The 288,358-nt window shown below is 36.6% G+C and overlaps 4 protein-coding genes and 1 non-coding gene across 16 annotated transcripts in view; 1 reads left to right on the top strand and 4 right to left on the bottom strand.

Moving 5' to 3' along the window:
- The window catches only part of Tmem19 (transmembrane protein 19), a 30,993-nt gene extending 11,930 nt beyond the window's left edge, over positions 1-19,063 (bottom strand). The window contains exons 1-8 of one of the 6 annotated variants that reach the window (XM_074083925.1): positions 18,909-19,056; positions 18,665-18,779; positions 18,359-18,509; positions 15,371-15,484; positions 5,907-6,044; positions 5,273-5,527; positions 3,545-3,754; positions 1,622-1,815 (exon numbers count right to left, since the gene is read on the bottom strand). In XM_074083925.1, coding sequence (XP_073940026.1) covers positions 1,652-1,815; positions 3,545-3,754; positions 5,273-5,527; positions 5,907-6,044; positions 15,371-15,484; positions 18,359-18,488 — 1,011 coding nt within the window. In that variant the 5' untranslated portion in view covers positions 18,489-18,509; positions 18,665-18,779; positions 18,909-19,056 and the 3' untranslated portion in view covers positions 1,622-1,651. Of the gene's footprint in view, positions 1,178-1,621; positions 1,816-3,544; positions 3,755-5,272; positions 5,528-5,906; positions 6,045-15,370; positions 15,485-18,358; positions 18,510-18,664; positions 18,854-18,908 lie in introns of those variants that run through there. The other 5 variants (XM_074083927.1, XM_074083928.1, XM_020178986.2 and 2 more) reach the window with 5 other exon arrangements.
- Positions 19,064-24,028: 4,965 nt separating this feature from the next.
- Thap2 (THAP domain containing 2) lies at positions 24,029-38,015 on the bottom strand. 2 transcript variants are annotated; one of them, XM_074083931.1, is made up of 3 exons: positions 37,895-38,015; positions 30,645-30,840; positions 24,029-28,090 (listed from the first exon to the last, which is right to left on the bottom strand). In XM_074083931.1, the coding sequence occupies exons 1-3, from the start codon at positions 38,002-38,004 to the stop codon at positions 27,701-27,703; spliced, it is 696 nt and encodes a 231-aa protein (XP_073940032.1). In that variant the 5' UTR covers positions 38,005-38,015; the 3' UTR covers positions 24,029-27,700. The 2 variants fall into 2 exon arrangements, with proteins under 2 accessions (XP_073940032.1, XP_073940033.1); XM_074083932.1 differs by having other exon boundaries at positions 37,389-38,004.
- A 344-nt stretch (positions 38,016-38,359) lies between these two features.
- On the top strand, positions 38,360-90,973 carry Zfc3h1 (zinc finger C3H1-type containing). Of its 2 annotated transcripts, none has more exons than XM_074083924.1 (35): positions 38,360-38,960; positions 43,792-44,208; positions 53,295-53,359; positions 55,820-56,018; positions 56,272-56,495; positions 58,042-58,165; positions 60,714-60,811; positions 62,115-62,324; positions 62,529-62,693; positions 63,697-63,834; positions 64,538-64,659; positions 65,056-65,205; positions 67,169-67,343; positions 67,724-67,855; positions 68,419-68,961; positions 69,065-69,174; positions 70,137-70,268; positions 70,377-70,498; positions 71,419-71,520; positions 71,860-71,979; positions 73,919-74,102; positions 75,450-75,636; positions 77,444-77,632; positions 78,359-78,596; positions 81,388-81,493; positions 81,579-81,777; positions 82,303-82,397; positions 85,585-85,698; positions 85,965-86,069; positions 86,225-86,366; positions 87,327-87,427; positions 88,858-88,959; positions 89,602-89,641; positions 89,906-89,968; positions 90,099-90,973. In XM_074083924.1, the coding sequence occupies exons 1-35, from the start codon at positions 38,360-38,362 to the stop codon at positions 90,234-90,236; spliced, it is 5,952 nt and encodes a 1,983-aa protein (XP_073940025.1). In that variant the 3' UTR covers positions 90,237-90,973. The 2 variants fall into 2 exon arrangements, with proteins under 2 accessions (XP_073940025.1, XP_020034576.2); XM_020178987.2 differs by having other exon boundaries at positions 86,201-86,366.
- A 22,611-nt stretch (positions 90,974-113,584) lies between these two features.
- Positions 113,585-243,868, bottom strand: Lgr5 (leucine rich repeat containing G protein-coupled receptor 5). Of its 5 annotated transcripts, XM_020178981.2 has the most exons (18): positions 243,406-243,868; positions 177,876-177,947; positions 162,509-162,580; positions 156,032-156,103; positions 140,673-140,888; positions 138,327-138,398; positions 135,089-135,157; positions 133,554-133,625; positions 130,266-130,337; positions 130,038-130,106; positions 129,825-129,896; positions 126,401-126,466; positions 125,324-125,395; positions 121,154-121,225; positions 120,269-120,394; positions 119,038-119,183; positions 117,261-117,344; positions 113,585-116,258 (listed from the first exon to the last, which is right to left on the bottom strand). In XM_020178981.2, the coding sequence occupies exons 1-18, from the start codon at positions 243,621-243,623 to the stop codon at positions 115,171-115,173; spliced, it is 2,730 nt and encodes a 909-aa protein (XP_020034570.1). In that variant the 5' UTR covers positions 243,624-243,868; the 3' UTR covers positions 113,585-115,170. The 5 variants fall into 5 exon arrangements, with proteins under 5 accessions (XP_020034570.1, XP_073940022.1, XP_020034571.1 ...); XM_074083921.1 differs by lacking the exon at positions 130,266-130,337; XM_020178982.2 differs by lacking the exon at positions 133,554-133,625.
- LOC141425976 (U2 spliceosomal RNA) lies at positions 180,517-180,705 on the bottom strand. The gene has a single exon (XR_012451101.1). It is a non-coding gene; the product is annotated as a U2 spliceosomal RNA (small nuclear RNA).
- Positions 243,869-288,358: the final 44,490 nt, after the last annotated feature.

Below are 288,358 nucleotides of genomic sequence, written 5' to 3'. Positions count from 1 at the left end.
TAAGGACAGTATACGGTACTGCTGCTAATAGCTGTCCCCCTAAAAATGAACAGTTCTGCCAGGCGTGGTAGCCAAAGTCTCTAATACCAACACTCAGGAGGAGGCAGGAGGATAGAGAATTAGAAGCCAGCCTGTGCCACATAGTGAGTTCCAGGTTCCTGAGATACATAGCAAGATAAAAATGAAAGAATAAAAGAAAACAGAAAGAAAAGTTCTATTCTTTTGAAGTTCCTTTTAGATATAGTGCTTTAGTACATTCTGTTCAGTGAATATTGCCTGGTGAAATATTAAAAATACCCAAATGTGGAATGGGGAACATAAAAATGAGAGTATGGGCCTTACCTTAAAACATCCCTGATTTACTCTGTCTGAAAAAGGGCCTGGGCACCAGTGTTTCTGAAATCTTTCCACGATTCTCATGTGCCACCAGAGCTTTAAAAAGTCTCAATTCCCAGGTTCTACCCCATATCTACTAAATCACAATTTGGAGGCATGGAACCCAGACAAAAGCATTTTTTAAAAAACATGCACAGTTTACTTGCTGAAGCACTGAAGGTATGAATTATTTTGTCTTCCTTCCTGAACCAAGTGAGTTCTAAATTGTCACTACAGTAGGGTCAACAATAAAGAATTCTAAGCTGTATGTACTGTGGTAGCAGCTTATTTATGGAATCCTTTCTCAATTTCTTTAAGAATGCAAAAGGGGCAGGGGAAGAAAGGTATGGAAATCAAATGAGAAACATTTTAAGATATAATTACAATAAATTTTCAGTGACTAACTGTTCAGAATGCCAATGTGAACCCAGATTCCTATACATATTTCAAAGAAAGCTAGAAAATGCCATTAAAAATATTGAATTCAAGATAATTTCTGTTCACATAACAACTGAAATATATCATAAGGTGCATTTTTTTTTCTGGTGCTGGGGAACAAAACCAGAGTCTCATGCATATAAGGGAAGTATTCTATCATTGATTTACATACGAGCCCAAAGTTGCGAGTTTTTTAGATGATTTCTTTTTGTTTTAAAAATATTTTTTCATGTTTTTAAATGGTCATATATATGAAAAAAAATTTACCTTTTTTTGTTGTTATTATCCCAAAGGAAAGAAGAAGAAGGAGGTGTAGGCCATACAATTTCCTAGGGACCAATATCTGCACTTTTTACAACTGTGACTGGCGAGGAAATGGGAGAAGTACAGACAGTGTACTTATTTAGGTCTCCGTACAGACGGGTTTAAGTCATTTAAAACAGACGTAAATTTGGGATAACTGGCACAGTGGTACTTCTCTACTACAAACGGGAGCCATTTTTAAAAGGTCATCACTTTCAGTTCTTAGACTGGTTTAAACAAAGCACAAAAAAATAAAACTTACACTGATTACGTAGACCTTTTAGTTCAATATACAGCATTATAGAGGGAAAATACAGCTCAATGTTCAAAAAGCTACATTCAGGAGAAGAAAAATATGAACAAGTTCTATACATTCTCTTCTTTCACCAGAAAGATGTTAGCTCTTAAAGGGAGTTTATGAAAGGAAAATGTGGAATTCCCACTTTGCTATTATAATTATTATTCTTAGTATAAAACTTGGAATTACAAATTTAGCTGGACTCACCAGTGTCAACATGTGGAAATCAAATAAAGTTCACTCTCTGGGCCAAAATCCCCAAGCAACTGTTGGGAGCAAGAGGGCAATAAGAATGGAAGAAAACAGATTCACCCCATTGTTATCGAGAATGGGTTTCCCTGCTATGTGCTTTGCCTTATGTGTGGGGTTGTTGATCACCATGCCAGTGTTTTCATCCAAACCTGCAGTGGAAAAGAAGCAGATGACATGGAAGATTCAAATGACTTGTTTTTTAAAAAAAGTAAGAAATAAGTTTTTTTCCTCCAAAGAAGATAATCTTTCAGATTTGCAGTGACTTACAAAATGACTTTAGTTAATAATTTAGAAGGTGATATAAATGCAACCCTTGATTACAAAAGGCTTCAATGCTACTTGTTCAATACCTCTGGAGTTGCCTCAAAAGTGGAAGGGAGAATATGAAAAATACAGATGGCGTGAAACTGGCAGGCCAAGTCTGCCTTCCCAGTGGTTCCCCTGCAAGACCAACCTGCAAGCCCCACCCCCATACAGGATCACATCTGTGACCTCAGCACTGGATACCAGGGCCCAGAATGGTGTTGGCACAAAGGAGGCTGCTATGGTTTGAATGTTTGTGTTCCTCTAAAATTGTATTACAATTGTATTACAAACTTAGGCCTTAAAGTCATGAGGGTTGCACCCTCACTGATGGGATAAATACCCTTATAAAAAAGGCTTCAGAGAACTGTCTGGCTCTTTTGGCCTTCTGCCATGTAAGGATGCAATAACAGGCTACCACCATCTTGGAAATGGAGAGTGAGCCCTCATCAGATACAATATACTGGGATCTTGATGTTGGACTCCAGAATTAGGAAAGGTAAATTTCTACTCCTTATAAATTACCCAGTCTAGGCATTTTTTAAAATAACAGTATAAACAGACTAAAACAGAAGCACCCAAAGATTTATTGCATGAATTAATCTCTTCCACTGCTCATATTTTTTAACCTATTCAATATTATAAGATGCTTCCTCTATTAGAGCCTGATTGTAATTAAATCTAAGCTCTTAAAAACAAACAAACAAACATGTATGCTGTTTGTGTGTGGGTAGTCATTGACCTCTTAGTGTGAATTAAAATGAGATTGTGTCTTCCTTAGCATCTAGATGAACCTACTGAACTGAATGAATGAATACTTAGACAGGTAGGGAGGGAAAGTGGGAGAGTAAGGAACTATCTTGAGATTTGAAGAGCACTGGGAAGACTGTCCTCAGAAACCCTCCTCTAGCTTCCCAGCTCTTCATGCTGTCAGTCAAAGCAGAACAAACATGGTTTGTTCAAAGTGTGGAATAAATACACACCTAAAAGTGTGTCAGTACAATGACAGAACAGGAAAGCCACAGAAGGCAGACTTCTGAGAAAAACTCTGAGGAAACTGACTTTCCCTTATATATCACAGGGAGCTAAAAGCTCAAACATGAAAGCTAGGCGTGGTGGCATGCCCCTGTAGTCCTGGATACTTGGGAGGCTGAGGCAGGAGAATCACTTGAGCCCAGGAGTAAGGATAGCTTTGTCATCATAGAAAGACCCTGTCTAAAAAAAAAACAACAAACAAAAAAAATTCAGTGGTGAAGACAGCAAATCATGGTGAGGGTGTCAATTAGGAAAGTTGCCATGTGTGTTCCGTCAGACTAGTATAATAAATTGTCTCTCAAGTGGACTTGGAGTAAACAAATGAAAGGATGTACATTAAAATGATCCAATCCCAAATGGCCTGCTTTCCTGGGATTACTATGGCGTCTCACAGACTACTTGTTTGGGCTTACCTCGAACCTGATCCTCCAGATCTCAATCACTCAAATAGCTAAGATTATAGGTGTGAGTCACTGGCACCTGGCTTTCACATTTCTTTAAAAAACCTGTTAAGTTGCAATAATAAGGTAATGTTCTTACCAGTAAATTGCATTGTTGCCCCTAAATATGAGTCCACAACTGATCCCAGTAATCCAGCTAGACCCCCAAATGCAATAATGGGCCACTGGGGAGCGGAAATGTCTAAATCATTCACAAAAACCAACTGTGTGAGGTAGTATGTGATGCCCACAAAGGTACCACCCAGGAGACTGCAAGCAAATCCCACCATTGTAACGCCTCCATTGGTACCTGAAAAAGAAACGTGATTAATGACCAGCAAACTAATAAAGTCAAAGAAAACAAAAATATTTGGTACCTATCTAATTAAGACTAATTTAAAGAAAAGTGCTCTCTAAACCTATCTATCTCCACAAAAAAAATTAATGGGGAAAACATTCAAAATCCTTTCTTCTAGCTTTTAAAAGCTATACAGTACACTATTGTTATTTCTACTACACAATGTAACACCAGAATTTCTTGCTCTTGTCTAAGTATAGTCCCCATTAGTCAAGCTTTCCCCATATTTCTCTCTTCCCTACTCTCCCCAGCCTCTCGTAACTACCATTCTACCCTCTACTTCTATAACATTGACTATTTTATGAGATCACATATAAATGAGGTCACATGATACCTGTAAGAAAAAAGATCTCTGGGGCTACGGATATAGCTCAGGGGTATAGCATTTGCTTAGCACAAGGCCCTGGTTTTTAATCACCAGCTCTAAAAAAAAAAAGGTCTCTATAATGCAGTCTCAATAGTCTACTTACAAAATAGTCTTTTCTCTTCAATAATTTCTGATATGCTAAGCAGTAAGCCAAACTGCTTCTTCTCTGTGCCTTAATTTCTTTATTTGTAAGATGAAAACAATAATAGAACACATAATAACAGAACAAATAAATTCACTGGGAGTGGTGGTTCATGCCTATAATCCCAGCTTTTGAGAGGCTAAGGGAAGACCATCACAAGTTCGAGGTCAGCCTGGACTACAAGGTGAGTTGAGGCTAGCCTGGGCTACCTATCATACTAGTGATCGTCCTCCCTCCACCTCCTGAGTGCTAGGATTACAGGAGTAAACCACCACACCTGGTTTCTTTAGACATTTTATTGGAGTTTGGACCAAGGGCCTCATGCTTGCTAGGCAGGTACTCTACCACTTGACCCACTATACCAGTCCTTTTTTGTATTGGGTATTTTAAAGATAGGATCTTATGAACTGTTTACCCAAGCTGGACTCGAACTATGATTCTCCTGATCTCTGTCTCCAAGTAGCTGGGATTATAGGCATGAGTCACCAGCATCAGGCTCTTTAAACATTTTAAATCTACAGCTGAATCAACAGTTTAATCCCCTGGTTGAATCTACAGATTTGGAGAACTGGAGTGTATGTTAAAAGCACTAAATGCTCTGTTGTTCCCTATGTCTTCCTTCCCCATTGGTAAACTTATGGGTCAATCTCTGTATTCTTGTATTGTTTATCTGTATCTTGTTCACAGTTTCTGCAAATATTTATCACCAACTTAATAGCCTATGGTAATTTTCCAATTAAGGAGATCAAATTCAACTCTTAAAAGGTTCTTAAATAAGAAATGCATTTATTTAAGAGGTATTTTTTATTTGTTTTAATTTTACTATCATATGTGGAGTACATTATGACATTTACAAAATTACTTACAGTATATCTTAGTTAAATTCACTCCCTCTGTCATTCTCCTTTATCTTCCCTTCCCCTTGTTTTTGTTTTTTTAGGAAACTCAAAGCAAGACTCACCAACTGGAACCTTCTCCCAAGTTGTTATCAGCCTTGGCGGGCTTTTACTCAGAATTGTGCCAACTTCTGAAGCCCAGGTATCTCCAGCAGAGCAGGCCAGGGAGGCCAAGAGAGACAAACACATCCAGGAAGCGGTGTGTTGCCTGGAAAAATCAATTGGTATTTCTCCAGGGCCGTTTTCTATCATGTACAACAGGGCTAGCTCTGTGGGCACAGCTCCATTACAGAACACCTGGACCCAATTCCTTTGCCCTCCTAGAAACAAAGAAGCAGATGAAAAGGACAAAAAATGTTTTCTTCTCAGAAGGAAAGTCATGCAGTAATAGAAACTTATATTTTAAAATCTAAGTAAAGAAAGTTGACTAAGTTTTTTAAAAAGACTAAAAGTGGTATAGCATCTCTGCCCACACACTACACTATTATTAATAGATCTAGAATAATTGATAGGCTCTTGTACTTCTAACATTCTGCTGTTATTTCCTATCGTAAAATAAATGATAAGTTAAATTAGGCTATTAAAGCAATTCTCAAATAAAATTTATCTGCTTTACTATCTAAACAATATGTTCTGACAAAACCTATGTTAGGATGAAACAAAGTTTGCTCCTTTGAGCAATGTCAAATGTAATTTTACCTTCTTTATATTCTGAATCTTGACGCTTCTTTATTTCTCCCTTCCATTTAGTAAGTATCGAAGAAGAAATGAAAAACATCAGCAAAGAGGTAAAAAAGCTGAAATTTGCAATGGTTATGATAAATCCAACCACTAGCCCTGAAAGAAACATACATAAACATAGAATTATACTTAATCCATACATTAATGCTATGAAAAAATTGGATTTTCCCTGTTATTTTCACATTGTAACTTGAACGCACATTTCCAATACATTTGCATTTCACCAAGTTATTACCAAGCAGTAAACTAAATGTCACTTTAACAAAATTGATCAAAACTTTAAAATTTTTATCCCCTTTTAAACAATGCTATGTATGATTTAAAACTTTTTATAATCAAGTTACCAAACAAAATGAATAGTAATGATTTCATTATTATTAAACAATATATATTGTATACATTATGCTCACAGTTTGAATAGAAGGCTAATCTGAAGAATTTTCTAGGTAACTGTTGCTTTCTCTGAGGAGGTGAGATTGTAGTTTCACAAGTTCACATAACTGTTGCCCTATAGTGCAGATTTTTTTTTTTTTACTTTACAAAAGAAATTCAAAAGAAGACAAGCTTTTTATGTTTTTCAAAGAATTACATATGCGCTCTTGCTCAGCTTCATAAACTATAGTGGAAGGGTAAAGACAGTTATTCTTCGATAAATTTTCCTGTGTAAATCCATGAAAGTAATCTTAATTCAATGAAAAACTAAAAATTAAATGTGTTCTGGACTGATTTTGGATATTTAGACTTTTCTCTTTTTACATTTTGTTTAGGCAAGCAAAAGGAGGCAGCCCTTCATTTTTTGAAGGGTGACCAATTTCCAGGAAGGCTTATTTCCTGTAGCTCAATCAGGAAAATAAAGATGGAATCTTATAATTCACGATATACAAGAGGAAAAAGAAAAACAAAGAAAAGATGTACTTTTTTTTTTTTTTTTTTTTTGGCAGTACTGGGGATTGAACTCAGGGCCTTAAGCTTAATAGGCAGACACTCTAACACCTGAGCCAGGCCTTCAGCCCTTTTTTGCTCTGGTTATTTTGGAGATAGGGTCTTGCTTTCTGCCATGGTGGTGATCCTCCTATTAATGCCTCCTGTGTAGCTGGAACAGCACCTACCACTGTGCTCAGCTATTGGTTGGGGTCTTACAATGGTAATCCTTCCAATCTCAGTCAAATAGCTAGGATTACAGATTTGAGCCATGTCACCCAGTTTAAGATACACTCTTGATATCACAACAATAAGAAAAGATGCCATTGAACTCAATAGCTAAATTAGTTGAACATGCTTTGGATTTAAAGAACTTGCTGTGGGTGTATAACAAAGAGGGTTTAGGAGTGGGGATGTAGCTCAGTGGTATAGCTTTTATCTATTTAATTATCCTCTTTTCCTTTAGAATAAAATGCTATCTGTGGGAAACATTTTAAAACTTTGCCAATACTGCTTTTTATCAATTATGTATTTTATTACCTATTTATGATTTTGCCTGACCCAGTCTTTAAAATGATGGTTGCAGTGGTGATCTTCCAATTTCAGTACTCCCTCTACATTTTCCAATCAGCTCTCAGCATTCTAATGCAAGCAAGATCCCTCCTTCTTCCCTAATAAAAAAATCTATTTTCAGTGTGGACTCATGAATTTCCATTCTGTCTAATAGCTTATGATATATTACTGTAAATTCTTGGGGCTCAAATTATCCCAGATTTGGCCAGCAGAAAGTTGGCTGTTTTTTAAAGGCAGGACTTTAAAAGAAAGTATTTACTTTCTTTCTGGCATAAAAAGTGTTTTAGGCTCATCCCAAACCTATCCTACCCCAGCTGTGAAAGCAACCACTTCTCTGAGAAGCTTTGTAATTTTCCCTTTATTCAACCCATGTGTGAAGATACAGTTAAATTCTAAAGTTAATTTTTTTTTTTTTGGAAGTACTGGGGTTTGAACTCAGAGCCTTATGCTTGCTAGGCAGGTGCTCTACCACTTGAGCCACTCCACCAATGAACTGAGTTCATTTTAGACTACTTCCACTTTTAGATTTCTCCCACTTCCCATCTCACTGATACAGTTTTACTTTGTAAATATGTATAATATTAACATGCTTCCAAAAGTCAAACTTAACCAAAAAGGTATACTTAAAGAAATGTTACTTCCTCCAATATCACTTTTGCCCCTCCAACTTGTGCTCTTCCTCCAGTCTTTGTAACCAAGTGCCACTATTTCCCTTCTTGTGCTTCCTTATTTGTATGGTATTAATTATCATTCTGTGTTTCTTTTTATAAAGACAAGCATGTCTTTATACATGTCTTTAAATTTTCTTCCTTACCCAAAACACATAGCATTTTCTGTATGTTCTTCTGACCTTCTAGGCCAACTTTTGATAATTTTATAGTCCTTCTTTCAGGGAGAGAATGTGTTAATGTGCCAATGAACACCAAGAAATTGACATTCTGCTTTGTAAATCTGTCTCCTACAAGTTTGGCTGATTTGAGTCTCAACTTGAGAAAGCTTATGTTCAGAGGTCTGACAAAAATCTAACTTCTAGTCTGTCAAGTTGGGGACCATTGTCCCAGAATGTGACAACCACATGGAGTACTATTACTCCAGGCTGTGTGTTGTCTATCTGTCAATATTTTTTATTTTTTATTTTTTGGGATTGGAGATTGAACCTAGGGCCTCAAGCATGCTGCACATGCTTTTCTATTTTATTTCTTACCACAAACTACTCCATCTCTGCCTACAGTTGACAATTTCTGTTCTCTGTAACTCTTAAGTTAAATATATTCAGTTTTATTAAATGTTAAATCTATTTCATTATATAACAGAACAGGTATTAAATAATAGAGTTAAAATAGAAATTTAATAATAAATATATTTAATAAAGAAGTATTAAATAAATAATATTCTATTAAACAATAAAACAGCAAACCAGGTTCTGATTTTATAACCACCCTTTCTATTGCTTAGTTCAGTTATTCATTGATTGGTGCAGAGACACTCAATTACTGGCATTTTACTTGTGCTTTAATGCATTTTAATTGAGAGTATAAGAAATAGGGTACCTTGGTATAAAACAATAATAAAGCACATTAGCCTTGGAGTTGAACTTTGGCTCTTCCACTTGCCTCTGTGTGACTAGGAGAAGGAACCTAAACTCCTTACACCTCAATTTCATACTGGTGAAATGAAGAGTTAATAATTCTGACCTCACTAGCTTGGTGTGAAAAGTTGGAGATAATTTTTACAAAATGCTTATCATATTACCCAGGATATAGGAGGCCCTTAATAAATGATAGCTAACATCAGTGGCAACAATGTCACCAACAGTTTCTTTGGCAAAAGGTCAACAAAAACAATGATAAATACTGTGTTACTGTTATCCAACCATTAAGGTTTTCAACTGATTTTTGTTCACTCATTTGTTTTCATGGTGCTGAGCATCAATCCCGGGGCCTTACACGTAAGCAAGCACTCTACCACTGAGCCACATCTTTCAGTCATCAGTTGCTTTTTCAAACATTACAAAAGTATGCATGGCCATTTGAAAGGAAAGCAAAACATCTGATAGTATAAAAAGTAAGTCACCCCATCCTCCTTCACAAGGAGTCACTGTCAACAATTAATTCCACTCTCTTTAAACAAATCCAAAGTTGAATGTCCCTAAAACAACCTACACAGATGCTACAATATGCATTTATCTCTTTTCTTTATTTCAGCCATCTTAAAATATTACATGAGGTGATCAATGTTCTTGGTGATGATAGGTTCAGATTGAGGAAAAAATTTAACACAACATGCATAAAGGAATGGTTTCTTTCATGCAGTTTAAAAATCTCTTGGAATTTTTGGAAAGACCACCTATGTCTGAATTTTTAGATTAGTAACTTCTATCGCCTATTTGTTTTTAGGTTCCACCTCCCCACCCCACATCATTAATCTGTAATTAACACTGATAAGGCATTCATTTATATGATGACAGAATGCTCAAAAGAACTTGAAGACAGAGGATTATGATTGCCTTCTTTCTGAGCTCCAAACAGGTAAATTCTGAACCAAAAAGATGTCATCTGAAGGAGTAAAACAACACTGTTTTTACCAGTATCTGACAGTGGGAAGCACACTAGCACCTCAAATTCCAACCAAGGTGACCAGAGTAATCTCTGGGAGGTAAAAAAAGGAAAGGCAGGACTAGAATTTCATAGTAATTTAATAAACTGAAATCTAATCTGTTTCATACACAATCTGCCTATAGAAAAACTGTGAGAATCAAAAGAAGGCTGGTTAACTTCAAATGTGGAAAGTGAAGAAGAAACAGAGGTTAGCACATTTGTTCAATTTCGCCCAAGGCCTATAGATTTACATTATTGTTTCTCAGACTTTGTACTTACCCAAGCAACTTTTTAATTATAATATGACTTCTCACATGGCCTGAGTACAAGAAAAAGGGCATGTCTGAACATATTCCAGTCAGCCTGGTAGTTCTACATCTATAAGATTAATAAAGTAGCATTCTGGACCATATATTAATCCCTGATGACAATGAGCAACACTCACTTAATTTTGTTGGCTCTGATCCATTCTAGGTACCTAACAGAGTGAGGCCTTCTACTTTAGAAAAACTGAACACCAGACCAGAAGCACAGTGATTACAAATAGGTAAGGCCACGCTTGTGAGACCATATAAAGATCGTCACTGGCTTCTCCAGATGCCTCACCTTGCTGTGCATATCACTTACCCTTATAGCATCTCTTTCTAGAAGGGGATCAGATGGAATGAAACCTATCTTATTTATTATCTGTCTCCCCTGATGAGAAATGTAAGCTCTATGACAGTAGGATTTTAAGACATTTTATTCATGTTAGAATCCGAAATACCCAGAACAATGCCTAGCACCGATGGACCCTCACTAAATATTTATTGAAAATTAATGAAAAAAATAGTTAAGTCATTAAGCATAATTGTTTGGGCAAATGAAATTAAATTTAAACTTGCCAAGTCAAGGTCTAATAACAAAATGTCCATGTTTGCAAAAAAAAAAAAAAATATATATATATATAATTTTTTTGACAGTACTGAGGTTTGAACTCAGGGTCTCATACTTGCTAGGCAGGTACTCTATCACTTGAGTCACTCTGCCAGTACTTTTTTTGTGATTAGTTTTTTTTGAGATAGGATCTCAAGAACTATTTACCCGGGATTGGCTTTGAACTGCAATTCTGATTTCTGTCTTCTGGGTAGCTAGGATTATAGGAGTGAAGACTACCAGCACCTGGCCAAAACTATGTTATATTAATAATGAGTAGATAATTTACTGGCACCAACTATGTTGTACTAATAATAAGTAGATAATACCCCCTTTGAGTAAATTATCTGCACAGTACTTTGCAGTTGGCAAACACTTTCCCACGCATCCCCTAGTGTGACTCTCCTTATTCTGGGAATATTCTCTCTCCAGGAAACAGGTCTTCTACTTCAGTGCTGTACCTCAAGCACTGCCTTATCTCCTCCCCCATGCTGTCAACACAGACGTATATGTTCCTGTGTCATGAAGTGCTCTGAGTAATTGGATGGTCAAGAAAGTTATGTAACTCTTATTTTTCAATCAATCCCAAATACATTAAAAACATAATATAGCAAACCTTAGTGAAATTCCTCATGACTGTGAGTAGTAGTGGTGAAAGGAAAGTAATAACAATAACTCACATTTATAAAACACACACTTTACTTACACTAGGTTACATTAATAACTCCTCATAATTCAATGCTATAGATACATTATTTCTTCTCATTGTACAGATGGGAAAAATACAACACTGAAAGTTTAAATGACTTATAGTCACACTCTAGGAAAGTAGTCACAACTATTATGATATATTTTGGATCAGTGCATTACATTTTTTTTTAGCCTTCAAGAAAGAAAAGTCCTAAACAATAACATTTCATGGAATGAAATGATTAGGAAAAGAGCCAAGGCTTTTAAATGAAGGTATATATATTTCCTACATCATCTGTTTTGTGTTTATCATTATTCAAAAAAATGGAACACAGAAGCATAAGATATACTCTTAGTCCTCAAAGAGTTAATCTAATAGGTATTCTTTATTCTCAAGCAGATCAAGTAGCACATTACAGTACCAGGATACTTTTTAGAAACATATTATATTTTTGCTACTTGACTTTAGAAATATTAGTTACTACTGAGAGGAAAGTTAACCACATGTTTCCATCTACTGCATTTGATAACTTCCATCTAGTAGGGATGGCAGCAAAGTAATGACTTTATCAAGTTTGAATCCTATTCAATGTGAGTAACTCATTAGGTCCTAAGAACCATGCAAACTTCCTAAGTGGGAATGCTTCATTTAATCTTTAGGAGAGTCAATTTCAGTTTTCTTCAGCTTTTATTGGTTTTCCCCTAGAAGTCTCTCACTGTCCTTCAATTCTCTATATACTTTGCCGTTAATGTAGGTGGTAGTAAGTATATATAATGAAGAAGGATCAGGGAAACAATGAGTAGAAATAGGAAGAAAATATATTTGTGGCAATGCCAAATTAATAGTGATTCATATAAAAATATGGTTGAAAGTAGGTAATTAATCCTATACAGTAAATGTCTATAAAGCAAGGAAACCTGAGAAAAGTACATTTTATAGATCATGAAGATGTATAAGTCTCACAATATCTTGTTTGAGTCTCACCAAAAGTACTCCCAAATATTCCTCTTGGGACAATTTCATAAGATATGAAGAGAGATTCCCATGAATTACGAGACTTGCCAAAGTTTACACCAATTACAGGTGGCAGTACAACGCTTTGAATATATATTTTATTATGTTAATTTTAATTTAATTTTATTTATTTTAGGCAGGCTAGGGTTTGAACTCAGGACTTCACACTTGCTAGGCAGGTGTTCTACCACTTGAGCCACTCTGCCAGTCCTTTTTCATGTTGGGTATTTTTGAGATAGGGTCTCACAAACTATTTGTCCAGGCTGGCTTTGAACCGCAATCCTAGTGATCTCTGCCTCCTGAGTAGCTAGGATTACAGGCATGAGCCACCTGCATTCAGTATTACGTATCTTTTAAGTAGAAATCAAGATAGGTAGAAGAGAAGTAGAGAGCTTGCAGAGTGGTTCAAGTGGTAGAGGACCTGCCTAGCAAGTGTGAGACCCTGAGTTCAAACCCCAGCACCACAAAACAAACAAACAATAAAAAAAAGTAGATGCCCAAGGGTTAGAAGTCAGGAAGATATAGTAGCAGGAGAAAATAAAAGTAGAGAAGAGAAAAAATGAGAAACCTTGACAATTCATAGCATGAAAGCCAAAGGAAGAGAAAAACTTCAAGAACGACGTCACCTTTTTTTTGTTATAGGGCAATAAACAGGAAAGCAAGGAAACCTGAGACAGGACATTTTGTTAAGTAGATCATAACTCTTACGCTATTATATTCAAAGAGAGCTATTCAAATTATTCATTATGTGAGTTAATACTTCCAAAGTGCCAAGAAGGGTGCATGGTAAATAGTAAGTCTGCATAAGCATTTGTTAACCAATACATAGTATTTCTAATACTTATTGATTATATAGTAAGAAAACTTATATAAACATGTCAATACATCTAGTTAATTTTAATTCTCAACAATCCCTACAGAAAGAAAGCATTCAACAGAATTTGAGCAATGTTTTTTAATTATAAAGGGAATTAGCATGATTTTGAAGAATTTTGCCTAGTAATAGTAACTAGCATTCAATAAATGCTGGCTAATGTGTCTAGTGAGCTAAAAACTTACTGGTGCCAAAAACCAAACCAAACCAACCAAACAAAAAATATCTTTTGACTTTCAAAAGTTACAAAATATAGGACCATGGGAGCACATTGGTAAGGCTCTTCCCAAGGTCTTGGAAGGTACCTTTGCAAGTGTGGTGTCTTAAAAGTTTAAGTCTCATTAACATTCATTTCATGTTACATCATTTTCTAAGTCAAATATTGAAAACCCCATTTTTCTGACATGAAAACTGAGGCACAGAGAGGTGATGTGACTTTCCCAAAGCTATAATTACTATTCAAATTAATCCTGCCTGATTCTAACACTTGTTCTTTTATCAGTAACACTATTTTTCCTCTATGAAGGTCTATTTCACTTTATAAAACTTTATGAGAAATATCTTCTGTACATCAATATAGACAAGACAGAATATAATTACAGTACAATAGGGGCTAAAGGTCAGTTGCATTATGAATGCTGGGTAGATGATTTCAACGACTGCTAGTTCTGTAATAATCTCATCCTACAGGAAGTATTTAGAAGGACGCCTCATGCCTTGGTACTTTTAGCACTGATAGGATATGAAGGTTCCCATGTCAAATCTGATGATGTCACTCCTCTAATTTGAGGCAAAGAGATCACAGCCACTTTGGAATAAAATATTTTCTGTGGTCTACCAGTCCCCATATAACCTGGCTCTTATTTATTTCTTCAAATTTATCTCTCACTACTTTCCCTTCTTTGACTATTTTTCAATCAAAAGAGCCTTCTCCTCACTCTTGAACAAGCTAGACCTAAATATGCCAGGGCTTACGCACTTGTTCTTCTGTCAGCCTGGAACACACTTATCTCAGACCTTCTCATTGCTGGCTTCTTCAGGTCTCAGCTCCAAATTATCTCCTTAGAGAAAAAGCTTCTGACTCTTATCTAGAGAAGAAAGTCCCACATCTTCCAACACACCCATTTTATATTTTGATTTTTCTCATAAACTTTATCATTAACTGAAGAGTTTTATAGATTTTATTTACCTATTATTCAAAGTTCCTAGGAGGCTGAAGCAGGAGGATGGTGAGTTAAAGGCCAACCTGGGCCACATAGTGAGACCTTGTCCTAAAAAAAATCATTTGAGAACTAAAATCTTGTCTTTGTTCACAGCTATAACCCTGGTTTCTACAACAGTGGTGCACATTAGTAAGTGTTCAAAAAATATTTGCTAAAAGAATGAAAAAAAAAAAGGTCTGTCCTTGACTCAGTTCTGAAATAATAATGTATAACACTGGGTTTGAACTGCTCTGCTTAATGTTACTAATTGAAATTTCTAAGAGTTATTTTTTCTAATTGCTCTTCCATTTTTACAACTAGAAGGAAAGTTCCAGTAATTTGGCTAGCAAGAGACTATAGTTAATCCACCTAATGTTGCAGAATAGTTGAGGTTCTCAAAGTTTATCCTAGTAATCTACTTTATACCAATTACAAAGTTAAATTTGTATGTTACACTAAAAGTATATGTTTGTTCCTGACAGAGTAGGAATACTGAGCAATATACAGCTTTAGCATTGCCTAAGATGTAACATTAAGATCTATAGTCTCACATATTCAAAATTCAGAAAACATGAGTTTCAATTACATATGCAAATACTTGCAATATACTTTAAACATTCACAACAAAAACGTACCTCCCAAGGCCCCACTGTGATCTAGACTTTTCTTTTTAAAGCCATTAGAGGAGATCAAAACAGGAACAACAACAGAAAACAACCAACGCCAAGGAGAAATAGGCCGTAAGTTACCTGAAAAATTAAAAGGTAGAGCACAAGTTTTGTGAAGTCTATACAGGTTACTCTTGCCTTAAGCTTTGATTAAGTGCCTTTTGGATTAAAACACTGTCATAGGTACAGATGGGTGCTCGTGGATCGGTAGCCATTTGGGAGGATCAACAAGTTCGAGGCCAGTGTGTCCAGGCAAATACTTTGTGAGACCCCATTGCCAAAATAACCAGATCAAAATGGACTGAAGGTGTGGCTCAAGCAGTAGATAATCTGCTTTGAGATTATGAAGCCTTGAGTTCAAACACTAATCCCACCAAACAAAAAAACAAAAAAGTTGAGTAACTGAATATTTACGTTGACATTTGAATTGTCAGAGAGACAGTCTTACTGGGGGACCACTAACTGTGTTATACTCAGGTTTTTGAGAATCATTTACAGCTATTTATGATAATGAATATCTCAAACATGAATATGCTGTTTTTAAAAGGAGGCATGTATTAAATCTCAGACAAACTCTTAAAGGATTTAATTATTCCTCTCTTCCTTGCAGAGATTATTTTAAACAAGTAACATTCTGACAGGCTACAAATCTGATTCAATGGTTAGAAACTGATTCTTTTCCAAAGGTTGCATCCATCCAGTTCACAGATGTTTTGTTTGGTTAGCATAGTGTGTTTAAACAATTTGAGTCACTATTTAAAGATTAGGAGGTCTCATAAATATTCTGATTACTGACTTCTGTTTAAAAGCTGGAAGTTGGGCTGGCGGAGTGGTTTAAGCAGTAAAATTGCCTGCCAAGCAATTGCCTGCCTAGCAAGCTTGAGGCCCTGAGTTCAAACCCCAGTGCCAACAACAGCAACAAAAACATAAAGCTAGACATTTAGGGCTGCGAACATGGCCCAAGTGGTAGAGTGCCTGCCTACCAAGTATGAGTTCCTGAGTTCAAATCCCACTACCACAAGAAAAAAAAAAACTGCAAAAGTTGGAAGCTTTGGCCCATATGGCAGAATTGGCCGCCTCCTTTGGCTCTCCCACTGAAAGTTTCCACTGCTCCTGATAGACTCCTAATCACTTAGGCTGAATCACTTAGGCTTTCTTTCTTTTTTTTTTTTTTTTTCTTGGCAGTACACTTGTTTGAACTCAGACCTTGCTAGACAGGCATTCAACTGATTGAGCCTTGTCTCTAGTCCTTTTTGGTCTGGTTATTTTGAATATAGGGTCTCACTTTTTGCTCTGGTTGACCAGGACAGTGATCAGTGATCCCCCTATTTTACACTTCCTGCAGCAGCTAGGATGATAGGTGTGCACCACCATGTCCAGCTTTTTCTCGTGAGATGGGGTCTTGTGAAATTTTTTTGCCTTGGCTGGTCTTGAATCTTGATCCAAATCTCAGCCTCCCAAATAGCTAGGATTACAGGCTTCAGCTACTGTACCCAGCTTAATTGACTTCTTTATGGTAGAGGAAAACATGAACTGTGTTTCTACCAAAAATATGAAAATAAAAGACAAAGAAGACCAAGGGATCAACAAAAAAATCCTGTTTTTAGAAGTGAAAACTTTTGCCTATGTCTAATAAGCAAAAACCTGAATAGGTACATTCATTTCCATTACGTGCCTGGCCCTAGGGGTATTTCAATTTAGAAATTCTCCTTTATTCTATTTTGTTAGATAAGAGTTTTCTCATTTTCCTCCCTTCCAATCCTGATCCCTTGTTGTATGCATTATTATGAATGAACTGCCCTGAGAGCTTCCGTACCTTGGAGAACACCTAGCTGACTATTCATATGCCTTTTTGCAAAAAGACTAAATTCTGAAATGGCCATTACCTACCATATAGCCATTTGTAACAGTTCACTTTCTCACTTTCCTTTACAATTTTCCCTTCATTATGAACTGACCAGCATTCTGTTTTTCATACGAACATGAAGGAAGTTTGTGTATAGACATGCTCTGGGGCAGTTTCAAAACTTTAAAGATCTCACAGGGTGTGGTTGTCCACATCTGTAATCCCAGCACTTGGGAGGCTGAGGCAGGAAGATTATAAATTTAAGGCCAGCCTGGGTTACATACCAAGTTTAAGGCTAGCCTACATAGCAAAACCTTGTCTCAAAGAATAAGGGCTGGGGACTTAGCTAGGAGGTAGAGCACTTACCCAGCATACTTGGGCCCTGGATTCAATCCTCAGCACTGCCCTGTCCCAAAAACCTTAAAATTATCATATGATCAAGGTGTGCAATATACATCTAATAAAATGTCACAATGAAACCTATTATCTTGTACAATTAATAATGTGCAGAACAAAAGAAAAAACCTTAAAGTTCTGACTCCATAATATTTTATATTTATGCAAAGTGGCTTCAAGTTTTAAGATAAGTCATTTGCACTTTTTTTTTAAGGTTCTGGATATAAAATCAGAGCAAGTACTCTACCATTGAGCTATAGTCCCAACCCTGGAGTGTATTCTTTTGAAGTGATTAAACAGCAAACAAATCCCTCAAATCTCCAAATATAAACCTATGCAGTCTTTAATGTTCATTATTTTTATAAGAAACATGAAACTGATAGACCACATGACTAATATTCCTGTTCAAAATTAAAAGCATAACAGAAATTACTTCACAAAACTGTTTATATCATTTTTCACCAAGACAGATGAAATAATTATGTGAAACAAAGACATTTTGAGACAATGTCTCAAAGTAATATAACTGGTATCACAGCAAGCATTTACTAAATTCTTTAAGACGTTGAAGGCACTTTATATGATCACATTGGTACAGTCAGGCCCTGTAAGTTAAGGCAAACATTCACAGGATATAAATTAGGATTTTACATGGTAGTTTTAAATTCTGCCTATTAGATGACAGAAAAGCAGTTGAAAGCGTTGCGACTTACCATAGTAGGTGCCAGCAGTCATCGACACAATCCAGAGGACTAAGGATATGCATATGATGAGGCTCAATATTACTATGTTAGTAATCATACTTAAGTATCTTTTGCAAATATTATCGTCAAAATCTGTCATGGGCAGTAAGGCTATGAGCACCTGAGGGAGAACAAAAGATAGCTTTTCGGAGAGAAAAGTTGCCTGCAAAACGCTCGTTTAGCTGCAAACATGAATCCATAACATAAAAGCAAACATAAAAAACATCTTCCACCGACCAATCCAAAAAAACCAAAAAAAAAAAAAAAATTACAAACCCAAACTCCTTCCCGAAATGGCAGCTGGTGCTTCAACGGATGCGGGCTAAGTTATAACCTGCCCAGCGCACAGGTGGAGGCTGCAGGGCAGGCGGGAGGTCGGCTCGCACCTGGGCTGGGAGACCAGAAAAGGGAAGGGAAAGGCCGCGGCGGCCAATCAGCGGTCCCGGGCCGCCGAGCCCCGCCCCCACCGCCCTCCCACATGCCGAGTGGACAGGTCGGCAGCCCGGTGGGGCGGTCCAACCTGGGGCTGTCTGGGCAGCGAGCCTGGCGCCGCCGACCACGGTCAAGTTCCCACGGAGGCCTGCGTCGCCCTGGGGTCCAAATCCAGCTGGCCAGGGTTGAGTACCGTGGAGCTCAGTCCGGGCCGCTTCCGGTCGCGGCTAGTTCTCTGTGCGCATGCGCCGCCGTGCCGTCTCGGTCTCCCGAGCACTTAAAGGGAAAGCAGGGAGGCCGAGGCACTGCTCTTCCGAATACCGATGCGTGGAGACTTAGGTCCTTGAATTTGGGGCATCCTAGACCCTTGAACTGAAACCACCCCCACAGGGGTGGCGTGGGGGCACTCGAACCTGCTGGGTAGTAATGAAATAAGGAAATGCAACTGAAGTTAGAGCCAGTAAGTTTATTTCAGGCGTATTATTCAAATGTTTTTCAATCTATGAAGAGTTCATGTCAAATGTTAGATTTTGGGGGGGAAGGGAAACGGAATTTAGTGACTTGGGAAGTAATTTAAAACAACAGTTTAGTTCCTATAATGAGCCAGGCTCTGCTGGATGCTAGATATAGAAAGATAAAGCTTACACATAGTTCCTGCTGTTGACCCTCTCACATAATTAGTGTTACCCCACCACTTTACACTGGAAATATCTGTCCCCACACTTCATATTTAAGGTACGTGTGCATTCAGTTAAATCATTTACAAAGCAGAACTGTCAGGATTAACAATCCGAGTCTTGTGGCTGATTGCACTTTTTATTTGAAATTAACTTTTGTTTGCCTGGGTTAATAACTGGTAATTACAATATATTTCTGAATATTTCGTTAATTGCTGACAATGTAAAAGGGGAGAGAAAGCCGTTTTAGACACAGTATATAATTGTGACTTAACCCACTAAAACTAGTTACTTTTTAAAAATTCACGTTATTTTAAGTTTCAATATATATTATACCAGGAAAACTTAACTGCCTTTCCTTTTGGTAGAACATCTCATTAGTTAACTAAAATCCAAATCTGTAAGATAGGACTAAATAATAGTGGCCTTTTCTTATTAGGCAAAATACATTTACGGTTCTTCTATAGAAATTCATTATATACCTACTTTTGTTTCAGTTTGTACTTCGTAGGTAAATAATTGTAATTCACCATACTTCCTTGCCAAATTCAATGTTACCAGACTATTGGGCAAAGTTATTAATCATAAAAGCTAATGTTTTCTATGGTTTTTGTCTCTGTTTATAAAAAATTATGAACTGATCTTGTCTTTTACCGTCATCACAGTGATGTCCTTTTCTCATCAGCTGGTGTGTATAAGAAAACCGGGAAGAAGCTGTGACTGACAGGCCTTTTCCTAATACCACCAAGGCTATCTATCGCTCGTTAGTTCCTAGGGATAATGTTCTCTTTCTCATGGGTATGAGGTATGACTAAAATTGCATATTAAATCATAGTGCCAGTGAAATGACCCTTCAAATGAGTATTTCTCTTCGTTTTTTTTTTTTCCTATGTCAAATTAAAATATACTACCTGAATCAGAGCAGGGAGGGCCCTGATTTCCCCACCAAGGATTCCTACCTATCCCAGGCTAATTCAAAAATGTTTCTGCCAATGACTAGACTCAGGAGCCACTGCCTCCTCTCCCAAGCTTTCTCACAACCCTTGCAGGCCAACATGCTGGAACTTTACAGCTCAGGGCAGACAACCCAATCCTCATGAGTAGATTGCTGCCAACTTCTTTGCGCTGAGAGCAAAGACCTGATATATGCAGAAATCCTGGCATTGTGTGCAACAGCAACAGCTGACTGTGCAAGCCTGCCTTTTTGTGCATGTAAACTGTAGTCCTTGTGTCCTCCCAGAGCAGTCTAGGGACCCTATTCCATATACTGTCACCCTTTTGTGTTCAAACACAAGCCCCAGTAAACCCTCATTCAGATGGCATTACTTGCCTCTTTGTGACTTCTGTTTTGAATTGAGCAAATGAACCTTCAGATGAGCTGGTAACACTAAAATGAGTTGGTACATCAAATGAGGTGTACTTTGACATTTTGTGATTTTTATCCCATTGAGCAAAAAAAAGAAAAAAATACTCTGCTGCTTAGTAACTACACAATCTATTTTAGCTCAACACTGAGACAATTTGGGAAGAATTAATGTAGTTAAAATGTACTTTTTAAAGAAATTTATGACTTTTCAATTTTATAGACTTTGCCATTTTAAAAAGTCAACAGTATTTTTCTATTTACTTTAATAAGAAGCCGTTTTCTAGCAACAGAGATTTCTAGTTGAGCCTTTCCTAAATTGTATTCAAGATATTAGATCTGCAATCCTCCAGTACCCTCCCTCCTTTCCAAATACCTCAGATTGAATTTGAGGTTGAAAAATTTTGTATCCTCATAGGATAGTAAAAAAGCTCTGAGAAGTTAAGAAATTTGAACATTTAAAGTCTTTGCAAGTGTTAATTTTCTCTTTACCACAGATTCCTTGTCTGTGGAAAATATGAGTTTGACACTTAGTATTACAATCATAGAAGAGGCTGGAAATTCATTGTTGTACTAATCTTTAAATTTCACAATATAAACACCTATTTAAGTTTCCTTTGATATAAAGAAGTTTTGATTTCTTTAGGGTAGACATTTGGTACTTAACAGCCATTGTAAAAGATATCCCAAGTACTGTTTGCTAGGAAAATACCAGGGGATTTTATGTACAATTCTTTTAAATCTAAGCAAAAGAGTGGTTAGATTTTCTGAAATCTGCTAATATTTGAGTGCTAACATGTACATGTCAGACTCTTAAGGGCCAGAAAGAAAGGAAAACAGTAACAACAAAAGCAGCACCACCCCCAAAAAAGCACACACATGCTCACACACACACACACACACCCACACACACACCCACACAGTGTCTCTGCCTTGAAGAAAGGTAGAAGATGAAAACACATTTGTACACACACTGTAATAAGATGATGACTTTATCCAAATTATATATAAAACAGGACTGAAGGAAAAGAGCACTAAAGTCACTTTAGCACAGGTTTAGGGAAGGTGTCACACAATAGTGAGGAAACATCTAAGGTAGGACTTAAAAGATAACAAGAACTTTGCTAAGTGACCAAGCCATAGAAAGGGCTGTTGATAAAGGTTTGGGGAATCAAGAAGAAGATGAAAATAGGAAGCTCAAGAGAATGGAGACAAGTTAAGAGACAAGGTTTGGAATATTTGCTAAAGAGCTTCTTAAACTGAAAATTCCTGTGAGATAGGCACATACATCATTTTTTGATATGAAACTCAAAGACCATTTGTAACTTTTGGAGCACAAATTTTTCAAAGGTTAGGCAGCAATTGAAGACTGATTTGTTGTATTAGATTCAACTCATTCTTAAAGGACATTAAAGAGAGGATGTGCAACAGTAAGGGTGAGAATAAACAAATAGAATTTTTTTTCTTGAGGACAGAGATCGCATCTGTTAGGTTTTAGTTGCTCATGCCAATAGGTACAGCATATGTTAAGATAGTTTAAGCATTAAATAACAATATTTTAATAATCTTAACATATTTTGAGAAAATAATCACCTTGTTATTAAAATGCTTTTATAATCATATCATTAAGTAAATCTTTATGTGAGCCTCAAATTACCATCATGAAAGACATGTATAATTTTTATAGCCCTCCATATAACTGGCCTAGATTGTATAAACAGCATTTAAATAATTGATATGTGTACATTTTATGCAAATAAACATTTAGCTATAACTTAACCAACACCTGTGAAACTAATTCCTCTTCAAGGGTTCACATAATATCTTTTTTTGGCAGTACTGGGGTTTGAATTTAGGACCTCATATTTACAGGCAGGCGCTTTATCACTTAAGCCACTCTGCCAGCCCTTTTTTGTTGGGTAATTTGAGATCTATTTGCTGGGAGCTGACTCGAACCTATCCTCTATACTTATGCCTCCAAATAGCTAGGATTACAGGCATGAGGCCACCAGCACCCAGCAAGGGTTCAAATATCTTTGTTATACAATTTGCTTCAAGTTAAAAGGAATTCTACCAAACACATTTAAAGGGTCAAATCAGGGACCCTTTAAAAAGGACTTTTACAAAAATGTTTATGTATGTATTTTGGAAATAATAGACATAACAGTAATTTCCTTGGAAAAAGTTTTTAATATCAACATAGTTCAAATACATTTTGTGAATACAATATGTAATTATTTAATATACATTACAAAATGCTTAATTCTTAGAAAGTTCCAAATGTTTAAAAAGCAAAAGAATCCTATTTCTGGTATAAAGATGAACCAATTCTAAATCATACCTAAATTAAAATTTACCCGTATTCTAAAATTGAGAAATGAGATAAAACAACATTATAAAGTCTACCTGGGAAAGATCAACAATGGCCTCAAGCACTACCTTTACATATGTATAAATTTTGTCCTATTTTTTTGTTTATTTTGGTAGGACTGGGGTTTGAACTCAGGCTTCACACTTGCAAAACAGGCACTCCATCACTTGAGCCACACCTCCAGTCCATTTTGCTCTGGTTATTTTGGAGATGGCATCTCTCAAACTGTTTGCCCAAGCTGACCTCAAAAGGTGATCCTCCCAATCTCAGCCTCCTAACTAGCTAGGATTACAGATGTGAGCAACCAGCACCCAGCCCTATTTTTGTTTTTTTGAGACACATTTTATCCTAACATGATTTTTATGTTAAAGGATTAGAATGTGGAGGGCAGAGGGGATTGGAAGGAGACCTTTGTTCCATTTTAGGACGTTCTAGACCATAGGCATTTTTACCTCTTGTGCAAACTGGCACAGAGTAAATGTCTCAGTGAATAAATAAGTTAAATTAACAAAGATTTCTTCTTGTATAAATCAAGAGAAAATGCCACCTATCATACAGAAAGTTTGTACAAACGGGTGCCAACTGTTCTGTAATTTCAGAAATCTGTAGTAATAGAGTTTAATTTGTACAAAATAATCAAATTTCAAATAAGCTCCAGTACTTGGGTTTGATGTGTTTTATTTTAGCTATGTTTTCCTTTTAGCAAAAAGACTATTGTAAATTTTTATCATTTTCATTTTAAAGAGTAAAAATGTCTTACAACTCAAATTCAGGTTAAACACCTATTGGTTACCTCCTTTGGTAAATCATTATAATAAGTAATCTGTTTCATTTTAAAAGAAAAGCACTTGACTATAAAAGAGTATAAAGTTTATGTTCTTACTGAGTTCCAATTCACCAGTGTACTCCTCTGCATCTATTTATTTTACAGTTTATCAAACTGTATTATAAACAGTTTCTCTCAAGATACTGAGCAAATTAAGCATAGAAAATCATGTCACATTTAACCTTTTTTTGGGTGCAAGTTAGTGGCCAGTTAGTGGGTAAACAAAGAATCTAGGTTGTGTTCAGCTGGGGGAAAAGTTGTAATTTTGATTAGTTTCACAGTGTCTGTCAGAAAACTGAAAACATGAGATTTCTTTTAGGTTTTTCTCTATGAATGAAGCTAGGTTTTGTTTTGTTTTTACTAAAGATAGGGTTTCACTATGTAGCCCAGGCTGGCCTGGAACTTGTGATCTTCATACCTCTGCCTCCTGTTGGATCACAGCTATTATACTGCCCTGCTCTGCTATGAAGCTATGCTATGAAGCTAGTTGTTAGGTACATAGATATATGTTAATAAAAGAATTTTATGCAGGGAAGGTATGGAGCATATTATCAGGGCAGTAATATGAAAATAACATGGAAAACGAAACTCATGCAGAAAATTAAAATTTCTGAGTAGTAATGGTATCAAGTAATAGCTAATGAAGACTAAGTAACTTTGCCAAAATTTGCCAAAAGCTTGTATTTTATAATGTTTTATTTTTATGATTTAAAAACATTATATTAAGGTATTAAGATATTAGTGCTGGGAGTTGTGATTCATACCTGTAATTCTAGCACCTGGGAGAATGAGACAGGAGGGTTGCCAGGCTGTACTACATAGTGAACTTTGATTTTTTTTTTTTTTTGGTGGTTCTGGGGTTTGAACTCAGGGCCTTGCACTTGCCAGGCAGGCGCTCTACCACCTGAGCCATGCCCCAGCCCCTGGACTACATAGTGAGACACTGTCTCAAAAAACAAAACAAAACACATACTCAAAACAACATTGACACACACAAAAAACCCCAAAATATTAACATACCACTGTAGACAGAAACCGGGCTTTATTAATAGTGTTTTGTTTGGTACTTAGTGTGGAGGGGCGAACTATGTGACAGTCTATACTTGGAAAATATAGTTTATGTTAAAATGATTATCTGCCCAACTTATTTTGGTTATAGTAGATATTGTCAGTGTATGACAAGTTTTTGAGATTATATAAAGGTATCTGAAATCATATTACAAAAAAGATTCAGTGACAATTCCGAGGAACTACATCTAATACTAACGATAAATATACTATCTGCAAAAGAACTTGAAAGTACCTCATGAGAACTAAATGAGACTTCTCCTACCTTTGCATTTGCATGGAAGACATTACTTATTAAAAAGAAAGAATGCTAGAGGTATGGTTCAGGCAGTAGAGCACCTGCATTGCAAGCTTGAAGCCTTGATTTCAAACCCTAGTCCCACCAAAAAAAGTAAAAAGAAAAGAGTGCTAATATGTAATAAGATTGTTACCATCCAATCAAATGTTATTTAAAAAGACAGAGATAGCTGAGCACTGGTGGCTCACGCCTGTAATCCTAGTTACAAAGGAGGCTGAGACCAGGAGGACTGAGGCTCAAGGATAGCCTGGGCAGAAGAGTTCATGAGACCCCATCTGGAAAAACCCAGCACAAAAAAAAGGGTGAGTGGAGTGGCTCAAGTGGTAGAGTACCTGCATAACAAGTGTGAGAGCCTCAGTTCAAACTCCAGTAATACCACCCCAAAAAAAAAAAAAAAAAGAGAAAGAAAAAGAAAAAAGAGAGATAATACAAACAGTTGGCTAGAAAACAAAACCAAAAGCCCATTTGTTCATAGAAAAGATTTACAGTAATTTATAATTAGGTATACATGACTTTAATATAGTAGTATTACAAGCTTGAAGTAGAATAACTCAATTATTTATGCATTTTTTATTTTACTTTTTTGGTGGCATTGGTGTTTGAATTCAGGTCTTCATGTTTGCTAGGCAGGTACTCTACCACCTGAGCCACTTCACCAGCCCCAACTTAATTATTAATAACTTTTACATTATTTAAGCAAAGCTTTTTAAAGGAAAGGGTTTAAAGGAAAGGAACATCTGATGAAATAAGGCAGACCCTTTAATTGTTCAAGTGGCAACCATAAGACTAGTTCTGATACTTCTAGTTTATAAAGTAATTAACATTTGCATAGTTTCCCCCACAAGATATACATGTATTTTTCATAGAGAAGAGCTTTATTTCCCCTGTGTATTATGATTGTTCTATTTGACTCAGTAAAAAGAAAAAAAAAAAAAAGACAGTGGCTGGGTGTGGTAGTTCACAGTTGTAATCCCAGTTACTCCAGAGGAAACTAAGAAGATCATGATTTGAGACCAGTACAAGTCAAAAAAAAAAAAAAAAAAGTTAGTGAGACACCATCTCAATCAATAGGCTGGGTGTGGTGGTGTTCAGAAGGCATAAATAGGAGGATCGAGGTCCATGCTGGCCCAGGCAAAAACATGAGACCCTATCTGAACAATAACTAAAAACAAAAAGGGCTGGGGGTGTGGCTCAAGTGGTGGAGCTCTTACCTAACAAGCACAGGACAGCCAAAAAAAAAAAAAAAAGACCAATCAACCAAACAAACAAAAAAAACAAGCTGAAAGTTGTAAATTGTGAAAATATACTATGTAAGTACTTTTCTTGATTAACTTTTACTATGGGTTTATAAAGAGGGAAGAAAAAACTACTATACCTATATAGACTATATTTAGAAAGTAGTTTAAAAAAAAGCTGAAGAGTTTTGCTATCAACACACACAGGAGCAAAGGAGTATATGTCTAGTATATAAGCTTATTAATTTACCAAACTGGAAATTGGAAATATAATATTTTAATTATCAAAAAAAATCCTGCACCTTGCAATATTTCACAACATGTTTTCTTAGAAGGTGGGTATAATCAATTCCCAGTTTTTACTAGTCTGAGGTACTTGAAGGCTTACCTAGTTTAAATAACTCAAAAAAGGTCCTTCACGTTCAAAAATACTGTTTTCAAAACATTTCATAACTTATTTTAAAATCTAATATTCTTATAAAAGAGGCCATGATACGGTTACTTTTACTGGTTAAAAAAAAGTTTAAGTAAAGTAACTTGCCCTGCACCTCATATTTTGTTTTATAAATTTTCAAACCACAGTGCCAATAATAACTAAATACAACATCCAGCAGTTTTAAGGTCACAGTTAATATGATAAACTCATCCTTAGCATCTTACTTAGAATGTAGTATCCTAACTTTGGTACAGGAAAAAAAATTCTCTAATATAGATTATATTACTGGTCATAGGTTGTTCTTTAACAGTAGTTTAAAAAGACAAAAACAACAACACCTTGCAAACATATATTTCCTAGCAAAACTTCTAAGTACATTCCTCATGTAAGGCACTTCCATTCATTCTGAAATAAAAGTTTCTACTTTTTTTTATAATCAGGTATTAAATTATACAGTAATAATGCTACATCAAGTAAAACTTTATTAAATACTCAGTTTTGGCATAATTGCCATAAATATCTTTACCTCTGAAAATAATGCAGGATGGGCATCAAGTTCTGTGCAAAAAAAACCTTGAATGTGAATATTCTTGGTCTGTTTTAGATTTAGAGAAGTGGTAATGTTTTGTCTTGTTGATCTTCTTCAAGAATCTTGAAGTCTTCCAAAGGAAGACTGCTGAAGGCAGTTGGTAAAATGTGTTCTGATGTGCCCTTAGGTAACATGTTATTTGCTTCTAAATTCTTCACAAAGCATGTGGCTTTCATCCATCTTCGAGTTGCTCTGCGTTCTTTTTGTAGGCAAGTTTTCATTTTTCTTCGTAAGTTTGCTATTTCTTTCTCCAGCTTAATGATCCTCTTTTTTGCCTCCATAGGGTTCCTGAAGGCATAACTGTGTTCAAGTAGTACTTGATGACTATTCATGTTTGACTTTAAGTTAGATGGTCCAGAAGGAGCACAACTGTTGTTTTTCTTCAAAAGATTCCTTGACTTGAGTTTCTGAGCCGAATAAATTAGAGAGTTGAACATAAATTATGGAATATCACAAATAAATAAACAGTGTCCAGTTTTGAATAACTATTTAAAGTACTCTTTTAGAATTGATTTTAAAAGTTTGATGGGAAATGACAGCATGCTGTCTCATGTATGCATGGATTAAGTTTCTGAACAGGTTGAATGAACTTTAGTCACCTACTTCCTTTTGTCCTTTCCACAGGTTTTCAAACATTGATTTGGAAATAAACATTGGACTTCCAAGATATCTTCCAAATGTTCAATATGATTCTATGGAGACTTTAAAAATATTTGCAACTTTCTTACTAAGGTCAATTTAGAATGTATTTAGACATATTGTATATCTGTGGTATTGATTTGATCCTGTTTAAAAAGTTAATTATTCTCTCACATTGATGAATAGGTCATACCTAGAGTCTACTTACATAAAAACTGAAGTATCTATAGCAACATATTATCAAGTATCAAGCTTTCAAATGATATTTACCTATTAATTGTTCACAGTTACATTTTCAAAGATTTAAAATTTGGCTACTTTTTATCCAAATTAGAAACTTATGCACTCTTTTGTTCATTATATTCCAGGAATATTAAACCATTTATTTATAATACTTAGATTATATCTTATCTTCCTAACACTGTGCCTTTCATTCATTAAATAAACAATTAGCCAAGTGTAGTGGTACACAGTCCCAGCACTTGGGAGGCCAAGGTACAAGGTTAGTGGTTTAAGATAAGCCAGGGCCACATAGCGAGACCTTACCTCAAAACAATCCTCCCCAAACCCCCCAAAACAAAAAACACCACTATTGAAACACATACCATGAATTCTTGAGGAAGTAATGGTGAACAAGTAAGACAAATACAGTTATTGTACTCATAAAACTTATTGTGGGTCCCTCTGCATAAATGGCAGGGACTGACTCCCTTTTGCTCCAGCCTCTGAGATTCTGGCATACCATAAAGTTTAGTATTTATTGTGTGAACAAATAATCAAAATATCAGAAATAAGGTACATCTCAAACTCAACAAATATCTGAGTGCATACTATATCCCAAGCACTGGGTGAAGTGTTGAAGTGTTGAGGATTCAGAAATGAAAAGTATTCTTGCCCTTCGGGAGCATTTCTAGTATCTGTGATAGTAGAAAACTACCACCTCCTCTCCCATCCAGACAGGGATGGAGACATTTACAAATTTAAATGTCACTAATGACTCAAGTAGTTTTTTCTCTCTCAGAGGAAAATCTGTTTGTTCTCCTTTTACAGTCAAACCCTCTATTTGTGTTCATTCTACCCTCCCTTTCTTTTTGGTAACTCCCATCTTTCTCAGCTAGCTTTTCCTCTCTCATCAGTTCTTCCCTAAGCAAATAAAAGGTTAGTTTTTTTAATTTTATTTTTTTGTGGTACTAGGGATCAAACCCATGCCTCCTGCATGCTGGGTAAGCGTTCTACCACTGAGATATATCTCTAGGCTCTAAACCCAAAATCTAAGTTGTGATTCATTCATTTTGTACCCTAATTTTCTCCTTCCTTTAAAATATAACTTGTTAAGATTTGGTAATTTCCCCCCTCATCCTTCAAGCCACTGTTGTTCTCACCATTCAATTATAGTTGTTCTGTACAAGGTCAAAAAATAGGCAGGTGCCCTACCACTTGAGCCATTCCACCAGCCCTGAAATTACATCTTTTGGTAGAACTCTGGGTGTGTTGCTCTTCAAGTACTAAGCACATGTGATTTGTATGTCACCTTTTTTTTTTCCCTCAGTGGTAGTCTGGATTGAACTCTGGGCCTCTCGCTTGCTAGGCAGGCACTCTTACCAGTTAAGCCACTGTACCAGCCCTTTTTATGTTGGTTTTGAGACAGGGTCTCACTTTATGACTAGGCTGGCCTGGACCACAATTTTTCTTATGTGTGTTTCACTATGTAACCAGGATGACAGGTGTGTACCACTGCACCTGGCCATTTGTTGAGATGGGGTCTTGAAAACTTTTTGCCCAGGTCGGCCTCAAAATACAATCCTCTGGAGCTCTGCCTCCCAAGTAGCTAGGATTACAGGCTTGAGCCACCACACCCAGCCTTTGTATGTCATCTTAAAATCAGAGCACAGTGATACTGGAGGTTTCATGACTTATTCTTCTGTTTTACCAGTGGTACTTTTATTGACAATAATATATAGTTATGTAGAATTCTAGTACAGGTTGAGTATCTCTTATTCAAAATGCCTGGAATTGGAAGTATTTCAGATTTTGGAATATTTGCAGAGATTTAGCCAATTGAGCATGCTTAATTGAATTTCAGAGTAAGAATGTCCAATCTATAAGGTAAAATAATTTGGATTGAAGGAATATTGTAGTCAGGAGACCTGAGTTCTAATTTTTTCCTGCTCCATTATTACACAAGGAGAACATCTGCAACTTTTTTGAGGCATATCATATATAAATTGAACATATTTTGAATTGCTCCCATGTATAAACAAAAAGTAATGGGTTCTAAAACTGAATGGTTTTTTTTTTAAAAAGGAGAGTAACATCACCTACCATAGACTTTATATGAGTACAAAAATCAAAAATGGTTGGAACAGCATCCATTTTAAGTCGTCGAGTTTGTCCTGTTAGGTCAAAACAGGAGGCTTCAAAGTGTTTTGAACAAAGAAAAGTGTGTTTTCCTGGTACAAAATTTTTGCGCCTAACCAGGCGAACCCATTCTTTTCTTCTTTTAGGATCCAAGGGAAACCTTAAAAAAAGCAAACAAAAAAAAAGGTAACTCAAATCCAACTACCACACTTCTGGGTAGTTTTAACTAGATGGTTAAAAGAAAATTTAAAATTTCCTAAATGTAAATTTAAAAATTTACATTTTCTATGTAAATGGGAGATTGTGGTACTCCTTTCTTTGTGTTCCTTCATTATGACATTTAGAACATTGTTTTGCCCCCTAAGTTTCTCCCCGGCCCCCTTCCTCTCCCCCCCCACCCCCTCACTTCCAGGCAGAAACTGTTCTGCCCTTTTCTTTAATTTTGTTGAAGATATTTTTAAATCTATTTGTCTCTGACTCCTAGCATAGCAGACAGGAGTCAATAAAAATTTGCTACATTAAATACAAAATACTTAAATTAGTAATTCACTGTGTTAATTCTATGTAGTTAAACTGTATCTATATATTTTTTTAAATCGACTCTTAAGTTATGTAGCATTGCAGAAAGCATTATTACAAAAAGGTAAAATGTTTTAGGAAGGTATGTTTCCTCTCATATTTATTTCAAATACAAAATATACTGATATGCATCCAATGTATGCCTGTTAAGGAAAAGACAATATAAAGGACTGTTTCTAAAAATCGTGGCAGCCGTGTTGACTAATTTTGAAACTCAAGAACCACATTCACCTGTAATAAATTCAGGTTCAACTCTTCTTTAGTTTATCTTATTCTTCAAGAATATGAACTCTGTTGTGTATAAAAAGAACCATAAAATCCACTGTAGAGGACCATATGATTTCAGAATATGAACTGAAACCTTACTAGATAACAGCTTTTGGACTGTTACCACATGTACAGTATTAGGTTTGCACAGGTTACCAGTGATGAGGAGCACCAAGAGATGATATCCCAAATTTACAGTAAATACCTCCCATTCCCCCAACCCCAGACATACCCTGAAGATTTGTCATTCCATACTGCATAATATTTTCATAGAAAATTTTGGTTTCATTAGAAAATCAATTCCTTCTTTCTTTCCTCCCTTCCTTCTTTATGTTTTTTGGGAACTTGCAATCATCCTGGCTCAGCCTCCCAAGTCCTGGGATTACAGGTACATGCCACCACACGTGGCAGAAAATAGACATTTTCTGATGAAGAATTTAACATGCCTAGCTCTCATCTCTTAATGACAATTTATTCTCATTTCAAAGATGTCTATTTCATTATATAATGATTTGGAAAGTAAAATTTAGGCTAAAAAGCAAACCTTGTTAAACACATTTCTTATCAGAGCGTCAGTGAAGACTCACACAAATAAACATTATTATATTATTATTTGTATAAAACTCTTCAAATATAGGAAGACTATCTTTCAGTTATATTTTACCTTAATTCTTTTTGAAGATTTATTTCAAACTTGCTCCTTAAATATGAAATCATTGTTTTGAACGGAGCCTTAACTCAACCAAACCACCTGCTTCTTTTAAGACTGTATAGGAATCCCATCTTATTAAAAAAGTTTTTCACAATTAGAAGACTTAGTTAGATGCTTCTATATCATAAAGTACTACTATCACTATAGTCTAATTGTTTACTTTTCTTTCTCCCCCATTATACTGTAAGTTTCTCCAGGATAAGGGCTATGTTTTTCACTACTTTATCCCTAGATCTAGTAACTTGGGTTTTGTGTTTTTTTCTTTTTTTGGTGGTACTGGGGTTTGAACTCAGGGCCTCAAACTTGCTAAGCTCTATCACTTCAGACACTCCACCATTCCTATCCCAGGACTTAACATAGTAGTATCTACCACAATACCTACCTGTTAAGCACTCAATCAGCTTTTCTGGGTGAATCAATGACTAAATGAACTAACAGGGTTTGGCATTGCTAAATAGTTTTTAGATTATCTATGCTGAAATAGAATAAGTAGACCAATTAACAATTTCACTTTTGATTCTGGTATATTTTATATGGTATTAATCTTTTTTAAAATTTTCTTTTGCAATGCCAGAGATCAAACCCAGGGCCTTGTGCATGCTACCAACAGGCTACATCCCTAGCCCTTGGGTTTTTGAGACAGGGTCTTGCTATGTAGTTCAAACTGGCCTTGACCTCTCTATGTAGTCCAAGCTGGCCTTGAACTTGAGATTCTCCTGCCTCTCCCCCACCCCCAGTGCTAGAATTACAGGCATGTACCGCCATACCTAGTTTTTACAGCATCAATTTTAATCATGTTTTGCATGTGTTTAGATTTTTCACAGTAAATTTAAAGGGTAAAGTCTAACTCATCATAATATAATATTACTTATTATATTAAGTAATAATAATAATTCATCCCATAAATCTTAAAAATTCACATGGTGGTAAACAATGTATGATTATGATTTTTGGGAGTAGGGGGCAGTACTGGGATTTGAACTTAGGACCTCGTGCTTGCTAGGCAGGCACTCTTACCACATGAGCCATGGTTCCAGCCCTCTTTTTGTTTTAATTATTTTTTAAGTAAGGTCTTACGGTTTTTGCCTGGGCCAACCTCAGACTGACATCCTCCTGCCTGTGGCCTCCCAAAGCAGGTGGAATCACAGGTACACCTATTGACTGAGATGGGGGTTTCACTAGCTTTTTGCCCAGGTTGGCCTTGAACTTTGATCCTCCTCATTTTCATCTCCGGAGTAATTGATGTGAGTTATCACACCTTGCCCAGATGAATTTATCTTGTCTACACAATATAACCAGACTTTCACAGACATTAGATATTTTGAAAAATCACTCAGTACTTTGAAAATGGCCATTTTGTTTATATCTTTAATAAGCAATTGAATGCTTCTTATATTCCAAGCACTGTCATAGGTACTGAAGACATGATGGCAAATAAAACAGACATGATACCTATCATCTGAAGTAGCCTTAATGAAGTAGACAACAGTGGGTGAGAACACTGCCTCTCAACAAAACAGAATTCCAATTTTGACTCCTTTGTAGAATACAGAATTTAGGCAGGCTATTTCGAGTTTTCTCTCTCTCTCTCTCTCTCTCTGTCTCTCTCTCTCTGGTGGTTGCTGTGGTGGTAGTGCTGGGGATCAAACCAGAGTCTCATACATGCTAGGCAAGTACTCTACCTCTGAGCTAAGTCCTCAGCCCTAGCCCTCTTGCATCACTTTCTTTTTAAAACAGCAGTTACTAAGTGTCATGAGTCTTACAAAAGAGTAAGTACAGAGCTGTATGGAATCGTAGAAAAAGGCTGTTCTGGTCAAGAGGCCTTAAAAGAGCATTAAGTGGGAGTAGTGAAGACTGTATCTTGAGAGTTCGGTGCCAGTGGCTTATACCTGTAATCATAGCTACTTGGGAGGCTGAGACCAAGGTTCAAGATCAGCCTAGGCAAACAGTTTGTGAGACTCCCATCACCAAAATAACCAGAGCAAAATGGACTGGAAGTGTGGCTCATGTGGTAGAGTACCTGCTTTGTGAGTGCAAAGCCCTGAGTTCAAAAAACTACGCTGGACTGCAGGAGGGACTCAAGTAGTAGAACACTTGCCTAAAAAGTGTGGAGCCCTGAGTTCAAACCCCTGCACAGGATGAGGGGACAGAAAGAGTATCTTGGGGGGCAGAGAAGAGATATTAGGACATGAAATAATACCAGCGGGCCTTCAAAGATTTTGAAATATGTTCAAAATGGCATTGGTAAGCCACTGAAGGACTGAATTTGAAGAGTTATTAAGAGAAAAAATTTTAAGACAGTTGTAACACACACCATTAAAACTTATATAATCCTGCAATAAAATAAAAACCAAATATAGTGAAAACCAAACCCATTTTCCTAATTATTTTATTATTATTATTCTAATGTCACTTATGTCTGTTGTATCTATTTGGTGGAAATACTGTAGAATAGTGTGATATTATATACCTCTTAACTTCATGATCAGTAATGTCCTATTACTAACTTGAAACTAACCTTGGTAAGAGTATATGTCATGGAAACTAGACAAACACGACAAATCAGGACTTCCCATTTCCCTGGTTAAACACTTAGCTATAGAAAGAACATTGATTTTAGAAGAGTGATTAGCAGTGCTTGAGTGAAAGCAAGAGTCAGTAAAGAGGCTGCTGAAATAATCCAATCAAGAGGGAATGATGACAAGTCAAGGGAGGATGGCTTCTAAGTTTCTGGGTGGCTGCTGTTTCCATTTACTAGGACTGGGAATGCAGGAACTGGGGTATGTTCATGGGATGGACAGTTCACTCAGATGTTGAATCAGTTACACTGGCAGGAGACAAGGGAAATACTTAGTATATACTCCTGTAAGTCTGGTACTCAGTAGAGATATAGACTAGAGATACTAACATTGGGGAAACTTAAACAAGTAGATGTTAACTGAGTTCACAGGAACAGTTGAAATCTTTTTGATAAGAATGTAAGGAACTATGTTAGGGAATGGGAGAAAGGCTATTAGAAGAGATTGAAAGTAAGCCAAAAAAGAAAATCTCATAAAAAAAGTAGTGTTAAATAATTTAAAAGTAGAGAATATTTCACTGAGGAAATGATCACACATGAAAAATGCATACAGAGAGACACAGAGGTGATACTAGCAAGGGTAGTTTCATAAGATTATTAGGGACACAAGACTGGAGTAGGCTAAAAAAAAAGGGAGACAGTAAGTTTGGGCAACATAGTTTGTACATGGGGATAAGAGGAGAAGAGTCGTTAAATACTGTTTATTTATGAAACAGGAAAATATCTTTATTATTATCATTTTATTTATTGATTTGCAGCGCTGGAGTTTGACCTCAGGGTCTTGTGATTGCTAGGCAAGTGCTCTACTACTTGAGCCACACCCTTGGCCCTTTTTGCTTCAGTTACTTTTTGGTATTTATAGGGTCTTCAGTTTTTTGCCTAAGCAAGTCTGGACCATAATCCTCCTATTTATACCTCCTGCATAGATGGATTACAGAAGATAGCCACTATGTTCTGCTAGTTTGTTGAGATGGGGTTCTTGCTAACTTTTTCCCTGGACTGGCTTCAAGCTGCAATCCTCAAAGAGAGAGGTAGTGCCTGGACACCTACCTCTCTCTCATCTTCCACATCAAATTACTAAATGCAGTAATTTCTCCTCAAACAATTCTTAAATGTGTATGACTCTTTCCATCTCTACTGTCAATATTATCATCCTACTCTAGACCTTGTTTTACTACAGCATCCTAAATAGTTTTTCTCTATCAATTGTCACCTCCCTTAATGCAGTGCTCCTTTTATCAACAATTAAGTAGTATTTAGTTCAGTTGACATTATAGCAGGATTTCCCTGTGAAGGAAATAATAAATTAACATTCTATAATAAGCGCCTTGCTCATCAAATTCATCTCTGATGTTGCTTAACTAGCATTTTAAGTAACACTCTAATTCTCTGCATTGCACCCAGAGGGCTTTTTAATATGCAAATCGAATCATGCCAATCTTTTTTTAAAACTGTTCATGCTTCTCAAGTACTCTCAGAATAAAATAGAAAATACTTAAGTAGCAAAGAGAACCAAATCTATATCATCCTTGGTCTCATTTGAAATGTTACATCTTTGGAGAAGTATTCTTTGACTTTCCAAAGCTGTTAGGTCTCTGAATGTTTTTCTGTGGTACTTATAAGAAGCTTAAAAACAAATATCATAAAGATTTTTTTAACAGTAGCTTTTAGTAAGGGGGTGCATTTAGTGATAGTGAAATAGGGACATTTTCTATATTTTAAGATCATAAAAGTTGTGGGATATATAAAATCATTTTCACTTTTTAATATTTCTTTTCTTCAGGCAGGTATCAGGCACTTGAAGAGAAGGTGAACAAAATTACCCAGTACTTATTAACTTTCATGGAGTGTACAAAGTGTTTTTCAGAGTTTTAGGTCTGGTGGAGCAGCTCATATGGTATAGCGCATGTGGTAGGGCGCCTGCCTAGCAAGCGAGAGGCCCTAAGTTCAAACCCCAGTGCTACCAGAAAAAAAAAAGTGTTTTTGTAGAATTTTAACTTGACAGAACTAAAGAATTGTTTGCTCTTCCTGCAAATAAAACATAGATTTTTATTAAACTGCACAAGTAAGAAGACAGCTCATCTTTTGCAAGTAATACCATGGTTATCACTGATGGCTTAGTTCCTCCACGGTAACTGTGTGTGACTACTAGAAATTTAAAGGCTTTCCATGTCAATTAAGCTAGTGAACATTTCCTAATTTTAACGCTAACACCGCAGGCATTCAAGGTGACTGACTTGAAAAGGAAAAATATCTCTCCCTTGTGGCTTCATCCCTCTCAAGGCATGGTCTAATACTTAGGAAAGAAAGTAGAAAATTAAGGTATCCTCCCTTTACTTTTCTCCAAGGGGTCATCACCGTACAGCACTTAGGATTTCTTTTAGAAATTGAGTAAATATTCCCAGAAGGAGAAGAAGACAGCTTTGAGGTACACACACAAAGGACATAAAAAGAGGATGCTTCCCGGCGGCTGGTGGGAGTAGCAACAGTGAGGCGCATCCCCTGCGCTTTGCACGCGGTCCCCAGACAGGTAGAGCTCCCGCTGCCGTCACCCCCAGGCCCCGCCCGTTACCTGTGGAAGCTGATGTTAATGTGCTTGTTGTAGGTGGTGGCACAGCCCGCCGCGGCGCAATTGGTCGGCATTTCCCTCTCCCCCTCATTCGGGGGGTACCTTATGCCTGTTGTGGGCGTAGGCTGCTAAGCGTCCTTCCTTCAAAAGCTAGACCACCGGGCTTGGCGGGGACAGCACAGTGTACGGGGAGTGGGCGTGAAGGAAGGTCCACCTTCCCTTTCCCTTTATTAATATGGCTGTGTTAAGCCAGCAGAGCTCACCGTGCTGGAGCTCCAGACGCCTTCCTCTGCCTTCACCAACATGGCGGACACAACCCGTTTTTGTTTTATGCTTTTTTTTTTTTTTTTCTCCCTCCCTACACTCACCCTTCCCCCAACCAAAAAGAAAGAAAAGAAATAGGTTTACGGCGTCACTCTGGCAGCAGTCTTCGAGCAATTAAGACAGAGGTGTTTTCCCCACCAAACACTCTGAAACTCAGGTCTGCAATTATAAACAGATCCGCCTACCCCGGCACACACCCAAGCTGTCCCAGGCCAAAGTCTGGGATAGGTGTAAGTCGTAGATTGGAAGGACGAACCCGATGACAAGACCAAAGACTACAAATCTCAGAGACCATTGCGTGGTGCTTTCCTTGTTATCGCGAGAACTGGGAGCCTCGTTTCCTGCGTGCCTCAGGAAATGACGTCCGGCACAGAGCCGCTTCCAGAGCCTCTTTCTCGCGAGGCGGAAGAGCCCTGATCACGGAGGAGCAAGGGGGCGCTAGGAAAGGGAACTGGCTTGCTACAGTCCGGCGAGAAAGAATTGGGGTACGGGGAAGTTGGGGAGCAGAGCCCGCTAGGTTGTCCGGGTACGGTAAGGCCGCATCCACTCGGTCCGTTAGGAAGGGAGGGAGCCGAGGTGGAAGGAAGGCAGTTTGTCGGGCGGGTCCCTGGACAGAGGGCTAAGGTTGTGTGGAAGGCGCTGCTCCCCGGATGGCGACCTCAGATACTTCGGCCCCGGCCTCCAGTGGCCTGTCGCCGAAGGAAGAAGGGGAGCTTGAAGATGGGGAGATCAGCGACGACGACAATAACAGCCAGATACGGAGCCGGAGCAGCAGCAGCAGCAGCGCTGGCGGGCTGTTACCGTACCCGCGGCGCAGGCCTCCTCACCCGGCTCGGGGCGGTGGATCCGGCGGAGGCGGTGGCTCCTCCTCGTCATCGTCCTCTTCTCAGCAGCAGCTGAGGAATTTCTCGCGGTCGCGGCACGCATCGGAGCGGGGCCATCTCAGGGGACACAGTAGCTACCGACCCAAAGAGCCGTTCCGATCTCACCCGCCCTCGGTGCGGATGCCGTCGAGCTCCCTGTCGGAAAGCAGCCCGCGGCCGTCCTTCTGGGAGCGGAGCCACCTGGCGTTGGACCGTTTCCGCTTTCGCGGCAGGCCTTACCGGGGTGGGAGCCGCTGGAGTCGGGGGCGCGGAGGGGGCGAGCGCGGAGGCAAGCCGGGGGGCCGGCCTCCGCCGGGAGGAGGCACGGGATCCGGATTCGGCGGCGGTGGCCAGAGCTGGCGAGAGCCGTCTCCACCTCGGAAGAGCTGTATCCTTAACGTGGCCGCCCGCCTTGGGCGTGTCACCAAAGTTCCCTTTCGCCGCATGCTAGGGCCGCCCGTTTAACTTGGCAGAACCGCTCGTTGTCCCCGCGTCTGCCAGTCTCCCCGTGGGTACTTTTCCAAGTGTCACGCTCGAGACGGTTGGTTGGAAGAGGTTGCTTTTTTGTGGCCTTGGTGTTAGATGGGTTGCGGTGAGCCAGTGGAACCAAAGATGTTCCAATTAGGTCTGTAACTCACTCAGGAGTCCCCGGTTTTCATTCATGTTTGTCCTTTCTGCGAATACTGGAACTTTGTATTTTATGTGAAGTTGACTGAAGGTAGTAGAGGGAGGGAAAAAAGGGTTGTAAACAGTTTGAGGAATATTATTACTTACAATTGCACTTTGACATCGGCAGTCGTTAAGTTTCATCCTGCGTCAGTAATGCGACCATTCTTGTGATTCTGTTTCATTAAATCCTTCTTGACTCATTCTCCCCTGTTGCTCCAAAGTGGGGCAAGAAAAGACTCATTGTCTTTATCGACTTTGTTAATTCAGAGCTTTTAAATTCAGATATGGTTTTGGAGAGCTTTATGCTCTTTATTTCCCATTTTCTCTTTTGGGAGTTTTATAACTCTTAGTATTGCGTAAACGTAAGAGAAAAAAGCCTTACCAGCATTTTTATTTTAATATGTTGGAGTGGGGGAATATGTAGATTATGGATAAATTGAGAAGGAAAATAGCCAAATATCTGATTTTTCTTCTCCCTGTAACCCCATTCTCAGTTGTTGCCTTTAACATTACTGAGTTCATTCAGAATTTATACTAAGCAATTACTCATCCGAAGATTCTTTTTTTTTTTTTTAATGATGGGTATATAGAGCTGTTTTATGCTAAAATAACTGTAGTTTACTAAGGACATTACTAATTACAGTTCCCATGGTGTAATGATTTTTAATATATAAAATTTACATATAATAATATACTGGGAAGATACTCAAAACTATTTTTAATGGAGTATTTAGGACCCGAATGGTCTCTTCCAGATGCTGTAATGTAAAGAGTGCAAGGAATACTTAGGTAAGAAAAAAGCAGCTTCTGGTGCTAATGCCCTGAAAAAAGAGAGAGAGAAAGAAAGAAAGAGAGAAACGTGCTTCTGCAATCATACATTGAGTTAGCAGCATTTCAGAGGATTGTCATAATTATCTAACCTTTAAAAGGACAGTGAGTGGTCTTACAAGGTTAGAAAACCTTTAGCCAGGATAACCTTTTTTATCCATGGATTTTTTTTTTAAATGTCTATTCTGAATCCAAAAACAGAAAGGGTATTTAAGCATGTAAGTGTGTTTTTTTTTTTTTTTAAGGACACAGAGATGAAACTTGTGATTTGTGTTGGAGAAAGAAATGAAAGTAAATACAGTTAAGAAGTTCAACTTGAGATCAAAGTACTTTGAGAGCTCAAAGCTTTTTCTTAATGTATTCTGTATTAGAAAAGGGGAGGATAGGTGGACTTGTCACTATGTCTTTTTTGTTCATTCAGTACCAGTTTGGGTGTCTGTCATGTACTTATATTACTTTTAATGTTTGTATATCTATTAATAAACAGGTATATGATGTTTCAAGTACTATAGGGAAATGTCCAGTGTTTCAGTTGACTTCGATTTCTGTAACAACTTGTCAGAAACGGGCTATCTTGCTGTTTTTCTTTTCACAGATGCTGCACTTTAAGAATGCTTGTTTTGATTGTTGCTCATTGTCTTCCTCATGCAGTATTACTAATCCACCCTAGAAATGGTGTTCTTAATAAGAATTTGAGAAGGAAAATAGAGTTCATAGCCACTTTTGTGTAATGCGAGCAAATAAAATTTGTAATACAAAGCTTTATTCAGATTCATTTAATATCAGTATCATACTCAGTTTAATACATATTTCTACTATGTGACTATAAAAAAATGGATTTTTTTTTTTTTCAGGGTACTGGGGATTGATACTGGGCTTACATTTGGTAGGTAAGCACTGTACCACTGTAGCCACGCCCCCATTAATTTTCTTTCTTTCTTTTTTTTTTTTTTTGTCCCCGTTAATTTTCTTTCCAGGTAGGGGTGTCACACTAACATTACCTGTGCTTGCCTGGAAACACGAGCCTTCTATCCCCACTTCCAGAGGAGCTGGGACCACAGGCAGACACCACCCTGCCCAGCCTGTTTTTGATACAGAGTCTTGCTAACTTTGCCCAGGCGGCTCTCGGACAGCAATCCTCTAGTTTCAGCCTCCTGAATATTTGAAATTGTAGGTGTGTGCCACCAAAAATTGTCTTTTTTATTTTACCAGTATGTCTTAAAAAAAAAAAAGGATGAGAGTAATTCTGTGGCTCACTTAAATGATCTAGAAATAAGACAGCCTAAAAGCAGTTTTGTTGTTATAATTTCTTTTTCTATAATAATTATGATATGGTAGTTGTAACTTTGAAGAAACAGAGCAAGCGAAATGCTATTGCAACTTTTCATTCTTGTTCATTTTAATTTTTCTTAATGATAATAATTTGTCAGTTTATCTTAGCATAAATCTCCCTTGAATGACTACTGTCTTAAACTTTCAAATCAGATGAGTACTAGCATAGTTAGACCAGTGTCTCATCAGTAAAAAATCATTCCATTTTTCAGCTGCAGCTGAAAAGGTGGAATAAAACTGGTACTGGTACTGAGAATTAAACCCTGGGGTCCACCACTGAACTATACTAGCCCTTCTTAAAGTTTTGTTTGAGATAGCTTCTTGCTAAGTTGCTCAGACTGGACTTTGCAACTCTTGCCTTAGTCTCTCCAGTAGTTGGGATTACAGTATGCATCACTATACCTGGCCGAAAACAGTTCTTTTTAAAACAATTCAGTTACAAGTTGCATCTTAACAGGCTTAGAATTAGATCTCCCAAATATTAGTGTTGGTATGATCTTAACTATCCTGTAGAGACAGGGGTAGGAGATTTAATTTAGCTTGAGAGATTAGTGAGTTATATCAATTGCTTTTACTTATTTTTTATTCTTTAGTTATTTTTAGTATACTGAATGTATTCCCTTTGCAAATGTTTATAGTGGTTTTTTTTTTTTTCCTCTTTTTTTGACGGTACTGGGGGTTGGATTCACAGCCTTAATAGTTTGCTACTCAGGCACTCTACCACTTGAGCTATGCCCCATCCTTTTATTTACTTTTTATTATGGCTGTTGTGCTTTTAGATGGCTCCATTGAAAAGCCAGATATAAACTGTAGATAATTGCAGTATTCATGTATAAAGAGTGCATAAGAATGGGTAAGAGAATAATTCTGGCTTCAGGGAGGTAACTTCAGTTGGGGTCAAGCTGAACAGAAACCTAGATACAAAGCTGTACATAAATTGTGCTGAGTAGGGAAAAGGTAAGATGGAAAGGTAAACATAAGGGACTCTTAATGAGAATTAAGTGAGAGTGATCTGATCAGACTTACATTATAGAACCATTGCTCTGGTAGCAGTATGGGCAAGGTTTGTAGGAGATAAAAGAATCCAAATACCTTATCAAGCCATACTCTTCTCTTGTGATTAGTAAAACTGGGAGTATTTCAGAATGCTTTAAATAGAAAAAGAAGCTGAGTACCAATCACTGAAGAACATTATTTCAAGAGTTGAAGAGAAAGGAGTCATGAAGGTTTCTTAAAAAAGGTAGAGAAACAGGAGAACAGTGGAGTTATGGAAGCCAAGAAAACTGGTTTATATTGTCAGATGCTGCAGAGAGGTCATGTAAAATAAGGTTTGAAAATGTTGAATAAACTCAGCCAGGGTGGTTTCTGTTGACACAGAAGCCAGATTCCATTTGGTTGGAAGAGTAGATAAAAAAGGTATTGAAAAACTGGTATTTAAAAAACCCTGGCTGTCGAGAGATCAGAGAATCAAAGATTTATAGTTTTGTTGCAGAACTGTAGAAGATACTCAATTCCAAGCTTATTTAGTTTCTCAAATATTTGGTGGTGATTCTCATTCTTTAATTGGATATTAAGAGAGTATGCTGGCTGCTTGTCCTGTGAGTTATTAAACAGGAAAGATTATATTTAGAGAACTGTTTTATATACATTATGTAAAATAATCTATAAATGATTTTTGGTATAAAACCACACAAGATACTTGTTTTTTCTGTTGTTCCAGGATGGAAAAATGAGATATAATAGTTCTCATATATAATTGTTTGAAATTAGAAAGTACATTTTGAGTACTATTTAAAGGTTTCACTTTATTATATGACAATTATTTTAGTGTACATATGTTGAATGTTAGTATACTTGGTAAGCTCTGAGCTTGTTAGATTTTTTCAAATGTCTTATTCATAAATTAGTCCAATTGTCAGTGTTTATTTTTTACCTCTTATTTTTTTAAAAAAAATTTGAGACATGAGAAGAAACTAAACAGAAGAAACATTTCCTCCTAATTGAACTATAAAGTATCCACATCTGTCAACAAAACATTGAAGTTTTCCCCTCTTCCTTCAGAAAAGTGTCTTAACATCCAGTTTGCTTTGGGCTTTCCTGATATCTACAGAAGGAAAGATGCTATAATCTTACTAGGTGGACTACCTGTGGATTGTACTGGTAATTACTGACACTAATGATTTTGTAAGTGGGCTATTTATATGGATCTTGTTAAACTGAAATATGGGCACATAAAGTGGGCATTAGCAACACATAATTAAATGGAATTACTAGTTTAAAGTAACAGTTCGTCTTGAAAAAGGGAGAAAATACAGCTGTAACTTAAGTTTTCTTGTTAAGTTTAACAATGGAAAAATTTTGGAAACTGGTTTCCTTAATATGATGTTCAGCCAAAAGTTTTGGAAGATCTCCATCAAGAAAACAAAATTATTCATCAAAAAATGAAAACTGTGGGGAAGAAACTTTTGAAGATTTACTTTTAAAGTATAAGCAAATACAGTTGGAACTAGAATGTATCAATAAGGATGAAAAACTAGCTTTGAGTAGCAAAGAAGAAAATGTACAGGAAGATCCAAAAACATTGAACTTTGAGGACCAAACAAGCACTGATAATGTCAGTATTACAAAAGACTCAAGTAAAGAAGTAGCTCCCGAGGAGAAAACACAGGTCAAAACTTTTCAGGCATTTGAATTAAAAACATTCAGGCAAAAATTGACTTTACCAGGGGATAAGAACCGGTTGAAAAAAGTTAAAGATGGAACAAAACAGCTTTCCCTGAAATCTGACACTACTGAATCTAGTCAAGGTAATGAAGTTTAATATCTCAGTAATCACATTTCTTTGTCTGAAGGAGTAGCTAGTTGTTTTGAAAGCACATTCATCTAAATGGTTCTGATTGTAAATTCTTTGTACTTTTATAGGCTTTTATATTATTTAACAATGATAAATTTTATTTCCTGCTAATCATTTTTGTTTGAAACAGGATCCCACTATTAAGCCCAGGCTGGTCTTGAACTTGAAATGTAACCCAGGCTGGTCTCATGATCGTCCTGTTTCAGCCTCCTGAGTGCAAGTATTAGGATTACAAGCTTCTATCACCATGTCTGAATTCTGCTCATCTTTACTTAATTTTGGCCTGACATGCTAACCTGGACTTATGAGCAAGTGTTGAGCATAAGTGATGATAGTAGGCAGCTAATTTAAAAGGAAATTTACCATTAAATATGATATTTAAGGTTTTTGTAGATTTGTAAGTTTTTAAATTTTATTGGGTAAAGGAAGTTTTCTTCACATATTTCTAGTTTAATATTTTCAATGTGAATGAATGTTGAAGAATATCACATCTTTTTTTCCTTCGTACTTGAATTGTGTGTGGGGGGGGATTTGTTTTTGGTGGGACTGGGGTTTGAACTAAGGGCTTCGTGCTTGCAAAGTAGGCACTCTACCACTAAAGCCTCACCTCTGGTCCCTTTCTTTCATAATTGAGTTGCGAATTTAATTTCTCTAATTTATTAGTATAGTGAATTATTGATTTTGTATTGTTAAACCACTCTTGTGTGCCTGGGTTAAATAGTTTATATGTTATTTTAAAGTCATAGATTTCTTTTCCCCTTTATTACTAAGATATAGTTTATATATAGTAAAGTATACTTTTTTTAATATATAGTTCTTCAAATTTTGACAAATGTAGACAGTTGGGTAACGAGTAATCATCACCAGCTACTACAATTTTAAGATGCAGAATAGTTTTACTAACCCGTAACAGTTTCCCCTTACCCCTTTGTAGTTAATCTTTCTTCAACGTTTAGCCCACATGGTAACCACTGATCTGTCCCAGTGGTTTTTGCTTAATAGAATGTCACATAAATGGCAATAAAGTCTATTGCCTTTGACTGTAGATTTTTCACTTGGCATAATGTATTTGAAATTCATCCATGTAGTTGTATATATCAATAGGTAGTTCATTCTTTTTTATTGTTTAAACAGTGTTCCCTCATGACTTTACTATAGTTTTGTCATTTCCCAGTTGAGGGACATTTGGATTTTTGCAGTTTTAGCAATTACAACTAAAGGTTTGCTAATGTTTAGAATTTTTTTTATCTGTTCAATAACTTGTAATATTTTCCCTTGCCAGTTTTTAGTACAGTGTTACAATACTCATAAAATGAGTTGGGGACGATTTCTTTTTCTTCTCTGACATAGTTTCAAATTAGAATTATTCCTGATATCTGCCTCCTGAGTATTAAGATTGTATAGATTATTTCATCAAGCTTTTTGTGTTGTTTACTCTTTGTTTCTTTTTGTGTGTGTGAGGGGGAGAGTGCTGGGGATCAAATCCAGGGTCTTGAACGGGTTAGGGTAGTGTTGCACCACTGAGCTACACCCCCTTCTGCATCATCTTTTTTTTTTTTTGGTCTGCTTGACCTGTCAGTCAATAAGTTTTGTTAAAATTTGCTACTGCAATGATGGATATGTTTGTTTTTAAGAGATAGGATCTTACTGTGTTGCCTAGGCTAGCCATGTACTCCTGGGATTAAGTGGTCCTCTGCTTTAGCTTTCAGAGTAGCAGGGACTACAGACAGATGTATGCTGGAGTTCCTGGCAAAGACAGAATGTGTGTGTGTGTTACCCAGAGTCTCATTCATGCTAGGCAAATGCTCTACCACTGAGGTACATGCCCAACACTTGGTGGTGGATCTGGTTTTCCAGGTTTGCTTTAAATATTTCAAGGTTGGGAATTGATTGAATTATTACCATTGATTTTATCCCTAGTAATGTTTCTACCCAAGAGACTGTTCTGTGTTATGTCAATAACCACATCTTCTTTCTCTTGATAAGTATATATATCATTTATATCATTTTCCATCCTTTCAGTCTTTCTGTATCTTGATGTCTCACATATCACATGTACATAGTATAGAACTATTTAATTTGTAGTTTAGTCTGATAATCTTTGTCTTTTAGCGAGAATATATAGTCCCTTGAATTTTTTTTATGATTATGATACTTGGTTTCCTTTTTTCTTTCTAGCTTTTTATTATTTTTGTTCATGCATTTTTTTTTTCTTTTGCTAGTTTAAAAGTTACTAAGTTTCTGGTCTTATTGGCCCTTGAAAGAATGGTAACATGAATTTTTATCTGTTTTTAAAGGTAATCAAGGTATTCAAGATCTTTCCTCCTCCCTGAACTATAAGAATCAATGTTTGCTTAGCTTTGTTCCTAATATTTAGCGCTTTATAGGCTCACTCTTTCATTTATGTCTAGAATCATTTATGGCTAAATACTTATGTAAGGATATGTGTAACTACCAAGAGGAAAACTTTATTCTCTTTCTCTCCCATCCTTCCCCCCCATTTTTTTTTTTAGCCATACTGGAGGTTGAACTCAGGACCTCATGCTTGCGGCACTCTAACCACTTAAACCATTCTACCAGCCCTTTTTGTGTTGGTTATTTTGAGATAGGGTCTCACTTTATGCCGGGACTGGATCTGAGTCCTCCTATTTGTGCCTTCCTTCATGACTGGGATGACAGGTGCACATCACCATGCCTAGCCATGGGTTGAGACGAGGTCTCAACTTTTCCCTCTGGGCTGTCCTCGAACCAGGATCCTCCTGATCTCTGCCTCCCAAGTAGCTCAGATTACAGGCTTGAGCCACTGCATCTGGCTTGTTTACTTTCTTTTAAAGATAATTTCTCTGATTTGAGAATTTGAGGAATCATGGCTTAAGCAGTAGAGTGCTTTCCTAGCAAGCACAAAACCCTGAGTTCAAACCCTGATACTAGCAAAAAAAGAAGAAAAAAAAATTCTTTGCCATACCAAAGATATTTTCTGGTTTCTAATGTTGATTTTGATTTTAAAGTCAGTCATCAGTTTTAATGATTTTCAATTTGAAGGTAATGTACTTTCTTTAATTGCTTTAAAGATCCTATTTTGTGTTTGATACCCCATAGTGTAACTATAACATGTTGATTGTAGATTTTTCTTTTATTTATCCTGAGATTTCTTGCACCTCTTGATTCTGAATTATTTCATTGGTTCAGAAAAATTTGCCGTTTCATTTAATAAAATATTGCCTCCATGTCTCCATTATCTGGAACTCTGTTGCATTGTCCTCTTCCTTTATCTTTCATATGTCTTAAAATCTTCATTTTTCTACCACTTTGTAACTCTGCTAGATTGTGGAAATTTTTCTGTGTTGTATCTTTCATTTTGCTGATTCTCTCTTTATCTGTGTCTGATCTTTGCCTTAAGCCCACTTACTGACTTGAAACTTCAACTGCAGTTTTTATTTTAGTATTCCATTTTTGTTTCTCAGATTGCTTTGATAGGTTTTTTAGTTTTCTTTTTCAAATTTATCTTTGTTTCTTTAAGCTAATTAACTCTAGGTCTATTTTATTTTTTTTCTATTTGCGCATGGTAGTTAATATCCGAAGTCCTTGTGCATCTGATTTCTGATGTTTGCTGTTTATTTCTGCTGGTGGTTCTCATTTTCAGTTCTTTTGTTGAGTGTTTTCTTTTTGTTTCATTTGGAGGTGTTAATTTTTCTTTGAATTTTCTTTTTGTGAGACTTTTTCGAGACCTGGGGGGGGGGAAATTATTTCCCTGAAGGAATTTTTTTTTTTTGCCCTTACCATGTACACAAGTATACTTTTGCTGTGGATTACTTTATATCTGACCTTTTCAAGGCCATCTGTATGGTGTAAATTTAGTTGCAGATTTATACTGTTTTTGATTACATGTTAATCAAAAGTGGGAGTTGCTTTTCACCTCTTCAGAGAAGTTAGAACATCTAGTCAGGGAGTTATGAAAAATGTAGCCTAAGGGGGTAGGGACTACACATATAACTATCAGGGTATGATGAGAGTAATGTAGGAAAGCCTTCAGTAATTCAAAGGAAAGATCAAATATCCTCACCTGGATTTGGAAAGTTATCGTAGAGATTGTTGAGATTGGAATGTTTGATATGCATCTTAAAAAAATGAACCCTTTCCATTTGGGAAGTCAGAAGGAACCAAATGAACAGACACACAACTTTTTACGGGTATTCAGATTGATTTAATATGGATGAAATATGAAATATATAGCATGTTCTAAAGAGTGATTAGATACAAGTTTGTAAACAGATTAGAGGTGTCCTGAGGAGGGACTTGAATATCTTAGGGAATTTGAATTTTATTCTTTAGACATTGGACTGTCAAGTATTTTAAATAGGAAAATGATTTGATCAGGTGTGTGTTTTAGAAAATTAGCTCACTGTGGATGAAGGGTTGGAGAAAACCAAAAAACTAAAACTTTATAAATTTTGTGTGTTTCTACACGTGCACCCCATTGTACCTATCCTTAGCCAGACTCTTCTATCAAACTTCTAACTTGTTATTGATCACCTTTTTTCATTTCTCTCAACAGCTTTTACATTTTCATAATTTTTTCAGGTCTTTTACTCAACCCTTATCCCTTATTGTTTGTATATGAGCTTGCCTCCTATTTGAAGTGATCTTTCAATTCCAACTTTTTATTTTCCATAAACTTACTGTCCATATTGATAATCACTTTAATTCTTCCACTTTCAGAAAGTATGACCCTCTGCCTGTCTGTGACCACTTTGTTTTAACCTGGCTGTTCTCTCACTTTCTCTAGGACCTTGCTCTTTCTTTTGTTTATTCTGATTTATCTTTAATCACTTTATTTTAGGGGGTTCTTATTTTAAACATATTTGAGTTTCCCATCCAAAGATTTAAAAAACTTTGTCTTCATCTTACAGTCTCCTTTAACTTCTGTCATGCTTTTTTCCCCTTTTCAATGTGACTTCCAGGAAGGCAAGTCTATACTTACCCTTCATTTTTACTTACCATTCTCTCATTAACCCAATACTCTGCTTCTCTGACCCCATTGCAGTACTGAGACTATGCAGTACTGAACTTACACATGGTTAGGTTGTGTATGACCCAACTGCAAAATTCAGTGGTAGTTTTTCACTCTTCCATTCACAGATGAGTTGAGCTTTTTATCCTGGGCTCTTAGAAGTACTGGTGAACAAAATAGATAATCATTTATGCCTTTTGGGGCTTCACCCCCCCACCCCCACCCCCCTTTTGAGACCAGGTCTCAGTGTGTTGCTCAGGCTGCTCTTGACCACCTGGGTTCAAGAAATCCTCCCATCTCAACCTGTTGAATAGCTGGGACTATAGACATGTGCCAGTGTGTTTTAAATAGTCAATTGTGCTATCATGGGTTTGCATTTTTGAGAGAAAAACAGTAAACATGATAAATTCACTGTTAGGAAAAAGTATAACAGGGTAAATAGAATGGGAATGGGGATAACTGATTGCAGCACTAATATGTTGCTCAAAATACCTCTATTTGAAGGTGAGATTTAAACAAAGACTTTGAAGTCTTTTGAGAGAATCGCCAAATGGATATGTGGAAGAAATTTCTAGTCAAAGAGAAACCTGATTTTAAGAACAGGCCAGCATTACCTGTCAACTTGACAGAAACTCAGATTATTAGGCCTTACCCAACACTTAGTGAATTGTGAGCTCTGGGAATGGTACTTAGCAACTGTATTTAGCCAAACTTCTTATTCAGTTCTGATTCATGCTAAAGTTTGAGAATCAGTAAACTGGAATAATGACCCTAATGCAATAGGGTGCCTGGCATATTTGGGAGTAACAAGGGACATAGGCTACTAAAGAAGAATGAGGTGTATGAATACTGGGAGAGAAGAGATTGGAGATGGGGAGATATATAGAGCCTTGTAATAACTCTGATTTTTTATTCTGAGTAAAATGGGGAGCTTCTACAGGGTCTTGAGCAAAGGACTGATATAATCTGTTTTATAATATAAAATATATTTTAAAATATTAAAAATTATACAAATATATAATCACCCTGGCTGTAGTGTTAAGAACACATGTCTCTACCATATTTGGTCATGTTATCTTATTTTGAAACTTTGGGGTTTCTATAATATATATATTTGGGTTTTCTTAGAGTTTTTTGATTTCCCTTTTCATTTTTTAAAAATAATTTTTCTAACTGGGTATGGGACATGGTGACGCATGCCGTAATTCTACCACTCAGGAGACTGACTGAAGGCAGTTAGATTGAGAATTCGAAGTTGCTTGGGCTACATAGTTGGAGGAAACCCTGGGCCATGTATATAGTGAGATGTAACTCATAGAGAAAAAATTACTTTTCCTGTGTAATTTCTTAATTTTTTTTTTTTAGTTGATGTCACTGGGGTTTCAACTCAGGGCTTTCTGCTTGCTAGGCAGGTAGCAGGTACTCTACCATTTGAGCCATACCTCTAGCAAACTTACTAATATTTTATGTCCTGTGTTCTATTTTCCTAGGCTCTTCTCATTGTTTCTGTTTTAACTACCGTCTGCGTGCTTATGACTACCTCCAGCTCACTTAGAATCCCTGCTAATAATTTTTTAAATACTTGGAGCTGTATAAGACCAGTTTGCATTTTGAAGGTTCTTAGTAAAAGTTGAAATAATTTATTGTACATACCCGTGGTGGTTATAGGACAATGCCTAACTACCCTCATGGTCAATTTTGACAATAATCTGGATTTATAATTTTAGTGTAAAGTTTTATGGCTGAAATTCATTGTTTGTACTTGTTTTTTAAAGTACCATTGTGCTCATTAGGAACTTAATAGATACTTCGATACTTCTATGCTACATTAAAGGGAGGTGCTGCCACCTTTTATACATAGCACTAATCTTAATTAACTAATAAATTTCTTAGGACCTGATGAGACTCATAGGTTTTCTTTCTTTTTTAATACTGAGGTTTAAACTCAGGGCCTCACGTTTGCTAGGGAGGCACTCTACCATTTGAGCCACTCTGACAGCCCATTTTTGTATTGTGTATTTTCAAAATAGGGTCTTGCAGACTATTTGCTCTGAATGATCTCTGCCTCCTGAGTAGCTAGGATTACAGGTGTGAGCCACTGGTGCCCAACTTTTGTTGTTGTTGTTGTTAAAGATGTGTTTATTTGGCAGTGTTGGGGCTTGAACTCAGGTCCTCACATTTGCTAGGTAATCGCTCTACCACTTGAGCCTCTCTGACAACTCTCATAGGTTTCTTACGTAGAAGAAAAATAGAGTGTTTTGTGTATTTATTGCAAGGCTGGTTTTATTCCCTCCTCCCTGGTTGGTTTAAATAGTTAATACTATTTTGGTATTCTTGACATGTGGTCAGTTTTGTTATAACAGGACACATGCATTCCTAAAAATCACCATGCTGCAAAATTGTATGCTAGGGTGTGTAGGAATAGTACTCAAAAAACTTTGTGAGTGACACATGAAAAAAAGATAGTAATCGAAGAAAAATCATGGTGCAGCTTTCCATATTAAGTGGATAAAAATGCTTGAAATAAAATGTGGAAGTGGAAAACTTTCAGCCTATTTCTATGGGGTGGATCAAGGAGTGTTACTTAACGTCAGACACAGTAAGTTGTAACATCAGATGGCGATGGGTGTGGCTCCTAATACACAATGACCTGAGTTACCTGATCGATATTTGAAGTGTGCGGTTTTTGTATTGGAACATAACTCAGAACATTTGGGTACTGTTTTATGTATTCTCTTAGTGTTTTTTGCTTTTTTTTGTACTTTGTTTTGTTTTTTACCTCTGGTAGTACTGGAGATTGAACCTAGGGTCTCGCATTTGGCTAGGCATATGCTCTACAAGTTGAGCCACACTTTCAGTCCTTTGCTTTTCAGATAAGGTCTTTCACATTTGCCAGCCTTGAGCCTCAGTCCTCCTACCTCTGTTTCCAGAATAGCTGGGATACAGGGGCATACCACCATCTATGGTTTATTTTTGAGGTATGGTCTCAATAACGTTGTGAGCTTTTAACATCCTCTGTTTAAACTAAGAAAATATCTATTTCAATGCTACTGTAATTTTAGGTAATTTATAAAATTGTTGTAGGCCAGGCACCGTGTCTCACACCTGTAATCCTAGCTACTTGGGAAGCTGAGATCAGGGTGAATGCGATCTGAGGCCAGCCTGGGCGAATAGTTGAAGAGATCACATCTCTAAAATATCCAGAGCAAAATGGACTGGAGGTATGGCTCAAGCAGTAGAGTGCCTGCTTTACAAGCTTGAAGCCTTGGGTTCAAACTCCAGTCCCACCCCCCAAAAAAATGTATTAAATAATACATATATGCAGTGTTTAGTACCTTTTTTTTTTCCAGAAATCTAGGCCAAGACTAGAAATCTGTCAAAGTGTTGATGGACTTAATTTTGGTGGTACTTAGAGTGCTTCAGCTCTTGCTTTTCTAGATAAATGAAAGATCAGTTCTATAAAGCATAAATCTAATATAGTCTCTAAATGTTGAATTCATTTTAAGCTTTCTCATTGTAATCTGTCAGTGTTGATATTCTATTGGTAATAAAGCTTTGCTTTTTGTTTATATATTCCATACACTCTTTCTTTCTTTGTTTTTTGAAGCAAGGTCTCGCTGTGTAGCTAAGGCTGACCTGGAACTCAGTGTGTATCCCAGACTGGCCTGGAACTTATGATCCTCCTAATCCGCCTCCTGAGTGTTGGGATTACAGATGTGTTCTGCCACACCCAGCATAAATTTTGTTTTTATTTAAAATAATTATTTTTAGTTGTGAAGCTGTTTTCTCAATGTATTGTTTTAATTTATTTAATACTTGAATCAGTTTGCCTAATAACTTTCAGAATGAGGTTGATATGAGATCTGTCATCAGATTTCTCATTCTTTTTAAGGTCATTTTTCATTTTGGTTGAGAGTTTGAGAAAATAAGTCCCTGTAATGATACCCTTTACAATAATTACTACTGAGTATTAAATAGCATTATTTTATTTTATACATCAATTATGGTTATGCTATTTTATTTTAAAGGATTAGAAGATAAAGAACAAAATTTAACAAGAAGAATTAGTACCTCAGATATTCTATCCGAAAAGGTAAGATACTGCTTTGTGAGAATGGATATGTGTAATACTGACTCTTGCACTGCTACAGTCTTGGTTTTGTTTGTTTTGTTTTGTTTTTGAGGCAGGGTCTTGCTCTGGCTTGGGCTGGTTTCGAACTTCTTCCTGCTCAGCCTCCTGAGTGCTAAGATTACAGGCCTGTAACACCTCTCCCAGCTTTTGTCTCTTTTTATTGAAGTCATTTATGCAACATTACATACAAATAGTATATAAGACTTTAAAACTCTGGATATATGCCTTAGAATTTCTTTCCACTAAGTTCTGCAAATTTTATTAAACAAAAGAGTTATTCATATCCATAGGTGATCTTGCTACCATACTGGACGGAATATCTCTGTAATAGAAGTACTAACCAATAGAATTTAGTATGTTTAAGTGATGTAGAGTTAAAAGGAATCATGATAATTTAAAAATGCATTACTGGATTGGAGGTGTGGCTCAAAAAGAGTACCTGCTTTGTTAATGGGAAGCCCCGAGTTCAAATCCCAGACCCACAAAAAAAAAGAGAGAGTAAAAAAATGCATTAATTACACATGTATTTCCCAACAGTAGAAGGTTAAATATTGAGTTGAAACCATTAGATAGTATCCACTTTTTTCTTTATGCTTAAACATAAAAATAATGTAGGCCAGGTGCAGAAGCTCAAGCTTATTATCCTACCTACTTGAGAAGTGGATCAGGAGGTTCGTAGTTTGGGGCTAGCACAGGTAAAAATTTCTTGAGGCTCCCCTCCTCAGCACATGACTGGGTGTGGTGGTGCACAGGTAATCCCAGCTCTGCAGGGAAGCACAAATAGACAGATTGGGGCCCAGGCCAGCCCAGTATAAAGCGAGACCCTCTCTCAAAAAGGAAAAAACACTAAAAGGGCCAGAAGTGCCACTCAAGTGGTAGAATGCCTGCCTGATTAGCAAGCAGGAGGCTCTGAGTTCAACTCCCTAGTACCACCAAAAAAAATAATAATAATAATTCAATTGAAGTTTATACAAAATATAATTACCATTATTACAGTTCACCAATTAGAAAAAATTTTAAGTAAGCTTTAACCTTTGGAATATGGGACTCACTTTTGACTCCTCCTTACCCTTACATAACTTTTTCAGGAGCCTCCTAAACCCTGCAAATCCATGAACTCTAATTAAGAAACTCTTCTCAAGATAGTGTAGTACTTTCAGTTATTTTAGCTAAAATGCATAGAACAGATTAATTTTTAAAAATTATCTCAAAAAAGTGGGAGAGGGAGGGGTAAGGAAAGGTTGCTCAGTGAGTACTAATTTACAATTACATAAGGACAAGTTCTGGTGAGCCGTAATTTAGCAGGGTGACAATATGTTTTCATCATAAAGAAATGATGAATGTTTGAAGAGACATTTTTAATTTCATGATGATCTAAATGTTATACAATGTATACATATATCAAAGCATTGCATGCATGGACTCTATCAATATGTGCAGTTTTCGTGTATATGTTAAAATTTTTAACTACAAATAGAATTAAAAAATTAGGAATTTATTTCAGTTGGAAAAAACTTCTAAAAATATCTGCTTTTAACATATCTTCCTATTTTTGGTTTCTCTGAAGAAAAGTTTTGAGCATTTACAATATTTTAAATATTCAGATTAATGTCCATAGCTTTAGAACGTAAAATATTCAAATGTAAGCACATCTCTGTAGATTTTTCCCTTCAACATTATTTTAAAGAATTTATAAAGAAAGTTTGCAAATTTTAATCTTGATATTTGGTGTGTCCTCTATATTACTTCTGAGTCTTTCTAATAAATCACATAATTATGGAACCACTTCATTCTTCATTTCTTACCTCTTTTGGGTTCTTGGTTTCTTTGAATTTGCTGCCATCAGAGTTTGGGTAGCCTCATTAAATGCTTAAGTATGTATACATGCTTTCTACCCATTGATGTTCTGTTTTTGTATGTTACTTGTTTTTGGGTTTTGGCTGTATTGGGGTTTGAACTCAGGGTTTCTTGCTTGCTAGGCAGGTGCTCTACACTTGAAACACTCCCCCAGCCCTGTGTTACGAGAATTAAATTAGAGTCTTGGGCTAGGGGAAGTAAATTAGTTTCCTTATTTTATCCATGTTTGCCACTTAAATGTTTTTTTTTAAAACTAAATTCCAATCTCAAAAGATTCAGCTTGGTAGCTGGACACTGATGGGTCACACTTGTCATCCTAGCTGCTTGGGAAGCTGAGATCAGGAGGATTATGGTTTGAGGCTACCTGGGCAAATAATTCATGAGACCTAGTCTCTAAAATATCCAGAGCAAAAATGGACTAGAAATGCAGCCTACAGGCAGTAGAGTGCTTGCTTTGCCAGTGCAAAGCTGACTTCAAACCCCAGTCCCACCAAGAAAAAAATCTGTGAAATGTTTAATTAATAGAATTTTAAAATTGTAACAGTTTCTTTTTTTGTTTTAAAGAAACTAGGTGAAGAAGAGGAGGAGCTGTCTGAATTACAGCTTCGTCTTTTGGCTCTTCAGTCAGCAAGTAAAAAATGGCAACAAAAAGAACAGCAGGTGATGAAAGAAAGCAAAGAAAAGTTGACTAAGACAAAAACTGTACAGCAAAAAATTAAAACCAGTTCAAAAACACATTCAGCCAAAAAAGTTAGCACCACAGGTGATTATTTCTGTTACATTCTTTTAATTGAATTCATATATCACTTGCAGTGTCTAGAGTTTTAGGTCAGGAAGTTTTGAGTTTGAGAAATTGCAAGGCTCTAAAAATAGAAGATAATCCTATGTAAACAAATTAGAGAGGAGCAACCATATACATGAATCAGTGAAAATAATTTTTAAAACTCTTACTTTTACTGCCTTTAAAATTCTGACTTGGAGATAGCTGCTAGTGTTTCTGTATTTTTTATTTAAAGCTAAACAAGCATTGAGAAAGCAGCAAACAAAGGCATGGAAGAAACTACAACAACAAAAAGAACAGGAAAGACAGAAAGAAGAGGATCAGCGGAAACAAGCTGAGGAAGAAGAGAGAAGGAAAAGAGAAGAAGAAATCAGAAAAATTCGAGATCTTTCAAATCAGGAAGAGCAGTACAATCGATTCATGAAATTGGTTGGTGGAAAGAGGAGATCAAGAAGTAAAGTAAGGAATGCATAAATGTAAAATCAGATTATTCAAATTTAAGTGTCTTTGTAGTCTGTTATTTCATAGATTCAGTCAACTAAACTGTAAATATCTTCTGTTTGATAGACCTTTTATAACTAACTCTTGGGGAGAAAATACATAGTTGAGAATAAATCTTTGTAGTCACAGATATTAGAAGTAGAAGAAAGGAAGATAAACTTGGTTAACAGACTGCATTTAGCTTTTTGATCATCTATTTAGAGGAAAGTAGGATTACTAAATTGCGGGAAGGACTTATTCTGAAAAGAGCTATTTCTTAAGTATGGAGGCAGAATTGCATTAGTTTTTCATTGTCTTAGTAATTAGGATAAAAAGCATATCGGGGCAGGTTGTTAGGGACTATTTTAAAAATGCTAAATCATCATATGCTTAGTGCATCTGGCTGATTTTTATTTAGTCATTAAACACTTGTTGAGCATTACTGTGTATAAGTCAATGGTAATGTCTGAGTAAGCCATTATCTTTTATGGATGGTATTAAAAGAAGTAAACGAAATTTAACGTTGATTTAGTGTTACAGTGTTTTTGGAATTTTGAACTTTAAGAATACACTTGTGAATTTATTATTGAAGAATAGAGGGATACTAAAGAGTAAGTGGTGTTTAATTGGAGAGAATTGGAGTTAGGCTTTGCTTAATCAGGGAATACTATACATATTCATACTTTGAACTTTTAAAGGGCATTTTGATAGAATCTTTGGAGATAAGTATTGCATTGTTTGCACATTATCCTTTTATTTCCATCTGAAAGGGTTTTGCTAGCATTGTGTGTGTGTGTGTGTGTGTGTGTGTGTGTGTGTTACAAATTTTCTCAGAGTGAAACATGAGGTAAAAAACACAATTCACAAACATGTTGACCCAGAGTTTTTAAGTATTACCAATTTGATTTTTTTTTTTTTTTTTTGCTGTGCTGGGATTTGGACTCAGGGCCTACATCTTGAGCCACTCTACCAGCCATTTTTTTGTGAAAGTTTTCTTCGAGGTAGTGTCTCGTGAACTGTTTGCCCAGGCTAGCTTTGAACCGTGATCTCTGCCTCCTGAGTACCTAGTATTACAGGCATGAGCCACCAGTGCCCTGCTATAATTTGTCTGTAATAAAAATGTTTTTGGCCTTTTTTTTATTCAGTATCCAGTATAATATTGATGGCATAAAACTAAACATTTTTTTCTTCTACTTTAATGAAGAATCGATAAGTGTGCCTGAGCTTGGTGTAACCTTATTTTATAGAGGAATAGCTAATTATTTAGTGGCTCAGCTAACTATGGGGGACTTCATATGTATAAATAGTACTTGCTAAATTCCATTTTTTGTATGGACCACAATGTGCCCATCATGTAAATTAATTTCCCAAATCTGATGTGATAGGCAGGTCTCACTGAATCATTGTTAATTGCTGATACTTTTTTCCCTAGAAGATAATTATCAGTTCTTATGTGATTTGTAGCCTAAGACTAGCCTGAGACAGAATATGCTTTGAAACTAAGAAAAACATGTTGTATACTTAGTCTTCAGATCCTGACCTGAGGCGATCCTTAGATAAGCAACCTACTGATAGTGGAGGAGGCATTTATCAATATGATAACTATGAAGAAGTTGCTATGGATACAGATAGTGAAACCAATTCTCCAGGTATGAGCCAAAACTGGAAACATTTCTGTATTCACAGTTATTAGAGAATGGTCATTAACTACTCAAAACCTTGGAAGAAATGTGTAATGAAGGTGAGATTTGCTGATGAATTCTGTAACCACAGACATTTGATGTTATAAATACTTAGCAAACCTCAGATGTATAATATTAACCTTTATTTCCTAGTATTTCTTTCTAGATAGTCTTTATTTTATCTAAAAAGTGAAGATTGTGGGAGTGATAAACTTGATCTTTAACCAAAAACTCTTGCTGTGTTAGTCAAAAAAAAAAAAAAAAAAGATCTTTTTTTTTGCTTATAGACGTTCTACCTCCTTCCAGTGTTGATACTTTATAGGCATTTGGAGATTGAAAGTGATACTAGAGACATCTCAGGAAAGGATGACCAGAACTGGTCAGGGCTGTACCTCAATTAGGTTGCATAGTCTAGAATCTATCTTTGAGGGCTAGAGACTTGACTTTTATTGATGCTCAGAGGTGACTGTGAGAGACCTATTTTTCTCACTACTTTAGAATACCTAGGACTAGGCAGATAATAGTGCAGTTAGAATTCCAGGAATTGGAGTACTTGAAAGATCACATGGTCAGTCTTTTTTTCCCTTCTGTCATACCAGGAGACCAAATCAAAGCTAGAATCCTAGTACAGTACAAATCCTACTTTGTACAGAAAGCAAAGTACATAGGATTTGCATAATGTTTAGTTAAGTAAATATTTACTTAAGTTTTTTTATTTTAGGTTCTTGGAGATGATTCATTGCAATTCTCAAGTATTAAAATATTACTAATACTCTGTATTTCTATAAAATAACTTTTTGATCTATGTTTTTAAAATAATTTTGTAAAAATTTATATAGAGAACACGCTTTCTTTAGCTTTGTCATATCTTACCATATTAATCACAGATAAGTTATTTTTTAATTAAATAATGTCCAAATTTTTTTGTTTCGTAAGAAAGGGTGGTGCTGTGTAGCCCAGGCAGGCCTTGAATTTGCTATGGAGCTGAGAATGGCTCTTTGGTTTGTTTTGGTGCTGAGGTTTGAACTCCATGCCTCATGCTACCCCTGGAGCCTCCTGAGGCTGGCCTTAAACTCCCTATGTATCCCAGACTGGCCTCAAACACATGATCCTCCTATCTCTGCCTTCTAAGTGCTTGGATTACTGGTGTGCACCACCATGCCTAATTGATACTTACATTTTTAAGAAGTAAAATATTCTTAAGATAAACGTATATTCAGATTTGGGCCTAAATTAACCCCATAGGCCTGTGGGTAATGTTTGACTTGTGAGGCAACTGGGATAAAGAAGAAATGTTAGTTGAAGCTGTAAGAAAAAAATGTATTAAATAAAGTGGGTAGTGCTTATTCCTAGTTCTATTTGTTTTTGTTTGTTTGTTTGTTTGCTTTTGTCATACTGGAGATTCAACTCAGGGCCTCTAGCATGGTAGGCAAGCACTCTACCAGTTGAACCACACACCTAACCCATTTGTTTTCTGTTTTGTTTTTGAGATAATGGTCTTGCTAACTGGCTGGTTGGCCTTGAACTCACGATCCTCTTGTCTCTACCTCCTATATAGCTGGGATTATAGATAATGTGCCTCTGAGCCCAGCTTCTATTTGCTTTCTATACTGCAGAGTCCATGTTCTTTTCCTTTGTTCCATGTGAAGGCAAGAATGAAGTCACATCATTGTTTTTCTTTGGCTAGGGCACTTTCCAGGATTAAAAGGAATTTTTTGTGTCATTATTTCTTTTCTGTTTTTTTTTCCACAGTATTGGGGTTTGAACTCAGTGCCTTGTGCTTAGTAGGTAAATGCTCTACCACTTGAGCCACAACCCTGGCCCTTTTTTGGTTGAAGGAATTTGTCAAATAAGGTCTCAGTTTTCTGCCCAGTCTGGCCTAGATTCAAATCCTCCTATTTTTGCTTCCGGTGTAGTTGGTGATGGCTGGTGTGCACCCAGCTTTTATTATTAATTGAGGTCTCTCAAACTTTTCTCACAGACTGTTCTTAAACTGGGATCCTCCCAGTCTTCTCCAAGTAGCTAGGTTCATACTCGTGCTACGGTACCCAGCTTTTTCATTACTTCTTAAAAAGTGTATTTGTTAAAAAAAAAAAAAAAAAAAAAAGTGAATGCTTTTAGGAATTTTTGCTCTATTCTCTGTTATTATCATTAGGTGAAAAGTGAGAATTTTAGTTATTTTTGTTTTTGTGTGGTACAGAGGAGCCCAGGCTGGCCTCAAACACAGTTCTTCTGCTTCAGCCTCCTGAATGCTGAGATTATAGGCATATGTCACCATGCTTAGTGAAAAGTGAGTGTTTGGAGGAAATAAATGTCATCTTATAGTAAATACCTGACTTTAAAATGATATAATGATTTAAATAGGTAGAAAAGGACACATGGAGATTTAAGGTTTTATCAGAGTCTGATAAAATCTAATTTGCACCTACCTGGTATATTTGTATCTCTTTCATTCATTTAATATGCTCCTATTGAAGTATTTTTGTTAAATTTTTACCAAAAAAATTTTTTACAGCACCTTCACCAGTACAGCCACCATTCTTCTCTGAATGTTCATTGGGGTATTTTTCTTCAGCACCTTCTGTTTCCTTGCCTCCACCACCTCAGGTTTCTGTAAGTCAGAATGAATATTTCTAAGAAAATTATTATGTTACCTTGTGTCTTTTCTAATTTGTTTTGAAACATTGGTATGTGATTTATGAATGGTTATGAAAAGTGCTTTAAAATCAGAATTTCCTACTTAAATTAGTAACGAAATAAATAATAACCAGCTGATTATTTACTGGCAGGCTATTCATTTGGTAAATTTTTTTTATAGCTGATTTTAAATTTTATGTTGACTTCAGTTCTCTTTGCTTCTCAGATAGTAGCTACTCAGAAATCTTATTCCAAAGAGGAGTAAAAATTATTGCTTTTGGGAATTGTCTGTTTTTTTTTGAATTGAGATTTCAGTGCCATAGGCTGCTTCCAAAGATCAGTTCTCTCCTTTCTCCTGATGAATATAGATAGTTTTTACAGTCCGCCTAGAGGAAAGCATTACCTATGGAAGTTAATTTCTTTTTCTCTGTCTTCCTCTTAAAAGAATTAATCTCACATATAAAAGGAGGAGGAGAAATGGATAAGGAGGAATAACAAAAAGTAGAAGTTTTAAAGTTATTTCTACATTAGTGCACCTAGAGATGAAACTGACTATCCCTTAAGAGATGAGAGGGAACCTCTCTGGTATCTTCTTAGGAAGTTTATGGTAAGGAGACTATTAAAGCAGGGAGTGAGAGAGAAATGGTATTTTTTTTTCTTTCTTCCTTGAGATGTTTTCTTTTAGAAAATGAGGAATGAATGAGCTAAAATGCCAGGAGAAATACTGGAAGATCTTTGAAGCAAAAACATTTTCAAACTCAGGGATTTGTTTAAAGTTAGTTTCTTTAATCTCTAGAAGTCCTTTTACATGAATTTAAAAGAGTAGTGCCATTTTGCCTGACATTTAAGATACTCTAGACTATTATTCCCAGTATCTCTTTGTTTCCTAATTTTAATTTTAGCATTAGCTTTTAATCTAATATTTTGTATATTATGATTTTGGTTTTAGTGCTTCTGCTCTTCTAGAAAGAATGACCCTAGTAAAATTCAATTGCTGTATGTTCTAGAATGTTAAGTGGAGATAAGCAGGAGCAGAGAATTTATATAATGCTTTAAATATTACTGATTTTTTTTTTTATTGGAAAGGTAATATTTTCATGGTTGAACATTAAATTCTGGGGTAGTTTTGAGATATCCAGTATACTTAATTCACTATACTTACAGCTAAAAAAATAACCTAAAGTTTACCTTTTTTTGAATTTAATTCTGTTTCAGAGATAAATATTTGGAGTTGATAAAATTTGCATTTTAATTATAATTTCTTCTTTTTTGAAAATAGTCTATGCCATCTTTGAACCAGCCTTATGGGGAAGGCTTGTGTGTTTCTCTTGAACCGCTACCTCCTCTACCACCTTTGCCACCTCTCCCACCTGAAGATCCAGAACAGCCTCCAAAACCACCTTTTGCAGATGAGGAAGAGGAAGAAGAAATGCTCCTTCGAGAAGAACTACTTAAATCTCTAGCAAGTAAAAGAGCTTTTAAACCAGAGGTAATTTAAGTACCTGATCCTCTAGGTGGTGCCCTTGAGCTTAGTTTAGAATAGTCCTGCTTTTTTTTTTTTCTGGTTATTTGGGATTTATTGGGCTTTCAGCAAAGCAGGGGTAAGTCTAGTATCAATTTGCTCAAGATTTCAAAAGATGACAGAAATGTCTTTTTATTTGGAAATGTTTCATATATGTCTCCTCCTATTTAGGAAACATCCAGTAATAGTGACCCACCTTCACCTCCAGTTCTGAACAATTCACAGCCCATACCAAGAAGCAATCTATCAATAGTCAGTATTAATACAGTATCTCAGCCTAGGATACAAAATCCAAAGTTTCACAGAGGACCTCGCCTTCCACGAACTGTAATCTCGGTAAAATAACCACAAAGCTTAATACTATTTTTATTCAAAAAGTAAATGAGAAATGTATATGGAGTTTTGCTGCCCTGTTTCCCACCCCCTAGTTTATGTATATACATAAATATATTCATATATAAATGCAAACTGAAATTTTTAAATTTATTAATGAAGTAAGAGCAGCATCTTCACTTGAAAACTGATTGTGTGTTTGGGGAAGTGTTCTCATTAGATAAGTATACTTTCTTTTTCTGCCATTTCCTCAGCTTTTTTCTACAGAAATTGGCCCATTCAGATTTGCTATCTTTTCTGGAAACAGTTTAAACAAATTTTATGTTTTTTATTCTTCACATCTTTTTAAAATGTTACTCACATTTTCAGTCAATGGTTATACTATAATGCAAGAGTTTATTTATTTATTTTATGGTACTGGGGATCAAACCCAGGGCTAGGCAAACACTTAGCCACTGAGCTACATCCCTGGGCCAAGAATTTATTTTTTATGTTTATTAAGGAGGTTGGAACAACAGTTTCTTCTATCTGGTTTCCTTAATGGCCTTAATGAAAAATAAATGGAGCAAGGTCAAGTTTAAATCTTGTCTCTGTTAGGTAAACTAACTTTGGCCACTCACCCTGTATATGTAACCACAAAGACTACAAAATTTTGTTAATTATTATTTAGAATTGTTGGAATCATTTTTTTTTTCTTTGATTTTAAAGCAGTTGATTTAGGTAGGTTTTGTTTTGTTTTGTTTTAAGAAAGACAAAAATTAATGAGGAAGGTAATCACAGTAATACCTGGAAAGACTTTAAGAATATAGAATGTGTTTTATGTGTTAGCCCATAACTGGGGCATAATCAGTTGTGTAAGATAACCAGGAGCCACACATTGTCTGCCTAGAGCACTGAAATCCAAAAAGTTTAAATGACTTGTCCAAAGTCACATACCTAATTGTGATAGACCCATGAAATGAATAAGCATGCTTTTGTTATCGTAACAAGTGCACTGTCTTTGTAGCTTCCAAAGCATAAATCAGTGGTTGTAACTCTAAATGATTCAGATGATAGTGAATCTGATGGAGAAGCTTCCAAGTCAACAAATAGTGTTTTTGGTGGATTAGAGTCCATGATCAAAGAAGCAAGACGAACTGCTGAGGTAAGTGCGTAATGAACAGTGAAAAGAAAGATGATTTGTTGGCAGTCTTTAAAGGTTTGGGTTTTGTTTAGAGTTAGGGATTTTTTTTTTTCCTTCTTTTTGAGACAATCATTTTATAGTCCAGGTTGGCCTTAAACTCATGATCTTTCTGTCTTCGCTTCCCAAGTGCTAGGATTTCAGGAGAGCACCACCACATTCAGCTGAGTTAGGGATTTTTAATACAATGATGTTCAGAAAGTTTTTTGTGCAATTAGTACTTTGTATAATGAAACATGTATAAATTCGGATAGATTTTTACTAGTAAAAATCCACTCTTTATTCGTGTTTACAATTAGCTAGTCTTTTTCAAATAGTAAAACTGGGTGAATAATTCTCCTGTGTAAGTGTTGTTGGTTTTGAATTATGTTCCTAGAAAATAGTTCTTACTAAGGTGTATGATTTAAGTAAAGAATCATTTTTCCTATTGCAACTGTTTAGATATGATTTAGTTCAGTGATTTTCAAACTATAGGTCTTGACTGTTTGGGGGATTATACAATTAATTGGGTAGTTTACAACCGGGACTGTTTTTAAAAACTAGGAATGATGGGGATAATTCAATTATTTCTAAATATATTACTATACACCGGGTGGTAATGCAAAATACAGTCTTAGTATGGAGTTTTTGAAAGCTATTAAACTGGTTGCCTTCAAATATTTTTTAGCAAGCTTCAAAACCAAAAGTACCTCCAAAATCTGAAAAAGAAAATGATCCTTTGCGAACACCTGAAGCTTTACCTGAAGAAAAGAAGATTGAATATAGATTACTAAAGGAAGAGATCGCGAAGTAAGTGGCATTTATGGTGATTTGCTTTAGAGGTAGGTGCTGTTTACCAGACTTCATTGTTGTTTATATAAGGGTTTATTGACACTGGATGATGAATGATGTTGACTTAATCCTAAATGCATGGTTCATGTTTTTATAACTAATATGGAAGAGGAAGCAGTCACACAGAATGGTGATCATTTGTACAAGAAGGCAGTGAAATATAACTAGCTTAGAAAAAGTTAAAAGTACTTAGAGAAAAACTGCATTATCTACTTTGCCACCTTGGGCTCTGCATTTATCAGTTATCACTATAATTAGTAAATGTAGTAATATATTTATTTTATGAATAAAACACATGCAGAGAAAAATAGTTTGAATTAGTCTTTGGCATAATACATTTATATCTTCTTCTAGTCGTGAGAAACAGCGATTGATTAAATCAGATCAGCTGAAGACAAATTCATCATCCCCAGCAAACTCTGATGTGGAAATTGATGGAATTGGCAGAATAGCAATGGTTACTAAGCAGGTTGCAGATGCAGAAGCAAAACTTAAAAAGCACAGGTAAGCCTCATTATCTGATTAAATACCTCCTGTATCTAAATGGTCCTATATTGGAAGGATGTGTTTTTGTAGTGCATGTCATTAACAAGCATACAGATGACAAATTCTTACACTTCGTTGAATTATAACAGTCTTTAATTTTATTGAATTATACATTTATGTAGAGTAATATTAATTTTTTAAATTAAAAAATCAAGCCTTCAAAGGAAAGTTGTCCACTTCTGATTAATATGTGGCTTATCCATTGTCAAAAATATGAAACCCCTGTTTTTGGAATTTCCTTAAATCCTCTAGGATGTTTTTAAAAATACCTTCATTGAAGCATATTTTTATTGCCTTTGATTATTGGATATCGACATTACCTAGTTTGATCAATAAGACACATGGTTAAACTGTGTTGTTACAAAGTGTGATTATTAGGTTATGATCATAAACTTCTTACATGTTTGGAGAAATTTCTGTGCTGTTGGAGTAATGTTTGAGAATTTTGAAAATATGTGTGAAACCTTACAGGATGAACATATTGAGATAGAATTCACTTGAATACATTAACATATATTTGATAAAAATAATTTATAAGTGTACTTTTTTCCTACTCCAGCCACCCTGAAATCATAAGATGATAATGAGGAAAATTGTCTTAGTTGCCCTCAACTGAGCTTTGTTCTAGTAGTCTACTTTTAGGTCTACAAATATGGAGGGATGAGTATAAAAATAAAAGAACATTTTAGTAACTGACTAGTTCTTGACCTTTAAACCATGATGGCAAGAAATGATTACTATAATGAATTACTCTTAATATTGAAAGCAATTATTGATAATATTTAATCAATTTAAAACAAGTTTCAAAAGTTTATTTATTTGTAGTTAAAAAAAAGGAGTAGATGTGTACAGCCTCATTTCTGACATAGTCACCGTGGTATTTTTATAAATCATGAAAAAGAATGTAATTTTGGGTGTTTTTATAAGGCAATAGAGACATCTCAAGGAGCTTTTGAATCTTAGGGCTTAAATATACAGACCTGTTCTGTTTTCCATTTTTGAACAAGACATTAGATATTAAGTGTTCTAAATAAAATAAAATGCATTTTAAAAGCTTACAAGTATATCCAATTTTGATCATTTGTCTTGTATTAACTACCACATTTCATTATATCTGTGATGTGCCGTCATTTTATATACTACTAAAAGAAAAATGCTGGGCTAGTGAGTGATAGAGCCTGCCTAGCAAGTATAACTCCCTGAGTTTAAGCCCCATTATTACCAAAAGTTAAAAATAAAGTGTCTTTAGAAACTCATTATGTCTTTCTATCCTCCATCATATCCCACAGTCTCTGTGTTTTTGACTTAGTCTAATGGTAGTAATTGTGAGTGTTCAAATCTTCTTCTTTCTGTACAGATGCTTCAGTTTTATTACTGATCATACTCACTAGTTTTAAAGATCCAAAATCCTATAAAAAACAAAAAGAAATGAAAAAGGAACAAACAGAAAAGATTCAAAATCTTTTAAATTTATTTACATCCATAAACTTGTCATTTTGTCTTGTTTTTAACTTCTCAGTTCTAAACTTCTGTATGTATGAGTTAATTAAGTGTGCTGAAGTATGTTCATTGGGTGTTTGTATATTATGGAGTATTATAAATGAAGCTAAGTGTAGCTACTTTCTCAGACATGATTCAGGGTCCATAGGGGATCAGATTCAGCTAGCATTCAACATTTACTATAAGATTTTCAATTGTGATTCCCATTAACTCAGGCCTAAATTATTATTTTTTTAAATCAAACCCATAGTTGCTTCCATAAAATGAGTAATTGTTGATTAGAATACCTGTATGATTGATGAATGTAAAAAATTCTTCCTCTTCATTTCTTACTTGTATGTCATAGATTTTTTTTTATTTCAATGGTGTCAATTCTGCTAGTTTAGAAAACATTAATAAGAATTTATTATTTCTCACTTAGGATTCTGTTGATGAAAGATGAATCTGTTTTAAAGAATCTAGTACAGCAAGAAGCTAAGAAGAAAGAGTCTGTTCGAAATGCTGAAACAAAAATTACAAAACTTACAGAACAGCTTCAAGCAACTGAGAAAATTCTTAGTGTTAACAGAATGTTTTTGAAGAAGCTTCAGGAACAAGTAATTTCCTTTATATGGGGGGGTGGGGTGGAGGGTTACTGGGGTTTGAACTCAGGGCCTCATGCTTGTTTGGCAGGCATTCTTACTGCTTGAGCTGCCAGCCTTCCTTTTTAAATTAAAATACTGTGCGTTTGATCCTGAGTTCAAACCCCAGTACTGCTTCCCCCACACACAAAAATATATTGTAGGCTCATTTTTACTGTCCCAGTTTTCTATAAGAATGAATGAATGAAGCCATCAAAATATGTGTTGTAATCTTTACTTTTTTGTTAACACATAATAGAATTTTTTTCAGTTAGTCAACTTAATGCTGTTGTGTTTGAGAAGGTATTTCTTCTTAGATTTTCATTTATGTCTTCTGAATTTTTTTGCATTTTCAGATTCATAAAGTTCAACAACGTGTTACAGTTAAGAAAACTTTGACACTGAAATATGGAGAAGAGCTTGCCCGAGCAAAGGCAGTAGCTAGTAAAGAAATAGGAAAACGTAAACTTGAACAAGATCGCCTTGGAGTAAGTTGTTTATAGAAGTATTTTTGGAAAGCAGAAGGTGTTTATAATACTTTATAGGCTAAAAAATGTATAAAGTAATTAAGACTTTTCTCTGCAAAATCAAAGCAAGCCGGCACCAGTGGCTCACGCCTGTAATCCTCACTACTCAGGAGACAGAGATCAGGAGGATCACTGTTCGAAGCCAGTCCAGGCAAATAGTTTGCAAGACTCCCCATCTCAAAAATACTTAACACTAAAAGGCCTGGTGGAGTGGCTCAAGGTGTAGGCCCTGAGTTCAAACCCCATTACCACAAAAAAAAAAAAAAAAAGCAAGTAAGATTAAAGCTTTGTTTTTAAATGACATCATATTTTTTGATACTTTTTTATTTATTTTGATTTGGCTTTAGTTTTTTGTAGACTATAGATTAATTAGCAAAACTTGTGGAGATTTATGTTAAACTGTTTTGTTTTACTTATTAATATAGTTTTGTAAGGTCAGCATTATATTTGTGTAGTGATAGCACAGTTAATATGAGAAATTGTGAAATCACAGTGCTGTGAAATACATTATTTTTCTCTCCCAGCCAAACAAAATGATGAGATTAGATAATTCTCCAATATCAAGTCCAAGAAAGCATTCAGCAGAACTAATTGCTATGGAAAAAAGACGATTACAAAAGCTTGAGTATGAATATGCCCTGAAAATTCAAAAATTAAAAGAAGCCCGTGCTCTTAAAGCAAAGGAACAACAAAATATCACTTCAGTTGTGGAAGAGGAATCTGAATTTTCCTTACCTCAACCCTCTCTGCATGATCTGACGCAAGATAAATTAACTCTGGACACCGAAGAAAATGATATTGATGATGAAATTTTGTCTGGTTCAAACAGAGAACGAAGAAGGTCCTTCTTAGAATCTAATGCTTTTACTAAACCTAATCTTAAGCACACTGATACACCTAACAAAGAATGCATAAACAAATTTAGTAAAAGTACTGTAGAAAAACCAGAACTTTTTCTAGGGTTAAAAATTGGTGAATTGCAAAAATTATATTCAAAAGCTGACAGCTTAAAACAATTGATTTTAAAAACCACTACAAGCATTACAGAAAAGACTTTGCATGGTCAGGTTAGTGAACATTTCATACTCCTTACAAAATCTAGAATTCACTTAAGCCTTATTTGCTTATAAAATTATTGTGCTTTTGGTTTTTGTTTTTTTTTTTTTGCAGGAGATTTCAGTGGATGTGGATTTTGTTACAGCACAAAATAAAATTGCAGAAGTGAAACCATGTCCTTTTAGACCCTACCACAGTCCTCTTCTAGTTTTTAAGTCCTACAGGTATAAAAGAAAGATTCAATCAGCTTGAATTTTAGGATGTCTTTTTGTTTCTTAATATTTCACTTTAAATATTTGATGATAATGAAAAAAAGCAGTTGAGTCATGGTTGTTGAAAAATAGACTTGTCCTTTTAAGGAAAATAAATAAAAATAGGTGTCTTGTTATTGTACTCAAACCATATCAGAAAGTGAGGGTTAGCTTGCTCTTGGACTTAATCATTTCTTATTAAATTCCAATTTCTGGCTGCTGATGGATGTGGGGATTCTGGATTTCTGTTTGTTAGGGACTTCAGGGGAAAAAAAATCAGAGCTTCATGAAGATTTTTAATTTTGAGTTTTTAATTTTACTACTTTTCAATCTAAGGAGTGCATTAGCCAGCTTTTATGAAGTTAATTTAGATATTCTCAGGTGATTTAACTTTGTGGGAGGTTGTCCTACATTTTTAGAATATTCAAAATTATGATACTGTTACTTAGGAATGATTTTATGATAAAATTATTAAGTACCTACTGGGTAGAATAGACTTTTTCCCTAGTTTTTTTGTGTAGAGTGGTAATGCATTATTAGCATTTTTATCAAGGTGAAAAGAACACTACTTTTAGAAAATATCACGGGGTAGTTTTGTTTTTACTTCAAATATTTTTTGGTTTTTTTTTTTTTTTTTTAGATGATTTCACATGCAGCCTCAAACCCATGATCCTCTTGCCTCAGCATCTTGAGTGCTGGGATTACTGGCATGTCCCACCAGGCCTAGGTTTCCATTTCAAATCTCTTATGTTCCCAGTATAAAAGTAGCTTGTTTCTATCACTTGATATTGTGGCAGTTTTTAGAGTTACTTTTGTACTAATTTAATTAGACAAATAGCTTGAAGCATAGAAATTTTAACTGAGAAGGAAAAAAGTTTTCTAGTTTTCAGAGGAATGTTTATAGAGCATAATGTGCCTGTCCATTCTCTTCTTAGATTTAGTCCATACTATCGAACCAAGGAAAAGCTTCCCCTAAGCTCAGTATCATACAGTAACATGATTGAACCAGATCAGTGTTTTTGCCGTTTTGATTTAACAGGAACATGTAATGATGATGATTGTCAGTGGTAAGTAGTATTCATTTGTGAATATCTTATAAGTTAAAAAAAAGGTTTTGGCTGCTTAACTTTGATATGTATGTGATTATCTTTTTTGTGTTGTAATTTTTATTTTAGGCAGCATGTACAAGACTATACACTTAGCCGAAAACAGCTATTCCAGGACATTCTATCATATAATCTGTCTTTGATTGGTTGTTCAGAAACAAGCACTGATGAAGAAATTGCTTCTGCAGCAGGTTTTTAAAGACTTCTTATTCTCCCCCAAGTGAAAACTTGAATTTAGGCAATTAAAAATTTTTATATACAGCTGTTGATGTCTTTAAATTAAAAAACTATAATAATTCAATATATTCAGCTATGAAACTTTTAACTAGATCTGTTGTGTCCAACACAGTAGTCACTAACTACATGTTGCTCATTAAATTTAAATTCAAATAAAAGCACAATTGCTTTCTCGGTACCAATAGAACAACAAGAGATTTCAGACATCTCTGACGTTGCAGAAAGTTCTTTGCATAGAGCTCATCTAAATAGTTTATTTAGAAAAAAAAATATGAACTTGTTTGTATAGACATTTTACTAATGATTTTAACATAGGGCCTTATTTTTATTTGTTGTTTTAAAAAATAGAAGACTAGAAATTAATATGGCTATGGTTTTCAAATTCTATAATGAAATGACTCTATAAACTTGACATTTTATTGTTTTGTTTTTGTTTTTTTGTATTTTTGGTAGCACTGGGGTTTGAACTCAGGCCCTTGAGCTTGCTAAGCAGGAACTCTTACTGCTTGAGCCACTCCTCCAGCCCTAAACTTGACATTTTAGAAAGCTTAAATTACTATCTATTATTGTGAGCAAATGTCATTAAGCTTTTCCCCAGATTTTAGTTGCAAATAATAATAATAAGTCTTTTTGGAAGTAAGGGAAGTAATATTTATTATATTTAGTGTTATCACACAGTCTAGTTTTCATTTCATCATTCCCAGTTTGGTACCCTTGCCCTTTCAAAGTCCATAAGTGTTATTGACTAGTAAGTGTCATATACCTCTTATTAATTTTTAATGCTATTCTTGGCTTCTGCTTTTTAATTGGCCTCATCTTTGCAATCAGTGCTTTTTTGTTTTTTAAATGATAATGACATTTCTCTTTATTTCAGAAAAGTATGTTGAGAAGCTTTTTGGAGTAAACAAAGATCGAATGTCAATGGACCAGATGGCTGTTCTTCTTGTTAGCAATGTCAATGAAAGTAAAAGTCATAGTAAGTGTGTGTACGTATGTGTGTGTGCGCACGTGCCCACGACCACATGCATGTGTATTTGTAAAAGGGACCTTTTATTTTCTATACGGTAGAAAACTTTTTGATATTTTTTTCTTAATATAAACTATATGTCATTTTTGACGTAACTCAATTAAGTAAACAGTTCAAGTTTGTTTTCTTCCTTGATACTGGGAATTGAACTCAGGGGCTGCTGCTTAGTGTTGTACCACTTCAGATAGGTCTCCAACCCCCTTTCAAGTATTTTTTGAGTAACCCTCAAAACAATAAAAAAAAAATACCTAGTTCTATCAATTAATAGCCTTCTCCTGTTTACTTTAGCACCTCCATTTACAACCTACAAAGATAAAAGAAAATGGAAGCCAAAGTTTTGGAGAAAACCTATTTCAGAGAATAGCTTCAGTAGTGACGAGGAACAGTCTACAGGACCAATTAAGTATGGTAAGAAGTTACTCAGGTTAAGATCCAGAATTACTATATTGTGATGTTCCATCTTTTTTTTTTTGGGGGGGGGGTACTGGGGTTTGAACTCAGGGCCTCATGCTTGCTAGGCATGTACTCTTACCACTTGAGCCACTCCACCAGCTTGATGTTCCATCTTTGACTAAACACTTTGCCAATCTTTGATGCATTCACTAGCCTAGTTTTAGAAAAATAATTTTCTTAAAACTGATATTCATATTTTTTATTTTCTTAAATTTGATGTCATTGGTGTTGGTAATTTATTCACTGTGCAGGATTAATCCTGACATTAAAGGATGTTTTGCGCTCATGGTCCCTACCCAATAAATGGAAGGAACATTCCTTAGTAAATATGACTGTCTCATGTATTGCCAAACATACTTGAGTGGAGTGAGAATAACCATACTGCTCTCATTTGAGAACCACTTCCTGGATAGTGTCCTCCTTAAGAGCAGTTGTTTTTTGTTTTTTGGGGGTTTTTTTGGCTTGGTCTTTGAGTCTCTGTTTTCTGACCTGCTGTAGACTCACAAAATGAATGAATGAGTCCAGTGGTGATGACTCACACCTATCACCCCCAACTACTCAGGAGGCCGAAATAAGGAGGATTGCTATACCAGGCTAGCCTGGGACAGGAGGGTAAAGGGGAAGTTTGTGATTACCCCAACTGAATGGAAAAAAAGCTGGGTGTGGTGATGTATGCCTGTCAATCCTAGCAGTGCTCAGTTTAAAATAGAAGGGTTGCAACTGGGCAGTAGTGGCGGCTCATGCCTATAATTCTAGCTACTCAGTAGGAAAGAATCAGGAGGATCACAGTTTGAAACCAGCTCCTGACAAATAGTTCTTCATGAGACCCTATCTCCAAAAAAAAAAAAAAAAAAAAAAAATCACAAAAATGGGCTGGTAGAGTGGCTCAGGTGGTAGATCATCTGCCTAGCAAGCGTGAGGCCCTGAGTTCTAACCCCAGTACTGCCCCCCCAAAAAAAGAAGGGTTATAGTTCAGGCTGGTCTGGGCAAAAAGTGAAACTCTTATTTTTGAAATAACCAGAGGAAAAAGGGTTGGTAGCATGGCTCAAGGTGTAGTGTCTGCCTTGTAAGCGTGAAGCCCAGAGTTCATGTCCCAGGGGAAAAAGAAAAGAATGAACAAAATAATGCATAAGCACAATTTGCTTTTTTGCTTGGTTTTTTTTTTTTTTTTTTGGTGCTACTAGAGTTCGAACTCTGCCTCATGCTTGCTTGCTAGAGGTGCTCTACTACTTGAGGTGCTCCATTAAATTAACTCTGTTTTGTGTTGGGTATTTTTGAGGTAGGGTCTTAACTATTTACCCAGGCTGCCTTTGAATCATTATCCTCCTGATGTCTGCCTCCTGAGTATCTATGTTTACAGGCGTGAGCCACCAGCACCTGGCTTGCATTGTTATTTCAAGTTTGCATAATGTTTACTAATTTGTGGATTGACAGCACCTAATCCAAGTATATATCAAAGTATATTCTCATGTGCTTATTTGTGTCAATGTAACACTTCTTTAGTTTAGACACGGTTGAAGAAATCTTAACCTTCAATTTCTTAAACTCTGATTTACAAGTAAGTGAATTATCAGATGATATCACTTACTCTTAATAATATAGGGAGACCATGCTTCTAGTTTACTAGCAGAAGTCTATTTACTCCTGTTCTCCTTATGTGATTTTTTTGGGGGAGGGGCAGGGGGATAGTTACTGGGAATTGAACTCAGTGACTTGCGCTTGCTAGGCACTCCACCAGCCCCCTTGATGTAATTTTTAATAGCACCAGTTTTCACTCAGAAGTGTCCAGATTTGGATGATAAGTTACATGCCAGCTTCACCTTAAAGTTATTAATCATTTATTGTATGTCATTAGAATCTTGTAGATTTAGATTATATATATTTTTCCTTATAGCCTTCCGACCAGGGAACCAAATAAATGTTCCAGCTTTGGACACTGTTGTCACTCCAGATGACATTAGATATTTTACAAATGAAACTGATGACATTGCTAATTTAGAAGCAAGTGTGCTTGAAAACCCTTCTCATGTGCAACTTTGGCTCAAGCTTGCATATAAGTACTTGAATCAAAATGATGGGTAGGTGAAATTTAAGTCTTTGTGAAAACTGTTGAACATTTATATTTCTATGTTGCTGTTTTATTTCACATATGGTAATCAGATTTCCTTTCTATTATCAGTGGACTCTTTGGGGATTTGTTTTGTTTTGGTGAAGTTAGAAGTATTTTATTGTTCGAAAGCTATCAGGGAAAAAAAGAAACTATTAGAAAGATTTAAGATTGGGTCTTGAGTTTGTCTCCATGGTTCAGTATATGGGTAACAGATTGTACTGAAGTTTTGAAGTTTTTAGAATTTTACTTTAAAGAGGTTTTAGTAAATTCTGAATGGTAGAAGGAATAATTTTAAAACATTTAAAGCTTATAACCTTCAAATTCTGATGAAATTTTTTTTTTTTTTTTTTTTTTTAGATTTGTTCTTGGTATATATAGCCTAGGTTGGCCTTGAACTCTTCATTGTCTTGCCTTAGCTACCTGAGTGCATGAATCCATGCCTGTCTCTAACTTCTACTTTTTGGTAGTAGAGATAAGCCAGGAATAAGCTTTTTATAGTTGTGATTTTAAAGTATAATTTCATGATAGACTCTGATAGACATATCTTAAAACTTAGTATAAAGTCTTTTAAATAAGGCAGCACTGCAGAATGCTAATAAACCACACATATCTGAATATGGTGCTATTTAAGTTTCCTTATGTGTCATTTCCATGATAATGGGATAAGTTACACTGATTTCTTTCTCAGTCATTTACTGAGTGAAGGACAAAAGTACTGCACGTTATTTCATGAATAAGATCATGCAAGAGAATTATCTTCTCCAAGAGATAGCAAGCCCTTGACCGTTGAAAAGAACAATTACATTGAAAGCTTTGATATTCAGTGCTGGCAGTAGCTGGCCTTGAGAGAGAGAGAGAGTTGTTTAACTTTTCCTGTTTCCAAACAGTGTAAATCATAAAAGGTATTGCTGAATATGGACATAGAGCACATTTGATGTTGATAATCTTAGTGGTTTTATAACACTGTATGTTTTTATCTGTGGTAAATGCTTCCTGAACATCCACTTAGAAAAAGAATTATTGGCTCTATGGGAAATCAAGTCTTTTTTTTCTGCAGTTGTGATTTAAAATCCTAGTTTATTACTCTGTTGTAGTGATTTCTGGCTTCTCGATAGATTCTAATAGAAAGTAGAAATTGCCTCATTTGATTAGCCTTATTTAAATTTTAAGCCTTTTTTTTTCTCAGTTTTTATTTAATTTTTTGCAGTGCTAGAGATTGAACCCAGAACCTTGTGCTCTACTACTGAGCTACAGCCCCAGCCTCTCAAGCACTTAAAACAAACACAAAACCCTGCCTTTTGTTTTAAACACATAGGTTATGTTCAGAATCCTTGGATTCTGCTTTAAATGTACTGGCTAGAGCATTGGAAAACAACAAAGACAATCCAGAAATTTGGTGCCACTATCTGAGATTGTTCTCAAAAAGAGGAACCAAGGAGGAAGTACAGGAAATGTGTGAAACAGCTGTTGAATATGCTCCTGATTATCAAAGCTTTTGGACTGTGAGTAGAAAAGATAACATAGTCTTGTGGCATGTGTGTGTGTTCATGTTCGTAATTCTTTGGGCCACCTTAAATATTGATTATGTACCTTTAATGGATCATATGCTTTTATCTGCATACAGATAAACTTGCTTTCATTTTTCTAGAAACCTCAAAGCCACTTCTCCCTCAGAATTAATTTAGACTAAACAAGAAGAAAAAATGTTTAATGAAGAAGTGATTGTTGTTAACTTTATTGGTAATAAAAAGTACAAAATTACTAAATATTTTCCCTTTACCTATTCCTGTGCAGTTTAAATTTGGGCAAAGTTAAGTGTAGTAATTGCAAAGCATATGAAAGTTTTTTCCTTTTAAATTTCTTCCTTGGCATAAACCTGCTGTGAATGGCAGGAAATATTTTAGTATTTTATTTGTCTTGAGTTGCTTATGAAATAAGCATAGTGTATAATTTCCACTAATATCAGGTACCTTTCTTTGTCAGGATACAAAGATTAGATGAAAAAGAGAATTCTTCTGTCTCTGAGAAAATGGGGCTTTTTTCTTATCCAGACCTAAAATAATTAATCCCCTTGTGAAATAAAACATGTATTACTGAACTTTTCTCAGCTGAACTCAAGAACCATTAGATTCAAATAAGTTTTCAGATGAATCTGTTGCTCCATTTTTTTTTTCCCTTAGTGTTGTGCTGGGGCTTGAAAATCAGTGCTTATGCATGTTAAGCATACATTTACCACTAAGCTGTATTCTCAGCCCCATAAATAGATTATTAAGGTTTGTTTTATTTGTTTTTTGAGATGAGGTCTCTCTGTGTTGGCCAGTCTAGCTTCAAACTCCTGAGCTAAAGCAATCTTCCTTAGCTAGCCTCCTAAAGAGCTGATACTATAGGCTTGTGTCACACGCTCCAGATCTGTCCTTTACTTTCTAACTGAAATTTAAAACCACATAGATTTGGATAACACAGTATCTCTTAATAAATGAACTGCTGGGCACCAGTGGCTCATGCCTGTAGTTCTAGCTACTTGGAGCAGAGATCAGGAGGATTGTGGTTTGAAGCCAGTCTGGACAAATGGTTCCTCAAGACCCTATCTTAAAGAAAACCCTTCACAAAAAAGGGCTAGTGGAGTGGCTTAAGGTATAGGCCCTGAGTTCAAGCCCTAGTACTGCAGTCAATCAATCAATAATAAAAAATGATCTGGTTACTGTAACTCATAGTCACTGAACTGAGGTGATGAATAGATATGGATGGTGAAGGATGCTTGATTTTTTTTTTTTTTTTTTAAAACCTGGAAACTTGTACCAAAGTTGATGGTACTGATCTCCACAAAATTTTTTACAGCATGAAATATTCAAAAGATACAGTATTTTTCCTTAAAGTTGTTTAGTGTTTAATGTGTTGCAAAACATTTTGCAATACATTGGTAATGTAGATACTTGGAAGTTTTACAAACTCACACACATAAGCAATATGAATTGTATGTGATCATAAACATAAACTTTTGGGTATCCATCAGTCTTGCTGCAGTTTTCCTATTGATTCAGGGAAAGAAGAGATAAAATTGCTTCCAGTGATGATCTGAGAGTGTATCTGTATTGTTTTAGTTTTCATCTGCTTTTACTCTCCAGTTAGTGATAAGAGGGCAAATCTAGGATATAGTACTAGAAAATAGGTTTATACATTTTTGTAATTATCCTTTTTGCAGAAATTGAAGATTTGATATGAGACAGCTTCTTAATGAAATGTGAAAAATCTATAGTTTTAGTTTATTCCTATAAAGCAGGATTAATTATATGAAACCCTTTTGGACAGTTTCTACACCTAGAAAGCACCTTTGAAGAAAAAGATTATGTATGTGAGAGGATGGTGAAGTTTCTCATGGGAGCAGCCAAGCAGGAAACATCAGATATTCTGTCCTTTCAACTTTTAGAGGCTCTTTTGTTTAGAGTTCAGCTGCACATATTTACTGGAAGAGGCCAAAGTGCACTTGCAATTTTGCAGGTAAACATTTATTATCATATTTAGCCTCACAGTGGAGAACATTTTTTTAAAGGTCAGAGACATTATGGGTAGCATTGTTTAATGGTGAGAGAGCAGTTTTGATTTGGGTCCTTGTTTTCACTTACTAGTAAGTGTGACTTTATTACCACATTAACTTGGGTCAGGATACTGTCGTTTTATAGTAGTAAGGTTTAAGTGGAAAGTATGTATGTTAGGTATGCATCAGTTAAATTTCAGAATCCAAACTATAAAAGAATCAGTACATAATAAATTATCTTTATGGCTGCAGGTTTTGGAGATTTTTTTTACTGTTGTAAAATGGGTTTATATATTTTTGTAATTATCTTTTTGCAGAAATTGAAGATTTGATACGAGACAGCTTCTTAATAAAATGTGAAAAATCTGTAGTTTTAGTTTATTCCTATAAAGCAATATTAATTATATGAAATCCCTACTTACTAGATTTTAAGTATCAGGACATTTAAAATGTACAAATACATGCAGTCTTTATTCATTAATTATGTCATAAATGTTCAGGTAGTAAAATTATGCTAATCTGGTGTTGATACTTCAATAAACTTCACTAAAAAATTAGTGACTTTCAAATTTTTCATTTACTTAAGAACCTCTTAAAAGAAATTAGTTTTATTCTTTATATTTGAATCTTACTGTGAATAATAATCATCTTTTAAAAACACTTTCAGATTATTTTTTCATTTTACCTAGAATGCATTAAAATTGGCTAATGATGAAATAGTAGCTGAATACCTCAAAACAAATGATCGATGTTTGGCGTGGCTGGCCTACATACATCTTATTGAGTTCAACATTCTCCCTTCAAAATTTTATGATCCATCTAATGCTAATCCTTCAAGAATTGTTAACACAGAACCATTTGTGATGCCATGGCAAGCAGTTCAAGATGTAAAGACTAATCCTGATCTTTTAATAGCAGTTTTTGAAGGTAAGTATCATGTTTGTAAATTACAACATCAGCTTTACAAATTACAACACAAGTATTTAGAAGACTAATCTATTTATCATGATTCTTCAAAATTAAATGGAATAAACTTATGTATTACAGATTGTATTTTCAGTTTATTATGTAACCATTTAAATGATTGAATCAGATAAGATGGGCATTGACATCCATGAAAACCAGAAATTGAACTACATTACATGATTTATATTTCTGATTATGGCAAAGGATATATAGATAATATAAATTACACTTTGGAGGGGTTCACTGAAACAGAGGACTAGGTGTACTTGTTTGGTTTACCAATTGGTGAGTTTGATTGTTATTATATTCTAAATGATACATCTGCTGTTCATAAAGCCTATTTCTTCCTAAGAATAAGTGTAAATATAAGTGTACAGTCTAGTCAAAAGATAAAATCTGAACTGGGTGTGCTAGTGTATACTGTAATCCTAGCTTCTTGAGAGGCAGAGATTGGGAGGATCACAGTTTGAGTGGTTTGGACATGACATGCCTGTCCAGGCCAAAAAAAAAAAAATTAGCAAGACCTCTCAAGAAATTGGCCAGGCATGGTGGTCCAAGACCCTACTAAGCACACAGCCCTGTGTTTAAATCCAGTACCACCAAGTAAATAAAATCTATACATTTGACCCAATTATTAAACATACAAGACTATTAACTATGTATTAGTATATAGTATAAACTCATATGCTGGAGAAGAAACTAGGATCTGTGGTTTATATTGTTATTTGATATAGGCTATGAACCAAAGAGAAGAGATTTTTGTAGGTTGGCATGATTGAAGAAGACGTCATAGAAGAATTGGGACTTGGAGCCGTACCTTGAAGCAGAACTATAATGTGACATAGAGAGCCTTCTCAGAGATAGGGACCTACCTTGTCTTATTTATCTCTGTCTCTCTTAAGGACCTATGATAAATTCCTGCAATGTAAAGTGTATTAAGTAAATGTGTGCTGAGTATCACAGTGAAGAGAGAAAAAAAAGGACATTCCTGTCAGGAGAGCTAAGTAAAGAAAGAGCAGCAAGTTGATAGGAGTTTATGCAGTAAATTGCAAAGGGAATTTGAAGAAGGGAGACGCCTTATCAAAGTAGAGATCTGTGCTAGAAAATAGGATTAAGCTTGATAAGTGAAATGATACCAAATTTTTGAGAACTTTGAAAGTGTGGTAGACTTCATTGGCAGTAGAGGTTTTTTAAGAAAGAGAACTTGTTAGAGACATTTTAAGTTATTACAAAGAGATGTGGTGAGAGATAGAAAAAATATCAGGGGAGAAGAGAAGGAATGATCACAGGTGATTTCTAGGTTTTAAGACCAAAAAAGGAAAATGACATTAATAGAAATCAGGGATAAGTTGGAAAGACTGATTGTGATAGTGACCGTATGTGTAGATGGCATTTGGTCACCCAAGTAGAAATGATTATTGGCAAAAGGACCTTAAGTGAGTAATTACAGATAGATAAATGGATTTGAGAGCTATTAGCATAGAAGACATAGAAATTACTGTATTACAAAGTACTTTATAGTTTCTTAATGTGCTCTCAAAGTAAATTATTCAGTACAGATTGAAATTTGCTCAAAATCTGAAATGCTCCAAAATCTAAAACTTTGATTGCTGATATGATGTCATAAATGAAAAATTACAACTTTTGACCTCATGATGGGATCACAGTAGAAACATAATGTACACTAAAAATATTGTATAAAACTACCTTCAGGCATGTCTATAAGGTATATTTGAAACAAGAAATTTGTGTTTAAACTTAGTTCTCCAAGATATCTCATATATATATATGCAAATATTGTAAAAGCTGGAAAAAAAAATCCAAAGTCTGAAATACTTCTGGTAGTTAGGACTAATAACCTGTGGGATATTTTCTCTGGGGGAATGAGATTTCAGAGTACAGCAGTAAGGAGTGAAAAGAGAGACTAGAGTCTGTGATGAGACTAAGAGGAAATATAGTCTCTTAGAAGCACAGGCAAGAAGAAATTAAGAAGAGAAAGATTTGGGGATGTGGTTCAAAGATAGGGTGCTTGCTTGGCATGAGCAAAGCCCTGGCTTTGATTGATCCCCAGTACCACCACAAAAAGGTGTATGGGTGGGAGAGAGCATCATTGTCACATGCTAGCCAAATAAAATGTGAGTAGATATGGTGAGTCTTTAGGTTTGGTTAGATAAAAGTCCTTATAAGTAAAGTTCAAGATTTCAATTTTAGAATGATGGCATTTAACTCTGCAGATCTAGGAAGTGGTACCGCCATTGGGGAAGGAGGCAATGGTAACAGTTGTACAAAGTAAGACACTGTACCATTAAGAAACCCTAAAATCAAGTGAGGGATTCTATAGGTGGGTGGGGAAGGGGGAGTGTGTTTTGAAGGACAAAGAGAAGGATCTACTTTAGCGCAGCAGAGAAAAACCTCCTTTGTAGTGTGCAGGGAAAGATTAAAAGAAATTCATTCTGTGATTCTTTTTGAAATGAGTTTTAAGGAATTTAGGATAATTGCAGACACTTGTTTAAGTGAAAACATTGATAGAGATGGGAGCTTATATGGGATAGTTCTGTTCTTACCAGCAAAGTGGGAGTAATAGGTTCAATTTTAGAAGCATGGAGATACCTGAAGTTCAGTAAAGACAAAAACGTTGATGAGCGAGCAAAGGAATAGGTCCTCTTTTCCCAGTGGTCTCTTGGGATTGATGTAACACAGTCAAATAATTAACTTTGTGTTTAATTCATGTTGTTGTGATATTTTGGGGTAGATGCGGTGAAAGCTTGTTCAGATGAGAACCTTACCACTGAGGAAAGAATAGAGGTCTGCCTTCCACTTTACACAAACATGATTGTTCTGCACCAGCTCCTAGAGAGGTAAACTTAATTGACAAGCAGCTAACCATGTGTTAAAAATTGATCTTCTCAGAAGTGTGTTTAGCCATTCTTTTTTCTTGTTAAGGTATGATGCTGCAGTGGAACTTTGTAAATGTTTATTGGAATCATGTCCCACGAACTGCCAGTTATTGGAAGCCCTTGCTACTTTGTATTTGCAAACAAATCAGCATGACAAAGCCAGAGCCCTGTGGCTTACTGCATTTGAAAACAATCTTCAGAATGCAGAGGTTTTTTATCATATGTGTAAATTCTTCATCTTACAGGTAAAAAGTGACTAACATTCTTCAATATAATGTTTTTATGCCTCAGGTTTCCTTATTAATCTCTCCAAGAAGCATTTCTTGGTCTTTTGCCCTTTGCAAGTTGGGTTAGGTTTCCCTTACTTTCTCTGCTATAGTTGTACCATTGCACTTGTTTTAGTGTTTTGTAATTTTGTTTATAACTGTTTTATATACTACAGGAAGAACTCCTGGAGGGCAAGAACTATGTCTTACTCATATTTACAGCCCAAGCCCCTGCCACAGTGCCAAATTATCAGTAGATAATTAGTGGATGAAATTTAGCCTGTGGTGATATTGCACAATAAGTTGCTAAATGATGAGTTGAATTTAATTGAGAGAAGAAAAGTAGAAGTTAGCTGAATGTGTCCCAGCGTTACCCACTCAATCTCCCATCCACCCAAGAAACTTAATCAAATCAGTAGTTTTTTAAGGCCTTTTCCTCCTTTGAAACATTTTAATTAAACACTATAAGCCTGATATATATTCTCCTTCTTCTTTTTTAAATAGAGTCGAGGCGATAATCTTCTTCCATTTTTGCGGAAATTTATTGCATCCTTCTTTAAGCCTGGGTTTGAGAAGTATAGTAACTTGGATCTGTTTCGGTAAGTTGTAGAACTCTTGATATATAGAGGAATAAGAGAGCATATAGCTCAGTGGAAAGATGATAATTTTTTGTGGGCTGATTTCATTTCAGACTGATTTTATTTTATACTTGAATACCCACTTACTTGACTGTTATGAGGGCAGTAGAATAATAAAATGGAGGCAAGATGGACAATGCTTCTGCATTCTTTGAATTAAAGGAACTATATCAAATAAAGCTTAAGTAACCTTCTTTTACTTGGTTATTGTTAGCTATAGCTCTTAATACTATAGCAACTAATTATTCGGAGGCAGTTTCAATTATTTTTGAGAAAAAAATGAGTTTTAACTTATTTGATGATCTAAAGTAGATTTAAATAATTGGCCTTTTTCTTTTTTTAATTGTACAGAGAACTGCTTCAGTCTTCGAAAAGTTGAATAAGAAGGTTTAGAATTTCTTTTTTCAGCCATAAGTTTTCTCAACAGCTCATTTAGAGCTCTTGTTTTACACTCTTTGTTTGCTTTGCTAAGCGCTCTTGTTCCAACATTAATAGGCCACAACAGATCAGGAAGAATGATTTTGGGGGGAGGCTTTTAATTCTCTTCCCTACCTCCTATTCACCTCTCTGCAGGGGGTGGGCAAACTTTTTTTAAGGACCAGTAAGTAACTATTTTAGGTTTTGTAGGCCATAGTGTTTTAATCACTACTATTCAGCTATGCTGTTGTAGTGAGAAATCATCCATGAATAATTGTAAATGAATGGGCATGGGTGTTTTCCAGTACAGCTTCATTTATAAAAATAAACATAGTTTGCTAACCCTAAGTAAAACAACACCAGAAGGTAAATATTTTTATCATGATTTCCTCTATTACTCCTTGTTAGGAAGAACTGAGAAGACCTATATCCTGAAGTAATTTCTTATGGAAAATACTAATGAGTGAAATTAAAGAATTAGTTTTATGTTAGCAAGTCTAATGCTTGCAAATATTTTTTTTTCTTAAACATTACATTCAAATCCCTACTTCCCCTCTCCACCCCATCTGAGTATAGCTGTGTTATGTAAAGTCAGAGTTTTAAAAATAACTTGCATTTTGTTAAGCAAGTGATCCATCTACTCCAGATTGTTTTTTGGTTGGTTGGTTGGTTTTTGTGAACCTGGCAATTTTATTTGAGATTTCAGATCACTGTTCCTTCCTAGCCCTGAGTCTTTAAGATCTCCTATTTAATTGACATAGTAAGTTTAGTGACCTTCCTGAAATCTTGCTGTTACCACCAGACTGATATTTTAAAAATAAATATAAATAAGATAATTTAAAATGCAACTTAATAGAAAATAATTAAAATATTCTGTAAGGAATTTAGAGATTATTAACCTCCCTAACACCCAATTTTCTCCCTTGTTTAAATTAGAGTGCTTTAAACTCTCAAACTAAAGCAAGGAACTGATTCAAGGCTGAACTAAACCCTACATACTTGCTGGTTCTGGTTTTCCCATGGGCATGGAGGAAAATTGTTTAACTTAAAAGAAGATGCTGTTCCTATCTGCCTTCACTGATTAAAGATCTTCAGATCTTTAATTGATATTAGCTTAATTAAGCAGAATAAATCAACAGCAGTAGAAATTTGGAAATAGGTTGCCTTTAAATCTTCTCATTGTCTGTTTCTAAGTCATCTTGGCTTTATTAAATTCTTCTGTGCAATAGTCTAATTCATAAATTACTAAGATATCCTGTACTTAGTTTATTTAGATAGTACTGACACCCTTGTATGCATAAATATTGTGTTTCCATTAGTTTAAGAAGTCTTTTAGCCAGGCATGCCTGTAATCTCAGCACTTGGGAGACTGAGGCAGGAGATTCATGAGTTCAAGGCCAGCCTGGGCTATATAAAAAACCTTGTGTTAAAAAAAAAAAATTAGAATGACAACAGAGTAGATAATTTTGGGCATTGCTATACTTAGAAATAAACACAATCAGAGTTTATTAGTAGGAGAAGTCAGTGCTCTTAATAAGTACAAAATATTTTTTAATTTTATGAATAGAAATTGTAAAGCAAAATACTTAGTACTGTAATATTTACCTGGATTTGGATTCTGTCAACTCTATCTGACATTTATCTAAAGATGACAGGCAGAAAGAATTAGTAAGATAATTTTCATTCTTTTTAAAATCAATTTGTATGTTAAAAGCATAGCTAGAAAAGTTAATGTGGGAATTTCAACCACTTTGCTGAAGCTAGCCTGATTATAGGTTAGATTTTCTTTTGACCTATGGCAGTTTTCACTGAGGTTGAGCAGAGGGGGGACTAAAATCCTTAGAAGTCTAAGTGGATAACTTATGGTACTATAGCCAATTATGATAAAGTCAGGAGATAACCTGATTTCTAGATGTCCTTTTTCTTGTGTTTACTGCCCCCTCCAGGCTAAGCTAATCCATTAAAACATGTTCCTTTATCACTATTTTAAAATCCAGTGTAAATGACTGTACTAAATTACTGTTTTGAGATTAATTTCCCTTAAAAACATTGTTCTTGAAAGTGTTGGTAAGTATTACACGCATAAATTCAAATACATTGGATGGAAAGCTGAGATAGTCAAAGTCAAATAGATATCTTTACTAATTGGCTTCTTAGAATCTTTAATATTTTAATATGTATTTTGGCTTTTCAAAGGGGGACTATAATTCTCAGTATTTTCCAGCTTTATTTGATGGTGGACCTCTTTGACAAGTACTGTATGGGCCAATATGTCATTGAGTTTACTTTGACATAATGTGTAAAATTTAACCTCCCCATAGGTCCATAGTGTGTTCACGCACAGAGAAAGATTACTCAGATACCAGCTTTTGTAAATCTTTTGGACTTTTCCAACAACAAAGTACAGATTTTGTTTCAGATACTTGGTCGATCTCATTTGTTCTTCTACACTCTTAATTCAATTAGGTGATTTTGGTGACTTGCTTAATATAGAAGATAAAATTTAAAAATTGGGTTAGGAGAGGAGTTATTCATATGGGTATAAAACAGTAAAATTCTGAGTATGTAAGTGATCCTAGAGATGTGAACAAAGATTTACAGTATACACATTAAAAGAAAGTCTCATTTATAAAAAATATTTCAATTTAATTAGAAACTCAGGATTTAAACAAAGTAGTTTTAGTCCATGTGTGCAATATTTGGGTTTTTCTTTTTTTTTTTTTTTTTTCAGGTATCTCTTAAATATCCCAGGACTACTTGACATTCCAGCCTCTTTATGTAAAGGGAATTTTGATGACGACTTGTTTAATAACCACCAAGTTCCTTTTTTGTGGCTGATTTACTGGTGAGACATTATGCCATATGGAAAGAAATTTTGCATATAAGCCTGTTTTTGCTGTCTATTACCAAATTACACACTGTTAAAATTAATTGATATTAAAAGATATTGAAACAAAATTGAAGATATGCTAAGGTTCATTGCATACTAAAGAAGAAACATCTAAAGAAAGATTCCATTGTAATAACATCAGTAATGTTAAAATATACTTTGTCATTCCTTTACCTAATGGAATTGACCTGTAGACATGTTTTCCTTCATTTCTTAAACAGCCTCTGTCATCCTCTTCAATCAAGTATTAAAGAGACAGTAGAAGCATATGAGGCAGCTTTGGGGGTGGCCATGAGATCTGATATAGTACAGAAGATTTGGATGGAGTAAGTTAGTTTCTTTTAAGAATGGGATTTTGGAATAAGAGAATATATGATGGGAAATAGGGTGATCAACTTTTTTGATGGGAGAATTAATGGCTTAATTATTCTAAATTCTAATATTTTTATTTTGACAGTTATCTTGTCTTTGCCAATAATAGAGCTGCTGGATCCAGAAACAAAGTCCAAGAATTCAAATTTTTTACTGATTTAGTGAATAGATGTTTGGTTACAGTACCTGTCCGATACCCCATTCCTTTTAGCAGTGCTGATTACTGGTCCAACTATGAATTTCATAATCGGGTAAGAACTTAATTTTTTTGTTCTTTACATGCTGGTAGAAAACAAACGGGCTTTTAAAATGACATCAAAACTACTGTTTTATATCAAGAGAGCTTTTCCTAGGACCACTTTCCTAGTGTTCCCTATTGTTCTTGCTGATGATTCTTACTTATGCCTTCACAAAGCCTAGGAACAGTGCCCATTGAGACTCAGTAAGAATCAGCATATACTTCGTAGCTGTTCTTTCTGTTAGTTTTTTGTCAAGCAAATATAGCTCTACATAGGGTGTAAGAAAACTGCAATCAGGTGCTATTTAGAATTTTAGGAGTAGAATCTGATTAATGATACGATAAGAGTATCTCATAGGTAATGAAGCAAATAGGTGTATTTTCCACTTGTTTATTTTTGGAGACCCCTTTTGGTCAGAAAATCCTACTAAAGATCAATATAGACTAAAACACATGTGGGGGTTTTATTTTGGTTTTGTTCTTTTGGGTTTTTTTGTGGGGTGGTTTTTTTTTGTTGCTAAGCAGGATAATCAATTATTAAGCTTTGTACTTCTATGCCATTCTTTATCCCAGGATCTCAAACCACTTTATGGACATTAAGTCATTTATGCATGGGCATTCCATGAGCAAGATGTGGCAGATATTATTAGCCCTATGACTTGCCCAGCTATTCAGCAAGTAAAGGTAGACTCAGGAATGAAAACCCGGACTCCTGGCTTCTTGTCAGTGTTCTGTCCATGGCTCTCATCTCTAGACCATGTTTTCTAATTCATATTTGGAAATCACTAATATAATTAATGATAGGAACTGTAACAGCATCATACATTATTATAATTTGTACATCATATTTTAAAGACCATTTTGGTTTTCTCATTAAAACACATAGGTAATTGGGTTTCATGGTTTGTTTGTTCTTTTTTTTTTTTTTTGCATTCATTTCCACCTCCCCTCCCCACTTCCCCAACCTTTACAGGTTATTTTCTTTTATTTGAGCTGTGTTCCAAAGACCCAGCATTCCAAAACCTTGGAACGGTTTTGCTCAGTTATGCCAACTAATTCTGGACTTGCACTGAGGTAAGTAAAAATAAAATTCTTTTGGTCCCTCAGCTCAGTAGTATAGTCTCTTCATATAAAATTATTCTTAAAAACTTGATAAAACGGTCTGTAGTTCCACTGTTTTCTTTTTAATTTCAGAATTGTCAAACCCTATTTAGTAATTCATATAAAACCCAATGTAAATATATGATCACTTAAAAAACAGTTCAGGTTATGAGAGGGCAGGTAATCCAAGTTAAGTTCATCTGTGTTCCCTAAGCATCTGTCCTTAGCCTGAGCATTATAAACAGTAAGCATGGCAGAGGAATATTATTTAAGGGATTTTCATAAGTCAATTAGCATGCATTAGAATCTCCTGGGATGTTCATTTAAATTGTCGTACACTTGAGTCCACAAGCCACCTTTGAAAAGTACTGATGTAGAAATTTCATGTACTCAGTAAAATTTCTGAGCATTTCTTTGTGGTTTCTCTGCTCTGATAAAGTAAACCTACTTTCACTCTCAAAAACTGTACTTTTTAATTTTGAAAAGTACCTTAACGTGCTAATGCTTTGGCTTCTACTTGTGGACTCATTCCCACTGCATTAATTGTATCTTAAGATTACAAGGTTGTTTTATGGTTTGGAAGATACCTAAGGTATTTATCAGATATTCCCTTATGTTTTAAAGTATCTATACTCCACTTGGCATGTGTATGGGAAAAAATAGTATGAGTTTGAAAAAAGTTCAAAGGCTTAAGGTTATAACAAAAATAACCATACTGTTCTATAATTAAACTTCTTAGCAACCATGTTTATCTGCAGAAGCTAATTACAGAAATTTTATTTAGAAACATCATCTTTGATAGAGCATGTGAAATAGAAAATGTGGTTGTGTTTTGACTAGTTTCTAAGATGATAACTATTTTAGAATTTAGATAGTTTAATTTTTGGCTTCATTGGAAGTTACCACTTTGTAGGTGGTCTTTTTTGTGTGTTTTGGTACTTAATTTCTTGTGGTCATCCCTGTCCTTTTTTTTCAGGAGAATAGAGACTTAATAATTATTTATTACATTTACATTTTAGTTCCAGAAATATTTAAAACTCAGTGTTTGCTAAAGAAAACAAAATACCTAGAAATTGCATTAATATATATGTTATTACTTTAAAAAATATGTGAGGTAGTGGGAAGTACAGTGAGAATGCTCTCATCTTCTGTAGGAATACATGGGCCTTATTTTTAATTTGTTGAAGATGAACAAGAGGTCTTGAACAGGACCTCTTGATAGTTTGCATATTCCTGTCCTGCGGAAATTGTCGTGAGAGGCATTCTCCAAATATTTGCTGAATATCCTTGATGGGATTTTACTAACCAAAGTTCATACCTCATCAGACATTCTGCTCATAGAACACATTTGGGCTGCTCTCCACTTTCAATGCTTTGTTCATTTTCCTGAATATACTTTACAGGCTACTTCAACATGAATGGGAAGAAAGCAATGTTCAGATTCTGAAACTTCAAGCCAAGATGTTTACATATAATATCCCAACATGCCTGGCCACCTGGAAAATGTAATGCAACAATCATGTACATGTTTTTATAGCTATTGCTTTTATTTATAAGGTTTGCTCCAGACAGGTAAATCTAAAATGACATTTTTTTTTCCTGGACAGATCTCTAATTTAGATTTGTTTGTGGCACTTGCTGTGGTTTAATATCAAGAGTGAGTGAGTGAGTGCTGCCTCATTAGCAATTGCCTATTAAAGCAAAAAAGGATAGACTTTAGATTTTCCTTGAGGAAAAACACTTAGTTAACAATACTGTTATCAAACAAATGTATATTATACATATTTTAAGATGATCTTCTTTAAAATTTGGGGTTTCTCCCCATTATAGTCTAAATTCTTCTTTCTTCCAACAGTGTTAGTGCCAGGTATTTTTGACTAGTAATTATGAGGTTTGGTTTTTCTTTTTTTCCATGAACGTTATTGATGTTCAAAACACTGGTCTGCTTTATTCTTGTAAAGTTGATAAAAATTGTTGAATTTTTCTTTTCACTATAGGTTACCCTCCTTGGAAGTTTAGCCTGTTACTTTCAGGAAGTTTTGTACTCAGATTCCCACAGTCAGTATTCTGCCAGTGGTGGTGTTTCATTTTGTTCAAAGATATATAAATTTTTCTTTTCCCTTTCTATATTCCTTTGTTTTCCTTAGAGCCATTGCTGCTGAGATTGTTCTAAAGGGACAAAGAGAGGTAAGCCATAATTGAATATCAAATAGGTTACTTTTTTTTTCCTTTTAGCTGTTCTGCCCCTTTTGTTGACGTCTCAGTTTAAAAGGATTAAAGCTAAATGTTAACATTCCAGGAACTCTAAATAAATATTTTGAAACTCCAAAACCCAACACAACCATTTTGTCTTGAATGTTAGTATATTGTAAAGTACCACTCTTTAAACAGATTATGAAGGTATTTCTCTTCATGTTTTCTGATGGAAGTGTGTGTGTATCTATCTTATAGGTCCACCGTTTATATCAGAGAGCCTTACAGAAGTTACCTCTTTGTGCATCACTATGGAAAGATGTAATGCTTTTTATCTTTTATTTTATCTTGATGTTTTTCCTATAAATTTTCTGCATGTGCCATATCCATTGATGTGGTAATGCTCAAAATCTAGCTGTGTCTTACTTCTATGCTTCCCTGTCTTTTACAGCAACTCTTGTTTGAAGCATCAGAAGGAGGTAAAACTGATAACCTGAGAAAACTAGTTTCCAAGTGCCAAGAAATTGGAGTCAGCCTAAATGAGCTCTTAAATTTAAACAGTAACAAAACAGAAAGCAAGAATCACTGAACACTGGGTGCAGTCAGTTCTAAGTCCTTATAATAATTGCCAAATTATTTGAATGATTCTTCAAGATTAGGCTGATCCCTGGCTAAGGTCTGTGTAAGGCAGACAAGCATAATTGATCATATCAAGTCCCCTACAATAACCTGTCCTCAAAACCGGAAGCAATGAACATGATACTCTTCGGTTGGATAAATGAACTTCCTGTTTGGCCTGCTTCTAGGCCCTGCCAGATTCTCATAACATCATGTACGTAAGTATAGCTTCTCAAAGTGACTGACATTTATTTTAATTTTACTTTGTTTTTGGTTTTGTTTTTTTACTTTCCCCTACCTTTATGTTGTGCTATTCCTGATTCACTTGACACTCTCTGATGCCTGAGAGATTCTTGTTTGGGATTTAATTTTCAGGGCTGTGTTTACAGTAAAAAAGCAGGCAGTCCCTTTTAGTTCTTCCTTTTTAAATCTTTGAGATTCTTCATTTCAGGATTTAAAACTTAAGCAGTCCATCTAAAGGAAAGTGTAACTGCCATGGCCACAAGTCTGCTAGTTGCACTTGAATGTTCTAACAGGGTTGTTTATTGCCCTTTCTACGTTCTGGACTCCTTGCTGAGACTGTTTAACTTGAAGATTAAAGAAACTATTGCAAATGCCAGTGCATCAGAACCTAAGAGTGGTCAAATATTATGTGCAATTTTTTGTAAAGAAATTTTAATTTATAATAAAGTTTAACAATTTAAAGAACAGTTAATATTTGAACTGCTTTGTATTAAAATACTACGTTGTAGTATTAAATTGTTTATATGCAAAATATTTTTTAATATAACTTTTTAAAAAATGTTGCTGTCTTTATTCACTTTTCACACACTGGTGGGAAAGGGTTGAAGTAGGAGGTATGGCTATTCCCCATAATGATATCAGTGCTTTCTTACTCTGATGCTATTTTCTCATTTAAAAATAAAAATTCTAGTAACCTTTTAATTAATGAGAAGATGAATCCTGTTCTGAGAACAGTGAACAGATAGTTTTGTACTATCAGTTAAACTCCTTGTTCTCAAAAACATGATGTTCAGGAAGTTTAACTAACTGTATGATTTACCTAGTAACATGCTACCTTGTATTAAATATTAGTACGACCAAATATAAAGGAAAGATGCTTTGGGGGGGGTTGTTTGGTTTGGTTTTGGGTTTTTTGCAGTGCTGGGAGTTGAACTCAGAGCATTGTGCTTGCTGGGGAAGTGCTCTGACACTTCAACCACAACCCTAGTTCTTTTGCTTTTTAGGTACTAGGGTTTGAACTCAAGTCCTCACACTTGCTGGGCAGACACTCTACCACTTTGCCACTCCTTTTTTGTGTTGGGTATTTTCAAACTGGGATTTCATGCCCAGGCTGGCTTCAAACTGCCATCCTCCTGATCTTTGTCTCCTGAATAGCTAAGATTACAGGCATGAGCCAAGGACACCAGCTTTTAGTTTGTTTTCCAAATAGGGTTTGGGCCAGCCTTGGTTCATGTTCTTCCTGCTTTTGTCTCTGGAATAGCTGGGATTATAGGCATGCGCCACCATGTGAGGTAAGGTCTTGCTAGCATTTTGCCCATGCTTGCCCTAGACCTCTGCCTCCTAGGTAGCTAAGATTAGGAGTGCACCACTGAACATGGCTCTTTTTTTTTTTTTTTTTTTTAAGACTCCTTTGAATTGGTCTACCTCAGGCTTTGCTTGCAACTCCAGAGTTCATTCATACAGGCTGTACTCCATAGGAATTTCAGAGTTTGCCATTAATATGTCATGCACAGTTATGCAGAAATAGGACATTTCCTTTTTGATTAGTTGTCATATTGCCAAACCATAAAGCTCTCTTATAGTACCTTAAAGATACCTTCTTCTGCCATCTTCCCTGTCATTTCACAAACTCACCTTAATCTCCACATAAAAATAGCAAACACTTCTTAAAAGTGGGGTTATGTTCCTGTTATCTTTCCATATTCAGTTTTACTTATTTTTTAATGAAGTGACTTCAGCACACAATAGTTAAAATATTAAACAAAATTTTGGGTTCAAATTGATAAGGTTATTACAGTAACCTGAATATAAAGATATTTAACATACTTTATAACTAAAATCATTAGGTAGAGAAATGTCATTCAGGGAGAAAAGACTAGTTATTGACAATTATAATTTCTTGCACTGCCTACCTTCGAGGGAGAAAAAAGACACACAAAAGAGGCATTTTAGGCCATAGGGTTTATCTCTGATAAAGGAAATGGAGTGTAGATCACATTGTATTTTTATGTGTTTTTCTTCATTTTAGAGAACAGCCTAATATTTCTATTTGCCTTTTAACGGAAAGTGGACCTTGTAACATTGTTGTCACTGGATTATCTAAGGCGGTTTGCTTTCAATTAAAGGGCATATAAACCTACATCATAAAGTAAGCAAGAATCTCCAGGTGCAACATCTAAGAGTAAAAGGCACTAAGCAAACAAGCAAAAGGCGATTAAGACTGACAACAAATATCGAGGGACTTTGTTGGAGATAGTAGTTCAAATATTTATTTTTTAGGATTGTTGACAAAGTAGGAACATGTGGCTAGAATACAAAGCAGGGCCAATATTCTTGGTTAAAGCTGTCAAATGTCCACAGATAAGTCATAATTTCCTTAATTCTGCTTTCATATTTGTGTGTGAATATTAGTGTCAGGGAAGAATGGGGAAATACAATTTTACTGACCTTTCATATTTGAGGATTATACCTGCAAATGTATCATTGTCCCTCAGTACAAATTAACAATAAATATATACAGAACACTTTGGAGCAAGAGCTGGTCAAGAAAAGTTACACTTCTAAGGAATATTTCTGATACGGGTTGGGGGTTTGGTTTTTTGTCCTTCACACTTTTACAGTTGGTCTTTCAGATTTCTAAGCTATAGTGCTTCTTAATGTATGTGGTAGGACTGAACTGAAAAAAAAGTTTCTTTTTTTTCTTCTTCAGGACTCTTCCAATGTCCACCTTCTGCAAATGTGAGTTTGATTAAGGAGAGAAGAGAGGGGCAGTAAATAGCCATTGAGGGCTTAGTGCCCCACCCTCCCCTTATTCCCATTTTTACCACATAACACTCCTTAGTAGAAGTTACATAGTACTTTTTGAGCACTGTTTCATTGAGACATCTGTAATAAATGTGAATACTTTAGATTTTTCTGACATCTTTTGAGTTACATAATACAAAGCCATCTGTCTTCCACAGATGGTAAAATGGATATTGAATTTGACTCCACTTTTCATTTAGCAACCATCACAAGAGAGGACACCACATATGTTTTTCAAAATCCTCACAGAAGATAATCAGGTATCTTTTCTTTGCAGAATCCATTTGAGTTTAACAGTATGTACTAAATATAGACATAAATGAAGGTGTTCCCAAATGTACAACAGTCTAACAGAAGCAGAAGAGAATATGCCAACAAAGCATTTCCAAAGGGGCTCCTAACTTAAGAGGAGCCTCAAGTATGCTGGATGCAGGTGAATTAGCTAAGTCATGAATACATGGAAGAAAAAATGAAGTCGATGTACTTTCAAAAATTATATGCCATTACAATCTGAGTATTATAAAAGGATTTGTACACATTTACAAAACTGCATTTTTAAAAACTTCCTAAAAAGCTTTGGCTTTGTGTAGATTCATTCAAAACTGACAATTTGTTAGACATGATAAAGATAAGATGTGTAAAACTCCATAGAAGTCTAACTATCTAGGAGAATGTCCTCTGGGGGCCACCTTGTGTTTGGAAATCTGCATAAATCTGGCTGACTTGAAGTACTTAGACCCAGTTTAAATAGCCTTGTATTGGAATTATGACTGCTACTACTAGCTTTATTTTTTTTCCTAACTTGCTGAATAATGCACGAAGAAAATGTCACTTTCAACATTTATTAGTATCTGTAACATGCACAGCACTTTTTCAATCCCAGTGAAAGCCACACAGTTATTTTCCATTACTCTTTTCATCCATATGGAAGAACTACCTAGTTTTCTTCAATGCTCTTAACTAATTTTCCCAGTGATACATTTTAGCCCAATACCAGAAATGTTTACAATCAACTGGAAGCTAAGACAGTCCAGGAATAAATTGGTTCAGTTGAAGTACAAAAAAAAAAAAAAAAAACTCACTCAGGATGCGGAGTTAGGAGGACCATAGTTTGAAGTCAGCCTGGTCAAACAGTTCACAAGACCCTATCTCAAAAACACCCAACACAAAAAAGGGCTGGTGGAGTGGCTCAAGGTGTAGGCCTTGAGTTCAAACCCCGGTACTGCTAAAAAAAAAAAAAGAAGAAAGTAAAGCTTAGTTCTGGAATATCTAAGGCCAATTCAGAATGTGTGAATCAATTGTATGCCACATACCATAGAATAATAGGAATTTTTATGCAAGAGTAGTAAGTTATGAAGTCCACCCAAGATACACGCACATTCTACAAATACGACTCTTAAAGGACCATCTTCTATAAATTAAAGTCTAAATCCAATTAAAATTTGCTCAGCCATTCTTTAAGAATGTGTGTATTAACATTTGCTCTTTTAAATTGCTAATCTAAAAGTTTCTAGACTGCTTATCAAGTGAGCCAAAAATCAAGTAGTATTTGGTTAATCAAGCAAATTTAAGTCTTGTGCATGTTGTTACCTAGTGAAGTAAGCCTTCTGAAGGAGAATAATAGCCAGGAGCCTAAAGGAGCTGAGTGATAAAGGACTGGTGGTCTGTTTACATTAATGGATATAATCAGGGCATCTGCTGTCAAGGCCAAAACATACACTCAACTTGGCGTATTAAACATTCAAAGTCATGAGATTGCCTGTCAGTGGATTCGGTACTTCATGTTCGTTGAAATTGAGCTACAAAGTTTCAGGAAATAATGGAGTGTGAACCAATGTGAGTGATGAAAAAACCACATTATCTGGATATTAGCTTTAGCTCAGCCATTAACTAGCTATGTAATCATGATAGACCACTGTCTCTTTTTTTCCAACCCCACATAATTACCTTTAAAAAACCAAGAGTAGTACCTTGAGTTTAGGATCATTTTCCAAAATGGGCATAGATGCTATAATGTACCGGTGAGAAACAACACAGAGGACCTGGGAGTATAGCTCAGTGATAGAGTACTCACCTAGCCTGCATGAGGCCCTGGTTTGATCCCCAACATCAGAAAAAAGTTATCTAAATTGTTTCTGACATTACTTTTCAGAACAGCAGGTAAAAGGATCCACTTATAAATGGTATTAAGGGCTGGGGGTGTGGCTGAAGTGGTAAGAGTGCCTTGCCTAGCAAGCACAAGGGCAGTGAATTCAAAAAAATAAAAATGGTCTTGACCTTAGGTTTTTAAGTCAAAAGGGATCAATACAAAAATCCTGTCCCTGTTATCAATTCTGAAAATTTTCAGTATTTGTAGCTAGACTTCTTTTGTGATATAATAGAGGATAAAGAGTACCCTTTAAGTTAGTACTCAATCTGAGCCACTTTCTCCTCTGTTCATCAGAGTTGCCTATGAAGGGCTTGGCAGTATTGACCAATTTAAGCTTACTTTTGTAGGCAGAAATAAAATTACCTCATCAAGCAAGAGGACTTGCATAAAGTTTGTATTGAAGCTAATCTCCCCCCAAAATATACTTTTAAGACGAGAGACTTGCCTTTTAAAAAAAAAAAAAAAACTATGACTTTTCCTTTAAGTAGGCCAAATCTGGCTGAAGCTCTAGTCCTAGTGATAAAAATCACAATGCAGTTAAGAGGTAATTTGTAGTATTCACCTTTGGTGATTTTAGTTTTAAATAAAAGTTGTATGATTAAGTGTGTGTATGGGTTGGGGGGGGTGTGTAATGAGTTAGAATAGCCAAATGTAAATACAGGGCTTAGAATTTGTTGTGAATGAGCCTTCTATATTAGGCCTGACAAAGGTGAAATAACAGTAGCTTTGCAAGTTTTTCTCTAAGTAAAAGTCCAAGTCAGTAGATCAGGGCTGGCTGGTATTCCATGAAAACAGACCTAGACACTTCTATCTTACTGCTCTGCCCTGTGTGACTTCCATTCCCAAAAGGGCTGTTACATACAGTTGTACACAAGGACTTGTGACCAAAAGGCTGGAATTAAGCCTATGACTGGCTAAGCATTCCTAGGGCACTAGTTCAGTCAGCATGGAGGAAGGGAAGCCTTTTCCCCATTGAAGAAACTACTTGTCAAGGGTGGATCTATGTGGATTGATTGATTCTAGATAGCTTCTCTAACCCAAACCCTTTGTTCACATTCTGTTTATCCGGTAGGAAAAATGAGGAGAAGCACAACAAACCTCTCTCTAGAAGTTGAGCATTCGATGTCTGTATTCAGGACATAGGCACTTGGAACTGCAACAGAGGCTGGAAAATATAGTCGAGATGCTATGTAGACAACAAAAATTTAAGTATAAAGAGAAAACATACTGGGGAGGACAAATACCTCTGCCACACGACCATTAAGTAAACAGTATGAAGTTAGTCGCTTAACTTTGCTTATTCTAGCTCTTAAAAAAATTTTTGAAGTAGTGAACCACTAAAATTTCTTCCATTCTATAATTCTCTGTAATGCTTTCGTTTGGAATAAGAACATCGAAAACATATTTCCTAGGCTTAGCTGATCATTGTAGGTTCAGGAATGGACATTTACTAAGAATTTAACACTATTGCAGTTTTACTCCATATCAGAAACTGTTCCACGGGGAACCTAAAGTAAGAGAATTTAGCATTATTTTAGTACTACTTAAAAGCTTTTGTCTTCTTAGTCCTGTAACCTACATGTCTAAATGTGCAATTCTCTCATTGCCCATTTTCCCACACTTCTCAATTTCAACAAAATTTTTATTTCATTTACTTAATTCATGTAGCTATAAAAATTTACTCCATTTTCTGTCCTCAGTGTTGAGATGTTATGATGTTATATTCTTGAGGCATAGGCCCACAAATGTTTAGATTAATTCAATCAACTTACTGTATTCTGAGAGGGCAAGAACCTCTACTGAGTTGCAAAAGGGTGTTGAAGAGAATGAAGCATTTTAAATATCTGAAAAATCCAAGTATATATGATTTCAGATACATGAATCTAGATGCCATCATGAAGTCTTTTGACCTCTCAATTCTGCTTTTGTCTTGATCCTCATTCCCAGAGGGCTGTAACAGTGCTGTGTTTGAAGTAGCTACTACAGTTCCTGGTATATATTCTACTTGATAATAAAATGTCTTTATTCAGTGATTATCTTGAAGGTTTTGGATCACCTCTCAGTAGTCAACTTCACTCTAGGGGTCTTACTAATTAAGAGCAGTCACCTTCCTTTTTGGGTTTGTCATTTACTATCTTTGTACCTTAGTCGAGTTACTTAACTGCTTGTGACTTAGTTTTCATCTATGAAATGAGATCATGACATTATCTATAGGGTTGTTGTAAGAATTTAAATGATTTAGTAAATCTCAAGCACATGGAACAGTGCTGGGTGTTGAGGCTCAGGGTCTTATGAAGTATCCAGCTGTTCGCCAGGGCTGCAGTCAGTCACATGAGGCTTGAGTAGGACTGAAGGCTTTACTTCCAAACTTGCTCTTGTAATTGTTTATTACCACATTGATGTCTCCATAGATTGGGTGGCTTCAGGGCAAGGTAGGATGACTTCCCTCAGAGTCAGAGGGCTGAGAGAGACAACCCAAAACAGAAGCCGCAGTCTTTTCTAATCTAACTTCTGGAGTGACATACCCTTAAGTTTGCAATATGCCATTGGTCACACAACTCAGACCTCATGCAATATGTAAGGAGACTGTATAAAGGTGTGAAAACCAGCAGGTGGAGATTAGTGAGAGGCCATCTTGGGGCATGACTGCAATAAAAGAAGAAGAAACACTTTTCTCTGAGCAACTTGTATAGATGGGAGTTTCTTTAGTCTCTGTGGAAAGGAGGGAGCTGAAACAAGGAATGATTTGTAGAGCACACACAGTATTTAAACTACTCCTAAGGCTACTGATAGGCTGTAATCAATTTTAGTCTTAATTGGGTGGGGAAATAGGGAAGTATGGCAGCAAAGAACACCTATTCAGTTGACAACTACCTTTGCATTCCAAAAAATTTGAAGCCAGAGCTGTTGCAGTACTCCTTTAGTTCATAATTTTATCAAAAGGTGGAGAAAGGTGGTTTTACTTGTTAATTGACAAACTGATTCCTCTGAACAGACCATATCAACTGGGCATTCTGACCTTCTTAGTGTCAAAAGTTGGCCTTTGATCTAGAACCTAAGAACTAAATATATATATCATGAATATAACCAAATGTCAGGGAAACCTTTGATACTCCTGTATCAGTATGCCTGCAAATAGTGAAATAAGCTTCCATTCTTTGGTAACATTTTCCTTTGAAATGAGACTGAATCCTTTTGCTTTAGTTGCTATTGCTGCTTCTTAATCAACTGTGTGTATCTTAAAGCAGCTCTTATGCAATCTGCCACACTAAACCAGGCATATAACCAAGCCACTACACTGTATATTCTATGGTCCATAAAAAATGAAATTGCAAAAGTAAGTTTTATAGAAGAGTTGTTCATCTTCACTCAATTTTGACTGGGATAAATACTTCCAGTCAAACATGAAGAATATTTAAACTTTTCTGAATTCATATAGCTAAGGCATTCAAAGGAAAATAACTGAATATTCCAGAGATTGCAATGGGCAAAAATCAGCTTCACAATCTTTTTTTCTAATTATTGTAACAAAGCAACATATCAGAAATTCTTGGTTTTCCATTGGGAAATAAAGTTATGTTATTCAGAAACAATGGCATTTCATAAATTTTTTTTTCTTTTTGCAGTACTGAAGTTTGAACTCAGAGCTCCATACTTGCTTGGCAGGTGCTCTACCATTTGAGCCACACCTGCAACAATGACATTTGGTATATTTTAGATCAAAGGCCCCTGTGTACCCCCAAAGGACCAATTCTGCTCTTGTTAGAATAAAAGCTTGGACAGAAAGTACAAGTTTTTTTCTTTCTTTTGCACTTCCTTATTGCTTCAAATAAACTTCTCAGTGATTAGCAAGTTTTGACCGAAATGTCAAGCAGGCTCTTTCTCTTACTATGCAATGGAGATTTAAAATTTGAGGAGTTAATGAAATAAGTGTCAGATATATATGAACAGCAAATCCCTCCAATGGAAATAAAAGCTTTCCTATAGGAGAATCTATTTCCATGACCTATTTTATTTGTTTTGATTTTTTTTACATTTAATTGGTATCTTCATCCTTTTGGCTGCTCTAACAAAAATATCACAAACTAGGTGACTTATAAACAACAAACATTTATTTCTCACAGTTCTGGAGGCTGGGAAGCCCACAATCAAGAAAGTAGACTTGGTGTCTGCTGAGAGCCCATTTTTCATAAATGGCACCTTCAAGCTGAGTTCTCTTCCACATGTCAGATCCAGCCACTCACCCCTATATGCCAAACAAAGAGACATGGTAAAGGTCAGAGAAAAGAGATTTATTACACAGCCTGGGACATGCCATGGAAAGAGGCAAAATAAGCACTTTAGCCATCTTTAGGATACAGAGAAGAGCGTTAACTTGTTTTTTTTATTACTTTATTATTCATATGTGCATACAAGGCTTGGGTCATTTCTCCCCCCTGCTCCCACCCCCTCCCTTACCACCCACTCTGCCCCCTCCCTCTCTGCCCCACCCCCTCAATACCCAGCAGAAACTATTTTGCCCTTATTTCTAATTTTGTTGTAGAGAGAGTATAAGCAATAATAGGAAGGAACAAGGGTTTTTGCTGGTTGAGATAAGGATAGCTATACAGGGAGTTGACACACATTAATTTCCTGTGCGTGTGTGTTACCTTCTAGGTTAATTCTTTTTGATCTAACCTTTTCTCTAGTTCCTGGTCCCCTTTTCCTATTGGCCTCAGTTGCTTTTAAGGTATCTACTTTAGTTTCTCTGCGTTAAGGGCAACAAATGCTAGCTAATTTTTTAGGTGTCTTACCTATCCTCACCCCTCCCTTGTGTGCTCTTGCTTTTATCATGTGCTCAAAGTCCAATCCCATTGTTGTGTTTGCCCTTGATCTAATGTCCACATATGAGGGAGAACATACGATTTTTGGTCTTTTGGGCCAGGCTAACCTCACTCAGAATGATGTTCTCCAATCCCATCCATTTACCAGCAAATGATAACATTTCGTTCTTCTTCATGGCTGCATAGAATTCCATTGTGTATAGATACCACATTTTCTTTTTTTTTTTGACTATACACAATATGAATCTGTTTTTTTTTTCATTTTTCTTTTATTATTCATATGTGCATACAAGGCCTGGTTCATTTCTCCCCCCTGCCCTCTAGATACCACATTTTCTTAATCCATTCGTCAGTGGTGGGGCATCTTGGCTGTTTCCATAACTTGGCTATTGTGAATAGTGTCGCAATAAACATGGGTGTGCAGGTGCCTCTGGAGTAACCTGTGTCACAGTCTTTTGGGTATATCCCCAAGAGTGGTATTGCTGGATCAAATGGTAGATCAATGTCTAGCTTTTTAAGTAGCCTCCAAATTTTTTTCCAGAGTGGTTGTACTAGTTTACATTCCCACCAACAGTGTAAGGAGGGTTCCTTTTTCCCTGCATCCTCGCCAACACCTTTTGTTGGTGGTGTTGCTAATGATGGCTATTCTAACAGGGGTGAGGTGGAATCTTATTGTGGTTTTAATTTGCATTTCCTTTATTGCTAGAGATGGTGAGCATTTTTTTGTGTTTTTTGGCCATTTGAATTTCTTCTTTTGAGAAAGTTCTGTTTAGTTCACTTGCCCATTTCTTTATTGGTTCATTAGTTTTGGGAGAATTTAGTTTTTTTAAGTTCCCTGTATATTCTGGTTATCAGTCCTTTGTCTGATGTGTAGCTGGCAAATATTTTCTCCCACTCTGTGGGTGGTCTCTTGAGTTTAGAGACCATTTCTTTTGATGAACAGAAGCTTTTTAGTTTTATGAAGTCCCATTTATCTATGCTATCTCTTAGTTGCTGTGCTTCTGGGGTTTCGTTGAGAAAGTTCTTACCTATACCTACTAACTCCAGAGTATTTCCTACTCTTTCCTGTATCAACTTTAGAGTTTGTGGTCTGATACCAAGCTCCTTGATCCATTTTGGGTTAATACTGGTATAGGGTGTTATACGTGGATCTAGTTTCAGTTTTTTGCAGACTGCTAACCAGTTTTCCCAGCAGTTTTTGTTGAAGAGGCTGCTATTTCTCCATCGTATATTTTTAGCTCCTTTGTCAAAGACAAGTTTGTTATAGTTGTGTGGCTTCATATCTGGGTCCTCTGTTCTGTTCCACTGGTCTTCATGTTTGTTTTTGTGCCAGTACCATGCTGTTTTTATCATTATTGCTTTGTAATATAGTTTGAAGTCAGGTATTGTGATACCTCCAGCATTGTTCTTTTGACAGAATAGTCAAAAGAACTAAGAGTCTACTAAGAGGCTATTCATGGCCTCTTGTGTTTCCATATAAATTTAACGGTAGATTTTTCAATCTCTTTAATGAATGTCATTGGAATTTTGATGGGAATTGCATTAAACATGTAGATTATTTTAGGGAGTATCGACATTTTTTACTATGTTGATTCTACCAATCCATGAGCATGGGAGATCTCTCCACTTTCTATAGTCTTCCTAAATCTCTTTCTCCAGAAGTTTATAGTTTTCCTTGTAGAGGTCATTCACATCTTTTGTTAGGTTTACACCTAGATATTTGATTTTTTTTTGAGGCTATTGTAAATGGAATTGTTTTCATACATTCTTTTTCAGTTTGCTCATTGTTAGTGTATAGAAATGCTAATGATTTTTCTATGTTGATTTTATATCCTGCTACCTTGCTATAGCTATTGATGATGTCTAGAAGCTTCTGAGTAGAGTTTTATGGGTCTTTAAGGTATAGGATCATGTTGTCTACAAATAGGGATATTTTGACAGTTTCTTTACCTATTTGTATTCCTTTTATTCCTTCTTCTTGCCTAATTGCTCTGGCTAGGAATTCCAGTACTATGTTGAATAGGAGTGGAGATAGTGGACATCTTTGTCTGGTTCCTGATTTTAGAGGGAATGGTTTCAGTTTTTCTCTGTTAAGTATAATGTTAGCTGTAGGTTTGTCGTATATAGCTTTTATAATGTTGAGGTACTTTCCTTCTATTCCTAGTTTTCTTAGAGCTTTTATCATGAAATGGTGTTGGATCTTATCAAAGGCTTTTTCTGCATCTATTGAGATGATCAAGTGGTTTTTGTCTTTGCTTCTGTTAATGTGGTTTATTATGTTCATTGATTTTTGTATGTTGAACCACCCCTGCATCCCTGGGATGAAGCCTACTTGGTCATGGTGAATAATCTTTCCGATGTATTGTTGAATTCGGTTTGCCATTATTTTGTTGAGGATTTTTGCATCAATGTTCATTAAGGAGATTGGCCTACAGTTTTCCTTTTTGGAGGTGTCTTTGCCTGGTTTTGGGATAAGTGTAATACTGGCTTCATAAAATGTGTGTGGCAGTTTTCCTTCCCTTTCTATTTTGTGGAACAGTTTAAGGAGGGTTGGTATCAGTTCTTCTTTAAAGGTCTGATAGAATTCAGCAGAGAATCCATCAGGTCCTGGACTTTTCTTTTTTGGGAGACTCTTGATTGCTGCTTCAGTTTCATTTTGTGTTATAGATCTATTCAGGTGATTAATTTCCTGAGCGTTAACTTTAAATAGACAAAGAATTAGGGAAGGGGATAAAAGGTATGCATTGTTGAACAGTCAAAGTCACAGGTGTGGCTTGGTTGACCATTATCTCAGTCCTTATTCTTTGAGGGTTCCAGAGAAATTGTTATCACTGTCATTACTTTAGGGGAGCATCTGGTTCCCAAGATGTGATTACTCTTGCTCCAGGGTGCAGCTTCTTCATTATAGGTAATTGTCCTTATTTAGAGGGATGGTCGATCTTGCAGGGCTCCACTGTTCCTTAGGGGTAGTTTCAGTCTTTTGTCATAAGATGTTATTGATCATTCCTGTCATTTCTTGATTCCAAGGTGGCTGCAGGAGAGAATGGCTCAGAGCAAAAGACAACAGGTACAAAATGGAGGCAGAGATGTCGAGCTTTTCTCGTGCTCTTAGTTAATTGTGGGCCCAATTAAGGAGTCAAGGCTTTTCAGCAAAAGCAGTTTAGCATCTCTTACAGTCATAATAACTGTTATGGTGGGCTGTTTTTTTCAGACAAATATTTACTTAAAATATAATCAATAATAAAGCAACAGCTACTAATAGTAAAAGCTATTCTTCATTCTTGATACTTCCCTGTAGAGGGAGTTCCATGAATGTCACAATTTTGGCTTCTCAGTATACTCAGCTCTCTTCTGCCAGAGGAGCAGGAATGATTGATTTTCTTGGAAACCTTGGGAGAGGAATCTGGCTTACTTTGGGTAAGCCCCTTCTCTTTTAAAAATGTGGAACTCAGATGTCCATGGGAACCATGAATTCTGTTGCTCCATGGAGAAACTATAAAATTCTGTCCTCCATTTAGGAAGGCTGTGGTCATCCAGTGCTGCCTATGACTGGGTTAAAAATATGACCAACTCTGGAAAGCTCATTTGCTGATATATTAAACCACATTGGATAACAATACTTTATTTTATTTCTCACTTCTTTAGAATTCAGGCTGAGATAAAAGGTGCTATTTATTAGAACTCATCAAATCTAGGTTTGAGCCTTAAGCTATGTGGTATTTTAACCTAGGCAATTACTGAGATTTATAGAGGCAGGTAAGTGTATGCTTTTACAGACTGCACTCTTAAGACTAGGAGATTCAAAAACTGAGAAAAGACAGGGTTTTCTAGGAGCATAACATCACATAGCCTCCTAGAGGCTCTTCAAATCTCTTGACCTTAGTAGTTCCAGGAAGATATCTGAAAGGGAGGGAGCTGTGTTTGCTGTTGTGGAGTAGCTTTGCAATACAGTTGATATCCTCCTCTGAGAGGAGAGCCATATTTCCTGTGAATCACAGTCCTCTATGTTAAACCTAAGATTAAGTTAAAAGAAAAAAAAGTGAAGGCTGGGAGGAGAAAGTATAGTCACCCTCTTTATGTTCTCTTCCATATGGAAGGAGCTCTATTAGAGTAACATCTGGACAGCATTCCATTCTCTCACCGGCTTTTCCTGCAGGGAGGATTTCCTAGTCCATTTTTTGATTCTATAGTGAAATACCTGATTCACAGTTTTGGAGGCTGAAAGTTCAAGATTGGGAAGCCCTATTGGTTCAATTTCTGGTGAGGGTCTTTTGCTACATCACAACATAGCAGATGGAATCATGGTAGAAACTCATGGAACAGGGAAAGATCACATGGCAAGACAGGAATGCAGAATCCAGAGAGATTCAGGAGCTAGTCTTATTCTTTTTGTAATAACTCACTTTTTTTTTTGGTGGTACTGGGGGTTGTACTCAGGGCCTTGTTGCTTGCTAGGCAGGTGCTCTACCTGAACCATTCTGCCAGCCCTAGTAATTCATGCTTGAAGGAACTAACATGAGTCCATTGAGAACTACGTAATCCCTTCTGAGATCAGTGTCACTAGTAACCTAACCACCTTCTGCTATGCTCTTACTCATAAACATTTTGAGACCGAGCATTGTTGGTCTCCCACACTGGGGACCCCATGCTCCCATGGGGAACAAGCCATATCAAAACCACAGCAGATGATAAGTGATGCATCTTATTAGTATTTAGAAGAAGTCAGTGTTTGCTTCTCTCTGTTACTATCCCCAAGAAGGTTCCATTTAACTCTGTTCTGTACTATCATTTGACAGAAACTCTTCTGTGTGTGTATGGGAGGGGTCTATGGTGGTCCAGTGTCCTTTGTAACTCAGTAGATAAGTTTGCCTGGTCCTCATATTAAGCATTAGGAAGGCTGCTTTCCTGGAGATAAAATCCCTGGTTTACAGTGATGTTTAACATCTATTTGCCCTACTATTTGTCCTGCTTTTCAAGACAAAAAGTTTCAAAGAGAAGGCATGAAAAAAGTAGTTCTGTTTTTTGGTCCTTCCCAAACTCCTGACAATGGTTGCACATTTATTTTATTATTTATTTATTTTAATTAGGATATATTCATTGTACATGGGGGGGACTCATTGTGACAATTCCAAGTAGGTTTATATTGTACATTGGTTAGACCACTGCCCACTGTCTCTCCCCCTCGACCTTCTCCCCACCCCGCTTAAAGCAATTGCAAGAGGTTTCTTTGTTCTGTTTCATCTAAGTATCTGAAGTCTATCCACCATATACCAGCACCATAATCTCCTTCATTCACTCTGCCCCTCACACAAGTACCCCCCCGACACACACTGTGCCTATTTTATAGTCCTGTCTTTCATTATTAACATTTAAGTTGATGTTCCAAGGGATTTCCCAATGTGTCCCTGCTATGAGTCTACTTTACTTTGGTCTGTTCAGCTGCTTCCATTGTTCTCCCTTACCCTTTAACCTCCTACTCCCCATTTTTCAATAGCTTTCAATACATATCTCTATATCCTCTACCTTCACAGATGTTATTTTTTATGATATTGTTGATGTTCTATAATTCTCTTTTCCTTTCCCTCCTTCCCCGAGTTCCATAGAGCAAATTTCACTTTTACAAACATGTTCTACATATGAGTTTGTATATGATTATGTTTGTTTTTGTGTATATCTCTTGGATCTATCTTTCACATATGAGAGAAAACATGTGGCCTTTGTGTTTCTGAGTATGGCTTACTTCAGTTAACATAATGTCCTCCAATTGCATCCATTTACCTTCAAACCATGTGTTGTCTTTATTCCTTATGGCTGAGTAAAACTCCATTGTGTATATATACCACATTTTCTTGACCCAGTCATCAGTTGTAGGGCATCTGGGTTGTTTCCATAGCTTGGCTGTTGTGAATGGTGCTACAGTGAACATTGGTGTACAGGTGTCTCTACTGTATCCTGACTTATGTTCCTTTGGGTAGATGCCCAGGAGTGGTATCACTGGATCATATGGCAGTTCTATCTTTAGCTTTTTGAGGAATCTCCATACAACTTTCCATAATGGTTGTACTAATTTGCATTCCCATCAGCAATGTGTGAGGGTTTCTGTTTTGCCACATCCTCACCAGCATTTGTTGTTGTTACTGCCCTTGAATATGGTCATTCTAACTGGAGTGGATGAAATCTTAGAGTAGTTTTGATTTGCATCTCTCTTATAGCCAGGGAAATTGAACACTTCTTCATGTATTTACTAGACATTTGGGTTACACATTTATTGACACAATAAACTTTGTGTAATAATAATTCCTCAATAAGGAAGAAGTAAGCTAGGAGATAAATGCCATTATTATTCTCACATTATAGATAAGAACATTGCCATTTAGAGGAAATAACATGGCTACTGTCCCCATGGTAAATGGTGGTGTTGGCACTCAAATCTAAGGCTATCTAGCCCAGAGATCTTGTACTTATCTCTATCATTCTCTTTGTCCAAATTTTCTACTTGAGAACAGAAAGGAAATTTTTTTTCAATTAGGATTTGAAGTAAAGAAAATTCAGTATGTACTGTATATACTTTTTGCAAATGTTTACTTTGTCTTAGATGCTATCTAATATAAAAAAGTGAATAATTGACCACAGTAAGTAGGGGAGAGAATGATGATTTGTGGAATGATTGGTGTTTCATTGCTATACTCTTCTTGTTTCATGGAACCTGTCCCTAAGCTGGAGGAGAGAAACTAAAAAAAACTTTACCCAAACACATAGGAAAGACAATAAAGCTGTATTTAATAATATTTTTCAGGGCAGTAGATGTGGTTCAAGTGGTAGATCACCTGCCTAGCAAGCATGAGGTCCTGGGTTCAAAACCCAGTACAAAAATAAAACAAAACATTTTATACAGTGGGGTTGGGTATTTTAGTTGTGGAGGGTTTTGCATGTGTGTGTATATGACAATTATAACAACAAAAGTTTCTCAAAGTAACTCAAGTATAAAGGAATCTATTGAAAGGATTTAATAGGCAAATTCCCAAATGTCTAACAGGACAGAAAACATGACCAAATCATCCAAGGAAAAGAACTATCTAGAATATGTATCATTCATGGGGCTGCTTGGCCTCTTGTCATGGTGTTAGTGACAGCCAAAATTTATTGTTTTGTTTGTTTAAGCACCTTCCCATCATGATCTGAATGAGTTAGTATTTTTTAGTATCCTAATTTGAAATTCTTGGGGGAAAGAATCTGATTGTTTTAGCTTAAGTCAAGTCCATTGGGGTTTGATAGGCTTTGTGACTGGGAAATAATTGCAAATATGGCAACATGACTAGGCGCCAGTGGCCCATGTCTGTAGTCCTAGCTACTTGGGAGAATCATGGTTCCAGGCCTGCTGGGGCAAAAAAGTTTGTGAGACCCCATCTCAATGGAAAAAAGCTGGGCATGGTAGCTCCATGGCTCAAGCAGTAGAGTACCTGCCTAGCAAGTGTGAAGCATTGAGTTTAAACCCTAGTACTGCCCACTCCCCACCCCAAAATATGGACAGTATCCCAACGTGTATCATTTAGTAAGAAAACTCAAAATTAGTCTATCTTCAACTGGTTGGGCTGCTAAACAGAATGCCATTAACTAGAAGGTAAATAAAACAATATTTCTCACAGTTCTGGAGGTTGAAAGTCCCAGATCAAGGCACGAGCAGATTTTATGTCTGGTGAGGGCCTACATCCTGGTTCCCAGATGCCATCTTCTTGCTGTGTCCTCACATGGCAGAATGAGTGAAGAAGGTCTTTGGGGTCTCTTTTATAATGGCACTACACCTATTCATTAGGTTCTGTTCTAATGACATAATCACCTCCCAAAGGTCTTCTCTCCAAATACCATCACATTGGGAATTAGGTTTCAACATATAAATTTGTGGGGACGGCATAAAGATTAGTTTGATAGTGAGTCCCATGTACAGAAAGGTCAACAAAGACACTGTCACCTCCAGAACCTTCTAAAAGATCCTTGTCCATAGTCATCTGCAGATGAAAAAGTTTAGTTAATCAAGGTCTTAACTTTGTGACCCTGACTCCCCTTTCATACCACTATGATAACTGAATCAGGAGTCCTGTGGTACAGAGGCAGCCTAGTACAGTCTGAAGAGTGACTCCTGCTCTAATCTCCAGATGGCCTAGCTCCAAGACCTGTGCCCTGTAGGGACAACAATGACCATCCTGATTCTTTCTAGAGTAGGAATAGAAGATTCAGAATGAGGCAATAAGTAGTAACTGTACGGTTTGAGGGGAAACCTTGTGGAGGAAGTGGTAGGGGAATGCTAACTAATAGGTATAAGTAAATAAACAAAGTTATGCCACATAGAAAAGTTATAGAATAGAGATGATCAAAGATGATCAATTGGTAATGAAAAAGTGGTTGAAGCATAGAGAAAAACTGGGTCACCATACCAATAAAAAGTCCACAAATTTAAGGGAATATCCTAGTCTGTTTTCTGTTGCTATAACAAAATACCTAAGATGGGATAATTTATAAGGAAAGAAGTTTATTTTGGCTATGGTTCTATAGGCAGGGAAATCCAAGAACATGAGGCCAGTGAGAATCTTATGCTGCTTCAGCTTATGGTGGAAAGTAGGAAGACAAGTATGTATGTGTGGAAGACAGAGCAAGAAAAAACAGTGAAGCCAAATTGCTCTTACAGCAACTTATTTCTTCAATACAGCCCACTTCCTCAAGAAAGGCATTATTTCCTCTTTGCTCAACAAATTAACCACTTTTTACGGGTCCCAACACATCTCAATACCATTACATTGGCAATTAAATTTCAAGATGAGTTTTGGTGGGGACAAACCATATCAAACCATAGTGGGGGACAACAATAATACTGCATCCTAGGGCTGGATCAACATTTTCCACTTCAACATCATGCTATGGTCCTAAGTCCTAGTTTTGCTATCCCCAATATCCATGAGATTCCCAAGGAATTTCTTCAATTTTTGTCATTGCCATGTTTGTCCTCCTAATAACTCTTTATTCTCCCTCATTACTTAGGGAATCTAACCACAGTTACTAAATATTTGGCCTTAATATCCTAATATTTATAGCCTGGGATCAAAAATGAAAGGAAAGAAGAAAAAAGGCAGGCAGAGAGTGGAGAGCTAAGCAAGGACTTTAAACAACTAAAGAGAAAATCTTTTGTGTAGCATCTTAACTTTGCTGTCCATTACTCTTTGGTGCTATTATTTCTGTGATTTTGAACTGTGCCTCTGGCTTATTTAACGTTTATCTGTCTTTCTCACTGCCAGGGGAAGCACAGCAGCAGAAAGAACAGACTTCAGCTCTGCTGTTACCTGCTATAAGAGAGTTGATATTATTTCATCAGTAGTTTGAGGAAAAAGATCAGTCAGTCAAGTGCTGGAAAAATAAATGGATTTGCCTGGTACTCTGCAGCAGGTCTCTAACATGTGAATTTAAATCCTTAGTCTTTATCCTTCACCACACTGAGGGGACTTGGCTGCCAAACCACTCATGGTACAGAACTATGCCCTCCAATTTCAGGACGTGGATTTGAAGTTGCACTGCTTCCTCAGCAACCTCCTGAATCTGACATTCCTTTTAAGAAGGAATTCACTGGGGGTGTCGGGAATTAGGAAATTACCTGTTACTTTTTCTAGCTTTTCTATATGATAGACTTTCTTCAGTATCCAAGACACCTGGTGGGTTAGTAGAGTGGTTCAAATGGTAGAGTCCTGGCTAATAAGCATGAGGTCCTGAGTTCAAACCCCAGTGGTACCAAAAAAAAAAGAGAGAGAAAAAAGAAAAAAACAAGACACCTGGTGAATGAGTAATCCACAGAGAAACTTAATTTGGTCTCCCTGAGTTGCTCACCAATAGCTTCCTGTTTTCCAAAAGAGTAAGCTTTCTTACTCTATGATTTTTTTTTTTTCAGGTGCTAGTAAACACAACCTGTGTTTTGGTTCTCACCTTTGGAAATTCACTTTTCCTCTGACCCTGGTCCTTCATTTGCAAAACGCCAAAGGCTGCTTGGCTTTTTCTACAGGGAGAAAAACACAGTAACTGTTTGTTAAATATGTACTACTTTGCAGGTACTGTGATAAGAAGTTTACATGTACTGAGTTATTGATACTCTCAGCCCAGTGAGGCTGGTAGTATTGCTCTCATTTCATTGAGGACAATGTTGAGGCTGAGAAAAACTAAATACTTTGCTCAAGAGTCACACAGAATAATACACTAGTTTTTAAACACAGGTCTGTCTGGCAGCCATGGTTGATCCTTTTACTGTTTAGCCTGCTATGAGCTGGAACTTCAGAAACACACTCAGTAAATTTGAATTATCCAAATATCTCAAATATTTTCTTTTAGACCCTTTTATCTCCAGGTGAAACATTCTCCATTTTTTGACTGTTCTTTCATGGAATATTACCAGTTGGCTCACTGTTTCATGGAAGACCATGTTTTCACTGTCCTTAAAGTTTAGTAACTAGAGCAGAAGTCATGTCCAGTCATGTCCATAATGATGTGTGTTCTGCAGTGCTTCTCCTGCTCAACACATTTTGGGTTTTTTTTTCACCAGTTCCTAAATCCAGACAAGGTAACGTTTTATCATGCTACTCATTAGGCATCAAGTGTTAGACTTGCTGGAACTTGGGTTTGAGATGAGTGAGTCAGTGTAGAATCTGAGTTCAACATCTTTAGAAATGTTCGTAAGGAGAATATTGAATTTGGGTGTGGTTACATACTGACCACATCATTTGCAAGGAAAAGTTACTATACCCTAACTATATTTTAGGACATCTGTAGCTTGAAGGGAGTTGGTCTCTTTTATGTGCAGACTTTAACAATAAAATATAATTTCTAAATGCTGAAGAGCATGAATGGAACTAGAATGGTTACAATGAGCCCCAGTCTGTTTATCTAGGACTTAGTCTCATGCTAGCTAATAGGCCCCTGAGCTAAATGTATTAAGTTAACAAAAGAAGCAGGACATTGTTATTTTTTCAGATGTTAGAGCTTTTCTATTTCTAAATTAAAAAGGGTGTTGCTAATTTTATTTCCTTTACTACTACCTTGTTTTTCTATTTTTTTTCCAAAACTAAATGAAAAGATGTTTTCTATTTCATATAAGAATGATTTTCTCTTTAGGAATGGTTTAGAAAAATTATGTGCAATAACAGCCACCTAATATATTTTCCTATTAAAATGTCATTCAAAACAGTTTGTTATAGGTGACATATGAACAGAGAACTAAAAATGATGAGTTTTGCATGCAGAAAAGCAGAGATGGCTCCGTTTTAAACATAAAATCTCAGCAATAAAGGTGCCTTTTCAGAGAGGACTTTCTGAACTCCTCATCTAAGGTAGAATGCCTGTCACTCCCTTCATGTTATTCATTCATGTTTCTATCAGATATTTCCTTGTTTTTTTCTGTCTCCCTTCTACTGGAATGCAAATTCTAAGCCTGTTATCCCCAGCATTCTGCACAAAATAGGCTCACAATATTTGTCAAATGGAGGAATACATTTTTGAAAGCATAAATTTGCTCATCATTTACTCTAAGCTAGCTCACTTGTTTTATGTTTTTGTTTTTGGTGGGACTGGGATTTGAACTCAGGACTTTGCTCTTGCAAAGGGGACGATCTACTGCTTGGGCCTCCAGCCCATTTTGTTCTGTTTATTTTGGAGATGGAGTCTAGCGAACTACTTGCCTGAGATGGTCTTGAACTGCATTCCTCTTGATCTCATCCTCCCAAGTAGGATTATAGGTGTGAGCCCCCAGGTGCCCAGCTTATGTTTCTTTTTGCTATTGTTCAGTCTGCCAATATTTATTGTATCTTTCTGTTTTCTCACTGTACATTTATTAATTTGTGAATGTAATAGCAATTCTTTCTGATTATGCTGTATTATAGTGGAGAGCATTGATCAGACACTTAAAGAGCAGTGTTTTGCATGAGATATAGTGTTTTGTGTTTTGCTAACAAAGTAATTTTTTTTTTTGGTGGTGGTGGTGGTGGTACTGGGGTTTGAACTCAGGGCCATGCTTGCTACTCAATGCTCTACGACTTGAACCACTCTGCCATCCCTTGTGGACATATTTTTAATGAAATATATTAGAGGAGTATTAAAGTAGATGTAAGTGTTAGTGTTTTTTGTTTTTTGATGTATCTGAGGTTTGAATCCAAGGCTTCACACTATCACTGTACCCATACCATTAGTCCATTTTGCTCTGGTTATTTTGGAGATAGAATCTCACAACCTATTTGCTCAGGCTAGTCATGATCCTCCTAGTCTTGGCCTTCCAAGTAGCTAGGATTATAGGCATAAACGGCAGCACCTGCCTAAGTGTTCTCCTTCTTAAAAAATTACATACATTACTGACTTGTACTTTCTTGAGCAGGAGAGACCAGGGTGGACTGCCAAGACTTTTTCCTAACTTTGGATATCAAAAAATAAATATGGTGAGAAGAAAGACTGTGATATATTAACCTAGAGGATACTCAGTGTCTGTTGCTTGGGATAAGAGGAGTGAGGTTAAGAGGAACAAGTCCTTGTTTTACATGAAGATAAACCAAGCAGGGGCTGCACCATAGGATCTCATTAACTAGGTTTAATTGTTAACTATGCTTGGGCTAAAGCATTTGGCTAAGTTTGATGGATGAGTGGGAAACAGTGCCAGCCACTCTAGGAGTACTCTGTAAACATGGCTGTCTTGGCATTAATGCTGGGGCTCCTACCAGCACTTGATGTTTCATTTTGCAACCCATTCTGGAGTGCAGGACTCACCACTGAGGCTGGTAGGATCTGGCACAAGGTATGTAGAAAAATCATTTCATTTCTTATGTTTAGGGTGATGGAAATGAAGGGGAACTGTGTGTTTCTTTGTGTCCTGGGAATCACATAGCCTCATGTTTTGGCCTTGACATGGTCATGAAATATGTTTGCATTAAAAAAAGAATTTATAGAAAACTCATGTCCATGTTGAATCACTTAAGATTGATTTATTATTCATACATTTCTAATTGTGTGTGTGTGTTTTTCCCCCTTCATAGGAAAAAAAAAAGTTAGGAACCAGTATAGGTTCTAGCTATAAAATACAAACTATCACTAGGAATAATAAACTTCAACAATGTTATTGCAAAATGACTTATCAATCATACTTAAAATAATCCAGAAGTTGGTAAGGATATTTTGATTGCTTCTTATGACAGATTTATTTTTTAAGATGAGTCCAATATAAGCAAAATTAAAAACATTAGGAGACTATATATCTACCTGTGAGCTCAATAAATAGACTTTAAAATGCTTTGTTTTATAGTCACAAATTTTATTACAAATTTATTTTTTCCCCAATAGAAAAACAAATTCAGAATCTATTTACAAGTAGTATATATTTACATATATTATATACAATTATTGAATTTAAAGAAAATGGGCAGAGAAACACAGTATATGTGGAAGAATATGCCTCTGTACATGGTTTATTATCATTGTCTTTAATGTCACTGAATTTTTACTGTAGTAATAAATACAGTTCTATATTTACACTTACACATCTTATAAACATCTCATAAATGTATTTTCCCAAATCCAAGTTAAAACATCTGATCAAAATAAACATGCTTATATAAAAATAAATCTACCTAACAGCCTTTTGGTTTGGATGTAATGAATCTAGTATAGGCTAGTAGAAGTTAAGAATCAATATTTTTACTTTTCATATTTAATAATTTGTCTCTTAAAATATCTAACACATGTATTAAAATGGAATAAGCAGAGAAGTGATATTCCTCATATCAAGTGTTTGATTCAGAGAGAATGTAGCTAAAAACAAGCTAAATGAACAGAAGTTAAACCAGTGGACTTAATTTATGTCATGTCTGCATTTGATCATTATCTTGGGTTTTTTTTTTTTTTATTGTTTTTTGGTAATGCTGGGGTTTGAACTCAGAGCCTCATGCTTGCTAGGCAGACTCTCTACCACTTAAGCCACTCCCCCAGCTTGATCATTATCTTAAGATGCATACCCATTTGAGTCAATGATAAAATCTCTTGCAAAAATGTGTACTCGCTTAGAAAATTTTTTTAAATCACACATTGCTTACTATCTTTTCTAGGTGTGTCTATTGCTAGTAATTAATGTTCTTTCTGAGCTTTGGACACCAAAGAATTAAAAATGAATGCAATAAGACAAATTTCACCTGTATACAATTGCCTTAGTAGCAACTTAATACATTTTAACCAGATTTATTCCATTGAGAAGCACTGAGTGGTTATTCATAATAGCCAGTATCTCTTAAAACGATGTGAATACAAATGAGTTAACAATGCCTTACATTATCCATTCAAAAGACCAGTGACTTGGAAGGATCCTGTCTGAGGAATGCAAAGGAAGACTAGACTGAAACATCTCCAGCTCATTAAAATGAAATCCTAAGGGCTTACAACCTTTACTTAGTAATGTAGACCACTTAAAACCTTTATGTTCCTAATATCTCTAACCATCTTTTAAGGAATTTGGGGATTAAAATAAATCTATTTTGTAAGCAAGTGAGTTCTCCCACCCTGAGTAATTATATTGGTGAGTTTAAAAGGTATCCAATTAAAATCATGGAGAGTCTTTTTTAAAGAATATTTCAATTTGCTTTTTAGATCTGGGCTCACTTAAAAATGTGATTACCCTTTAGCTGAACAAATTATACAAGCAGCATTTAGAATTATAATTCACCCTCAAGTATCAATAGGTATGAGCATTTTCATACTAACTTAGAGATGCTTATTTGGCTTTTAAACCAAGTTTCAGCTCAGCCCTTAGCTACTGCTCTGATGTCCTCAATCTCACATTTTCAGTTTTCCAACTTTTTTAAGCCTTTTCCCTTGCATATTAATTAGAGACACGGGACAAATGCCACAGATGAAAGATGACAGCTTTCAGTCATTGGGTAAGCTGATGATGACCCAGAATTGGAAGGCAGGTCGTAGGCTATGCTGGCACGGGTAAAGGTGACCAAGGCTTGGGTTGAGTCACAGGACTGTTTCTCAACATCATCAGAGTTAATAGACATCAGACTTGGGTGTTTTGATCTCATCCAAAAGTAGGTTTGCTTTCCCAGGCTCCCCAGATCCTCCTTGAAATGAGGATTGAAGAAGATGTAGAGGAGGGGATTGAGACATGCAGGAAGTGGGACAATCACTAGAAGGACAAACTTAATCACTTCAGGACTGATAAAGGTGAGGTTTAGCAAAGAAGAGAAGGATAAGAAAGCCACGGGGCAGTAAAGGATACAGTTGGTGAAGAGCAACAGGGCAATGTGTTTCACCATAGAACAGTCCCAAATATTCTCCAGGTCTCCCTTCTCCAAATTGCAGTAGAGTTTTGTGTAGGCAATGGTCATTATAAGGAAGCAAAGGGAGTTGAGCAAGACGAGAGCCACCATGTAGCCCGTGGTGCTGGGCTGTCCAAAGGGCAGGGGCAGACAGAATGGGGAGGCACTGTACTCACTGCTGCCCAGCAGGGGAACCATGGCGATGGTCAGGGCCAGCAGGGTACAGAACAAAATGATTGTTTTCAGGCCAGAGAAGGGAATTTTCATTTCAAATTTTGCAGAACACTTTACAGAGAACCCACGCTCCAGGGCTGCCAAAGTAAGCAGGAAAACAGATGATTCTGAAGCAAAAATGGACAAAAACCCAATGATTTGGCAACCGGCCCCATTCTCCCACCATGCACCATGTTGTGCAAAGCTGCCAAAAGTGAATGCATCCATGCCGGCTAGCACAGCACTGGAGACCCCCATGAGCAGGTTCACCACTGCGATGGCCCCAATTAACAGTTTTATGGAGGGAATGTACAGAGAGGATCTAAATACTGTTGAAGTCACCAAGGCATTGCAAGAAAGCGCCAGAACTGCTATGGTCCACACTCCAATTCTGATCAGCCAGCTACCGAACAGGTGCTCACAGGGCTTGAAGGGGCCTGAAAGTCCAAGAAAAAGAAAGATTGTATCAACTCAGGGTTGATTGCTTTTGCCAAATTATCCTTTTATTTGTCTCATTGGGACACCAAGAGATAGAGGTCAGCAACAGCCTTATAATAACCCACAATGTCCATGTGACATGCTCTCTCTCTCTCAAACCACTGCAGGGATCATCTTGGAGTTTCTGCAGCATTGACCAGGTAAGCATGCTCCCAAGGGATATACAGAGAAATGAAAATGGAGAAGTTTAGTCACTTGGTTAAAGCCCCCAAGATACAACAGTGTTGGAACCAGGTGAAAAGCCAAATCTCCTGGACTTTTCGTTATAATCTTCATAATGCTTCATTGAGGTTCCATAGGCAGAGAAGGAGAATCCTAGAGAACTATTCCATAATCTCAGCTTAGTTCTCAGTTTAGTTCTAGATTGACATTTGGTGCTAGGGAGCAAAGAGCAATCTAATTATTGAAAATAAAATACTAATCATTTCCAGCTATCTGTTTTTTCCACTGGACCATCTGTTTCTGGGAATGAGACAAATAAATTCTCTCTGTCTCTCTTACTTTGTCTGTCTGTCTCTTTCTCAGTGTTGGAGATCAAACTCAGGGTATTGGGCATGCTAAGGAAGTGCTCTACCTCTGAGCTACATCTCCAGTCTTCAAATAGTTATTTATAAAGAAGACTAATTCACTTTCAAAAATCAGTAATTATACAAAGCATACTTTTCAGACTAAATTACTAATACCATATACTTTTAATGACATGCTTCATTCTTTTGTTGACATTTACCTTAATCAACAGTCCCCCACAAAAGTTCTATTTGTGAATGGAGAACAACTCCATGGAATGAATGCTCATTTATATTTTATAGTTCCCTATGGGAAGGGACACTGATGAATCACAAGGTGGCATAGGTTTTGCTTCTCAAGAGTAGCTGCAGTGGTATTGACCTCAGAGTCTACAGTGGACACTGTTGCTGAGGCAGTTTTGATGCCTCTCTCACCTGGGGAAGGTGAACACTGCACTGAATGAAGGGCTTTCAGGTCTTCCTCAAAGTCAAGCAGGAAATCTTCAAGGTCACGCTCATCTGCAGGAATGAGAAGTCCTGAAACTTAGTTGTCTCACTTTTCAAGGGACCAAATCCCCATGAAGAGAGTCTTGGGTTGCTCTTGAGGCATTAATTGTCAAAAAACTGAAGGCAAGACTTTATGTTCTTCCCTAGACTTTGGCTTTCTTATAAGTTTATTAGAAAGTCCCCTGTGTATGTTCTCCTAAGGCTGTTATGACACAGTGTTCCAGCCCACGAATGAAAGAAGAGTGACTCCAGACTCTAGCTTATAAAATCTAAGTTCTCTCATTCTATATTCTTGTTCCTTGGAGCTTGTGATGGCTCCAAGCCCCAATGTCCGAAATCAGAGGTTATGGGTCTCTCCACTCAAGTGTAGGGACCATTTTATCCAGTTTTCTAACACTACACTAGCCACAATGTAAATGTGCTGGGCTGTGTTCTCTTGAGCACAAGAGGGAAAATAAAATCAAGTCAGGTTTCAGTGTTCCTTGGGGAATTCTGCATGACAGAACAGATAAAAGTAATTACTTGGTGCTGGGTTTAGCTATCCACAAAATAGGAGTTTCATGATATAATACACTTTCTTAAAAATGCAGTCTTGTGAGACTTGGGCAACAGAATTTTTAAAAAGCTTCTGTGTAATTCTAATATGTAGCTCAGGGTTGAGATTCACTGATCTTGAAAATAAACTCCTTAAAGGATCTTATCTCTGTTGTATACTACCAGGGTCTTGTGTGGTGCTTGACATAAAATAGACTATATATTTAATAATTTTGTTTATTTTTAGTGAAAAAATGTAGTAGAAATTAGAGTGGGTGAGGCAGAAAAAGCAAAAACCAAAGCATGAACAAGACTAAGACACATGCTGTGGCCTAAATTAATAAAAGCCAAGGGCTAAAATATTAGCTCCTTGAACTGATATGCATGCAGGAAGAAATGTTAGGTTAACATTCAGACAGACTGAATCACGCACTTGCTTTGGAATTAACAAATAATTAAGGCCCAAGGAATGAGAAACCCTTCTGTTTAGACCCTGTGCAAACTCGCAGGATTGGCAGGGAAAGGAGGGGGTGCTGTCTGAAGGGGGGCCTCCTCATTACCACAGGTGTGGTTGAGATGCATTGCTGTCTGTTTAAGTAACGTCTTCCTTCAATGAAAGCCAAGTGCCTTACAGACATTATCTCATTTCACCTTCCTGACAGATACCCCTGTGGGGGGAGGAGGGGAGAATGATTTAGAATAAGTTGGATAAGAAGGTAAATTCTTAAGTGCTTCTGCTGAAATATGGAAGAAACTAAATTGTCTATATCTTCCACTCTCCCCAGACAAAATGATAAAAATGAATTTTGTCTTCCAAAGAGAAAAGTTCAGAAGCATGTTTGAAAAAAAAAAAAAAGCGTCCATAGGGATGGGATCCTTTTAAAAGCTTATGGAAATATTGATATCAGTAATCACTCTTGAGAACAATGCATGCTAAGGAGGATCTAATTATACACGTAAGTGCTAAGATTATTCACTAACAGAACAGATAAATTTTAGACTAAATCTCAAGGGAGCTTTCTCTTTCTCTGCAAGTCTTTAAAAAATGAGACTGGTTTTCCACTTGCTGAAGTGGTTACATAGGGACTAGTCTGGAGTTCAGATATCCGCTTGATGAATTTCCAAGACCCTTCCAGTCACAGTTTCCTCACCATAATGTAGCAGGTCTTACCTTGAACCTGAAACATTCCAGCGTCTTTCTTATGAAGGTCATCCACACTGCTGTTGTCATCTTTATTCCACTGATTAGAAATTTTATAGACATTCTCACAAACTCCAAATGCACAACACTGGTAAGCATAAGGCATTTCTATAATCCTTTAAAGAAACAAAGTCAGAACAAAAAAACACACTTAAAAAGATGGGTCATTAAATATAATGCTCATCTTTTTTTCTCCCAATGATTCTACCTTTGGAATTTAATCTAAATAATCCAAAAATAGGGTGGAGTGCAGGGGAAAGAGATGGCTCAAACAAAGTATTACACAAATGAATAAACATATAGACAATAAAAGACAAAATAAATAATAATCCAAAAAAATAAGTTATTTTCATAAACGTGTTTATCATAGTGCTACTAATAACAACAATGGAGCTATTAAAAATTATCACCATGAAATGTTGATAATTGCTGAAGTTGAATGACGCAATCTCCATCGCTCAAATGATGGAAAACTTCCACAGAAAAACGATCAAAAAATGACCACTAGAAAAATTATATTGAGATTAGGTCATAACATTAAATAACAAAAATATGATATAAATTTATATGCAACTTTCATTATAATAATTAAAAATACATGAAACAAAATCTAAAAAGAAAAAACCATTGAAATGTTTCAGGGTTCACTTTTTGGCTATTTTCTCTCTTCTATCGTCTGAACTATCTTTTGGGGTTTTACTACTTTCATGGTTTTAGAAGTGTGTAAAAGTATTGTGTTTTAAAATACACATACATATATAATCTTCCAAGGTACATATTTATCATTAAGAAACAAAGCAGGTTGCACTATTTCCTCAAACAAATATTAATTTGTAACATTTTATTAGAACATACACATAAGCTAACAGAATTAAAATTTGTAAATAGGAGCATAATAATATTATAATGTTATTTAATTACATGTCCTAGTTTGTATCCCACGGGGCAACGGTTTCAAACTCTTATCATGAACCCTGTGATTCTGGGAGGCATGTTTGAGAGGAAAAGGAAATGTGGTCAGGAAGATACATTCCCCTACTTCAGGGCTTGTCCTAAGAGTGTTCTAAGGGTGGGGGACTTGAGGACATGAAATGCAATTCAAAAGGGTCTCATGACCTCATAAATTTAGAAAACAACTATAACATGTCTTTTATTTTACATGACCACAAATGTATCTTATTAGTTTTAATGACAAACTCACTTGAGCTCTGGAAAGTTTTCAGATGATATCAAGCTCTGTAAGGCATGATTTCCTGTTAATTTTAAGTGAGTTAAACCATGTAACCCAGTTATAGGAAAAGACGACAGGAGGTTGGACGATAGGTCCCTGCAAAACATCAAACAACAATTGGCTTTTAGTTTGTGTTAGCATAAAATGTTTATGTTTAGAAAAGCAACCTAAAGATGATTAAACTGCTCAATAAAAACTTCTAAGGAGGGTCCTTAGTTTCAATGGTAAAAGTAATTATTTTGATTTTAGCTCCCGATAACTTTTCTGTTTACAATCAAAATTGCAGGGGGGATAAGTTTTACTTGCATCCAAATTGTTCTATAATTGACTTCCTTTTGCCAACTAAAGACATATAAAATCAAGGAGGAAGGTAATACTTCTTACTAGAAGTGAGTGGTAAAAGGTGTTGGGAGTTTATTCCCCCTTTTTCTCCTGACTCCTGTCTGTGATGTTCCTTATTTCTCTATTAGAGGGAGAGGAAGAAGTAAAATGGAGGTGGAAAAGGGGGCAGGAAGGTTTTTTTTATCAGACAAGATGGCAAGCAATAAAATGGAAGCCCTCCAGAAATGGATTGACCTATTATTCCATTCTGACCGATTATCTAATAAGAATGGACAGCTTTACCTGAATAACCAAGACCAACTGTCACCCAGATCTTCAGTTATCCACTTAAAGGCTCTTATGTCCCTATAGGAGCCAGGTAGCTCCTCCCTGGCCCTAACACAGCTCTGTATGTGGAGAACACAGAGGACGGGCAATCTGCATTGTGTGCATCATCAGCAACACCAACATCTTCATTAACTAGATGGTCCCCAATTATTAACAGACCTGCCACAAATAAAAAGATATACTCACAGCTTTATTAGAGATGGCAAAGTGGAAAATGCATTGGAGTGAATAATGGCAATTTTATTCCAGGCCAAATTCCTGTTTAAAAAAGATAAATGAGATTATATTAAAAAGAAAATATGAAATTTTACCATATGAATTCAGTCTTTCTCTAAAATTTAATTTCCATTCAGATTAGGAACAATTAACTTATTCAGTTGTCCTTCACATAAACATATTGGTGGTATAAAATGACTAAAGAAAGAACTTTAAAACAAGGCCAAGTCATTCAGGTAGATATTTTAGTTTTTATTCTCTTCTTGTTAAAAGGCTGACATTCACATGGTTATATTAGGACTTTTCTAAAATGAGTGGGAATAGGAAAGTGGGAAGAGACAAACTTTCAAGACTCTTCTGATAAGCAAGTAAATTTTGAATTATGAAATATGCCTAGATACATAATGAAACTCAACCAAAAGTTGTGCACATTACTCATACATGGCAAGCCTTGAATAAACACAAAGATGCTTTCAAGAAAAAATTCTCAGTAAAGGCTTACTGACAAGTAAATTCCTAATTGGAATATGAATAAAATAAGGGAAAACATGTATTAGAAATAAAATCCTTTGATAGCAAAGAAAAACTACAGTTTATGGGGAAACAAAATTCACTTGCTATACATGTAATGAAATGAAAACAGGTTAGCAGGAATAAAACCTTTTGCAAAAACTTCTATAGATAACTAATCAGAAACAAGAACTTCTATATTTAAGAGATTTTTAAAAGATTTTTATTTTTAAAATGTGAAATAATCCTGAGTAAAAAAATAATGTTGGAGGTATCACATTACCTGATTTCGAATTATACTACACAGCTATAGTAACAAAAACAGCATGGTGTGATACAAAAGCAGATACGTAGACCAAGGGAATAGAATAAAGGCCCCCTAAATAAGCCCACAAGGCTACAGCTACCTATTTTTCAACAAAGATGCCAAAAACATATGTTAGAGAAAAGATGGTCTCTTCCAAAAATCGTATGTTCTCCCTCATATGTGGACATTAGATCAAGGGCAAACACAGCAAGGGGATTGGACTTTTTTTGTGTGTGTGTGCAAGATTTAATAAAAAAACAAACAAAAATACGAATGGTTGCTTTCAACATTTTCCAGGGGGATTGGACTTTGATCACATGATGAGGCAACAGCACACAAGGGAGGTATGAGGATAGCTAAGATACCTAAGAAACTAGATGGCATTTGTTGCCCTCAACACAGAGAAACTAAAGCAAATACTTTAAAGCAACTGAGGCCAATAGGAGAAGGGGACCAGGAACTAGAGAAAAGGTTAGTTTGAGAAGAATTAACCTAGAATGTAACACACACGCACAGGAAATTAATGTGAGTCAACTCCCTGTATAGCTATCCTTATCTCAACCAGCAAAAACCCTTGTTCCTTCCTATTATTGCTTATACTCTCTGTACAACAAAATTAGAGATAAGGGCAAAATAGTTTCTGCAGGGTAGCGAGGGAGTAGGGGGGTAAAAGAGAGGATGGTGGAAGCGGGGAGAAATGGCCCAAACATTGTATGCACATATGGATAAAATAAAAATTAAAACAAAAAAAAAAGGTGGTCTCTTTAACAAATGGTGTGAAATGGATATCCACACATTGAAGATTGAAACTAGATCCCTATTTCTTACCCTATACCAAAATCAATTGAAAATGGGTCAAACGCCTTCAAATAAGGCCTGAAACTTTGAAATTACTACAAGAAAATATAGAAAAAAAATACTTCAAGATATAGGCATAGCAACACTTTTTTTTTAAATTTGAGACAAGATCTCATTATACAGCTGTGGCTTGCCTGGAACTTGCTATGTAGTTCCAGGGTGGCCTCGAAGTGTCAACCCTCCTGCCTGAGCTTCTTGAGTGCTAAAATTACAGGCATGTGGCACTATGCCTGGCTTTAGGCAAGGACTTCCTGAATAGGACCCCAATAGCTCAGGAACCACTAGCAAGAATTGACAAATGGGATTGCATCACGAATTAAAAAGCTTCTACACAGCAAAGGAAACAAATACCAGAGTGAAGAGGCAGCCTACAGAATGAGAGAAAAATCTTTGCCAGCTATTTATCTGACAGGGGATTAATATTCAGGAGATATAACGAACAAATGCGAGTTTTTCCACATTTATTGCCTTATAACTCTCAACACAATCCTGGGAGGTAGGTATTGTCATTACCTCCATGCTTCTGTTAAGGAAATGAGGATGTGTGATAAGGCAGGTGTCTAAAGTCACAAAGTAATCTCAGGAGCTGGCTTCAAACTAAAACACACTGACTTTAAAGTCCCTGATCTTTCTCAGACTTAGTTTGATTTTTTTTTTTTTTTTTTGGTAGGTACTGGGGGTTGAACTCAGGGCCTCACACTTACTGGGTAGGCAGCTATCACCTGATAGCTCCACCAGCTATGAATTCTTAAGTAAGCAATGAGAGAAGCACTGCATTACCTTGGAAACAAGATGAAAATGTTCTCGTTTTGGGTATGGCATGGTCTACCTGATGAGAGTGCTGAGTGCTATGTCCTACCACAGAGAATGTGCAAAGTGCATCAGAATGGAGTGGGCTCAAAGAATGGACAGCTTGTTCTTATGGATGGAAAGAGGACAAGTCAAGGATGGGGAGGAATCCAAATGACAATGGGAACAAGAGGAACAGGGTCAGGGGACTGGGAATGCATTTGAAATTGATGAAGATGAACCAGTAGTTTAGAATCCAAAGTTGAAGAGTAGGACTAGAAGTTTAGTCTTGATCTTGAAGACAGCAGGGTAATAATAGAAGGTTTCCAAAGTAGGGAAGTAGTACAATTCTATTTAAGAAAGCTTGCTTTTATGTCTCTTGGAGAATGAGCTCAATGGTAGGAGGAGAAGGAGTATGGTGATCCAGGTGAGTCATTAGATGGGCCTGTGGTAGGAGAATGGAGAGAATGAGTTGGAGTTGTCAGAGTTTGATGAGTGATTGGATTGGAGGCCTGAGGGGAAGAAGGAATTCAGGTAGACTTGCATTTAGCTTTCAGAGTCTGTGCCACATTCTTTTGCTATCTTTAGAGATCAGCCTTTTAAAACAGACCTGACTTTTGGAAACAACCAAAATTCAAACATGCTGAATAAAATAGGTAATGAAAGCAGATGATGTGTTTTTATATTTATTTTTTTTTAAAGTAAAATAACTACTAAACTATACCAAAAGTAAGGAAAAGGGCAACACAACCAAATTCAGAAGAAAATGGTTCTCGAAGTAAATTTTTGGGAGAAAGTGATTCTTAAAGGTAAATTTAATATGTTTTAAGAAATGGCATTATTTTACCAAGGGTAAACTCTCTGAAGTATTAAGAAAAACTTTAAAAGTCAGCAAAAGAAAAGGAATTCTAGCAACAATTCAGTTTAAACTTTGCATGCCATCACCATTCATCAAAATCATATTAAAATGTAATTTCAGTATAGAAAAGTTTTAATTTATTTCATAAAATGATCTGTTAGCAAGTCTTCTTTTTCTAAGTTTAAAATTTAAATTAAAAAATTTTAAATGTAATCCCATCGCTTCATTTTTTAAGATATGTAATATTTTCAATCACAAATGGAATTAATTACAAATCTTAATTGTGTGAGTGATAGAAGCATTTCTTGGATGACTGTGCTGAAACCTTAGTGGGCTTGTTAAAATGCAGATTTCCACACCCCACTTCAGAGATTCTATTTCCCCAGGCAGCTAAGAACCTGACCTGGAGTCTATATTTTTAACCATCACTGCCAGGTAAGTCTTAAGTACTTTGAGACACACAAAACTCTGCTTCACCAGAAAAGAAAAGCAGGCAGGAAGACTTGTGTCATCATCCCATTTTTATATGTAAACTGATCCCCACCAATTCAGGTTGTGGACATTGTGCAGGGTCAACAGTTTAGCTTCTTTCCTCTTCCTCAAAGTTGCATGTCTGCTAACTGGTGGGGACCATATTGCAAATTTACTAATTTTAAATTTATTTCTGGAAATTATCAGGAGCAAAACACTTGCCTTTTCATAGCAAATGTATACACAAAGGCCCAACAACATGAGTACACAGCGAAAAGAAAATGCTAGGTGAAGGCCCTAAAGACAAAGTGCTATGTGTTTTGGTGGTCTGGGAGGTGGTACTCACAGAGATCGGAGGCTAAGCAACTGCTGGAAAGTGTCAACTTTAATTTCATAGATTTCATTATGTCGGAGGTCACTGAAACAACAGAGTTCCAAAGATTGATTTCAAAGTTACTGGTTTCAAGATTACAGACTTCAGAGAACTCTTAGAGAGAGACTACCTACTCTCAGTCAAAAGAACACATGAAGTATGACTATCAAGTGACTGTTTTTTGTTTGTTTAAAAAAAAAAAACCACTACAACTTGTACACTCAAATAAGTATCACCTCTCTTTCAAAGCAGCTAGCTCCCTTGGGAGGATATGCAACCATATTCGAAGCATGCCATCATCATTCAAACACTTGAAGACTCTTCGAACTGCCTCCCTGAGCCTGTCTTAGCTTCTTTGGAGGTCTTCAGGAGTGTCAAATCTTTACCTTTTAAAAGATGGACTTGCTTTATTTTTCTCACATTATCACCCAAAGGTTGTCAGAAAAAAATCAAGTGTAAAAGGGTAGATGTTTGATACTGTTATTATAAAAATGGAAGTGTGACTATAAAGCAATAAGACTGATATTTGGTGGGAAAGGCAGTTTTAAGAGAGGAATACCAAAATGTTTCATGTATGGTCTATGGTACCTCAGATATGACAAATATGGTATCTTCTAAATATAGCTAATGTGAAACAAACATACCAACAAACTCAAGTCACCCCATTCAAAAATAACATCAAGTTTTGTTGTACGTATTAAAGAAGAAAAATTCCAATGCTCAGACTAACTCACTTCACTATATCACATTGAGTTAGTACATGTGTGCATGTATTATTCATAAGCAGATATATACTAATATATAGTATGGATTACTGATATCACAGTACAATGCATGTTAAAGTACTATTGTCTGTTACCCAACTTTCTGGCCAGCATATATGGTCACACCTTGTGTGAGAAGGAAAACCATCAGACATCTTGCCAATGGCCCACTAGTGAGTAAAGGCACAAATGTTTTCACAAAGTAGAGGAACCATTGACCCTGACAAATGTGAATCTGGGTTTTTTTTTTTTTTTCTGGGTAAGTTAGAGACCCTCAGAGACTTACATTTTCTGAAGCTTTTGGCAGGCTGAAAAACTGGGTAAATCTTCTAACAGGTTGTAAGACAAATCTCTGAAAAACAGAAGGTGAACAAAGGAGAAAATCTGTTACATATTAATCATAAGGAAACGTGCCTTTCCTTTTCCCGGCAAGATGTTATGATTCCTAAAAGGCTGACTGACTCTAGACATTTCCACAGCTCTGACATGGAGCAGGTAGACACAGGCATTATTGGATTAAGGAATAGATTCAAATGTTTATTGAAATGTAACTTTTATACTTCTTTAATTGATTTAGATAATTTTCTTAATGAATTTATTTAAATTTTGTTAGTGATGATCTGCAATGTTCTAGCTATTCTCTTACTGAAATGAGTGCAAACTAGATTAAGTAATTATGTCTCTGTCTCTAAAAACTGCTGCAATCTCTACAGCTAAGAGAAATCGTGTTGGCTTTTTTCTAATCAACTTAAAAACAAAATCCAACAACTCAAAACGTACCACTAACTTTGAAATCAATCACTACGAGGAGGGGAAAAAACCTAAGAATGTCTTCAGCCAAAACTCAACAAATTACAGAATAACAAAAACATCTGGACATATTTATACTATAATATAACTAATCTAAAACAAACCATGGTAATTTGCAGAAACCTTAAAAAAAAGAAAGCTGGTAGATGAAGTAACATTTTATATATATATATGCATACATATATATGTATATATACATAAACTCTTGTCTTGTTTTAAAAGTTATCATCTAATCATCTAACACATTTTCATGCCTGATTCTAATTCTTAAAACCAGATCACCACTAAGCAACTGAAAAATCCATAATGTTCTAAGAGGCTTTTAAGTTGCTCTATTCTTATAAGTCACTTTACCCTACATTTATTGAATAAATGGGATTTAGATAGAAATATAGTTCAATTACTGTATGTAATAGTTCAAATGAAGCTGATTGCAAATACAAATTTGTACTTTATACTAGAGGTTTGAAAGACTGTCCCACTTCCAAACAAAAACAAAATACACTAAAACAAATAAAATCCTCCACATCTATGACAACATGATATGTATTTTTGAAGGTAGTGAATGTGTTAAAATGGTGGTGTGTATTTTCAAAGATGACAATAATCTGGTTCATTCATCGCTATAGTCCGCAAGGGTGTGGGCTATCCTTCCAAATGTACATCATAGTGGAGAATACATAAAACCTTTTTCTACATAAAGACATAGTGTTGCTTTCTACCTATCTTCTATTTAATGATTTTCATGGGCTAGCCATGATTGATCAAGAACTTCTTATGTAAAAGCACCATGTTTATAGCTTTACTTGAATTTTCTCATTTAATCCTATGACCATCTTATGAGGGAGACGCTATAATTATCCCTGTATGGTATGATTATCTATGATTACCTATGATTATCAGCTAGTAAGTGGGTCAAGCCACACATAATCTGAATGGTGAGCCAGGTAATTCCCACGAGGATAGAGCAATTTGGGGGCAAAGCAACATATGTACAGTGAACTTTCCTCATGTACCCAGTACTTAGTGGAAGATACAGCCAAAGGAGAGGAGCTCTCAGACTTATACTGTTAAGGAGACTGCAGAGGTCAGGGTCCTTGGTTCTTATCTCAACTTCAATTGATTCTACTTGGTTGATACATCATACCAAGTATTGATAGTTGTCTTTCTTGGTTCAGTCCTTAAATGAAAAGACACCTGATTTTCCCATCTTGCAGGAATGTTGTAAAGAGCAATTGAATATTATAGGTAAAGTTTGGAAAATGGCAAGATATTGTTATTAGTATATTTATGTTCTTACAGACCTTTCAGTTTCCCATGTGAAGAAATAATACCTTAAAGAAAGAACAGTGGTATAAAAGAAAAGTGAAAGAGTTAAAATTTACGATGAGAAAAGTGAAAGAGTTAAAATTTACGATGAGAAAAGTGAAAGAGTTAAAATTTACGATGTTCCAGATGATGCTATGAGTTTGACATGAAGTTATTTAATTTTCATGATGGTCCTGAGAAGTGGCTACTTCTCCATTTTATAGATTGGGAAACTGAGACCCAGAAGAGATAATAACTTGCTCAAGATACTATGCTGATGCTTGGAGAGTGGAAAAATAGGCTCTGGAGTCTGCTCTCAACTAGTTTCCCTGCTAGCCTCCGTTCATGCAGTTTGGGACATAGTAGAGAAAGTACAGTTTAAACATTGGCTCCCTACTTACTAGCTACAGTATGTGAAATCCTAGTCATGTTATTGAGCCGGTTTCTTCAAGAAATGGGGATAATAATACCTCTTGTGCATGTAGTAAGAAGAATTCTAAGATGGCCTCCCAAATTTCTACCACTTGGTGCATACACATTTTTCTCTTAATTTTTCAATCAAATTGACTATATTTGAATTCAAACTCTGCTACTTTATTGCAGTATGACTTTGACAAATCAAGTGTACTTAACTTTCCTAATTCTCGGTTTTCTCAACTATATCTGTCCCCCATAGGTCAGAGTGGGGTACAGAAGAGGAGACTTGCTCAATATGCCTTCCTTCACATATGTATGACTGACTCTAAGTCCTCCATGTGGTGTGATTGCACCACCATATCACTGGGCAACTGAAGTCTGTGGTGGCCAGACAGCCTGGGGAATGAGGGAAGGCAGAAATTCCCATTCTTCTATTTGACATATGTGGTGTTGCTTGTCCTACTACTAAGCAAAGCCTATGGTGAAATCATAGGCACTCACCTGTAACAAGTCTATTCTGTGAGAGCAGAACCACTGCAAGAGATGGAGGATCCCTTCATTAAGTCTCAACAATGTGTAAAAGGATGATGGTAGGGTTGAGTGAGAGCTGAGGGAGAAGGCTAAAAGTAAAAGGCTCTTCAAATCTCATGGGAAAAGGAAAACAGAGGGAGAGAAAGCCCCAAGCTGATAGGAAGAACATATACAAGCTGTTTAGCCATCAGAGGAAACATTAGACCATGGGTCCTACAACTATACCAGAAGAGTGTTTGATCACTTTATCAAAGTTTGTGCCAGTTTGATAACTGTTTTGTTTTGGCATTAATCCTAGGCTGTTGATCCATTATGCAATTTTGTTTTGCTCTGCAAAGCCTTTAGGAGAGGAAATGAAGTTATTTTGGTTTGTTTATTTCCATTTTCTGGAAGAAAATGTGTGCCAATTGTACCTCTAATAGGCAAGAGTTTGCCCTTGAAAACAAAGGTACACAAACATTGTTACTAGGGTCATGGTGGACAGCCTCAGACCAAAGAAGGTAACAGAGGAGGCCTGACCTTCTAGAGACCTGCAGGGAAAGAGCTCTCTCCCTTTTTAAAAGATTATTAAAATAATGTCTGCCATTTTACTTCTAAATGGAAGTTGCCTGTTTATATAACATGATTGCCTTACTGATACTCACAGCACTTGGAGATTAAGTAACTGATCACAGACGGTTTGAGGAAGAGATGAGATCTGTGCTCCAGTTAAAGTCCTGTTAAAATAGAAACCAGACATAATTCTTTCGTTCACGCATCACACAGTGACATATTATGATTCAAGGATGTTAAGGCTGATCAGGCTGTAAGGTTAATGTATGTATGGGGCAAAGTTAAGAGCCCACTCAAGTACTTACAGACTCTCTAGGTTGGCAGTTCCAGTTAAATCAGGAAATTCAGTTATTTGTGAAGCACCATTCAAAGTCCTAGAAGGAAGAATATATCACTATTATTAGAAGAAGATTCTAGAAAGAAGTAATTTTTGCTGCTATTTTTACAGTGCTTCAATCTATAATATCCATTTGGTCTTCACAGAAATTCTGCAAGGAAGGGAGATGTGATCTACGAAAGAAATTGACACTTACAGTGTTCTTAGTTCAGGTAAATGTTGAAAGGCAGATCTTCCAACAAATTGGATTGGGTTGTCATAAAAATGTCTGAAAAAATCCAAACACCAATGTCTTAATATAAAATTTGAATGGCAAGTGAATGTCTGTTTAAAATTTCAAAAAAACATTCAATGTATTTATGTAATTTTGATATACTGTATTATATAACATTCCTTATTACAGGCCTCCAGGCAAACTTCAAAAGTTTTAGCTCACATTATGAGACTATTGTTAAGGAATCTATACTATATGAAATTTAAAATTTCTGACAGCAAGGCAGGTATGAGTGACAGTTACTAAATAAAACAGCAAGTGAACTGACTGTGATTATACTTAAAAACTTTCTCTGTCTCCAACATCTGTGGAATATTCACTGAGTGGCAAAATGGTAATGCAAAGTGTTGATAATTTTATCACTAAAGAAAGATGAAGTTTATATATTTACATCTGCTGAAGATTCTATGTGCTAGTCAAATATTACCATAACATTGACATGGGGTCACTTCAAATTATTTGAGAGGAAATGAGTTACTCTGGGGTTTATCTACTGTTAGAATTTTCTTGCATTAATTATTGGTCTAAAGGTGAGAACTTAAGGAATATTTTGTTTTATAGATCTTTTAGTGCAATTGAAGTGTTTTGAACTGCTTGGAGTCCCACGCAAAGTCATTAGCAGACGCATCCTGTTAGTTCAAACAAATTCAACAAATATTAATTGATCTTTACTATCCTCAACAATTTATGAGGGTAGGTATTGCAGAATTTTAAGATTCACTTATTAAAGGAGCTGTCATTGTATTTCTACTAAGTGCCTGCCATTATTCTAGATGCTAGGAGTTGAAGAGGAATGATAAAATATTCTTAACCTAAAGAAGCTTGGAATCAGTTAGAATAAAACCAATAATAGCATATTACTTTCTGTTTGACAAAGCACTTCATATATATGATAAACATATACATATGTCAAATGATCCATGCAGAAACTTTGGCCCACAGCATAGATACTATTTTCCTCACTCTCAGGGGAGGAAATTGAGGCTCAGATACCTTGGAAAGCTTATTACTTCTCAGACCCTCAATTTTCTAATTTGTTAAACTGAGATAATAATACTTAGTTGAAGGGGTTGTGTAAAAATTGAAAAGGCTAATGCATGTATAATATCTGGCATAGAAACCAGGATTTAGTTGTTACCAAAGTGCTCTTCTGTCCTCTTACTGGCTGACCTCTTCTTTTCCCTTGGGATGAGACAGTCAGTAAAAGAGCTAGAGCTGGAATATAGGCCTTATGATTTTAAAAATGGAGTTTTCCTTATTATACCACATTATCCCTTAGTTATACCATATGCTTATATACACATAATACAAACATACATGTATATTACTGGGCAGGAATGAATGTACATGCTTGTGTGAATAAGTCAAAGTGTCACTGATACAAATAAAGAACTCTGGGGCTCTTAGGAGGGAGTTCTCTCATATGTTAGGGGAGACTAAGAAAAATTTCCTAAGATGGCATTTAAAATGGGCTCTGGAAGACTTCTGTCAATTTTCCATCAGTTTAGTGAGGGGATAAAATTATAGAAAGGAAGGAAATAAAGAGCTTCATTCCTCTGGACACAGCTTAGTTGGTCTGATTTGTGGCTTCATTGAGGAGCTTTGGGGAAGTGGGTTAGGAGGGTTGGTTGTGAATGTCAGGGAAAAGACTTTATATTTAATGTAAATAGGAAATCCTGAATGTCTTTTGTACCACAAGGGACTAACAAAATGGATGCTGTGGTTCAAGAGAAATGATCCTGCTGACTGTGGAGAGAGGGAGACAGCTCTATCTGGATTGCTAAAAATCAAGAAGTAATGGCCAGTAGAGAGGCTGGAAGTGTAGAGATAAGAGTGCATAGGGATAGGGACTGCAGAGGCAATAAATGAGGACTGGGTAGCCAGCAGGACTTAGGAAGCATGCAGAGATAGGAGCGTTAGAAGGGGCTGGTGGTGACGAGAGATGGAAATGGATACAGGCGCAAGGAGAAGAGGGTTTCAGAGGGAAAGTGGCCAATACTGTCAAACAGTGGCTAGAAGCTCTAATAACTAAGGGGACTGCTAATCTTCCACATGAGGTATTAGCATATCAAAAGAGTGATAAGGGCTGCAAGGAAAGTGGAGCAAAGGCACTGCGATTTGCAACCTCTTAATATACTCTCTAATGAGGGCTAATGTTAATTGGTCAATGTACTTCAAAGCCTTCACTTGCCAAAATGTTTCCAGAACATTTCAAAGATGATGAGTGGTGTGTGTCTGTGTGTGTGTGTGTGTGTGTCTGTGTGTACACGTGCGTGCGCGCATTAGCTTAGATTTGTTCTGTTTTTTTTTTCAGTTGTCAGGGCTAATTGGAACTTCAGCTTATCTGTTGATAAATGCCACATGGTTCCTGAAAGCCTCTGTGTCAAGTTGGCACCACAGGTACCTCTGCCAGGAAGTTCCTCCAGAGTCATATTCAACAATTGTTCTTACTCTTCTCTATACTTCAGACCCCTCACTAATGACCCCAGGTCAATACTATGTCCCAAACCTGCCTTGAATAGGTGTCTTTTAACTAAGAGTCAGTCAAATACTTACGTACCTGTCTATGAATCTGTCCATGCTAAATTTGAAACAAGATTACTTTGACTTTGTAGTTGTAACTATTCTTTTATGGCATATTAATCCTCATATACACCTTTCTACAACGTATGCACTTATCTAGTATTACATGCTAGGTTGTCACTTACTGTTTGGGCTTGACAATGAGTGGACAGAGGAAGCATATAATAATATTTCGTCTACCCTAATCCCCCTCCCAATTTAGACCACTTTATTGCTTACAAGGGTCAACAATTGGCATATAATAATTTACATTTCTAGAATTCTTGAGTTGAAGTCCTGAATGACTATGTGGTCTGCATTAATGCTTTAAAGATTGCTTTTATTCCTTAGAAAATAGAGGTAATCAAAGCATTTATAAGATTTATGGTAAAATGCAACAAGGCATGTGAAGAAGCCAGGTATAATGCAAAGGACAGCACAGATCCTAAATAAACCCTGAATCTTTTATATTATTTCAGTTTTTAGCTGAAACCTGGCAAAATAACTTCATATACATGTCTCTGTATAGATTATTATAGTGATCGAGACAAAACTCAAGCCAATATAGAGTATTCAATGGATTATTTAAAAGTACAATATGTGCTATATTTCAGGAAGAACAAACCAAAAAGCACTACTGTCACTTACATTGTAATAAGAGAAGGGTTGCCTACAAATGCTTTCTCAGGTATCGACCTGATATTGTTACTATGAAATCCTCTAGAAAGAGAAAAAAAAAAAACAGTTTATAGAAAATCATGTGTGGGGTAAAATTATTTAATACCCCTCCCCACTGTGGTAAACTTTTGGCACCTTTAGTAACCAGAGTGCAAGGTAACTTCTTTCTGCATCTTGAAACTTATGTACCCTCATTTACTCTCGAGGAGACAAAAATCACATGCTGTCATCTTGAAAGAGGAAAAGATATTTTGCAATGTACTTAATGGAAATTTGCAATTTAAGAAAAATCCACCCGTTAATACTCAAGAGCTCATGTTGTATAACAGCTTGAGGAGTGGAGAAAGGATTAGGATCAATCCTCTTGACTCCATTTGAAGCCAGGAGAAGAGAAAATTGACTTAAGTATCAGTGAAGTAGAGATTTAAGTAATCTCCTTATGAGGACAAATTTTTCTGACTCTAAGGAAAGTGCCCCAGCTTGGTGGATCTGTGATAACAAATTTATTCTCATCTTTGGGGGCTAATGATATCTGAATGGTAGAGTCAAGGATCTTTGAATCTTACGTGGGTCTGCAGCTGTATGAGGTGAGTTTCAGTCTTAGGGCTGCCTGACCTTGTACAATGAAGACTGTCCGGCTGAGCCACAGGTGGGATTTCCTGAGGCAGAACTCCTGAAGGCTTTTTCTTATTAATGGGCTCCCCTGTCTACCTTCTTCTGCTGTGTGTTTAATTCCTCACTGCCAGGGGAATCAGGTTCAAGGTTGATTTTTTTTTTAAGTGTTAGAACATTATTTACATAGATTATTTATCTTTTTAGGTAAAAAGAAAAACTACTTAAGATTTATCATGTAAAGATAATATATAAATAACCTAATGGTTGAAAGTTAGCTTTCCTTTAGTAAAATCGGGTTTTTCAAAAATTAAATGTTTTATGCAGCATTTTAGGAGTAATGCATGTAATAAAGTATATATGAAAGTATCTCATATAAGGCACATACAATTTTATTCATCCAGTTCTACACTCATTCAACCTAGAAATGTTTGTGTTCTTAGAAATGCCCAACAAATAACTGAATTCGATTACAGTTCTACTACAAATCTATAAAGTATATAAATTAGGGGAACATGTGTGGCTTAAATAGAGAGAAAAGAGTCTGGCTTAGAGAAATATGAACTATTTATTTCTTACATATGTGGGAAGAACTTCATAAGTTAAAAAATCAGACATTTGTTGGTGATAGGAATAAGTTAGAATATATTTCAACTTCACTTAACTATTATTTATATAAACTTTAAGCATTTTTCCAGCAAGTCATAATGTGCAATGATCACACATTTTAAAATAAAATTCACAAAGAATAAAGTTCTTCCATTAAATTTGTCTTAGGACTGGGGGTGTCGCTCAAGTGGTAGAGCATCTGCTTAGCAAGCATGAAGCCCTGAGTTCAAACCTCAGTTCCAGAAAAACACATAAATAAAATAAAAATAGTCCTAAATACTTACAGTTCTTTAAGGTTGGAGAGTGTCCTGATTGCAGTGGGGAATTCATCAAGGTTATTATAATTCAAATCTCTGAAAATGAGGGAATAGTATTTTCAGTATTTCATTTAAAAATTGGTATATACTATAGTTACAAGCTAAGTTAACATGTTATTCCAATGGGCCCAAATCACAGACGGAAGTTCTTATTCCCTTTCTTTATGGAGAGGTTTCCTTGACTTGTTGACCATCAACATCCCTCAAGTATGTACATGAAAATGGCCATTACACTGATCAAGAGAAATTTCAGAGTCAAGGCTCAATGGCACTGGGGCATTCAAACTAGGGAGGGATCTGCAGCAGCATTAACTTCCAAGTAGCAGTGAAGCTTGCTGAATGGATTGTTGACAGCCTGCTGATGGAACTCTTCATTTGGACCTAGTTCACTACATTGACAGCTTGTATTTGCTCTCTTCAGGCCCCTTGAATTACAACTTTTTTTTTTTTTGGCAGCAATGGGGTTTGAACTCAGGGCCTCATGCTTGCTAGGCAGGTACTTGTACCACTTGAGCCACTCTACCAGGCCTTTTTTTGTGATGGGTTTTTTTTCTGAGATAGGGTCTCCTGAACTATTTGCCTGTGGCTGGCAATCCTCCTAATCTCTTCCTCCTGAGTAGGAAGGATTATAGGCATGAGCCACTTGTGCCTGGCTTGGGAATCACATCTTGAGAACATCTTGGAGGGCTGTTTTGTCCGTGACTCCTGTGGAGAGCCTCCATCTCTCCCCAGCCTGAAGTCCAGAATGAGACTTGTTTCTGGAGAGGCTTATGTGATATAGAGTACTCTCAACAAGGGCATCTGGTCTAGAATTTCCTCTGGGTCACAAATAATGGTTTGTATCAGAAGTCTGACATTTTCCTTGGTATGTGGGGCAAAGTTCTATATTCTCCTTCATATGCAGAGATAGAAGGGCCAGACAATCTCAAATCATTAATTTCCCTATCTGTTATGACACAAATGGCTTTCCAATTCCATTACTCACAAGTGTTTTATAGACCTATTTCACCTTATATGTACATGTTCATATGAAAAAGTAATTGCCTTCTGGTTTCTGGTCTCTGTCATTTCCCAAATGACACAGCAAAACCTTTTGGGGAGGCAATCAGATGCGGTTAGATTCTCTTCATTGGAGAAGAATTGCTATTTAATTTTAAGAAAAAGATAATTTGAGTTAAACATGAATCCAGATTCCTACTTCTCTGGCACAAACCATCCTTAAGCTATACTGCAGGCAAGGAAACTCATGTCTTTTGTGAACATAAATTTTCTTTCTGTTTGTAAATCTCCCCAGATGCTCTGTTTTGATTAAATGAGGATTGGGCCCTTATAAATTACTTGGATTTCTAGTGAGGGAAAAAAAGAGGTTGGAAATAACAAATTTATTTATCCTCTTTAGCTCCAGGCAAAGTGTGGGGAGACAATGAGATTCATGAATTTTAGCCTGAAATGTTTTGTTTTATGGTATTTGTATGTAAACCTGGATCCTCACGCAGGATTGGGCAAAAAAGAAAAACTATTTAAGGAAATGCCCATTAAAGCCCATCTCAATTTTTGATCCTATTGTCCTGTTCCAAAAAAGGACTGGAAGTTTCCCCAGCATCCCTGTATAGAATAAATTAAGAGAGAACTTCTAAGTTTTCCTAGTAGCTGATGGGAACAGCCTGCCTATGCCATTAAATTGGCATTGAGGTCCTGCCTGGACAAGTTCATCTTTGACACATATGAGAAAACATAGAGTGACTTAAGGAATCTTGAAAGAAAACTGTTAGTGCTCATAGCTTACAAGAAAGCCAATGACAGGTGGTCTTTAAGGAAGCAAATAGATCCTGACCTGTTTAGAAGCTAAATTGACTGTGCATATTCCTAAGCTCAGTATGCAAATGAACAATGGGTTCCAAGATCATAAGGGAAATGGTCCTTGTCATTTTCAGTCCTGGTCAGAACCAGCATTGTAGATTCAGTAGCTTTGCATGGTTTATTGCATCTCAGTATTAAAAATGTGAGACTGGGGAGGGAGACATCATAGCAACCACCCTTCTCTCCTAGCACACTCAGGGCCCTCACTGCCTGACCAGCACTACGTGAATCCTCATTAGGCATCTGCCACTCAGTAGTGTGATGAAGAGCAGCTGCTCCACTGGGAAAAGGCTGGCACCCTGGTGTGGCCTGTGAGAACCTATACCTTAGCTCTGGGATTGGATCCAGGATATGGTCAGTAGATTGGATTCATTTGTATAGGACCCAATTAAGAACTGAACTTTTTTTGTTGTTTGTTCTTTTTTCGGGGTGGGGTGGTCTCCCTATGTTGCCCAGGCTAGTCTCAAACTTCTAGGCTCAAGTGATGGTCCTGCCTCAGCATCTTGAATACAAGTATGGGAACTATAGTTACTACAGGCATGCATGGTTGTGCCTGAAAGAACTACTGAAAATTTGACCTATTCTTTGTAAGTAGTATCTGGAGGTAAAAATGTATTTCAAAATCAGACTAGAGAAGGAACAAATCTCAGTTATGCTATTGACTAGATAATTAATATTGGTAAAATAATTTATCCTAACTAGAACCTAAGATACGATAGTAATACCTGCTTTCAAAGGATACTTGTAAAAATTATTGAAACAACATATGCCAGTGCTCAGTGCAAGAGTTGATTATAAATATACTCAATAAATGGTAGCTATTATTAGCTTTTAGGCCTTTGAATTCCTTTAGCATAAACCTTCCCTATTTCTTCATGAGGTGCCTGCTCATCTCAGATTGGAAACTTCAGGGTTTGCCTAGTTTGTATCCTCTCATTCAACAGAGAAGACCAAACTCATGAGCAGGGAGCTTAAGTGACAGTATAGAGTTGATCCTTGATGGATAATACACATTCCTTAGCATTGTTTGGGAATTCCTTAGCATTGTTCATGATACTAAACAATCACTGCTTAGTATACAGCATCTCATTTAACTTTTAATTATTCTAACTAATTTATGACTTTGATGAGATTAAAATAAAATCTCAGTTTTATTGTAGCTCTGTATGGTGTGTGTGTGTGGGGGGGTGCATGTGTATGTGTGTGTAAGATAAACTTAAATATCTATTTAAAGCTCAGCAATTAACCAAAGCAAACAGCAAGTTTGGCTTTAAGACTATTTTGGTTCCTTCAGAATATTCATGAAAATACTGAAAAATGGGAAACAAATAAAAGGTCAACTCACAAAGTCTCTAGGTTGTAGAGCCCATCAAAGCATTTCTTTCCCAGGGAGTGGATTCTGTTGTTATGGAGATGGCTGCAGAAAAAAGTTACAGACAGTCAGAAAGGCATACTGCACACAGAAAAGTTAGGAACAATATTTTGGTTGCTTAAATCCAAGGAAACTTATGCTAAGGAATACAATAATTATAAGAAATAGACACTTTTTAAAAAAGTCTGTATGCCCTATTCACTCATGTCATAGATGATTGTATAACACAGAATCTAAAAGATAATAATGGTTTTATTATTTGGATTGGAGATGTGAGGGAGCACCATGACTGATATAAATAAATTCAAGTTTTTCAGCATATTTTTCTATATGGTTTGTTCAGCATGGCTATAGGATATAGAATGTTAAGTAGAGATACTGATCAACATTACTCACAGAGGACAGAAGGAAGCTCATAGGTATACTGAGCATGTTTTCTCTTAAAGCAGAAGGCTTATAATGGCTATATTCCCAGGTCAACAGGAAACGATTTCAACTACAGAGAATGGTGATCAGATTTTTTTCAGCTGCCCATGAAGATTAGTTATCTTGACATAGTATTAATGTGTATAATTATCATGTTTGGCTTAATTGGTAAGTCAATTAGGCCAGAGCCAATGAGAACAGCTGTGTACACAAGTGAAAACTGGACTAGCTCCCAAAGAGATTTCGGAAAATGGTTTTAAGGTAGATGGGGTAAAAAAAGAATTACCTGGATCTCTAAAAATCCATTCCTTCTAGTGGAGGAAAAAAATTAAAGCCCATATCCAGCTTCTGTTGGATCAGTAGCATTATCTTTATATGTGAAATTCAGTTTAGGTATTTGCTAATATCTGCCCACCCAAAAAAAATTCTTTTCCTTTTGGACTAAGATCTTTGTTCTACTAAGTGAATTTTGGTTTCATGTGAGACCTATTTAACATTTATAAAGAGACTTTTTCATGCAACAGATGAAGACGGGACCTGATGGGTGCCATAAAAGATGGATAAGATATTGGGCAAGCCCTGAAAGAAGTACATACTACAGTGGAAGAGACAGACAGGTAAACAAGTCCAATAAATAAAGTGGGATGATTGGAGGCAGTAGTGAGTCATTGAGTGGGCATGGAGCAAAAAAAGAAATAGTGCAGAAGAAGCCTTGCTCAAAGTTCCTAAGTGCTATGGTTTGGATCATAAATGTCCACCAAAGGCCCATCTGCTAAAAGCTTGGTTGCCAGACTGTGGAGATAATGGAAGGTAGTGGAACCTGTAAGAAGTGGGGATCTAGTGGTAGGAAGCTAGAGCACTGGGGACATGCCTTAGAAGGGGATATTGTGATGCCAGCCCTTTTTTCTCTCTTTTTGTTTCTTGGGTGTCTTAAGGTAAACAGCTTTGCTCCACCTGCCTTACCACAGATCCAAGAGCAAGGGAACCAAGGACCATGGATTGAAATATCTGAAACTGTGAGCCAAATAAACCTTTCTTCCTTTCAATTGTTTTTCTCAAGTATTTTGTCACAGTGATGGAAAGCTGACACACACTTAGCAAACCGATCTTATAGCTTTTTAAGCAGCAGTTGTCTTCCTATATCAGCATTGATTGACTATTCCATTAAACATGTAGGGGACACATTGTTCCATTTTAAAAGAAGAAGGATACTTTTCAAACTTATTTGAGAATTATTTAGATTTACTAAATAATGAAATCTAGACCTAACAGGGAAAACAGCTGTACAAAGCATAACTCATTGTCAAGGGTTGTTCTTTTCTTCTCTTTTCTTAGCTAAAGAAATACTTACCAGGATTGGAGGTGTGGGTCAGTGGAAGAATTCTTGCCTAGCATTGGTGAGGCCCTAGGTTTGCTCCCTAGCACCACACACACACACACACAAACACATACACACATATACACACAGACACACACACACAAAGAAGTACTTATTAGATATTATCAAAATATTATTATATAATAAAGGCATCTTTCAGTTAGATCTGAACTACTAATTCTAAAAATAAGAAAATTTTATTAACTTTGATTACCGTGCTAACTGTATAGTGCAGTGATTTTTTTTGTACAATATACAATGGGTTCCACTAAGGCAGAGGTCGTATTATCTTTGTATGCCCAGCAGTGCTTGGCACTTATCAGGTACTTGATAAATGTTGTTTAAGTCATTTACACAATTGGAACATTTGTAAGTCATTTTGGGGGAGGGACTCAGGGGTTTTTCTTCTCTTAAAGTGTCTCCATTCAAGCTTTAAAGAGTAAGCATTTTAAGGCCAAGGTCTCAGAGTGAATTTAGAAACTGTTAAAAGAGAGAACAAAATCAATAAAACTTACAGAACTACCAAGCTGGACAGGTTTCCAAAGGCATAGTCTGGTATGTGGTGTATTTTGTTCAGGGCCAAGGTCATAGCTTGCAATGCTGATAAACTTTTGAGAGCCTGGACAGGGATTTCTGTTAAAGCGTTGTCATCCAGCCATAGGTGCCTCAGGGAGTGTAGGCCACTGAAACAGCTGGGTGGCACGTAACTGATGTGGTTGGCATCCAGACGCCTGTGGAAGAAAGTGATCAAGAATAGAAAAGAGAGAAAACAAGCAGAAAACAGACTAGCAGGAAGATCTCCCTATGTCCATTAATAAGAATGAAGCAGAGCCTGGGATGCTCAGGCTCCCTGACATCTGAAGCATGTTTCCTGTTCTGATGGGCTCTCCTCACTCATGGATAGAACCATTGCTTTGTAGGTCCCTGGACTGTGGAATTCCATGGCGCTGTGATTCTCCTTCAGCTTGTGAATAACATACTTTCATGCCTTCCTTAGGTGCAAAATTTCAGTGTGAGGGTCTTCTAGCTAGACACCCTTTTCCTGTTCTCCACCATAACCTATTGAATGCCTCTGCAGCCCCGAACTGTGTGGAACACACTAAATAAACATAGTAATCTCCTAGTTTGTTCCTTAAGCTCTGGGAAAAGATTATTTCAGTATTTGAAAAGAACCAAGTAATTTGAAAAGGCTGTTATTTTTTCCTCGGGAAAAGGAAAGGCAGCCCCTCCCTTTCTCTTAATACAGTGCTGAAGAGCCTAAAAACTTGCTTATCTGTGGGCAGATTTGCCTTGGGCAGATGTTTGTTTTCCTGATATTTTAAAGGAATAATAAAATTAGCAGTTTCCAAGCTTTTGCTTCCTCTTCCCACATTCCACTTTTTTTTGTCTTTTAAGTGGGGAAATACATCTAAAAATAGGTCTGGTTAATGAGCTGTAGCAGCTTCTGAGCCAGCAGAGGGAGTATAATACATTTATTTTACCTGAATACAAAATAAACAGGGGCTATAATTAAAATACCTTAAATTTTCTCATGGAAGTGACAAAACTCAACAGTCTGATATTTTCTGTAAGGAGCAGGAACAATACAACTACCATCACTTGCTTCCACTATGCTTCCAACAGCTCTCAATTTTTTTGACACTCTGTTTTTAAGACTTACACACTTGTTTGCATTTTGAAGCAAAGATTTAAAAAAGAAAAAAAATACATGGACTACATATTAAGCAGTTCATGTATTAGGAAGAATTAGAAAATCGGGAGGATTTTGAAAAATGTTTTTGGAAACATTTAAGACTAAACAGATGCAGGAAGCACACCAGGATCACAAAATAATCTCCTGCAAACCAAATTTAAACAGTTTAGAAATAGAGAGAGGGCTCTGTGGTAGTGAGCTAATCTCTCTGGAAAGCTGCTCCCTCACTTTTGGTCACATAGGTCATTCTGGTCATCTTCTGGTTCCTACTTCTAGTAACTGAATGGGAACAAGTGTGGGCCCTGAGCCAAGTTTTGGTAATAATTGAGATAAGGTCACTTGAAACAAATTTTAGGAGTTGGGTGTTATAGCCCATACACACTTAAATTTCCAGTAGACCAACCTCTTTGTAAGTAGCAGAAACACATCTTCCAACATTGCAAGTTTCAGTCAGTTAACTGAAAAGGCTTAGGAAAACTCAACACCTCTTCTCCTTTCCTCCAGCAACAGAGTGCTCTGCTCTTGTTTAAGTAGGGTACAATCTCAACAGGGATGAGAAGGGAATTGTTTTGTTTGACTAGAATTAAAGCACATATGTAAGCTCTCCTTAACTATTGCCTAACTATTCCTATCACACGGTAGCCTCTAAGGTTTAGTTGACATATTGTATGATTACGGCCAGTTGCTTTCATAGAAAGTACAAGTGGCTCCTAGAAGTCTTGAAAATGCAAACCTTACAGTTCCATGCAATGTTGGGGCACATGACTAGAAAAGGCTATTTCAACGAGTACTCATGGCCTTGTCTTCTTTGATATTTTAAGTTGTTACCAATGTGAAGTGGCCCTGGTGTCAGTTCCCTATGTTAATAAGTCTACTTCTCAGGAAGTGAGAAACATTTTAGACATCCTTTATGAATCACTTTTTCCCCTCAGAAAAAAGGATAAAATCTGGCCTCTATACTATTATCTCATATAAATCTGCTATCTGAAATGAATAAGTCAGAGCAATTATTCAGAGTGCTAACTCTAAATATTGATATACCCAGAGCTTGTATTCCATAGCACAGACTTCAGGTGTTCTGAGTGCAGGTATTAAAATGTCTCTCTTCCAAACAGTTTCTTCATTTGTGAAACTCCCAATAGACAAGAGAGGAAGAGGGGTAATGTGGTCAAAATGTGTTATATGAAAATGTGTGAATGAAAATGAACAAAAAGTACGTATGAAATATCACAATGAAGCCCATTACTTTGTATAATTAATATATGCTAATAAGACAAGAAACTTAATAAGTGACATTTCTAGAATCAATATCAACCTGATCTCTGTGGCTCCAACCTAATTCAGAGAATGGCATATTATTCATACTCAAAGGAATTATCTGTATTAATCTTTCCTTTCCAGTTTTATTAAAGTATAATTAACAAATAAAAATTGTATATATTTACAGCATACATGTGATGTTTTGCTATATGTGTACATTGTAAAATGATTAAATCAAGCTAATTAACATATCCATTACCTCCCATACTATTTCTTTTGTGGTGAGAACATTTAGTATGTAATCTCTTAACAATTTTTAAGTGTACAACACGTTATTAATTATAGTCATCATGATGTACAATAGATCTCTCATGTTCTGTAAGTGAGACTTTGTATCTTTTAACTAGCATCTCCCATTCTCCTCAGCGACCCTTCAGTCCCTGGCCACTACCATTCTACTCTCTTCTTCAATATCTGACTTAATCTTAACAGAATATCCCAAGGCTAAACCAGTGTATGGAATTAATTATCCAGTCACTTATACAGGTGGCTCTAACAGAACAAGGTTAAGACTGCAGACAAAGCAGGCGGCAGGGCACAAGTTGTGCCTGTTCAGTGAGTAAACAAAGGCATCATAGTGTACCAATCTGGTCTTTTCAGGCAGCTGGGCATTCTCTATTCATATGCTTATATAGAAGATGCAATATATAAGAAAGGAAGTGTAAGACAAACACCACTCTACAGTACAAGAAAAGACATACGAATAAAATATGCTGCAATGCATTCTTATTGTTAGGAGTCACAGAATAACTGCATTACATAGTTCCACTTTTTAAGCACTTCATTGTGCATGTCACAAAGAACATGTGTTTGGGACAGCTCAATGCCTGCAAATTAGTGCAGAGATTGGGAGCTGAAGTCCCAGGCTCAAATCACTATGATAGCTGTGGGACCATGGTCAAGTCAACAGATCTTAACTTTAATATCTGTAGAATGGGGATAACTTCTCTGTCTTTACATGGTTTCTTTATGATCAAAAGAAATACTACACTAGAACTTTGTAAGTAAAGAGCACCTTACAGTTTTAACTTATTATTATCTGACTCTGGTTAAAAATTTTATTTTGTCTTTTGACCACTCAACTGTTAAGAAAAAAAGAAGTAGACTCAAATTTTGCTCAGGCAAAAAGTTGGTTAAAATGACTGCTAGATTGTCAGTGAATTAAATTCTGAAAAATATAGGCTGTTTTTAATTTGTCATAATAGAAATAGTTAATTGCCAGGCACCTGCTGCAATTATACTTAATAGAAGTCACCCTTATTTTTCACCTTTTAGTATTATTGTTACATATGTGTATACACATATATATGTATATATATATATATATATATATATATATATATATATATATATAGAAAGAGAGAGAAATAGAGGGTAAAGGGTTTTGTTTCTGATATATTAAGAATATAATATCTTCATTCAGAAGGCAAAGGAAAAGTAATGACATGTTATCACATATCATTACATATGGCACACTTTTAGAGAAAGTTCTAGCAATGACTTGGCATTTATATATTCATCAAAGTGTGATGAGACAACACAGAGCTTGCATGCAGTTAGGTATAATCAAATAAAACACTTGAAAAACAGTGGCTTAACCTTCAGTTCAATTATGACCCCAAAATACAATCTGAAAAGTGATCACTATATGAGAAGTGGCACTCATTTTATGCCCCTTATATTACTTACTGTTTTTTGTGAAATCATAAATAAAACAAATTTTACCTTACTTCATATGTTATCTACAGACACCTGTACAATGGGCATATGGTAAACTAGAATGCACACTGAATTACAAGAATTAGAAAAAATTAAGATTCTGCTACTTTATTAATTCTGAGACTTTATGTCCCTAAAGGTCAGCTTTCACATCTATAAAGCAGAAGCTCAACATTTAAAATACATGTTAAAATGTTTGAAAACAAGAATCCGTTCTACTATCTGCAGATTTAGGGCATGGTAGCGTTTGCATTTTTTTTACCCTTTGAAGGTATTTTTTTTGGTACTGGACTTTCAACTCAGGGCCTCATACTTGCTAGGAAGGCGCTCTACCACTTGAGCCACTCTACTCACCTTGTAAAGGTTTATTTAATTCTGTCTATAGTTCCTTAACCATTGTAATTTCATATCTCTCTACAGGAAATTGCTAGTTTTGGGTCATATGGACTAGCAGAACTGCTGATTCTCTACTCACCAAACTTCCTTTAGTATGGATGTTCGGTAGCTATGCTGCATGCATAGAAGGATTGGGAGTCTGAAGCCAGCCTAGACTGAGATGCTGTCTCAAACCCCACTGCCCTCCAAAAACATCTCCCTGGAGTGGGAATATCATTCTGCCTCCTGACGACACACCCTCAGAATAGATGTGTTGTAGAAAGTTCTTTCTGATAGTGTGTAGGAAGGACTAGTGGGAAAGTAAATGACTGAAGCAATCGTAGTCATTAGGGCAAGAAAGATGAATTCCTGGAACAGATGGGGAAATAGGAAAGGAAAGGCCGAATTTGAGGGATGTTAAATAAATAAGTAGGCTTGATAGGAGTTGATGACTTACCATGTGTGTCTAGAGAGGAAGGCAAGGGAGTTATGGTGATTCAGCATTATGGCCTGGACTACTAGTTAGATGGAGACCATACAAGAACAGTGATGAGTATTGCTCGGTCTTATGCAAAATAAAAAATAAAGCAGAGCTGCAAGAATGCATAGGACAATTCTGTGTCCTATGTAGCAAACAGCTACAAGATAACCAGCAAAAATTTAATCTTTTATGTACAGGCAATGTCAAAAGAAGTTCATTTTCCTTCTTTTTAAAGTTTTTCCCTTAATATTTTTATGCATAAAGGATTAACTGTTCAAAGTTGTTCTTTTAATGGAAACATTTTGCCAATCTGCTTCATACTCCTGAAAGGAATTTTCGATTTACAAATGACATTATTGTAGGGATTAGAGACTCTGTGAGATCACTCTTGCTATTGTTACTCCAGAAAATGGTCCTTTATGTGTCTTGTATATGACACTTTGCCAATGTATCAAATAAACTTATATCTTTGTTTGAGAATGTCTTTGATGAGCCATTAACTACAAGGAAGAAAGCGTTAGTCAAAAGATAAGCCATTGATCTTGGCTAATTCCATACTGAGATGACTGTAATAATGTCAATTATTAACATGGGTGACTGGGAGAAAAAAAAGGGAAAAGTGTGAAGAATGTTGCAGCTGCATTATATAGCTTGTGGGGATTTTTATAATAAGCAGAATTATGAAGCATGGTATTTTCATGGCTGACTTTGCTCTTTTATATTTAGATGAGCATTTTTCCTTCATAAGCTTTACAAAATGACCAGTTCTTTCATATAGTACATACAGTTTTATACTTTATGAGACCATTTTGAAAAAGTCATGAAGAGTTGGAGGACCACAGTGAGTTGGTTCATTTATAAAACTTGAGAAATGAATACAGTCTCAACTATTTTTTCCTTTTTCTAGTTCCAAATCTATTTTATAACACAGTTCAACAAAGAGCATAAATTCTTTGTTATGATAAAATTTCACTGTTTTGAAATTTATTGAACTAGAATCAATGGATCACAAGATCATTATAATAGTACCATCAGGATAGAATTTTATTTGCTTGAGCACTCAGATTGAATCAATATTGATTTAAATGAATTCTTAATAATATCAGGGTTACTTTTGTTGTGGTGGTTATTGTTTTTAAATTATTTATGGTGTGACCACAATATGGGATTTTACCTACTAATGAATTTCCTATGAGGATGGGAAATTTCCTATATATTAAGAAGATAATTAAAAATAAGAATTCATATTCATAAAGACCATGATTACCTAGATGGGAAATTTCTGCTTCTTTCTTTTCTCCATCCAATTTGCTAGTAAACCTAATGTAGCCTCCAGGAAGAAAATTATTGTTTTAGATCTAACTCCGAAAAGATAGTGATTCTTTTTGGAGAGAGATATTCCACAGGTTCACTGAAATACAATAAATTCAGAGACTCATCACCTGTCTTGACTAGTAGCTAGGTGGAAAGTACCTGAAGGAACCAAACTTTCATCTCTTTGCTATCACTGAAGACTGCAATTGGAGACTACGGTATATGTATACTTTTTGCAGTACTGATGAGTGAATCAGGGCCTCCCCCATGCTGGATGAGTGCTCCACAATGAGCTACATCCCTAGCCCAAATGAAAATATATTTCAAGGCAGATTATATTAGATGCCTCAGCTTCTTAGAGGTCACCACTGCTGTGAATTTTGTAATAGGAGGTCATCTACAGCCAATGTCACATAAGCAGTAGCTTTTTCAGTTTTGTTTTTCTCTATAGAAAACAAAAGCCTTGTTTTTGTTAAGGACACCATCAGTTTCCCAGATACCACCAGGGTTTGAATCTAGGGGTCATTTTTGAATCTTCCATTGCTGTCTAGCCAATCATTCATCAAGTCCCCTCCACTTATCTTCATCTCTGAGACTCTCCATTTGGACTGTCTGGTTAAGTTTCTTATCTCTTCACACCTGTATTACCACAACAGCCTCTGAGCTGGTCTTTTTGCCTTTGATCTCTTATCTCTTCAATTAATCCCATAGGCTGCTGCCAGATTTATCTCCCTAACATTGCACCCTGTGTCATTCTGTGTTTGAAATCTGCAGTTCTTCCATATTATCTTTCCTTTTAAATTCATACTTCCCATTCAAGGCTCTTTAACCACCTTATCTGGCCAAACTTTTCCCTTATTTCTCTGCCTCAGTCAAGTTTCTTTTCTAGCTCTTTCCCACAGTAATTCTGAGCTTTGTGTTCAGGAGCATCCCCATGCCTGTCCAAATCTCATTGACATTTCAGACCCTTACTCTTGAAGGGGGATGTCCTCAGCTAAGACAATAAGAAAACTAATTCCAGTAGATGAATCAACTTCAGTATCCTTGTAGGAACCACAGGGTTCAACTCTCTATCCGGGAAAAGAATGTTGGGAAAAGCCAGGGCACACAGATTAGAACTGGAGCCAGGGAGATGAGCAAATGCAGATTATGGTCAAATTGGGGAAGATTAACTGATCCTGCGTGGCTGTCTAGAGCACCCCTTAGAGTTTAGGACTTTAGTTCAGTTCATAAGTACTGCCCGAGGGCTATTTTTGTTCTAGCTTCTGAACCTAGAGCTTGGGATCTTGCAGTAAACCAGGCAGACATGGTCTCAACCATTGTGGAGCACATTTTAAAAAAGGGTAATCAGATTAATTATTATGATGAGGTGTTAGAAGTGTTAGAGAAATACATGTTTTTTTTTTTGATACAGGGTTTTGCCCTGGCTGGCCTGGAACTCTCAATCTTTCTTCTTCCACCTCTAGAGTGCTGGGATTGCAGGAGGTATGCTATTACTACCAGTATTTCTTATTCCAATGATTGGCTTCATTAAGCACATGGTTGTATAAACCAGAAACTAGAAGTTATGCTTGACTCTTCCACATCCAACTCTTTAAAAAAACACTGGAAATTTCATTTGCTAAATACTTCTCAAATCTGTCTCCCTCTTTCCACCTCTACTGTCCCCTCCACCTGACAAAATTTCTCCTTTCTTTCCTAGATTACTTCAACCACACACATAAACATACCCGCTCCTGCTTAACACCTTCCCACTTTGCAATAAGCACTGGAATCCTTGACATGCCCCAAGTGGCTTTCACAGGATCTGGTATCCACATGTCTTACGAGGCCTTTCTGGCCCTTCTCTCCATCTCAGGCCCTCTTGCTCAGCCACTGATCTGCTCTCTGTTTCTCAGTATAACAGCCTCCTGCCTCCACACTACAAGGTGTTGCATATGTAATTAACTCTCTCTGGAATGTTCTTTTCTCTTGTCTTTATCTAGTCTACCCTTACCTTTGCAAAGGGGACAAAATGCCATTAATTTTTCACCTGTAGTTTTCTCATTTGGAAAGAAAGTAGAGGCAATTTCTAGCTCACAAGCACTAAGGGATCAGACAACCAAATGCATAGAGAAACACTAATGATGGCTGACTGACCCATATTTTAGTATTGCTCTCTTCCCTTCTTCAACTTAATTTCTGTCCAGCAGCATTACAACTTTCCTTTCTTTGTGAACCTTCACAATTGCATGTTTTGAGGTACTGTGTGTTTCTGTCAAGCCTTCCCTTCCTTTCACCAGTCTCCACAGGTCATTCACTGAGGGAGGCAAAAGGATGAGGTGGTAAATAGGCAGGTTTTGCAGTCCAACAGACCAGAGTTCTTACCCCAAACTTGCCTCTAGTCTGACTCCATTACAAGCCATCTGACCTTGGGAAGGTCAATTAACTTCTGAGCTTTTTGCTTCCTCATCATTAAGAAAGGGATAATCCCAGGCACTACTTCATAAGGATGCTGGGAAGATGAAGTGAGGGTGAGATGAAAGGGCTTAACAAATACTAGCTCTTTCATGATCATGGGTGTTTGACAATTCTGAATACTGGTTTTGTGTCTTTATTATTCCTGTTTTTTACTGCTTTCCTTTTGGGTCTCTTTTCACCTCAGATGTCATCTATCCTGAATTCTTTGTTCAACTCACACTGTGTCTATCCATAGTGGTCATCCCTTTAGCTTCTCCAACAAGTCCAATCTGCTTTCCAAGGTTAAACCTTCATTTTACATCACAAGATGTTTAAAAATTTATTTCCCATTTCATAATACTCATGTTTTCTTTCTGATAGGACTGCCATGAATGTGATTTACCACAGAAGACTCCTTCATGCATGTTCCCATTCATAAACTATTCCATTTTTCCCCATATATGAATATGAGGACCATGTTCTGTTCCATTTTTAGTTGTTCTTCTTGTAAATATTGTGTAGAAAGGACTGCCTCTGAAAACAATCCCCCCCTTCCCTTTCTTCCTCCTCTTTTTTTTTTTTTTGCAGTTCTGGTGCTTGAACTCAGGGTATCAAGTTTTCTACTAGGCAAGTTTGAGCCTCTACCAGTTGAGCCACACCTCCAGCCCTTTTTGTTTTTAATGCTTCTCAGTTAGGGTCTTGTGTTTTTGCCCAGGCCACTCTTGGACTGCAATCTTCCTACCTTTGCCTCTGTAGGAACTGGGATTATAAATGTGTACTACCACACCTGACTTATTTTTGAGTCTTGCTGACTTTTTGCCCAGACTGATCTTGAACCAGGATCCTCTTGTCTCTACCTCCCAAGCAGATGGGTCCCTTTCAAGTTTAAATTGAGGGGAGTAGGGTGAAACTTTTCTTCCTCTAAGAATTCACTGGGTGCTTATTTGCATATAGTTCCATGAAATGAACCCTTAATAGTACACTGACAATTTCCTTGACTTCTAGAACTTCTAAGTCCACCTCTATCCCAAACGTGCTGTACCTAATATGCTGACATTTTTGAAAAAACAAACAAACTAATACCACGGCATGTTTTTATTGTATAGGCTTGTGACTTCTCTTTCTGGAGACTGTTTTAGTACAAGGAATAATGTTACCAATACTTAAGCCATTTTTTTTTTAGCTCCTTTGATCCTTTAATCTTATCCTCGTGATTATCTCATCTTCTTTTTTTTTTGTCTGCTTACACTTCCTTGTCTTTTGTTACTTTCTTCCCATTCTATATCCTGGGTCTGGATATCAATAGGAGAGTACTGCTGCTGGTCCTAGGCTTGCCTTACTTCTGCTCAGTACTGTGTCCCACCTCTTCCTCCTCACCTATTTATCGTGCTTGCTCTCTTTTTTTGATGACTATAAGCAAAAATCTACTTTGAAGAATCTGGTTGAAATTATTGACATTTCACAGGGTCCACAGGTGATTTACGTAACTCTGAAGATGATATCACAAGATGTATGGACAGGTCATGCTTCAGGGATGAATTATACATTCAACTGGGGTTTTAACTACTGTTTTATCTCCCGTAGATGAGTATTAGCTAGCTGGAGCACAGAGACAATAGTAAACATATGTTTAATTTTCTTTTCATTTTACATTTACTAACTCATTATCTTTGTGATTGTGCATATTCTATAATTAGTTTCATAGTGCTTATTTGGGATGAAAACCAATAAATATTAAATAACACTTTGGTTAATTCAATAAACATGAATATGTAATTCTCTTTGGCTATTTTGAACTTCATGTGTGACAGTGAGATACTTGAAATTCTTTAATGACCATCACAAATGAGGCAGTGATTTTTCATAGATTGATTTTTATAACTATTAATACAAAGGTGAGAGGACATGAGAGAGTTAAGTTTTGAGTTTCCATCAAATCACTGTAATCTGACTCTAGTCCTCAAATGTCTACAATGCCAAAAGCTTCTTGGTGAAATACAACTCACTGTGAATTCTGATTACATTTCTATTCCCTTCCAAAAAACAGAAAGGAAATTAGGTTACATTTGATTACATTACAAAAATCCATTTGGTGTCTGGGCAGTCACTGCCATGTCAGAAGCCAAATGCAAATATTGTACAGGGGCAGACTCTGGGCTGCTGGACTCTGGCACATTGGCCTGTGCCCTTCCTTTTTAGCTGAGCAATTTGTACAAGAACAAATGTACAAGAAAGTTACAAGAACACAAATGTACCTACATGTTTTCATTATGAAAAATTTTTTGTTTATGTGGAACAAATGGAAAATTAGATCCCTTGAAACTTGAGCACAATTTGTCTCTTCCTCACAGCAATGTAACCATTTGCAATATATCAAGTTTCTTAAACTTCATTCAATGAAGCCAAGTCTACATGGGTGAAGCAAAGAATGCAAATGATCAATTTCAGTAGTGTTCCACCATTTTTGCTTTGTAGACTACTTGGTTAGTGCAATAGAACACTGAAAATTTGTAATTTCTCAAGTGTATTTTCCGTACAAATCACCTGGGGTTTTGTTAAAATGATCTTGATCTTATTAAGTAAGACTGAGTTGATGCCCAAGGTTCAGCATAGCTTAGGCGGTGCTAATGTTGCCGGTCCATGGACCACATTTGAATAGCAGGGTAATATAGCATGTGGCCTCTTAACTTTATCTGATCTAGGTTGTCAGTAGAAGTCATAGGCAGATGTGAGCTGTTCTCAATTAAACACAAATAAGGCAATGCCTGACTTTTATATTCTAAGTACATTATCAACTCATATTGGAATACAAAATATGGATTTTGTTATGATTTCAGGCTTGAAATTCATTCAACTATTCAGTAGAATAGTTTGCAGACCATCTGAGGGAAGGTTGCAGGACCCTTGATTTCCTAACCTTTAAGAAACACTCAACTAAATAATAAAGTCTGTTGGAAAATATCCTCAGAAGTTTTATTTTAATTGTTTAGGGCACAGCCTAGGTTTTAAGACTCTCCAGATGATTCTTAGCAGCCAACATTGAGAAGCCTCACTGGGGAAGTTACATGGCCAGACATGCAGAGGGTCAATGAACACAAAGGCCCTCTCTGATGGGGAATGTATCTCAGAAAATAAATGTATAATACAAAGAAAATAATAAAGCGTGAGAAAATAGGGAATTCAAGAGAGTGGAAAAAAGAGGAACTGTGTATAAAAGGGCTAAGTGACAACCTAAGAATTGACTCTCATCCACCAAGAGAGACTGAAGGGTGACTGACCTCCAAAGGTGACTAAAGGGAGACTTCACAGGTATTGGCAGCATGGGGGATACTGAGTCTCACCCCTGTCATTAGTCTTACTGATAGGGGAGCAGCAAAACGCTAAATATTTTGTGTTCTGGGCTAGTGGCCTGGAACACAAATAGACTGGATAAGGAATATATGTCTTCAATGATCATTAAAGTCAAAGCTAATGTTTTTATTTTGGAACTACTTAAAGGAATCAGAAATACAATTAAATGCTCTAAGCCCAGAATAAGGTAAAACTTTAAAGGGCTTGCTATCTTCCAAAGCTCCAAACTGGTTTGGTGTGTGCCCAGGGGAGGGAACACCTTCAGTTTCTACAATATAGACTACAGAGATGGTGGTGCAGCCTATGTTTGCAATGCTTTTTGACAAATCTTAAATTATTTTTATCAAAGCAGCACAAAAAAATGTCAGTGAGAAAAGTTGGCACACCTCCCACTGGTTGTGCTCTGGGCAAAGGGGCTCCTGACAAACGTTACATAACCTAGCTGAGACAATGCAGTGTGAACTGGCGGGGATGACAATCTGCCCGGATGCTTCATGATGAATGTGGTAAGTGTCATCCTAGAAAATTAACGCTTGACCTTTTCAGAGGGAACATGTCTTAATATATTTATAAGGTTACAAAACATAACTCTTTTTGTAAACCAGAAACCAAGAGACACCTGATGAACAGTAAATATCTAGACAGTAAGAAACTAAATCTGAACACCTTTATCAGTCAGGCACCACCCAGTTTAAGTGAACAAAAGATTCATGGTTTCTCTTTTTCAAAGAGTTCACTTCTTTGTGAAAGTTTTGTGATCTTCTTTCAGCCGATAGGGGATTTTGGTTACAAACTCTTATCCTTCTATCTACTGCTTGCCTCGCAGCTGTTTAAAGTTCCTATTGGGCACTGTCATTATCTCAATTTCAATTTAGCCACCAGATCCCCTTGCCCTTATAGAGAACCCAATTGGAGGCTGTTTTGTTTCTCAGCTGCTGCTTCTTTCCTTCAGGTAAAGGCTTGTGCGACAAAAGAGGAGCAATAGTGTCATGTCATTAAGGAGCTCCTGGAAATGGGACAGGCCCATCCCATGCCACAAAGAGGCCCTTGTGGACTTATTTATCTATAGGCTGCTGAAAACCTAGGAAGTCACTTTGTTTGGCTGGAATAATTAAAACGCTCAAAATGATCTCAAGCACAGATTTTCTTTCATTAAAAAAAAAAGATCAAAGGATAAAAGTATCATCTCCAAATCTCATGTTACTCAGGTGATATCACCTCAGTAAGTAAAAGGGATAAGCAAACTACATGTAATTATCAACCAATGGATATCTTACAAAGATTTTTCAGCTACTGTCTGCAATATCCATTTAATTTCCTCGTCATTCAAGAACAGAAAGCAGTATTTGCTTGACAGATGAGGACTTCCGGTATAAATAAAATTAGAGTATACATGTACACAGATGTTTTCAGAAATCATGCAATATATTGTAAAGGCTTGTGCATTCTGATGAGAGGAAGAGTTACTGACAAAATAATTGTGCACAGACTTGCCAAGTAATCATTGAAAACAATTGCTTACAACCCGAGTTTCAAAACTTCTAGCTGGTAAGAATGTTCTTTTTGTGAGGAATAATTTATTTTTATTTGTTCAGTGCTTTAAACTCAGTATGTGGGGGATAAAAGGGAAACTCCTATAGATTCAGAGTAGGGACACCAACAGCACTGTAGGGTGTATTTATGTGTTTTTGCATGTTTGGGTGCCATGGTGGTAGTGATGGTGGTGTGTGTGTGAATCTAAGGTACGTGGATATTGTGACCAGGTATGTCTGTGTAATGATGGGAAGTGCTTTGCACACCTGTTCAGTAGTAGCATTTTTTTTTTTTTTTAGTATATACAGATAGGTCTTAGTTCCCTGTTGTATATGCAGAGCTTAAAAAATTCAATCTTGCCAGGTACTGGTGGCTCACACCTGAAATACCAGCTACTCAGGAGGCAGAGATCAGAAGGGTTGAGGTTTGAGGCTAGCCTGGGCAAAAAAAGAATGAGATGCTATCTCAAAAATACCCAACAGAACAAATGGACTGGTGGAGTGGCTCTAGTGATAGAGTGCCTACCTAACAAATGTAAAGCCTTGAGTTTTACTGCAAAAATAAATAAATAAAAATGTAATTAATTTAATTTAATTTAATTCTGTGCTTATTTGACTCAGCAAAATTTGATTCAAAGTTTCTTAGACAATTTAAAGTCTGAACAAATCGAATACACCAAGATATCTAGGTTGTGCCATCCAATTTTCTAGGTAAAAGAAAATGTTGCCTATGATTTGAATTCACAAACAAAAATATTAAGGAAATGTAGGACAAGATCCTGGAAGTAGACATTTTGTTGTTGCCCTTAATGCAGAGAAACTAAAGCAGATACCTTAAAGCAACTGAGGCCAATAGGAAAAGGGGACCAGGAACTAGAGAAAAGGTTAGATCAAAAACAATTAACCTAGAAGGTAACACCCATGCACAGGAAATCAATGTGAGTCAATGCCCTGTATAGCTATCCTTATCTCAACCAGCAAAACCCCTTGTTCCTTCCTATTATTGCTTATACTCTCTCTACAACAAAATTAGAGATAAGGGCAAAATAGTTTCTGCGGGGTATTGAGGGGGGGAGCGGGAGGGGGTGGAGTGGGTGGTAAGGGAGGGGGTGGGGGCAGGGGGGAGAAATGAACCAAGCCTTGTATGCACATATGAATAATAAAAGAAAAATGAAAAAAAAAAAAAAGACATCAACACATACGTGAGGCCTTTTTTTTTTTTTTTTCTGTAGTGGGGCTTGAACTCAAGTCCTATACCTTGAGCCACTCCACCAGCCCTTTTGTTGTGATGGTTTTTTTTGAGATTGGATCTTGTGAACTATGTGCGGGAGCTGGCTTCAAACTGCGATTCTCCTGATCTCAGCCTCCTGAGTAGCTAGGATTCCAGTGTGAACCACTGGTGCCCGGCCTACATGAGGCCTTTGACTGCAGGTGTTGTAATTAAATCCCTTCCTGAAACCCCAAACTCTAGCACTGGGCCCCCTCATGCACAGTATTTAATGAGAACATCAAGTATTGTCTCTCGAATGGACTCTCACTCACACTAGGTATGACCATCACTAACAGACTAAGTAAGATGGCTACCTGGACATTTCAGTGTTCCTTCCCTAATAGATCTTGATCATGTTGTGTGATCACTACTATACTTACAGGGACTGTAGGCTTCTCAAGTTCTGTAGAGCGTCGGTGGGCACCTGTCTTAGCTGATTATTCTGCAGCATACTGTATGTTAAAACAAATGAAGAAAGATGTTAAAGAAAATTAACAATTACCAGTAACTGACCACAACATAACAGTGCCAGGCACTGTTCCTCGTATCAGCAAAAGAGCAGAGCAACAGGCAAAGTCATGGCTCTTGGGAAGCTTAAGTTTCCATGCTTAAAAATAAGGTCAGATAGTTAAAAATAATGAAGATATAGCAGATGACAAGCAAAAGTCCTAGGAATAAGAAGCAAAACGGAGCTTTGGGGTAGATGGTAATGAGGTGAGATTTTCATTTTAAAGGTGGTTCAGGGAAAGTCTGGAGAGGTGCTATTTGTTTGAATAGAGGCCAAAATGGAGTCAGGAGAAAATCTTGTGACCATCTGAGAAGAGTTACTGAGGAAGGAAAGAAAAAGCGCAAAGGGCCTGAGGTCATGGCTTGCTTGTCTTATTAAAGGAGCAGCAGAGGATCCAGCTTGACTGAGGAAGAATGAGTGGGGGGCAACGGATTGGGAGAGAGAACCTGAGACTTCTCTTATTGGGCTTGCAGATTATGATAAGGTTCTATTTTAAGTGTGACCAGAAACCCCTGATGAAGGGTTTTAGTAGGGAAATAATGTGATTTATCTAACATTTTTAAAAGATCACTATAGTGTTTGTATAGGTACAATGCTACTAAAGATTTTCTCCTTTCTTGTACATGGCTGTGTTTTGATATAAACTGAATTCTTTTTGTGAAGTATTTCTTCCTTTGTGCTCCTAGGTTGAACAGCTTTTTTCAGAATGTGGAGTATAAAATGGAAACACCTGGCAACAATGAAATAAAAATATATCATTGCTAGTGAGGAAATAGCATGGAAAAATATTCCCATTAGTTTCTTTATATTTTGCTACCTTTTTCATAAATGTTTATGGCACAATAATCTTGCAGCATGTATTTTTATTTAGTATTTCATGGTCCATGCAAGCCTGAGGCAGAAGACTATTTCAGGAAAGCAGAAATTAAAACAAAACAAAACAAAACAAAAAAACAGCTCAACTTGTTAGGTTACAAACTTAGACTTGGACTTCAGAAACAATGTGCCTGCTCTCTCACCTCCACCAATGAAGTTTATTTTCATTTAAGCAACTGGGGGAGATTCAATTCCAGGTATGTCTAGCTCTAAAGGTTTGTGTATTTCCCACTGCACTAGGCAGCATTCTCTTGAGGAGTACTTGCTGGATGCGCAAATTTAGGTACTCTACTGCATGGTATGGTTAAGTGCATAAATTCTCAAATCCAACCACCTCTGCCCTACCTCTAGCTGGATGGCCTCAGGGAAATCACCTGATCTCTCCATGCCTCAGTGCCCAGCAGTAAGACCCACCTCTCAAGGCTTACTGTCATGGTTCAAGGAGTGAAAATACCTGGCATAATACCTGCTATGCGGACAGTGGTCAATAAATGCTGGGTCTACTTAGATACCTTCATAAAACCATTATCAAAACTAATGACATTGTGGGATTGTACTGAATGTGACATTTTAATTGAGTCAGAGAAGAAAGAAACTCTACAACAGTGGTTCTCAAACTTTTGGGTTTGTCAGGATCTGCTTTAGGGTTTGTCAGGATTGTTAAAATAGATTGCTGGGCCCCATTCCTAAAGTTTCTGGTCAACAGGTCTGTGTAGAGGTCAGAGAATGTGAATGTCTAACAAATTCTCATTTAATGTTGATATTGTCGAGCCAACACTATATATATATTTATAAGTATTATCCATGCTTTGCTAACTACTTCTAGTAGCATATTTTCACCTGAACTTGAGGCGGTATTGGGCTTAGAGATAAAGCATAAGTTTTGAGTCTTGTCGAGCAAGCCCATTTAAATTCCTTGACTCTGGTGTTCCGTCTGTATAATGAAAATATTATTTGATTGAAAAGGTGTTTAAGGACTAAATTATACTTTCATGTACACAAATACATGCCAATATAATACATGCCCATAAAACATGAAAAATGGTTGGAGATTATAAAATTTATACTTTTCTCACCATGCCTGAGATTCTGTTCTCTAAGGAACAAAATTATCATTTGTATTCTAGTAGATCTACTTAATTAATTTCACTATATTAAACTTGGATTCAACTAAAACTTTATAAGAATCTTAAATATGTTGGTTCCTTATGAATAAAGTTGTTTTTAGCAGTTAGTGAGAAGTGCAACTTGAATTTTGTATTTTGCATAATTTAACTGAATATTAAAAGTTTAGCTTTCTATGTTACTTTACATGTTTCCAAGAAGTTTCAATTCACTATCTAATTTTAGGCTCAAAAATATTTTCCAAGTCACTCATTAATTTTATGATAAATTTAAATGATGATATGATGTAGATAATGGATTTAACTAATGTCTAAACTTTTAGGTACTATATTATTGGTACAAAGTATGTATTCAATTATTCTGTTTTTTCTAACTTAATGATGACACTCATAAAATGTGGTTTTTCTAAAATATCTTGAAAATTGGAGCAAAAGACAAGAGGTATTTAGATAGCTTTCCTTCACAGAATAGTTGCATACTTTCTCGGTTGCTTTATATAACTGCCTTCCGAAAATAGCAATGTAAGTGAGATTTAATATGGGAAAAATTTAAAGCTACCCCTAAGCTACCTCCCAGTGATTTAATTTTTCAACTATTGCTACCAATAAAAATTCAAAATAAAAACTTAAGAAAGTCAATTAAGACTTGATCTTTCCCTATATAAAGAACTTTTGATTACTTTCAAGTGACAAAGCAAAGATATAAAGTTATCTCATTATATCCTTGTGAGTCTCCAGTGAGTTAATTAGAAAACTCTGTTTTTGTTTAAGATAGTTCAGTGGGAGACAAAACAATTAAAGGGTTTATAGTGCCACAGAGTGCGGTTAAAACAGAAAGAACTCACATGGCTACTGATTTCTTTTGCAAATACTCCTTACTGAATATGTGGAATATAAGCATATAACTTCATATGGGTAAGAAATGAATATAAAACATTAGAGACACAAGATGACTGCATATTTTCTTTCTTATCAGTGTTAAAATATTCACCATTTTATGCAGCATCCTCAGATTCCTTTAACTGTACTTTTTTTTTTTTCCAAAAGGACTCAATAAGAACAGACATAGTGAAGCAGAGGGAGAGGAAACAACAACTTACTGAAAAGGGTAACAATTGGCCCAATTCTTAGGTATCCCTTCTGCTTTTTGTCCTATGTGTAGATATCATATAACTATAAAGCCTGTATTCTAGGTCTACATTGTAGGTCTAGGGGGAATTCTGGCTACTTGTGAGTCCTCTATGGTTAGTTTTACCTTTCCATATGACTTTGTGTGTGTGTATGTGTGTGTGTCTGAGTGGCAGGAAGATGAGCTACTCCTTGACTGAATGGCTTGCACAAGAAAATGAACCTTTGTTGAAGATAGCCTCATTAGATTTGCAGTATAGGAACAACAGCTTTTTTTTTTTACTACCAATATTTACAGGGACAGTAATCTTAAATATTAGTGATTTTTTCAGAGCTCACAGTAATAAGATTTCAGATATAAAACAGCCCTCACCAACAACAGCTATGGCCATCTTCATTCTCCATCTTAATGTACTTTATTATCGTTCTCCTCTTCTACCAGACAGTCTCCTTACCCACAGTATACAGGTCAGGGCCCCAATGAACATTACTTTTATATTATCTTTCTCACCATGTTATAATATAATTAGTTATTTCTTTTTTCCCAAGCCACTTTTGAACTTTATAAAACAATTGAGAGAGTTTCCCTGAGGGCATGGACAAGTTTACACTGTCCAGAATTTTACCTACAGTGCTGTGATTCTTAGTCGTATTAGATAGAATGATCCCTTTAATAACAAATATTTTATAATACCTTTTCTACTATACTTAAATGAAATTCATAAAAGTATAGCCTATCTATACACATCCTTTCAAGGAACACATCAATATAACGTACTGTCCTAATTGCATTTCAGAGGAGAAATTCAGAAAAAGTAACCTGTAGTAAAATGGTTTATTTATCACTATATACGTGGTGCTCACATGTGATATAGGAGACTTTTTTATGGATGAGTCAGCTGCTTGTTTCTACTTTTAATGCATAAGGTTCTAAAATAATGTGATTAGAAGCCAAGAATAGGGACAGGAGAATAGAGGTCTAGATGGAAACAGGAATAAAAAACTAATTAAGATACGTAATAACTAGTTAAGATATGTATATGGTGAGGCCTTCTGGTGAGGGCCTTGGAAGATAGCATCCCTATGGCAGGAGTGGATGCAAGAATAATGCATGATAAGATAAGAAGCAAGAGAGATTCAGGTGACATGCTTTCTCCTTTTATAACAATTTAAGGTCTTGGGAACTAACCATGGTCCTAGTGATCACTATGCTAATCTCTTCTCAGAATGGCACTTCCAAAACCTAGCAGCCTTCTACTAGGCCCCATCTCTTAAGGGTTCCACCACTTCAGTACTACCACACTAAGATCAAGCTTCTAGCACATGAAGCTATGGGTTCATATCCAAACCACAGCACCTATGATTTTCATTTCCCAATCAGATTAAGCCATGCTTTCTGGAGTGTTCAGGCAAAATGCACCAGAGGAAGCAGCAAACTTACATAGAGCATTATGGTAGAAACCCACATCAGAATGAAAGCACACCTTTTTGTTTATCATGCAATAGATATTACATAAATAAATATATAAGATTGGTTCAATACCATACAAAATTAAGAGAATAGTGACAAGTTTAGAGGTCCTTTGTTTTCTCTGTATCATGAGTCTGAATCATTCATACTACAAATATTTATTGAGTGTATGCTATGAGTCAGTTCTAGGAGCTAAGATATACTACTGACCAAAGCAGATAATATCTTTAATTTCATAGATCTTTAATGTATCATGGGAAATATCCTATAGAAATATGGTGCAAATTAGAAATATATGATGGTATAACTAGCTACTCAAACATAAGAGTTAATTCAAACATAAGAATTCAAGGATTGAAAATTATATTTCTAAGTAATTATATTGGTTTCTTTGTAATTCATATATATTCATATTATATAATAGTATTTCAATAAAATTATAACTGCTGCAGATATACACATATACACATACTAGCTTATAAATCCCAATTAGTATACATTTTGTTAAGTCAATTAAAATAATTTAATACAGTATAATTTAACTTATAAGCATCCAAAATACTTTGTGGTACATAGCTTGACATAGAACAAAAAAGGTCTCTTTAGTTGTCTTTACCTTCATTTGGTTTTCATGATATATTTTGAGTGGTTCCAAGTATTTTGCTGGGTTTGTGGAGCTGTACACACATTAGACCTAGTGCTACAATTCAGAATTTCACCACATAATGAATTGGCATTAGGGTTTGCCAATATGACACCTTAAACTATTTCTGCTTACTAGAAAAAATGACCCAAATAAGAGAAGGAAAACCAAGTCCAATTATCTAAGCAGACCAAATAACAGTTCTTTTATTGAATTTAACTTTAAAAATTATTAAATTTAATTAAACTGCCCTTTCAATTTATATATCTCTCAGGCCACTGAAATACAGTTTTCATTAAGCAGAAACAGAAAAAAAATGCTTTTTTAGAGCTAATACCTTTTACCTCAAAGAAAGGAAATAAAATCAGTGTGTTTTTTTCTGAGTTAAAATTTTCCTAGAATGACTTTCAACTTGCATTACATATTTTTTTGACTTTTAGGTGTTCCTGCACAGAACAAAGTGAAAGAAAATTAAGCAATGAGTACTGGAAGAAGGAGGTGTTCAATAACACGGAATTTTCTGATAAATAAATTGGGAAGTTGGACATTAAATAATAGGAAAACACATTTGTAATTCTCAATGAATTAACATTTCTTAATTAAACAACTCTTTGGTACACTAGACTATGCACTGGGCTTTCCCACATCTATTCTCTGGTAGAACACAAACTTGGTATTTTTTAGTGGGTTTTTATGCAGTGCATTGTAAGGAAAGAAACTTCAAGAACTGGTTTGAAGCTGTGATCTCATGTCCACTTCATAGTGATTTATTCACTTAGTGATCCAAATAATTTGAGACACGCTTCCCAACTTCATAACACAAAGGGAGAAAGAAGTACTCTTTTACAAGTTTGAGGTGATAGGTGGTTATTTATAGGCAATTAATTTTAAATATTAAAGTTAGAAAAGGAGAGATGAATTTTTTCATACATAAATTTAGCCAAGTGTAATACAGTTCTTAGAGTCTTTCTTGTAGGTAGACTTGAATTTAAATAAATTATCTGAGGGATCCAAATACTTTATTAGAGGGACTCAAGACTGACAAGTTAACTAGCAGCGATTTGACAATAAACCAGAAATATGCCCCAAAACACTCTGTTTACTTACAGAACTTTAAGACTGCAAAGGCCAGTGAATGCTCCCTTGGGAATGTATCTCAAAGCGTTTCCAGCAAGACGCCTGTGGGTTTCGGTGGATGAGGGGTAGAGAAGAAGATAGAGGGAAAGAAATAGGTCTTTAAGTTGTTAAAAAAATGCAGTACAACTATGTTCAAACCACAAATGCTAAAACAACTGTAAAGAACCTTGCTTTCCTATGTTTTGTGAAAACTTTCTATAAATTTCTGAGCAAAATATTTTCAGGAGGATTGCCTGAGCAAAAATGTAATAAATTATTTTATAGTATATCACCTAATAGGTTATACTACATGGCTACGTATGTATGTATATATACCTACATATTCCTATCTGTCCTTTTAACCTTTTTTTTTTTCAGTACTGGTATTTCAACCCAGGACTTTGAGCTTGCTGCAGGTACCCTATCACTTGAGCCACTCCTCAGCCTTTAATTTTTTTTTAAACAAGTGCTAACATCACATCATAATTTGCAAAAAGCATTGTAAATCCAAAATGTGACTTACATGATTTTTACAATGACTTTTTAAGCATGAATAAAATAAACAAGAATATTTTGATTGCAATTATATCACAAAGTACTTATTTTCTTATTAAATTTGTGAGATAAGAATACAAACTATCACAATCATTTTTCTTAATTATCAGAAAATGGTAGAGTAGCTTAATTTAATTATTGAGCTGTGCCTTAAAAAATGGAAAACAGTTTAGAATGGAAGATATTAACATGGGCTATTTAATGGAAAGTTTTGATGCTATTTACTGTTAACATTTAAAAAGTTTTCTTTATAATATTCTTCTAAGTGGAAAGAAGTCAAGGTGAGAAAATATGTAAAAAGATCAACGAGGGATGCATCTAAAACATCTGGTTCTGTACTTATTCAGAAGCCACGTCAAAGCCATAACCTGAGATGTTTGAAGGTCCCACTCAAGAACACTAATGTGACTGAGAGCACCATAGGATGGTGTATAGAAGTGAAAAATCAAGACATCCCTGTCTTTTATTGATGGAGATGGGGATTAGGGGATAAGGATAGAGTTGGTCCATTTGACTAGTGTTTTCTTCTGAAGGACCTAATGACCTCAAATGTATACTTTTGATATTAACTACAAAGGGGAGTTGACTTGACTGGAATAAATATTCATCATACAACTTTAAATGTATGTCTCATTGCTAGTCCATAGCACTGATAATAGACCACAAGTGAATAATTACATAAATGCTACAATTATCTTATAAATAAACTTCTGAATACCCTGGTTTTTTTGTATTTTTTTTTTTTTTGGCAATACTGGGGTTTGAACTTAGGACCTCACACTCCCTAGGCAGGTACTCTGCTGCTTGAGCTACATCACCAGCCCTTTTTGCTTGTTTTTTGGAGATAGGGTCTCATTTTATTTTGCCCAGGCCAGCCTGGACTGTGATCCTCCTATTTTTCAACAATTGCTGGAATGCCAGCTTTGAGATGGGGTCTTGCAAACTATTTTACTCAGGCTGGCCTTGAGATTTTCCCAATCTCAAGTAGCTAGATCCTCCCAAGTAACTAGAATTACATGTGTGAGCCACCAGCATCTGGCTCTGAACAACATTTGTATTAAGAGTATTTTCTTAATCCAAATTAAATTAAAATTATACATAGCAAAATTTTTGTCATCCTGATTTTCAAAAGGAATTCAGTGACATAAGAGACTTGAACCACTTTAAGAAGGTCTGCTTATCTTGCATTTGCAGCACTACCTTATTTTTGTGTTGTTAAGTTAGCAACTATTTCTGTGCTCCATTTTATCAGTAATTATATGAAATGTTAAGATAAGATGGCTTCTGAGGTCCATGATTTCCCTATCTTGTCTTGTGGTTATTTGTTTGTACCTGTTTTTCTTTCCCTTAATAGGGAAGGACTTAGCTTTCCCTTCTAGAAGACTTAGCTCTCATTCTGTATTCCTCCAGCTTTCCTCATGTACATAAAGAAGTGTTTTTTAATTGATAATAAACTTAAGGACTCAGTCTACATAGAGTAGAAAAAGAGAATGCCTTGGCTGAAGTGTGTGTGTGTGTGTGTGTGTGTGTGTGTGTGTTTAATGCGCCTTTGTTTGCAAATAACATTTGTGAAAATGGACCAAGGGGAAGAAATTTCTTTCTTCCTCTGCATGGTGAGAAAAGTTTGAGAGTCAGTAGCCTAATCATGGTGAGCATTCAATAAATATGTCACTAACATGTAATTCAGCTTAAAATTTGGCCAAGATGATTTCTGATGCTTTTTAAAAAAATTGCTGCAAGAGTTTCTAAACTCTTACCTTCTGTCTGATCTGCCTACAGTCAGTCTGTCCCTACTCCTCCTCACTCAGTTATTCACTGATGGCCATTATACAGTCAACTCTGATCATATCACTGCCTTAGTCAAAAACTCTCTATTAGTTCCCATGCCAGGTGAAAAGAAATGGAAAGAAGTACTCAGTCTCTTCTCCCACAACTCCCTTTATGCTGGAGCTAAACTAGACCATGAGGCTTGCCCTCTACTTGCTCTTGTCTAGCCCTCTGCTTCATGAGATGCTCTTCTTCCACTCCCTTCCTGTCTCTCAAAGCGACTTCATCCCTGAGCTTTCCAATCGCTCTATTTTGACCCCCTTTGGAAGCATTTGTGCCTGAATTATGGATTTTATAATCTGCCTCTGTTACACTATGGGCCTGCCTTATGACACATGAAACCTGGAGATTGTCTTTGTGTCAATTATAGGGACTTGAATAGTGTCTGAAACGTAGATTTTCCAACTAGCACTCAGCTAATAATTTAAGCAGATACTACTAACTGTCCCCCTGTATCCAGTCCCTTTTCTTCTAGAATAATTTCCCCTACCCAGAGTTTTATAGTCTTGTTTTCTAGTCATTGTTTCACTAAATATGATTACATGACCAAGTATGACTGCGATCAAAAGTGTCGTTACAATGTTTCTGTATCACTCCTTAAAAGGAAGTTGCTTGTCCCCAATTTCCTCTGTTTCCCCTTTCTTGTGAGATTAGCACAGAGACCCTTTCATGGAAGGCGAAATGAGCAGACAAGAAAGAGGGAAGTAATCTGGGCCCCTGGATGACTTTGTAGAGCCCAACTGTCCCTCAATCCTGAAGTCCTTTTTGGATGTCTAACTGAATCAGTATGGACCCCTGTGTTATCTTCTGCAAACAGGTGGATGATTGAAGGACTATTTAGCTGGCAAGGCTATATCACACCTGCCTCAATGCTGGCCTCAAGGAATCATGTTTGCAAAGCTGTTCCAATCTAGCATTCACTGTCTTTGCTTTCTTTCCCTTTCATCTTTGCACTGTTAGCTTGCAGTTGGCACACCTGAACTAGCACAGCATTACCTGCTGCTGTTCTCCTAACAGTCACTCTAAATTGGGAAGAAATGGATTTTATTATTCTTTCACACTACCTTTTCATATCCATTGAGCATTTATTGAGGGTTTGCTCTGTATTGGGCCTGCTTATGTGTCTGGGATACAGCAGTGAATACTAGACTCACACGATCTCTGACCCCATAGAGTTTGCATTCAAATGTGGAGAGATAGTCATTAAATAAAAAGATAAATGAATAATATAATGTGAAAAAATCCTCTGAAGAAAAAATATAACAAAATCGAGACAAAAGGATAGGAAGCAATGGGCAGTGGTTATGGAGAGTGGTTATTTTTAGCTAAGATGGTTAAGGGAACCCCTCTGCCTAGAAGGCATTATGGCAGAAGTCTGAGCTGGGCATATTGGTGGGAAGGGGATAGTGAAACAAAACCCCTGAGGTGAAGTGGGCCTGGTGTGCTCTACGAGCTGCCAGGGGCTGGGTGGGCTGCAGTGTAATGGCCAAGGAAGAGAGCAATGGGAGGTAAAGTCAGGGCTACTCTTTGCAGGGTGTTGGAGGGCCCAGTAAGGATTTTGAGCCGGAGAGTAATGTGATTGGATCTGTGTTTTGTAAGGGTCCTTCTGATGCCACTTTTTAAAAGGAAAGAACAGACTATGAGGACAAGAGCAGAAGCACAGGAGACAACTACAGTATTCAGACAGAAAGTGGTGCAGTGCAGTAGTGGTGGGGGAGGTAAGAAGAGGTAAGACTTGGTATAGAAGAAAAATCTAAACTGATATACCACTAGGATCTAGATGAAAAGTATGCAGTAAAAAGAAAAAAAAAGCAGCATTTTAGACTCATGGGTATATTATGCACAACCCATATGAATTTGATTAGTTATTCAAAGTACTATATGTAATAGTGACGTAAATGAATTGTGTATGACCCAGAATTGTTGCTTACTGAATTATGACAGACCAGGGTCTCGTTGACCTCCCATAGATGGCTTCACTGCTTAGACTGAACTAACTAGTAACTGTTATTCCAGTCAAATGTCCCTAACTCCTATTCATAGTCATGTCTTCAGTAGTACAAGTTTGAGTTCCAGAACACAGCCTTCAACTAAATGTTTATTAATTCTCACAAGTCCTAAAGTGTTAACAGGTAGCTTGATGGTTTTCGAGAGATTGAGTTTGGAAATGAAAAGGAAAAAAATTAAAACTTTTTATTTATTTAGTCAGTTTAAATTATTATCAATTACATTTCCTGAACTTCCTTCACACAAATTGTTTTTCTTTTTTGAGTAGGGATTTCCAATGTCCATGAATCTGTATTCAGCAATAATCTATGGACTCACTGAACTATGTTATCAGAGCAGTGTGTCTCAAAGTGAAGGAATTTATGATGTACTATTAGCTGTCTGCTGGACTGGTTTGGTGGCAAATTTGGCCTAGTGATAAAAGTTATATATGTATATATATTGGCAGTACTGGGGTTTGAACCTCAGGCCTTATGCTTGCTAGACAGGTGCTCTATCACTTGAGCCACACCTCCAGCCCAACAAAAGTAAGAATTTTAGAAAGTAAATCATCTTTTATTTTTTTACCATGTGAGGTGGTTTTAGTAATTTTAAAATTTAAATACATATAAGCATACAGACTTTCAAAAGTGTAACAGTACATAAATAGTAAGGATCACACACAAACCTTTCTTTACTGTGGTGATTTGAACTAACAGATTCCAATCCTAGAGACCCACATGCCTTTTAGCTGAGAGGTTTTTTTTTTTTTTTTAACTCTGTTTCTAAAATTTTTATTTCATGGGAGTATCTTTCATCATTTTCATTTCTATAATAAGGTAATACTCAATAAGAAAAACTGCATATCTTTTTATATGATATAAAAAAGTTTTTATCCTGAAAGACACTGCTCCATATATGACTCCCATTGACCCATTATTGTTAGTATTACTGATTTCTAAGGGGATTTTTGGTGGTACTGGGGTTTGAATTTAGGGCCTCACAATTCCTAGGCAGGTACTCTACTACTTGAGCCACTCTGCCAGCCCTATTTTTACTGATTTAATTGCCACAAAAAGAGAAAAAAAATCATTAAATTACAATAGACAATTGATGCATTCCTCTTCCAATAAATCAAGTAAGTAGATGTTTTGGTGTTTTAATAACCAACTAAAATATTTTTGAAAATATGTGTTTTTTTAAATCACTAAAGTAATTTGAATGATTAAAGTTATCTAAAGGACTTTTTTGGGGGGTGTGTAGCTTCATTTTGTAAAATGGAAGTCTGATTTTACCTCCCTGTACATTGGCCTAGAGAGAGGAGAGGTATGTACATTACATGGACTGAGTTCTGAGAGCAAAAGAGGACCCTCTTCTGAAAATTCAGCCCCTCTGAAAATTCCTGTGCTAGGAGCCATTGCTCAACATGGGCCCACAGGAATGAGTAGGTTTTCAGAGCTAAGTGAGCGGCCTGGCTGGTTCTACAAGGCCTCCTGAATTGAACCCCTTGACTTCTAATTTGGTCATTTTTTTTTTCCTTTCCTTTTTTGGCTTCCTTTCTTCTCACCATTTACTTGCTGTGAGAACACAGGTCACTTAACTTCCCTGGGTCTCATTTTCCTTATTAAGGAAAGAAAAAAAAAGATAGAAAGAATTAAAAGATGGGGTTCTTCCTTCAAGGTCTTTTTCTTTTCTCAAATTGTTTTTATATTACATTTACATTTCTTGACCATCCTCATTATTTTTTTCTATTTTCTCCTCTTTCCTCTTTTCTTGTTCTTGTTCATCGTAAGATTTCTTTATTACAATGTGCCATTATTAACATTTAAAAGAGCACTTTCCCATACATTAAGTCAGGGAAGTAAGTCAAGGTTATTATTATTCACATTTTGTAGATGAAGACACCAAAGCTCAAAAAGGTTTTATGTAACATGGAAAACATTGTCACTTTCCCAGTTTCATTAAACATACACTAGTCTTTTCTGTAGAACACAGAAGCTCTAATATAGAGTGCTATTTAAACAACTAAAGTAGAATGAACTCAAATATGATGATTCTTGGGATATAAAAGGAAGACATTTCAGACTACTTAGAAAATTCATGCTGGTTCCTAGAAAATAATGCTTCATTTTCCAACTTCTACAAAGCATATGAGACCAAGAGACTCTATAAATGCCAAGTTAATTTGTTCTAGAAATTTGATCAGGGCTGACATCAGGGTTTTGTTTCCTCCTTTTTTGCATTCTGATCTGGATGATATGCCTATATTCCAGTTTTCTGGTACAATTTTCCTTCTCTTTGACTTTCCAATACTGATTTCAGTAGTTCTGTTACTATTTCTGAATTTCTTTTTGCTCTTCTGAGTTATAATTCACCTGAATAATTATTGTTAAACTATCATTTAAATGTGAAATTTCTGCAAAGTCTCTTACTCCATTATGGTCAAAATATTCCCATATGAAAATAATTTCCCCAAAATAAAGTTAGATAAAACTATCATTTTACTTTAATTAGTGACTTTCAAAAGACAAATGAGTGATGAAACTGGTATAATAGATAATTAAAATTGATTAATTCAATTGACTAATTTTCTCCTGTTACTTTTGGGGCAATGATACTTACAAATGTGTCTTTGGATTTATCCATATAGGTGCCAAATGTTCAGGTCAAATTAAGAGTTAGAAATTGGATAAATTGAATAGTCAGATGCAATATACCAATTTTTGCATTGCCACTGTTATTATCCAAGTCCACTGTAGTTGGTTTTCCTTTGTAAGATGTTCATACTAGCCATAAGACCCAAATTTTCCTAAGTTTAACCTCCTTAGTTCATCTTTGGTAGGTTTGCTGAAGACAATTCAGGAGCCTTACATATAAGGATCACAACATTTCTTTAGTTGTTTTTCTTCCCATTGGAAAAAAAAAATGTCTTTCCTAATGTGCCTTGAGAAATTGCAGTATTCAAGAACTGTGCTGTCCGCTCCTTCTACTCCAATAAATTAAGCATACCCAATTGGTCAAATCCAGCTAAAAAGCTTTCTTTTTAAAACTATGTATTCATGAGCTGTGGATTTTGCTGTAATTATTAGATAGGATCAAAAATATTCAGATTTCAAGGCTCAAAGGCTAAGAATTGTTGAAGGATAAGGCAGATGAACTGAATAAATGAACTCTTTCAGGGCAATAGAAAGATTCTGAAGTCGGCATGAAGACTGTTTCTTTTTCTTTCAGGATGTACAACATTTGCTCTGAAAGTAGTTCCTTAAGTCTAAGGGACTGCTTCATTGAGAGAAAATCAGGAAGAATTGTTTTTTAAGTGCTAGATCTTTCAAAAGGAGGAAAGTTGAACAACTTTTTTCACTGTAGGTACTCAATCTGAAAGTAGACAGCCAAAGTTGCTGCAAAGGCATCCCTTAGAGTGATTGAGAATGTTATTTATGGTAATGCAAACTGCTGTGACAACACTGAAATCTCAGTTTCCTAACTCAACAGCAGTTTATTTCTCATTCATGTGAAATCCATTCAGAGGCAGGAGTAAAGATGCTCTGCTCCTTGAAATCATTTATGGACCTAGAGTAATGGAGGCTTAATTGTCATGAGCATGAAGTTTTCAAGGTCACTTGAGCATCAACAATTCCAGACAGGAGAAGAGACATGACAGATTTTTATGGGCCATGCCTACAAGTGATATTTGTCATTTCCTCCTGTATTCCATTGGCCAGAATACAATCTCATGGCGCAGTTAATTGCAAGGAAATACAGTCTAGCTCTCCATGCTGAGGAGAAAATTGAAAGAGTTTTGGTAAATACAGTCCATCTCTATCACAGTGAATATAAAGACCTGTGGTTTCTTAACCACAGACTAATGAAGTTCAATTTTAACTGCTTTGTAAAATCTTCCTTAATTACCTTAGTCCACAGTCAGCTGTCCTATAAGATATTTTCTATATAAAAAGTTCCTTGTCTTCCTTTTTGTCTGATTAGATAATTGACTTCTGAAGTCAAGAATCTTACTGCCTGCACAGAATAGGGAGCTCGATCAATATTTATCAACTGATCACTTGATCTGGTTTCCAAAGACAGCTGACCATAGTGCTACAATTTCTTCATAACTGGCATAAGGATTCCAAGATGATTAGTCATTATGTAGCCAGATTAGAAACAGTTGAAGAATATTCCTTCTTTAATTACACATCTCTCTTAAGTTCAGCAATTTCTTTGAGTACTTTCAATAAGCTATGTACAGTGCATTGGGACATATAAATAGTAGCTACCATTTATTAAGCAATTCATAAATGCTAGGTATAATGGTAAGTACTTTATATACATGGTGCTATTTAATTATTATAACAATCTTATTAAATCAAAAGACATGTGGTACCCACATGTAATCCCAGCTAGGAAGTCAGAGGTAGGAGGATCCCAGTCTGAGCCTGGTTTGGGAAAAAAGCATAAGACCTTATTTGAAAAACAAACTAAAGATCAAAAGGACTGGGGTGTGGATCAAGTAGTAGAATGCTTGCCTAGTAAGCATGAAGCTATGAGTTCAATTCCCAGTACCATGGGGTGAGGGGGGAGACATATTATTTTCCCTTTACAGATGACAAAGTGACCTAAGAAAAGTTTGGATGATACAAATGCGGTAGTAAGTAACAAAGGGAATGTATGAATTAATCTGGTTTTGTATGTGTTGAGTTTTAAAGTATTGGTGGACTAATTGAAGGAGGTGTCATTTAAGTGGTTGGTAGCTGGGGATTCTCAAAGTGTGTTCACTGAACTAACAGTAGCTGCATCACCTGGGAATTTCCTATAAATGCAAATTCTTTTTTTTTTAAGTACTGGGGTTTGAACTCTAAATGCAGATTCTTGCTATTCTCTTCCCAGCCTTCAAGTAGCGGAAAGGACTCTGTGGTGTGGCCTTGAAATATGTGGTTTAACAAGTACTACAGATAATTCTGATGTCTCTACTTTTCAAGAAGCACTGGCCCAGTGGTTCTCAAAATTTCCCATGCTTTAAGAACCCCTTGGAGATCTTGCTAAAGGCAGTTTCCTAGGCCAATCTCCAGAGTTTCTGATTTGCTCAGCTGGGATGGGGTACATGAATTTGCACTTCTAGCAAGTACAGATAAAGAATAATTTTACATCAGAAATAAACAACAAGATGGCGCTGATGCTGCATCCAGAGACCTCATACTGAGAATTCCTGGTCTAGCAATAAAAGACAAAAGAGATCTGGACAAGAAATACAGATCTGGGAGTCATCTATACAGGAGAAATATTTCAAGTCTTGGGTTTCTTCCCAGACAACTATAGTAGCCTCCTAATGAGTCTCTCTGCTTCCATAATTCTCTAAACCATTTTGCAAACAGAAATCAAAGAAATCTTTTAAAGTCATAGATCCTTTTGTTTCATTTCCTGGACATGCCCCTCCAGAGGCTTCCCACTGATCTTACTGAATTCCATACATCTCCTGATTAGCCCTGTACTATGTAGTTTTTCATTCCTCTCCAACCTCATCTCGTGTCACATCCTCTGTCTCTTACTTTGCTGCAGTCACACTGATCTTTCAGATCCACAAACATATTATTTCCTAGGTCAGGGCCTCTGCTCACACTGTTCCCCACCCCGAAACACTCTATTTTAGTGCTAAGACCAAAAACTTCCCCTCAACTCATGATTTTAGTTTAGATGTCACCTTCTTAGACTTTTCTTCCTTGTCACCTTTATCATTTATTCTTTACCTAAGCTATATTTGTGTTCTCCACTTCTCTTATCACCATTAGCAGATTTTAGTTCCCTCCACTCAATTTTAAGTTCCTGTACAGCAGAGGCTTGTTGAATGGCCCATAGCAAGTCCCACTCATGCTTATGTTCACGGTGGCTCCATATGTGGCTCCCAGTGAGCACACACACACACACACACACACACACACACACACACACACACATCCTGTTATCAGATATCTAAATGTCTATATCTAGTTTATGGGTAATCATTTGGAAGAGAATCAAAATCATTGCCATGAAATAACTCTAGGGTTTCTAGGAGGCAGCATTTATAATCAATTGCCAGATGTATGAAAATGAGATACTGGTTACTGTGACAAAGCCAAAGGACATGAAAATTATCCATGGGCATAAAGGTGTTTTCACTTTTTGAATACAACCCAATGTGTACCTTGTAGTTTCCCAGAATTCTTCATCATCATTTCATTTGGTTCCCAGAAATGATCTCAAAAGACAGGCAGGACAGTTCTCTCCATTTTCACTAACATGGTGAGGAAGTACAAGTAACAAGCATAAATTATGATTTCAGGAAGTTTGGTAGTATCTCTCTTGACAAATTTAATCTGTAATAATAGATATCAACTATTTACATAGAGATCCTTCAAGGCCAACCATAATATGAACAAATAGTTCCAGGGAACAATGGTAACTTAAAAACAGACCTCCCTAGAGTTTCTCATGTTTCTTCTCTAACTCAAGTATTTGATTCCAATAGCACTAAAATCTGGGAAGATTTTAAAATGCTACTTGGAAATAAAGATCTTTAACTCAGACTATTTAAAATGGAAACAACTTATTCCCCCCTCAGTTTAATCAGAATACCAATCTGGGTTTACTGTAACTTGTAGATGCCAGCAACAGGCACCATCTGTTGTTAGCTCCTGATGTCCGAACCACACTTTAAAGGCCAAATATAGGATTTTTTTTTTATCAACAAAGCAAGAACATGAAGTCCTTAGCAGAACTAAATCAATAAATCTTGGAGAAGTACTGTTGGACACAAATGCAATGACTGCTCAGGATGTTAAAATGTGGAAAAAAAACTATCTGTAATTCTTGCCTATATTCATTAAAATTCACAGTTGGAAATAGCTTTTCTTCCACAAATTCCAGATTCCTGCAAAATCCGGCTAGTGAAATAGGAAAGGAAGAGGTTAGAATCTTCTTGAAGGTCTTTTCATTTTATTTCAACAACTCAATATGTTCATTATAGTTTACCAAAGTTCCTTTGACATCATATCATTTAATTCTCAGAAACATCCTGAAAGAGAGGCAGAATGGCTCAGACCATTACATTATCCTCCAAGGCTCAGTGAGGTTATATGGATGGTCAGCTACTAAGTGGCAGAGCCAGGACAGGACATCCTGGGCTTCTGGATGCTGTACAGATACCTACACTCAGATCTGTTTTTTTGTGTTTTTGTTTTGCAAAATAAAGCCTCTCCTTTTTGTGCCAGCACATGATCACCAGCAGCAAGTTGATTGGCCTGTGCCCACCTGATCACCTTTGCAAAGTCACAAAAAAGTGAATGACAAGTAACAAACAAGACCTGAATGCCAAAACTTGTGTCATAGGAAGTAAATACTCTAAAATTAAGAGGGAGAGAGGGAGACCATTTACCGTGATGGTTTTTAATTCTTCTTAAATATTTGCTCCAGATAGTCAGTTTATCCAGAGTTACATGTTTTTTTAAACATTAACTCCATAAATATCTTAGGGCTTTATGAATTCTTACCAGATTTTCAACTACGGCAACTTTGTTAAGCTTTTGGGATGGATGAAGGGTGAATCATGGCTGCTTACATAGTTTACCGCATAGTTAAATGAAGTAAACTTGGAAAATGATATATTGGGTAATTAATAAACTAAGAGGAAGAGTGGTAACTTGGTTTCATTAATAGTGACTTTTAAAGACTGAAATTTAGGGTAAGGTTTTTATTAATATTATTGATAGTATCTTTAGCAGTTTCCTATTTAATGTATAAAGAGATAAAACAAAGATGAACTGAATAAGCAGAATGAAAGACTTTATGCTTTCAAACAGTGCCTTAATTGTCATAAACACACACATACACACACACACACACACACACACATCCCATATAAGCACTTATATCTGGCTATATGGATGGTCATTTGTTAGTTCAAGTAAAATGCTTTATTTTACATATTTATATGTAGAAATATAAACAAAAATTTTGAACCTATTGTGCAATGCTAGAAATGTGAAATTTTACACCTCAAAATTCTTATTACACTTTTCTCACGGTGATATATAATGCTAATGGATTAATAATCTGAATATCTGATCTCTTCCTCCTGGGAAGACAGCTTTTTCTCTTACTTTCTTTCTCATTCTCTCTCTTTCATTACCTAATACAGACACAGAAATGTACATGTACACCTCTTATTATACAACCCGATTTGCTTAACATTTAAGTGTTTGACTGTACAACCCCTGTGCTAGGGACTGCTGCAGAAGAGAAAAGCACAGATGAGCCATGCACAACTCTGTACTGTCCTGACACTTTTCAAGGACAGCTCTGAATGCTGTTGTGAATCTTGACTTTGACCTGGGCTTGACTCTTAGTTCTGTCACCTACCAACTTCATTTTCTTGGGCAAATTCCTTATTTTCTCTGTACTTCAGTTTTTTAAAGTTTTTAACCAGGGATAATAATATCTATGTTTATGGGTTGTTAAGAAGATGCTGTGGGATGATGTGTGCAAAGCGCTTTGAACAGTGACTGGCACTATTATTGTTGTTACTATAATATTATCTTTGAAGATCCCTTGTTCTAAAAAAAATTGACTTAAACATAACTAAGTCTATTACACTCAGTAATACAATAAAGACATAATCAAAATGCTCTGCTAATGGGTGTATTTTTAACAACAATAACAACCCTGGACCCCAAAATTTAGCCTTGGGAACAAAGAAATAAACTAAACAGAGTTGAACATTTTCTCGGTTTCTATGAATACTGCCCCCTTTTGTTACTAAATGAATGGTGATGTCTTCAAAATATCATTTAGATGCAACACAGAATCACAGAATTATATATGGGAAAGCATTCTCGATTTTAAATTCAGTAGGTCGGCCAACTCAGTAGAAGGAAGTCCAGAACAGAAGAAGAAAATGGAATAGTCTTTAAAAGATTACCTCTAATTCTGAAATTCTGTGGTCCTATGGTCAAGATATTTAATGGAATTTCCAGAGAGATAAAAGTAAGACAATACAGAAAAACAGCATTTTCAAATGGTAGTTCTCCCTTCCCACCCCTATCCTGCTTTTTTGTGATTTTTCTCAATTATCTTTTGACAAACTGCCCTTTGAGTAGAATTAGTATTCACCTCATGAAGAAAGAGGAGTTATTTTGAATGAGTTGGATCACAGAGGGAGGAACTCTATTAAGCAAAGTCTTTGGGGAAGTGAATTATTTATTGATTCAGTTTGTGGTCTAATGTTGAGGTGTGTGTTGGTGGAGAAGGGAAGTATTTTGCTATGGGATATTACAAGGAAATTAAAGAGAAAAGGTAGGAAATACATGCCTTAGAAATATAGAGGTAAACAGGACTAACTTTTGTATGTTAACTATGTGGGAGGAGGGAGAACAGGAAGGATGTAACTAAGAAAATATTCTGAAGTTTGAAATTTACTTAAAATAATCACTAAAGATATTAACTAATGCAGTTAACATGAATAAGAAGCCTCTTTTACAAATTTTAGTTTCTGATTAGTTCATTTATCAAAAATTTACTGATTATTATGTCATGACTAAGATAGAAATGGTCCCAGCCTTTATGACGGTTAAGTCCTAGTAACAGAAATAATCCAAGAGAATGGAGAGGAGGGTTAAAGAGCAACCTGGAACCTAGGGTGAACATTCATCCCTTAAATGATTAAAAAAAAAATTACTGTATAATTTAGAATTCTAAGATTCCCCATCATACCCTGTGATAACAAATTGGTCACTGTCAACTGATTTCAATAGTAAAAGCACTAGCATTTATTAAAAGTATAATGTTATCAAAAACAGAAACCCAGCTACTCAGGTGGTGGAGATAGGAGGATCGTGGCCTGAGGCTGGCCAACCAAAAATGCAAGACCCTATCTGAAAAACAAAATAAAAAAGCAAAAAAAGAAGGCATGGCTAGCAAGTGTTGGGCCCTGAATTCAATTCCCAGTACTGGCAAAAAATGAAAGAAAACACAGATAAAACTCTGCAGAAATTTGAGAATGTTATCCTCTTGAAAAACTGATCAATGTAGTACAATTTGGTTATGATGGGACATCCTACCTCCCATGATTGATCATGTGGTACATCAGCAATTTAAATTACTCCTCACATTGGACCCTGACTTTAGGATTTATAAATCCTAAACAATTCATTTAATCAACAGGCAGAGGATTTACTGAACTATTGGTGGCAAACTTCCTTCACAATGACTATGATGATGCCTAGCCTTCCTTCACTCAACAGGGTAAGAGGATCAAATGAATTTTTAAATGTAGATTTTGGGTTTATACAGTTCTTTTCATCTTCTGGAAAGTGATTACTTTCCAATCTTGATTAGACTTAATCAAGATTCCTGTATGGATCATTAACAAATTTTAGCTTCCTCCTTTTTAATTTTTTATGGAGAATTTAGGAGAAGCCAATTTTAAGACCTCTGTGGATTTCATGTTTTTCTGTTGAAGCTGTGAAGGAAGCTAAATTTAAAAGTAGGGAAATAGTAATTAAAAGTGATTAAGACAAGAAGTTTTGGTTCTATGAAATGTGGACTCAATTTTAGTCACAAGCTGAACTAAGCAGCAGTTTTTGGTTTTGATTATAGCTTTACTTGCTATTTTAATAAACACAAACCAGTATTCAAACTTTTAATATCCTGCTGCTTAATGATTTCCAAAGAGCTATCCAGTTCTTTTAAACAGCCTTTGTTTTAAAATTTTAATTTGTTTGGCTCAGTCTCACCTTAGCAAGCTGTAGCCTCATGGTAAACTCTTATAAGAGTTGATTTCCAGAATCATAAGCAATTCTTTTTTCCCCCCTTCCAACTAAGTACTTCCTCATGTGCCAAAGTCGCTGGTGCTGACAGCTTCCCCGCCTTGTTTTATCTGGTTCCCACAGCAAGTATGAGAGACAAACACAAGAATGTGTCCAGTGTTGTGTGGACACATCAAGACTACAGTGGTACTTACAGCTCCTCGAGGAAGCGGAGGCCGTGCAGGGGATTCGGGAGCAGCTGACTGATGTTGTTCATACTCAGGTCTCTGGAGGGAAAGATAGACAGCGTGTGAGGAATGGCGTATGCCCCCACAAGGAAATCCAGCTGTTCAATTCACACATTTCCAAGCAATACGGTAAAATAGATTCATTCCTCTGCTTGACAAATGAATCATGATTTTTCCATCTTAAATATCTCCCCCACTCTGCCAACACCATGGGCTCTCTATCAAATTAGACACTCTAGGAGAAGCTTATGCTCAATTCAAAATGATTTAGACTATTCATGGGCATGGTTGTAATTCTTCACGTTTGAAATGATTTGAGTAGGACAGTAAAAGGAAGCAGACATAACTCAACTTTGTGTCTTGCTTTCAGTTGTGTGACAAAGAGAAATGTCTTTACCATGCAACTCTAGAAGTCCTGTTTCTCTGGGATTTTAAGCACCTTGTAAAAACAAATGTTTTGATTCAAAGAAACTTAAAACAAAACAAGACAAAAAGCCTATTCCATCCTTCTAACATGCTCCTTTTGCAGGTTCTCGAATTGCATTAAATAAGTGAAATGAACCATAAAACAAGGGTGTAAGGTGATCCTGCTCTGAAGCACACTTCCGCTGGGCCTGCACAGTAGTTCCTGGCACAGGAAACAACAAGCCACTTTGGGCAGAACTCAATCAATTTTTGTTTTAAGTAAAACTCCGTGTAATTGGATTTTATTCTGTTTTTATTTCTCTCTTTACTGTCTCTCACATATCCTCAGCATCACTGGTGTTTGCCATCTGTATCTCAGAAGCCAAAAGACTGACAGCTGGGCAGATTCTACTTAAGACCAACTCAGACTTCATGTAGTCAGCTAAAGGTTTGCGTAAGAAATGACTTGTTGCTTCGACTTGAAGATTCAAAACTAATGCCATTATAATCTCATACCAGACCTCCATACTTAAAATTTACCTTGAGAGAAGACAATGAGATTTTTTTTTTAAGGTTACTCTTCAGTAAGTTTAATTCAGTTATTTGTTCATTCAACAAACATTTATTGAATGAATGAGTTTCTTTTCAATCTGAATTGTTCCTGTTAATTATAGTAGACACACCCATCAGACCTACCCAGCTGATTTCAGTACTCATAGTTTGGTTTCTTTGTTTTATTTTTTTTAAGTTTATTTATATTATTGTCATACTGGGGATACATTGTGACATTTTACAAAATTTCTTACAATATGTTATAGTTGAATTCACCTCCTCTATCATTCTCTTTTATCTTTCCTCTCCCCATTCCTGGAATAGTTTCAACAGGTCTTATTTTTCCATTACATTCATGTGTATGGAATATTTCCACCATATTTACCCTCTTACCCTCTTTCTTTATATCGTCCCCTGATACCCATCCCCCAGTCAGGACCTGTTTTGCCTTCCTGTTCTCTGTTTTTGTAAAAAAAAAAGACATTTTTATTTGTTTAGGATAGCTATACAGGGTGTTTTCTTGTGACATTTCCATGTGTATATGTGTTATATGCTTTGTTATATGAATTGGTTCATCCCATCTGTTTTTCTTCTTTCTACCTTAGACTCCTTCTTATGGTAATATCAACAGGTTTAAAAATTTTATATTCATTCTTCTATAGGAATTACATCAACTGTATTTACCTTCTTAAATTCCTTTTGTCTCTTATGTGATCTCCCTGTAGTATAGCCTGTTTTTCATAATATTGATTGTGTTTGTATTGGGTCTATATTTCATATATGAGGGAGAACATTCAGTCTTTGGTTTTGTGAGCCTGGCTAACTTCACTTAAGATGATGTTCTCCAGTTCCATCCATTTACCTGCAAATGACAAAATTTTATTCTTCTTTATGGATGACTAAAATTCCATTGTGTATAAATACCACATTTTCTTACTCCATTCATCATCAGTAGTGGGGCTTTTTGGCTGTTTCCATATACCTTGGTTTCTTTATCAAATATTAACTTTAACTCCGTGACAGTAAGGATTGAGGGATCATTTACTCCGCTTTTAAAAAGTCACAAGCATGTGAAAGAAAGATAGAATGCTTTGATAAATATTTTAGAGTATTATAACTCCTTCAACCCAAACCAGAATTACTGTTAATTCATTAGTATATAATAGTAAAGCCAAATAAATGCTATATTCTCAAACTAAGACTAAACAACACCGTAAATATAGACTCAATTTTTTAATTGTGCATATTTTTAAAAATCTGGATTTTTCTGGCATTGCTTAGATAAGAGAGCCAAGTAATCAACCATTTCATTTTTTTCCATAAATATTTCTCTGAAGTAGCAACATTGTTTTAGTCAATGAATAGCCACATATGAAGCTGACTAATGCAATTTCTGGGTTCCTCACAATGACCATATAATCTCTTGAAAGACTTGATATTTTCAGAGATACTAATTTATTTTTAATTGACATCCACTAATTACATAAAAGGATAAAGGTTTGCTTTTGGAATGTGTTTGTTAGTATAGAGCTCAAACCAGTCTCTACATCAAGACAGCAGGCGTTGATAGCATTGCTTTTTCTCTTACATTTTTCTGTGCGATGTGCAAATCAGTTTGAGACAAACAAGCATTGATTTTTTTTTTTTTTTTTTTTGGTGCATGTTCCTGCAGGTACTGCAATACCAGGTCGATGTGTGGAGTGGACAGGGCAAACTCCTATTCCATCCCCTTGTTCCAAAAATCCATTTAATGTATTGTCCTCGGATAGAGACATATCAGATATTAAATTGATAAGAACAAATTCTACACTTGATCTTAGTCAAAAGGCCGAGAAGTGATAAAGTGTCTGTCTATATGTTTGTTTGTTTCTTTCTTTTCTGGGGGAGGGTGGGAAGAACTGGGGTTTGAACTCAGGACCTCACATTTGCCAGGCAGGCGCTGTACTACTTGAGTCTCTCCACCAGCTGCATTGATCTTGTCTAAGTGCAGAAGTCTCCAAATAGAACCAAGGATAGTTACATATTGAGGCGACCCATAAGTACTCCACATTATTTTAATATTTGCTGCTATCTTTCAGGCTCCTGGAAGTGAAGCTTATGTAGCACTTAGTTTCTGGAACACTTTATCTTTTTGATACAGGGTCTGACAGCCCAGGCTAGCCTCAAACTTGCTCTATAGCCTAGGCTGGCCTTGAACTCATTATCTTCCTTCCTTAGCCTTCCTAGTGCTGGGATTATCGGATGTGCCACCATGCCTGGTTCCCACTGCAGCATTTTTAATGGTGGAAGAGCCTAGGGTAGCAGAAAGACTGCAGACAAACCTGATAATAGTGTCTGGGGTTTAAATCCAGGCTTCCTTTTTGCTAACTGCATGATCTTGGGAGAAATAAACCCTTGTGTAAGCTCCCTTGCATTTAAAGAAGGGTGTCCTAAGTTAATATTTTGAAACCATATGACTAGTTGTTCCCAATCAGAAAAGAGTCTCAAGCTCTTAAAAAGAACAGTATTCACTTTTCCCAGAAGGAATTGATAACATGTCTGTGTTACTTGATGTATTGTATTATGGCTTCTCTTGGAAGATAAGCAAGTACCACTAAACCAACATTTTTCTAATACAGGCTGCTTTCTTTTGAAGATTTTCTAGCAGTTTGAATAAGCTTACAGCAGAAAACAACTTATAATAACAACAATCTAAGATGAAATGAAATGGGCCTTTAAAATAAAATTCAAAATGGGCAAGGTAAAAATGAACTTGTCTGCCATCACTCTTTCCTTTCTGTGTGTGCTTTTGCATTAATATTTAGATACAATCGTGGTCAAGCTGGGTGTGGTGGTGGTGCACTCTTATAACTCCAGCACTCAGGAAGCTGAGGCAGGTGGATGGAGAGTTCAAGGCCAGCCTGGGCTACATAGTGAGACCTTGTCTCAAACAAACAAATAAACAAACAGAAAAACCCCCAAACAAAACAAATGGCATCATGGTCCTCCAGTTCAGTGTGTCTCATACTATCCATGATGAAAGACAAATTATGGTAAATTTCTAATTTGCTATGGACTTACACTTTTATAAAATATAATAAAAATCAATTTTATCAGAAATATGAAATAAAAATACAAAAATATGAAAAATGCAAGCCTCGTCTTTATCATAGATGTGTATATATAGGAGGAAAAAACAGCATTTGATCTTGAAACACATTCCTTTGAGGACTGGAGGGAACTACTGTATCCTTACTCTGGTCCTTACATTATTTTTAAACTTTTTCTCTTTTATGTAGCATTTTATCTTTTTGGCCACTGGCACATAGTGCCATTTACTAAGCAGTAATGAAGGGTCTTAAAATAATTTCCAAGCCTATATATTATTTACTCTTTAATTTATCCTATTTAAGTGTTCCTGTTTTTCAATACATTTTGCCTATGATTCAGTTTCCTAAAATCAGTGAAGCCAAATAAAGAATTTTTGAACTATATCCGCCTTTTCTCCTCCCTCCCTTCCTCCCTGTTATTCTTGGCCGCATTTGGTCAGATCCTTGTCATGCTGATAACTGTCCTCTTATTTATGCTTGCTGTGTCTCCTTATTTCAGGTTGTCTTCTACACTACAGCCAGAGAAGCTGCCCTGAGCTGTCCATGTGATCATCAGTCCTCTTAGAGCCAATACTAGCCAATAAAAATTGCTTCCCTCGGGTAGATGACTTAAAAAAGTGTTCTCCTATGAAGAATTGTAGAAAAGATTTTCCTTCTGCTGAAGCAGAGATCAGGGTAAGTAGCTTTACAAACATAGTTTATCCCAGAATTTAGGAATTCTCTCCTCCTGTGGAGGAGCCTCTGTGCAGAATACACCGGAGCCTCTGTGCAGAATACAACCTGTCTTAAAGCAGGCAAATGGGACAGCCTTGACCCCGTCTGAGAGTTTCTGCTGGCTCATGGTCCCTTTGAGGAAATGCTGCCCAAACACCTTAGGCTCTTCAGAATCTAGCCTGATATATGATTCCATCTTGATCTTAGGCCACGTTTCTCCATACAATGTGTGCTGTAGTTACATGGAAATTCTCACTGTTTCCCTTCACAACTGTCTTTGTGTGTGTGATTTTCTTTCCTTGGAATGCATCATCCTCTCCATTTCCAAATTACTACTTCCTCTATAATATGTATCCCCCACCCCCTTTAAGGTGTAGTTCAGCAAACCCCTGTGTTTCTGACAGAAGCTATCTTTCCATCTCAGTTGTTCTGTATTTCAACACCCAGTCCTTTGATGCTTCCAGTATCAAAGCTTTGTCTCAGCCTAAAAGTTTCGCTTAGATCACAGTTCGATCATCTGGGTCACTGTCTCACCAACACTCTGAACTCTGTAGTTCTTATCTTTCATTCATTTGCCTGACAAACCCCCAGCTCTGGAATAACATCATAATTTTTCTCTGTGACTATTTCAGGGTACTGAATACTAGTAGGAAAGAAAAAGTAACAAATGTGCAAATTCATGGTCTTCATGGGTTTCCAACACTGATCTACAATCCTGTTTTTTGTTATTGTTCAGCCTACTCCCATGGGAACTGTTGCCAACCTTCACTAGTTGCCTCAAAACTCTTAACTACTCCCATCATGCCGATAGGACACCTTCAATCTTACTGTGTGGAAATGACTAGGATTCTTTGGAATGCTGAAGATGAAACTGGCTACACTTGAATTTTCCTTTGTCTCCTGCTTCTACACCCTTATATCCTTGCTCAGCCTTCCTCGGAGGTTCTAGATCCTTTAGTACGCGATAGCACATTACTCTTTGCTATGAATTAAATGTTGTATTCACCCCAAATCGTATGTTAAACTCCTAAAGCCCACAAGGTAGTGCTTGGCGATGGGGAATTTGGGAGGGAATTAGGTCAGAAAGGTAGAACCCTCATGATGAGATCAGTCATTACAAGGACAGACATGAGAAACTGGGTGTGTTGACACATGCCTGTGATCCCAGTAGTTGGTAGCCTAAGGTAGGAGGATTGAAGGTGCAAGGTCAGCTTGGGCTACATAGTAAGATCCTGTCTAACAAAACAAAAACAAAAAACAAAGAGCAGACATGAGAGGTCTCTGCTGCTGACCATGTGCGAATACTATGAGAAGATGGCCACCTGGAAACCAAGAAAGTAAACTCACCAGATGCTTGGATCTGTTGGTGCCTTGATCTGGATTTCTCCAATTGGGAGAAATAAATGTATATTATTTAAGTCACCTGGTCTAGGCTAAACTGTTATAGCAGTTGGAATTGACTAAGCTACTCCATGAATAATTACTACTTCTTATATTTTTAACTTCTTCCTTTTCAATGTATAAATATGGTTAAGTCTTTTCCATTATTAAAACAAAAATCACAGGATTTTTTTTTATTGTTTTATTATTCATATGTGCATACAAGGCTTGGGTCATTTCTCCCCCCTGCCCCCACCCCCTCCCTTACCACCCACTCCACCCCCTCCCTCTCCCCCGCACTCCCTCAACACCCAGCAGAAACTATTTTGCCCTTATCTCTAATTTTGTTGAAGAGAGAATATAAGCAATAATAGGAAGGAACAAGTGTTTTTGCTGGCTGAGATAAGGGTAGCCAAACAGGGAGTTGACTCACATTAATTTCCTGTGCATGTGTGTTACCTTCTAGGTTAATTCTTTTTGATCTCACCTTTTCTCTAGTTCCTGGTCCCCTTTTCCTATTGGCCTCAGTTGCTTTTAAGGTATCTGCTTTAGTTTCTCTGCATTAAGGGCAACAAATGCTAGCTAATTTTTTAGGTGTCTTACCTATCCTCACCCCTCTCTTGTGTGCTCTCACTTTTATCATGTGCTCAAAGTCCAATACCCTTGTTGTGTTTGCCCTTGATCTAATGTCTGCATATGAGGGAGAACATACGATTTTTGGTCTTTTGGGCCAGGCTAACCTCACTCAGAATGATGTTCTCCAATTCCATCCATTTACTGGCGAATGATAACATTTCGTTCTTCTTCATGGCTGCATAGAATTCCATTGAATCACAAGATATTTTGATCTCATGTCCTCCTTTAGTGTGATCCATTCTTCTCATTGCCTTTGCAACTGTCCCTTGTCTATGTTTGTAGTTTCTACCTCTCATTCTCTCTCCATCCCACAGCACTCAGGCTTTCATCCTATCACACAGTGAAACTGCTCTTTCACTGCTCTTGTCAAGGAACAGCACCCTCCAAGTTGGCAAATGTAATGAACATCAGATTTACTGGACCTCTTTTGCATTAGCCTTGCGCTTCCCAGAAACTCTGTGCTCTATTGGTTTATAAGGCATCATTCTCTCAGGATTCTTTCTATATTTTTCCCAATCTTTTTACTTTGTAGACTTTGTGAGATTTTTCTTCTACTTACCCTGTAAATGTTAGCATTCCCTGAAGTTCTTCCTTTGGCCTAATACTCTTCAATCAGTACCCTTTCTTCTTGGAGGCTATTATTTGCTCTCATGGGTTTAAATATCACTCAAATGCCCACAATCTCCTCAAATTAATATTTCTAGTCACAACCTCTCCTAAATTTCAGAATCAAATACCTAATTTCCTTTTGGATGTATCCACTAGCAGTCTTACAGGAATGTACCAAGTCCATAATGAAAATAATTATTTTCTATTCCAAACTTGTTTCTTTTTCTGTAGATCCAGTTTCTGGTTAATGCTGCCACCATCTTCCTGTCCACAAACCCAAAGCTTGGCTACTATCCAAGTCATCTTCCTTTCTTTCATCTTCCTTACCTTTTTCTCTCTTTACTATCCTGTTCCTGGCCCTCACCATCTCCAAACCAGTCATCTGATATTAGCTCCCAACTCTGTGGCTGTCTCTTTAGGCCCACTGTCCAAAAGGCATCTAGAAAGCTCTATCAAAAAACATAGAATTAGCCAAATCACCACTCTATTTAAAACCCTAAATAACTCTCTTTATTTATTTATTTTTTTATTTATATGTGCATACAAGGCTTGGTTTATTTCTCCCCCTGCCCCCACCCCCTCCCTTACCACCCACTCCACCCCCTCCCGCTCCCCCCCTCAATACCCAGCAGAAACTATTTTGCCCTTATCTCTAATTTTGTTGTAGAGAGAGTATAAGCAATAATAGGAAGGAACAAGGGGTTTTGCTGGTTGAGGTAAGGATAGCTATACAGGGCATTGACTCACATTGATTTCCTGTGCGTGGGTGTTACCTTCTAGGTTAATTCTTTTTAATCTAACCTTTTCTCTAGTTCCTGGTCCCCTTTTCCTATTGGCCTCAGTTGCTTTAAGGTATCTGCTTTAGTTTCTCTGCATTAAGGGCAACAAATGCTAGCTAGTTTTTTAGGTGTCTTACCTATCCTCACCCCTCCCTTGTGTGCTCTAGCTTTTATCATGTGCTCATTGTCCAATCCCCTTGTTGTGTTTGCCCTTGATCTAATGTCCACATATGAGGGAGAACATACGATTTTTGGTCTTTTGAGCCAGGCTAACCTCACTCAGAATGATGTTCTCCAATTCCATCCATTTACCAGCGAATGATAACATTTCGTTCTTCTTCATGGCTGCATAAAATTCCATTGTGTATAGATACCACATTTTCTTAATCCATTCGTCTGTGCTGGGGCATCTTGGCTGTTTCCATAACTTGGCTATTGTGAATAGTGCCGCAATAAACATGGATGTGCAGGTGCCTCTGGAGTAACAGTCTTTTGGGTATATCCCCAAGAGTGGTATTGCTGGATCAAATGGTAGATCGATGTCCAGCTTTTTAAGTAGCCTCCAAATTTTTTTCCAGAGTGGTTGTACTAGTCTACATTCCCACCAACAGTGTAAGAGGGTTCCTTTTTCCCCGCATCCTCGCCAACACCTGTTGTTGGTGGTGTTGTTGATGATGGTTATTCTAACAGGGTTGAGGTGGAATCTTAGTGTGGTTTTAATTTGCATTTCCTTTATTGCTAGAGATGGTGAGCATTTTTTCATGTGTTTTCTGGCCATTTGAATTTCTTCTTTTGAGAAAGTTCTGTTTAGTTCACATGCCCATTTCTTTATTGGTTCATTAGTTTTGGGAGAATTTAGTTTTTTAAGTTCCCTGTATATTCTGGTTATCAGTCCTTTGTCTGATGTATAATTGGCAAATATTTTCTCCCACTCTGTGGGTGTTCTCTTCAGTTTAGAGACCATTTCTTTTGATGAACAGAAGCTTTTTAGTTTTATGAGGTCCCATTTATCTATGCTATCTCTTATTTGCTGTGCTGCTGGGGTTTCATTGAGAAAGTTCTTACCTATACCTACTAACTCCAGAGTATTTCCTACTCTTTCTTGTATCAACTTAAGAGTTTGGGGTCTGATATTAAGATCCTTGATCCATTTTGAGTTAATCTTGGTATAGGGTGATATACATGGATCTAGTTTCAGTTTTTTGCAGACTGCTAACCAGTTTTCCCAGCAGTTTCTATTGAAGAGGCTGCTATTTCTCCATCGTATATTTTTAGCTCCTTTGTCAAAGATAAGTTGCTCATAGCTGTGTGGCTTCACATCTGGATCCTCTATTCTGTTCCACTGGTCTTCATGTCTGTTTTTGTGCCAGTACCATGCTGTTTTTATCGTTATTGCTTTGTAATATAGTTTGAAGTCAGGTATTGTGATACCTCCTGCATTGTTCTTTTGACTGAGTATTGCCTTGGCTATTCGTGGCCTCTTGTGTTTCCATATAAATTTAACAGTAGATTTTTCAATCTCTTTGATGAATGTCATTGGAATTTTGATGGGAATTGCATTAAACATGTAGATAACTTTTGGGAGTATAGACATTTTTACTATGTTGATTCTACCAATCCATGAGCATGGGAGATCTCTCCACTTTCTATAGTCTTCCTCAATCTCTTTCTTCAGAAGTTTATAGTTTTCCTTGTAGAGGTCTTTCACGTCTTTTGTTAGGTTTACACCTAGGTATTTGATTTTTTTTGAGGCCATTGTAAATGGAATTGTTTTCATACATTCTTTTTCCATTTGCTCATTGTTAGTGTATAGAAATGCTAATGATTTTTCTATGTTGATTTTATATCCTGCTACTTTGCTATAGCTATTGATGATGTCTAGAAGCTTCTGAGTAGAGTTTTTTGGGTCTTTAAGGTATAGGATCATGTCGTCTGCAAATAGGGATATTTTGACAGTTTCTTTACCTATTTGTATTCCTTTTATTCCTTCTTCTTGCCTAATTGCTCTGGCTAGGAATTCCAGTACTATGTTGAATAGGAGTGGAGATAGTGGGCATCCTTGTCTGGTTCCTGATTTTAGAGGGAATGGTTTTAATTTTTCTCCGTTAAGTATAATGCTGGCTGTAGGTTTGTCATATATAGCTTTTATAATGTTGAGGAACTTTCCTTCTATTCCTAGTTTTTTTAGAGCTTTTATCATGAAATGATGTTGGATCTTATCAAAGGCTTTTTCTGCATCTATTGAGATGATCAAGTGGTTTTTGTCTTTGCTTCTGTTAATGTGGTTTATTACGTTTATTGATTTTCGTATGTTGAACCACCCCTGCATCCCTGGGATGAAGCCTACCTGGTCGTGGTGAATAATCTTTTTGATGTGTTGCTGAATTCGATTTGCCATTATTTTGTTGAGGATTTTTGCATCAATGTTCATTAAGGAGATTGGCCTATAGTTCTCCTTTTTGGAGGTGTCTTTGCCTGGTTTTGGGATAAGTGTAATACTGGCTTCATAAAATGTGTTTGGCAGTTTTCCTTCCCTTTCTATTTCATGGAACAGTTTAAGGAGGGTTGGTATCAGTTCTTCTTTAAAGGTCTGATAGAATTCAGCAGAGAATCCATCAGGTCCTGGACTTTTCTTTTTGGGGAGACTCTTGATTGCTGCTTCAATTTCATTTTGTGTTATAGGTCTATTCAGGTGATTAATTTCCTCTTGGTTCAGTTTTGGATGGTCATATGTATTTAGAAATCTGTCCATTTCTTTTAGATTTTCAAATTTATTTGAATATAGGTTCTCAAAGTAGTCTCTGATGATTTCCTGGACCTCCATGGTGTTTGTTGTTATCTCCCCTTTTGCATTCCTGATTCTACTAATTTGGGTTTTTTCTCTCCTCATTTTAGTCAGGTTTGCCAGGGTCTATCGATCTTGTTTATTTTTTCAAAGAACCAACTTTTTGTTTCATTAATTCTTTGTATGGTTTTTTTGGTTTCTATTTCGTTGATTTCAGCTCTTATTTTTATTATTTCTCTCCTTCTATTTGTTTTGGGATTTGCTTGTTCTTGTTTTTCTAGGAGTTTGAGATGTATCATTAGGTCATTGATTTGGGATCTTTCAATCTTTTTAATATATGCACTCATGGCTATAAACTTTCCTCTCAAGACTGCCTTAGCTGTGTCCCATAGGTTCTGGTAGGTTGTGTTTTCATTTTCATTGACTTCTAGGAACTTTTTAATTTCCTCTTTTATTGCATCAATGATCCATTCTTCATTAAGTAATGAGTTATTTAGTTTCCAGCTGTTTGCATGTTTTTTGTCTTTACTTTTGTTGTTGAGTTCTACTTTTACTGCATTGTGGTCAGATAGTATGCATGGTATTATTTCTATTTTCTTATATTTGCTGAGGCTTGCTTTGTGCCCTAGGATATGATCTATTTTGGAGAAGGTTCCATGGGCTGCTGAGAAGAATGTATATTGTGTAGAGGTTGGATGAAATGTTCTGTAGACATCTACTAGGTCCAGTTGGTCTATTGCATATTTTAGATCTTGGATTTCTTTATTGAGTTTTTGTTTGGATGACCTATCTATTGATGATAATGGAGTGTTAAAGTCTCCCACAACCACTGTGTTGGCGTTTATATATGCTTTTAGGTCTTTCAGGGTATGTTTGATGAAATTGGGTGTGTTGACATTGGGTGCGTACAGATTAAATAACTCTCTTTAAATGTTACAAATGAAGCTTACATTTCTTGGCTTTGCATACAAGCATCATCATGGGACATACTACCTCTTTTACCAACCAGGAATATCGATTTTAATTCATCATTTGAGACTCAGGCCAGCTGTCATCTCCTACAGGATGCCTTCCCTGAACCCTATGGTTAGTGTAGACGGTTTGTTCACTGTCTTTCCCTTTAATAATGTTACACAGAAATAAGGTATATGACTGTTTTCTACATTAGGACAATGACTATTTTTTTCCATCACAGTGCTTTTAATTCTTAGTGGAGTCCCGCCATGCAGGAGTTTGTCATATTGGATGGAGCCCTCACCCTCTTCTACTATAGCCCTCCTATGTCTGAGATGATCTTACCCAAGCCATTTAAAAAATTATATTTCTCATCAAGTGACTACACTGCCTTCAAAAACATGGCTTTATGCTTGTTAGGCAGGCACTCTTACTGCTTGAGACACTCCGACAGCCCTTTTTCTTTTTAATTCATATGTGTATACAATGTTTGGGTCATTTCTCTACCCTTCCCTCACCCCTCCCCTACCCCTCCCTCCCCACCCCCTCGCTACCAGGCAGAAACTATTTTGCCCTTATCTCTAATTTTGTTGTAGAGAGAGTATAAGCAATAATAGGAAGGAACAAGGGTTTTTGCTGGTTCAGATAAGGATAGCTATACAGACAGGGAGTTGACTCACATTGATTTCCTGTGCATGTGCGTGACCTTCTAGGTTAATTCTTCTTGAACTAACCTTTTTCTCTAGTTCCTGGTCCCCTTCTCCTATTGGCCTCAGTTGCTTTAAAGTATCTGCTTTAGTTTCTCTGTGTTGAGGGCAACAAATCTTATCTAGCTTTTTGGGTCTTACCTATCCTCATACCTTCTTTGTGTGCTCCCGCTTTATCATGTGATTGAAGTCCAATCCCCTTGTTGTGTTTGCCCTTGATCTAATGTCCACATATGAGGGAGAACATACGATTTTTGGTCTTTTGGGCCAGGCTAACCTCACTCAGAATGATGTTCTCCAATTCCATCCATTTACCTGAGAATGATAACATTTTGTTCTTCTTCATGGCTGCATGAAATTCCATTGTGTATAAATACCACGTTTTCTTGATCCATTCATCAGTGGGCATCTTGGCTGTTTCCATAACTTGGCTATTGTGAATAGTGCTGTAATAAACATGGGTGTGCAGGTGCCTCTGGAGTAACCTGTGTCACAGTCTTTTGGGTATATCCCCAAGAGTGGTATTGCTGGATCATATGGTAGATCAATGTTAGCTGTTTCAGTAGCCTCCAAATTTTTTTCCAGAGTGGTTGTACTAGTTTACATTCCCACCAACAGTGTAAGAGGGTTCCTTTTTCCCCGCATCCTCGCCAACACCTGTTGTTAGTGGTGTTGCTAATGATGGCTATTCTAACAGGGGTGAGGTGGAATCTTAGTGTGGTTTTAATTTGCATTTCCTTTATTGCTAGAGATGGTGGACATTTTTTCATGTGTTTTTTGGCCATTTGAATTTCTTCTTTTGAGAAAGTTCTGTTTAGTTCACTTGCCCATTTTTTTATTGGTTCATTAATTTTGGGAGAATTTAGTTTTTTAAGTTCCCTATATATTCTGGTTATCAGTCCTTTGTCTGATGTGTAGCTGGCAAATATTTTCTCCCACTCTGTGGGTGTTCTCTTCAGTTTAGAGACCATTTCTTTTGTTGAGCAGAAGCTTTTTAGTTTTATGAAGTCCCACTTATCTATGCTATCTCTTAGTTGCTGTGCTGCTGGGGTTCCACTGAGAAAGTTCTTACGTATACCTACTAATTCTAGAGTATTTCCTACTCTTTCCTGTATCAACTTTAGAATTTGTGGTCTGATATTAAGGTCCTTGATCCATTTTGAGTTAATCTTGGTATAGGGTGATACCAAGATTACCAGCTTTTTGCAGACTGCTAACCAGTTTCCCCAGCAGTTTTTGTTGAAGAGGCTGCTATTTCTCCATCGTATATTTTTAGCTCCTTTGTCAAAGACAAGTTGGTTATAGTTGTGTGGCTTCATATCTGGGTCTTCTATTCTGTTCCATTGGTCTTCATGTCTGTTTTTGTGCCAGTACCATGCTGTTTTATTGTTATTGCTTTGTAATACAGTTTGAAGTCAGGTATCGTGATACCTCCAGCATTGTTCTTTTGACTGAATATTGCCTTGGCTATTTGTGGCCTCTTGTGTTTCCATATAAATGTCACAGTAGATTTTTCAATCTCTTTAATGAATGTCATTGGATTTTTGGTGGGAATTGTATTAAACATGTAGATTACTTTTGGGAGTATCGACATTTTTACTATGTTGATTCTACCAATCCATGAGCATGGGAGATCTCTCCACTTTCTATAGTCTTCCTCAATCTCTTTCTTCAGAAGTTTATAGTTTTCCTTGTAGAGTTCATTCACATCTTTTGTTAGGTTTACACCTAGGTATTTGATTTTTTTTTGAGGCTATTGTAAATGGAATTGTTTTCATATATTGTTTTTCAGTTTGTTCATTATTAGTGTATAGAAATGCTAATAATTTTTCTATGTTGATTTTATGTCCTGCTATAGGTATTGATGGTGTGTAGGAGCTTTTGAGTAGAGTTTTTTGGGTCTTTAAGGCATAGGATCATGTCATCTGCGAATAGGGATATTTTGGCAGTTTCTTTACCTATTTCCGACAGCCCTTTTTTGTGACAGGTTTTTTTCTGTATATGGTCCTGCAAACTGTTTCCTCAGGCTGGCTTTGAATTGTGAGCCTCCCGATCTCTGCCTCCTTAGTAGCTAGGATTACAGGCATGAGCCTCTGGCGCCTGGTAAAAAATTCTTTTTGTGTTATGCTTACCTTCCATTACCCTCCCTTCTTTCCTTTTTTCCTTTCCAATACAGGGGATTGAACTTGGGCTCTAGTGCTTACTAGCCAGGTGCTCCCTGCCCCTCTCCCTCTCAACCCTCCATAATGACTTCCTGCTTTAAACTAGGTCTTCCTGAAATTCAAATGGCCAGAAAACACATGAAAAAATGCTCACCATCTCTAGCAATAAAGGAAATGCAAATTAAAACCACACTAAGATTCCACCTCACCCCTGTTAGAATAGCCATCATCAACAACACCACCAAAAACAGGTGTTGGCGAGGATGCGGGGAAAAAGGAACCCTCTTACACTGTTGGTGGGAATGTAGACTAGTACAACCACTCTGGAAAAAAATTTGGAGGCTACTTAAAAAGCTGGACATCGATCTACCATTTGATCCAGCAATACCACTCTTGGGGATATACCCAAAAGACTGTTACTCCAGAGGCACCTGCACATCCATGTTTATTGCGGCACTATTCACAATAGCCAAGTTATGGAAACAGCCAAGATGCCCCAGCACTGACGAATGGATTAAGAAAATGTGGTATCTATACACAATGGAATTTTATGCAGCCATGAAGAAGAACGAAATGTTATCATTCGCTGGTAAATGGATGGAATTGGAGAACATCATTCTGAGTGAGGTTAGCCTGGCTCAAAAGACCAAAAATCGTATGTTCTCCCTCATATGTGGACATTAGATCAAGGGCAAACACAACAAGGGAATTGGACTATGAGCAAATGATAAAAGCGAGATCACACAAGGGAGGGGTGAGGATAGGTAAGACACCTAAAAAACTAGCTAGCATTTGTTGCCCTTAATGCAGAGAAACTAAAGCAGATACCTTAAAGCAACTGAGGCCAATAGGAAAAGGAGACCAGGAACTAGAGAAAAGGTTAGATTAAAAAGAATTAACCTAGAAGGTAACACCCACGCACAGGAAATCAATGTGAGTCAATGCCCTGTATAGCTATCCTTACCTCAACCAGCAAAACCCCTTGTTCCTTCCTATTATTGCTTATACTCTCTCTACAACAAAATTAGAGATAAGGGCAAAATAGTTTCTGCTGGGTGTTGAGGGGGGGAGCGGGAGGGGGTGGAGTGGGTGGTAAGGGAGGGGGTGGGGGCAGGGGGGAGAAATAAACCAAGCCTTGTATGCACATATGAATAATAAAAGAAAAATGAAAAAAAAAATAAACTAGGTCTTCCTTTTCCATTGACCCTATTTGCTTTCTGTTTTAGGGGTTGTTCAAAGATTCTCATCCATTGGAGGATACCTTCCTATCCTCATGCCCAAGTACAAAGACACTGTTGCTCTTCTCATTCCTCCTCTTCCCCCTTCTTCTGTCCTCCTTTTACTTCATCCCCCTTTCTTTTTTATAGTGTCTTTTCTATCATTTTTATGGATTTGTTGTGGGAATGATGACTACAGTTGGTGCTTAGTCTGCCATGTTAAAATTCAGTTATACCGTCTATATTTGAGGCTTGATACATGAGTCAATGATCAAGGAGGCCTTTCCTAATAATGCTACTATTCAAATTCAGCAGGCAACAACAATGACATCAAAAGATGGGATTCTTTATTTTGTGCTGCCATCAAGAACAAATATTTTCCTCTTTAATAGCACAGTGCAATTCCTGTCTCCTTGATGTATAATGATTTTGGTTTGTCTTGGAAGATTCAGTAGTATTTAGCTCTCTGCCAGATAACTTTGTTAACAATGAATCCAGACTGGAGTCATTCCAGCATTTTTTAATTGATCAGTTTTCAAATATGCTTCTAGAGAAAAACCCTCTTGTGAATTGCAAAAGAAAGGGTAAAGGTTTGAGTAGCATTTTGATAGTATAAATAATGATATTTTGGGGTACTTTTCTTAAGCTATTGTTTTTAATTTCAAAATAATGTATCCTTTAAAATATATTTATTGGAGTATAACATGCATAGGATATGCACAAATCCCGGGTCCCGCCTGATGAATTTTACAGTGTGAACACATCTCATAAACCAGTACAAGTCAAGAAATGGAGCATTGCCTTTATCTCAGAAGCCCCCTTGTGCTCTCTTTCACTCATGTTTTCCCACCTAAAGCAACCAGTCTGCTAAGACTGCTAAGACTTTATATTAGTTTTGTTTGTTTTTGTTCTTTTTATAAATGGAATAGTATAATGCATAGTTTTTTGTGAGCCTAGGTGTTTTGCTCATTATGTTTATTAGATTTATCCATGTGTCTTCTGCAGCAATAGCTTTTTCATTCTCATGATTAATGCCTCTTATTCTCTCAGTCAATCAAGCTTGAAACCTCAGGTTTATTTTTTTCACATCATCCAATCATTCCCCCCTAACTCACATCTAAAGGTTATCAGCCCTATTGATTATATCTCTGTATTAGTTGTATTATCACTGTGACCAAATACATGACATAAAATACATAAGGGAGCAAAGATTTTAGTGCATGGTTTCTGAAGTATGTCAGTCCATCATGGTGGGGAGAGTATGACAGAGCAGAGTAGTTCACATAATGGCAGCCAGAAAGCAGAGAAAGTGGATTAAAGGCAGGGGCCAAGAAAAATCTAGCCTCAAGGACAAGCTCCCAGGGACCTACTTCCTTCAACTAGGCACACCTCCTATTCTTTACCACTTTCCAATAATGCCATCATACTATGAGTCCATCAAGTAATTAATCCATTGATTAGGTCAGGACCCTCAATATCCAATCACTTCCCCAAAGTCCATAAGCTGGCCTCAATATAGGAGGATATGGGGGAATATGAAATGTCATATTCAAACAATAACAATCTCTGAAATGTTTCTGTAATAATAATACCTACCATTATTTGGGCCAAGCACTTCACACATACGTATGCATGCATGCACACAACCACACATCCCTAATCTAATTAATCTCTAGACAATAATCCATTTTATAGATGAAGAAACAGAGGCATGTACAGCTTCACTAGCTTTCCCAAGGTGACACAAACAGTAAGTGGCAGAGTTGGGATCTGAACCCAATCTGTCTGATTGCAGAACTGTGGGACTTGGCCTTTTGCTACTATACCATATACTGGAATCCAAGATCTGATTTTCATTTTTTTGTTGCTAAAACTTTAATTCAGGCCCTCGTATTTGCTTATCTTTTCCACTCTTAAATAGTGCTACAAATGTAAGGAGGTACCTCAGGGAGTCTTCTCTCTATTTTTTTGAACCTATTCACACCTTGGGGCATCTTGGTGACTTTTTCTTCTGTCAGCCACTTTGGAATGAGTTCTTATTTAAACCACTTATCTGGACCATCTACTCTGCTTCCACTTAGTTTCTGGATATCAACCATTGGCTTCTTTTTCTTCCTTCCCCTCCTCCTTCCTCTCCCCTTCTCCCTCTTCCTCCTCCTCCTTTTATTCATCTTCTGCCCTTTAATTTTCCCTTTCTTCTTCCTTTTTATTCTTCTTCTTACAGGGTCTTACTATGTAGTCTAGGTTGGCCTCAAACTTTGTGATCCTCCTGCCTCAGCTTCTTGAGTGTTGTGTTTATACATGTGTACCACCGTCCTGGCCTGGGTTCCTTTTGATTCCATTGTCTGCAGCCCCTGTCCCACCTTCCAACCTCTGATTCTGAAATTCTGGTTGGAATACTGGACTTTCCAATTGTCTGAGAGGGGTGGACAAGCAGTTGTAATGGGTTCTTAATGGTTTTCTCTGCCTTCACTCTTTCTACCTTTCTGGTCTATCTGAAATTATCTTAATTTTTTTTCCTGAAGGATAAAGGAACTAATATATTAGATCTTTCTTCTTTTTATTCTTATAACTTCATCTATTTGTATAGAAATTTATAGTTTATAAAGTACTTTCATACCCACACATTTTTCTAAATTTGTCTTTAAGGGTATAGTAATATCAGAGCTTAATTGATTTTATATTCACAAGAAGCTGCTTTGAAACTAGGCACAAAAAAGGTTTCTGTGTGTAATATTTGAGCATGGATATTTGTATACTCCTAAGATTATGCTATAATTTATTATACTAATGCTCACTTGAGTAGTATATTCTGTTTTTCTTTTATGCTTAGAAAAAAATCAAATAACTGGCTTTGTAACTAGGATAGGGTCTTTTATCCTTGACACTATTATTGCTATTTTGAGCTGGATAATTCTTTGTTGTGTATAAGGGTATTCTGTACATTGTAAAGTGTTTAGCAGGATCCCTGGCTCCAGACGTCAATAGTACCCTCTCTAATTGTGATAACCAAGGACTTTCCTAGACTTTTATGAGTTAAATTGTGTTCCCTCAAAATTTATCTGTTGAATTTCTAGCCCCTAGCAACTTAATAAAACTAGATTAGTCTCATTAAGTTGGAGATAGGGTCTTTTAAAAAAAAGTAATTAGATTAAAGTGAGGTATTAGGGTGAGCTCTAACCCAGTGCTGTCCTTATCAGAAGAGAAAATTTGGATATAGATAGGTATAGAGGGAGGATCCTGTGAAGACACAGGAACACAGTCATCTACCTACCAAGGAGAGGAAACTCAGAAGAAACCAGCCCTGTGAACACCTTGATCTTGGACTTCTAGCTTCTAGAACTGTGATAAAATAAGTATCTGTTGTGTAAACTATCCACAACTGTTGTGAGCTACCCAGTCTGTGGTACTTTGTTATGGCAGCACTAAGAAATCAATACACACACATTACCAAGTAAATGTCCCCTATGGTAAAGTCATCCCTGGTTGAGAATCACTGCATCAGTATACATGAATCACACATAGGGCACTACTAACTATCCTCATTAAGGATAGAAAAAGTAAGTTCCCAATGCTTTTTTTTCTTCAAAAGAGGGAATACAGAAGGACAGTCTTTCCCCATTCCTCTTTTAGCAGATGATTTCATTACTTTATAATTAGATAATAAAACAAGATGAAAAGGTCATAAAGATATAGATAAGACTATAAAGCTAAGTGTATATATAACCTAGAGAGTGACTCTAGGGCTGTGTCATTGAGTCTCTGTTGAACAATTTTGGGACTGGGACTGGGACTGTACCTAATAGTTCTATAATAATTAATATGGAAAAGACTGAATATTTCAAAGAAAATATTCTGAAAGTGTTCGTTTTGTGTAGACCCAAATTTGTGTTGTTTTCCCTTGCTATGCAGTAACCAAGAAACTGAAGCATCTTGCAGTTTATATGGTGTTACTATGGGACCTTTCCATGCCAACAAGATGAAATCATTCTGTTCCATTCACATCCCCCTAATACCTTGAAGCACACACAAAGATTCTGAGCTATCATTTAAAAAGGTGGGTCTGATCTGTGTCATTCTACTTCACCTATGGTTCAGAATGCTTTTGCTGATTGGCTATCATTCACAGAATGGAGCCTGAATGTTGTTATACAGTTATTGTATGACAAAAAGAAAATTTTGAGATTTGAGAAAGAGACTAGGGCCTCAAAGACAATGTAGCCACCAAGTTGCTTTTGGACTTTGGTTACTTTTTGTGCTTCTGTGGCTTTAAATTTCTAATGCTGTATTGAAACACCTATTTCAAGCTGCCCTAGTGAGCTATGTAGTGATTAAATGAACTAATACAGGTAAACATTCTTAGCAGTGCCTGGTGCTTTCCATGATCTCATCAGCTATTGGTTGGAGTCTCCATGGTCCAATCCTAATCCACTGAATTAAGTTTATTTCTCTAAAACTTTCCTTTCTAGTCTATACTACAGTCAAAATGGGCTGTCTTTTATTCTTCCAATAAGTACTGAGATTGATTTTTAAAAAGTACATTTCCAGTGAACTTTTCTTTGCAAGAGAAAGAATCCAAAGAACCTTTGTTTTGTGGTTTACTCTGTAAATTCAGATTTCATATGTTTCAGGGCAAGTGCCTGGCACAAAGCCATTTTCCTCTAGTCATAGCTGCCTGCTTAAATCCACTTGTTTCTCCTTGCTATATGCTCTTCCAATGCCTATTTCCATTACTGTCCCCTCCATAGGATTCTCCAGATAACAGCAGATCTTAATTTTCCAAGACAATGCTAGATAATTCCCTGGCATGGCCTAAAATCCTCCCACTATATGCTCTTAAATTAAATCCAGTGCCTGAGCCTGGCTGACAAGGTCCTGAACAATTGGCTTCTCCCTAACTCTCCATCCTTATCCCGAGTCTCTGGGCCCTCCACTGTGATTATATCCACCACCATGTAGTTTCTACACTCCAAGCCCTTTCCTTTCTCGGGGGTATTCTATGCATTTACATCTGTCCACAAAGTCATCTATACTGTTCCTTCCAATGTTTGGTTCCTCTCCATTCTTAAAAGCCCTTTTGACCTTCCAGTCCCAAATACGTTCTTTCTCATTTTTCTGTGTTCTGTTTCCTGCCTCCCTCTGATACTTTTCACTCAGAAGAGTTTGTGGCATATCTTTCTTTATTTCTTGTCACCCATTCTTAAATGTCATGTGTGTGTGTGTGTGTGTGTGTGTGTGTGTGTGCGCGCTAAATCATTGGCTTTTAGTACAGCATCTGGCACATGGCTGACAATAAATACTCTTGTTGAGTGAGTGACCAGCTGAATGAATGCTGCATTCTCAGGCAGTATTCCTTTTCTTTTATTATTTTTAGGAGGGTTATTTTAAATAACTATGTTTTTTGTGAGTCTGGGAGGATAGTGTAGCAAACATGTTACAGAACATGTATTTGCCCTGTATTTCCTTTAAATACTTAGCTGAAATATTTTTTACATAAAATATACATGCTGAGCTGTTTAATAAAAACATATTAAAGAATAACTGATTGAAAAAAGGAACACAATGAAGGTCACTAATTTTTGAGTTAGTTTCTTATTGAATATATAAAATAGAGAAATACAGTTGTATTTAAAATCAAATAGGCAGGGCAAAGATTCTATTTCTTATTTTGTTACTGAATCATATGTGAGCCTTCATGAACACATAGCTTCTTCTTAAATTGAAAACTTTCCCCTAAAAAAGTAAGATTCTTTACTATTCTTATCTTAGTGGTATGGGGAGTGTGAGCATAAAGTTTATTCTGAGTGCTTTTGATGTGCCTACAATATACTTAATAAGCTTATTTCTGCAATGCTTCCAGGGGTTTTAAACTCAAAACAAAGCAGTAAGTCAGAAAAGTAATTGTCCAAGAGAATGAAATGCTACAAGATGAGTTCTGAATTGTATTCAATTACACAAGAGTTTGATTTAAACGTTCTTTTTCTTTAAACTAAAATAATCCTGTGAGTACTGTCTTGCATTAGAAAGAGGAGAAGGAAAACTTTCTCCCTGTCATAGTTGTACTTTGCAATTATGCTATGGGAATAATTTCCTAGCTTAATGTTTGTCTCCATTTCAATCTGGGACTGATTGATCAATTCTGGAGACACTATTCAATTTCAGGAAACTGTTTTCTCATTGAATTTAACTAAGATTCCAGTAGAGGGAGCAGAATCAACAATTAGTGAAGAGAGATTTCTGAAGCTCAGATACTTAGTGAAAATGCCAAATGCTGAATTAATTTGAGAAATGTGTAAGACTTCATTATAGCTACTAATAACATGGGTTACTTACTCACTTTCCAAAGTATTGCTGTGATAAAGGAATTTGTTTGCCTTTACTTAATATCTGCTGTGGAACATTCACTTTATGCTGACAAGTGCCACAAGAGCTAGTAAGACACTGATGCATTTTAAAAAGCAGTCAAAGGCACAATTATTCATTGTTATTGGTTTGACAAGTTACAAAGCTTAAGAAAATGTAAGAAATAAGCAATACATTTAAAGTCTTTTAGGCTAAGCCTGCTTATATATATAAAATCAGAAATTCAAAAGATCAATGTAAGCTACATCAAATGTATAATTAATTGTTAACTGAGAATAGATAGAAGAAATAAAAGGGAAACCTCAAAAAGGGGAAACCAATGCTTGTATTTTTTTGGTGAATCTAGTTAGAGGAACTGTTTTGTGTGTGTATGGAACAATTGCATATTGATGATTAAGCTAAAAGAGCTGAAAAGACAAGGAATTATATCAGCTCTGAGAATATGCATTTACAAATCTTACTACAAGTTAAACAGTAAGAAGTGGAGAGTTATACCACTCATGGAAATTTACCATTAGCTACCGTATTGCCAACTCCAACTCCTCCAACGGGGGCATGCACAGCTATATGGCTGTATTTGAAAATCTTAACTATTATCTCTCTGGTCACTCAGTGTCATGAAAACCTCCAAGGGAGGGAAGATGGTGGATTAGAGACACCATGCACTTTCCTAAGTCTCCATCAAGTACATTGCTTCAGGGAGAAGTAGATAATGTGGAAGGGCAGGAAAGGCAACAGTAAACAGTGGACGGAGACCAGGTAAAATCAACAAATACTGAACTGTAGATTTATAAAAGAAACAATAGAGCTCTAAGCAAAATGGTAAGGAAGAGTGAGAATCTATACAGCAGGCTTGTATGCAAAAGAGAAAAGGAAAGCCTTGGGGAGCCCCATAGTTCATATCTGGCATTCTGCAAAAATAAAGTTTAAGATAGGGATCTATGTACTGCACAGCAAGCAGACACCAAAGAAGGGGCCTCTGCACTTACTAGCTTGCTCACTGGTATGGTGGAGGGGAAACATTTTAGCAGAGTTCTTATAGTCAAACTGCTCAGTTAGAGAGAGCAAAAGACCCTGCATTTTTATATCTTCAAACCTAAGGCTCTTTCCCCTTCACTGACTATGTGACTACCTTGAGAAACAGTGTGGTCCCAGGAAACTAGTTGTGGCTTGGATTCAGATTCATGAGCACAAATCTACTTGGGTAGGAAGTGTGTAATGTAAACCCTGCCTGCATCTCCACATCAGTGAAGTTGCCATCCAAACTCTGGTTGAAGAACAGAGACTAGCTGTGTGTGAATAAAAGCAGGGATGCTAGGACAGAGATTTGTGAGACCAGGGCATACAGGATCAATCAGTCTCATGCTTGCCTACCCAGTGCAGAGTGCTTAGGTTAAACTGCTGTGTATACTCTCAAAGGGCTAGAAAGATTGGTGGAAAGCCACTACTGCTTGGGAAGGAATTCAACCCAGCAGGGAAGACAGGTTGGACTCAATCACAAATAAGCTTTCTGTTTTAATATGTTTGGACTTCAGAGAGAAAAACAAAAACAAAAGCAAAAACAAAAAACAGCTCCCTCTACCAAAGTAAACTGAAAAGGATAAGCCCAGTGTGTGTGTGTGTGTGTGTGTGTGTGTGTGTGTGTTTGTGTGTGTGTGAGAGTCCACCCTTTTCTCCTCAGCAAGGAAGAAATATTGACTGGTGCATTTGTTTGTTTTATTTTTGGTTTTGACTGTTTTGTTTTTTCTGTACTTAGTTGTTTTCTTCACTGTTACTTCTTATACCCCATGTATTTTACTTCTCTTTAAATATCTGGTTTGTTTTTGAATTGCTATCTTTATTACTGCTGTCTCCTTTCTCTCCTTAGAGTGGTAGTGGTGATCATAACCCCAAGACAAGGCTGCTTACTAAGAAGACCCCCATAAAAAAAAAACCCCTGAGATATTTATTCTAACAGGTGCACAAATAATAATGTAGAAACACAAGAAATATGAAAAAGCAAAGCAATATGACTCTTCCAAAAGCTTATAACTCCTCAATAACCAAATGCAAAGATACTGAAGTGATGAAAATACTGGTTGAAAAATTCAAAAGTCTAGTTTTTAAAATGATTAATGACCTCAAAAAGGACTTAAACAAACAGGAATGAAAGAAGGAGTTATTTTAAGATCTGGATGAGAAAGTTAGCAACATAGATGAGAAACTCAGCAAGAAAACTGAGATTATTATCAGCAACAATAAAAAATGGAGATGTTGAAAATGAAAATTCAGTAAACCAAATAAAAAGCACAGTGGAAAGCATCACAGAATATATTAAATCAAGCAGAACAAAGAATATGAAGGATTGAAGACAAGGTTGAGAAAATATTATATTCATACAGCAATAAGGGAAAAAGTAAGTTGGATGGAGGCACAGCTTAAATGGTAGAGTACTTGCCTGGCAAGAACTTGGATGTGATCAACAGGCCAAACCTAAGAATTAATGGGAGAGTAGAAGAAGGTAAAATGAAAGACATAGAAAACCCACTGTGTGAAATTATAGGGTCTTTCAGCAGAGACCTTAAGAGCCAGGAAAGCAAGAAATGGTGTATTTCAAACCCTGATAATAAATGTCAACCAAGATTAACATATTCCAAAAGTTTTTCTTTAAAATTAATGGGAAAAAACCCTTCATGGATAAGCATAAACTAAAGCAATATATGACTACTAAGTCAACACTGCAGAAGATACCCAATGAAATCTTACACAGAAGTGAGGAAGAAAAGCAGTTGTGAACATGAGAGCTTAGCAAAGATAAACTTCACAAGAGCAACAGAGGAATAAATGAGAATTATGAAAGAATCAAACATGTTCAACTAAGTGAACTAACAAAATTGTAAGACAAATAAAGGAGGAAGAAAAGAAAAAAACAGTACTTGAATCAACCAGAAGGAAAAACCCATCAAAATCACAAGAATCAACAAATACCTTTTAATCATAACCCAAAGAAATGGTCTTAACTTTCAAAATAAAAAGTATAGATTCGCTAATAGGATTAAAAAACAAGATCAAACTTTTTGTTATCTGCAAGTGACACACCTCACTGGCAAAGATCCACACATACAGAAAGTGCAAGGATGGAAAATGATTTTCCTATAAGCTTGCTATAAGCAAGCAGGAGTAGCTTTACTCATATCAAAGTAGACTTCAAGCCAAGATCAATCAGAAGAGAAAAAGTAGGTACTACATATTAATAAAAGGAATGATACATCAAGAAGATATAATAATTGTGGATATGTACCAAATAACTGTAAATATACACTAAAATTTCATACACAAATTTTATGAAAACATAAAACATATTGTGTTTTATGCAGATAAAATAATAGTGTGTGACTTCAATACCCCAGTCCACCCATAGACAGATCATCAGGCAAAAGTTCAATAAGTAGATGTACAGCATTCACATTCTTTTCATAGCCCATGGAACTTTCTCCAAAATATAGATCACATTCTAGGTCATAAAGTATAAAAACACATGAAGATAGAACAAGACACTTTTTTTTCACCATATTCACCCTCCCATATCCTTTCCCCACATCCTCTCTCCTCCCACTGGTACCAACATCCTGGACAGGACCTGTTATGTCCTCCTGTTCTCTGATTTTTTTTTTATTGTTGTGCTGGGTGGGGGTACATTGTGGTGTTTACAAATGTTCTTATAATGTATCAAATACATCATACTTGAATACCCCCCTCCATCATTCTCCCTTATTCCTCCCTCCCTCCATTCCTGGAATAGTTTCAACAGGTTTCATTTTTCCATTTACATACATGTATACACATTATTTGGACTATATTCACCCTTCCATACCCTTTTCCCACCTCCTTCCCCCTCCCACTGGCAGGACCTGTGCTGCCTCCCATCTTCCAATTTTGTAAATGAAAAAAAAATAACATTTTAGTTTAAGATAGCTACATAGGGAGTTTCCTTGTGACATTTCTATGTATGTATGTAATATAACCCAATTTAGTTTATCTCATCTATTTTTCTTCTTTCTACCTTAGTCCCCTTTTTATGGTGGCTTCAGCAGGTTTGAGTGATCAGTGGGTCACTGAAGAAAACAGGGAGAAAATTTAAAAATTTCTATAATCAAATGAAAAGCAAAAACACAACTTATCAGAGCCTTTGGAATACAGCAAAGGTAGTTCTAAAAAGAAAGTTTGTAGCTATGAGTGCCTACATTAAAGAATCACAGAGACTTCAAATAAATAAGCTGACCTCAAGGTCTTAGAAAAATAATAAGTGAAATCCCAAATTAATAGATGAAAAGAAATAATAATGATAAGAGCATGAATTAAGGAAATGGAGACTAACAGGACAATAAAAAGAACCAATGAAACAATGAATTGGTTCTTTGATAAGTTAAACAAGATTGATACATTCTTAGCCAAACTAACCAAAAGTAAAACGAATTAATAAAATTAGAGCTTAAAAGAGGTATATCAATGAAATTCAAAGGATCATTAAGGAATATTTTTGAAAACATACTCCAATAAATTAGAAAATCTAGAAGAAAAAGACACATATTCAACCAAGAAAATATAAACAACTTGAACAGATCTATAACGAACAATGAAATTGTAGCAGTCATAGTCTCCCAACAAAGATGAGCCCAGGACTGGATGGGTTCAGTGCTGAGCTCTACTACGTCTTTGAAGAAGAACTCTTATCAATGTTCCTCAAACTTTTCCATAAGATGGAAAGGGAAGAAATGCTATCCAGGTGATTTTATGAGGCAAGTATTACCCTGACACTAAAACTGGATGGGGACACAGACACAAAAATGAAACTATAGATCTATTTCTTTGATAAATATAGGTGCAAAAATTCTCAACTGAATTCAACAGTACATTAAAAAGATTGCATACCACACTCAAGTTGGTTTCATTCATCCAGGGCTGCAAAGTTGGTTCAACATACACAAATCAATAAACATAATACAGGACATATATAGAATTAAGGATAAAAATCACATGTTCATCAATAAATGCTGAAAAAGCCTTTGATGAAACTCAACATCCTTCATGATAATAGCCCTGAAGAAAGTAGGAATAGAAGGAATATACCTCAGCATAATAAAGGCTATAAACTTATTGCCAATGACATACTAAATGGGGAAAAACTGAAACTATTTTACATTCTCATCCAATATAACTTGATTCTTAGCCATAGCAATAGGCAAAAGAAAAGGGATATAAATAGGAAAGGAAGAAGTTACATTATCCTTATTTTGAGATGATATGATCCTATACTTAAAACACCCTAAAGACTAGACCAGAAACTTCTTAGATCTGATAAACACTTTCAGCAAAATAGCAAGATACAAACTCAACATACCAAAAATCAGTAGTATTTCTTCATATCATTAAAGAACATGTTGAGAAAGAAACAAGAAAAACAATCCCATTCACTGTATTCTCAACAAAACAAAACCCTAGGAATAAACCTAACCAATGAGGTGAAAGACTTCTACAGTGAAACTATAAAACACAAAAGAAAGAAATTGAATAAGACACTAGAAGATGGAAAGACCTCTCATGTCTATGGATCAGCAGAATTTATACTGCAAACATGGCTATGTTACTGAAAGCAATCTATAGACTCAATGCAATCTCAATTGAAATTCTAATCACATTCTTCACAGAAATAGAAAAAAAATTCTAAAATTCAGATGGAAGCACAAAAGTCATTGAATAGCAAAGCAATCCTGATCATAAAGAACATTGTTAGAGGTATCATAATACCTGAGCTCAAATTGTATAATAGAGTCAAAGTAACAAAAACAGCCTGGGACTGGCAAAGAAATAGACATGTAGACCAAGGGAATAGAACAGAAATAAGCCCACATAGCTATAGTCACCTGATTTTTGACAAAGTTGCCAAAATATACATTGGAGAGAATACAGCCTGAAGACTGAAACTATCTGTCACCCTGTACAAAAATCAATTCAAAATGGATCAAAGACCTTAATGTAAGACCTAAGACTTTGAAACTACTAGAGGACAACATAGGGAAAGCACTTTAACATATAGACATAGGTTATTATTTTCTCAATAGAGCTCCAATAGCTCAGGAAAAAAGAGCAAGAATTGACAAATAGGACTGCATCTGAATAAAAACCTTTTGCACAACAAAGGAAATAATTACCGGAGTGAAGAGATAGCCCATGGAATGGGAGAAAAATCTTTGCCAGCTATTCATCTAACAGGGGATTAATATGAAGGATATAAAGTACTAGAAGTTTAAACACCAAAAGAACAAATCAGTAAATGGGCAGTGAGTTCAACTGACAGGTCTTGAAAGAATAAGTACAAGTAGCCAATAAATACATGAAGAAATGCTCAACATCCTAGCCATAAAGGAAATGCAAATCAAAATGGTACTAAGATTCTATCTCACCCCAGTTGAACGGCTATCGTCAACAAAGGAACCAATAACAAATGCTGATACGGATGTGGGGGATGAGGGGAGGAAGAAACCTTCTTATACTGTTGGTGGGAATGTAAATTAGTGTAGCCACTATAAAAATCAGTACGGAATTCTTTAAAAAACTAAAAATAGAATTACCATATGATTCAGCTATACCACTTTCAGGTATATTCCAGAAGTAATCAAAATTAGCACACAATAGAGATACCATATACACCTGTGTTTATTCAGCACTGCTCAAATAGCCTAATTATGGAATCAACCTTGGTGTCCATCAACAGATGAATGGATGATGAAAATATGGTATATATACGTAGTGGAGTATTACTCAGCCATAAACAAGAATAGAATTGTGACATTTGCAGGAAAATGGATGGAACTAGAGATCATTATGTTAAGTGAAATAAAACAGGCTAAGAAAGACAAGCGTATCAGGTTTCTCTCATTTGTAGAATCTAAATTTTACAAAAAGACATGAAAGTTGAAGGGGAACTATTTGGGAAGAGGAAGTTGACCAGTGGTTGAGGGGGTGGAGGGGGAAGAAGAGAGGAAATCCAGGGTGAACATGGTCAAAGTACCTTATACATGTATGAAAATTTCCAAATGAAACCCATTATTTTGTACAATTAATGTATGCTAATAAAAAAGTGAAAAGAAAAATTGCTGGGATAGTTAGCTGAATACCTTACCAGCCATTACCATTGGTAATAAGGATTTATCCATTAACACAATAGTGTGTAGTTTTAAATATGTGTTCAAAGAGCACAAAACCTTTTATTCTTTTATTGTACTTCTTTAAATTAAATTTTAAGTCAAAGTGATATAAATATATATAATATATATCATCACATGTATAATATATAACATAATTGTATATTATTCAACATATATTATAAATAATACATGATCACATATGTGATTATATGTATATATTTATGTATGTGTGCATGTGTATACACACTCACACATACACACACACACACACATATATATAAAATGCTTTTTAAAGAACAGTAAGTCTTATAATGAAAAAACCAAAAACCAAACTAAAGCCCTGGTTCTTGTCCCACTCTTTCCACTTCTGATTCCTACTCCCCAAGGGAACCATTTGCACATCTTTGTCTAGAGTGTCTTAGGGGTCACAGTATTTAAACTGTAAATGTCTAGTCTTCTATCAAGGTTATTGTCTGTGGTGGCAATGTGGGTGGTGGGAGAAAGTTGCCTGGCTGTGTGAGCTAAGGGATGCATTTAACTGCTTATTTTTTAAGACTTTCAATGAATCTTCCTAATTACAACAGAACTCTGATCTTCAAAAGTACCCTCTTTTTAGGGTTTCATGGCAGGAGTTGGCTTGTTTGTTGATTCACATGTAATTTTCTCTACTAAGTGATTTCACAAGAATAACATATTCTGCCTATTCTAATTTTCTTTCTGTTCTTTTTGTCTTTATTGGTTTATACTTTTAAAATTTTGAATACATTTTCTGCAACTTCAAACACACGTGTGCGTAAGTTGCTGCATTTTTCTGATGTATTTTTTAAGCTGGAACCACATGCCAGTTATTTAAATATCTACTTATTTTAGGTATAATGTTTTATTTTCCCACCAGCCTAATTAAAATGCTCACAATATATTAATTCTATGACTTTGTCCCACTCACACATAGGAACTTTAGTTTCCAACATATTTCCTTCTCCAAATTACACGGGGAGGACTCATCTGCACGTCTGTTGTGTACACCTTCTCCCGCCCTGACTTTCTGTGGTGATTTGTTAAGATGCCATCAACGATCCACCAGGGTAACTGTCCTGCATGCTTAATTCAGGCATTTTCTACTTGAGACCAAGAAGTATCCAGGGCTGTCATGGTATCACCATGGCCAATGCCACTGTGTTTGACACTAACTTCTTCTCAGATACTTAGCAGAAGAGCTATGAGTCCCTCATGGAATCTTCCTCAGTCAGGCTTGAATTTCTCAGTAGATAGCTTGGGTACAAGTTAAGTAATACACCCAGAAGGAGCCCACTTATTTTGTATGACTCTGAAGAACATGTCTTTAATTATTGTGTGTCTATAAAATGGTCAACACCTTTCCATTAGTTCAGGAGGGCTTCTTAAAGGAGATGGGATTTTAGTAGGTTTTTTTTTTCAATGTCAAAAGGAGAAGATGAAGTGGGAGTTCAGAGGGAGGGGTTTAGGTGACTTTGATGCCTGCTTACTAATCTGGTTGGGTGGACAGGGGGGAATAAAATGTCCAGGAGGAAATGAGATGTACAGAGTACAGGTCTTCATTTTCTAAGCTAGATAAAATGGTAGTCCTATGAGGTGTGTCTTCCCTTAAAATCTGTCATCTCATAAAATCTTGCCTAGATCTTAAGTGGCTAAGAATTAATCTCTTTCTCCACCAAACTCACAAAGAACTTTCTATTTGTGTTAAACAATTAATCACAACTTTTCCACTGTTAGAGTTCTAAGAGGCACCGACACTTCAACTGAGTCTTGAGATGTGTCAGCTAAGATAATGGAGGAAAAAGAGGGAAGGGCATTTCCAGTAGAACAGCATGCACAAGAGCGCTGAGGCATAAGAGAGCAGGCTGCTTTCCAGAAACTACAAATAGGTTGGCATGGTTGAATGGAAGCGCTTGTGTTGCAACATGACCCATTACGAAGACGAAAAAACACCATGGGCCAGAGCCAGATCAAGTTGGCCTTCCATGTCACACTGAGGAGCTCAGACTGTCCTGGAGGCTCTTGGAGCTATTGTCAGATGTTAAACAGGGAAATGATGTCATCTTTGGACTTAGTAATATATCTTGAGTGGAGCTTGATTTTCTTTGGTTTTTAAATCAAGACTTAATAAAAGAGTGATGTTTTGATTTGGAAGACCATGTAGTGTATTTTAGTTTATTATCCCTCTTTCTTGATAATGAACATGGTGTTTTGTATCACTTTTATGCATATTTAATATTAACTTTTAATTAGACACACTAACAGAACAAAATCGAGCAATGTTTACCCACTCTTTCTTTCTGTGCTTAAATAATCTTCCTAGAGGCATTTTTAGGAGACTTATATGTATGTTAGTCTTAGACTGGCTGTAAGAAACTTCTTGAGCCCTACTAGTAATTCCAATTAGTCATAGATCAAAACATTAATGCAGACAGATTAAAGCAGAAGCCCTCATGCTTTATTTCCTAATATCATCTGTCTCTGCTTTGAAAAAACACACCAACGGAATCTTTTGCATCTGTACGCCCCGAAGGCAATTTAATCTCTCCTGGCCAGCATTAAAGCTTTAAAGTAACTCTATGCTCTCATGTAGTTTCCCTCCTTTTCCAAGTTCAGGATTATATAATTCACTTTGTATCAGCCTCATTCTTGCAGATGATCAGTTGCCACATTGTTTATAACTTTTAACATCCTCTGAAAGAAATTTTACAAGCTTAAAGTTAAGCAAATTGATATGTCTACATATTGTCATGTGAAATTGAACACAGGCAGGGGCATAATCTAGGGTATATTAACATATTACTTTGTATTTTTTTATTAATGCTAGCATTTTTAAAGGTTTTCAATGTAAACTATCCATTTACAAACCTTAAATGACAAAATAAACAATTTTATTATTTATTTACTGGATCTATTGTAAAATAGATGTTCTATAGTGAGTTTCCCACCCAAAATGCAACTTATCTTTTAAAATGCAAAAATATTTTCAACATTAAAGTTTCACATAGAAATATTTACTGCCATCTTAAGAAGATTAAAATTTTTCCTGATCATTCACGGTCACCATCATAGAAGCATCAGTACTTTCTTTGTAACATCTTTTGAAACTACTGCATCATGTCTGTAGGATTCCTAGTCTGCACACCAAATGATGGCAGATGGCTTTTGTTTAATTTTTGGATACTAATTTGGGAACTTTTCTCTTCTACTGCTTTGGAGATGAGGTCTCAAGAACTATTTGCCCAGGCTGACCCAAGTAGCTAGGATTTACAGGCACGAGCCATGACAGCGTGAGCCACCTGGCCCAAGGTCCCCTTTTTGAAGAGACTTTAGCGTATGGGATTTGTACAGTAACATTTAACATTCAAAATCCTATTTTCTGGGCTGGAGGTGTGATTCAAGTGTTAGAGTACCTGACTAGCAAGTGTGAAGCTCTGAGTTCAAACCCCAGTACTGCCAAAAAAAAGAAAGAAAAAAAGGCAAAATCTGAACCAGGTTCTGGCGGCTCATGCCTGTAATCCTAGCTACTCAGGAGCTAGAGAGCAGGAGGATCACGGTTTGATACCAGCCAAGGCAGATAGTTCTCGAAACCCTTTCTTGAAAATATCCAACACAAAAAAGGGCTGTGGAGTGGCTCAAGTGGGAGAATGCCTGCCTAACAAGTGTGAGGCCCTGAGCGTGAGGCTCTATTTTAAGAGACCGAAGTTCCTAGGAGCAAGGCCTTGTTACTTATCTGCCTGGTAAACTGGCTCTTACTTTCTAATAGTTGAGGATGAATATAGTCTATTACTTTGGGGTCTGAGGATGTATAAATAACTGTTTTATAATTTTGTATATAATAATAAAACACTGTACTCTGGTAAATTGGACAATCATATTAAGTATAACTTAAGAAGTCACTCTAAATTTGCCCTCTTTTTAGCCAAATCTTAAAAAATTTTTAAATGGATTTAAACAGGATAGTGGAAAATAATGAAAAAAGCTACTGTTTTTTCAGTCTCTGAAAATTCAGCTTGTCATATGAACTCATTTAAAGTCCATCCACTCATTATTCACAAATTAATAATAATAAACATTTTTAAAGTGTTGGAAAATGTAAATTTACAAGCATGTAATTTCCTCTCAAATCATAATTCTCTCACCCACTCTTTTGTTCACTCGACCAACAGTCAATGAGCACCTTCTATGTGCCGGACTCACGATAAACACTAGGAATGGAAGATCCAACAAGACAGGGCAACTGTTAAAATCTTTTTTTTTTTTCCTGTTAAAATTTTTCAGACCAGATTGCTTTCTCTTTGAGGGGGAAGATTTAGTGAGAATACAAAAATATGATTTTGCTCACATATGAATTATTTCTTATATAGTATATGTGGACTGATCTATAGATTCATTGAATACTCTGAGGAAGAGAGAATTTAACCTGAAGCTCTAAAGCTTGCTCCCAGCTGTTCCAAGTGAATTCTGCTATCCACTAAGGATTAGTTTTGCATTGTCGTTTTTGATCATAGGATGTGTTTCATACAATCAACTTGTGCCGTGGTATGCGTATACCATGTGCAGCACATTTTTTGCTACTGACTACAATGATTAAAGTCAGATGTTATAAGTGCTCCTTTAGCCAGTATTCTTAATAGTGTTCCAATGCTGGTGTTGAAAGACAAGGATCACACTCTTGTGGTGCAGACTCCCCCAGGCCTAACCTTTCTCAGGTTATATTTGTTTAACAGCATTCTCCAGACAAAGGCTCTGCCTATTTTCCATTTCAAAAGAATATTTCTTATTGTAAAATCTCAGTAGCTTGATGTGGGAAATGTATTTGAATAAGGGAAGCATTGTGGAGCCCATCATATCCATTTGGGCAGTTCTTTCTTGGTGTGATTAACCTATTTGTTAAGTATGCATCCATGTGCAAACTCGCACATGGACAGCCTATTGTGCTGGACAGGGCACCGATCTGGGGGTAAAATGACTTCTATTCTGCCAGGTACAAGGCATGGGAAAGTGGGCAAGTTACCCTCTGTGCATCAGCTTCTTTGTCTATAAAGTGGGGACAATACTAGGTATTTCGTAGTGTGTATGTATATCTGTAGTATGTATGTATATGGATGAATGTGTGCATTTTTCTATAGATTATATATGGTATATACAGGATGGCTTATAACCAAGATTGTTACATATGCTGTAGGAATGTCATCAGTTGTCTTTGTTTTCTTTGAGACTCAATCTCATTATGCAGCCTACATTGGCCTTAAACTCACAATTCTCCTGCCTCAGCCTCCTGAGTGATAGGATTATAGGCCTGTACCACCATGTCAGCATATCACCACTTCTGAAAGAAGTGTGCCAGTTAATATATGAGGGCATAACATCTTTGCCTCATGAAGCAGAATATACAACAAAACTTTTTAGTAATAGTGATAGCTAATATTTATTGTGTGCTGCTCTTCCACAGGCACTGTGCTGGCATATTCAGTCTCCACGGTGATCTTTTGTGGTGGGCGCTATCATCACCCCTGTTTTCCAAAAGAGAAACACAGGCAACCTGAATATCTTATCGATGATCACTAGCTGGTAAATTGTGGAGGATTCAAATCCAGGCAATTTTACTTAGAGCCCTCACCCATTTTTAAAAAATGATTTTGAGACATAATTTGCATATCATTCAATTCACCTACAATTTATTGATTTTTCCATATTTTCACAGGATTTTTACATCAGCACCAAAATCTTAACTTTTGAACTATCTTCATCCCTGAATGAAGCTTCATGTACACTAACATCACTAACCAATACTCTCCCACTTCCTCATCTTTAAGCAACCACTAATCTTTCTGTCTCTAGAACTTTGCCAATTCTGGACGTTTCACATAAATGAATTGCACATAAGGCCATTTATGTTGTATCTTTTTCTCAGTACTTAATTTGTTTTTATTGACAAATAATAATTCATTGTATGCTACATTACTGTATTTATTCATTCCTCAGTTTGTAGGCATTTGGATGGTTTCCACTTTTTTTGATAGAGGCCTCATTCTTAGCTATTACAGTCAATTGCATTATTTATAAAACATTTATTGTACTATTTCTAAAATTTTGGTTATAGAGATTCTGATCACTTGCCTTCTAGATAAAATGAATCTGTTCATTCATCAAACTGAATACTGTGTATTCCTGTCCTCATGGGGCTTACCAAATAGGAGGGGAGACAATTAAAAAGTTACAAAAGATGTAAGTGCTCTAATGAAGATGTAACCAAGATGCTGTGTGAGCTCAATAGAAGGGACCCTACTTCAACCAAGTGAGCATAGTAGGATGAGTGGAATAATAGGTAAGAATGGCTTTCTCAAGCAGTGACTTTGTGCTGAGTCTTAAAGAATGAAGATAAATGATCTAGATGGAGAAGAGCAAGGAAGATAACGCAGGCAGAAGAGACAGCATCTGATTTATCAGGGAGCCCAGCATGTGCTGGAAACGATGCATGGCTTGTTACAAGGTGTACATGAAGCAGTGCAGGAAGTAAGATTATAGCAGAACATATATAGACTATCTAAGGAGTTTGAACTTTATCTAATAGCTTGGTGTTTCCCAAACTCATTGCTTTGCTAAATAAGGGCAGTAACTGAATGACTGCTTTATATTTTAAAAATACGTTTGTTGCTCTGGGCATGGTGTCATACACCTCTCAGGAGACAGAGACAGAGGAAGGAGGATCAGGAGTTTCAGTTCAGCCTTGACTACATAGCGAGACCCTGTCTCAAAAAACCAAGGTCTGCAGATATAGCTCAGGGGCTGAGTGCTTACCTAGAATGTGTCTGTATATATTATGTATATATGCACTCATAACCATGTACATGTGCCTATATATGTATGCAGATGTATAAACAGAAACATATAACACATAATATATATATACAACATGTACATACACATGTATATATATATGTATTATATATACATATTTTTATATATGTATGCATATTATGGTTTGGATATAAAATGGCCCCCAAAGGCTCATATATTGAAGGCTTGATCCTCAACTGGTGAATCCAATTATTGAGATGTGATTGGATCACGAGGGCTCTGCCTTCATCAATGGATTATTCTCTTGATGGAGTCATAGTATGATGACATTATTGGGAAGTGGTAGAAAACTAAGAGGTGTGCCCTAGTTGGAGGAAGCAGGTCAACTAGGAAGTAGGGCCTAGTTAGAGGAACCAGCTCACTGGGGATATGATATACCTTGTTCCCAGCCCCTTAGTAGCAACTTCTCTTCCTCCTCTCTGCCAAGAGGTGAGCTGCTTTGCTCCACCACGAGCTCCTCACCATGATGTTTTGCTTCACTATGGGCCTGGAAACAACAGAGCCAAGTGACTGTGGACTGAAACCTCTGGAACCATGAGCGAAAATAAATCCTCCCTTAAGTTGTTTTCTCAGATATTTTGTCACAGTGATAAAAAATGACTAGCCCAAAGAAGATTCATCTATAGATATATAGATGTAGATTGACTCAAGTTAACTAGCAAAGTTTAATTAAAATGGAAATTTCTTATCACTACTTATAAGTGACAAACCAGTATTTATTACCTGTCATAAATAGATGGACACTGTTAAAGTATGTACACAAAAGCCAAACAATGTTATTAAATCCTAGTTAGGTTCCTAGTTAGCTCTGCCAAGTTAAACTGAGCTTGAAGCCTGTTCTCCCTTTGACAATAAGGGAGTTTAGTGAGCCTAAGAGAAGTGTTTAAAGTACCTAATCATCTTTGAGACTTTCTCCTTGAAGAAGCCAGAAGGGCTGAAAGGGAATTTGGAAGGGAGTAAGTTTACCTTTATGTGATGAGTTGTTTCAGATTTCATGGCCCAGTATTAGCTAAGATCACTTTGGGTACTGCTGGTGGCAGAGGTACAATGGAGAGATTTTTAGCACTACCATGATGGTGGCCTGGAGAATGAACTGGAGGCCAGGCAGTGCACATTTACCCAGGTGAGAAAGGAGGGGCAGGCAAGGGCCCTGTGTGCTGACACACGTTGTGTGATGCTGCTCTGATTGGGGGTGAACCTTTCTCAGGATCCAGCTTTTATAAGAAAGAGCAGGAAGTTGACTACTAGACTTCCAAGCAGTTGTGGGGAGGGATTTGAGGTGCTTATGCAAAACCCCTTCCTTCTTTTATGTCATTGGGCCTTTAATTGTTACCAGGGCATTAAGTGGAGCATTTCTATCAGGGTTTGGGGGCGGTGTGGCCAGCTAAAGTAGGCTGAGAAGAGGCTCTAAGCCTTCATGTGTTTATCCTTTCAGCTTCCACTTCATTGCATTTTCTCAGTTTCTCTGCAACCTCACCCCATCTCCTGCCTCTCTTGGTTTCTTTGTGTCACTGTCGCTTTCTGTCAGATCACTGTCAGTGGCCCAGGGAAATGGGCAAACAAGCCCAGAGCTGGCTGCTCCTGACCCCCACAATTCCCAACAGTGGCAGGGCAAGTGGAGTGACAGGCCCGCCCAGCACAAAATGACTCATCTCACGCCTCTCTGGAGATCAGGCAAGAAGACATGAGGACTCGTCCTGTTTATAAAATCACCTCCAGATTTCACTAAAGTGGGTGGAAGAAGGCGATGACAAAGTATGATGTGAGGGCAATTCTAACTCACATTATGACTGGATATTTTAAAATTGCATTCAGATTTTTACCCTATGAAGAAACACTTTGAATATAATCTCTTTGGAAATATGTTACTCCTCAGGCTAAAAACATTTTGCTAAAAACCAGTGGCAAAATGCACAGAAGAATGAAAGTGGAAAGGAAAATGCTGCCTCTAGTCACTAAAATCTGATCTCTAACACACAGAAATAGCACTATGACATTGTAGAAGTCTAAAATATATTTTAAAACTAAACAAAAACTAAAACATAAAAGCTGAAAATATCTAAACACCTTTAAAAAACATTATTTCTTTATTTGAATGATGTTACATTATATTTTTAATATTGGGGGCTATTTCTGGTTCCTATATTAATAGAGATATAATTGAGAAAAGTATTCTTTACATGTACAATTGTTGGGGAAGAGTTTATATAATTCTCACTGACAAAAGTATATGGGTATCTTCTGAACATAGAAGTATATTAAAAGAAGGCTTACTGTCCTTTTCCTGTGCCCAATGTTTTAAGAATTCAGTGAAGAGGTGGGAAAAAAAAAAAAAAGCAGGAAAACAAAAACTCAACATGTCCGTACACCTCAAAACCAGAGGCTACCAAGGGGATCCTTCACAATCTCTTCTATAGTGGGAGGATTTCCTTAAAGTCCTTTTCAAAAGCATATGGCTGGCTTTGAAAGTGAAAATGGCATTTGTCAACCATCAGTAAATCTTTAAAATTGTTTCTGCAAATAGGCCAACTCTGAGTTTCGGCTTTTCCCATTAATCTTTAGGTACGATCACTGAAGACTTTTTCAGAGCCTAGATAATGCCTTGATTAAAAGGCTCATTCAAGAGGGAAGGCTTTAGCATTCACCTTGGGTACATAGTCATTTCTCCAGGGTATTCATGGGCTGTTATTTCAACTCCACAATTGTGCCCCAAACAAGACATTTTTTGCCACAAAGCTTTGAGTAGAGACATTCTTTAGTGAATTACTGAAACCTTGCCCTTCTGTTTGTCACAGCTTGTTATTTTTTTATCAAGTGTAATCAGCTCAAATAGGAGACTTAGATTGACAACTTCACAATTGTTACTATTTAGAACAGACATTTTCTTTTATTTTTCCAAGTACATCTGTAGTCTTGCTCAAACTACATCTACCTGTCTGGACACTGTCTTGACTACCAGTTTTTTATTTACAGCACAGCTTTTGACAATCAATACAGAAACAAATTAAAATGGACGAAGGTGAAAGTATTAAAATCTTTATCAATTTTACACGTTCCACATTGTTTAGTGAGTGAAAAGCTGCTCATCATGCGTTAATATTGCCCAATGTTCCTTGGTCTATGAAATATGCTTAAAGGCATTTCTTTCAACTTTATAGAAATACTGTTAGAATTAGTAAGAATTCAGATAACTCTGTGAAATCTTTGGATATAGTATTTAACCAATAATATGCTTTGGCTTTTCATGAGGTTAAAGTACATCCATTTAGAGATTTCACCTGAGGACAATCTCTAACACACAGCATTTTCATGAACAGATCAAGTAGTTTCTAGGAACAGTATTCAGAATTAAAACAACTAAATTAGTACCCATGTCATTTTCACACAACCTGCCAAATTGGCATTGATTGTTCTAGGTTTTCTGTCCCACTTAAAAAGCCAGCTTTGATCTCTACCACCATTTCAAGATATTTTGTGATTTCTAATTATCGCTGAGATAGCATGCAGATAGCACTGCCCTTGACAAACACCACCATTAACTGGAAAAAAAAAAAAAACAGCAAAAAACAACCCCCCCCCAAAAAAACCCAAAACCAAAACCACATAGAGAAATAAACAAGATTGTTTGATTTCCATAAGAAAGATCATGATAATTAGAGACACAGCTGAAATCAGTCATTCCTGATGCACAAGTTTAAAATGACAGCAAATGGAGAGTATTAAATATCTTTAAGACTGAGTCCTGTGGCATTTACTGTTTCCCTAGTTTGTCAGGCCAAATTCATTATAAAAGTACTTCCATACTGGTGTAATCCTGAACAAGTTTCTCTCAATTGTACAATTACCTTCACCACCTTCAAAGTAAGTTTAAAACTTCAGCCTTCTGAAAGCAACTTAAAATGGCTATCGCTACTGATATTAAAGCAAAATTCATATATGGAAATTCTTGGAACTCTAGAGAAAGCACAGAGTTTTCAGATTAGATAGTCCTCTTTTCAATTCCCTTCTTCTCCACTATTTATTAGGATTGTGTCCTTGGAAATTTCATAACTTCTCTGATTTTGTTATTTATGGAATGGAAACAAACCCCAATGGTTTGTAAATAAGTTAACATATGGGAAGTCTGGCACATCATAACTGATGGCTATTTTCATTTTTAAACAGCTTCATCTACACTATTTTTCTTTTTCTGTCTCACCCTACAAGTATTCAGACACAACCTCAAATAACTATGTTGGTAGCTTTTATTATCACCCAAAATTTACTGTACCTTTAAAGCCAGTTGCATTTTTCTTATTTCCAAGGAAGGATGTGCCAACTTCACTAAACAAATAGTTCCCCAAAGAGCCATAGTTATGTTCCCAACTCTTCAATTTCCTTAATCTTGGAAAATCTGAAAATGACAACCAGACTTTAGATATAGAAGGAAGCCTTTTAATTTTTCAATTCCCTATAATGCCAGATCTCCTTAGATACACTCATATAAGGCCAGGGCAGGCAGAAGAAATTATTAATCATATGTAAAATCCATTTTCTTTGGCAGAGAACTTAATTGCAAAATAGTAGGATTGTGAAGAATCATAGATGCAAGAAATCTTTTGTGCTATTTTCTTTTTATTCCCCAAGTAAGTAGATGATTTTTATTTAATCTGCCACATTTACTTTCCATTTCTTCATCCTCTTTCCATTCAATTTAAAGATGCCAATACAAGATACTTTTCTCTGCATAATATCCTCAATTCTGTATCTTTTAATATTTTATCATGAAAGAAGCCAGAAATTATTACAAGTTTAGTGAGAACATTTAAAATTTTTTGAGCTCTAATAAAAGAAAATCTTTGCTAAAGTGAAATGAAGGAATGTTAAGCCCTTTCAGGGCTGATGATACAGAAGTAACATAATTTCATAATCCTCCTTGCTCCTACAATTCTCCTCTTGATTCACAAAGAAGGATTATACCAGTATATTTTGTCCTCATTAAAAAATACAAACAAAAAACTGTTCTATTTAATGGATAATCCTCATAGCAGTCTGTCTGGATGCTGTAATTTATGACTTTCTACTTTCACATAAAAGCACAGGAGTCACTGAAGTATACCAGCCATATAGTTGGTGGCAGCCTGCCAGTCTTCCCAGGTGCAGTGCTGGATAAAAAAATTATCTTATTCTACTGAATTCTAACAGTGTGCTAGACACTGTGCCATGGGTAGAAGCACAGAACAGGTGCAATTGCTGTCTTGTAAGGGTTCATAGTTGAAGAAAAAGCACCATTGCTGCTGTTATTTCACTGAATTATTTTTATTAGGATTTTTCTGAGTGGTTAGGAAGTGGCCATTTGATAACTTTTGTGCTGTGGATTACCAGAGACTTTGTTTCCTCATTTCCAGTTAATCAGTTTATGTTACCCGAAAAGGGAGTTCTGAGGTAAGTTTCTAACAGAGGGATTGAGAAACATACTTTTGCCAGGTGTTAAATAGCAGGGGCTTATCTGATAGACAAGGAGAATATAAATATAGGAAGAGAAAAAGTTTATGCAGCTGGATGGGAAATGGAGGTAAACTAGTATGGTAGCATTGTGAGGTTATTCTGTAACCTGCTAAGGAATCTTGAGAGACAAAGTTTTGTATAAAAGTCTAGTAAGGGAAGAGAGCCAAGGAACATAAACATTCCTTGGGACAGTAAAATACAAAAACATAACATGATAAAGAGAGGAACTGACCTAGCTAGGAAGTTTAAGGAGCCTGTTGTACAGAAGAGGAAGAAAATGGAGGAGGATGATTAAAGTCTCTGAATCTATCTTCTGGATCACTCTGGGGCCTTATGGCTTCTCCATTTATATTATTCCTACTGGACAAGTCTTCTTACTAAAACACATACTAAATGCATTGCATGGCACATATTTTCAAATATGTCAGATACTCCTAGCTAGATGGCCAACTTTGGTGGGTTGATGTTGCCTTTAGTTTTTTGTAAACATTATACATAGTTCAAAGTTTATTCTGGTTCTCTGCTAAATATCTGGAAGTAGATAGAGTCACCCCTCTTGTCTTCCTTTCTTCTTCTTACTCAACTAATATTTGCTTGGCACTTCCTTTGTGGCAGGCATGGTGCTATGCGCAGGAGGCTCAGCAGTGAACAAGGCAGATACAGTCTTTTTCTAGTCACTTACTTGAGATATTTGTCAAGAAAACAGACCTTAAATTGATTATAATGAATATAATTAATTATAAGTGATGGGAAGGAAAATAAAAGGCATCGTGATTTAACAAAATTATTTAAAGAATATTTTTAAAGTAGCATTTAAGCATTATATAATAACATTCTTGCAGGGATGTCTTTATTACTTTGCCCAAAATTGACACATCAAAGGGTCATCAGTGACTCTCTAAGTTGGTGGTTTGTTTTTGCCTATGGTGATGAAGGTCTCCAAACACTTTTGGTTTAAAAGGCAAGAACAAGACCCTTTATATGGTCACTTGATGTATGGGAGAGTGCACACATGTATGTTATCACATATACATATTACTATAATTCACATATAAAATTTGTTTTAATAATCTGCAGAGAAATATTTAGAACTGCAAGGGAGGCATTTTGTTGATGAGATACTAATCTTTACAAGTATACAAGTAAAATGATCAAATACCTTATGTTAATATATTCTTCAGTACTCTTGTAAATTGGTCTTGAAGGTACTTAGGTACTGAGGGATTTGAAGAGAGTATTTAAATAATCATCATTGCTAGCATAATAGTTGACATTTACTGATTGTGTCTGTGAGCTAGATACTGTGCTGATTACTTTATAGACCCAATTTCACTTTGTCCTCCTCTACAGTAAGGACTCATTGTCCCATTGTATGGATGTGGACACTGTAATTTGCTCTAAGACACACATCTAGTAAGAGACAAAGCTAAGATCCTACCTCAAATGTTTTTGATGATAAAGCTTAGTTAAACCTCTTGACTGAGGCTAAAATAATTTGCAATCAAAGTCTACTCTAGGTCACTTCCTAGATCTGTGCAGCTGTGCAGATGTACATTGCAGGATTCCTGGGGTTGTGCAATCCAGTGATCCTAATCACCTGTGGCAACATTCAAGAACAGATGCCCACATTTATTTCCAGAGCTACCAGATCAGGATCTTTAGGTTGGTACCCAGGGATGTGACTTAAAAAAAATATAAGTAATTCTGAATTTTGCTCCCATTAGGAACTATTGGGTTGTAAATGCAATCAAATATTTATGGAATTTTACTCAACCTTTTGTTAAGTGGCTAAATGCACTATCATGATAGATTTTCAATAAGATACAACCACAGTTGATGTTTTATAAAGTGGAGTTTTGCTGATATTCTACTAACACATAAGGAAATTAATTTTGTTAAGGACACAATTAAAATTAAAAATTCAAATCTCTTATAGTTTCTTCCATATATGACCTCTGCTATATTGGCTGAAATTTGCCTGAAGAGTGATTGGCAGATGGGAGACCTAACACTACCTTGAACATTTTAAAGAAGTGCTTTGAAGGCTTGGAAAAAGATGTTGGATTTAAGACATTGGATAATGTTCAGGTATAGTGCATCTTTAAGTAAGGTGTAGTCCAGCGAGGGCTGGCAAGAGGAAGGCAGAATTGATCAAAGCGCAAAGGTTAAATCAGTTATGCAGGGAAGAGTGAAGAGAAAATTGCCACAGTGCAAATGAGACTTGCTGATATGAAAGTACTATAAAAGAGGATGATTGACATCCTTTGGGTAGGATGATCACCCCTGCCATGGATGAGGAGATGGCACTTGAGAAGAGCTGGAAAAATTTTTAACATGGAGATGGAATGGAGCCAGAGAGAAAAAAGAGAGGAGAGCAGAAGTAAGTTAAAGGGAAATGGGGCCCTGTGCAATTTGTCTGAAACAAATTGAAGGAAAAATGGAGCTAGAAAGGTAAAAATCATAGAATTTTAGAGGTAAGAGCTTTAACTTTAAATTAAATTAATTTCAATCTGCTAATGAAGACATTAGAGACCAAGGGATACTAAATGATAGCCAGTCAGGGACCATATGGCACAGGGAGCTGTCTCCAGACTCTCAGTCCTGCAAGTTCCCATTGTTGGAGTATAGCTGTGCATGATTTGAGCTGACTGTAGTGATATTGCATGCAGTGTGATGCACTTGGAGTTTCCAGTGTCTGGGTGTTGCTGAAGCCTTTTGAACAGGGAAGTGACATGATCATCATCAAATTTACAAAGATAAGTTTGGCAGAGATGCACATGTGAAATGAGAGAAGTTAAGGGGAAGAATCAGGAGGCTAACCAGGTGCGTACCAGATACAAATGACAGGCTTTATTAACCCCATTTTGCAGATAAGGAAACTAAACTTCGGACTGTGGCCAAACCCAGGCTCGGTAGACTCCAAAACATGTGATTCTGAGGCTGGAATCTTGGAGTACTCACCACGCTCAGGATGGGAGGAGGGGACCTACAACAGAGGCCCATGCTTCAGAGCAGTCTAGGAAGAGTGGGGACTGAAAAAAGGTCATTTGGATTTGGCAATGGGAGGTCATTGGTGGCCTTTAAGAGATAGTGATTTCAATTGAATGGTGGGGGTGGCAGGCTGATTTCCAAGGGGATGAAAGAGTAAGTGGGTGGTAACGAAATGGTGGCTGTGAATTTAGACTCCTCTTCCAAGAATGCTGGCAGTAAGAGGAAGGAGAAAGAAGGGAAACAGTTTGAGAAAATTACAGAGCAGAGTGAAGGCATTTTGTCCTTTGAATTGAGGAATTCCTCATTCCACCATAGAAAATGTTTATATAACACTTGAATGGGTCAGGTACTATGGCTAGTAGTGGGGCACAAACGTGATGATAAATAGTCTAAAGAGGAGGAAGTAGAGGCTGCTGTGGTAATATTGTCCCTAGATGGAAATCCTTTTCATCAGGTAGCATGCCAAGTTACCAAGTTTAATGCAATTGGGATGATACCAGCCTTTTGGATTTCAAACTTCTAGAAGAATTAATGGAAGTTGTCTTCATTTGTGTTCTTCATAGTACCTTGCATGGTCCACTCTCAATAAAAATTTGCCCAATGAATAAGTCATGCTCAGAAGCTAAAAGGGAATGGAACGACAAATCCAATGGGGAGAAGTAGCTTTGGAAAAGAGATAAGACATGTTCTTTCTGAGACATGAGGTAAGGGGTGGGGGCTGGGATAGACTCAGAGGTTATTAGAAACCTGAGGGTTTAGGGAGGATGTAGGGAAAGGGTAGAGGAGGGTGAATATGGTGGAAATACTGTGTACTCATGCGTGAAAATGAAAAAATGAGACCTGTTGTAACTGTTCTAGGAATGGGGGTGAGGGGGAATAAAGGAGAATCATGGAGGAGGAATTCAACAATATACTGTAAGAACTTTAGTAAGTATCACAATGTACCCCCAGTACAATAATAATAATTAAAAAAAATTGTTTTAAAAAAGGAAACCTGGTAGTCTAGATAAAGCTAAACTGTGGATTGCAGCTGCAGTACTCATTTTCAGGAGTGGAACAAGAGTGAGGTTATGACACCCAAATGGAGGGAGATGCTTTGGCAATGAGAATGGATAAGGAGCAATTCCTGGGGAAGATCTGTCATGATCCTGTTTTCTGCAGAGGTGATGATGGATGAACGCCCTCAGTAGTGAGTAGAATAGAGTTTTGAGATAACAATGGGGTTGAGAGTGATATCCGAGAGCTATTCATTCATTCACTTATTTGGGGGCTGGTAGGGAAGAATGAGGAGAAGGAAGATAGTTCTGTTTTACAATAGAAAATGGAAGTGGAGTCTAAGGCCAGAAGGAATTGAAGTCACTATGTAAGGGAAAGAAGAAGTAAGCTGGATGACTTCTGAGAAATGGAGCCAGTTATAGAGGAAGCTCTCAGATCTGACTCCACTTCCACTTTTCACTGGCTCATGACCATTTGATGCATATAGCTGGGAGCATTAATTTGTAAGTTAAGCATATCTTGCCACATATAAAGTGAATTCAGGGAAATTTTTGCACAAAAATGGACACTAGATGAACTCTCTCATTTCGAAGAAGACATGCAGATCAGAAGGGGCAAATGGTACTCCTCAGTCACATAATTAAACAATGGCAGGTCAAGACAAAAATCCTGAGCCTGGGAGGCTTGGAATATTGTAAGGGCTCACTCATTTGAAGGAAATCTTGAAGAACTTGAGATTTTCTTTGGCATTCAGTAGTTATGACTGGAACTGAGCAGTAGCAAGTTTAGCCAGTCTGTCCAACTTAACTCTCAGTGTCTTTCCAAGAGTTCTGTAGGCCACTGGGTTGGTGTTGTATTTTCTGTCTTCATAGCTTTGTCATTTCCAGTTACTGTTGCCTCATGTTCAGCAAATCTGAAAATGGTCTTCTGCATGTTTTCACACTCCAGGGTCTCTGCTGGTGTGGGTCCTGACTTCTTGAAGACATGCCCCATCTCTGTGGTGAAAAGCACCCAGTCCTTCAAAAGTGGAACTTTATGGTTTGACTATGAAATGTCCCCCAAAGGCTCATGTGTTATAGGCTTGGTTGCCAGCTTATGGGCTTTTGGGAAGTGATTGGATTCTGAAGGCTCTGACTTAATCAACAGATTAATCCCTTGATGGATTCATATTATAAATGAACATGATGGCGTTATTGGGAGATGGTGGAAACTAGGAGGTAGGGCCTAGTTGAAGGAAGTAGGTCACAGGAGGTAAGCCCTGAAAAGATGTACATTGTCTAGCCCCTTCCACCATCTCTCTCTGTCTGCTTCCTGGCTGCTATAGGTAAACAGCTCTGCTCCACCACCTTCTTCTGCCATGATATACTGCCTTACCATAGGCCCCGACCCAATGGGGCCAGTTGGCATGTACTGAAACTTCTGATACCAGGAGCCAAAATAAATCTTTCCTTTTTTTTTTTTTTTGCAATACTGGGGTTTGACCTCAGGGCCCTATACCTTGAGCTACTCCACTAGCCTTTTTTTGTGATGAGTTTTTTTGAGATAGGGTCTCAAAAATAAACTGGGCTGGCTTCGAACAGCAATTCTCCTGATCTCTGCCTCCTGAGTAGCTAGGATTATAGGTGTGAACCACTGGCGCCTGGCAAATTTTTCCTTTTGTAAGTTGTTTATGGCAGATATGTTGTCAGAGCAACAAAAAGCGACTAATACACAGAGTATATATGTCAGTCTTTGTGAAATATTTTCAACTTTAAGTGGAGCGAATGGTTTTCTTCTCTCTGCTTCTGCTGGGCTTTATATCAATCTCTATTAGTATTATATTGATTACCTGTCAGCACTACTCTAAGTGCTCTGTAAACAATAATCCTCATGAACAACCTGGGAGAAATGTTCTATTTTTATAGGTGAGAGAACTGAAGCCAACAGAGGAGTTAAGCCATTTGCTTAAGCTAATAAGGGGCGGAGTCAGGATTTCATTGCCAAGTGACTCACCCCAGGTGAAGTTCTTCAGCACTATTCTCTACTGCTTTTGTTTTCTTGTCTATTTTCCTCAATTAAATTATGAACTCAAGAGAGCAGAGACATTTTCTTAATTCATCTTCATTTTTTGAGCCAAGTCTAGAATCTGCCTGATAATAGGTGATGTTTAATGTTAGGTGAGTAATTAAGTGAACGAATAAATGTGTACACATAGGTCTGACCAGCTCCTTCTTTGTGAACAGAGTTAGGAGAGTTTACTATGAATGAAAGAAAGATAGAGGGAAATTCTTGCCTACTGCTTACACTGGGGAGTAAAGCTTAGTATATACCTGACCTTTTGTTTTTGGCATCTCCAACTAATACAGTGAAAATTTACAGGCTCATATAATATGACTACCACCTCTCATTTTTCGGTTATTATTAGGGGTGCAAATAAATATTCATAACCATGTTTCGGAGGTATTGAAAATGAATAAGGTATGCCAAGAAAAACTATAAGCTAATAAAGCAGAAAGTATATTTATGAGATCAGAACACAACTGCAGAACACTTTGCCACATAGACCTTTAAAAAATATCCCTATTAGGAGGGCTCTTAGTAATGATAGGTCAGATCTCAGAAGAGGATCCTGTCCCTTAGGGGTAGCTATGTGAAGTCCTTCCCTGATATAGGGTACTTGCTGGTCCTTTGCATTATGCTGTATATTTGTAGTTGTAGAATGCATAGAAAATTCAGCCAGTGATTAAATTCTATTGGGAAAGTCTGTCTAGAACACTCTTTCCCTCTTCTTTCCTTGATCCTCCAAGTTCCAGATTAAATGGCACTTATTTATTTATTTATTTATTTTGTAGTAAAAGGAATAGTAAAGCTTATTAGGAAAGAAATTTAGTAAAACAGGATAAAAGAGGGAGAAATGGAAAAAAAGAGAGAAATATTTTCTGCTCCCACACAGGAATAAATGTCACTTCTTAAGGGAAGTCTTTTTGACTGCCAAGACCAGGCAAAGTTCTCTTACAGTATACTTGGGTCTCTAACAGAGCCCTTTTACAATCTTAATAATTTAAGGAAATATTTGCTTACTGCATCTTCGCAAAGGCAGGGATTTTGTACGTATTATATACTGTTATATCCTTAGCATCTAGCACAAAGTAGGCATTTGGTAAGTATTAGTTGTGGAAAATGAATGAATGAATGAATAAATAAATAAACAAACAAATAAATATGCAGGAACACAGAGTCAACACCTTTAAAAGTCTCCTGCAAGCCGTATATTGACTTCTTATTCTGAATGGTTCCCGTCTTTTTTAGACCTGTGAAAGCTGTCAAGAAAATGGAAACAGACTTGTTTTCACTTTTAAAACCTGATGTTGCTAATTAAAAAGTCATGCTACTATCTAAGATGCTACTATTATTTAAAACAGTGATAAAGGAGTTAACAAATGTGTTGACTACAACCTAACCTTTTAGAAAAGAGGAGAAAAACATGAGAAAAGTAAATCAAATCATTTTAAAAACAAGGTAGAACAGCAGTCTTAAAACCATAATTTCTAAGTTTCCTGTGAAATTATTTCACAGTTAATAGTCTCTCCATAGTCTTGAAAGCTGGTGAACTCCAACCCTTTTAAAAGATACACTTATTTTATAAGACACATTACATCTAACTTGAAATGCATACTTGGTATCTAAGAACCCTAGCAAAGGAGATTAGTAGCCAAAAAAGCAATTAAGTTTACACTAAGGTTACAGATATCGTATCTAGTACAACAGTTTGGGAAAGGAAGTAACACAAAGGTCATATCAACAAGAAAAAGGTAACACTAAATAGTAGGTTTTTTTTTTTTTAAGAAACAAAATCTCGTATTCTCAAATCTTTACTTCTTATCTAATAACTACATTTGGGAGTTTAGAAAAAACAAGAGAAGCGGAAGTTGGTAACTGGCACAAAACAGTGAACCAGGCTGTGAACTTGAAGCATCTATGCAGTCAGGTTCCTGATTGTTGCTTCAGTTTGGTTTCAGATCACATACTAGTATATCCAGAATTGCAGGATCCCAAGCTGACTGCATCTATCTGCACGTGCTTTGAAGGAGCAGCAGCTTAGGGTTCAAATAAACACAGCCAATCACACCAACAAATTAACGTGAAAGGTTGAGCCGCAGGAAAAACCAGCAATGTTTTAGGCCTACACCATAATTGTACCTTTCCACATGAAAGTAAAAGTATAGCCATCAAAGGACCTAACAATATGGCACAGACACCAATTATAATTCACCTTTGGTAATTTTGTTTAGTTCCCTGGCACTCTGGGTCCCCAGATTTCCAGTGGTTCTCCAGCCCATGAAACTATCTTTAGCTGGAGTTCCTCTTCTGTGTCAGCATTCTATTTTGAACAAACAATGCCCTCAGATGAGACGAAAAGATGTATTTAGCTCTCTCTATTACAATGCCTGATCCCCTTCACTTTAGCTCTTTTGAAATAACATGAAAGCTTTGGCTTGCTAATTACTTTTATCCAGCCCTTAGAAAAATTAGTTTATCTTCCTGATCAAAGCAAATTAGGCAGATCATGGTTGATTAGAATGCAACAGTAAAATCTCCATACTTTCTCTTCCATCCCTTTTCTCTCAGAAATGGGGCTTGTGTCAAATATGTAGGTATTTCCCACGGCCAGGCCGGACTCTGTTTCCAACAGGGACTGTGGCTTGGACAATGGTTCTTACACAGACACTAAGGTTCTTTAGTTCAGTCATTGTGTTCGAAAAGAACTAGTAACCCCTTAGCTAGCATTTGATGAAACATCTAGATTTACATATTTCCTTAATTGCATTTTTGAATGTGAGTGAGATTTATCTGACCAAAGTTAAATGCCTCCTTTATTCACCTACCCAAGGCAAAATTCAACTCCATGCTCTTAAAAAAAAAAGTGAGGTGGGGTTGTATAGAATCTTATTCAGCTCCCATCTGAACAAATTTTAGGGTTTCAATAAAGTGCAGTGAGGGAGTTATGTTACCAAAGACAGGAAAGATATATCTTTACCTTTTAAAGTGGAAAAAAAAATGTCAGTCTCTAAAGCTTTGGCTTGCTTAGCTCTTTCAAAAAAACTATTTTGATTTTAAATGAATGCTATTCCTTGTTGCTGAATTCCCCCAAATAAGTGGCTATGACGCTTCAAAATTATTTTCCTTAATTTCTCACTAACATTTCTGCTCTGTGACTGTAAAAACTGGACGATTAAGTTTTATTTTCATTATTTATTTACTATAAATTAACAGTAAATCTTGCATTTAGCTCCATTTAAACCTCCCTCTGCAGCTGCCCATTTGAAAAATAAAATGGTTGCCTTCTTTCACTTCAGTGGGCACAATACAAAACATCCATTGAGAGTTCCCTTCATTGCAGCTGCCAATGCCCAGCCGACTTTTAACAAACCAACCAAGCGGAATCACAATGCAGCTGCAACATTTTATGGTATTTCTGTTGGTTTTCTTTTGAGACTGAAGGTGTTAATTAGGAATCAAAGAACACAACCCTGCCAGCTTTCTTTCACAAACCATACCCTGGTCACTGCAGTTTTCAGAAGAAAAATAAATCTAATAAAGGGATAAAAATGTTGTTTGTCACACCAGTAAAGTGTACTTAAGACCCTTTGATCAGAAACTTTTTATGTAGCCTTGTCAGATGGGCTGGAAATATTGTATTTTTTCCTTTTCTCTCCCTTCCTTACGCACACTTCTCTGAACTCTGAATTTAGTTTAAGGCTGTGTGGAATTAAAAGAAAGTATAAACACTGTCATTTGTGTGATTCTTTATAGGTGATAACTGGTCTCTCATAGAAGAGGATAATTTAGCTTCTTAGAAAACTTTTCACATTCAATACTCCATCATGTTGCAGCTTCATACCACTGGGTCTTCTATTAGCACATTTATGATATTCTTTTTTTTTCTTTTATTCATATGTGCGTTCAATGTTTGGGTCATTTCTTCCCCCTTCCCCCCGCCCCCTCCCTTACCCCTCCGCCCCCTCCCTCTCTCCTGCTACCATTTATGATATTCTAACAATAAATTTTCATGCTTACAATTTACATATAAAACTGTCAATATTCTATATAGATAGTATAAAGGTTATTTAAGGCACAAATCTGCATTTAAGAGAATCCTTTTTTATGTGCACAGAATTCAGTATTTTTATCAGCATAAAACCATATATGTACACACATGTACAATGTTAATTTATTAAATAGTCTGTCATTTTTTTGAGTTTTTTGATGCATCTTGAGTATCATGCATTCAAACATAACAGCATGAAGTCATTACCTTTAATCTTCAGTCAAAGTTAAAAGCTTGAAGTAAGTTTATGAAGTTAGCACTGCTGGGAATTAGTCAAGCCTGCTAGCTTTCTCAGCAAGAGGTTTTGCTCCTAGATGCACAAATCATGCCAAAATCCATTAATCCTGCTAGAGAGAGTCAGAAAGAAGGTCTGCTTGTTGATTTAATGTTAATGAAATGAATGGACTCCTGAGGCTACCTAGGGAGGCCCTCTAAACTGTAAAACAAATAAAGTCATTTTAAGTAATGCTCCCTGCAGGAAAGAAAACAATGCTTCCAGATTTGCTGGAAAAATGGGAGTGGGTGTGGGTGTGTAGAAACCTCCCCTTTTCTATCATCATGCTACACCTGCCCTGTTACAATACCCATGAATGTCAAGCTGACTCATGGAACCATCAAATCAGGAGATCTCAGAGCATGTGGCTGCAGCTCTTATTGTACAAATGCAAAAATTGAGGAAGGGAGGAAATGCTTGTTGCTAGAGATTCTCTGGCTGATTACTGGAATAGCTAGATTTAGAAGTTCAGTGTTTTTCAAATTTGGCTTTACATTGAATTTGCCTTGGGGAGCTATAAGACACTGATGCTTTGTCCTTCCCCAGAGATTCTGATTTAGTCGACTTGGTGTGGGATCTGAGCCTTGAGGTGGTTAAATGAGCTCCCAGGTAGAACCAATGTGCTGACAAGTTTAGAACCATTGATCTAGACTTTTAATGTAGCACACAGCTCCCCGTGTCTGTTTTTTTTTTTGTTGTACCATTATGTCCCATTTTATAGGAGTGTGATTTATCATCCTATAGATGGAACAGATTCATTTCAGACTTTTTGGTTATTTAGAAAGGGTGTGTTTTTTTTTTTTTACTGTTCCTTCCATGTGTAAATGTATGTGTGTGTGAGTGTGTGTGTGTGAGAGAGAGAGTGAGAGAGAGAGAAAGAGAGAGAGAGAGAGAGAGAGAGATTGAGTATGCCATGTAGATTTCTTGAAGGATTGAACACCCTTGGCTGGAAAAGCAGCTCTACAGTAGAGGTTGTAACCAAGGTCTGTGTCATACTTAGCAGCTTGTTCTCTTTCTTTATGCTTCTTTCTCTCTGTCTTGGACTTCACCTTACCTTGGAATTCCTTTGGACATTTTATTTTTATTCCTTTCTTATTTGCCACAGTCTCCTTTGGGCTGCCACTTTCCTCTTACTGCTCTCCAGCTAGAGAATTTCCCTTGGTCTGAGGGAGACTCTTCTGACTCTTCATTTGAAATTGTTCCTCTTTTGCTGCCTTCTGCTCTCCTTTGGTTTAGTGTTTATTTAAACTGTTTAATAAGCTGGACTGACAAAGTCCCCTTCTTTGATCTGTGCTGCTGGATAACAAGCAATAGATATGTGCCTGAAAGTTCTTATTTTGGGTTCAAAGTTGTGAAATAAATTAGCTTCCTGGTACACTTATTTGACAGGCACTTGGAAATTTGGAAGCATCTCTTGACATGTAGTAAGAGAGATTTTCCTTGTTTTTTTCAGGTTACTTTTTTGATTTCACTGGTTCTGGGCAAAGCAGCTCATCTATTTGTAGGGTGTTCAGAGCATCTGCAGAGGTGGTAGCACAGGGTACACTTAGCATCCCTTAGTGGAAAAGACTGGTCCAAGAACTGCTCAGCTATCTATTCCATCTGCTGGGAGTAACTGTGCCTTATTCCAGAGGCTTGCTGCTCAAAAGATAAGCCTAAGTAGTACTCTGACCCCCTGTTTAACTTTGAACCCCTGTCTCCTACACAGATTCACATCATTGGTACCTATCACTCCCCAGGGTAGCTTCATTGTCAACACTGACTGGAGATCTTTCTTGCAATTATATTGAACCAACTACTTCCTAATCAGTAACAGTCAGTTCCTGATGAAATTTTGAGTCTTTGGATAAGTAGATATAAGCCTATTTCTTAAATGAGTTTTTGTCTTTAGAGTAGTAGTATTTTTTTCCATTATTGATATAACAAAATAATAAAACACATTTTTTTCTTTTAAGAGAAAAGATCACACTAAGCAGCCCAGGCTAGCCTTCAGCTTATGATCCTCCTGCCTCATCCTCCTGAGTGCTAGGATTACAGGCATGCAACACCACACCTGTCAACTTTTTGTGTTGAAATCTTGACTTTTTCCTGAACGCATCTGTAACTCTGCAGGAAGGATGGAGCTCCCCCTTCTTTGATTCCCCCTCCATCCATCATTTCTTGCCTGCTACTATAGCAAATCAATTGTTGATAATGGAATTTCAAAGAGGCCAAGGAGATACCAAACTAATTCTGTCATCTACAGTCAGGAAAAAGCATGGAACTGAATCAGGTAAAAATGAGAAGATAAGAAAAAACAAAACAAACAAAAAACAGAAAAACAGGACCAGGACCATAAACTGTGGGTCATTTGTTAAATTGTGTCTGTGGGTGGATTTTTAACACTGGGTCACTCTCCATGATAAGGTGTTCACTCTGCTGTCAGTTCTCCCGGAGATTTGCACAGTGTCTACACACCCATGTGCAAATATAAAACCTCATTCAAAATGCAGAATGTTTTATCTATTTGATACTCAGGTATGGTGGGGCTAACAGATCAGAGGACAACTGCCACTGGAAAGATAGCTAGCTACAGTTTCCAACAGGAGTGGGCTTTACATGCCATGCAGGGTCACACAGGGAAGCACCAGGTCAGTCAGAAGGCAGAAGTAGGAGAAAACCATGGCAAGAATTTTTTTTTGTGGTGCCATGGGAAGGAATGGACAAAGCAGGGTAATTTGGCATAGGATTGGCTAGTATGAATGATTTCTGTGGGCTCTTGGGTGTATGGATTATCCCAAATTGTCCTGAAGACAAGGGTGATTAGGATAGGGAAGATTGACCTAGAGTAAAAGCAGCCTTGCAAAAGTCCCTAAAGAAGGTGGTGGTAGTGGGTTGTAGGCTTTGGATTGGTTGGCCTGCATATGAAAGGCACACTCTTAGGATACTCATTTGCTATCTCTAGGAATTAGCCCAGGAAGAGGTAGCATTTGCAGGATTAGCAAGGCCCGAAGATGTCAAAATCATAGTAAAATACACAAAATTAAAAAAAAAATGCTTAACACACAGGAATTCCATGTTCAGACCCAATAGTCAGGGAGATTCCTTTCTTCTTTGGGTAAATAAAAGCTATAATTCAAGGGGTATTCAGTCCAGTAATGCAAACAGACAAGTATGGTGATCAAATGTGGTGAGTGCTTTGACAAAGGTGGGCTTGGCATGATGTGGAGCATCAGACAGATTTCTAAATGATGATCACAGAAGTCTTCCCAGGGTCTTAACAGTATAGCTCAAATTAAGCTCAGAAGTGAAACGTAAAGTACAATAACTATGTAACTACTATGAACAGAAATTTTGGAAATTACGTATTCCTCAAAGTAAATCTGTTCCCTTTTTCTCTACAGACTTTTTGGGTAATATGGAGACACTTTAGCTATATCTACCATAGACTAAAATTAGAATAAAATATTAAAATTTAGGCACCTACCTAGTTACTAACATTTATAATAACATGAATAAGCAACAGGATATTTGGCATCATGTAGTTTCTAATAAATGGAAGTTTTAGAGTTCACTTGAGTATCTAGTGATGGAGCAAAAAAGGTGACAAGAAGGAAAGCACTGGATTGGGTTTTCAGGAGGCCTGGGTTCCAATTCCATCTTTGCCAGTTATATAATGTGAACATAAATGTCATTCTCTGTGAAACAAAGATTATGTGTTAGATTAGGTGACCTCCAATATCTTTTCCATTTAAATTCCATGAGTAGACAAAGGTTTTGACTCTTTGAAATTCTCTGCAAACCATCTAAGTGATTCTAATTCTATTTCTTTGGGCAACTAGGGCAATGTTCTAACATTAAATTTCAATCTTGCACTGTGTAATATGATCTTAGGTATACAGCTTAGTCATTCTGGTAATTTGTGGATAGAGATTATCCTTTTAGTCCTTTATAGAATTTATTCTAAATATAGTTAGCCATTAGCTCAAGTTCTGCATTGGTTCTATTATTAGTAACATAAATCTACCAAAATTAGCTTTTCCTTCCAAAAATATAATTAATTATGTTTTGAGACATTTCTATAGCTAAGGCAGATGGGGCTTCAAATTACCAAGTAATAGTCAGATGGGACACACCATATCCATGCAACACTTCTCACGATTGTAAGACCCTGGGGAAGTGGATGTTTTGCTGGAAGGCCAGCAGCTGTAAGGTGGAAGGTGGTTATTTGCTCTCAGTTAATCACATTGCTAAAACTTTTGAGTTCTCCAAATGAGATATGCTTACACACTGGGAGAATCTGGTTTAACTAGGATTTCCTTTTGCTACCCGAGCTTGAAGATTCAGTGAAAAAAGATCTTGAACTTCTTCCTGTGCTCTGTTGCACTGAGTCCCAGAGAATAACAGCTGCTGGGGAAACGGGGCTGCAGATGAGTTAACATCACCACAGGGACAATGATGTAGCTTCTACAAGTTAAAATCAAAGACCTCGATTTTGGTGCACTTAGAACTGATGTTTTTAATCCCAAAGATTCTTCTTTCTAAACACCCCTTCATTTTGTTTGAAGGCCTGGGGTGGAAAGTGAGTAACTGAGAGAAGGAGATGCATCCTTCTGGTTGTCCTCAGGTACCATCAGTAAGAGAATATCCCACCTAGTAACAGGTGTCTGGTGGAGTCCAGTCATTCACAGTCTCTCAGATCTGTCAGCACTGTTCATTAGGTAGCAGATTTCCTCAGCTAGTCTTCCCACCTCCTTTGCTATCCTTTTTCTAGGCTTTGTTCTGTTGGGCAGCTAACACTATAACAATTGTAGAGAAGGCCTATTGCCATAAGCAAGCATGTCTACTTCAGGACAGGAAGAATGAAGAGAAAGAGGAAGATTGTTTTTAAACTCCAACTTTACTAGAAGACTCCAAATTCATTCTGTAAATTAATTGAACACTGTGAAACAAATGTTCATTGTGAAAGTCTCTCTCTCTCTCTCTCTCTCTATATATATATATATATATATATATACACACACACACACACACACATAAAGATAACTAAGGAATGCACCTCCTTCCACAGAAATTTTTATTTGATTTTTATAACCAAAAAATCTTTACCACATATGTGTACAGAAACTGAATGGTTATTTCTGTACTAATAGATTTAAAGACCAATTGATTATGTAACAGAATTCCTTCAAGTACTTCACAGGAAAATTTATTACCTAAAAACTCTAAGCACCATGTGGTGTTTTGTGTGTTGAACCAATAAACTCATTAAAATAACATCGAATAAACCCAAACACAACACAATGAAAGTTCTAACACAGCCCACATTAACCAACCAACTTTAAAATAATATCTTTGTTATGTACTAATGTTAAAAATTCAGCAAATTCTTTATATTTTTTCCATTTGAGATCATGTGTGGTTTTCTATTTTCCTGAGAAGTACACTTTTGTGGCTTTTTTGATCAAAGAAAGATTATTTTTGCAAACAGACATCTTTTGCAGAGATCCCTGCTCTATTTAATCAAGGTTTCAGGAAGAGAGGACAGAAGTATTTACCACTTCTTGTATGAAATAAAAATTCTTATGTTCTCTCTGCTTAGTGTAGACTGTTGAAAGAAGGCTGGCATGTATGGTTAGCCACCACAATTTGTGTGTGTGTGTGTGTGTGTGTGTGTGTGTGTGTGTGTGTGTGTGTGACAAGAAGGTAGGAGGAAATAAAGGAATTTGGCTGCAAAATTGAGTAACAGTTTAAAACACTTGGCTTCCAGTAGTGAAAGATGAGTAACACTGGGGAAAAGCCTGGGCTAACAAGGATCCACTTGAGGAAGGCTTAATCTCGACTGGCAGGCTGATGAGGAAGGTCAGCTTGGAGCACGCGTTCTCAGCTGGAGTTGGGCTTCCTTTGCCAGGACAATTGTCTTCTGCATTTCAGCCTCTGAACTGAACTGAAGGTGCCTTCACAGAGCTAGCCCCTCAGTCTCTCCCCTTAAAAGGGTTGACCCTCCACTGCCAGGCCCTGTCAATGTCCATACGAATCATTTCACCAAGCAGGTGGCACAAAGGGAGGTGTTTCTTATTGGCGTATTGGGGTGTGTTAGTGTGTGCATGAGATCACTTTCTTCCCCCTTGACCATCACAGTCTTTGTCTGCAGATGAAGCAAACCTCCTTCTGAAGGCAAGAAGGGTAAAAGGAATATGAGAAAAATGTGTTCAAATGAAAAATGAGACACGAGAAAATTGGGGACAACTGTACAATTTTAAATCATTACTGTTAAAAATCTAGAGTATGAGAATACCATTTTATCAGACTTCAGTGGTTTTATCCCAATATGTCCTAACTTTTATAAACATCAGCACTTACTTAAAAAGTGGGTCTTTATAGTGAATGATTTATAATGAATTGGCCACTATTGTTTTTCATGTGGACTTTGTAATACCACAAATGATTAATGCATATCAGGTTTATAACAGCAAATGAGTTGAAGGACTGAAGAAATTAAATGTGTAGTTTATGAAAGATTCTTTGAAGGAAGGGATTTTTCTCTGACTTAACCAGATTTTTGTTTGCTCAGAAGACCATCTCATTGATCTGCTTGTTAAATCATTTATGTTGAAAAATTTGATAAAACTCTGAAAGAATTATCTATTCTGAACCAAATAAATAATATCATGGCACTTTTGTGATATAATTCATCTCATGTCATCCATTTTAAAGGCAAATACAAACTAAAAAACAATTCACCTTTTATGAAAGTTCCTATCACTGAACTGAGGAATAGTTCCAAAAAAATGCAGCTACTTTATTTAGCACATAAATCTGGTAATAGGAAAAAAAGGTATTATTGTTGCCTAGGAGGTTAGTAATTCATTGATCACTCTTTACAATACCTGAAACTACTACAACTTAACTGAGTTGGAGACAAGAAAAGTTGTTTCAGTGGTAGTAAGAAAATGGATATATAAAAATGGATATATAAAAAGATACATACCTAATAAAATATTGGTCCAAAACTATATAAAATAATGTTCACTTTATTAAAGATTATAAACTATATTTTGTTCTGGAACTCCCAGAAGAAATATTGCTGGTATGAGAGCTTTATAAATTGTATTCTTGAAAAGAAAAATGTTCTGAAATATTTTAGTATCAATTACAACCATTATAAGCCATAATTTTCTTGTGTTGTTGGTAAAGTGACCCTGAAGATAATTTTTAAAAAGTCCAAAAATATTTTGAGCAATAGAAGTATCCTTGGAATAAACTTATAGGTCCCCAAGTTAGGAATAAATATAAATAGTTACATCATGAAGTTGTGTGGGATATGTGACTAAGTCAGGTATAATCTCTGACATGCAGGAAACAGTATAAATTTCAGCTATTATTTTTATTTAACTATATGTAAATTCTTATGTGTGCTAAACAGCTCATTGCATCATTTAAGATGACTGTAATTCAATTGTATTTCAAATGGGACTGGGCTATAATGGTGGGATACTAGGAGCCTGTGTTACTGTGCTACTTTTAGATTAGTAGCCTTCATCTATCTTTCCCTGGCTACTTTTAACCACTAGAATTTCCACAACTGATTCAGCCAATTCAACATTACAAATACTTGTTGAATATTCCTTAAGAATCAGTGGACACTTGAGATATAAATAGAAATTTTCTTACCCTGGAGAAAATCACAGCCAAGTGAAGAGAATAAACTGAAGGAAAAAGAGCATGTCATTACATCCTTGAGTATTACTCCATCTGACTTCAGGAAGATGTTTTCATGGTCATGGTTGGTTTCTTTGCATACTTTCAAAGTAAACTTCAACTTCTTTAATTCCAGGTTTATACATTGAGAACAGAAATCATATATGAGGGTATGAGGAAGTACTGCTGCTTACATGGAGTATCTTTTAAACATTCCTCCAACTAATGCTATTGCCCTGTTGAGAATCTTTTAGCATGTCCACTAGAAAATATTATTCCATTTCTTGAAATCAAATAACTCATATTTTCTTGTATCTTCTAGTTTCAAATAAGGCATTCCCAATGGGCTCAACCAATGTCACAGAAAAATTAGCTGGAAGAGGTGGGAGATAAAGCCATCGATTTTAAGAAAAGACCTGCTTCTTACCAAGAAACCTATGGAGAACAAAATTAATTTTGAGTTTTTAGAATTTTAATGAAAAGTTCTACATTATAGCCTTGGACTGTCTCCTTTTCCCATAGATAATGAGTTTCACAGGTGAGATTGAGCAGCTAGTTGGTGTAAGTAATGACTAAATAAAAATGTGGCCTGAAGCTCACAGAAGTGGGAACAGAAGAGTTGTAGTGAATTGTAGAACTCATGAGAAGATTTAAAAATATAATTCTCTTACATACATCAAATGGAGCAACAGGACCAGATAGCAGCTTGTTTCCTCTGATATGTAATAATATATCAGTGTGGCTTTTATGCCAGTCTGATTCATCTCCCTACTACAAAATAAGACTCTATAAAGGGAAACATTGCAGGGAGTAAGGAAGTTGAATCTTATTGGTAGGGATTTGTCTTCATTTTACCAGAAATAGCCACTTGGGGGTGTTTACAAGAAAATGTACCATTTAGCTTTATTCTAAATTTATATAAATACTTGAACAAAAAATAATTACTTCACAAAATTGTTCAATGCAGAATTTACTACTGTTTTCACTTATATATTATGGCATATAATTTGGGTTACTTGTAAACATACTTAAATCTATAGTTAAAATGACTTAAATACATGGATTTGATAGACTATAAAATACTTTAATAAAGTAAGTCAAAATTAGGTATCAATTATAAAACTGTAAGTATTCTGTCAAGTCTTTAATTTTATGATAATTTTATTGGGTTGTTTACTCTGATGTTATTTTTAATGCCTTTAGCAGTTGTATATTTTGGGAATTAAAAGTGATTGCTCAGATTAAAATTTAGCTACTGGAAATTATAGACCAATTTTGTGTTTCTGAACACCTTAAGCACATCCAAATGTGAATGGTTTCATTGTCAACACATGATTTTATTTAACTATCATGTTGTTTCTTGATTCTAATCTTCTAAATTATTTGCCACCTTTTGTTGCTTTATCAGGACTCCTTTACTTTGAAGAAAACGCAGACGGAAGAAAGAAAAATCTGATGATCATTATTACAAACTGTCACACACATATTGAACATATTCAGTAACATACTTGTTCTATACTAATGCCACAACATTATTTGAACGAGCACTCACTATTTTAAAAAAATTACCTGGACTAATTTAGTCAATTAGTTTCAATAATTGCCATCATAACAAAAACACTACTGGAAAACTCCTGGGGAATCCTGGAGAAAAAGAACTTCATTAAAGTGTAGAAAAGTTATTGATAGTCTATTTTAAACAAATTTAAATGTATGCAGTAGACCAAAGTGTATAAATTCTGCAACTGATCTTAATATTAAGACTTATAACAGTTAACCCTTTTGTAGCCATTTCTAAAGTATAAACATTTTCTTTTACTTAAAACACATTTTTTTTTTGCTTGAAGGGAACCAGAAATACACTATTTTTCAAAGAAGATTTTAAAAATGAATTTTTTATTTTTGGGACTTCATCTTACTAAATATTTATCATTTAAGATATATATTTCCAAGCTCATACTTAACTAATTGATATTTTTGATCAATTCTTATAAATATCAATTTTACTAATTGTGTATAAAATTAATTTTGTTTTGAAATCATATAGGAAAAAATAGCCAAATTACACAAAACCTAAAAATATTTTCTTGATTTCTTGGGTTCGTAAAACATGCATTTACTTGTGGATGAAATGCTCATCCCAATAAAGCAATAACAGGGAAAATCTAAGTTTTCATTTAAGAGCAAAAAAGTTGTCCTAGACTAACAAAGAGAGGCATATTTACAGTACTATGCTGTTTATTGGGTTTTGGTTTTCTACTTGGATGCCACACTAACTAGATGAAAGACACATCAAAGTAGCACAGGAGGGTTTACTTTTCAGACCCTATTAGCAAAACTATTCACATTTGATAAGCTAAAATAATTTATATATATAAGATTAGATGCTAGACCTACTTTATATTTCTGACTGATCACTACTGATGGATAGAGATGTATTAAAAATTGTAAATAATTATTGTCTGCTTTTATATTTTAACCTTGGCATGTTCCTTATTTTCTGCTGTGTGAACTTTATTGACTTCTGTTAGTAAAATGAGGGCCCATAACCAATTGAGGTGGACTGGGGAGAGGAGAGAAGAGGTAGGTGAGAAGGAGGGTAGAACGAGAAGAGATGAAGACTGAGATTTTTCCAGAGTTTCCACTCTGCTCAATGGTCCCGTTAGAGATCTACTGGGAAATGCAGCTCAGTATGAAAAGAGTGTTAATATTAATGTTTGGACTGGCTTAACATTTAGTTTTTCTGGGAAGAGATTATAAAATAGTGCATAAACAGCTCTTGCCTTCTGTGAAGAGATTTGGGTAACTTTCTTTACCTATAGGTAAACAGGTTGTGGCAAATCTATTTGCCAAATGTGTACAGCTGGAATTTGCCATGTCAATCTGTTTGAACAAAACAAAATGCTTGTTCCTTTTTTTTTTAAAGAGGGGATTAGGAGATAACATTTTGACTAAATAAATGGTGATAACCTATTACAAACAATAACAGATAGTAGTGCTGGCCTTTTACCCACATCAGTCTTTCCACACTGTAACTTTCTCATCCAAGTTTAGTTACCACTGGGCTCCAGTGCAGTGGTACCATAACTCTAGGTCTCTTTCAAAGAAAATGAAGTTATTCCTTAAGATAAGAAAACCCATAAAGCACATGCTCATTTACTAGAATATGAGCAATCAAGATTTCTCTTTCAGATAATGACTGCATGGTAAGGTCAGAAATGGTCAGATTATACTAGGTATAACCAAAAGAGGGCATCATTTACCCTAATGTCTGTCCACCAAGAGCCCCTGTAGTTGTCAAATAGAAAACCCAAAACCTTCAACCCAGGTTGAAAGTACACCCCACTGCCCCTGGCTTTTGTACTCTATAAGGAGACAAAATCATGAAATCATACATCATGAAGAACACCAGGCTGGTTCTTCACCTTGGAATTGTTTTCTACATTCAGCACTTATAGCCCTGAAATGTTAGCCATGAGAAGCAAGTACTTAACATCCACCCTGACACTTTTTACAGACACTTTGAGTTTAATATTTTATAGGGCACCAAGAACATTTCCCCTTAGACCAGGGTACAGGTTGTCATCAAACAGCATGAAAATAATACAACAATTCACTTCCTAATATTATCTTAACTTCAAGGGGTTATCTACAGTGATAGCAAACAGTGGCAGTAGGTGGCAGTAAGCTCTCCTGAGACCTGAAGGAGACAGTTAAATACATTTGAGCTATATAGGAAATAGTTTAACAGAGTTTTAGCCTTTTAGTAACAGAAACATAATAATGTTCATTCTTTCAAGTAGGAGAAGAAAGTGCCCCAACACCATTCATAAATTTATCATATTCTTAAATGTGTTTTATATTGAATGTATGATTTGGATAGTAGGCAAGTATTGGGGGGTGGGGAGGGTGGTGCATAGCTATAGTCACATTTCTTCAGAGAGGTGGGAAAGAACAATCTAGCCTTTTAAAAAGAGATATTGCCAAAGTAGTCTCAGAAATTCACGCTACACATTATCCCTGAATCACTGATGTTAGCACTTAAACCAGAGAAGCTGGGAATGTGTGTTCTGCTTTGTAGTAGGACAGCTGTTCAGGAGGAGGAAATGTGAATTTTGAGAGAATGATCATTTTGCAGAGCAGATTTCCATCCCTGGAAAGAGAGCATCATCCTTCGCAATGAGTGCAATTAAAGGGAAACGGGGTGGGAAAATAATTTTATAACCCATTCAGGTAAAGAAAGGCGACCAAAAAAGTTTACAGTCGGCGAGAAGGGGACTACCATCTACCGGTACTAAAATCTAGGCGGGTGGTCCCTTTCTTTAAATGCAATATTAAAGCAAGAAAAAAAATGTTTTTCTCTTTCTCACTGTCTCCAGAAAAAGAATAGCTATCTAGTGAAAAACGTTGTGCAAGCCTCTTCGCGTTTCTTCGCTCCAAAAAACAACTAAACAGGAGAAAACGAGTTCCCAAACATCCCAACTCGCTCCTGCCAAGGGACATCAGAGAAGCCGAAACTGGGAATAAGGGCGCTTGGATGGCTCGCTGCAAGGTCTTGAATTAAAACTTAAATGTTTCACCTCGTGGCCAGGAGCGCCTGGTTTCCCCTGGGTGGCCTCGACTCTGGGCTCTTGGCTTGAAAGAACCGAGCCTCAGACAATGACAGGGAGTTGGCGGGTGGGGAGTAGTTATCTTGGTCCCCCAGAACTGAGTTGCTGCCGTGTCACCTCACCCACCCAACCACCTGTTACCCTCGGGCATGGGCGTCTCAGACACAAAATCATGAAATGGGCCGCTGCCTGGTTTCCACGGTCCGGGCTTTGGAGGTTGTAGGAGGGAAAGAAAAGGTGGGAGGATCCTCAAGGGATCATAGAAAGCTTCAGGTCCCCCCTTGGAGGTCGGCGCCGCTGTTTACCCTCGCGGCCGCCTTCAGCCCACTTCCCTTTCCTCCCCGGGGGGAGATGGTTAAAGATTACACTGTGGCCGCCGGCACTTCAAAGGGCGGCTCGGGCAGCCAAAGGTAAAGATAACGTTCTGGCAGCTCTAATCAGGGTTTGCGGTTGCCACATTTTAATCACTTTGTTTAAAAAAAAGAAAGAAAAGAAAAAGGTTACATTACGCCTCCGTGCTAGGGATGCAGAGTAAGGACAAGTTGGGTTTCTCCTTCGGGGAAAGTTTACAGCTCATCTCATCGCGGAATGCGACTGCTCACGGCGAGGACGTAGGGGCAGGACCAGCCCGACAGCCTGCCCCTTGGGTTCCAGGCACCTGGGCACAAATACCCAGTCCGCACAAATGCCTAACTAGGAAGCATTCACCCTGCTGGGCCGGGCAGCTGCAGCACACACACGAGGTCCTTCCCGGGGTTGCAGTGGAACCTTTTCTTAAGGACCCACAAAGTGCGTGCGCGCCGCACTCTGAGACACGTGCGTTTCTCTGGAGGCCGAAACAGGTCTAGTCAGGATGTCCTTGACTAACTCGTCCGCCCTCTGCAGAGCCCCCAGCCTGGCCTTGGCCCAGCTCCATTTCCCCTCTTAGCCCCCTCCCCGGTGGGCGCACTTACAGATAGGAGGTGAAGACGCTGAGGTTGGAGGGCAGCTCAGAGAGCCCCAGGTCGGAGCAGTCCACCCTGAGCAACATCCTGCCGTCGGGCTCGCACTGACAGTGCCTGGGGCAGCCCCGCGTTAGCGCCCCGGGCCTCGGCGAGCCGCCCCCGGCCGCCAGCTGCAGCAGCAGCAGCACGGGCAAGGACAGGAGCACGCCGATGCGGGAGGTGTCCATGGTGCCCGAGGCTGGGAGCTACGAGCCGCACGCCGGCAGAGGGCAGAGCCCGGGCTGTAGCGGACCGGACGGTGGCGCGCCGGGCGCAGCTCCACGGGCTTCTGCAACTCAGCAGGCGTCTGCAGCTCCGAGCGCCGCGCTCCTGCCCCCCGCCAGGGGCGCGGAGGAGAAGCTCCGCGGGGACTGCGGAGCCCGAGGCCGCCACGCGCGTCTCGGGAGCGCTCCTCGCTGCAGCCGCCGCAGTGGCGATGAGCGGTGCTGCTGCAGGCGGTCCGAGCTGTGTGGAGCAGCATCTCCGCTTGCACTCTCGTTTTTTAAAGCGCTCCAACCCAAATTGCGCGCCCAGTGACGTCAGCGCAGCCCAGCTTCCCAGGCACCCCCAAGTCCGGCCCCACTTTCCCTCCTCTTGTCCCCTCCCTTCTTTCCCGAGACCCGGCTGCGAGGCGGCAGGCAGCGCTAGGTGCAGGCGAATTCTCCGCGCTCCGACTGCGCCTCCGCGGGACGGAATCCAGCGCTCGGCGTCACGCCTCAGGCAGGGGACCCCCACCCTCGGCCACCCCCAGCCATTCCTGAGTACTGGCCACCGACGTCCCAGGGCTGAGCGGGACCTGGCTTCACAGAGACAGAGGCAGGCAGAAGGATGAGGCACTGTTCCTCTGAGCCCGTTTCGTTTCCAATAATGGAAGAGATGCGTGGAGTGCTTTAAAAATAAATAAATAAAAACTAAAATCTAATCCCAGAAAAACAGTTATCAGTGTAAGAAAGCGGGCGTCCTTGGCCAACGATTGGTGACCTTTTTAATCCGAAAGTCAAAGCACTGTCTGGTTTGCTTTTCCCTTCATATCAGAGCGTTGGACTAATCGCTAAATAAATACAACTCTTCAGTGAGCGCTCCAGTGCTGCTTCCTAACTCATTGGGGTGAGGAAATCGAGTGACTTTTTAAAAAGTGATTTAGGATCCCAGGGAAGTGGCCACCTTTAGTAAAGTGATGAGGAACAGAGAGTTGATTATTTACTCTTGTTTGGGGGAACTTTTCATCCCAAGTGTCCCGGGTTCTTGGAACTAAGAGCAATCTCACCCAGGTTAGCGGGACTGGGGTCCTAGCATCTAGCACCTCTGTTGAGAGCTAGTGGAAAATACATGTTCCCACACAATTCAAAATTTGCCCTACAGCGAATTTGCAGGAGAAAGGAGGAATCGATTTCAGGGCTTTCTTGGAGAGAAGACCTGAGAGGTAAAAGTTACCCTCTCCACAGCCAAGTGGATAATTGAAAGAGGTTGTCAGCCCAAGCCTTCCACACTAACTCACCAAAATGCACCATTTTCACTCTGAGCATAATGCCTCTTTGCTTCTTGAAGGCAGGGAACCCTTTTGACTTGCAAGGTACCTCTGAATCATCTCCTTAGTCTGTCCACTGTAAATTTTATTATTGGAATGATTTTTCTTTGTATCTGTGTCGTATTTACCGACTCTCCTTCCTTTTATACAGTGATTCTAAAACTATTTGTTCACCTGTGAAACTTTGAAAATATAGATTACTTGACCTAAATTTGTATTTTGAGCACTCTCTTTTCTTGAGTGAGTTCAATTATCAGCAAGTTTGTGTTTCTCTTAGGTAGAAGGAGTGGAAGCCTAGACTCCATCCTCATTTTGCAAATAAAGGATTAACAAGTGCCATTGAAAACTTTTAGTTACCCCAGATTTCTGGATAGTGGATATGAGGTCCAATTCTGTCATTCCCTCGCGTGCCCAATACACACCACATCCATTCTCCCCTTTGCTTATTCTCACATTGTTTGCTCCTTTCAGCCATTTCTTCCACATTTATAGAATGCCTATTATCTATCTTCCTTCCATTGATTATTATTATTATTCCTTGGTTATATTGTCAATGGAATTCTTTCTGTAAAACCTCTCACAGATACCTGTAGAGCTACAGTCAGTGTCTTAGAAGTAAGTTACCTCTCCTCATGGGGCTTGCAGTCTAAAACAATAACAGATTCTGAACATATCTACCAAGAGTGATGCAGCTCACTGAAGGGATGCCATAAAGACCACATGGCTTGTCCTGAATACACACAAGTTTTGTTTTGTCCACTTTGTTGTGGCCACTTTTGGAGGAAGGGACAAGGCTACTATTCTCTTTTTTAGCTGTAGGACTCAAAGCTATGGACTCATAAGAATAAGTACTTAACAAGTATTTGTTGACTGATTGATTCATCAACATAGGCATTCAGATATGGTTGTGCCCGCTCTCTTGTTTAAAATTATAACACTTTCTTTGGTGTCAAGGTTGCTTAAGGGAGTTGAGTACTTTGGTTGTGGAATGAATCAGGCAGAACTGTATTTGAATCTAGGTTTTTCCAGCTTCAGGTTGCTTGATCAGACAGAATGATCCTAAGTCTCAGATACCTTCTCTGTGAAGGATAATATTATTTACCAAGGTCTTTCTAAATGTTAAAATATATGGAACTTGGCCTAGAGCAGATTTTTGACCTGTCAGTACTCTTCTCTTCCATTGGGGGAATTGAAGCTTGTTAACAAATGCAAGTAGAGTCAGAGAGATTTCTGACTCAATTAAATGGGGGAGACAGATATGCTGGATGAGGCCAGGGATAATGAACATCTGTTGCTTTTTTTTTTTTTTTTTGCATACCCAACATTTCTTCCCTCTCTTTTTCTAAGACAACTCCACAGTTTTCCTTTGGGAAACTGCCTTCCAAACCTTAGGGCTGTCAATCACGTGGCCCCACCATCCATTCAGGGGTGGTGATGTGAATGAATGTGTTTGGAGGGTTGTCCTTGATCCGGGATGGGAGGAGGGTCTTCTCTTCTGGTTTCACAAGCTCTATGGACAAACACCTGGATCTCATGGAGGCTACTATTCTGCCTTAGGAGAAGGCTCATTGGGAATGGAACATTATCATGAGAGAAGTGAAATCATAAGGACATCTTCTAGACACCTGGATCTTATCTCATTTTTGCCCTATCACCTCTCAACTGGATGAACAAATTAATTTTGTTCTGTTTTGTTGTTTGAACCGATGAGTGAGAATTCAGCTGTGGTCACAGTTAATCATGCTCAGTAAAAACTGAACGTACAGGAAACACTGAAGAGCTTGATCAATCTTCAAGGTCTGTAGGCCTTATAACAGAAAATCATGTGACTTGAAATAAGAATGGTATGGCTGGTAGCAATTGTATTGCCTGAATGTTAATCACTTAATCTTAACTAATGAAGATGAAAATACACCAAAGCAGATTTCTTGCACACTGAAAAAAAAAAAAGATTCAGTAAGGCTGTTGAGCAGTGGTCTCTCTGTTGTATAGAAAATACCATTTATTTTACAAGATAAGATTTTCAAATTGTATGATAATGATCTTCAGCATTGACTCAGCCTTTTGTACAGTCACATGCGCCTACTGAGTCTTCAGAAGAGATGGGTATGATTCTTATCCCACATTTAAGGATAGGAAGTACAAGTGATTTTCCTAATGGTGGAGCCAAAATTCTGATCTGAGAATTTTGACTTTAAATCTTATACCTTTTCCAAATCCCTTCAGAATTTTAATCACACCTAAAATAGACAGAACCTTGGATTTACTAATATCTATATATTTATATAATATATAGATATTAGTAATTATGTATATTAGTAATTAGTAATATTAGTATATATATATATTTAATTTTTTGTGGGACTGGGGTTTGAATTCAGGGCTTTGCATTTGCAAAGTAGGCACTCTACTGCTTGAGCTATGCCTCAGTCCATTTTTGTTTTGGTTATTTTGGAGATGGGGTCATGTGAACTATTTGCCTGTGCTGGCCTCCAACCTCAATCCTCTTGATAATCGCCTTTGAAGGATTCAAATGCGATTCAAGGAGTGAACCATTAGTACCTGGATTTATTATCATTTTATTGAAAAAAATTTCACATTTTTAAAAAAGAAAGATGATATTTAAAAAAAAACTGTAGTAGAACCAGCTGGAGTAGAGAATGGTAGTGTTGTTGTTGTTGTTTTAAATGTGAACAGTAGAAACAGCATATATTAAACCTTTTTACCCCAAAAATATTTATTTCTAGTTTTTCTCAACAATCAATTACTCAAAGGAATACATACTAGTGAGACATCAGTGAAAAACACTATCCTCCCTTACACATGACAATAAGGTTAGAAGAGTAAAGTTAGATTCATTTAGCATTTTGTTTGTGTTTGATATTCTTATTTATGATTTTAGAAAGTATGTCAGTGTTATTGAGTTACTGAGTAATGGAATATCTTATGCCAGCATGGAAATCACTCTACTTTTTAGCCTCTTAGATTGCAAGTTCCTAAAACCGATTCTGCTAAAGTGTAGTCTGGCACACTTTAGTAGTCCTTTCTGGGCTTGCTAAATGATATTTTCCTAATTCTTTAATCTTTAATAGAAGTCCACAACTAAAAACGTTCACACACACCACAAGAATTACTAATAAGCTTAGTTGAAGCATGCTAGGCTAATTTTAGTTAACAGGTAAGTCAATATTTCTTTTACAAGTATAGTGAAATAGTGTTTACACAACTGGTGGGCTATTTAACTTGTTTGAAAGAGTATTGAGCCCATTATTTGCCCTGCTCATTTTACATTCATGATATAATCAGGCTTATGCTGAATTTCTTCACTTCCTTTCACTAACAAAGTCTAATTAATTGAGAAGAGAGGAAGAGGATTTGGGAATAAAGATCTATTTTCTTTTAGAATTATTTATTTTGTGAGAACGCATTAGTTCAGGTAATTCATTACTTTGATAGCCTATTATGTAAAATCAATTGGATCTCTCTTTGATTTTACCCAACAAAAAAGCAGCCTTTAAATATATCCACATGGTTGAAAGAAAGAACAACAGGGAATGGTATTATCAATTCTTTCACTTAGTTTGATCCCCTTGTCTAATTTCACATATGATAATGAACACATTCCTACTGGTGTGCAGATGGCTTCCTGAAAACATGTGTCCAGTCAAACTCACATAAACCAGGGACAGGTTTCCTTTTCCAAGTAAGAATAATGAATGAGAAAAGAACAAAAATACTTGAGTGTCACTAGTAAAGTTTTAAAAACTCTTTAAAAAATTTTGTTCATTTGTTCTGGCAGTACTGAAAGAGTTTGAACTCAGGGTCTGGCACTTGCCAGGCAGGCACTCTACTACTTGAGCCACTCCTCCAACAACAAAAACACCTGATAAAAGCCTCAGGAGGCAGAGATCAGGGGGATGGCAGTGTAAGTCAGCCCGCACAAATAGTTAGGGAGATCCTATGTCGAAAATACCTAACACAAAAAGGACTGGCTGGTGGATGGCTTAAGGTGTCGGCCCTAAGTTCAAGCCCCAGTACAGCAAAATAAATAAATAAACTTGAAATTAAATGACCTTAATGCTTGCTCACCTGCTTTATTTAGGGCTGCCAAATACTGCCTTAATGCCCAGATAGATTCTTCCATCTGCCCAGTGTGATGGATCTTTTTCTGCTCTTGTTAGAACTATACTTTTAGGATTTTCAACCACCTACCACATTAATGTGCTCATACTTAACTGGCAGAACTCAGGCAAAGTTTAGGCTCTAAACTGATGCAGTGCTAACAGGTTTCCTTGTGCAAATCTGCTTCCCCCAAGTCCTGTAGGTAGAAATCTCTGAGATCCACAACCCTTCATCTGCAATTGTGAAAATTTAAGAGTTCCAAAAGGGAAAGCTTTCTTTCTTTTTCTTTTTTTCTTATGTGAAACATGATCTCACTATGTTGCCCAATTTGGTCTAGAATTTGTGGACTCAAGTGATCCTTCAAAGTAATTGGGACTACAGTGTGCACCACCATGCCCAGAGAAGAAAGGTACTAAAAAATATTTGGTGGCATGATTCAAACTAAATCAATATTAGTCTATTTATATTTTATGTAAATATTCATTCAGCTTTTCTAGAAATATGGATGTGTTCAATTATAGGGTTCTTCCCCAGACTCCACTGAGGATTTTATAATTTTATTTTATTTATTTTTTGGTGGAAGTGGGGTTTGAACTCAGGGCTTGTGCTTGCAAAGCAAAAGCACTCTACCACTTGAGCCACACCTCCAGTCCATTTTGCTCTGGTTATTTTGGAGATGCAGATCTCGAGAACTATATGCCTGGTGTGGCCTCAAACCATGATCTTCCTAATCTCAGCTTCCCAAGTAGCTAGAATTACAGGCATGAGCCATTAGCACCCAGTTACTGAGGACTTTATATAATGTAGGGGGATATCATTCTCAATATATTCTATTTAAAAAAAATCCTCCAAAATTCTACATTCTGAAACATATGTGATCTGACATGTTTGGCTAGGGGATTGTGGACTTCATAACAAATGCAAACTCTGGAATATCTATTTTCAGAAGAAAAGGAAGACAGTAAAAAGGAGTGATTGAATTTGTTGGATGAGGAAAAGAAAGAAGTATCATCAAGAGTAAATTTTGGAGAGAGGAGAAAGGGAACAAGTAGTCAGTTCAGGTGAGATAAGAGACCATCATTGGATATCGTCCCCATTGTAGAGAATAGAGCATAACTTCTGTACTCTTTTTCTTGATAAATGTTTATTAAAAGGCCAGTAGAAAACAACTCTGCATGTTACAAGTTAACTTTTTCAATTACTAGAGAATCAATACTAATTGGTAACCATATTTCAGGAAAAAAAGAGAGACGTGGGAAAGAAAAATTAAAAGTAAGGAGAAAGAATGGTAGTGCTCATCTATAGGAACTAATTTATGGATTTTATTCTATGGACATGTAGCATTTATAAAGTAAAATAAACCAGTACAGAGCGTAATGTTTCCCTCAAATGCTTTATTTTGATAAGTCTGGTGTATTTTAATTGGGAAGGTATAGTAGCATTTCACTGCAATTACAATCCCATAAAGCAGGGCAAAATAAATTGCACAAACATTACAGCTTAAGTCAGTGAGTCACAGTGAAACATTGTCTAGATTACTGCAATTAAAATTTACAGAAACCTTTTGTTGAATGTTATTAGGTTTGTGGATTAATAAAACCAGCCTGTTTGCTTTCATTGGTCTTTATAAAAAAAACAACATTTCAATTTTAAGTTGCATTGGCTATTCTTCTTTTGTCTAAATTTTAGATTGGCACTTGGCAGAAAGATATCTCAGTGTTGCTTCAAAAAAATTATATATACATTTTCTAAGGTATGATACCTTTTGCTTTCTTGACGATCTTCATTCACTTTTGTTCATGTCCTTTCTATTTTTCCCACTGCTATTTTCTCCCTAAATTCCCATCAAGATTGCTGACATTGGGTAGGATCACTAGGGGCATTGGCCCCATCATGGATTAGAAAAATAGTATTCCATAACAGCACAGAACCAGTCTCAGATTCTTACAGATCAAGGTTCAAGTCTGTGCTCAGTCATTGACAAGTTGTGGGAATTGGAGCAATTTCTCTCTGAGGCCCAGTTTCTTTATCTGCAAAATGAGGATAATTGTACCAAGTCCACAGAAATGTTAGTAGAAGGATAGCTAATGTGTCACAGGACTTTGAATACAATAAGCACGTAATATATGGCAGCAATAGAGGTCTTTCTGTTCTTTTCCAAAGGGTTTTTCTCATTAAGAAAGTCTTTCCATCTCTATAGAAACAGGAGGACTGAAGCAGGCAGATAGATCTTTTTTTTTATTTTCTTTTTTTGCTGATTCCATGAGTACTTTAAACCCTTAGTATGTTTTCATATGAAAGTAGAGTGTGTCACAAAAGTTTGGACCCACTTCAGTTAGGAATATTTGCTAGTGAACTAGTCTTACTGAGTTATAGTGAACAGGCCTCAGTTTCCAGTTTTAGTAAAGCCTCAATTCCCATTTAACCAGAATGTATTTATTCAAAGGCATGTATTGTCCATCTAATAGATGTCAAGCCCTGGGAAAATAGGAATAAATACATACAGAGTCTACTTTCAAGCAATTCACTGTCAAGTCAAGAAGAGACATGGAAAACAAAAAATTAAGATGCAGTGTGATAACAGGTAAAAGTGTGTGCTGTTAGGGTTAAAAGGAGGAGAAACTGGCCCTACTTCAGAGAAAGGTTTCATAGAAAAGGTGGTATTTGGAGCAGGTTCCTGAAAGATCAATAGGAGCTTGTTAAGTGGAAAGGAATGGAAGGGCTTTCTTGGTATACAATAGAGACAAAATATAAATTTTAAGCAATGATTAGCAAGACTCCAGCTTACAGTAAATGTGTATGAAGTTTGGGAGACTGGCAGAAGGTGAAGCTGGAAAGGTACACTAAGGCAGAGGGATTATAAAAAGTGTGTGTGTGTGCTGTGTTACTAAGCTTGAACATAATCTGGGTGCCTGATCTAGGACATCTTTTAGCAGGGGCTTAAGCAGGGGCATGATGTAGCCACCTTTTATCTCTGGAAAAGGAGAACTCTGTTGGCATGAGGAAACTGTTGGAGAAGTTAGAGATGAGTGGGAAGAGCAGGTGGCAGAAAGTATCACTGATTTGAGCAAGAGGGAAAAAAAATGTTACAGTCAGCATGTAGCAGTAGACACAGGAAGGAGGCATGTCAGGGGAAGAATTGGCAGGATTTGGTGACTGTGGTACCTACAGGAGACAGGGAGGCCATACTGTCTCCATTGCCTTTAGCCTGGGAGACTGAGCAGATTGTGATTATTTACTACAAAGGAATTATTATTTTTGAGTTCTTATTTGTGTCAGGTGCTATTTTAAGAGCCTTAAATACATTTTTTCTATTTATTTCTCTTGACCACTTTGCAGGATAAATATAATCTTTTTTTTTTACAAATAAGGAAAATAATGCTCAGTTATTAAGTAAATTTCCAAGGTTACTCTGCCAATTAATGGCATAGTTGACATTGAATCTATGGTTTACTTGATTTCAAAGCCACTCTCTTAAGCCCTAGGAGGGAAGTAGGCTTTCAAAAGAAGATAATAAATTTAGCTTTGGACATGTTGAGTATGCAATTGAGAAAAGTTTCAAAGATGAATGGTGCTGACTCTAACATGTATTTTTATAGTTTCAAATATGTCTTGATGTGAATTCCTTGATTTGAGCCAAACATAAATTCTTTTATTACATTTTTATAAGTATGTATTGCTTGTACAGAGGGATTTCATTTACATATATGCTTACAGTGGATCTTAATTGGACATAAATTCTTGATCATCAACTTGATGCTGGGGTCTTTGGTTTGTGTTGATTTCTCCCAATTGTAGATCAGCTGCAGAGCTCTGGAAACCTGAAATTTGGGAGCTGCATCAGCATCTAAACTACTTTTTATGACACATATTTTGAACAGGTGATTTTTAAGTTTCTTCTTTCTACTTAAACTGTAAATTTGATGCATTTGAAGGCAGAAATGTCTTTCCTCCCTTTTTTGGGTGGTACTGAGAGACATGTATTACCCTAGTGATTTTAAAGTGTTTCATTTTATATAATGCCTTTTCCTTAATCTTTTCTTTGTATAAGCAGGCCATAATGTAGTTTCTGAAAGGCAGTCTATCAATGTTTGTTTGATGAGTCAGTAATGTGATGAATACAAGACAGTTGTAGAACACTGGAAAATGAACAAGTATAGAACAAAATAAAAATCATCTGCATTTCCATCATTTGATGATAATTATCATTGATCATCTTTGTAAAAATGAGTTGTTAATGTCTTCGTGAGAGTTTATTTTCCCCATCCTATAGGTAAAGACATTGCAGCTCAGAAAACTTGAAAGACTTCCCTAATTCTGATTAATGAAGTGGTCATGGTGGTATTGAGAGGAGACAGGTGTAGGGAGGCAATTCATGAAATTGTGAAGGAAGAGATTATAGATAAATATCCAAAATTTCTTGAGTACTAACTATACCTCAGGAGCTGTTGAAAGCACTTTATTGGTATTATCCCATTTAATCCTCACTACAACTCTGGGAAACAGGTACTATTAATATGCCCATTTTACAGATAACCCATTTTATAGATGAGGGAAACGAGGCACAAAATCACACAGCTAGAAGATTTTAAATCTGGGACTTGACCTCAAGAAGTCTGGCTCTAAACCCATGTTGTTATCCCTCCCTTCCTACTTTTTGAAGCTTCTCAGACAGAAGAAGAGAGAAGACAAATTTGAGAAATATCAACACTTAGGGAAGATGTCAGGAATAGAAATTAGCAGCTAAAAAACACACTAGAAAGAAGCCAAATGGTAGGCAGACCCAGTGTCAAATACTATAGACATTTGTAGGGTAAATAGTCTATCATTTTTGGTTTGAATCAGGTGTTTAGTAAAATACTGTCAAATTAAGCACATGGCTAAAGGAATAATTGCAAATAACTTTAATTATTATTTTGGTAGTTCAGTTAATAAATTGGTAATTCCCAAACCACCTTTCTCAATACTAACCTCTTAATGAAATTCAGTAGAGTTTATTGATGACCATTACAGATTTAAACTATGCTAAACACAGACAGTATAAAAGGGACATTTATTTATTCATTGGCTAAATATTTGTTGAGAACTTATTCTGGGGTAGTTTACTGTGTTTGACCCTAAGAATACACTAACGAGTAAAACAGAGTAAACCAAGAGGTCCCTGACCTCTTGGAACTTATGGTCTAGTGGGAGTGGAAGGCATTAATTGTGCCCATGTGGACACACACACACATGTTTACAGGCTATGCTGACTTCCATGGTGATCTGTTTTTTCCTTCCTTCCTTCCTTCCCTTTTTTCTCTTCTCTCTCTCTCTCTTTTTTTTTTTTTTGGTTGATACTTAATTTGAACTCAGGGCCTTGTGCTTGCTAGGTAGGTGCTCTACCACTTGAACCAAACCTCCAGCCTGTGTGATCTGTTTTGGAAACAAGATTTACTAATGGGAAATAAAATAAAATAAAATATTATACAAGAATGAGTTATATTTCTCAGAAGGGTTTGTGTGTCATTCATTTGTTTAGTAATCCTTCTTTTCATGGATAGATGAATAGAATTATTCCAAACACTAGCTAAATGACTATCCTCAATTAGTTAAACAGGTAGACAAAATGGATGGAGGAATCATATTTATAGGTGGGGACTGGGTATGGTGGACCAACTTGTAATCCCAGAACTAGGGATGCTGTGGCAGGCGGATTGAGAGTTCAAGGCCAGTCTTGGCTACATAGTGAGTGACACCCTGTTTCAAAGAAAAAAAGAAAAAAAAAGGGAGTGAGACTCAAGCATGGTTTTTAGCACTTTAGTTCTAAGGATACTTTGAGTGTTAATAGAGGGTGTGTATGCCATCTCCAGTATAGAGACAGGTGGCTATATGAAGTAGCTGTATTTTCTTAGATGTTTATTAAGTTTAATGGTAAGGTCAATGTTTTCTATGGAGTTGCAAAAAACAAAACAAAACAAAAAACCCTCTTGAATGACCACTCCAGAGCCAAGTCACTGTGTACATTCAATTGATAATAGCACTAACATTGACTTCTAATGTTGGTTTATATTGTTGATTTATTTATGTATGAAATGTCAAAAGAGGTTGTACTTTTCCTTGAAATTCAAAATGTTTGACAACGTGCTTTTTATTTCATTTCCAACTTCTCAACTGTCACACTGAAAGCCTGTGCACATAGCTCCGGACAGAACACATGGCAAGACTGTCAGGTCTTTCTTGGAGGAACAAGAAGTGTTCAGTGATAAAGGAAGAAAAGATGGACACCACAGTTCTTGAAAATGAAGAAAAAGAGGCATTTTGGAAAGAAAAAAGAATTTAGTTTATTATAAGGTATAAATATAAAATATACATAGCACAGTTTTTAAAATTTGTCTTTATTATAGAAAACCAGAGAGATAAGTGGCTTCTGTTTTCACCAAAATCCATTTAAGATATAAACATTTTAAAATTGTGCATGATGTAGTTGAGACAAAGAAAATAATAAAAATGTTTACAGTAGAAGAGTATAAAAAGGCACAGTTCTGTAGGTGATTAATTTAGGACAGTAAATAAAACATATTGTTCAAGTTTAAATATGAGTGTGAAGTATAAATTATACTTAATGAGGCACTGTGAAAGGAATGTGTTTGTCTAGTGTAGTATGTGTCTATGTGCCTATGTACATACACACAGAGTATTGTATGCTAAGGGAATGACCATTATGTGTACTAGAATAGAGCTCATTTCATAGGCACGTTTTATATTTAAACCTTGCCTTTCTTAAGTGCCAGAAGCCTTAAGGCTTTCATTCTATTTAGGAAGTTAATTAACACCTATTCTTGGCTTAGGAAAACTATTCCTTCATAATTTTCACTCATTTGACAAAGAGTTATTGAGTGCTTAGTATGGCAGGACTCTAATCTTGGTTCTGGAGGCCTAGCAAGCAAATGCCAACAGGCAAAATTCCTTCTCTTTTCATTCCAAAGAGAGTTTACATTCTAGAGAGTCAGACAATTAAAAAAAAAATAGATAACTCACCCATACATAATATCAGATGGTAATTAGCTAAAACAAAATTAAACAAAATTAAATAAAAAATCAGGCAGGGAGGTGGGGAGTGTGAAGTTGGGAGAGGGGGAAACTGTAATTTCAAGTGGAATGGCGTGGGAGGAGGGCTCATGGAGGGGAGCTCATGGAGGGGAAACATCTGAGTAAAGACCTGAAGGAAGTAGCAGAGGCAGCTGCACAGGCTTCCAGGGGGAGGAGCTGCCCAGGCAGAAGAAACAGCAAACACAAGGCCCCTGGGCAGGCAGGTGCTAGCAGGTTTGCTATGTTTGAGGAAGAGCAAAGGCCACTGTGGCTGGAGTGACTGAGGAGGGGGAGGAGGAAAAATTCAAGATGGTGCCCTATGACCATTACAAGGACTTCAGAGTTTACTTTGTGTGAAATAGGGAGCTAGTGGAGGGTTTAAGTAGAAGAGTGTCTTGATCTAATTGATATATAAAAAATGATTCTGCTGACTGGGGAATAGATGAATGATAAAGAAAGATAAGGGAAAAGGCAAGGCCATTATAATTAAGAGGTGGCTTGAGCTAGGATGGTAGCCATGGAAGTGGCAACAAGTGGCTAAGAGGGGGTGGTATTTTGGATATTTTCTGAAAACAGAACTGACAAAATTTGCTGATGGATTGGATGTGGAGTTCGTGAGAGGTAGAGTCAAGAAGGAAGGACTCAAGATTTTTTGAACTGAGCAACTGGATGGATGAAGCTACCATAAACTAAGATGGGGAAGATTATGGGAAGAAAAGGGTTTGGGAGAAAAAAGGAAGGTTAGAATTGGACATGTTAACTTTAAGATCATGTTATATGCCTGAATGGAAACTTTGTATATGTACTTGAGAATACCTGGTGTTCAGAAAACTCCAGGCTGGAAATGCAAATTTGATAATTGTCTGATTATAGGTAGTATTAAAAGCCACAAGATTTTTGAGGTCTCTAAAGGGATGAGTGGAGACAGACAAGGGAAGAGATTTAAGGACTAAGTCTGAATCACTGAAGGATGCCCTGTAGAGGGTGGCCCTGAAACATCACCAGCAAGGATTAGGAAACAAAGGCCAGTGAGGAGGAGGAAAATTAGAGAGAAGATTGAGTAGGGTTTTCTAGGAGTGCAGTCATTTAGTCTGTTTGAAAATAACCTGAGATAAATAAAATACCATCCAGCAAAAGAACCAGAATATATTTCAGATATTGATATAAACACAGCAATGACAATAACCAACACATTTCATACCTATTTGTGTCTGATATGATGCTAAAGTGCTTTTCATGAACATTTTGTTTGACACTTCACAATAAAAATATGAATTTTTATAAAATTATCTTCATTTTATAAGTGAGGAAATTGAAATCTGCGGACTTTAAGGGACTTTTCTAAAATGGCAAAATGAGTAAGTGATAGAGCTTACTCAAAAATGCCTGAAGCATTTTCTTAAACTCTTAAGCTGAGCAATTATTTTTTCCAAGGTATACTCATTGCTTTTGGAAATAAATAGTCTTATTCTTTATTTTGCTCACCCCATTTGTTTCATGTGTCTTTGTTTTCCAAACATCTAGTATTTACACCATATGATGAAATTATGGTAAGTTCCTTTAGTAGATTTTTTGGGGGGTGCTGGAGCTCAAACCCAGAGTCTTGCACTTGTTATGCAAATATTGTACCATTGAGCTACATCTTCACCACTTGGTATTTTGAGACAGGGTCTCAGTATGTAGCCCAGGCTGGCCTCAAACTTGTGATCCTCTTGACTCAGCCTCCCAAGTGTGGGATTACAGGTGAATTACAGCTACTGCATCTGACTTATTTTAATTTTTGATTCAGAGAACTATCCAAACTATTTCAATTCATTGGATTAGATTAAACATATTAAACCACATTAAAATATTATTAAAGAGACTGTAATATTATAGCATGGTTTCTATTCTTTAATAGACATTTATTTGGAGGAACTTGATTTCCTTTTTGGTAGGATTATATTCTTAAGAGAATGACATTGAAAACCCATTGAGCATGTAACATGTTCATTTTATGTACACCATCTCTTTAGGAGGTGGATATTATTTTTATCTGTACTTTACCTGTAGGGAGGCTAGAGTGTTAGAGAAGTTGAGTAAATTGCTCAAAGTCACAGAGCTTGGAAGTGGTTGAGAAGAATTGACCCTATGTCCTCTGAAATTACATTCCATGCTCTTTCCACTACAAACATGCAAGCAAATTTAGTTAATTCCCAAGCTCAGCTTGAAATATTATATCTTTACTCATCTGTGTAAAATTGATTACTCTCATTTGATGCACCATTATAACTCTAACAGCTGGTGCTACAGGGCCATGATTTTAGGAAGCACGTACACATTTTTTAATTAGACATGTTTTTCTCTGGGAAGCATGTGGGTGAGTTGATTTTTTTGTCTTTATTAAGATCAGTTTTACATAACCCAAGCAAGGGAAAAGCAGAATTGCTGTGTGCTTGGCAATTGCATTCTCAAAAAATTTGTTAGTTTCTTTGTACTAGGGTGTCATTCCCACTTACACTTTTGACCTCTGTAATCAAGCTTTTATTCTATGGCCAGAATGGCCTATTAAAAATACAGCTCTGGTAATCCAATCATGTGCTTAAAATTCTTCAACAGTTGCCCATTACATTTAAAATAAAACACCAATCCCTAATGTAGCTTTTCAGGACCCTAACACGTCCTGACTCCCTCCTTTCTCTCCAACCTCAGCCAGTGCTATTTTTGGTTGTGCTATAGGCCCCAGCCTTCTTGAAGCTCCTCCAAGTCTTTTCCTGCCTCAGGGCTCTCACATTCCTCTGCCTGGAATACTTTCTCCTCCATTTTGGTGTAAATGCTATCTCTTCAGAGTCTTCCTTTGACCATCCAGTCTATTTATTTTTACTTTTTAATTTTTTTTTGGCAGTACTGGTATTTGAACTCGTGCTTGCTAAGCAGGCACTGTACCATTTGAGCCACTCTGCCAGGAGACTACCTAATCTCGATTAGGTCCTTCTGTTAACACTTCCCTAATTACTTTGTACATTTCCTTCAAAGTAATTATTATGATTTAGAATTACATTTTATTTATATGTTTATTTTATATCCTCCCCTCCACAAATGTAAGCCACAAGGGCAATTTCTGTTTTTTCTTCTTTTTCTTTTTTTGTAATACTGAGAATTGAACCCAGGACCTAATGCATGCTAGGCAAACACTAAACAACTGAATTACATCCCCCAGCCCAACAATCCAACAGGGCAGTTTCTGTTATCTTTTTTTTTTGTTTTCCTCCACTGCCTGACATATAATAGATGTTTAGTAACATCTTGAATAAATGAATGCCCTTTCATAGACTTTTCCCAGCCTTGGATACCCAAAAAGGAGTCAACACTTATTTTTCACTAATATCCTAAGCACTGTAGTGACATCACAAATTAGTCCTAGAGCTGGAGCAAAAATGGAAGGTGCCTGTATGAAGTATGCAACCTTAGGAGGTTTATAGATAGCATGTTAGCTCTTTGCTCCTCATTATATATCATTACTTGCCTTAAAAGCAAGCATTAGGAAAACAGGACCTAAGGATTTGGTTAAACATGACATTCCATCATAGTCCATCTAGATATTCTCATATTATGAGAACATTGTGCAATCAAGAAGCTGAGATATATAAGTGGACCATGTGGGCTTGTTTTAAAGAGATGAATGTTCATATAAACTTTCAATCCTTTTGCTAAAGGTAAATAAGGTTAAAGCTAAAGTAACCCTTATTTTCTCTAAAATTGGAAACATTCTATTACTGTCATTTACAGGCTGCATTCTTGCAAGCAGAAGTTAGTTAAGCTATCATTTTAGCTCCCTCTGCTGGTGGTGAACGATGCTTTTAGCAGAGTTGAAGAGTACAAATGTTTGATGAAAGACAGGGATGAAACTTTTTTGCCTGTGTTGCTGCACTCCCCCTGGTCCAAGTAGGAAGCGCACACAAACTTTTTAAAGCATTTTTAACAACCTTATTGAGATATAATTGTATACCATAAAGTTCACTTGTTTAAAGTGTGCAATTCAATAGTTGTTAGTATATTTATTGAGTTACTCAACTGTCACCATATTAAAATTTTTGTACATTTTCATCACCCCAAAAAGAAACCTTCCACCCATTAGCTACCTGTTCCAAGTCCTCAGTGCCTTATCCCCTGCTACCAGCTCCAGGAAGCCACTACTTTCTTTCTGTTTCTATAGACTTACCTTTTTTTTTGGTTTGTTTTGTTTTGGGGGTTCTGGGGCTTGAGTGACTTTTACAGATATTTTGGATAAATGGTATGACTGCCTATTTCACTTATCACATTGTTTTTGGTTCATTCGTATTGTAGACTATATTAGTACTTCGTTACTTTTATTGTTGAATAATATTCCACTTTATGGACATCTCCCACATTTTGTTTATTCACTATTTGATCAGCAATTGGGTTTTTTCTGTTTTTGGGTTATTATGAGTAATGCTGCAATGAATGTTAGTGTATGTTTTTAGGTGGAGGTATGTACTCAGTTTCCTTGGTAAATACCTAAGAGTCAAATTGCTGGGTTATATCTATATTTAACATTTTGAGGAATTGCAATATTATTATCCACAATAGGTGTACTTTTCTACATTCTCACACATGTGCTCTTTTAGATAGGTTTAAGAAGTAATACCTAAGAAAAAGAGAATTTAAGTCTAATAAATATCTTCTATCACTCTTCTTTCATTTTATTCCATACTTTATATTGCCCTATTTGCTTTTTATTCTTGCTCAATCTAACTTTCTTTCTCTGTTACCACTGTGAAATTCTAGTTTTCTTCCTTGTGAAGATGGATGGTTAGGTGATGCCCAAGCTCCCACTTAGCTAAAATATAGTTAAGGATGAAAATAGTGAAGTGTTGTATTGATTACCAGCATTCTAATGACCTTGCTGCAAATCTCTTTCTGGGGAAGTAGACCACAGTGCCTTACAGTCAGACTGTCTGGGTTAGGATCACTTCCTGATAACATTGGACAAGAGTTTATCTTTCCAGCTTTATTGAAGTATAATTGACAAAATTGTAAATACTTATGATTTAGAATGAAATATTTTGATATATATATGTATTGCAAAATTATTACTGAGGATGATAAACAGATCTATCCCTCACATACTAATAGTTTTTCCTGTTTTTTTTTTTTGAGGTCAGAACACTATTTATTTATTTTTAGTGCTTTGAATTCAGGGTCTTATGCTAGGAAGGCACTCTACCACTTAAGCCATGCCCCCAACCTTTTTTTTTTTTTTTTGCTTTATTTGTTTTTGGGATAGGTTCTTGGGTTTTTCCCTCTGGGCTGACCTGGACCATTATCTTCCTATTTATGGCTTCTGTGTAGCTGGGATGAAAGGCACACACTGCCATGCCCAACTTATTTTTTGAGTTGGGATCTTGCTAATTTTTTACCCAGGTTGGCTTTGAACCATAATCTTTCTTATCTCTTTCTTTTCAGTAGCAGGAATTACAGGAATGAACCACTGTGTGTAGATTGGAAAGATTTTTTTGATGAGAACATAAGATCTAACAAATTTCAAGTATATAATATTGTAGTGCTACTAATTACAGCACCATGAGTTATATCAGTTATCTAGTACTTATTTTTCTTGCCTTACTGAAACTTTATATCTTTTGACCAGCATCTCCCTATTTCCCCATTCCCCAGTCCGCCTATCAATCACCATTCTACTTTCTGCTTCTGTGTGTTCAACTTTTGAAGATTTTACATATAGGTGAGATCATACAACAGGTTTTTTTTTTGTGCCTGGGCTATTTCACTTACCATAATATTCTCCAAGTTCTCTATGTTGTTGTTGCAGATGTCAGGATTTCCTTCTTTTTAAAAGGCTGAATAATATTCCATATTTATATTACACACATACCTGTTTCTATGTCCATCCATCCATCCATCCATCCATCCAATAGCCAGTTAGGTTGGTTCCATGTCTTGACGACTGTGAATAGAGATTTCACATTATATTGTGATTTCAATTATATTGGATACATTCACAAGGAGGTTATACTTTAACTTCAGAGGTCACTTTCATAGTGTTTTTCATAATGCCTGTGCTAATTTGCATTCCCACCAATAGCAAACAAGGGCTTCCTTTGTAATATATCCTCACCAATGCTTATTATCTTTTATCTTCTTTGATAATATCCATTATAACAGGATGAGGTGATATCTCAGTCTGGCTTTGATTTGCATTTCCCTGGTTATAGTTAGTGATGCTGCACATTTTTTCTTCCATATAGCTGTTGACTATTTGTGTGTCTTCCTTTGAGAAAGATTAATTCAGTTATTTTTCTCATTTTGTAATAATGTTATTCATTTTTTCCTATGGAGTTGTCTGAATACCTTGTATATTTTTGACATTAGTCCCTTATCCAGGGTATGGTTTGCAAATTTTTTTCTAATTCTGTAGATTGCCTCTTCCTTTCCTGTGCAATAACTTTTGAGTTTGGTGCTAATCCTGTGCTTATTTTTACTTTCTGTTGTTTGTGTTTTTAGGGTCATATCCAAAAAAATTGTATATACTCAGCATTAAGAAGCTTTCTTTCTGATAGTCTTACAGTTGAAGGTCTTATGTTTATTTCTTTTATCCATTTTGAGTTAACTTTTATATAATGTGAGACTAGGGTCCAATTTCATTCCTTTGTATATAGATATTCAGTTTTCTGTTTAATGAAGATACTATCCTTTCCCTATTGTGTGGTCTTTACATCTTTGTAGAATATCAGATAAGTTTTGTTGAAATTAGGTGGTGTGATGCCTCCAGTCTTCCTTTCTTCCTCCCTCCCCTCCTCCTCCCTCTTTTCTTTTCCTTCCTTCCTTCCTTACTTTCTTTTGTTCTCTTTTTCTTCCTTCCCTCCTCTCTTCCTTCCCTTCTCTTCCCTTTTCTTCTTTCTTCTTTTCTTGGCAGTGCTGGGGTTTGAACTCAGGACCCTGCACTTGCTAGGCAAGTGTTCTACCACTTAAGTCACACCACCAGCCCTTTGTGCTTTATTTTTCAGATAGTGTCTCACTTTTTGCCTAGCACCAGCTTTAGACTGTGATCTATCACCTCTGCCTCCCATGAAGCTGGGCTTGCAAGCATGCTGCACCACACCCAGCTTCTTTTTATTAATTTCCTTCTAATCTTGGGCTTAGTTTGCTCCTTTTATAGTTCCTTGATGTGTTAGGCTGTTTGAGAGCCCTCATTTTTTCTTATTGTAGGCATTGATATAAACTTCTCTCTTGTAACTGCTTTTGCTGTATCTCTTAAGTTTTGGTATGTTGTGTTTCCATTTTCATTTTTCTCAAGATATTTTTAACTTTCTTTTTGATTTCTTCTTTGACCCATTGATTATTCAGGAGTGTGCTGTTTAATTTCCAATTTTCTTCCTGCTATTTAGTTCCTAGTTTATACCATTATGATTAGAAATAATATTTTTTTCCTCTTTAGAAATGAGCTTTATTTTCAATGTCATTGATTCCTAAAAGCCTACATATTGACTTTTTTCTTTCTCCAAGTTTATCTATAAGTGAAAACTTCAAAAACTACCACCAGCAAATCAAACAGCTGTGTTACCTGGTTGCTGACCATGGTGTTTCATTTTAGTGGTAAAACCAGGGCTCCCACTCAAAGAAACTTCTAGATCAAGCACTGTATTCCTACATTAAGACTCATTGGTTTACAACCTTGCATTCGCATTATTGAAAAGCAGACTGAGAAATGCAAACTTTCCAAGTGTCGTGCCCTTAGCACACGTAATAAAATCATTCTTATTAGAGCAATTGTACAATGAACAGCTGGTAAAGTCACTTTCACAAAAGGCTGTAAAGAAAAAAAATTTTTCTACTAACGTCCTTGTCCACCACTGCCAACTTCTCCACACTCTTCTTCCTGAGAAATCAAAAAATGTGGCCAGATCGATCATCCCTCTCACAGTTTAGTGTCTACACAGGATAGCTGGTGTCCCTGTGACAGGGACCTTTGTGCCTTAAAAGTTTGGGGATGACTTCAACTGGAGCAAGTGGACGAAGGGTCCTTGCTCTCAGGAATGGAAGAGGAATTTGGACACAGCATCCCGGCCTGGCCCCAGAATTACTGTCAAATCCAGCAAGCAACACAGAACTTGCTCATTAGTTATAAACTGTTCAAACTTAAAGCTAACCCTTCCACTCAGAGCCTTCCATAAAAATGATTTTTAAAAATCTGTATGAGTCTTAACAAAAGAATGGTTAGTACTAGTCAACCAAGAAATATCCAGAAACAGGTTTTTTGACTGAGGAGGAAATATAATATAATGATCTAGACATTCTCTTTTTCTCTATAGGAATGTCATTTACCATTGCCCCTCAGATAGATAGCATTCCAATTTAGAGACTAAAGCGTAACTATCTTTGCAAACAGTGATATGGCTGAGAGACCATGGACATTTTGGTGACTATTTTCTCTACCCACCATGAACTCAGGCTTCCTAGGAAGATCCCTGGTTTTCTAGTGAAAAACATTTTTTTTGGTGGGACTGGAGTTGAAACTCAGGGCTTCACACTTGCAAAGCAGGTGCTCTACCACTGGAGCCCCACCTCCAGTACATTTCACTCTGGTTATTTTGTAGATGGGCTCTCGTTAACTATTTTCCTGGGCAGGCCTCCCGATCTCAGCCTTTCAAGTAGCTAGGATAATAAGTATGAGCCACCAGTGCCCAGTTTCAAAAACATTCTTAAAGTCATCTTGAAGTCAGAGAAGGTGAGTTTCAGGTTCCATTCTGGGGCTTAAGAGTTAGTACAGTCATGAAGAGCATTGTGAAGACGTTCCACAGTTTGATGAAGACTGGAAGATATCTGAAGCTCAATAAGAATTCATTGATGTTGTCACCTGTGCTGAACACCCTCAATTCCTCCCCAAAGCACTGGGTGTCCTTCTTTTTCAGTTTAAAGTTGAGCACAGCTCCATCACTCATTGTTGCCAATCAAGATGTCCTCATCATCATTGCAAGTTAAGCATCTCTCAGTGGAAATAGCATTTGATACTACTTTGTCTTCTTAAATTTGTTACAACTTGTTTTGTGGCCCAATATATGTCCATCCTGGAGAATGGTCCATGTGCACTAAAGAAGAATATATGTATTTTACTATTGTTGTATGAAATGTTCTGTATGTATGTTAGGTCCACTTGGTCTACAGTGCTGTTAAAAGTTTTCTGTTTCAATTGAACTTTGATCACATGATTAGGTGAGAGCACACAAGGAAGATATGAGGATAGGCAAGAAACCCAAAAAAAACATGATAACATTTGATGTCCTCAATGCAAAGGAACTAATGCAGAAACTTTAAAGCAATAGAGGCCAGTAGAAGAAGGGCACCAAGAACTAGAGAAAAGGTTAGTTTGAGAAGAATTAATTTAGAAGGTAACACATATGTGCAGGAAAGCAATGCGAGTAAACTCCCTGTATAGCTATCCTTATCTCAACTTGCAAAAACCCTTGGTCCTTCCTATTATTGCTTATACTCTCTCTTCAACAAAATTAGAGATAAGGGCAAAATAGTTTCTTCTTGGTAGCAAGGTGGTGGTGGGGAGAGAGAGGGGGCTGTGGAAAAGGGAGGGGGCGGGGGAAAGGGGGGAGAAATGGCCCAAACATTGTATGCACATATGAATAAGAGAAATTAAAAAAAAGTTTTCTGTTTCCTGATTGATTTTCTGTCTGGATAATCCATTGATGAAAGTAGGATATTTATGTTTCCTACCATTCCTATATTGTTTTCCATTTCTCTCTTTAGTTCTGATAATATTTGCTTTACATATTTAGGTGCTCCATTGTTGTATGCTTCTATATTTACAATTGTTACATTATCTTAACAAATTGGCCCATTAATTATTACATAATGGCCTTATTTGTCTCTTGTAACAGTTTTTGACTTCATGTCAATTTTGTGTTGTATAAGTCTTGATCTTCTTTGTTACTGCTTGCATGGAATATCTTCTTTATTCATTCACATCCAGATTGTGTATTCTGAAGACTGAAGTGAATCCCCTACACAGAGCATATTGTTGGATTTTTCAAATCAATCCCATTGTGCCATGTCTTTGGAGAATGTAATTCATTTATATGAAGTAATTATTGGTAAGGACTTGCTATTGCCATTTTGTTAACTATTTTCAGAAATAGTTCCTTTGTTCTTTTTTTCTTATTGTCATCCTTTGTGATTTGATTTTTTAATAATATGATTTGATTCCATCATCTTTATCTTTTTTTGCTATGTATTGCAGGTTTTTTTCTTTTGTAGTTACCCTAAGGCTTACATAACACATTTTATTGTTGTAAAAGTATATTTTAAGCTGGTCACAGTTTAATTTGTCTACATCAGTTTAATTTGTCTATTTTAACTTCTTCTCTTTCTACATTTTATGTCTTGTCATAATTTACATGATTGAATTTTATTTATTGTGTCTATACTTACAAATTATTGTAGCTATAGTTATTTTTAATACTATACATCTGTATCTCATCTCTTTTAGCTTTTATACTAGTGTTAGCAGTGATTTACAAATCATCATTATAGTATTAGAGCATTCTGAACTTGACTGTAGTCTTACCTTTACAGTGAATTTTATACACTTATATCTTTTTATGTTGTTAATACTGTCTTTTAAAAAAAGACTTCAACATATATTTATTGAGGAGGGAGTATGGCATCACCTTTCCTGTTTACCCTAATAAGACCAGGAGAGGCCAATCAATGATAGCAAATGTCACAACCACCAAGTTTTTCCAAAAACTTAGGCAAGATTAGGCATTTCTTGCCTTTGTTTCCCTCTAATAGTTACCTTGTCCAACCTGGATACCAAGTTAAGTCTTGATCAGTGAATAGCAGCTCAATAGGTAAAAAATAGAAAAGGGACTTTGAGTACAGAGAATGACATAAGCAAAATGTACAGAGGTATGGAAGAGCTGTGGTATATGTAGGAAGGCAGAGGCTGAACTGTGGGCACTTGACAGCTCTGCTTATGTTTGAATTTTAAAGATTATTCCAGATATAGTTTGTAAAATGGAACCTCCTCTGACTGCAGAGTGGATGTTGATGAGGCCCCTGGAGCTCAGTCCTCTCTCATAAGAGATGATTAGACATGGTGATTTCCATGAGTTATGGCAGTCTTAACACCTATCAATCCCGCAATGATATTATCATTCATGATTATTGCTATGGTATAGTACAGGCACTGGGTAGCAGACTTTGTGAACTCTTCTGTATCAATGGGCTAAGAAGGGGGCTCAGAATGCTATCCATCGAAGCCTCCCCATTTCTAGATGGTTGCCCCAGCGAACAGGCAGAGCATGTCCAGAGTGCAGAATGGAGTATCATCTCAGGAGGGTACAAATCTGTGGATTCTTCTTATTCCACTTTGTCAGACCCCTCCAGCTTTTTATGACTGACCATTTATATCAGTCCCAGAATTTACCTATGGGATCCTGATTTATGACCAGGTCTACCCTACTGTATAAAATTTTTGCACAGTGGTTAACTTGACCAGAAATTTATAACTGAAATGGAGCCTCTGAGCTTGAGCTTAAGTATTTTGCTTGGTTCAGAGGCTTGTGTTCTTATTTGGACCAATCAATTTATCAACACATTAAATGCCATTTGGACTGCCTCTCTAGGGAGCAGGCTGGGCTGCTGGGCATCCTTTATGATTGGGCAGGGAGAACCACTTTGAGGCTGGGACTCTTGGAATATAACTCTGAGGTGGGGGACCAAGATAGCTGCTCTAGCACTAACCCCACTCACAACATTGGGTCAAACTGGAGGCAGACTGGACTGCGAAAATGGCTCATTTCCGAGAGATCCCCTCCTATATGCTCTGCCTGAATTCTGTGTGATTTCTGAAATACTAGTACTGAACAAAAGTGCTCTCTTCTCACTTCCCATACCTGGAATACAACTGAGTCTCACTCTGCAGCTCCCTAAGAGGGGTGTTCAGCAGTTGTTAAGCGAGGAGGTGGTTTACAAAGGACATAACCCAAAATTCACAGAAAGAAGAATGTCAGGATTTTCAGTGCTGCTACTCTTGATTTGAAGTTTTCTATCACTTAATTTTTTATTTTTTGCCTGGATAATCAGTGTTCTTTTCTATGGTCACACAGCAAGTCATGATCTCTCCACTTTTAGTCCAGTGCTTTCTCACGGACTACTTCCAGCAAGCCATGCCCTACATCCAGAATTGATTCTTCTTCTTCTTTTTTTTAAAATAAGCATGTGTCTTTTTTTGCCATACACTTTGTTCTTGATCCCCAATTAGTATCTTTCATTTCAACTTGAACAGTCCCATTTAGTATTTCTCTTAAGACAGTTCTTGTGGTATCTCAAATCCTTTAGGCTTTTTTCACTGTTATATTATTCCTTTTCCTTTTTGTTTTTATAAATGAATGATTCAAAGGGAGCTATCTTTGAGTTTATTGATTCTTCTGCTTGATTGAGTCTGTTATTGAAGTTTTCTATGAAATTTTAAAAATTCAGTTATTGTGTTCTGTACCTCCAGAATTTCTATTTGGTTCTTTGTTTGTTTGTTTCTCTCTCTTTACTGGACTTCTCATTCTGTTCCCATATTGTTCTCTTTATTTAATTAAGTTGTTTATCTGCCTTCTCTTGTAGTGCATTGAGCTGCCCTTAGATGATTACTTTGAATTCTTTGTCAGGCAGTTTGTTGATTTCTATTACTTTATGGTTGATCGCTGATGCTTTATTTTCTTCTTTAGATAGTGCCATGTTTCCCTGCTTATTCATGATCCTTGTGTTCTCATATATAAAATTGGAGAATAATAGTACTAATCTAATGGGCTTGTTTTGGAGACTAAATGAGGGAAAGTGCTTCACACAGTGCCAAGTGCATATAGAAGGAAATCTCAGTGAATGCTGTCTGTTTTTACAAGTTCATCAGAACTCCTTAGTTCTTTGAATCTGATAGAGGACCTATGGATAAGGTGGCAAGTCTATAGATAGCTCCTCAAAGAGGATGAGTGCTTCTTTAACAGAGGGGCATTTAGGAAGTAAGACAAGAAAAAGAATAGACAACTTAAATGATTGCTATTGTTTTAGTATCTCATATGTGGAATACTGCATCCATATCTTTAAAACCAAGACACCCAACCCTGACAAAAAAATTGTGACATTAAAAAGCTAAAAAGATAGGATGAATGAAGAGTTTGAGCTTCTTACTAACTTAAGTATTCTGAAATGTTTTAGGGAGCATTTGTCATATTTTAAACCTTATAAAAGCAATGATACCTGTAAAAAAATTTTCATGTGTATATATATGAAATTTCTAAAAATTTTCAGGGTAAAGATCAAACTGTTTCAAAACTGGAAATAGTTTTGAAAAGATCTATAGTAGAATGAGGGATTTTTAAAATTGTAGCTTCCTCTTTAGGTATTCTGATTTTTAAAAAATTCACTTTCATTCTTCTCAGAAAACTTAGAAAATATGTGTATTATCTATGCTGGAACCATTTAATATGGCCAATTCATTTTCCTTCAAAGTTCCTATATTTATACAGAATTTAGGGGGAAGACATATGAGTTTTATTATCTGGAAACAGAGAACAATGAAACAGAGAACAATGTGATGACTCCCACATATATAAGGACTCTTTAATTTCTCTGTGAGCACAGTGAGCTATGAACACAGTGTGTTATGAAAGCCTTAAGAAATTTGTACACGGAGGGTCAGAGAGTATGATGGCCTTTCAGCTGGAATGGGTGGTCCCTTCTGAAGTTTCTAGGAGCAATGAGATGTATGCATAGTTCAAAATCTTCTCACAGACATTGGAGATCTGTCAAACTCTTTGAGACTATGAGGACAGAGTAGGTTAAGAAAACCTAGGACTTTGAGGTTTACTCCTTGTTGATTTAAGAGTCCCTACTTCATTTCTTGAACTTGAAATGTAAGATTGAGATCGGATAAAGAATGATATGGAGAGAACAGTGATTTCTCTTCTATTCTGCCTTCTTCTCAGACTACCATTCTATAAGTTGTTCAATTTCTTTGTTAGTTTTTTTTTTTAATTTCGCTGTATTGGGGATTGAAAACAGGACCTAGTGCATACTAGACAGATCTTTATAACTGAGCTACTTTCTTAGTCTTCTCTGTTTGCTTTTTACATCTTAAAGTTTCCAGCCTGTGTTTATGATGAATTTTATTTTTCCTATACCTAGTAGTTCTAATTGGTTTCAGCATCTAGTGTCATACTCCACAGATGTGGTCAAGTTTGAGGCCTTTACTCATGAAATGAAACTGAATTATAAATTAAGAAGCTGAATCTCCGGTACAGGAGCTGATTGAAGAAGTTGTATAGTCATTTATAAATTAGATTTTTTTTATGACTAAATATGTTAAATTTACTCTTGAGAAATTTGAAGTTGTAAGAATATAACTCTAGTCTGTTACTGTGAATAAGATGGTAACCAGATATTTTATTTTATTATTTCATGAAGGCTTTTAAGACTTATCATGCAAAAGATAATTCATAATTTGGATTGCCCTTGAAAAGAAAATGCCAAGTATGTTAAATTGGACACTCAGTTTTCAGTGTGGAGGAATAAGTCCTAGATTCAATGAACTAACACAGATCTTCAGAGCTGTAAGCATATTCACAATTAAGACTGTATACCTGACATGCACTGGCTGATTCCAGGAAAGTTTTGTTTCTCTGTGAAACCTAAAATCCTGCCCTTGATCTATACTCACAAAACCCTGTTGATTTAAACAGGACTCCCCAGGGTGGAAAAGCAAATCCAAGACTCAATTTACTGAGCTTTGGTTTCAGGAAATATATTTAATAGCAGATAGCTCCTGTTTTCATTGTTTTCCATTTAAGGTCCTACAAAATCAGATTGTCTTTAAACAGATGCTGCTACCACTGGGAAGAGATTCAGTTTCACATCCCAGAAGAAATAAAGAGTTTTGTAAAAATTTACTCTACCTTGGCTTCACAAAAGTCAAGCCAAAAGGATCAAGATGAGTATCATGCTAAAACAGTGATAGAATAACAACACCAAACTCATAATCTTTAGTCTTTCACGTATCCCTCAATAACCAAGAAATAGTTACTGGTGAATGGAGGTAAAAAGGAGTTTCCTTTGAGAGCAATCCTATTTTGTTTGTTTTGGAAGCATAATACAGATTGATATTAAAGATTTCTGGGGAAAGAAAAGAGGGGATGTAGTCTGAAAAACTATCACCTCTGATTGGTCTCATTGTTTGGAAAGGTCTTGAGTTTGGCAGAATTCCTGGCAGGATTTTGCCTTGAACAAACTGACAAATCATAATACCACTAATGTTAATAATAGTCCTGATGTTGATGATGGCTAATATTTATTGAGTACATAGTACATATTACAGATCCTATGCTAAGCATTATATATATGTACATATAAAATATTATGTACATAAAATATCATTTAATAAGGCTCATAATGGTTTGGATTAATGCCTCTACCTTAGATGGTTACATAGTTTGATGATTAAAGGAAGGTACAGGGTTTTTGTTCTTCTTCCCCCAATAACTGTGTGACTTGAGGTAAGTTTCTCTCTGAGTCTTGGTCCTCATAATCTGTAAAGTGTCATATTAAGGCCCACCTTATTGGCCAGTGGCAAAGACCAATGAACCATCCTGCAATTTTTAATTGTTTATACATTTATTCATATATGTATACATTTTTTGGGCAACCTCTCCCCCTTCCCCTCTTCCCCCCTCCCCCAACTGCCCATCTTCCAAGCAGAACCTGTTCTGACCTCTTCTCCAATCAATCCTGCAATTTTGAATACAGTGAGATCAGTGAGATGTAGCCATGGGCACTGACAGGAGCTTGCAGGAGGACTCCTGCTCTTCTAGGACGTCAAGGATTCAGGATTTCTTGGGGGATCTGTGGTCTAAGTGATAGCCTGAGTTATGAATGGATATAAGACAGGAGGAAGTGAAGGGAGGGTGCTGCACATTTGGGGGAATTGCATTTGCTGCACAGCTATGAAGGAAGAGAACTGATAGTGTGAAGGGTGAAGCTACAGCACTCAGTAAGCCCAGCTCATAAAAAACTTTGGATAGCACACTTGAGAGCTCCAATTTTTTCCTGAGGTCAGAGGACAGCCATAAGTAGAAGAATGACAGAATTACATTTTTTGGTGTGATGGTCTTTTCTTCTTCTTCTTCTTCTTCTTCTTCTTCTTCTTCTTCTTCTTCTTCTTCTTCTTCTTCTTCTTCTTCTTCTTCTTCTTCTTCTTCTTTCTTCCTCTTCTTCTCCTTCTTCTCTTCTTCTTCTCTTCTTCTCCTCCTTTTTTCTTCTTCTCCTTCTTTTTTCTTCCCCTTTCTTCTTCTTTCTCCTCCTCCTCCTCCTTTTTCTTCCTCTTCCTTCTTTTTCTGTGACTGGAGTTTGGACTCAGGGCTCATGCTTCCAAAGCAAGTGCTCTACTGTTTGAACTACACTTCAGTCTATTTTACTCTGGGTCTTAAGAACTATTTTCCTGTGCTAGCCTTGAACCACAATCCTCCCTGACCTCAGCCTCCCAAGTAGCTAGGACTACAGGAATAAATCACTAGTGCCCTATAGAGACCTTTTCTTGAATTCATGTTTAAGCAACCCATAGCCTTGACCACTTTGGTTTGCAAGTCAGCAAATAGGTATTTAACTCTGACTTCTGTTATAGCCATATCGTGCTCTGAATTGTTTCCTTATCTGAGATAAGTGGTGTGGTTCAGTGATAGAAATGGAGCATCTGTGTCAATGGACACAGAGATACTCTCTTTTTCAGTTGCCTTATTGTTTGTGGATTACATATTTAACATGTTGAATGCAGCTAAAATATAATCTCAGGTTGGCTTCCAACTGGATTGCAACTGTCTACTAAAAGTTGGCAGGTACAGTACTCAGGCAAATAAAACCACTTTCTAATGTTAATTGAAGTAAAACAATAGTAAAGAACATTTGCAGACACTTTCCTCTTCTTTCTCCCATCCTGGCAGCTTAATTCTTGAACAAAACATATAATAAAATACAGTTGGATAAGTGATTTGTTTTGTGGGGAATAGTTTATCTGTGCCTCTGCCTATTTTCAATAGAAAATTAACCCCATATCATCATCACAACTTTATATTCCCAGACAATTCCAAGAAAGATAATCTTTTAAAAATAAAATCAGGTAATAATGTGTTTCCAGGATCTTATTTTATTGACTATATCAATTATTGTTTTATAAAATATCAAAATGTCAACACCTGCAGAGTTACAAAAGAGATATAAAAAATAAAGAGTTGCATTGGACAGAAATATTTCTGCTTTGGATTTCTGGTAAAACAGGCTTTAACATGTTGAAGTTCAAGTGATCACTTATTTAGAATTTGATACATTCTAGATTTGTAGTAAAATTAGAAAGTTGTTAACAAAGCCTCAAGCAATAATCAATGAATAATATCCAAAGGGTAAATAATTCTAGTTTAATTTTAAGAGAAATGAAGTGTCAGAGGACTGTGCAAAAATTTTTATTGGAAAAGTTTAGAATTTCTTAAGAAAGAAAAGTATGTTTAATGGAAATAAATATATTTGCTTTGAATTGTTTGCAAAGTGACTTAGCACTCCTGGAGCACTTTGTGTTTAACTAACACTATTAAATCCCATCTGGTGTTTGTAAAGTCTTTTACTATCCCCTGCTGGGACAGACAGACATTGGTCTGCATAACTGTGTGTTTCCAAAATATTTTTTTAAAAGTATCTAGTGGATTTGTACCAACTGTAGCAGGATGATAGAAGACCACATTTCCATTGTAATGCCTTCAGGAATGGAGACAAATGTCATCAGGTCACAAAAGATCCATCAGTTTTACACTGTGTGACATTTGGGGAGGAATGTGAATGATTAGTGGTTTTCGAAGGTTTTTGGAATTCAACATCCTAGGTGGATATTACTTGGAAAATATTTATAGATTCTGAGTCAGGGAGATGGACTTTCTCTCCATGGTATTCGTTCTAGAATGGGGAATATTGCCTTGAACCTTCGTCATCCCAACAAATTCCCTGAGAGTATCATTATTGTCAGTAGACAGATTGTTTCACCTTCTTGAGTGATTTTTATTGAATATGACAGCCCTATATATCTGGAAATCAACAAGACCTTTGTATAAAAAGAATATAATTTAATTTGGTAAGAATTTGTTGAATCACTTCTAGGTTCGAGGCAATCTGAAGGGCGCTGGGGAAAATGACAAGAATCATACGCGATCCCTATCTTCAAACAACTTATAGTCTAGGTGGAGAGTTACATAAAAAAGCAAGGTAAGCTAGTTTTCAAAAGTGAAATACAATAAAGACATTATGCTAATAGAAAGGATTGATTAAACTTGATTAAGGTAAGAAAAAAGTACACTTGTGCAGCTAAAACAAGCCCTGAAGGACAAGTACAATTTTAATTTAAAGGTCATCATATATTATAGTGAATTATAAATATTATAATTTGTAATATACCAAGATACAGTCATAAGGAAGTCTAAATACAGTTGAAAGAACTTTTGGATGGATTCGGAATTTTAATCTTAGCTCTGGAACTAATAGTGTAAGTGTAGGAAACCTTTAGCTATTTTAATAAAGTGCCAGGCACTGTTTTAAGTGCTGGAGTTATATAGTGCTATTTATGACAGGTAAAGTATCTAAGAACATGCATTTTAGTGGGAGGAGATATAAAGAAATAAATTAAAAAATAATAAAAAAAGATATAGCAGGTAGTAACTAATGCTAGGATAAAATAAAGCTGGGTGACATGATAAGGGATGATGAGAGTGGGGCCACTTTGGGTTGTCATGAGAAATGACCCACACTTTAGGCATTAGGGTTTGAACTCAGGCCTTGTGCTTGCTAGGCAGGTGCTCTACCATTTGAGTCACACCCCTAACTTTCTTTTTTATTTAAGTTATTTTTTCAGATAGAGTCTTACACTTTTTTCCCAGGATTGGCTTCAGACCATGATCCTTCATGCCTATGCCTCCTGTATAACTGGGATTATAGACATGTGTGACCACACCTGGCCTTATTAGTCCATTTTTGTGACTATAGCAATGTACTTGAAGCTAACAAACTTTATAAAGAAAAGAGGTTTTTAAGGTCACAGTTCTGGATGTCAAAGATTGAAGAGCCACATCTGGTAATGGCATTCTTGCTGGAAGAGTCCCAAGGAAGTAGAGGGCATCATATGGCAAAAGACATGGAGTATGCATGTGGGTATGTCTTTTGTCTCTTTCTATTCTTATAAGGCTACCAGTATTTCATTATGGGAGTTTCACTGAGATGGCCTTGTCTTATCTTAATCACTTCCCAAAGGTCTCTCCTCTACATACCATACTTGGATTAAGTTTTCACTTTCTTACTACCTCACAATGAGCATTAAATTTTAACACATGAAACCATGGGGTATATATAATCAAATCATACCCAAAGCATAGTGGGAGGTGATATTCTAGTGGGAACTGAATCACAATGGATTCTCCCTGTGAATATCTGTGTGAAGATAGTTTCCGAGTAAGAAGTACAAAAGAGCTAAAGGAGTGGTCCAGGATCAGGAAGAGCTTCTAATAGTTAGAGAGAGGGGAGAGAAGAACATGAAATTAGAGTTGTTGGCAGATCATCAAGGGTTTCACATGTGGAGAAAAATATTTGGATAATGTTTTAATTATAGTGGGGAATCACTGAAGTGTGTAAGCCAACGGCCAGCTTTTTTAATGGCTTATATTTTAGAAAGATGACTTTGGCTGCTGGGTTAGAGAATGGAACTGGCAAGTATGGAAGCAGAGAGATGACTCAGGAAGCTGGCAGTAGCCCAGGAAATAAGGATGGCTGTTTGAACTGGTGGCTGCAGTTGAGACAAGACATGTGCAAGTGTCAAGACAACTCACATAGGTTTTTACTTTGAACAACTGCAGGGTTGTTGTGACACTGAGTTGGGGAAGACTAGAAGGTTTGCAGACCAGACATCTTGAGATCTCTATGCCTACTTTGTGCTTATAAAATGGCATTGGTAATACTATCTTAAACAATTGTTGTTGAAAGTAGTAAACCAAATGAGATAACCTATCTAAAGTATTTGGCACACAGTAAGGGCTCAGTAATTGCTAGTTGCTTTTCTATATCAAATAACAACCATAAATAAACAGTTTCATAAAAAAGGTAAGGTAGGAATAAATGAATGATGTATTTTTCTTTTTTTTTTTTTTTCATTTTTCTTTTATTATTCATATGTGCATACAAGGCTTGGTTCATTTCTCCCCCCTGCCCCCACCCCCTCCCTTACCACCCACTCCCCCCCCTCCCGCTCCCCCCCCTCAATACCCAGCAGAAACTATTTTGCCCTTATCTCTAATTTTGTTGTAGAGAGAGTATAAGCAATAATAGGAAGGAACAAGGGGTTTTGCTGGTTGAGATAAGGATAGCTATACAGGGAATTGACTCACATTGATTTCCTGTGCGTGGGTGTTACCTTCTAGGTTAATTCTTTTTGATCTAACCTTTTCTCTAGTTCCTGGTCCCCTTTTCCTATTGGCCTCAGTTGCTTTAAGGTATCTGCTTTAGTTTCTCTGCATTAAGGGCAACAAATGCTAGCTAGTTTTTTAGGTATCTTACCTATCCGAATGATGTATTTTTCATGACTCCAGACTTCAAAATGTAGTGTTTAAAAAAATTCTCATTTCATATGTTTTATACAGACTTGATTATGTTATACTTTGTGTGGAATTTGCTTACAGTCAAGAAATATGTTCTGCTGAGGCAGTGATTCCTGGAAGAAGTCACAGGTGGAGCCATCGGTGTGGCATGTGAAATTCTACATTATGGATCCCAATGGTGTAGACTGGGAGTTGTTTTTTATATACCTGAAAGGATTTCCCATTCCAAGACATGCTTAAGATGGTTAAATTTAATCTTATTGGGATCACCACATGTCTTAACTCAACCTTAAATTACAGTGGGACACTCATACCATTTTTTTGGATGACTCTGAGATTGGACCTGCAATAGAATCATCTGTTCGATACCTTCTGAGTGCCATAGTTCACAGTAAACAGCAAGGCAAACTGATCAGTGCTGACATCCAGAGGCCTACCTCTTCTCTGGAAACATGGCCATATTAATTGAGAGCACATGGCTTTATCTAGGAGTATGAATGGCCTCATCTTCCCATTTCCTAAGTTGATCTCAAATATGGTAAAGGCAACTGGTGAGAGCCAAAATAATTTTACAAAGGCTCATATAGGATTTCAGGCCTTATAGAAAGGTTGGCAATGGTGAGAGGCAGTTTCCTGCAGTAGATCAATTTAATATCTAGCAATTGAATTGTACTTTCAGTCCTTGAAGTAAAGTAGATAGAACCACAAATTGTGATGATGTATCTCAGAATAGCCAAGTTGCATGTGGATTATGTTTCAAAATTTAAAAACATAGAGCATTGCACAAACTTGGTAAAATATAGAGGCCTTGATTTGTTTCATTAAAATTTATTAACTACTTAGTATGTGATATGCACTGTTCTAGGAGCTGGAGAAACATCAATAAGCAAAACAAGTCTGTGACACCATAAATTTATTTTCTATTTGCAAGAGACAAACAATAAAAAGGTTAACAAATGCTTTCAGGAAACATTAAAGCAGGGTGAGGGAATAGAATGACACATGCTTCTCTGATAGGTGACATTTGAACAGATACTTGAGTGAAGTGAGAGAGCTACTTATTTGGATACCTGCAGGATGAGGCTGTTTAGCAGAAAGCAAAAAGCCCTAAGCTAGGAGCAAGCATGGCATTTTCAAGTAGCAAGGAGGCCAGTGTAGAGTGATGGAGCAAGGAGACAGAATCAGAAAGTATCACATTAAGTTGTGCTTATAAACCAAGGTAAGGAGTTTAGATTTTATTTGGAATGTGATTTAAAAGCCACTGGAAAGTTTGATCATAGACATGATAGGGTGTAGCATGTTTTGGGGTGTAACAGACAAGAGTGGAAGTAGAGTACTACTGGTTAGATAATGGTTGTTGTGGTTAGTAAAGACAAGGTTTCTGTAGCATTGAGACAAAGTAGTAGCCGTGTAGTTGGTGAGAAGTGATTGGATTTGAAATGCATTTTAAAGGAAAACCCAATGGGATTTATTAATGGTTTAGGTATAAGATGTAAAAGGAAGGTGACTCCAGATTTTGGGTTTAAACCATAGTGTAAGTGGAGGTGCTGTTTAAGAAGACATAGCAGGAGGTAAACTGGAGGTAAAGTGCTAGAAACAGGGCTAGTGAGCCTAACTTAATCACAGGGCGGGTAAGTAGAAGTACGTAGAGGTAGTCTCATTGATTGGTTGGGGGTAATCACATTAAAATGGTTCTCATAAACAATGTTTCAATCATAAATTGAAATTGCTGATCTTTTTCTTTCATAATGATTCTTTCAATATTGTTATATTGTTAGTAGTCACAGGTTTTAATTGTTGTTTTGTCTGGAAAATGTGTTGGGGAAGCAGTAGGTTTCTCTGCTCCTTTGGATTAGAGTATGGTTTGTGGTGACTCTTATGGATTGCAAAGAGGAATGAAAGAATTGCATTAATAAAAGGGCACTGGACTGAGAGTCAAGCATACTGAATTTTAGACAGTCCCATCTCTGCCAGCTGTGTGATCTAGGATAAGATATTTAACTTCAAAGGACCTTGGTCTTCCGAGCTGCATAGTTATTGACTTTGATAATCTACATAAAAAATTACTATTAGCATATTAAAATCCAGACAGTGGTAGGACTACGCAATGTAATTTAAGATATTCATTTACAGTGAATTTATCAGTAGGATGGCAATCACTGCAAATAACAGTAGAAAACACACTGAAAGTGGCTTTAACTGAAGAAAAACATTCTGAGTTAGGGTGGCTCCACGTTTGGTTAATAATATTTATTACCCAGTAGGATTACTATGAAGCTCATTGTATGTGGTAATAACTTACTCTCTCCACTTCAGAGATATGTCAGCTGAGAAAAGCATTAATTCAGCTATCCAGTGTCAAAGCCAGTAAACAGCACAGCCAGGTTTTACCCTCCTAGGCTGTCTGTCCCCAGACCATGCTTCTAATTGTTGGGTGTTACCGCCTCTTTTTGGCTGTTAAATAAAGATGATTTCAATTACTATATTTGATTTATCTACTATCAATATAAGTGGAAAATCGTGTAGAACCTTGAACAATAATAATCCCTAGATTAACTACCCAGTATCAGGCTGTGGTCAGAGAACTGATCCTTGAGAAGTTTCTATTTTTAATATACAGTGATAAATTTTGGCCACTAGAGGACACTGTGCAGACAACATCTTTTGGAATATAGCAAGTGCCTTCAGTTGGCTTAGGTCAATCAGTAGTACCATGCTTTAGGACTTCAGGAAAGAGGGCCATCTGGCTATGCTGAAGCTCTAAGTCATAAATTCTTAGTGACAATTTTTTGGTTCTTGCTTTGTCTCAGGATGGCTACCATGTTGGAGTTTTCTTCCAAATCTCAATGTAGGCTTCCTCAGCCCCTTAGGGACTTCCTCTTTTCATCCAAGTGGGTAATTCTCTAAGTATTATTCTTTCTGATTATGCTAAACATACCCAACTGCTCACTGGCTCATCTGTTTCAGGTAAATGGCTCTCCTAAAATTAGTTACATTGAATTATTAATTTTATTAATTCCTCTGATCCTGCTTCTGAGTTATCATAATCATTTAACTATTATAAAAATTTCTAAGAATTGCTACTATTGTTTTCTATAAGTCTAAGTTTGTTTATATTTTTATCAGTTGGTACAATTTCTAAAACTATATTTTTCTAGATAACATACTTATTCCATTTATAAGTTTACAATGTATTTGCCATGTTCACAGGGTAGTGAAAGGCAGAATGACAGCAGATCTGGTGGTGTCCAGAGTGGGAGACAGTGCTATGCTTTTCTTGACCTTGCAGCTAAGTCAATCTGGAGGGAAAAAATCTCAAGCATTTATGCAAGTATTAACCTAAGTTCTTAAAATAAATTATCCAGTTGTATGTTTCTCATAGCTTCATATCAAGGGCACTTAAAGATAAGGTATCTATGAAATTAATAATTGGGATACTTTGTGTTGCTAATTTTTTTTTTTTTTTTTGTGGTACAGGCAGTTAATTCCAGGGCCTTGTGTTTGCTAGGCAGGTGCTCTACCACTTGAGCCACTCTGCCAGCCCTTTTTGTGTTTGTTATTTTTGAGACAAGGTCTTTATTTATGCCCAGACTAGACTAGATTCAATCCTTTTATTTGGGCTTCCCTACATAGGTGGGATGACTGGTGCTTACCGCTGCATCCAGTTATTGGTTAAATGGGTCTCGTGAACTTTCTTCCTACAGGCCGATCTTGAACTGTGATCTTCCCTATCTCTGCCTCCCAAGTAGGTAGGATTACAGGCTTTTGCCACTGAACTTGGCCCTGGATAATCATATTATTTTTTAAAATAGTTATAATTTACAAAATCTATAAGACCTATTTTAGTCAATCATATGTTTTCATTTAAATTTAACATCAAGTGGGGTGTTATTATGCTTTGATTCTTAATTTTGTTTTTTTAAGCACCCGGAATCTTCCATTATACCTGTTTATAAGCTTTTGTTAGTAACTTTAATTTTGCAAGTCAACTTGTCTCTTCCCTCCACTAGATTATTTCCTTAACTATATTGAAGGTTTAAAGTAGACATGAGGGTTTGGAGTAGCTTCTGGTGGTAGACATCTTAATTATATAGTTTTTGGTAGTAGAGGTGTCTTGCTATTGGTGTAATAACACATCTAGGCACAGCGTAGGTAATGTTTCCAAAAGTGAGGGGCAGGTAACATGAAGGGTTAGGAAACTTCCTCAGTCTGTTTGACAGAGTATTGACTTTAAAGGGCATTAAATCAGAAAGTGGGGTTAATTATTCCCTTTAAATTTTCATTCAGTTCTTCTGATTAATTCTAAAGGTCTTAGTTTGGTACTAAGACCTCTACTATACTATCTTTCTGACACTGAGTCTCTCACATTAAAGAGGATGAATGGCTCTCCTACTTAGAGTCTTGGCAGGTGGTCTTCATTAAAAGCCCATTCTTATTCTTTTTTATACATTTTCTTAAACATTTTTATTAGCATATATTATTCATACAAGGGGTTTCATTCTGACATTCCCATATATGCTTATAAAGTATCTTGGTTTGATTCACCCCCACCATCATTCTTTCTCATCTTCCTCCCTCTTCTACTTAAACCAGTTTCATCATGATTCATTGTTCAATTTTCATACAAGTATATGAAGTACATCAACCATATTCACTATTCTTCACCCTCTCCGTTCACCTCCCCTCCTACTAGTACCCATACCCTAATAGGACCTATTTTACATTCTTAGTCTTTGTTTTTAAGTATATGTTCATTGCTCAAAGAGGTTTCACCACAGTATTTCAACCATGAATATATTGTATTTTAATTAGATTAACCCCCTCAATTATTCTCTCTTACTCTTTTCCTTATACCTCTTATTATTCAACAGCTTTCCTGACTTTAGAGGAAATGGTTTCAGCTATTAGTATGATGTTGACTATAGGTTTGTCATATATAGTCTTTGTTGCATTGAGGTACATTCCTTCTATTTCCAGTCTCTGTAGAACTATTATTATTAAAGGGTGTTGTATTTTGTCAAAGGATTTTTCTATATCAATTGAGATAATGTGATTTTTGTCCACAATTTTGTTTATATGGTGTATTACATTTATTGATTTGTGTATGTTGAGCCATCCTTGCATCCCTGGGATAAAACTAACTTGACTGTGTTGTATGATTTTTTTTTTTTTGATATGTAGTTGAATTTGGTTTGGGAGAATTTTTGCATCTATGTTCATTAAACAGACAGTTTTATAATTCTCTTTTTTTGGTTGTGTCTTTGTCCAGTTTTGGGATGAGTATAATACTGGATTCATAAAATAAGTTTGGTAATGTTCCCTCTCTCTCTACTTCATGGAAAAGTTTGCAGAGTAATGGTATTAGTTCTTCTTTAAATGTCTGGTAGAATTCAGAAGTGAAACCATCAAGTGCTATGCTTTTCCATGTTGGAAAAGCAGTTATTACTCCTTCAATGTCATTACTTGTTATTGATCTATTTAACTGGTTTATATTCTCTTGGTTCAATTTTGGTAAGTCAAATATATGTAAAGATTTATTCATTTCTTCTAAATTTTCCAGTTTATTTGAATATAGTTTTTCAAAGGATTCCCTCATTATCCTCTGGATTCATTGATGTTTGTTGTTATATCCCCTTTTTAATTTCTAATTTTACTTATTTATTTATTTATTTAATTATTTATTCCAGGTGTGGTAGTGCTGTCTGTCAGCTATTGCAGTCTGAGACTGGCCATGAGCCACAAACATGAAATCCTACCTGAAAAATATCTTTTTAAAAAAAAATTTTTATTTTATTCATATGTGCATACAATGATCGGATCATTTCTTCCCCCTTCACCCAGCCACCTCTCTTACACCCCCCCCAACACTCCCTCCCATACCTTCCCTTAACCCTTGCTACCCGGCAGAAACTATTGTGCCCTTACCCCTAATTTTGTTGAAGAGAGAGTATAAGCAATAATAGTAAGGACCAAGGGTTTTTGCTAGTTGAGATAAGGAGAGCTATACAGGGAGTTGACATGCATTGATTTCCTATGCATGTGTGTTACCTTCTACATTAATTCTTCTTGAACTAACCTTTTCTCTAGTTCCTGGTCCCCTTCTCCTATTGGCCTCAGTTGCTTTAAGGTATCTGCTTTAGTTTCTCTGCATTGAGGGCACAAATGCTATCTAGTTTTTTAGGTGTCTTACCTATCCTCATACCTTCCTTGCGTGCTCTCGCTTTATCATGTGATCAAAGTTCAACCCCCTTGTTGTGTTTGCTCTTGATCTAATGTCTGCATATGAGGAAGAACATATGATTTTTGGTCTTTTAGGCCAGGCTAACCACTCAGAGTGATGTTCACCAATTCCATCCATTTACTTGCGAATGATAACATTTTGTTCTTCTTCATGGCTACAAAAAATTCCATTGTGTATAGTTACCACATTTTCTTTTTTTTTTTTTTTTCATTTTTCTTTTATTATTCATATGTGCATACAAGGCTTGGTTTATTTCTCCCCCCGGCCCCCACCCCCTCCCTTACCACCCACTCCACCCCCTCCCGCTCCCCCCCTCAATACCCAGCAGAAACTATTTTGCCCTTATCTCTAATTTTGTTGTAGAGAGAGTATAAGCAATAATAGGAAGGAACAAGGGGTTTTGCTGGTTGAGATAAGGATAGCTATACAGGGCATTGACTCACATTGATTTCCTGTGCGTGGGTGTTACCTTCTAGGTTAATTCTTTTTAATCTAACCTTTTCTCTAGTTCCTGGTCCCCTTTTCCTATTGGCCTCAGTTGCTTTAAGGTATCTGCTTTAGTTTCTCTGCATTAAGGGCAACAAATGCTAGCTAGTTTTTTAGGTGTCTTACCTATCCTCACCCCTCCCTTGTGTGCTCTCGCTTTTATCATGTGCTCATAGTCCAATCCCCTTGCTGTGTTTGCCCTTGATCTAAAGTCCACATATGAGGGAGAACATACGATTTTTGGTCTTTTGAGCCAGGCTAACCTCACTCAGAATGATGTTCTCCAATTCCATCCATTTACCAGCGAATGATAACATTTCGTTCTTCTTCATGGCTGCATAAAATTCCATTGTGTATAGATACCACATTTTCTTAATCCATTCGTCAGTGCTGGGGCATCTTGGCTGTTTCCATAACTTAGCTATTGTGAATAGTGCCGCAACAAACATGGGTGTGCAGGTGCCTCTGGAGTAACAGTCTTTTGGGTATATCCCCAAGAGTGGTATTGCTGGATCAAATGGTAGATCGATGTCCAGCTTTTTAAGTAGCCTCCAAATTTTTTTCCAGAGTGGTTGTACTAGTCTACATTCCCACCAACAGTGTAAGAGGGTTCCTTTTTCCCCGCATCCTTGCCAACACCTGTTGTTGGTGGTGTTGCTGATGATGGCTATTCTAACAGGGGTGAGGTGGAATCTTAGTGTGGTTTTAATTTGCATTTCCTTTATTGCTAGAGATGGTGAGCATTTTTTCATGTGTTTTCTGGCCATTTGAATTTCTTCTTTTGAGATAGTTCTGTTTAGTTCACCTGCCCATTTCTTTATTGGTTCATTAGTTTTGGGAGAATTTAGTTTTTTAAGTTCCCTGTATATTCTGGTTATCAGTCCTTTGTCTGATGTATAGTTGGCAAATATTTTCTCCCACTCTGTGGGTGTTCTCTTCAGTTTAGAGACCATTTCTTTTGATGAACAGAAGCTTTTTAGTTTTATGAGGTCCCATTTATCTATGCTATCTCTTAGTTGCTGTGCTGCTGGGGTTTCATTGAGAAAGTTCTTACCTATACCTACTAACTCCAGAGTATTTCCTACTCTTTCTTGTATCAACTTAAGAGTTTGGGGTCTGATATTAAGATCCTTGATCCATTTTGAGTTAATCTTGGTAGATACCACATTTTCTTAATCCATTCGTCAGTGGTGGGGCATCTTGGCTGTTTCCATAACTTGGCTATTGTGAATAGTGCTGCAATAAACATGGGTATGCAGGTGTCTCTGGTGTAACCTGTGTCACATTCTTTTGGGTATATCCCCAAGAGTGGTATTGCTGGATCATATGGTAGATCAATGTTTAGCTTTTTAAGTAGCCTCCAAATTTTTTTCCAGAGTGGTTGTACTAGTTTACATTCCCACCAGCAGTGTAAGAGGGTTCCTTTTTCCCTGCATCCTTGCCAACACCTGTTAGTGGTGTTGCTAATGATGACTATTCTAACAGGGGTGAGGTGGAATCTTAGTGTGGTTTTAATTTGCATTTCCTTTATTGCTAGAGATGGTGAGCATTTTTTCATGTGTTTTCTGGCCATTTGAATTTCTTCTTTTGAGAAAGTTCTGTTTAGTTCACTTGCCCATTTCTTTATTGGTTCATTAGTTTTTGGAGAATTTAGTTTTTTAAGTTCCCTATATATTCTGGTTATCAGTCCTTTGTCTGATGTGTAGCTGGCAAATATTTTCTCCCACTCTGTGGGTGGTCTCTTGAGTCTAGAGACCATTTCTTTTGTTGAGCAGAAGCTTTTTAGTTTTATGAAGTCCCATTTATCTATGCTATCTCTTAGTTGCTGTGCTGCTGGGGTTCCATTGAGAAAGTCCTTGCCTATACCTATTAATTCCAGAGTATTTCCTACTCTTTCCTGCATCAACCTTAAGGTTTGGGGTCTGATATTAAGATCCTTGATCCATTTTGAGTTAATATTGGTATAGGGTGATATACATGGATCTAGTTTTAGTTTTTTGCAGACTGATAACCAATTTTCCCAAAAGTTTTGGTTGAAGAGGCTGTCTTTTCTACATTGTATATTTTTAGTGCCTTTGTCAAAGACAAGTTGGTTATAGTTGTGTGGCTTCATATCTGGGTCCTCTATTCTGTTCCACTGGTCTTCATGTCTGTGTTTGTGCCAGTACCATGCTGTTGTTTTTGTTGTTATTGCTTTGTATTATAGTTTGAAGTCGGGTATCGTGATACCTCCAGCATTGTTCTTTTGACTGAGTATTGCCTTGACTATTCGTGGCCTCTTGGGTTTCCATATAAATTTAATGGTAGATTTTTCAATCTCTTTAATGAATGTCATTGGAATTTTGATGGGAATTGCATTAAACATGTAGATTACTTTTGAGAATATAGACATTTTTACCATGTTGATTCTACCAATCCATGAGCATGGGAGATCTCTCCACTTTCTATAGTCTTCCTCAATCTCTTTCTTCAGAGTTTTATAGTTTTCTTTGTAGAGTTCATTCACATTCTTTGTTAGGTTTACACCTAGGTATTTGATTTTTTTTTTTGAGGCTATTGTAAATGGAATCGTTTTTATGTATTCTTTCTCAGTTTGTTCATTATTAGTGTATAGAAATGCTAATGATTTTTCTATGTTGATTTTATATCATGCTCCCTTGCTATAGCTGTTGATTGTGTCTAGGAGCTTGTGAGTAGAGTTTTTTGGGTCTTTAAGGTATAGGACCATATCATCTGCAAATAGGGATATTTTAACAGTTTCTTTACCTGTTTGAATTCCTTTTACTCCTTCTTCTTGCTTAATTGCTCTGGCTAGGAATTCCAGTACTATGTTGAATAGGAATGGAGATAGTGGGCATCCTTGTGTAGTTCCTCATTTTAGAGGGAATGGTTTCAGTTTTTCTCTGTTAAGTATAATGCTGGCTGTAGGTTTGTCATATATAGCTTTTATAATGTTGAGGGACTTTTCTTCTATTCCTAGTTTTCTTAGAGCTTTTATCATCAAATGGTGTTGGATCTTATCAAAGACTTTTTCCTTATCTATTGAGATGATCAAGTGGTTTTGGTATTTGCTTCTGTTAATGTGGTTTATTACATTTATTGATTTTAGCATGTTGAACCACCCCTGCATTCCTGGGATGAAGTCTACTTGGTCATGGTGAATGATCTTTTTGATTGTTGTTGAATTTGGTTTGCCATTATTTTATTGATGATTTTTGCATCAATGTTCATTAAGGAGATTGGCCTATAGTTCTCCTTTTTGGAGGTGTCTTTGCCTGATTTTGGGATAAGTGTAATACTGGCTTCATAAAATGTGTTAGGCAGTTTTCCTTCCCTTTCTATTTCATGGAACAGTTTAAGAAGGGTTGATATCAGTTCTTTTTTAAAGGTCTAATAGAATTCAGCAGAGATTCCATCAGGTCCTGGACTTTTCTTTTTGGGGAGACTCTTTTTTTTTTTTTGTTATTCATATGTGCATACAAGGCTTGGGTCATTTCTTCCCCCTGCCCCCAGCCCTTCCCTTACCACCCACTCTGCCCCCCCATCTCCCCCCTACCCCCTCAATACCCAGCAGAAACTATTTTGCCCTTATTTCTAATTTTGTTGTAGAGAGAGTATAAGCCATAATAGGAAGGAACAAGAGTTTTTCCTGGTTGAGATAAGGATAGTTATACAGGGAGTTGACTCACATTAATTTCCTGTGCGTGTGTGTTACCTTCTAGGTTAATTCTTTTTGATCTCACCTTTTCTCTAGTTCCTGGTCCCCTTTTCCTATTGGCCTCAGTTGCTTTTAAGGTATCTGCTTTAGTTTCTCTGCGTTAAGGGCAACAAATGCTAGCTAATTTTTTAGGTGTCTTACCTATCCTCACCCCTCCCTTGTGTGCTAAAGCTTTTATCATGTGCTCAAAGTCCAATCCCATTGTTGTGTTTGCCCTTAATCTAATGTCCACATATGAGGGAGAACATACGATTTTTGGTCTTTTGGGCCTGGCTAACCTCACTCAGAATGATGTTCTTGGGGAGACTCTTGATTGCTGCTTCAATTACATTTTGTATTAGAGATCTATTCAGGTGATTAATATCCCCTTGGTTCAGTTTTTTTTTTTTTATTATTCACATGTGCATACAAGGCTTGGGTCATTTCTCCCCCCTGCCCCCTCCCCCTCCCTTACCACCACTTCTTGGTTCAGTTTTAGATGATCATATGTATCTAGAAATCTATCCATTTCTTTAAGATTTTTGAATTTATTTGAATATAGGTTCTTGAAGTAGTTTCTGATGATTTCCTGGACTTCCATGGTATTTGTTTTTATCTCCCCTTTTGCATTCCTGATTCTGCTAATTTGAGTTTTTTCTCTGCTCATTTTAGTCAGGTTTGCCTGGGGTCTATTGATCTTGTTTATTTTTTCAAAGAACCAACTTTTTGTTTCACTAATTTTTTGTATGGTTTTTTTTGGTTTCTATTTAATTGATTTCAGCTCTTATTTTTATTATTTCTTGCCTATTTGTTTTGGGATTTGCTTGTTCTTGTTTTTCTAGGAGTTTGAGATGTATCATTAGGTCATTGATTTGGGATCTTTCAGTCTTTTTAATATATGTACTCATGCCTATAAATTTTCCTCTCAGGACTGCCTTTGCTGAGTCCCATTGGTTCTGGTAGGCTGTGTTTTCATTTTCATTGACTTCCAGGAACTTTTTAATTTCCTCTTTTATTTCATCAATGACCCACTGTTCATTAAGCAATGAGTTATTCAGTTTCCAGCTGTTTGCATGTTTTTTTTC

The sequence above is a fragment of the Castor canadensis genome, chromosome 8, assembly GCF_047511655.1.
Source record: "Castor canadensis chromosome 8, mCasCan1.hap1v2, whole genome shotgun sequence".
NCBI lineage: Eukaryota > Metazoa > Chordata > Mammalia > Rodentia > Castoridae > Castor > Castor canadensis.
Note: the sequence above shows the minus strand (reverse complement) of the source record. Positions and strands in the feature narration are given on the sequence as shown.

Coding starts and splice junctions, on each gene's coding strand:
- Thap2 (XM_074083931.1), bottom strand. CDS start 38,004: ATGGTCTCTGAGATTTGTAGTCTTTGGTCTTGTCATCGGGTTCGTCCT. Junction 30,841..37,894: donor CAGCTTGGGTGTGTGCCGGG/GTAGGCGGATCT, acceptor GCTTTTTTTAAG/GTTTCCCTTGGATCCTAAAA. Junction 28,091..30,644: donor GTACTCATATAAAGTCTATG/GTAGGTGATGTT, acceptor TATTCGGCTCAG/AAACTCAAGTCAAGGAATCT.
- Zfc3h1 (XM_020178987.2), top strand. CDS start 38,360: ATGGCGACCTCAGATACTTCGGCCCCGGCCTCCAGTGGCCTGTCGCCG. Junction 67,856..68,418: donor TTGAACAAGATCGCCTTGGA/GTAAGTTGTTTA, acceptor TTTCTCTCCCAG/CCAAACAAAATGATGAGATT. Junction 78,597..81,387: donor TTTAATAGCAGTTTTTGAAG/GTAAGTATCATG, acceptor ATTTTGGGGTAG/ATGCGGTGAAAGCTTGTTCA.
- Lgr5 (XM_020178981.2), bottom strand. CDS start 243,623: ATGGACACCTCCCGCATCGGCGTGCTCCTGTCCTTGCCCGTGCTGCTG. Junction 130,338..133,553: donor AACCCTTCTCTTATTACAAT/GTAAGTGACAGT, acceptor GGATTTTTTCAG/ACATTTTTATGACAACCCAA. Junction 121,226..125,323: donor TTGCTTAGCCTCCGATCTCT/GTGAGTACCACC, acceptor TTTTTTAAACAG/GAATTTGGCCTGGAATAAAA.